Consider the following 288,358-nt stretch of genomic DNA (forward strand, 5'->3'; position numbering starts at 1 on the left):
AAAGTTACACATTTTAATGATTACATTGTGTTCTGGCACTTCTGAGGAAGTGAAACTGGACTGTGGCTGGAGTGTACAGATAAACTGCAATGGGGTAGGTGCGTACAGATGAGGAAAGGAAGGGTCCTATGCCCAGGACTTGTACACACCATACTGGAAGGATGCTTTATCACAAGAGGAGATCTAAGTTTTGTGGGGCCAGAAAGGTATACAATTCTGGGGCCCTATTTAAGAAATCCCTGATTTGTATTTATGGCTACAAAGGTTAAGTTCAGAACCTTGAAAGACCTGTGCCCATGCATGTCAAGTTTCCTTAGTTTCCTGATAAACTGTCGTGCCTCAGAGGCCCTGAAACATCTTCAGCTGGTGGAGGTGTGATTAGATTTGCCGCGGGGAGAAAGAATCAGAGGGGGCCAGATGGAAGGCAGGAGCGCTGGCTGGGAGCCGCCTCAGCAGTTGTGACAGGTGATAAAGGCCTAAAGTCGGCTGTGGCCATTAGAAGGGAGAAAAGTACACGAACAAGCACCGTTTATGTGGTAGAGACAAAGGACTGGGACCGATGACACTGGCCCATGAGGGGCCATGTACCAGCCACATCCCAGGCATATCTGTCCACCAATGCGATTTCCACTTAGCTTCTAAAAGCCTTTTCCAAGTAAAAAAGCCTTTCTTCCGCACTTTATGCCCCGCTCTTTTCCACACATGTGGAATGAGCCTTTTCTCCTCTCTGATGCCCTTGGGCTCCGTCCACACCTCTTACACTGTCTCATTATGTCCGTGCACAACAGCTTCGCCCACCACTTGACTCTTGTACCTCCAGAGTCTACACAGTGGCCAATAAGTGGCCTGCTTGGCCCTCTACAAAGACATTTAGAATAATACCACACAGTCAGGAGTGATGGAGATCCAACCTAAGATCAGTCGTCGACATGAACTGCCGCGGGGCTCCAGCCCGACAAGGAAGGCATCCCTCTGACAAGCACCCCCCCACATCACCACTTATGCAAGCTTCATCCTTCTCCGTCCAGGGAACTTTCATATACATGCTGTCACTTAAGACAAGAACCATTTTGGGGATGCCTGGGGGGCTCAGTCGGTTAAGCTGCTGCCTTCGGCTCCGGTCATGATCCCAGGGTCCCGGGATCGAGTCCCGCATCCGGCTCCTTGCTCGGCGGGGAGCCTGCTTCCCCCTCAGCCTCTGCCTGCCGCACTGCGTGCTTGTGCTCACTCTCGCTCCTCTCTCTCTCTGACAAATAAATAAACTCTTAAAAATAAAAAAAAAGAACCATTTTGAAAATCAGCATATGGAGGTGACAAGAGGACTGGGACTAGCCATCGTTTTGCTACCGTCTAGTAGTGGGGCCTGGGACACGTGGTTTCACCTCACTAGTGATAGGTGAACCTTTCACCCCACTGTTCTCATCTGTTAAACGAAGGAGTTAGAGTTGCTCCTTTATTCTTGATCTTCCCTTTCAAGCACAATCTTCAGTGTTACTTCAACACATAAGATAACCAGAGCAGAAGCAGGGTGGGGGTCCAGTTTGGGGACAGAAGGAGCCTGGGCTTTGGCCCCGACACATTTTGGCTGTGGCTTTGAGTCTATCCTTACTGGCTTCTATCTGCATATTAGAGATAGTGGGTATTCATAATGGTTTTATTATATTTTAGTAACATTTTTAAGAAGCATTTTAATCGTCCTCTAGAGCAGGGACATCAAACTGTGGAGGCCTGGGGCTTCCATGGGCGGGTGCAGACGTGGCTCCAGCACGTGCAGTTCACCCTCACGTTCACAAATTAGAACAGTGAGAGGAGCTGACTATAGCAGGTGAGATCTGTTGGCCACAGCCATGTGGGAGGGGGTTGAAATTTCGAGGTCCAACATTTGGCTTTCTGGTGTCTCATCATCATAGAGCTAGAAGGAGCCACAGAGGGAGTAAGAACATTCCAAGAAACCTCTGGCAGAGCAGCCAAGTTTCTAGTGAAGTATTCAGCATGACTGACGTGCCTTCATCTGGGAGCCTCATGGAACTCTCCCGTCCCACACCCATCTTTTGGAACAAGAGCACACCAGCCTTTCCAATACCTCTAAGAGCATTACACACGGTCCTATCGTGGTTTTGTCACTTATGTCAGTTTAAAACAAAATATTTCTTGGCAGAATCTTAAATTTGACATAACATCACTTCTCCTCGTTTTCTTGCTCTTATTAAGTACCTCACATACCAGTGATCTTCCTTCTTTCTCAGATGTCTGAAAACATTTATCATTTCCAATAATGGCTGTGCCAGCCACAGGCAGATGCTGATCACAGAGAGGGCATGAGAATTGTTCTGATACTGTGCAGAGGGAAAGCAAAGCTCTGTGGTCACCTTTTCCCTCTCCCTCTTTCACTCTGTGTGAGTTTCAGCCTCCTGGGTTGGCAGTCAGAAGTCTCCCCTGGCCAGAGAGATGCCAGTGAGCACAAGGAATGGAAGTTTATGTTTATGAGACCTGCTTGGCCTCTGTGGGCCTGGAACGGTACTTGTGTTGTGACACCTTGCAATTTTGAGATCCTGATGAAGGAAGTGTGTCTGTGGAAATATCCGGGAGGGGGTGAGTAGGGAGGTGTTTAGGGGGCCAGGGAATCTGTCGGTAGCTCCACAATTGGCAGATGAGATTAAAACTCCAGCAACAGGAAAAGTCAGGGCCATTGACAATTGGAAATATTGGCATGGGGCACAGAGAGGCCTCCGGGCTGGATTAGGACCAGATGGGTAATAGGCTGACCCCCTCAGCTGTTCATCTTGATAATTAAAGTAAATCTTGCACCTGTGATAGAAAATTAGCTCAGAAACCAAAACAACCATGGGTAAAGTACATTTGTTGGTTTGAACACAAAGGCTTACTATCAAGAGGCATCTAGTTTAGGAAGCATTTAGTTCAGAGGAAGATTTAGTTAGAAACTAGAGAGCAGTTTCTAGCTATTAACTCCTTGTCACCTGAGCTGATTTACAAAGAATTCAGAAACTCACTATGAAAAGTTTTCCCCCAAAAAGCCAGATGCAAGTATTGCATTGAATGATTTTGTTAAACTGAACAGAATTGTATTTGAAGGCTACAACTAAAGTCAGCTCTGAGGCCGCCTCTTGGAAAATAAGCCTTAACAGCATAGTTTAACAGCAAACAGCACTGAATTGTGTGACCAGGAGACCAGAGTTAGTCCTCTGTCTCCTGGTAAGTAAACATGGACAGGTCTTTTGGTTTCTCCAGGTTTCTCTAATCTATAAAATGGGGAAATTGGACCAGAGTGCTTAAACTCAGATTCCATGAAACTTATGATTAAATCTTCAAACTTGTAGCAGAGATTGTCAATGAAAGTGGCTTCCAGAGAGTCTTTGTTTTAAATACTGGGATGGAAGGGACCACATTAATTAACTAAGATTTCAACTGTTTAAAGATGCTAGCATGAACGGGTTGGACCTACTTTATCTTCACAAAAATTGCCTTACATTTCTAATATTCCTAATCTGCTAAAATGTGGGCCCGATCGAAGCTGGCTTCGATTTCAGCCCTCAACAGGGTGGGTGTCCCCTGGTGTACAGGGAGATTTTCCAGACCACAAAAGACAAAAAAAACCCATGCACAATCACTGGTTTAGAATATGTCAGATCCCTTTCACTGGTTAGAAGGACCTGGCCAGGATTTAATTGCTAAGTGTTAGTAATTTTACCATACTAACATAACATCCACTCGTTGCACTTGAACACTCCACATCACGAGTGGATTTTGGGAGATAATCAGCCAGCCATAAACCTCTATTTGTAACAGCCTTGAAGCAGATGGACAAATAAGGAATAGGTCCCACTGGGTCAGTGGTGGGGAGGGACACTAGAGGGCATGGAGGCCAAAATGTGGAATTGCCGTGGATTGTCCCCTTTTCCCGAAGTGAAAATGTTCCAGTTGTCAGATTAAATGATTCCGCCAAAGGGTCACTAACAATTCATGGACTCCAAACACACTCATATGCCTCGAGAACACCCATACTCAGAGGCTGGAGGTGGGGGAGAAAAAAAGAGAAGTGACACGACTACGACTTTATCTTTTGTCCTGGCATTTTTCCTTGAATATCTGGAATGAAGTTAAACTGATTGAAGCATGTGTGACACAGAATTTTTAAAAACTAGAATTTTATTTAAGAGATACCTACCAGAATATAGACTCCATTTCCCAAACATACCTTCTGCCCTAGATTAATCTTTAAAATAGTTCTGCTGATCCAAGTTTTTTAAAGGTGCAGAACACAGTGCTATATACTTTCCTCTTATGACTGCCTTCGCTGCGTCCCGCAGATTTTGAGCAGTTGTTTTCATTATCATTTGTTTCCATGAGTTTTTAAAATTCTTCTTTAATTTCCGGTTGACCCATTCATTCTTTAGCAGGATGCTTTTTAGCCTCCATGTATTTGAGTTCTTTCCAGCTTTCCTCTTGTGGTTGAGTTCTAGTTTCAAAGCATTGTGGTCCGAATATATGCAGGGAATGATCCCAGTCTTTGGGTACTGGTTGAGACCTGATTTGTGACCCAGGATGTGATCTGTTCTGCAGAATACTCCATGTGCACTAGAGAAGAATGTGTATTCTGTTGCTTTAGGATGGAATGTTCTGAATATATCTGTGATGTCCATCTGGTCCAGTGTGTCATTCAAAGCCCTTATTTCCTTATTGAGCTTTTGCTTAGATGATCTGTCCATTGCAGTGAGGGGGGTGAGGGGTGTGTTTTGTCCCCTACTTTGACCGTATTATTATTGATATGTTTAATTTTATTAATTGGATTGTATATTTGGCCGCTCCCATGTTAGGGGCATAGATAATTAAAACTGTTGTATCTTCTTGTTGGATAGACCCTTTGTGATATAGTGTCCTTCCTCATCTCTTATTACAGTCTTTGGTTTAAAATCTAATTTGTCTGGTCCAAGGATTGCCCCCTCAGCTTTCTTTTGATGTCCATTAGCATGTTAAATTGTTTTCCACCCCCTCACTTTAAATCCGGAGGTATCTTGGGGTCTAAAGTTTGCAGAGAGCATATTGATGGGTCTGGTTTTTTTAATCGAATCTGATAAACTGTGTCATTTGATTGGGACATTTAGCCCATTTACATTCAGGGTAACTACTGAAAGATATGAATTTAGTGTCATTTTATTGCTTGTAAGGTGACTGTTACTGTATATTGTCTCTGTTCTTTTCTGGTCTATGTTACCTCTGGGCTCTCTTTGCTTAGAGGACACTTTTAAGTATTTCTTGTAGGACTGGTTTGGTGATCACTAATTCTTTTTGTTTGTCCTGAAAGTTTTTATATAATCTCACTATGGAATTTAAGAAACAAGGCAGAGGATCATAGGGGAAGAGAGGAAAAAATGAAACAAGACGAAACCAGAGAGGGAGACAAACCATAAGAGACTCTTCATCTCAGGAAACAAACTGAAGGTTGCCGGAGGGGAGGAAGGATGGGAGGGATGGGGTGGCTGGGCGATGGACACTGGGGAGGGTTTGTGTTGCGGTGAGTGCTGGGAATTAATGTAAGACTGATGACCTATATCCCTGAAACAAATGATACATTGTATGTTAATAGAAAAAAACAGCTTATATTCTTAAGAAAATGAAGTACAGAATGAGGAAAAAAATGTATAGAACACAAAAAATAGACCAAAATGGTGACATACCTAAGTGGCAAGGGCTAGGGTTTTTTTGTTTTGTTTTAAGATTTTATTTATTTGACAGAGATCACAAGTAGGCAGAGAGGCAAGGCAGAGAGAAGGGGAGAAGCAGGCTCCCTGCTGAGCAGAGAGCCCTATGTGGGGCTCGATCCCAGGACTGTGGGATCATGACCTGAGCCGAAGGCAGAGGCTTTTTTTTTTAAGATTTTATTTATTTTGTTTTGACTGACAGAGATCACAAGTAGGCAGAGAGGCAGGAGGAAGCAGGCTCCCCGCTGAGCAGAGAGCCCGATTCGGGGCTCGATCCCAGGACCCTGAGATCATGACATGAGCCGAAGGCAGAGGCATAACCCACTGAGCCACCCAGGTGTCCCAGGGCTAGGGTTTTTAATCCCCTTTATGCTTCTCTCCATTTTTTTAGTTACTGGATACATTTTTGTAAGCAGGGAAATGAAAATACTAAACAAATCCTATTACTATACCTGGACTGCAACTATATTTTAAAAATACAGCATAGCCGAACAGCTGGAAAGAACAAAATATCAAAATATTGGTGCTTATTTCTAAGTGGCTTGTGGGTATTTTCATGATGCATTTCCCAAATGTTTCTAATGTGCATGTACGGACTTTCGATAATAGCAAAAATAACTATTTTAAGATCTAGCTAACTGGTTGCAGCTTGCAGAGAAGTCTTTAGTGGGTGGGAACTTTTGTGGTCAGTCACTAGAAACTGGGGAGCACCAGAGGAGAGGACTGCTGTGCTCAGTCCATGCTTGGAAAGATGGAAGGGTGTGGTGCTGGGGACCAAAGATGTGCCCGTGAGGGAGACACTGACTGGCCTAAGATAGCTTCTTCTTCCTGGATTTTGTTCTGGGTGGCATGGGTTCTGCCTGGAGTCATCACTGCTGTTCTTGTGCTTATTTCTCTAGTGTTCTCTCCCAGCTTTGAGTAGTACCGTTTGTGTCCTATGTTTTGTGCAAAGGAGAAATACCATTTGTCTTCATGGTCCAGTAGCCATCCCCCTTCCATGGTCAGCAGAAATGAGAGAAAGTCTGATCTTCTAGAGGAGAAAGTCCATTTTAGACCAGAGTGTCAATTTGTCTACTAGACTGCAATAGGAGACGTCCTTCTAATCTAGTGCTGAACTCTTGAGAGATGTGTAAGAACCGGGACACCTGCTTTAAGGCAGTGCAGTTCACACTGTAAGGTGATGTTTAGCATGGATTCAAGTCCCTTTACAAACTACCTACTTGGTAAAAGGGCAAAATTCTGTTGGTCTTTACCTTCAGTGCCTAGTCAAGATTATAGTCAAGATGTTCCTCTAAGAGTGATATGCAAAACACCTACACATCCCAATCACCTACGGGGTGATTTATATTTATATTCTATTAAATAGAATCCCTGGACATTCCTAGGCCCAATAATCTATTTTGAATATTCTTTACACACACACGCACACATATATATAAATTGCACACACCCGCTTTGATTTTCCTGGCGTCAATGGTGGTTCCCAAAGCCTGACTTTGTTATATAAATAAAATATACATGAAAAGAAACAGAAAACAAGGACCTCTACCAGCTTTATTAGCTGCAATGATATGCATTATTTGTAATTATAAATTACATTTAACATGTAATTATAACAAAAACTTTAGTTTTGAAAAACATTTTATTCAAGAATTACATAATTTCAAATATCTTCCAAAATACAGTTTCCTAGATTGCTACAAAAGAAAGCAAATTCAATAAGAAATTTAAATCATTAAATATGTTTTACTAGTATATACATACAGAATGCCAAGCAATTAATATTTAGCCCTGGAATGCGTACCATGTCTTTTGTTTTTCCTTATTAAAGAGAGGCTCAATCCAGCACTTGGTATAGGCTATGTACAACAGGCCAAGTTCAGTGTTGAGAAGAGTTTGACATTAGCTGCCTCAGTTTACAGCTGTGGTAGTTTGTCCACAGGGGTGTCAAATTTGAAGTCTGTAGGAAACAGATCTGGGGCTCGAGGATAGATTAGCCTGTAGGACTGTCTGATTGTAACATCAGCAACACCAGCAATATCTCCAATTTCTAAAAGACAAAAATCAAAATATTAATTCCAACTTATGTATACAGCTATTCCATCTTATCTCTCATCTACAACCTGCATTCCAATGTGTGAGATAGAGTAGTATAAAATCCAAACTGAAAACCCCAGGGACGTTGACTTTCAAAACCTAACAATGCAAATCCATACCAAAAGGTAGGTAGGAGGCCTACGGTTGCTAACAGTAGTAATGGCAGTATCCCAATCACCTCAAAGGGCTGTCTCGGCCATATGAAGAGCTCTGCTCGTTGAGGGCCACAGCAAGAGTGCTCAGGGCACAGCACTAGGAGCGAGAACTCTTGTACTAGCTGTCCTTTTGAGAACTGACTGCTGTTCCTTCACAGAAGTCTTTCTGAGGATCATGGAAGTAATCCATGAATACATTCTTATAAACTCACTTTATTATTTCCATGTTTAAAAGTTCCCCTATAACACCTGTAGTAAATCCTGTTCTGTTAAAAGATTCTTTTGGAATCCTATGTTAAAGACTGTCCTACCTCATTTTTCTACTTAGTACATCAGACAGTATACATCTACTTAATACAGCTGTACATTCTAGCATCGTGTAGATGTTTTCACTGTTATAGACACATAACACTGAGCACTGGGAGTTCACGTATTTCTAGTCTATTACAGAAGCCTAGGAGATCTAGTTTTACCTTGCAAAGTCATTGTCACCTTTTTCCTTTTTATTAAAAGGAGTCCCAAGGGACTGCTATGTGACAACTGTTTGATCATAAGTTCTTAATCAAAATGGATTTTTAAAACATAGGCTTTACTGCAAACTCATTTTACCACCTTTTCACAGATCAACGCCTAAGGTTTTACGGATTTTCAGTGTGGATGTCTGCCATCAGTGTGCAATGAGCTCATTTTAAATGTCGTCTCATGTTGTGTTACATTTGTTACCTGTCTTCTAGGCATGGAGACGGTGACTGTCAATTGGCTGCTGGGAAGGGAAGAAAAGGGCTTACATCTCAAAAAACCCAAAAACTTCATGTAAAACACAAAGAGCAGAAAGTGCCAAGATAAAAACTTTTGTGCTGTTGATTGGCATAAAGGTAAGGACACTCGGCTTAGTTTTAACTTCTCAATTTTACCAGAAGACTCAAAATTTCCTTGAGTCTTCTCAAAATTAAGACCAAAGGAATCGATAATGGCACATTTAAGTAACTAATGGTTGGCTTCTTCTTTCTAATCACTCTTCTATATAATTTATTACTTTTATTAATACAGAAACCTGCAGCCTGAGCGGAGGTGAAAGGCTGTTCTTAATAGGGTATTATAGTCAGTGCAGCCAGTCCTCTCTCACTGTCTCACTTTTAAATTTAGAATGGACTGCTGTTTTTCCTTTATAGATCTTTTTGAGGATCACAAAAGTAATGAGTGAATAAATGCTTGTAAAGAAATTCACTTAGCACTTCTTTCTGTTTGCAAGTTCCCCTACAACAATAAACTCAAAAGTGGCTTTTAGAAGTTTGAAACTACTTCATTAAGCAACTGAGTAACGTTTGAAAGGAGAAAGAGAACAGGCTTCACAGAATGTTACAACCTGATGGTCAGCATGAATTGCTAGTGTACTCACTGTAGGAGGCCATGCTGGGAAGTGGGAAACAAGTGCGGCCCCCAAACTTTCTAGATCTAAAAAGCTAAATTTTGAGGGGGAAAGAAGGACTATTCAAAATAATGTTTCAGGGTGACAAAAATAACTTCTAGAAATGAAAAATGTAGAAACTAAAATACTTAATTTGAATGGGAAAAGTGTGTCCATACAGAGTTATGCCTATAAACATTTTTATTTATGAATCACTTACAAAAATACAGTATTTTGCTGTTAAGTTTTGATTCTAGGAAACTACTTTTTTTTAAAGATTTATTTATTTGCAAGAGGGAGACAGAAAATCTCAAGCAGACTTGCCACTGAGCATGGAGTCCCACACGGGGCTCAATCTCACAACACTGAGATCATGACCTGTGTCATCCAGGTGCCCCAAGGAAGAAATTCTCTCTTAAATGTGAGTTCAGATATTTACCGGCTCTGTACTTAAAATGGAAATACAGGGGCACCTGAGTGGCTCAGTGGGTTAAAAACTCTGCCTTCGGCTCAGGTCATGGTCCCGGGGTCCTGGGATCGAGCCCCACATTAGAAGCTCTGCTCAGTGGGGAGCCTGCTTCCTCCTCTTTCTCTCTGCCTGCCTCTCTGCCTACTTGTGATCTGTCTGTCAAATAAATAAATAAAAATCTTAAAAAAAAAAAATGGAAATATAATTACATACTACAGCCTTCACAATTTCATCACTATTCTTCCTGAGAAAGAGTCCTACCTTTTTGGGTCCTCTTCTCAGCTGATGCTTGTGAAGCCATGTAAATGGCTGCTGCCGCCACAGAAATCGGGCTCCTTCCAGGAACCAAGTCCAGTTCCACAGCTTTACGGGCTATATGTGTAGCTGCCATCTGCACTTGTTTAGGGAGACAAAGGTTGGAACAAAACCTGGACATGAAGTCCCCAGTTGTAATCAAATCCACGCTGGTCTCTAAAGCCTTCAAAATAAGTTTAAAACATCTACCAATTTCTTTCTTAGAAATTCGTGACACAGCACATATTTCTGAAAGGAAAAAATTAAATAAATCCATGTTAAGTCATACGGTTCATTTAAGAATACATCATTTCTGATTATAAAATACATTCTGATTGCAAAAGTGCAATCATGCCTTAAACAGCCTGATTAAAAAATAGGCAGAGGGATCTGAATAGAGATTTTTCCAGAGACAACATACAGATGGCCAACAGGCACATGAAAAGATGTTCAACATCACTAATTATAGGAAATGCAAATCAAAACCACAATGAGATATCACCTCAAACTGGTCAGAATGGCTATTATCAAAAAGACAAGAAATAACAAGTGTTGGAGAGGGGAAAGGATGTGAGAAATGGAAACCCTCACACATTGCTGGTGGGAATGTAAATTGGAAAAAGATGGAGGCTCCTCAAAAAACCAGGAATAGAAATACTTTATGATCCAGCTATTCCACTTCTGGGTATTTATAAAAAGAATACAAAGACACAGATTCAAAAGGATTTATGCGTGCCTATGTTCACTGCAGCATCGTTTACAACAGATAAGACATGGAGACAATCTAAATGTCATCAGTGGAGGGATGGATGATGAAGTGGTAGGTACATACACCAACACACACTATTCAGTCACAAAAATGAGTGAGATCTCCTCATTTGCAACAACATGCACGGACCTAGAGGGTATTATGCATAATATGTGGAATCTAAAAACAAAAACAAATGAATAAAAACAAACTCATGGACACACAGAGAACACCCTGGTGGTTATGAGAGGGGAAAGGAGTTGGGGAGTAGGCAAAATGAGTGAAGGGAGTCAACTGTACGGTGATGGATGGTCACTAGACTTTCAGTGATTGCTCTGTAGTATGTAACAGATGTCAAATTACAGTTGACCCCTGAACAACTCAGGGGCTAGGGATGCCAATTTCCAGCACAAAAATCTATGTGTAATTTCTTACGCCCCCAAAACTTAACTACCAATAGCGTACTATTGTCTGAAAGCCTTAGTGATAATAGTCAACATTTGTATTTGTATTATATACTCTCTTTTTAGAATAAAGCTAGAGACAATATTAAAATCGTAAGAGAAACTACACTTGCAGTACCACACCATACGTCAAAAAAAATCTGCATATAAGTATATACATGCAGTTCAAATTCATGTTGTTCAAAGGTCAAAATGTGCAATATTGTGCACCCCAAATTCACCTATGGTAATATATGGGATATATGGTATATAATGTATCAATTACATCAATAAAGAACAAATCATGCCTTATAAATGAATCTCTGATCTTCTCAGTGATAGTTCCCACAGAGCTAATTTAAAATTTCTCAGTTAATTTAAAAATATTTATTTTTTAAAAGAGAGAGCGAGTGTGCACAAGTAGGGGGAGAGGCAGGGAGGAGGGAGAGGGAGAGAGACTCTCAAGCAGACTCTGCATTGAGCACAGAGCCTGGTGCTGGACTTGATTGATCTCACAGCCTGAGATCATGACCTGAGCTGAAACGAGAGTCAGGTGCTTCACTGACTGAGGCACCCCCTCTGTTAATTTAAGTATTTATCACACTTCAAATAAGTCTTAAACAAGTTAAATGTAGATTCTTACTATTTCAATATTAACTTCTCTAAATTTCAATTCAGACAAGTAAGTTGCTTCAAAAATTCTAAAACTTCGTTGATATTTATGTATGTATCTGTTGTAAGGAGTAGGTGTATCAAGATGAAAGAAAACACTGAAAGCTAAATACTTCTCAAGCTACATGAAGTCACATGCACGGGCAATCTCTGGGATTACAGGCTGTAACAAAATGAGATCGAATACTTGATTCTGTTGTCTAAAAATTAAACTACCACTTTCAGAACAAATTTAACAAAAGCCTTAGTTTTAAGTTGTAATAACCAAAAAGATGATGAGAATAAAAGCCATGCCGCATAGTAAAATATCCACTGATAAATGAAAGGTAATGAAAGTCTTATGCAGAAAAGAACCCTGGCGGTGAAAGAGGAAGCCCCACAGCCTCTCTGAACAGCTGTTACCTATTCATCGTGACTGCGAACTGGACGGAAAATACTTGTTCTCTCAAAGTCTCCGACACTAAGTGTGAAAGTGCAAACTGTGTAACTTGAAACAAATGGCGCTGATGTTTTCTAAGGCTTGACTCCTTCACAGTAGAAACCTGTGCTGGGAGTGGGAATGGTTTTCCACGTGTCAAGTGTATAGACTTAACTAGTAGGGAAGGCGCCCTCTGGCTTATGATGCCAGGCATCAAACACCTCAAAAGAGTCAGTTCAAAAGATCTCATGAGCAAAGAACACAGAGCACACATGAACTAAAGCGATGTTACATGGGAAAATAATCTGAGAAGAATAATGGTTAAGATCATACAATGAATTTCTGTCAAGGAATAAAATAAAGAGGCATTTGGAAATGATACTAAGATGGATTACAATATGTAAGCAGGAAAACATAACAACTACATAGTGTCAAAGCTGCTTGACTTTGGTCTGTTACTTTATCACGGTTATTACATAACTTTGCAATCTTTGCAACTAAAAACTTACCTTTAAATGTCCTAGGAACCCCTTCTTGTCTACAGGCGATATAGAGACAAGCGGAGGCTATGGCATCATTAGCTCTGCCCTTCAGGCTCTTCTGTTCATACACTTGCTTGAATAAATTATTTGTTCGATCCTTCAAAGCAAAGAAACTAAGTTTAATTAACTCTAGGCCATTTAATTAGTTGCAATATCAAAATTTCATGTGTTCATTAAATTATGCTAAGTCAATGCCAGAATGGCTTAAAGGAGACAGACAAGAACTTACAACTATATTCCGAGGGAGGTTGATTCTGTCTGCCATAGTAGTGATTTCTTTGAAAGCATTCATCATTGCACGATCAGAACTGCTCATTGTTCTCCGATTTTGGTACTTAGAATTGCCAAATTCATCAAAACTTGCAGCTCCTGTACCCTATAAAACAAAGTTTTACAACTTCATGCAAAAAAGATTCTTTAAATATGAATGAACAGACATTTCTAAGAAAACAACTTCCACGATCTGACTGCATAAGCCCAAGAATTCTACCCTGTGCCTCCTCCTTATTCCTTAGTAGAACAAGTACCAGATTGAGATGGTTTAAATGAGTATCTGTGAGAGGACCCAGTAATATCAACCATCACATTAACAGACCAAAGAGAAACATCAAAGGATCATCTCCCAAAGGTGCTATAAAGGCAAGCAAATAAAACCCAAAAGCCATTTTTTGATAAAAACTCACAAAACACGGGGCGCCTGGGTGGCTCAGTGGGTTAAAGCCTCTGCCCCCGGCTCACGTCATGATCCCAGGGTCCTGGAATCGAGCCCCACATCGGGCTGTCTGCTCAGCGGGGAGCCTGCTTCCCTCTCTCTCTGTCTGCCTCTCTGCCTACTTGTGATCTCTCTCTCTGTCAAATGAATAAATAAAATCTTAAAAAAAAAAAAAAAAAAAACCTCACAAAACACTACAAATAGGTACTTCTTCAAATTAGAAAATCTTTCTCCCACGCCCCAAGCCAGCACAGTGAATAATGAAGAAAGCAAGCATACCCTGTTTTATTGTGCGTCATTTACTGCACTTTGCAGAGATTATATTTTTGTACTGCTGTTAACAAACTGAGGGTTTATGGCAACCCCACGTTGAGCAAGTCTATTGGTGCCATTATTCACTTCAGGTCTCGGTCACATATTGGTTATTCTTGCAACATTTCCAACTTACTCTATTTCTCATGGTGACCTATGATCAGTGATCTTTGATGTTACTATTTTAATCATTTTGGGGCTCCAAAAACTGCACACTTAGAAGATGGCAAGCTTAATAAATTTGCGCGTTCTGACTGCTCCACTGAGCAGCTCTTCCCCCATGTCTCTCCCTCTCCTCGGGCCTTCCTGTTTCCTAAGACTCAACAATACTGAAATTAGGCCAATTAATAACCCTTTAATGGCCTCTCTGTTTGAGTCAAAGAAATAGTCACATGCTCCTCACTTTCGTATCAAAAGCTAGAAATGATTAGGCTTAGTAAAAAAAAGGCATATCAAAATCTGAGATGGGCTGAAAGCTAGGCGACTTGTGCCAAAAAGCCAAGTTGTGAATGCCAAGGAGACGTTCTTGAAGGATATTAAAAGTGCTACTCTCCAGTGAACACACAAACGATAAGAAAGCGAAACAGCCTTCTTGCTGATATCTTGATGATATGAAAGTGTTAATGGCCTGGATGGAAGATCAAACCAGCCACAACATTCCCTTAAGCCAGTGCCTAATCCAGTGCAAGGCCCCAACTCTCCCAATTCGTGAAAGCTGAGAGAGGTAAGGAAGCCCCAGGAGAGAGGTCGGAAGCTGGTAGAGGTTTGTTTCTGAGGTTGAAGGAAAAGAAGCCATCTCTTATAGAGCACAAGATGAAGGGCACGTGCTGACAGAGAAGCTGCCCCAAGTTCTCTAGAAGATGCAACTATGAGAATTCATGAAGGTGGCTACACTCAACAACAGATTTTCAATGTAGAAGAAACTGCCTTCTATTGGAAGAATATGCCATCTAGGACTTCCTCAGCTGGAGAGGAAAGAGAGGTCAATGCCTGGCTTCAAAGATTCAACAGCCTGTCTCTGTTGTTAGGGCCTAATGTAGCTGGTGACTTGAAGTTGAAGCCAATGCTCACGTACCAGTCTGACAACCCTAGGGTCCCTAACAATTATGCTATCTACTTTGCCTGTGCTCTAGAAATAAAACAACAAAGCCTGGATGAGAGCGCATCTGTTTATAACAGGGCTTACCAAGTATTTTAAGCCCACTATTGAGAACTACTGTTCAGAAAAGAAGATTGCTTTCAAACTATGACTGCTCACTGACAATACACCTGGACTGTCTGTGGGGAGCTCTGGCTCTGACAGAGCTGGACAATGGGATTACTGTTGTTCTCATGCCTGCTAACACAACATCCATCCTGCAGCCCGTGGATCAAAGAGTGATTTCTACTCTCAAGGCTTATTTAGGAAACATATTTCATAAGGCTACAGGTGCCACAGCAAATGTTTCCTCTGATGGTCCGGGGCAGAGTCCACTGAAGAACTGGAAAAGATTCACCATTCTACATGCCATTAAGAACATTTATGACTGATGGGAAGAGCTCACAATATCAACATGAACAGGAGTCTGGAAGAAATTGATTCCAGCCTCATGGGTAACTTGGCGGGCTCAGGACTCCAGTGGAGGCAGGGACAGCAGATGTGGTGGAAACAGCGAGAAGACTAGAAGCAGCAGGGGAGCCTGAACATGTGACTGGACGGCTGCGATCTCCTGATCAAACATTCACGGTGGAGGGGCTGCTTCTTACAGATGAGCAAAGACAGTAGTTTCCTGAGCTTGACTCTGCTCCTGGTGAAGATGCTGTGAAGATGGTTGGAATGACAACAGAGGATTTGGAATATTAAATAAACTTAGGTGACAAAGCAGCAGCAGGGTCAGAGAGGATGAAGTCCAATTCTGAGACAAGCTCTTCTATGGGTAAAATGCTATCGGACAGTATCACAAGCTACAGAGAAATCACATGTGAAAGAAAGAATCAGTTGATGGGATAAACTTCAGTATTTTAAGAAACTGCCAGAGCCACCTACCATTCAGCAACCATCACATCGAAGCAATACCATTCACCAGCAAAAAGATCACAATTCACTGAAAGCTCAGAAGATGGTTAACATTTTAAAATTAGGCAAGGAGAGCAAGACAGGGGGGCACCTGGCTGGTGTAGTCAGTAGCACATGCAGCTCTTGCTCTTGGGATTGTAAGTTCAAGCCCCACATGTGGCGTGTTTACTTAAGATAAAAAATAATTAAAAATTAAAAATAAAGTTAAGAGAAAAATCAGAGGTACTCATTTGGGAAGGAAGCGATAAACTATTTACAGATAGTTTTTCTGAATACCTAAGATACTCAAGAAAATCACTGTAAAACTGCTATAAATAACAGAATCCATGAGAGGCAAGGTCAAACAGAAATCAATAGCCTTCATATGTCCAACTAACCAGTTCTAAGGCAATGAGAGATACTCCAAATGCAAAACAACAAAAAAGATAAGTACCTAGGAATCATCTTAAACATAAAAGATCTATTATGAAGAAAACCTCTCTAGAAGGACACATATGACTTAAGGAGATGGAAAAGCATACTATATTTTTGGACAGAAGATTTATCAGGAAGAAGTTGATTTTCTCTAAGTCAATTTGCAAATAATATCTTACCAATGCCTTGCTGAAAATAACTTTAAAAAAAACCAAAACAAACAAACAAACAAAAAAACAAAGTGACCCCTCCTAAACTTTAAATGGAAAAGATGAGTGAAGAAAATGCTTAGAAGGCAGAGCAGTGAGGAAGAGCTAAAGCTATGGGATACTAACAGTGCGGCGTGACATCTGACTTGACAGGGCCAGGATGATACAAGATAGAAAGTCTGGAAATATTCCCAAATACATATAGAAATCTAGTATATGACAAATGTAACACCTTAAAAAACTCACTTTTGCCATGTAGGATAAACCACTGTCAATGGACACAGGAGAAAACTAGCGATAGTGGTTACTGGTTTCTGACAGGGAAAGGAGGTTGCACTGGGAACTGAGTTTGGGGGTCAAGGGTGAAGAAAATTGTGTTCTTTTCATATTTGTGTTTGAGTCATGTACTTCCTACTGAAAAAATTTAAACATTAAAAGAAGTCACAGATTCAATTAGTTGCAATCTCAGATTTTAAAATGTCCTCAGTATACTTTTATCCCCCAGCCTGTAAGGCTGAAGTAAATGTAGAAATCACCCAAAGATATTTCTGAATATAATACTATCAACTTGAACCAATCCTACACTGTGGTTCTCAAATTTTATGTGTACTTTATAAAGCATCAAATTTTATATGTACTTTATAGAGCATAATTAATGACCTTTTTCATAATATTTTCTTGAAAACAGACTGCAGTAGTATAGATTAAGTCCTGAAATAGCATCCCTCTATTAGTTCTTTGGAATATGGCCACCACTACTTCCAGTTCAGATAAAAGAGCAAAAAGAAGCCAGGTTGCCAGACATATTACACTGCTGCCTTATCTAACAGCAACAGCTACCATTTACTGAACACACACTACATGTATTATAAAAACTTTACCTACATTTCCACGTAACCCTCAAAATTTCTACGAAGTACTCGTATTCTCACCTAACTGATGACGAACATGAAGCTTAAGTACATGGCTTAGGTAAGTCATAAATCCACCAATATTAGAAAATAAGCTATACTGAGCTACAATTTAGCTCGGTGGGGGGAAAAGAAAAGACATTCATAATATTCAAGGAACATATCAATATGAACACATAAAGATCACACTACATTCAATTTCTGTGCAAAATATGCTTCATGGAAACAAGGGCCTGAGATATAAAGACTCTGTTATCACGACCCGCTGATCTCCCCTTTAAGGTGGAAAAAATGTGTAAGGGAATAATCATTTACCATTGTATTACTGGTAAATCTTATTTTCTCAGGTCAAAATTCCTCATGGAAGCAGTGAGATACTTTTGCAAAGTTCCCAAACTCCCAGGTCTATGGTCAGTCCACACATTCTATTTCCTAGAGAGAGGTTCGATTACCTTGCCAATCATAGTAGACAAATCTCCATCACTCAGAAGGGGATTCTGAGAGTCTCCAACTCGGGATGGATCTTTTGTTGCTTTATCATTGCTGAAAGTTCTCCATTCAGACCCCACATCGATGACCCGGTCACCTATAAATGTAAACACAAATCTAAATGGTCTTGTCAGGACAGGATTTAATGAACACTGTGTAATACCCAACTCAGCCCTTTTATTCTAAGAAATCTCAACACGGACATCTGGGCTCCAGCTTAAGTATCACATCGCAGACATCTGTCCTGAAGCATTCCTTTAATGACTATGCAAGACCAATAACAACCTTATTTATTATTTATTTATTTAAAAATATTTTATTTATTTGAGAGATTGAGAGAGATCATCAACAGGAAGGAAGGGTAAAGGGAGAAGCAGACACCCCACTCAGCAGGGAGCCTGATGCAGGACTGACCCCAGGAACCTGGGATCTTCCTAAGCTGAAGATAGACACTTAATTGACTGAGCCACTTAGGAGCCCCCATAACCCTCTTTAAATATTGTCCTATAAACAGTCCTATTCTAACTCTTGGAAGAAAAAGAATTAGTCAAAATAAAGACAAATCACAAAATAAAGACATTCATATGTGATGCAAAGATAAATACGATTTAGAACCAAAATTTGCAAGAGGCATAGAAAAACAGACACACACAAACACACACACACACACGCCCCCGAAAACACTGCTCACAATGGTATTAATGCACACAGTTTCATATAAAGTTATTTTTATGGGAAATGCTTTGCAGAGAGCTAGGCCTAAACTTATGTTTTAGTAACTACTGGACAAAAACAATTATTTTTGGCCAAATAAGTTAAACAGAGTAAAATGTTAAGCCTAGAGCCAGTGAGAAGAAAGCCAGGTAGTCATACCAAAAGAGCAGATATGAATAGATCTGGCTGACTACTGCTTTGGAGGGGATGCTCAGTGGCTGGTAACATCTCCACAGTGACAAGAGTGACCACTGAACACTTGCACCTGTGGTGGTTGTGTGAACGTTCTCTTCTAATCCTCAGAGCCTCGAAAAGTAGATGCCATTTTTACTGCCACTTTAGAAATAAAATTAATTGGCCTAAGATCACCCAACTAGAAAGAAAATGTGCCTCAGATCCCAAAGCCTGTTGGTTCTCTACTACATCTGTAAAGCCTGAACTCTCCCACCAAAGTGTGATAAAACTGAAAGCAGGAACCAGGCCACTGCACTGCTGCCTGAACAGAAAGGAGACCAGAACAGCAGAAATCAGTTACCTCAGCAATTAAAAAAAAGTTCTCGTACTGACAGCCAAGAACATAATGGTTATGAGCATGGACTCTACCATTTGCCGTTAAGTCTTGGACAAATTATGTCATTTTTCAGCTTTAAATTTCCCCAGTAACCTTACAATTTCAATATTGTAAAGATTAAATAAATACAGGTACAATACAAGTAAAGTGATTAAAAAGTTCAAAGTGAGTGCTTGATATTTAGCTATTTGCTGCTACTAAAATGAAAACAAGATGACAGAATATTCTGACATTTCCCTCCTTTTGGTGAGAGGAATAAGGAGAGGCACCGGTTATAAAACATTCGTCTCACATTACACTTTGAAAGTAGCAGAGTACTCTGCTCCAAGTATTTGATCAGAGGAACAGCAAAGAGAAAAGAAGGAAGGAAATTAATGTAGACTCTGCTAAGTCTTCTGAACCGTTTTCTATGTAGTTAATTAAAATGCTATACTCCAAGTATAATCATCATAATCTAATCCTAGTGTTATAGTTAAGAAAGCAGGTCAATGTGCAATGGAATCATTCATTCCTGATGGTTTTGGAAAACTATTTTTTTGAACAGTCAGCTCACTTGGGAGTAACCAGATATTACTTGGATTAGCATGTGTTCTTGTCACAAGGGAACTGAGATGACAGGGAGGGTCCCCACATGCCGACCTGTATTAAGTAAGAATGGCCAAGGAAGGCTGAAGCAGGGAGAGTGGTGTATAGCGCAACCTCAGTGGATGAGAGATTGAGCAGCTGGCCCAAAATAAGGACAGAAAGGTTAAATGGATGGGACCATCACGATGGATTTCTCTGCCTCCTCCTGAGAAAAACAAACATCACTAAACTTGGGAAGTAATTCTGTAAGTTCTAAAACTTACCTGAAAGTAACAAAACCTATGATTATAGACTTAAGTCTCACTGCAATATTAATTAAACAAGGTTCGTGTCTCAAAGAGACCACTTTAAAGAGACTGATTTTTCTTCCTTTTTATAAAAGAATAACAATGCTTGCTTACCAACATATATATTAGTTATATATATGTATGTATGTATATATGTGTATATATATATGTATAAGTGAAAGAAATTACCTGTATTTCAACTCTAGAGAAAACCTCTGTAAATATTTTGGAATATGTATTTTCTGCCTTTCTAATTCATGTGTAGATTTTTCCCTAAAATTAAATTACATTGTGCCTATTCCATGAAAAGCTCTATTCAACACATCTGTACCATAAACAAGAGAAGATTTTTAAACAGTTTAGGTCCTTTTAATAAAGCATCTGCCAAATAAAGTGATACCCTGAACTTTTGTTTTCTTTTTTAATGGTTATTTATTTATTTATTTATTTGAGAGAGTGAAAAGGGTGAGAGACTACATGGTGGGGGGTGTGGAACTGCAGAGGGAGAGGGGAAGGGAGGAGCAGACTCCCAGCTGAGCAGAGAGCCCAGGCCCCCAGGATCATGACCTGAGCCGAAGGCAAATGCTTAACTGACTGAGCCTCCTAGACATCTGTTTTCTTTCTTTTTTTTTTAAGATTTGTTTTAGAGAGAGAGAGAGAGAAGGTGCTTATGAGTTGGGGGAGGGGCTGAAGGGGAATGGAAAGGGGCAGAGTGGGAGGGAGAGAAAGAATCTCAGGTAGACTCTCTGGTGAGCTGGAGCCCAATGCAGTGGATCCCAGGACCCTGAGATCATGACCTGAGCTGAAATCAAGAGTTGGACGCTTAACTGACTGAGCCACCCAGGCGCCCCATGCACTATGTTTTCAAAGGGAAAAATGGGAATCTAATTTTCCTAGTCAGAGAAATAGAAACACACAAACATATGCAAGACAAAAACACTACTATGGCTTTCATATTTGAAGTTACTTGCTAAATTCTAAGTCCAAAAAAAAAAAAAATCAAATGTCATTAATAATAGTTTAAAGAACTTATTAAGAGAATAGCATAAACGAAAAGGTAGGGAAGTATGCTCTAGAAATCTAAAGATAAAGCATCTTGTCTAATACTTTATTTCATAGCATTTTCATTTTGGCCCCAAAATAACCTACCATGAGTTTCTTTTATTGGTTATTTTGTACTGCCTTTAAAAAGAAAGATGGAGGGGCGCCTGGGTGGCTCAGTGGGTTAAAGCCTCTGCCTTCGGCTCAGGTCATGATCCCAGGATCCTGGGATCGAGCCCCACATTGGGCTCTCTGCTCAGCAGGGAGCCTGCTTCCCCCTCTCTCTCTGCCTGCCTCTCTGCCTACTTGTGATCTCTGTCAAGTAAATAAATAAAATCTTAAAAAAAAAAAAAAAAAAAAGATGGATTGTGGGGAAGGTGGGTGGTGGGAAGCTGGCCTAGGATAGTATAAATAGAAAATCCAGAACTTGGTAGTGATGTCATTTTTCCACATATGTGGGAACAATCTATATGCCTCATTCAACAATTTGTGATTTGTGCTAAGAGCCATTTCCTCTTCTCATATTTTACTGCTCAAAACATAGCATTCATAAGAAATGAAATTTCCAAAATAATTCAAATAGCCTATCATGAAACTATAACTGGACCATCAGTGAAGTGCCTGAGTAATGAAATAGGGCAGACCATTCAAGAAAAACCAAAGTGCATGAAGGATTTTCATTTGAAGAAAACTTACATTAGGCAGCATCTTAAAAGTTGCTTTGGAAGAAAACTACAATACACAATCTTTTCAAGGGTAAATGCACAAGGCAGCCATAGTCAACCTCTGGCAAAGCAGCAGCCTGCCGAAAACCCATGCACACATACATACACAAAACCTCCCATATCCTTTCAGGTTCTACAAGCAAGAGAAGCATACCAACTTTTACTGGTTCCGTTCTTAATCAAACACTGATTTTTATAGAACGACCACCAGAGAGTCTATATATGAAAATCTGTAATAGCCAAAATAATACCACTACCATAATATCCAGAACAGCAGTGCTCCTCCATCTAGAGTGTGACTACTACCACTTTGATCTACACATCAGCCTCAATATGTAGAGTCTGTTCCACACAAGTACAGTTCTCAATCCACCTATCAGAGTGCTGTCTAAAGAGAATGAACTAAGACTTTTACCATATTTCAGAGAGAATAAGTTTCATCTCTGTATTGAACAATTTGAGAATAATTGCCAATTGGCACCTACCTCCTGATTTGGCATTTCCACTCTTAAATATTTACCTACAAAAATCTCATACAACAACATTCATAGTAGCATTACTCATGTTACGAAAACCTGGAAACAACCCAATGTCCATTAACAGAATGCACACAATGAGATATCCCTTAGCAAATAAACTAATGATACATGCAGTGATATTATGAATGTATGAATCATGAATGTAAATGCATTCAAAATACTATTCTGAGCCCCCCAAAAGCCAGTGCCTAAAAAAATCATACTATATGATACTATTTATATAAAGTTCAAAAACAGACAAAATAATCTATGAATGTAGAAATCAGTACAGTGGTTGCTGCTGTTGGGGACAGAGGTGACAGACTAGAAAGAAACATAAGGGAACTCTGAGAATGGAAGAAAATAGTCTAAACATCTTGACTAGTGTAGATTACAGCAGCATATGCAGTGTCAAGACACAAACTGGACATCCGGGATCTGAGCATTATACTGCATGCAATTATACCTCAATACGTTACAAATAAAAGTTCACTCCACCAAAACACTGTTGATTTTGAACTGAGCTGCACCAAACCTATCCATTATTTTGGGGATGGCAGAAATATTATCAATCTTCTTGGACAAGGAAATACACTCTTTCTCAAGCTCTTCTTTCAGATTATATGTATGTCACATTTATGACTAGATCTAATTTTTTTCTGTTAAAAATCCCATTTTCTAACTAGTAATTGCTATAATATTTTATATGCTTATATTCAGCTACTTTTAATAGACTATTAATTTTTAAAATTTGATCTGAATATTCTAGATATAGAATCCCATCAGTAGCAAAGAACTTAATCCTCTTCCACTGCCTTAACTTCCATTTCCATTTTATATCTACAGCACTTGTCAGAACTTTGAAAACAATGCCTTTGATTTAAAACAGAAATATCTCCAATATTTCAACATTATTCATAAAAATAATAGGTGAACTGAAATAGTCATCTATTAAAGCATCATTCTACTCTAATGCAGAGTATCTTCTATTAGGAATGTGCTTAGTTCATCAAATGTCTGTCATCTTAGCAAAACATTTTTTACATTATAAAAGCTAGTCATAGTTGTTTGTGGGTTATTAGTCTTCTAGCACTTATATGTTAGGAGAAATTAAGTTATTCTGGAGTAGTAAATAATTTCAGGTCAGTGGCTTGAAACGAAGATTTCTTTCTTATACCACATGTCTATACAGGGATAGGACAGCTTTCTATACCATCCTCATTCAAGAATGACAGAATTCCTACGACTTGAGAGATGTTACGGGGGTAAAAGAAGGTGGGAAGTTATGCACTGACTTAACAGTTTCTAACAGTAACATTTCCACTCACCTGTCCTTGGCCAAAGACTGTCACGGGAATGATACTTAACTTCAAAGGGGGTGGGAAAGCATAAATGTATCATGTGGCTCAAAGGAGAAGAACCAGAAATATCAGCAAACAGTCATCAATGCTATTCTACAGGACAATCAGCAAGCAGAATTAAGCACTGTATTTTGGGATTTATGTATACATTCATAAAAAAAGATTGTACTAATACTTCCTTTTTCTGTCTTACAATAAACCAAGGAATCAGAGTTAACTTTAGTGGTTAGTTCCTCCCAAGTCTTACTAAGGACATTTTTAAAAGGTTTAAAAGATATACTCCCACTAGTGTGTGGGATTCTTGATTTGCAACCCTGAGGATCTTATACCACAAATGTAACATTTTCTGTTGTACCTTTAATACTTTATCATATTCCCTTGGATCTTCAAGTAGTACCATAATGGCTATCGTGTCTTTAGCACCTTCTCATTCACTCTTTATGTTCAGCTTTCTTCTCTGCTTTACGGATTCAATTTATCTACAACAGCTTTGCTGTGTTTGTCTCTTTGTGCTCCCTTATTTCTTTCTGACAATATTTAATAGAAATATGGAAGCTTTATTTCACTGATTATAAAAAACAAGTTATTTTCTAACTTTCTTCTAGTAAACTATGTCAGAGGCAGAATTTTATTGTCTTTGTAGTTTTTACTCATAAGCCTCACACTGACTTTTCTGCTTATCCATTCTGTACTGAGGAACTATCAAATCCATGTCCAGTGGTGGCAGTTATATCAGAAAAACTTCCAATCTACGGCCACCAGGAATTCTCAGTCTCTCTGGGTACCCACAGTCACTGGCAGTTAACAGATGACCCGAATAAAATAAATTCCCAGGGGACGCCTGGGTGGCTCAGTTGGTTAAGCAGCTGCCTTCGGCTCAGGTCATGATCCCAGCGTCCTGGGATCGAGTCCCACATCGGGCTCCTTGCTCGGCAGGGAGCCTGCTTCTCCCTCTGCCTCTAGCCTGCCACTCTGTCTGCCTGTGCTTGCGCTCTGTATCTCTCTCTCTCTCTCTAACAAATAAATAAAAAATCTTAAAAAAAAAAAATAAATTCCCAGGACTCTAGAAATTTATTAGGAAGGATACAGATTTGTAATTAAAGCAAAAATCATAGTAGCAAAAACAAGACAGAACTTTCTCACATTTACAGTCTACAGTTAATAGTCCTAGGCTACTGTGACCCAAGCTCCTCCAATCTTTTTAATAAGCCATCTTTTTTTTTTTTAAGATTTTATTTATTTTAGAGAGAGAGAGAACACATGCAGAGGGAGTGGCAGGCAGAGGGAGAGGGAGAAGCAGGCTCCCTGAGGAGTAGGGAGCCTGATGTGGGACCCTGGGATTATGACCTGAGCTGAAGGCAGTTGCCTAAACAACTGAGCCACTTAGTCACCCCTAAAAAGCCCTCTTTATCATGAGTAGGATTTGCAGCGTAAGATGCCTGTTGGTGGTTCCTTTTACCACGTCTGTATTCTAGCCAGTGGGAAGGAGAAAAAAGGAGGTTATATCCCTTATGGCAGGATCTAAAGTTGCACATACCTGTTCTACTTACAACCCACTGGTTAGAGCACATGTTCATACCTAGCTATAAGGAAGTTTAGGCATCCAGTCTACAGCCATACCACCCTGAACTCGTCTGATCTCGGAAGCTAAGCAGGGTCAGGCCTGGTTAGTACATGGATAGGAAGTTTAGGCATCCAAATGCCCAGTTAAAACATGGGGATTCTACTACTAAACGAAGAGTGAGATAGTAGATATCAGGCAATTAAGCAGTGGCCTCTACCACTATAAGGAATAATGGGGTAGGAGAGAAAGGAGGTAAGAGAGAATGTCCTATAGAACCAAGGCACTTTGCCTTATAGTCTAAATAGTGCCCTAAGACAAATAAATATCTAACCTCCTTACCATGCAAGCTATAAACTATAAATCCAACCAGAGATATTTCGTAGTCCAATATTAAAATCAGAATGATTTATGGTAACAATCTAAACAGTGCAGGGGAAAACTGCAACATACCAAAAGCAGCCAGAAAGCCAACAATGGAGAGTGTGATCTTCTAGGCCTGACCTAGCCTCAGAATGTTTTTGGTTTTTCTTGTAAATTAATAAAGGATTTTTTTTAAAAAAAGAGTATTAAGAGGAATCACAATCACCCTAAATTTCAATTCTTTCTGCTACCTTCCTGGAAAGTGATTTAAGCATTTTGGTATTTAACCAGTGGTAGAATTCAGAAGTAGGAGTCTTAGAACAACATTCTCAAATTACTTGTTTTCAAAAGGTAGATTAATTAAAACCATTTAATTTGGTGCCTGAGTAGCTCAGTTAGTTAGGTGTCTGCCTTCAGCTCAGGTCATGATCCTGGGGTCCCAGGATCAAGTCCCACATTGGGATCCCCTCTCAGTGGAGAGTCTGCTTCTCCCTCTCCTTCTGCTGTTCCCCTGCTTGTGCTCTGTCAAATAAATAAATTTTAAAATCTTTAAAAAAATTTTTTATAAACCACTTAATTTGAAACTACAAAACTTTCCAAAACATGCCAACTATAAAAGTTCAATAATCAGGGGCACCTGGGTGGCTTAGTGGGTTAAAGCCTCTGCCTTCGGCTCAGGTCCTAGGATCGAGCCCCACATTGGGCTCTCTGCTCGGCGGGGAGCATGTTTCCCCTCCTCTCTGTGTCTGCCTCTCTGCCTACTTGTGATCTCTCTCCCTCTGTCAAATGAATAAATAAAATCCTTAAAAAAAAAAAAAGTTCAATAATCAGTATGCATTACTCAAGGTAACCAAGCATTGAGTTTTTTAATTTAAAAAAATTAAGATGCTTTGGAAAACTGTTTAGGTCAACACATTACATGTGTTACATCTAATGTTGAAAATGAAATGCATCATTAGCTTCCACATCTTCCTTAGTCATCTACCCCTTCCTACCATTCCTTCTTACACTATTTCAAAGAATCCTAATTTTTAGTTTAGAGTTACTGTACATTCTTAACAGAAAGCTTGCATTAAAGACAATTTTCAAGAGATATCTGGTCAACAGATACTTTAAACACAAAAAGCTGTGCAAGTTGAGAGTATAATTACTTTTGGAAAGGAACATGCATTATAATTCCATCCCTGAGAATCCAAATACATCTCTTATTTCCTCAAATACAGGCAGGTTGGCAGCAGCAACAGCAGTATCAAAGCTAAGGAACTGCAGTTCTGATGGAAGGTACATCCTTAATCATGATAATTTTTTTTTTTTTTTAGAATTTATTTATTTATTTGACAGAGGGAAATCACAAGTAGGCCGAGAGAGGAGGGAAGCAGGCTCCCCACTGAGCAGAGAGCCCGATGTGGGGCTCGATCCCAGGACCCTGAGATCATGACCCCTAGCTGAAGGCAGAGGCTTTAACCCACTGAGCCACCCAGGCGCCCCCTTAATCATGATAATTTGAGTCATTCACATACTAACACTCTCAGGCTTCTATCCTATGGGCATGTTTCTTTTCCCCTCCACTTGGAATGACCTTCCCTCCACAAACCCTTACCCGCACTTAATGATGTTTCAGTGTAAATTCAACCGTAATTTCCCCAGGAAGTCACTGCTTCCTTCCTTTGTGTTCTCACCAAACTGGGAAGATCTGGAATAGAGCTTTCACCATGCTATGTTGTGCTAATGCACCTCCTCCTTCCACATACTAGCCAAAAAGTTGCTCAGAGCTTACTTAGAGCATTTGAGCTCTATCCCTCCCCCTGACCAGCACAGTGCCTTAACAGAAACAGGCTAGTTAAGTCCTACAGATCTGGATTTGAGTGGCTCTATCACTTACTAGATGTGAAATCTTGAGCTAATTACCTAAGTACTCCAAGCCTCAGTTTCCCTCAGAGTGGTTGTGTTAATCCAGTAAGGTTAGTAATTCTCTGATGCTTAAGGTAAAGTAGCATCTAAACGGAAAATTCAAAATTAGGTAAGAAGCCTGGCTCTGAGGGCTTACAGGAGGTACCAAAGCAAGAATCTGAAAGTGAGTATTCCTCAATTTTCTCCTTTAGGAAACACTGTAATGCAAATTTAAAGATGGTAATCTGGCAATCTTTAAAACGCTACAGTTAGAAAGCACTGCATATGGCAGACCCACTCAAATTTTGCAACTGACTTGCTATGATGAATGGCATCATAGACTTAGAATAACCTGCTTTTTCTGCAAGAAAAATACTTGTAACCCCAAAATATGTATCACTGAAATTTCATACTATACATTTTCTACATTATCTCATTTAATTTTTAACAATTCCTAACAATGCTGAGTTGTATGGTACCTGCTCCCCGTTTTGGACTTTGGGGTTGGAGGGGAGGTTGCGACTTATTTTACACATGAAGAAAGTTAAGCTTGGAAAAATTATGTTACTTGGTTATAGTTCCACAGCTCACGAATGCCACTAGTTATACTAGGAGCTATGGACACACGAGATCTCTGCCCTATAGTAATTTGCAGTCTGGAGACATGGAAAATATGGAAACCAAGGTAAAAACTCCAAAAGTACAGAAGATCTCAAAAAATGTGGTAAACTGGAACGTCAATAGTATGGATTTCTTAATGTTTCTTTAATGTTACTGATGTATGACCTGAGATAGAATTTCAAGAAATGGGGTCTGGAATCTTAAACAACTGATTCTTAATGCACATTTTTGCTTCAGATGCACTGATATAAACAATATCCAGAAAGACTTTAGGAATGAGAGGTTAAATTGGGTCATTTTCCTCATTTAAATCTAACTTTACTATTTTCTGGTATTCTCCTTGTATTCCTCTAAAGGACAATGAAAGACTTCAGTTTTAAATGGCACATAAGTAGTTTTAAGTAGAAATGATACCATTAGATCTAAATACCTTATTTGAAATCCTAATTTATAAAAGTCAAAACCAATTTTGTGTTTTAACAACTATTACAGCAGCTTACTAACCTAATACTTTGCGGACTAGAAACAACTTACAAGGTCAAATTTATGAACAAAATGATAGTCTAAATATGATTATACTGCCACCTAGTGCTCAATTTTTACAGTGACAAAATCACACTTAGGATATGTGGGGAAAACCCCACAAAACAGTGCAGTAGAGCCAAGAGTTTCATTGTAGAAATGACAAAGATTTGCTTTAAAAACTAGCCTTATTTTGAGATCACTACCAATATCCTACGGATCAATTGTAAGATTAAATAGCCAGCGACAAATCATAGCACTTTCCATGTTTAAAATAAAAATCATGTAATTCAAATAAAAAATAAAATTGACTCTTCCTAGTCAGTTAGACAGTTATTACATGTTAAATAGTATTAAAAATAGTCACAAACTATTGGGAACGTCCCAAGTACAGATGAAACTAAATATCACACAACGACTTAAACATGGGGAAAATATTAAAAGACACTGAATGCTTGACAAACTATTCTCCAAAGATAGCAGCAATAATCTCTCATCAACATGTTCTTCAGAAACATGACCTTATCTATCTCACACTGAGGTGGTACCTGTATCTCCACCCCTTCTAATCTAGGTGGGCCCTATGACTGGTTCTGACTAGTGTGTTAGTATGTGAAGGACTCAAATTATCATGACCAAGGATGTACCTTCCATCCCAGGACCCTGGCTTGGCAAAGAGAGCTGGCTTCTCCCTCTCCCTGTGTCGCTCCCTGCTTGTGTTCTGTCAAATAAATAAATACAATCTTATTTAAAAAAAAAAAAAAAAAGGCAAGAAAAAGAAAAAACCATCATGGGAGTGGATCCTCCAAGTCCAGCTAGTGCCATGTGGAAAGAAACAATGGCCCCGAGGAGTCCTTCCCAAATTACTGACCCATAAAATCATAACCAACATAAAATGGTTTGTATATGCCACTAAGTTCTCAGGTAGCTTGTCGTGTAATTGAAACAGAAACTGGTTCCTCAAAGTTATAAACTGCTTTAAGAAAAGCCTAAAACACTGTGAGTACCAATTTTGAGACCGAGTGGCGGGCCTCAAGAAGCCCATGAATGAAGGCTTGAAGGACAGTGAGAAAAGTGTTGTTAAGAGACTGGAGAGAAGGCAGTTTATCATCATAGGAGATAAGTATTTTTCTTCATATTATGAATTATTTCACAAAAAAATATGATGGCAATGGCTCTGTTGAGAGGGGTAATATATGGCTCTGAAGAGGGCAGCTGAGCACTAGTAGCTAGTGTTGAGTTTGAAATTAAGAGGAGTTAGTGACAACAGACTGCCCCAAATTTAAGCACAAATTAAATATTAAGTATAGACTTGTTCAAAAACAATTCTAAGAGTTCCCAGTTTCTAAGGTTGTCTGATTATTTAAATCAAAGGCTATCGAAAATGCTTATTCAATAGAATGATATAATCTGGAAAGTTTCACATAAGGTAAAATGTTATGGCAAGCATATTCAAACCGTGTAAACCAAGATTATTTATTAGGAAGCACATGACGAGACCTGGATTTAAATCTCTATTGAATATCAATATCTTAAATATGAAAAAGCTGCAAATTTTATGCCCTAGTGGACTGCAGAATATGTGCCCAGACTCATTTCTGCCCTGCCTCCATAGCATAAAGGCAGAACCAAGCTGGCAACAGAGAGCATACGCCTTTAAACCAGCAAGTTAATGCAAAGCTAATTAAATACAGAACACAACCTCAATTTATGATGGCTCTAAGACAGCAATATATGCGTTTGTGTATATATGTATACACGTACACGTATTTTTAAAATTTAGACTCATGGACTGTCATGTTCATTTAAGTTCTTCTCAATATAATCTGGTGTTCTCTTCAACAAAACGGCACTTTCCTAGCAGACTCCTGCCTGGCCGCCCTCGCGGAATGGATCCTTCACTTGCAGGACCCACTGCAGGTTAAATTATACACTGAACCACAAATACATGAATGAGGCTACTGTGTATTTTAAAACAGTTGTTTGTTGTTGTATTTGATGTCAGAGAAACCAATTATCACAAAAAGATATTTCTTCATATAGAAAGGAAGTTTAATCAGATTATATTTTTTAATTTTCAGGCCTCACAATTAGGCCAGTTGCTTTAATTAGCATACAATATAGTAGCTCCAATGCTGGTGTTCAAGACTGATAAGTAAATAAAAGCAAACTGAAAGATAATTAACTTCCTTTGGTTTGATAGAAGCAGAAAAATGCAAGTAAAAATTAGGGATTCCAAGCACAAAAAAGCATGTAAGCCTTGTGGACTAGAGATCTTCCTTCTCCAGTTGGTTCATCTTACACAACCATCTTGCTAGTCTGAAGTAGAAATGAAGCTGACAGAAGGGCTGAAGCAAAATTTCTGCACCATTTTTTAAATGACTACATTTAGGACAGCGGAAATTATGTTCAGTCCTCTGTCTCAGTCTCACTCTAACATACTATCAGTTTGATCTTAATACTGTGGGAATTAGAATGCTCTCATTCAACTTACAAGCAGGCAAACATTTTCTGTGAAGGGCCAAATAGCAAATATTTTAGATTTTGTGGGTCAAGAGGCTAAACTGAAGCACTTACATAAAGAGGAAAACTCCATTAATTTTTTAATTAATGAAATTAAAAATATAATAATAGTTTGTTGTAATACGTATCTACTACTGAGAAAGAATAGAATTCTCTTTTGGTGTGAAAATACTTCACTTAATTGGAATTTGGTTAGCATTCTCTATCATCAAAATCAATTACAAATGTTCATCTGTCAATGCTGTGTTAACAGGAATTTATGTATTTCATTTTTTAAAAAGTCTTTTTCACACACAGATAAGCACTGCCAAATACTGATATTAATCTGCAAGTATATGGTTTTAATTGAGCATATTCATTGCTTGAAAGGCATTTATAGAATTTTATTACATTCTTCTGATATTTTGCCTTTTAACATGTCATTACATTGTAGATTAATCACTCCCAATTGAAGGTTAGGTGGGAGCTCCTTAATTGCAGAGTTAAATGGATTCTGAAATATGAAAATTTTCCTTTGCATCCGGGTCTGAAAAACACTGATTAAAATGTAGTTTGAGTTTGGAAAATATACCTGCTTCAGATTGGTGTGGGAATGAAGATCCTAGTTCCTGTTTAAACTTCTGACAGCAATGAAAGTATATAAAATACATTAATTTGACGTTATTTGTGATTCAAATAATGTTAGTTATTGTCAAATTAATTTTCCTACAGTGCAGTTTTAACATATAGGTACAATTTTTCCTTACAATTCTAGGTTACAAGTCTAGAGCAAAAGCTAATTTCTAAAGGCATTCAGTGTTCAGTAGCAGTGGTTCAAGGCAGTACTGCATCTAGAAAAATTTCAACTTGGCCCTGAGCTCAAAAACAATTACAAGAAAGCTTTGCTGCTGCTAAACTATCAAATTACTATGTGGTAGGCAAGTCTATTTCTGACAATGATTCACAGAAGCGATGACAGTTAAGTCCCTGAGAGTGAATGAAGTTCACTACTGATACTGTTACTGATCAGCAATATGACAGATTCAAACCTTCTCTACAATGTATCTGCTGATGAATACAGAACTACAGGCTTTAAAAATCTTATATTTTCATAATCTTTGAAATTTGTCCAAGTCTTCTTCCACATGCACTTTTACCACCATCATTTGTAACCCATCTTAGCAGACTCCCCTTCAGGTTGTACTGAATTAGCATTTTTATAACTTCTTTAAAAATAGTTTCTCCTATGCAGATGATTCAAACTCTTAAAAACTGCACTGTCACCTTGAACAAACAACTCAGTAACATCTAATCTAGTATCAAGAGTCCAGGGGAAATACTTGAAATTTGCCTGGACTTTTAATTGACTATTGATGTCACTCCCAGAGTCCTCAACTCTTCAGGCAACTGTTTTTTTCATGGAGGCGAATCATCTTAAGTTTATTTTTTCTGGACATGTTTCTTCAGCTATGACAATCAAACACGAAATTAGTTAACTCATCATTGGTAAATAGCTTTCCCTGCATGGGCTATGAATAAGCCACTCAGAAACTTACTTTAACTGCAGCCTTATTTTTATTCTGTGATTTTTGTGAAGAAATTCTGCTGTGATGAGATTTTCTAAGTTTTCTGATCATTGTTATTACTGAGTTGGTATAGTGAGTGCTTATCTGGTAATGTCAACTGCACTCTTTTAGCAGAGCTATGGTATCACTGCATAATAAATACAGCGCTTGCCATCTAATTCAGTAACAAAAAAACCCCACACTCCACTGTACCTTAGAAGCATGACTTTCGAAGTTCACTTTTTTCCTTTTTGTTTTGACACAATGGGTATGCAATGGTAACAAAATAAAATGTTGCAGTATGGAGACAGGCTTTGTACTCAGATGCTGAGGAGTTTTAACTGCATTAGTGGGATTTACAGTGCACTGGGCAGCAGTGTGATGTGATGTGATGAGCGCGCCCCACATCTGGTTTCTGTTGCAACTACTAAATCCTGCTGTCATAATGTTAAAGCAGTCATGGACAACAGATACCAAGAAGTGTGGCTGGGTCCAGTAAAACTTTATGTATGGGTAACGGATACTAAATTTCAATTTGGTATTATTTTCATATGTCCCAAAACATTATTATCCTTTTGATTTTTTTCAACCTCTTTAAAATGTAAAAGCCATGCTTAGCAGGCAGGTCATATATAAAACAGGTGGTGGCTCACAGGATGCCTATCTCACCCTGAACTCATTTTACTAGGAAAGGCAATCTAGGATAGAAATTTGACTCTACGCAGACAGTGGAGCATCACTGCCACACTCAACTTCAGTTTCTCATCTCCAAAATGAATATAATATTAGTACTCTTCTCAAAGTCTTCTCTGAGGATAAACTGAGTGAATACATAAATCATTTAAAACTGTGCCCAGCATGTATAAGCTGTTAGTATTGTTTACTGAGTAGAATTCAATTAATTGTAAGTGGATTTTAATTCCTATTAGTGACTCTGTATGATTTAAAACTCCCACTGGAGGTCTGAGGCAAGCAGCCTACCTGGATGAGTATTACAGATGTCTTCCAAATAAGACAATTCCACAATATATCGCCACCAATGTTTCTGTTGTATGTCCCATAGTCCTACTATCAATTTCATTTCTGAGTATTTCAAATGGCTAAGTATCACTCCTTTTTTAAGGTGCTAGCTGCAATCCCACCGTAAGAATAATTTTAGAACAGGCCATCTCTATTCAAAATTCGGCTACATATCTGGATAAGTGAGCAAGCAAGAACAAAATGAAAATTTTAAGAAGCAGTATTTTTGACAACAGCAATTTTATATCAGAAGTTCATAAATAAATCACTCTACATAAGTGATTGGATTCATTAACTAAAAGGCTTTGAATGAGACTCAGTATAGATACACATTGATTACTCTAAAACAGATCCTATTTAAATATCTAAAAGTGGGGCGCCTGGGTGGCTTAGTGGGTTAAAGTCTCTGCCTTCAGCTCAGGTCATGAACCCAGGGTCCTGGGATCGAGCCCCGCATCAGGCTCTCTGCTTGGCAGGGAGCCTGCTTCCCCCACCCCCTCTCTGCCTGCCTCTCTGCCTACTTGTGATCTCTGTCAAATAAACAAAATCTTTAAAAAAATAAAATAAAAAATAAAATAAAAAAATATCTAAAAGCCACAAAAATCGATTAAATTTATTCACTTAAAAAAAAAAAAAGACTTATTTATTTTTACAGAGAGAGAGTGAGCAAGCAAGGGGAGGGGCAGAAGAGGGACAGGGAGGGAAAATCTCTAGCACATTCCATGCTGAGCACACAGTCTGATGTGGGGCTGGATCCCACAACCTTGAGATCATGACCTGAGCCAAAACCAAGAGTCAGATGCTTAACTGACTGGCCCACCCAGGTGCACCTTATTATTTCATAAACACAAGTGTGTCACCACCTCCCCCCACCAGTTAAGCTTCTGCCTTTGGCTCAAGTCATGATCTCGGGGTCCTGGGATCATTGAACCCTGTCTCAGGCTCTCGGCTCACTCATCAGGGAGTCTGCTTCTCTTTCTCTCTCTGTGTTAGGGCACAGGCGCATGCACTTTCTCTGTAAAGAAAATCTTTACTCTGTAAGAAAATCTTAAAAACAGAACAAAACAAAAACCTAAGGACTCAGGAAACTGAAGACTGAGGGCCTTTTCTTTTGGATTGGCTGTCTCGATTTTAAATATTCCTTAATATCCCACATTATGAAGCATATACATCTGTATACACAAGAAAATATGGTATCTCTGATTTTACTCTTGTTTTTTCCCTAATTCTTTTTGTTAGTTGTATAATGAATTACCTGTAGGGGAAAAAAATCAAAATGTATTCATTAAAAGAAACTTTGGGAAATATACAAAAGCCAAGTACCCAAAATAGTGATTTCAATTAAAACCATAATAACTACTCACCAACAACGAGGCCACATTCTGGACAGATCATATCACCAGCTCTGTAATCCTCCACTAAAATCGCATCTGGATGGTTTGGACACGTGACTCTTGGAAGAGCATCCAAGCTAAATGGAATAAAAAATATATATATATTTTCCCAACCAACATGTAACAAAGTAGTTTTTTGTGGGCAGGGGAAGGAGGGATAAAGGAAAATTTTGAATACTTTCTCAATACTATACATGTATAATACACAAGCTAAATCTTCAAAGTAAACATCCCAGTTAGGTAACTTTTAATTCCAGCTAGTAATTAACACAGATAGATTCCATTAGAATTCTTTTTTCTAAAAACAGTTAATGGTTGGCAGACATGGAAGGCTTTCAAAACCTAAATGGAAAGTAAGTCTTTTTTCTCTTAACAGGCAGGCTACTAGGATCTTTAAAAATCTTAATTAGCGGGGCACCTGGGTGGCTCAGAGGGTTAAGCCTCTGCCTTCAGCTCAGGGTCCTGGGATCATGATCTCAGGGTCCTGGGATCGAGCCCCACTTCAGGCTCTCTGCTGAGCAGGGAGCCTGCTTACCCCTCTCCGCCTGCCTCTCTGCCTACTTGTAATGTGTCTGTCTCTTTATCTCTCTGTCAAATAAATAAATAAAATCTTTAAAAAAAATCTTAATTAGCAGAGAAATGACTGGCTACCGTTAACTTGTGACATTTACATATAATCATCTGTTTTGTGTGACTTATCACTTATTTCCCTGTGAGAGAATGAATTTCAAGTCTGTTTTGTTTTTGTTTTTTTCCTACTTGCTGGATATTTTAGTAATAGATTTAGAAGAGAGCACTGAACCTAACAAGTGGGAGTGTGACAGATGTGCCTCTGCTGAACTTAAGACCTGAAGATTTCATTTAGTCCAAAAAATGAGTTTGCTACCATTCAAGAAATGGTTTCAAAAGCTACTTTTTAATCTATTTGTGATGGTACTAATGTGTCCAATTATTCTAATTTGAAAATGAAGCAGTTTGGGGAGACACATCAATCTTAAATGACATAAAAGAATCAGTTTTAACAAGCAAGAGGGGTGCCTGGCTGGCTCAGTGAGGAGAGCATCTGACTCTTGATCTCAGGGTTGTGGAGTTCAAGCCCCACACTGGGCATAGAGCTTATTTTAAAAAATAATAATAAATTAAAAATAAAATAAAAAGCAAAAAAGATATTTTACATAGATTTAGTAGTTATTTCTCTCACAATCATAAGTGTTTGATATCATGGAAAATAAGTCCTCTTTAAAAGTTCAGTTGAAATACTACAACACAGGTTATGTTACGGTCATCACGAATATACACCTAGGTGCGCCTGTGTGGCTCATTCGGTTAAGCTTCTGCCTTTGACTCAGGTCATAAACTCAGGGTCTTGGGATCCTCTCCCTCCTCCTGCCCCTAGGGGCTCCTGCTCTCATTCTCTCTCTCTCCTGCACCTGTGCTAACAAATAAAATCTTTTGTTCTTTTTTTTAAGATTTTATTTATTTATTTGACAGGCAGAGATTACAAGTAGGCAGAGAGGCAGGCAGAGAGAGAGAGGAGGAAGCAGGCTCCCCCCTAAGCAGAGAGCCCGACATGGGACTCGATCCCAGGACCCTGGGATCATGACCTGAGCCGAAGGCAGAGGCTTTAACCCACTGAGCCACCCAGGCGCCCCATAAAATTTTTTGAAAAAACAAAAACAAAACACCCCACAAATATACATTAAAAGACATCATTAACCATTCTTACAGTAAGTAAGCAGGTATTTGTGGGTTTTGGATAAATTTTCAAATGTCAGCAAATATAATTGTTAATTCTCAACAGAGCTGATTCCCACTGAAAACTAATATTCCACATCCCCAAAATGTATATATTCAAGTTAACCAAAACATGTCTTGGATCTTTTCATTGGGAAAATGGGGGATAGAGGTTTGTTTTATAGACACACTTATTCCATAAATTCCTATCACGGAAATATTTTAATGAAGTATGATAAATTCAGTATAAATTATGAAAAACTGTTGAAATAAAGGAAAAATCTTTGCAGAATAATAGGCTTACTGCCTACTTGTAATTACAAATAGGCAGCCATATGGCACACAGCATACAAGGATACGGACTAATTTATTTTGCATTATTAAAAAAGTAGAACATCTTGTGTATGTACATAAATGATATGTAAACATCTCAATACTCTAAGTAAAAAGAGTAAGTTAGGGAATTTTTTAAAAAGATTTTATTTATTTATTTGAGAGAGAGAGAAAGTGTGAGGAAGAGGGAGTGAGAATCTGAAGCAGACTCCACACAGAGTACAGAGCCCTGGCGCAGGGCTCGATCCCACAAGGAAGGTCATGATCTGAGCCAAAACCAAGAGTCAGATGCTTAACCAATTGAACAATCCAGGCGCCCCTAGGGATTTTATACAAAATTGGGGAAAAAAATGAATTACACTTACACGCAGTAACAAAGATGACTCTCAAAATGCTGATCAAAAGAAACTAGACACAGAAGAAAAACATGGGCCATCTATAGAAACTTTAAAGTGGGCAAAACAAACCTATGGTGTTAGAAGTTGGGAGGTGGTTATCTTTGGAAAAGGGGTAATGGCTGAGGTCACGAGGAGGCTTCCAGGGTGCTAGTGGTATTTAATTTCTTGACCTGGGTGGTAGCTATGTTTATGTGCTCGTTTTGTAATTGAAGTGTGCACTTAAAAGGTATGTGAAAACTTCACGAAAAAGATAAAAAGCAAGGCAGCAAACTGTTTACAACAGACCTTGGGGGAAGAAGAGAGGTTAAACAAGCCTGTTAAATCATAGAATCATTAGGAAAACACAAAAAAAACTGGTTATAATGGCTGTTTCGGGGGAGAATTAGATGGCTGAGAGCTAGAGAAGAAAAGAAACTGCTTTTCACTTTTCTTCTTTTTGCAATATTTGTATGTTACCTATCCAAAATAAAATGAATCACAATAGTCAACTTTAATCAGAAAACCCACAAGAATAATACAAAAGAGGAACCACAAAGTAGGGTTCCACAAAGTGGGGGAGGGAAGTAAGGGAGAGAAATGAAAGGGAAAGAAGAAACAACGACCAATGACATTAAAACAATTTAGAGTCCCCAAGGAGCCAGATAAACCCAAATCTCACTTTATAGCTATTATTTATTGGGTGCTTACTGTCTATCCAGTGCTACATATATATTAATCTTCAAAGCAACCTTACAAAATAAGGGTTATTTCCCTACTAAACATTAAACTCAGAGAATGATTAGCCTAAAATCATAGAATAGTGGTGGAGTTTAGCTTTGAACTCACAACATTTGGCTTTCCTCTGTGAAAACACAGGCAGTTTCATAACCTAATAACTACATCTTACTCAGGGGGAAAAAAGCTAACGTCAGAAATACTAAAATTTACCTTCGTTCTCACTGGCAGAAAAACTCTAAATAGACAACTGCAATGACACATCTATTTAAGACCTGGATGTGTCCGGAAAAAATTTATTTCCAAGATTATTTTTTAACAAAGAAAATAATGGCACACAAAGGAAAGTGTATTCTCTTGGTAAAGAATCTTTCTCTTGAACTTACTATATTTAACTGCTACAAATTTTTCTAACACACACAATTTCCTGTCCTATTATGTGGAAAAGCTGTGCCCAAATAAGACCACATTTACCTTTCAGATCTACTGCCATGAGAGAATGTAAAGTCATATATAGGTATCTTTGGGAAGCTGAAGTTTTCCACTTACCTACAAGGTAGCCTTTCCCAATGGAGCCACACCCAGACAGAATGATTTGAGCATTCAATCATAGAATTACAATCAGTAAACAAGACTGTCATTGGCTTTAAGAGTTGTTTCCTTAAACAAGTTGTTTTAGCTAACACTGCCTCCCCGACACCTTTTTTTTTTTTTTTTTTTTTTAAATAAAGTACAGTAACATAAAGCAGTAAGTCTTAGGAGTTACCACAAAAGAGCCTGGACTTCTCCAGTTTGCTATTTGGTGATAACAGCCTTCATTGGGAACTCAATTCCACAGATGATAATAAATTCAGAAAAATTATGTCAAAGGTACCTCTCAGAAGCTATAGAACTAAGTTGATACTTTTAATACATTCTGAGTTAACTAGAGGCCAACTGTGTGATAACAGGAAATAGATAAGAGATTCTACACTTAGTTCTAACACTAACCTTGGAGAAGTCAACACTGCCATGACTCAGTTTACACTGATGCAAAAATACTAATATCTACCTCATAGTAGTAATGAGAGATATAATTAGGGTCTACAAGCATTTTTCAGATCACAGGATTAAAGGCTGCCTCTAAGGGCACTGCATGCATTTCCTGTAGATAGGAGTACTTCACATGTTTAAAATATTTTAGAGAGTGACTTCCCAGCATATGTAAGTGATTTTCTGCAGGCAAAATTTTCTTCAGGAATATGCAGAAGACGTTTGTTAAATAAATAAATAAATAAATAAACCTCTTAGAAGGGAACTTATCAACTCTTCGGAAATGCCCTAGCTTCCATTTCAGAAGGCCTCCGGGATGGTAATCAGTTTCCATCAGGCTGACGTCCCTAACTTTCTAGCTGTCAGATCAATAAGGGCCTGGAACTAACCCTTTCCCGCTCTTTGGAAAAGATCGTGGGCCGGTTGAGCCACAGCTGAAAAAACAAGCGTAGAAAAAATTAACAAGAAAAAACACGGTTTAAATATCCCCCAAAGACGCGAAACCAGGGGCTGGGGACACAGGGGCCCCCGCAGGGTGATGCCTGGGCGAGAAAACAAGCCAGGACATTGGAATGGTAACGCCGACGGCTCGGTACCCCCTGCGACACCCCTGACAGCCCTGCCGTCTGGAAGTGCCTTTGTCCGGGTCGGCCAGCCAGTCAGCCGCCTCTCCCCGCACCTCCGGAGCGCTTTGCCCAACGCGGCAGCCCCGGTGGCCGCCTAACAACTCTGCCACTCTCCGCCCGCCCCTTGGTAGCCCGGCTCGGCCAGACGTACTAACCGGCTGGTAGACGCCATCTTCACGGCCACTGCGGTCCCAGCTAGAAGCCACAACAGACGCACCGAGAACAGGAAGAGACTGTGGCGACGAGACGCTACAAGACGGGCATTTATAGGCGAGCCCCCCCCTCACGCAGTCGTAATAGGGCGCGGCTACGGGTCGGGAGAAAGGCCAAGAAAGGGAGATTCTGTACGCCACGTGCTTTGCGTTTTCTTATTTTCCTATTCCGTCTCTGTGATTTGCTGTGTTGCTGAGCGAATCAACAAAACTACTTAGGAGAATTCTCAAGGTAACTCTACAAACAGGCTACGCCAGAGATACCCTCAACTAGACTGAGCCGAAATACAAAGACAACCCGGCCTTGGGGGAGGGGGGGGGCAAAGCCCGCATTCCCGAGAGTTTACTACCCTCCCACCCCCCAGCCTGAAGTCAGCTAACGCCAGTTTGAGCGCAGTCCTTACTTGCCCAGAGGGGTGATTCCGCTTAAGGAATTTGGAATAAAGAGAGAAATTCACTTAGGTCAACCAGAACAGGTGTCGATGCTGACTCTGTCAACAGCTCGCAAGCTGTTTCTTCTTAGGCACGTTCCTTCTCCTTTCGGTGCAAGGGGTAATAGTATCTGCTTTGCACACACTTTTAGAGTTGGCAGGAGATGAAACAAAACCTTGGGAGAGCACTCTGCACCCCTGAGGCAGGGAGATGTGGGCGTTATCCTAATTTTTTTTTCATGGCCTTTGCAAATTTGATAGCTGAAGTACAGAGAACTTAGTACAATGTTTGCCTCAAAAGAGGGGCGCCCAGGTGGCTCAGTGGGTTAAAACCTTAACTGTTAGGTCTGATCGAGCCCAGGACCCTGGGATCGAGCCTCATATCCGGCTCTCTGCTCCGAGCCTCATACCGATTGGGCTCTCTGCTCGGCAAGAAGCCTACTTCCTCCTCTCTCTCTGCCTCCCTCTCTGTCTACTTGTAATTTCTGCCAAGTAAATAAAATCATTTTTAAAAAAATGAAACCTCAAAAGGACCCTAGATTTATTAATTAGCCAAACTAACTTCATAATAATAATAATAATAGTAATAATAACAGTAACACGACCAAGGATCTGCTGAAAATAAACCAACCTTGACACTGGGAATCAGAAGAAAGAGGGTGCTCCAGGTTTCTATGGGGATGAAGACATAGAATATAGTAGCTGCTTTGTTCACTTGGGCTTGGGACTTAATTGCCACTGAGCCCTCATTGTTTTCTTGAAAGGTAGGAAAGCCTCGCTTCCTCAGAAAGAACAAGGGGTGTAAGAAACAGAAGTTTAGGAACTGAAATCCAGCTGGAGATGGGAGAGCTTTTTCTTTTCTTTTCTTTTCTTTTCTTTTCTTTTCTTTTTTCTTTTTCCACTCTTCCAATTTGATATTCTGTAATGTAAAAACTTGACTACTTGACTGTACTTTGGCTGGTGAGTGGGTGGGAGGTGGGGTTCTCCCTTAACATCTGGAAAACTTTCAAAAATGCCAGTTCGTTTCAGCTGTGCCACCTGCAGACAGAAAAGGACTTGGGGATGCTCCACCCTATTGGGGCAGGAAGTTTTTGTAGGTAGAGCACTTTGACTTGGGAGAAAAAGGGGGAGAGGAGGAGGAGGGCAACTAAATACCTCAGGAAGATCAAGAATAAGGACTTACCACCTAATGGTTTATGGTAGGGATTCAGTAATATTTGCAGAAGAAAGAAATCAGAGAAATTGAATCCCCAGAGGAAAAGAGCCTGGGCAAACTGTTAAATTACTTCTGCCCCCACATGGAGGGTCTCTTATCTGTCATAACCCCTCTGGAACTTCTTTTATATTAAAATAGAAACACTTTTGGTAGGCCATTCTTTTTCCTTTGTTTGTACAGCATTGGCAATTTATATAGCATCTTCGTCAACATTTATCCCATTTAATTTTTACATCTGATACGAAGATTAAAAAACACAACACAAATACACATGCATACAGAGTTGGAGTTTTATCACGTAGGAATCAATGACCCAGAGACTAGCATTTACCAAAACTTCTGGTTTGTCAGTATCATCATTTCTATTAATATAAATATGTGAATGCATTGAGTAAACTAATTCATTCGAGTCAATTATTTAAATTAATTCATCTTTTTTAACATTTATTTTAAAAGTTCACATTGCTAGTGTAAAATCAAAATTGATGTGCTAGTTATAGTTCTTCTAAAGTATAAAATGCTTTACCATACCTAATAAGTGATTTTTTACAAGTTTGTGATCCATCTAGATACATTTTTTTTAATTTATTGAGGTACTACATACTACAGAATTCACCTGTTTAGAAGTCCAAGACTTTCAGTAATTTGAAGGTTTTCTTTAAAGACTTAATTTTATTTTTGTATTGTGTTCAGTTAGCCATTGTATAACACATCATTAGTTTTTGATGTAGTGTTCAGTGATTCATTAGTTACATATAACACCCAGTGCTGATCCCAACATAAGATTTTATTTTTAAGTAATTTCTACACCCAGTGTGGAGCTTGAATCTATAACCCAGAGATCAAGAGTCACATGTTCTACTGACTGAGCTAGCCCGGCACCCCTTTAGTAGTATCATCAAGTTGTGCATACATCCTTAATCCAGTTTTAGCATATTTCCATCTTCTTGATAAGAGCACTCATGCCCAGGGGCACTGGATGGTTCAGTTAAGCATCTGCTTTCAGCTCAGGTCATGATGCCAAAGTCCTGGAACTGAGCCCCGCATCCGGTTCCCTGCTCGGTGGGGAGCCTGCTTCTCCCTCTCCTCCCTGCTTATGCTATCTCTCTCTTGCTATGTCTGTTTCTCTCTCAAAAGATAAATAAAATCTTAAAAAAAAAAAAAAAAGAATAGAGGACTCATGCTCATGGACAGTTAATGTGAATTCAACTTCCAGCCCAGGAGCCACTTTTCTGGGCTTTTCATGTAAATGGAATCATATAACATGTCTCTTGTGTCTGGCTTCTTTTACTTGGTGTAATGTGGTGGAGGTTCATTAAATCTATCTTGTGGCCTCACTTTTGTAAACATTGATATTTAAGTGTCTTGTTATAGTGACTTTGGAGAAAATAACATTTTCCTGACCTAAGCAAGGTTTGACAAATATTTGTTTGGGAATTAGATGACATATTCTGCTAGGCTTGGAAGACTGAAGGATTCAGTGAAATGTATGGCCAGATCTGACTTGGACTCTTGGAAATGGGATAAAATGCCTAGAATATTAGATAAGCTTCATGTGCCTTGTGACTAATGTGATTATGTATTACTTCTAGAAATGTGAGAGTTTTTTAAATTTTCCAGAATTTTTATCATGTATGAAGATGTTTGAACACACTAAAAATTAAAGGGTATGATGTAACAAATCTTCATTTACCTCTCTTCCTGATTAAACAATTATCCAGTATTTGCCACATTTGTATCATGTATCCTTTCTTCTTCTATGTCTCCCCTTGCTAAAGCACTTTATTATTTTATTTTATTTGTTTTTAAGTAGGCTCCACACCCAATATCAGGCTTGAACTTGTGACCCACGATCAAGAGTTGGGCACTCCACTGACTGAGCCAGCCAGGTGCCCCTAAAGCATTTTAAAAACAAATCCCATCTATTACCCTGGCTCATATTTTAGTGTGCCTGTCTAAAAAATAGGGACTTGTAAACCTTTTTAAATATAACATTATAATACTTCCTATATTGCCAATGATATCTCTACACACAGAGTTTTTAGTTGGTGATTGCCTTGGGTGTTGCTCTGCAGTGTTTGGTTTCACCAGGCTGAACAGTAAGACCTTGCTGAAAGTGGCCGGGAGCCAGAGAGGGACATGGAGGGCCCCTTGTAGACCTGCAAGAACTGAGGTCCTTATGCAGCAGGCCATCTGTTAGGTATCTCACATTCCACTTATGTTATCTCATTCTTGGTTATCACATCAGGCAAGATAATATTATTCTCCTTCTAAAGGCTTAGAGAGGTTGAGGAGGTAAACAGCCCAGAGTCGCGGGATAAGTTAATGGTGGAGGTAGAATTCAAAACAAGAAACGCCAGACTCTTAAACTTTTCGTTCTTCTCTGTAAGCCTTTTACTTTACATTACTGTGTAATGGAAATTGTATTCTGGGGCCCCAAGTACTGTGCCCCGGGAAATACAGATTATATTTGTAGAAGCATTCAATAGCATTTTGACTTTTTAATAAAGACATAAAGTTTTCTTTTTAAAAAAATTTTATTTATTTGACAGAGAAAGAGATCACAAGTAGGCAGAGAGGCAGGCAAGAGAGAGAGGGGGAAGCAGGCTCCCTGCCAAGCAGAGAACATGCTGCGGGGCTTGATCCCAGGACTCTGAGATCAATATCTGAGCCAAAGGCAGAGGCCCAACCCACTGAGCCACCCAGGAGCCCCAATGACATAAAGTTTTCTTTAAATTCAGATAAAAGTAGTAATAAAAATTAATAATCGTGAAATTAATAATAGCAACATACACTCCTAGAGTGCTTGATATGTGCCAGGTGCTATTTTAAGGCTTTGCATGTATTCACTCATTTAATCTTTCCACCAACGCTATGTGCTGGATACTATTGTTGTCCCCATTTAACAGAGAGGGAAATTGAGGCATGGGATGGTTAAGAATAGCCTGAAATCACATAGCTAGTAAATTGCAGAGCTGGAATTTGAACTCTGGCAATCGGGCATCAGAGTCCATAAAGTATCCCTCCTATTAGAAGCTCAGTGTACAGAAATTCAATTTACAGACTTTAAGATCAGGGAATGGATTCAGCAAGCAGTGTACCTGCAGCAATCATGTGGGCTTGATTTTATGGGACAGCTGTGCTCTAAAATATTCTGATCAGCTGTCTGCCTAAGGATACTTGTGTTTGTCAGACTGTGTGCTGCCTACACTGAACTATGCCTGGCTCATCTCCCATTGCTAAAAGTACTTGCATATGTGATCCTGAATTTAACTTTTCCATTTGTTTGTTGATTTATGTGACACCTTTTATTCGCCAGTATCAGCAGCTAGCTTGTCTTTCCACTTGAGAATAAACTAGCTTTTCACTGAGAAAAGCCAGTAGCTTCTCCACACGCTGAGAAGTGGAATTTAGGCTTAAAACATTAATAATGTACAAATAGAAAATATTAACTCTCAGTTATCTCCTTACAGGATCAGGAAGGAAAAGTGTTAGAAATTAATTCACTTGTTAATTAAATGTTCATTGAGTAGTAGTTTACTTTTAAACTTCTAAATTATTCTGATAAGGGGCACCTGGGTGGCTCACTCAGTTGAGTATTTCTGCCTTCGGCTCAGGTCGTGGTCCCAAGGTCCTAGAATTGAGTCCTGCATCGGGCTCTGTGCTCAGTGGGGAGGCTGCTTCTCCCTCTCCCTCTGCCTGCTGCTCCTCCTGCTTGTGTTTGCTCTCTCTCTTTATATCAAATAAATAAATAAAATCTTAAAAAAAATAAATTACTCTGATAAAAGCAAAATGAAACAAAACTCTAAGAGGTTCATTTTAATAGCCTAATGACTATTAAAATGAGTATTTTTCCAAAAAGATATCATTTGGCATTAAGCATGTAACATCAAAAGTTATGCTGCACTGTTTAGTGCTGTTTTATTCTGTCTTAAAATTAATATTGCTACTCCCCCCGCAAAACCTAGTATTTCTCCCAAATAACAACTGTCTCATTTATAATAAAAAATATGGGGAAATTGAGTGATATATGAGATTACAATTTCCTAAAAATTTTTTAAAGCACATTTACTGGAGTGTAGATAAGATTCACCTCTACATTTCTCTTAGTGGTTTTCGAGTGCCCTGATGAACTATTGGGGTAAAATGAGAACGTGAAACATGTTCATGTTCATGTGACACGTTACTTCACACTTTCTTCAAGACTAAATTATAACATTAGATATTTACTGTTTGCATGAAAATCACATGCTAAAAACCTAATTGTAGAAATACCTATTTTCAAATAATCTCATGTGATTTGAACATTAAATAAAAACTCTGAAAGTATTAGTTATAAAGGATGACCATGTGACAAGAATATAAAATTGCTCCTCTCTTTACTGTCATGCATCTCACTACTATAAATTGATCCAACCTTTTAGAAAGCAATTTGGCATTACTCCAAGAATGATTTAGATGTGAGCTAGTAAGCCCACTTCTGAGAACCAGAGTAAGGAAATCATCTAAACTATGGAACACTCTGTTCATGAAGATGTCCACTGCAATGTTATTTATAATAATATAGGATTGGAAGCCAGATAAATGTGACAAATAGGAATACTGTAGCTTTGGTAGTAATACTACAAAACAGGAAGCGATCTTTCCCTTTGAAATAGGGGAACAATATGCAGAAGGTCCCTTAAGCCTTAGTATAATTTAGGTGGTAAAACCAATGCATGCACTAAGGATCTGTTCTAAGCAATTCTTGACCACAGCCCATTCTGTTATTTTGGGTGCTTGAAAGGAAGCTGCAGTGAGCTCACTGAGGGCTGAGGCATCATAATTTTCCTCCAACCTTTGTGACTAATCTTTGGCACACAGAAGACACCCAATAAATGTTGGCTCGTGTGAGTTATTGGTTGAATGAATGAAATAATATATTTAAAATATCACTATTCTGACTGTTCTTCACCATAATTAGACCAAATTAGTGAGGTTTACCAAGAGTTTTCCCATTTATGGCTTTTCCTTTTTCTTTTTTTGCTTCCTTCGTGCTTTCTCCCTTCCACAAAACTGTCCTTTAAACCAGCTCATTCTAGCTATTTTCTGACCTTTCCTACCTAGTATTTTACTCCTTCGCATTAAGGAGATGAAAGGACCCTGCCCCACACTTGTGAAGGAAAACATTTGCCACCCACTGTTCTACCACTGATCTTAGTCAAGATGGGTAGTCTGCTCAGTGCTTCATGTTCACACATCACAAAGAGTCCTTGCTCTCATTACTGGTATTATTAGCACGTGAGTACTAACAGCGTACTTACTGCTAAACCAGGTCTCTTAATGACTGACAGTAAGTAACAATTCCCAAATAGAACTTAATAGAGGTGATATTTGGTATACGATTGGTTGTAAAGAATACTTTTCCTGGGGTGGCTTTTTTCAAGTTAAAGAAAAGCCAAAGTAAGTTTGAATGTAGCTTTTTTTTTTTTTTAAGATTTTATTTATTTATTTGACAGAGAGAGATCACAAGTAGGCAGAGAGGCAGGCAGAGAGAGAGAGAGGAGGAAGCAGGCTCCCTGCTGAGCAGGGAGCCCGATGTGGGGCTGGATCCCAGGACCCTGAGATCATGACCTGAGCCGAAGGCAGCGGCTTAATCCACTGAGCCACCCAAGCGCCCCTGAATGTAGCTTTTTAATTAAAATGACAAAGCTCACGATGGGTTAGCCATTTTCCACGGTTTTAATGACTTTATTCTATGGCATTGCATCAAAATGCAGCATAAAACCTGGATAACAAGCCCATGTTGCTTTCATCTGTTCTGAACACTCCGGCCAACTTTGTAGACTCTCATCAAATGTTCGCTTCTAGCAGGTCTGTGGATTTATCGCTTTCCTCTTTCAGGCCTGTTAAACTCTTGTCGTACTCTTACATTAGTGTCAATTTTGCAAATGAGGGAATGGTTATATCTTTCTGCTTTCTTTTTTGTTATGTGGAAGTTAACGTTTAAAAAAAAAAAAAAAAGAAAAAAGATGCCCCAAGAACCCAAGATCATGAGTCTGATTTTGCAATAGAAATCCTGAGAGTTTTCCACCAGACTAAACGGTCACCCATCTCTACATCTAAAATACCTAGACATGTTTGATTCTTTCAAAATACTCATAAAATTGTTCCAGGGTAACATATTAGCTACACTTCAATGAGAATTAAAGTTGAGTTAATGAGAATTTAGGGATGGTTTGCTTTCAAACTACTATATGACACTGTGATAAAAATCATACTTTAAAGTACTTTTTTTTTTTAAGATTTTATTTATTTGAGAGAGAGAGAGAGAGATATCACAAGTAGGCAGAGAGGCAGGCAGAGAGAGAGAGGGGAGGAAGCAGGCTCCCTGCTGAGCAGAGAGCCTGATGCGGGCCTCAATCCCAGGATCCCGTTCTCATGACCTGAGCAGAAGGCAGAGGCTTTAACCCACTGAGCCACCCAGGCGCCCCCATACTTTAAAGTACTTTTATTTAGAACTTGGAAGTATTTGGATCTATTAATGGAAATTGTAAATCCTGAGTATGAAATAAAAAGAGAGAAAGCTTATGTGACTTCTTAAGATCAATTATAAAGTACTGTAGACAACTACTCCTATTTTGGGAACAAAAGGTGATGTCTAAAAAGAGCAAAGGAGGGGCACCATACCATACTGGTGGTCAGTCCCTCCCAACTCAGGACTTTGGCCAAACTCCCTCCCAACTCAGGACTTTGGCCAAAAGATGGCACTGTTTCCAGCTCAGTTGACACTGCCATATTGCATTTGCATAAGCACTGGGCCTGTTTAAAATATTAAACAAATTTTTAATTTGGAGATATTAAAAGCATTTAAAATTCTGAGCACAAGAAAAACTGTGTTAAAATTTTTATATATTCCAATATCTAATTTGCACATTCAGACTCGTGTAAATGTACCCATATTGTACCCGGGCCTATTAATCTACTCATGTGTTTTTGTTTTATTTGTACATACAGATCATATTCAGTAGTCTATTAGTTATATTTCAAGTGGCAGAAATGAAATGCATTTCTTCATTAGATACCATAATTTACTTAACTATACCACCAATAATGGAGGAATTTGATATTTCCAGGTTTTTTGTATTATGAACAATGCTGTCATGAACATTCTTGTTCATATTTATGAGTGAATTTTTTTTAAAGATTTTATTTATTTGATTTGATAGATAGAGATCACAAGTAGGCAGAGAGGCAGGCAGAGAGAGAGGGAGGAGGAAGCAGGCTCCCCGCCAAGCAGAGAGCCCGATGCGGGGCTCGATTCCAGGACCCTGAGAGGCTTTAAACCACTGAGCCACCCAGGCGCTCCATGAGTGAATGTTTAAAGAGCATAAAATACCTACTCTTCTGAAGCTGTTCCAAAAAATAGAAATGGATGGAAAACTTCTTCTAAGCTCATTCTATGAGGCCAGCATTACCTTGATTCCAAAACCAGACAAAGACCCACTAAAAAAGGAGAATTATAAGCAAATATCCCTAATGAACATGGATGCAAATATTTTCAATAAGATACTAGAAAAAAGAATCCAACAGTACATTAAAAGGACCATTCAGGGGTGCCTGGGTTACTCAGGGGGTTAAAGCCTCCGCCTTCGGCTCAGGTCATGGTCTCAGGGTCCTGGAATTGAACCCAGCATCATTGGGCTCTCTGCTCAGCGGGGAGCCTGCTTCCTCCTCTCTCTCTGCCTGCCTCTCTGCCTACTTGTGATCTCTGTCAAATAAGTAAACAAAATCTTAAAAAAAAAAAAAAAGGACCATTCACCACGATCTAGTGGGATTTATTCCTGGGCTTTGGGGGTGGTTCAATATTTGCAAAATAATCAACATGATATATCACATTAATAAAAGAAAGGATAAGAACCATATGATCCTCTCAATAGATGCAGAAAAAGCATTTGACAAAATACAGCATCCTTTCTTGATAAAAAAAACCCTCAAAAAGTAGGGATAGGAGGAACATACCTTAATATCATAAAGGCCACATATGAAAGACCCACTGTTGGTATCATCCTCAATGGGGAAAAAACTGAGAGCTTTCCCCCTAAGGTCAGGAACACTAAGGGATATCCACTCTCACCACCGCTGTTCAAAATAATACTGGAAGTCCCAGCCTCAGTAATCAGACAACATGAAGAAATAAAAGGCATCCGAATCAGCAAAGAAGAAGTCAAACTTTCACTCTTCACACATGATATGATACTGTACATAGAAAACCCTAAAGACATATATATATAGATAGATAGATATAACTATATCTATATCTCACCATGGAACTTACAATATGTTTCTCTTAATTTATCATCTAAAAAATCTATATCCTCCCCTAATATCCTCTCCTTCCATGAGGTCCTCCAGCACCTAAAGCAGAGTCCAGCATATAGTAGGCATTCAACAAAAATTGGAATTTCTGAAAATGGAATTTGGCCCTCAGCACACCACTGGTCCTTTGTTTTAATTTTGTCTTTAACCATTGGCTCTCTTTGGTCCATGTCCTTCATTTAGGAATGGTTTATTGAAGACCAAAGATTGTTTTTTTTTTTTCTCTGAAGATTTTATTTATTTATTTGACAGACAGAGATCACAAGTAGGCAGAGAGGCAGGCAGAGAGGATGCAGGCTCCCTGCTGAGCAGAGAGCTCCATTTGGAGCTTGATCCCAGGACCCTGGGATCATGACCAGAGCCAAAGGCAGAGGCTTTAACCCACTGAGCCATGATTGTTTCTAAAACTGCAGATATGACTAGCTTGTCTCAGAGCCTTCTTCCTGGCTTCTGAATCCTCTGTCCTCTGTGCTGAGGACTCCAGCTAATTAATAAAGGACTCTGCCTGAATCTCTGGAACCCCGGTCCCAAGATATAGAACTCAAAGCTACAATTGGCTCTGGTCCCAAGATAATTAGTGGTCTGCAAACATTTTAAAGTCAGGTAGTACATATATACACATGCACACACACACACACACACACACACACAAGCTTGAAATTATATCCACCTTCCTTTTGCCTGGCAAATACTTCTAATCAGGGTCTGCTTTTCTGTCTAAAATGATATTGAAAGTATAGCTCCATGCCTGCTCTCCAAGCATGGGAAAATAAAAATTTAAATCAGTGCAACATTTCTGGAAGGCAATTTCACAGCACCTATCAAAATGTTTTGAGCATGCCTTCTGATGTCCTGATTCTATCACTAGTATTTTTTTTTTAAAGATTTTATTTATTTATTTGAGAGAGAGACAGTGAGAGAGAGCATGAGCAAGGAGAAGGTCAGAGGGAGAAACAGACTCCCCATGCAGCTGGGAGCCCGATGCGGGACTCGATCCTGGGACTCCGGGATCATGACCTGAGCCGAAGGCAGTCGTCCAACCAACTGAGCCATCCAGGCGTTCCTATCACTAGTATTTATGCTCTTTTTTTTCTGTTAATATTCCTTAAATTGAAATTCAAGTCAGTTAACAACAGTATAGTATTGGTTTCAGGAATAGGATTTAGTGATTCATCACCTACATGAAACACCCAGTGCTCATCCCAACAAGTGCCCTCCTTAATGCCCATCACCCATTTAGCCATCCACCCCACCTCCCCGACTCCCAGCAACCCTCAGTTTGTTCTCTTAGCTATAGTCTCTTATGGTTTGCCTCTTTCTCTGTTTTTATCTTATTTTATTTTATTTGAGAGAGAGAGCGCGCGCACAAGCAGGGGAGGGGGAAAGGCAGAAGGAGAGGGAGAAGCAGGCTCCCCACCCAATGTGGGGCTCAATCTTCGGACACTGAGATCATGACCTGAAATGAAGGCAGACTCTTAACTGACAGAGCCACACAGGCACCCCAGTTTCTAATCTTATTTAATTTTCCCTTCCCTTCTCCTATGTTCATCTGTCTTGTTTTTTAAATTCCACATGAGTGAAATAATGTATTTGTCTCTCTCTGACTGACTTTTTCACTTAACATCATACCTTCTAGTTCCATCCATGTTGTTGCAAATGGCAAGTTTCATTCTTTTATGACTGAGTAATATTCCATTGTGTGTGTGTGTATGTATATAATATATATATAAAAATGTGGTGTGTATATATATATATATATATAGTAGGCATATAGTATATATTAGGCATATATATGTGTATATATATATATATATATATATATATATATATACACACACACCACATCTTCTTTACCCATTCATCAGTCGATGGACATTTCAGCTCTTTCCATAATTTGGCTATTGTTGATAGTTTTGCTATAAACACTGGGCTGCAAGGGCCCTTTCGAATCAACACTTCTGTATCTTTAGGATAAATACCTAGTAGTGCAATTGCTGGGTCATAGGGTAGCTCTATTTTTAGTATCTTGAGGAACCTCCATACTGTTTTCCAGAGTGGCTGCACCAGCTTGCATTCCCACCAGCGGGGTAGAAGGGTTTCCTTTTCTCCGCATCCTCACCAACATCTGTCATTTCCTGACTTGTTAATTTTAGCCATTCTGACAGGCAGGAGGTGGTATCTCATTGTGGTTTTGATTTGTATTTCCCTGATGATGAGTGGTATCTAGCATGTTTTCATGTGTCTGTTGATCATCTGTATGTCTTCTTTGGAGAGATGTCTGTTCATGTCTTCTGCTCATCTCCCGACTGGGTTATTTGTTTTTTGGGTGTTGAGTTTGATAAGTTTTTATAGATTTTGGATACTAGCCCTCTATCTGATTAAAAAAAAAAAACCAAAAAACAAACAAACATTTTCAAGTATCTAGAAAACTGAACAGTTTTCATGAGTTTTATACTCTTTCACACATATGTAGGTCAACAGAACACTCCAAGAATAATTATAAAAGTGATGTTAAAATAAGTCAACTCAGAAATTCACACACAAAATGGAGTTGTGATAGAAGATACAGCTCTATGGTTTCAGCTAAAGTATATTTATGCTTTTAATGGCTAACTAATGAGAAGGATAAAAGAGTTTGTGAAAATAATGCTTCAGACAGGATAACCATGCTCACTGAGAAAAGGATTAAATTATTCATCTTTTAAACCATGAGACTTTGCTACAATGGAAAGTTTCACATAAGAAAAAAATGCTGTATCTAAATGTAAAGGAAAGTAGTAGCTGTGTAATATGATGAAGTTAATATTGATTAGAAAATCCAATTATTTCTACAATTTATTCTGTTACATCCCAAGATGGCTGTTTGTCAGCAGGTGAACTTCCTATTTAATTGGCATGATTGAGTAATTAGATGTATTCTCAGAGCAGCAATAAAATGAAATTCTCATGTCTCAAGAACATGGTTGAGGTTTTTGTTTTGTTTTGTTTCACCCTTGGGTTTATCCAGCTGAGACCGAGGAGACTCCTTGCTTTATTTGGGAATAATTTTTGATTTAAATATTTGGTAATTATGTAGTTATATAATTGTTTTCATGATGGGAAAAATTCACAAATTTGACAAAGATTGGTGATTATTTGCCTTTCTCTCATACTAAATCCTTCAGGCCCTCACTGTTTTTTCCTGTAGGAGCAGGAACCTTCTGATCAGCATCTCTTTCTGCCTAAAGGAATTTTCATCATGTCAGTTTACCTTCCAGAAGAAAAATTTGATCTTTGTAGATAAGAGAAAACCCTGCTATAGTAACTTAAAACAAATAGAGGCTTATTTGCTTCATGCATTACGAAGTCTGGGGGTAGGTACCATGGCTCCAAATTGCTTCCAGAGTCCCAGTCTCTTCCCACCTTTCTGCTCTGCCATCCTTATGATGTAGGCATTCTCTCTCATGCCAGCTGCTGCATGAATGCAGTCTGGCTGCAGTATCTCCAGACCTTACTTCTACATTCCAGGCAGGAAGAAGGTAGCAAGGTGAAAAGGACAAAAAAGACAGAAAGTCTCAGAGTGTCTTTGCCTTTTATCTTTTTCCACGAATGGAACCTCTTCTTGGGCACTTTCGATTAGTTGTATGGGAAGCTGAGAAATTGGAAAGTTTAGCTTTTTAAAAGCCTCTATGTAGACGTGCTCAGAAGAGAAGGAGGATATAAATGGCTTTTGGTTAGCCCAGTTATAGTTTCTCCATACTCCCTTCCTCTCTTCCATAAAGATCTGCTGAAATTCATCGTTTCCTATGCAAATCTGTATCTCTTACTATCATATGGCATGATGTCACTGTATGACTTCTCACCTAATTTGGGGAATCTATAGACAACTTATTTTATTTTTGCTAATCTACCTGCAGTAGTCAGAATTCTCCAGCAAAAGAGAACCAATGGTTTTGTGTGTACATATGTGTGTATATATATAGAGAGGGAGAAAGAGAGAGATAATTGACTCATGTGATTATGGATGTTAGCAAGTCCAAAATCTGCAGGATGGGTCTGCAGTCCCAAGACCCAAAGACACAATGTTGCAGTTCAGGCTTGAAGTCTGTCTGCTGGCAGAACTCTCTCTTGCTCAGGGGAGGTTAGGTTTTTGTTCTCAGGCCTTTGACTGATTAGATGAGGGCCACCCACATCTTGGAGGGGAATTTGATTTACTCAAAGTTCATTGATTTAAATGTTAATTTCACCTAAAAGCACCCTTACAGAAACATCCAGAATAATGTTTGATCACATATCTGGGAATCATGGCCCAGCCAAGTTGACACATAATACTGAGCATTATACCACCCAATTTTAAGCACAAATGTCAAAAAATGACTTGTTTTAAAAGGCAGTGAGAGAAAAAAAAAAAAAAAAAAGAAACCTCATTTAGAAACTGAAATGAACTCAGTATGACCAGACCCATGAGTTTGAAAATATGACCAGAAAAGATGAGACTGGGAAGAAGGCAAGACCATATCATGCAGGACACTGCAGGTCCTGATGAGGAGAGCAGCCCTTACATTTAGAGTGATAAAGAGTCATTAAAGTGTTTTAAGTTACTTAAGATGTTTGCTCATTCATCTTCTCTCTTTATCATTCTGTCCCTTCTGTCAACCAGTATAGTTTGTGTTGAGTTGACCTCACATTGGCCGAAGATATTGAGCATAACCAATCCCCATGGCACACCAGGCAGCTCAGGGATGGACTAGTATAACACAGTCTGACCAATGCTGGAGCTTCAGAGAGAGAAAGTGTCCCTTTCTTGTTGGATTTAGCTAGTGCGACCATATGATACTTGGAAATTCCTGCAACTAACTTGCTATCATAAGACATGGCAACTTGAAGTTAAAGCTGACTCAGAGAGGACAGAACTATAAGACAAAGCTTGTTAACAGATTATAATCTGCACCCTGTACCAAGCTGTAACTGAAACTAGACTACTCCTCAAGTGTTCAGCTAAAAAAGAAAATTCCTTTTTATTTGATTTAAACTTGCAACATGCATATGCTTCACTAATATATGTAACATGATCATATTTGCATTTTAGGAAGCTCATATTTGGTCTACAAGGATAGTGGATTGCAAGGGGCAAGCAGGAAGAACTGTTAAGAAATTGACTGGTAGTCTACTTCAGAGATGATATTGACCTGTACCAGAGGGGGTTGCAGTTGGGGGCAGAGAGATGATGGATTTAAGAGATAGTTAGGACACTATATACAGGAGTTGGGTGTGAAGAGAAAAGAGTGATTTCTCGGTCTTCTGACTTGAGCAACTGGATTGGTGGCATCATTAGTTGAGGAGACCAAACTGGGTATAGGGTTTGCCTGTGAAACATCCACAGAAGACGACAAATGGACTGTTGGGTATATGGGTCTGAAATTCAACAGAAAGGACTAGGCTGGATACACAAATTTGGGGGTCCCTAGCACATAGAGGGTAAATTAAGTTATTTAGTGTGAAAGACAAAATACCAATTGCTTCTCAGCCTTTTGGCCAAGATCAAGTGTAGAAAAGACAAAATACCAATATTTGAGGAACAGACAAAGGAGACTGAAAGGAGGCTATTCACGGATGTGCAGTGTCAACAGGAACAAGAAAGGATAGGGTTTAAGAGGGCCAGAGTGGTCTGCAGCAGTGAATACTAAGAGCTAAAGCCTGATAGGACTAAGAATCCAGAACATGGATGGAGATCTTTAGAAAACTTAGTACATATGGTGAGTGCTGTGAAGTGTGTAAACCTGGTGATTCACAGACCTGTGCCCCTGGGGCTAATAATACATTATATGTTCATAAAAAATTCTAAAAAATTAAAAAAAAAACTTAGCACAATATTGGGCAAGGAATCCAGACTATAGAGGTGTGTGTGTGTGTGTGGTGTGTGAGAGAGAGAGAGAGAGAGAGAGAGAGAGAAAGTGGAGTTATCAAGTGAAAAAACTTTCAGGAGTTATTCCACTTTGCAGTAAAGATTTGCAAAACTTCTGGGCTAAGTCATCAGTTCTTCTTGTTGCTAATACTGACATATTTGATGCCTCTATCCACTCTCATTTCTAAATATCATGAATAAGCACAGATTCTCAGATGTATAAATCTCTAGCCTCTTCCCTAAACTCCAAGCTGACCCTCTAGCTGCTTATCCACCATCTCCATCTGAAAGGTAATGAGCTCTTTTCTCAAACTCAAACGTGTTCAAAACTGACCTCCTGACCTTCCTCCAAGACAGCTCCTCCTGGAGTCTTCTTGCCTTAAGTGAGAACACTCAATCCTGGCCTTTGCTCAGGCCAAAAATTGGACTCTTCTTCTTCTTCTTCTTTTTTAAAAATATTCCAAGTAGAATCTATTGACATTCTGAATAAGAATCCCTACATATTTAATATTGCTCCTAATTTAGCATATAGGAGTTATTTCCCTAAAATGTTAATCACAGCTGGATTGAAGTATTTGAAAAATGTGGCAATGCTGCTTAAATAAGTCTACCACATTATAAAATCTACTGGAGATTCAAAGGGATCTACCTTTACGGAATTTGAAACAAAAGAACAAGCAGCAAAATTTATTGAGGTAGTGCAGAACCTATAAAGAAAAGCAATGAAAATTGGTAAGTGCTTTAAATAGTAACTAAATTTTTTAAAATTTATTTAATTTCAGTTTCATAACAACCCACCAGAATAAGCACCAAGAAAGCCTGGTTTATTTCCTAAGACAGTAAAAAATATAAGATCCTTTGGGCCCTTAGAGTAGTTGACAAATTATTTAATATTAATATTTAAGTAGATGTAGTTGAAGCTAAGTAAAAACTAATGATAACATTGTTATAGAAAAACAGAAAATAAGTTACCGAAAAAAGACAAGCTGAGTGAAGAAGGAAGACAATATCCAGATGCAAGAGTCATCTGTAGGCACAAGCATGGGGGATATCTGTTAAAATGAGAAGATCTAGGACCACATCTGAGGGTGCTGAAGTAGAGATTACTAAACCTCAAAAGTCACCCTTAAAGGAAAAGAAAAGAAAAAAAAGGGGAGGGCGGCAGAAGAGCAAAAGTATCCAGTTTACCTTCATTCAGCACAAGGAAGAGGAAGAGAACTACTCTGAAGATGCAGAATACCTAATTCCCAGATGGAAAGTGAAGTAAATGGCTCAGAAAGACCATGTTAAAGAGAAAGCTTCATTAGTTTCCAAAGACAACAGAGGTGTACACAAATTTAAGGTTAGGATTAAATAGATAAGGCTTTCTTATTTAACTTAAATCTTTATTTCTTGATATGTCATTTTAAGAAGTCTCTGATAGAGGAAAAGAATATAGGAGATGTAAAACATGGATCTCTCTTAATGGTAAAAAGGAAGCATATGAAAAAACATAAAGAGAGACAAAAATGTGAGAAGGGCTTCTACCATTAAGAGTATTGTCAAAGGGGGCGCCTGGGTGGCTCAGTGGGTTAAGCCGCTGCCTTCGGCTCAGGTCATGATCTCAGAGTCCTGGGATCAAGTCCCACATCGGGCTCTCTGCTCAGCAGGGAGTCTGCTTCCTCCTCTCTCTCTGCCTGCCTCTCTGCCTAACTTGTGATCTCTCTCTCTGTCAAATAAATAAATAAATCTTTAAAAAAAAAAAAGAGTATTGTCAAAGTAAGTCGATGATACAAATTCTATTGTTGGCAATTTACACACTTCATGGACACACTTTTGATTCCTTTTATAAACTCTGTTAAGCAAATCCTTTTGGTCCTGCCTTAAAATATCTATCCAGAATCTGACCATTTATCACCTTCCATTGCCACCACAATGATCTTTTATGTGAATTACTGTACTAGGTCTCCTTATCTCAACCTTTGCTGACCCTGTGGTCTATTCTCAGCATAGCAGCCAGAGTGACACTCTGAAGAGATGTAAAGACTTCAAGAACCTGGAGTCCCCTCAAGAACAGATTATGAGGAATGTATTCCCAACAGCAGGAAAGAGGAATAAAAGACCGAAGCCTCTGTTTGAGAAGATCAAGCACCCATTATTCAATGAAGGGGGAAGAGCCTTGAAACTCTTAAAGGAGCACAAGGCAGCTGTGATTTAATGTGAGGAGCAACTACTTTGAGCAAAAGCTGCAATAGAGATCACCAGGAACCAGTCTAAGACATAGAGCAAGGTGCTAGGTGTGAGCGGGGCAAACCAACCAAAGCCGATCCTAATGCTCTTGTTCTGTTAGTCTTAGGTTCTTGCAGACCCTTCTGTCCAACCCCTTTTGGGTTTCACGCTGTAGCAGTGTGTCTCTAACCACAGTTAGACCTGGATATCTAATCAGGCACCTGGAAGCCTCAGATCTAGCCTTGGCTTCTAAATCCCTAGAGATGTTAGGCTAGACTTTAAAATTTTCTTTGGTCCGATATTGCACTATTCACCCACAGATTCCATGTTTAAAACCCATGCCTTCCTCCTCCCAAAGTCAACTCTTTTCATCCCAGCCAAGTGGAAAGGATGGTAACCTCTGTCCCTTGATTCACTGAAACAAAGTGTTTGCTATGAACCAGTACTAGGCCTGACTATTGGACCAAAATATGGAAGCCCTCCAGTGGTCATAGAAATTGTAGAAACCCAAATGCTGGGGTGGGCATTTGAGGTTTCAATAATCAGAGTATTAGATTCTAGTATAGAACACTCTGTCTACTGAGAACTCCAGCTTATTCTTTAAAGATCCTGTGAAGAAACCCTAAGAGAACAGTGCTGATGAAATTCATTCATGTGATTAGCTGTAAGGTTGTGACTTTTCATTGCTGTATGCTATTCCATTTTATTAGTATACCCCAGATATTGACTGTTGAACACTTTGGTTGTTCCCAGTTTGGCATAATTACAAACAATGCTGCAATAAACATTATTTTAAATGTTAAAAATAAGTATAAAGTGGTACCTTGGTTGTCTGGATTGAACCATTATCCTAACACTACCCTTACACTACATTACTTCTCTGACCTCATACTTGCTACTTTGTGCCTTGGTTATTATATCCAGCCATACCAGGCTCTTGGTACTCATCAAATATGCTGAATACACCCTCCAATTATAGTCTTTGCACTGGTTATTCCTTCTGGCTAGAATGTTGCTCCTGAAGATCTCCACAAGGGTCCCTCCCTCCTCTAAGTCGGCCTCCATGGTCCCTCCATGAGACCTACCTGATGAAGTGTTTAGCATTCCAAATTGCTTCCCTAACACTTCCATTCTCCTCTATCCTGGTCTACTTCTTTTCTTCATACAATTTCCATGTATAAGTTTGACACTCGGTAAGATCATAGGATACAAAGTCAACACACAGAAATCTTTTGTATTTCTATACACTATTAATGAAGCAGCAGAGAGAAGTTAAGAAAGCAACCCCATTGGCAATTGCACCAAAAAGGATAAAAATATCTAGGAATAAAATTAAACAAGGAAGAGAAAGACCTGTACTCTGAAAACTATAAAACATTGATGAGGGGCACCTGAATGGTTCAGTGGGTTAAACATCTGCCTTCAGCTCAGGTCATGATCCCAGGGTCCTGGGATCGAGCCCCATGTCAGGCTTCCTGCTCAGTGGAGTCTGCTTCTCCCTCTCTCTCTGCCTGCTGCTCTGCCTACATGTGCTCTTTCTCTGTTTCTGTCAAATAAGTAAAATTAAAAAAAAAAATGATCCAAAGAAATTGAAGATGACACGAATGGAAATGTATTCCATGTTCATGGATTGGAAGAACAAATATCATTAAGTTGTCCATACTGCACAAAGCAATCCATAGATTTAATGTAATCCCTATAAAAATACCAACATTTTTCACGGTACTAGAACAAATAATCCTAAAATTTGTATGGAACCACACAAGTCCCCAAACAGCCAAAACAATCTTGAACAAGGAAAACAAAATTGGAGGTATCATAATATCATATTTCAAGTTATACTATTAATCTATAGTATTCAAAACAGTATGATACTGGCACAAAAACAGACACATAGATCTATGGAACAGGATAGAAAGCACAGAAACAAATCCATAATTATATGGTCAATTAATCTTCAACAAGAGAGGCAAGAATATGCAATGGGAAAAGGAAAATCTCTTCAACAAATGGTGTTCAGAAAACTGGACATCTATATGGAAAAGAATGAAACTGGACCAGTTTCTTATACCATACTTAAAAACAAACTTAAAATGGATTAAAGACCAAGGTGAGACTTGACACCATTAAAAACCCTAGAAGAGAGCACAGGCAGTAATATCTCTGATATGGGCCATAGCAACATTTTTCTAGATAGGTCTCCAGAGACAGAGGAAATAAAAGCAAAAATAAACTACCTGGATACATCCAGACTGAAAGTGAAGGGATGGAGAAGCATCTTTCATGCCAATGGACCTCAAAAGAAAGCTGGGGTAGCAATTCTCATATCAGATAAATTAGATTTAAACTAATGACTGTAGTCAGAGATAAAGAAGGATCTACATCATTCTTAAAGGGTCTATCCACCAAGAAGATCTAACAATTGTAAATATTTATGCGCCCAATATAGGAGCAGCCAACTACATAAGAAAACTGTTAATCAAGATAAAAGTCATATTGATATGAATACATTAATAGTAGGGTATCTTAACATGCCACTCTGAGTAACAGACAGATTGTCCAAGCAGAAAATCAATAAAGAAACATGAGCATTGAATGACACATTGGACCAGATGGACCTCATAGATATATATAGAACATTCCACCCTAAAACAACAGAATACTAATTCTTCTCGAGTGCACATGGAACTTTCTCCAGAATAGACCACATGCTGTGTCACAAATCAGGGCTCAACTGATACCAAAAGACTGAGATGATTCCCTGCATATTCTCAGACCACAATGCTTTGAAACTGGAACTCAACCACAAGAAAAAGTTTGGAAGGAACTCAAACATTTGGAAGCTAAAGACCACCCTGCTTAAGAATGTTTGGATTAACCAGGAAATGAAAGAAGAATTTAAACAATTCATGGAAACCAATAAGAATGAAGATACTTTGGTCCAAAACCTGCGAGATACAGCAAAGGCAGTCCTAAGGGGGAAATACATAGCCCTCCAAGCCTCCCTCAAAAAGTTGAAAAATTCAGAATACACCAGCTCTCTTTATGCCTTTAGAGAACTGGAGAATCAACAACAAAGTAAGCCAACCCCATGCACAAGAAGGGAAATAATCAAGATTAGAGCAGAGATCAATGAGATAGAGACTAGGGATACAGTACAACACATCAATGAAACTAGAAGATGGGTTTTGAAAAGAATCAATAAGATTGATAAACCATTGGCCAAACCAATCCAAAAGAAAAGAGAGAAGATCCAAATTAATAAAATTATGAATGAAAAGGGAGAGAACACGACTAACACCAAGGAAATAGAAACAACCATCAGAAATTATTATCAACAGTTATATGCCAATAAGTTAAGCAACCTAGATGAAATGGATGCATTCCTGGAAACCTATAAACTTCCAATACTGAATTAGGAAGAAACTGACAACCTGAATAGACCAGTATCTAGTAACAAGATTGAAGCAGTGATCAAAAATCTCCCAAAACACAAGAGCCCAGGACCTGATGGATTCCCTGGAGAATTCTACCAAACATTCAAAGAAGAAATAATACCCATTCTCCTGAAGTTGTTTCAAAAAATAGAAACAGAAGGAAAACTTCCAGACTCTTTTTATAAAGTCAGCATTACCCTGATCCCCAAACCAAGTAAAGACCCCTAAAGTCTGAGAATTTCAGACCAATATCCCTGATGAATATGTATGCTAAGATTCTCAATAAGATCCTAGCTAATAGGATCCAACAGTACACTAATAAGATTATCTACCATGACCAGGTGGGATTTATACATGGGATGCAAGGGTGGTTCAACATTTGCAAATCAACCAACGTGATAGAACAAATCAATAAGAAAAGAACCACATGGTCCTCTCAATTAATGGAGAGAAAGCATTAGACAAGATACAGCATCCATTCCTGATTAAAATGATTTAAAGTATAGGGACAGAGGGAACATTCCTCAACCTCATAAAATCTATCTTTGAAAAACCCACAGTGAATATCATCCTCAATGGGGAAAAGCTGACAGCCTTCCCTTTGAGATCAGGAACACCACAAGGATACCCACTCTCGCCACTATTGTTCAACATGGTACTAAAAGTTCTAGCAACAGCAACCAGACAACAAAAAGAAATAAAAGGTATTCAAATTGGCAAAGAAGAAGTCAAACTCTCTCTCTTTGCAGATGACATGATACTTTATATGGAAAAGCCAAAAGACTCCACCCCAAAACTACTAGAACTCATACAGCAATTCAGTAATGTGGCAGGACACAAAATCAATGTACAGAAAGTTGCTTTCTTATACACTGACAATGAAAAAAATAAAAAGGGAAATTAGAGATAAATTCCATTTACTTTAGCACCAAGAACCTTAAGATACCTGAGACTACCTTAAGATACCTGAGAATAAACCTAACCAAAGAGGTAAAGGATCTGTACTCAAGGAACTACAGAACACTCATGAAAGAAATTGAAGAAGACACAAAAAGATGGAAGACCATTCCATGCTCATGGATCAGAAGAATAAACATTGTTAAAATGTCTATACTGCCCAGAGCCATCTATACTTTCAATGCCATTCCCATCAAAATTCCACCAGCATTTTTCAAAGAGTTGGAACAAACAATCCTAAAATTTGTATGGAACCAAAAGTGACCCTGAATTGCTAAGGAAATGTTGAAAAAAAAAAAAAACAAAAAAACAAAAACTGGGGACATCATGTTGTCTGATTTCAAGCTTTAAAACAAAGCTGTAACCACCAAGACAGCATGGTACTGGCACAAAAACAGACACATAGACCAGTGGAACAGAATAGAGAGCCCAGATATGGACCCGTAACTCTATGGTCAAATAATCTTCGACAAAGCAGGAAAAAATATACAGTGGAAAAAAGACAGTCTCTTCAATAAGTGGTGCTGGGAAAATTGGACAGCTATGTGTAGAAGAATGAAACTCAACCATCCTCTTACACCATACAAAGATAAACTTGAAATGGATAAAAGACCTCAATGTGAGGCAGGAATCTGTCAAATTCCTAGAGGAGAAATATACAATAACCTCTTTGACATCAGCCGCAGCAACTTCTTTCAAGATATGTCTCCAAAGGCAAAGGAAACAAAAGCGAAAATGAACTTTGGGGGCTTCATCAAGATCAGAAGCTTCTGCACAGCAAAGGAAACAGTCAACAAAACAAAGAGGCAACCCATGGAATGGGAGAAAATACTCGCAAATGACACTACAAAGGGCTGATATCCAAGATCTATAAAGAACTCCTCAAACTCCACACACACAAAACAGATAATCACGTCAAAAAATGGGCAGAAGACATGAACAGACAATTCTAGAAAGAAGACATACAAATGGCTAACAGACACATGAAAAAATGTTCATCATCATTAGCCATCAGGAGATTCAAATCAAAACCACATTGAGATACCACCTTACACCAGTTAGAATGGAAAAAAATTAACAAGGCAGGAAACAACAAATGTTGGAGACAATATGGAGAAAGGGGAGCCCTCTTACATCTGTTGGTTAGAATGCAAGTTGGTGCAGCCACTTTGAAAAACAATGCGGAAATTCCTTAAGAAATTAAAAACAGAGCTACCCTATGACCCTGCAAGTGCCCCTACTGGGTATTTACCCCAAAGATACGGATGGAGTGAAAAGAAGGGTCACCTGTACCCCAGTGTTCATAGCAGATGGCCATTGTCGCCAAACTGTAGAAAGAACCAAGATGCCCTTCAACAAATGAATGGAAAAGAAGATATGGTCCATATATACAATTGAGTATTATGCTTCCATCAGAAATGATGAATACCCAACTTTTGTATCAACATAGACGGGACTAGAAGAGATTATACTGAGTGAAATAAGCAGAGAGAGTCAATTATCATATGGTTTCGCTTATTTGTGGAGCATAAGGAACAACATGGAAGACACTGGGAGATGGAGAGAAGTGAATTGGCTGAAATCGGAAGGGGAGACAAACCATGAGAGACTGTGGACTCTGAGAAAAAAACTGAGAGGGTGGTGGTTGGGGGGGTGGTGAACCTGGTGGTAGATGTTATGGAGGACACGTATTGCATGGAGCACTGTGTGTTACATAAACAATGAATTTTGGAACATGGGAAAAAAATTAAAAAAAAAAAAACTACTGGGACTACATCAAAATAAAAAGCTCTGCACAACAAAAGAAACCAAAAGACAACTTCTGAATGGGAGAAGATATTTGCAAATAACATTATCTGATAAAGGGTTAGCATCCAAAATAATAAAGAACTGATGGGGCGCCTGGGTGGCTCAGTGGGTTAAGCCACTGCCTTCGGCTCAGGTCATGATCTCAGGGTCCTGGGATTGAGTCCAGCATCGGGCTCTCAGGCTCTCAGCTCAGTGGGGAGCCTGCTTCCTCCTCTCTCTCTGCCTACTTGTGATCTCTGTCAGATAAGTAAATAAAATCTTTGAAAAAAAATTTAAAAAAATAAAAAATGGGCAAAAGACAAGAACAGACATTTGTCCAAAGACATACAGATGGCCAAAAGACAAATGAAAATATGCTCAATATCACTCATCATTAGGGAAATGGAAATCAAAAGTACAATGAGATACCACCTCACACCTGTCAGAATGGCTAAAATCAAAAACAAAACAAGTATCAGTGAGGATGTGGAGAAAAAGGAACCTTTGTGCACTGTTGGTTGGAATGAAGACTGGTGCAGCCACTGTGGAAAACGGTATGGAGGTTTCTCAAAAAATTAAAACTAGAACTACCCTATGATCCAGTAATCACACTACTGGGCATTTATCCAAAGAATACAAAAACATTTATCTGAAAAGACATATGTTTATTGGGTATGGTTACTGCAGCACTGTTTACAATAGCCAAACTGGAAGCAACTCATGTGTCCACTGATAGATGAATGAATAAAGAAGATGAACTATGACTCGGACATAAAAAAGAATGAAATCTTGTCATTTGCAATGATATGGATGAAGCAGAGAGTATAATGCTAAGCGAAATAAGTCAGAGAAAGACAAATACTATATGATTTCACTCACATTTGGAATTTACGAAATAAAACAAATGAGAAAGGGCAAAAAGAGAGAAAAACCAAGAAACAGACTTACATTAGTGTCTGTCACATAGTATGAGTTCAATGAATATTTGTTAAAGGAAGGAACAAAGGAAGGAAGGTGAGGGGGAGGGAAGGAGGAAAGAAGGAGAAGTTTTGCCTTGAAGAGAAAGAAATAACAGGGCAGTAGATAGCATTTAGGAGAGAATTTTCTAATAGAGAAATCTGGACATGTCTCACTGCTGAGGAAGGGAACCAGAGGCTGAAAATACAAGAGAATGGACTGAGCCAAGTTATAGTGTGAGAAGAAAGGGTGGTAGGATTAGCACTGGACAAGTCCAGGACTGTGAAAAGCAGATTTAAATCCTGGCAAAAACTGCATCATGTCCCCAGCAAGAGTGGACAGGCTAAAAATTATACATGGGATTTATACTGGGGTGCAGCAGTCAGCTCTTGCGGTCCTGGGTTTCCTTCTGCATGACTGGACCTGGTTCTGCCTTCCTATCAATCCTCCCCATTCTGCCCCAACCCTGGATGAAATGAATTAAGGATGAATGCTGGTGCAGATAGGTCATAGGCCTTTTGGTAGGATCTCAGTTGACAATGCTTGTCTGGCAGCATCTGTTTTTACATTTTGTTTCTCATAGCAGTGGGTGATGAGGTCATTATCTGTGATTTAATTGTGCTGGTCCTGGTGGGCTTTGAGATGTAGAGAGAAAGGAAGTTGGATATTTCTATGGTAGAGAACAGGAGAGTATTAAGAATTGCTGTTGTGGTAATAGGTAGAAGAAATCTCATTAGGGTGTCAAGGAAGGATTAAATCTAGTTAAGCTTAACGATATTCATTCATGGTTGTTGGTATCTGCACAATGTGTATTTTGTGACAGCAGTAGTCAGCAGCCCAGTATAAGCATTTTAATCCCAGGGTGAAGTTTTAGGGTTTTTTGACCAGTTAGGTGAGATATAACAATGGGCAAGTTACGCAAGGCAGCAAAAGTATCTTGGTTGAAGTGAAAGATGACACAGTCTAAGCTGGGCAGGGAAAATATAAGGGGACTGACGGGAATGACATAGAGGGTTCCATGTGATTATCAAAATTCAGCTGGCATAAAAATCACCTTGGAAGGGCCAGATCCTGAAATTATTTTCAGCAGGTCTAAGGCAAAGACCAGAATCTATTCTCATGGATTGATTCTGATTCTGCTGTAAGAAGGCCATAGGCTTTTTTTTTTTTTGGGAAATAGTGGATTTGAAATGAAATTACAGTGAGTTTAAAGAAGTGATATTTTGAGAGCAGATGAGAAACATCAGGAGAACACTATAGGCATAAGTGGGTACAGTGTGAGATGACTAATTTACTATCTCAAAGGTGACACAGCCTTAAATGATGAAAGGTCCAGGATGTACCCAACGGGGTGGGTGGCTAAAGTGGAGAGTGGGGTAGAGGTGAACATCGCCAAAGGTAAGGTCAAAGTTCTGAAAGCCTCCATAATCCGTGTGGACCTTGAAGCCACTCTGGAAGCTGGCAGTATTTGGTACAGAGAAGCAAAACTCTGAGCAAAGTTCAAAGGCACTGGTTAATGAAGGGGAGGGAACTACATGTGAGTAGAGAAAGAAAGGACTTGGAGTTGAGGGCATATAAGTGGCAAGAGTTTTCACACGATGGTGGAGAACTGGAACTGCTACTAACATTAGTTGAGGGTTTATTGAGGCTTTATGTATATCAATCCATTTTATCCTCACAAACTTCATCTAAAGTAGGTACTATTTTTTAAAGTAGGTTCCATGCCTGACATGGGGCTGAAATTCATGACTCTAAGATCAAGACTTGCAGGCTCTACCCACAGAGCCAGCCAGGGGTCATAAAGTAGGTGCTATATTTTATTCCCTTTTTATGATGAGGGAACTGAAGCACTGAGAGGTGACGCATCAACCAGCATCTCACAGTTCTTATCCACGATGCTACTCTGCCTGAGGTAAAGTGGTACTGGGAGGTGTTCGCATACATTTCAACTGAAAAACAAAAAAGAAAAGCCACAGTGGGGTTAACATTTTGGAAAAGCAATGGAAATATTTCTTCATATTTCATGGGTACTGAAATATTTGTTTTTCAGTGTCCAGTAGATGGCAGCACTAAATAACAATTTCATATCAGGTCATCTAATACAAACCTTCTGCTTGGATCAAGACTTCTGTCCAGTCCATGCCTTAATTATTTCTTCAGCAGCATCCAGTGTACTGTCTTTCTGTAAATAAATGAAATAACCTCATTATATATAAAACAAATTCAAGATGAAGTACATATATAAATATAGAAAAAATATACCAAAGTCAATGGATCAGGAAAAGTCATGTAGTGATTTGGGAACCAAGTGCTCTTCAACCCCTGATAACTTGAGCAGGGCCCAGCTGGGCTCTAGCCTGTCCTTGGCCTCCACAGCACCAAATCCCAGAGTGTTCAATCCGGGATCATGCCTTCTCAGATGAGTCATTGGAAGCCTTGCCCATATAGAGCCACACCCATATAAAGCCACAACTCTGGCAAGTGCATGGACAGAAACTGGAAAATGGCATCTATTGTATCTTCCCCCACCTTGGTGGTCTAGTACACAGGTCCCGAGCTCTTTAAGGAGCCCAGAAGCAAATTAAACAAATCAATTATTTATAATGTTATATCCCATTACTGCCTAGCTGGAAAAGTGAATGAACTTCATAAGAATTCAATATTAGAGGAGCTAGAGAAGTGTGACACTGATCACTACATCATACTGTTTTGTGATACTGGCTGCCAGTCTATTGCTCCAATCCTGACACTAAAGAAATGTACAAATCAACTGGCATGTGGCCAAAAAGCATCACCAAGAAAATGATCGACAAACTGTTAAACGCAGTTCAGACTGAAAACAGTTTAAACTGATCCCTGACAAAACCACATTCACTAGTGCGAACACTCTCACTATTTTATAACTATCAGAGCAGTCCAAGCAGCTTGCCATGCCAAAGAAGACCCAGACTCATAAATGACACTGATGCCGGCAGCGAGTCTGAAGGCTATGCTCATGGGATCAACATTTATTATTTTGGCTTTCTTGCCTCTCACCTTACCCCCTTTTGTGCATGACCTGACACCCCTGATGATATCCAGCCATAAGCTTGGGATATTAAAGGACAGACTCAGTCTCCAGTTGGGGTATTTGAATGTCTTTAGGAAAGGAATTTATAAGGAAATCCTTTCCATTTGGGAAACTGCATGATATTCATTGATTGTGTTGACTGTCAACATTTATATCCAATGCTAAGATTTCTGAAAAAATCATTTTTCCTTGCTGCTCAGAAAAGTTTACTGAAAATACTGGCTCACTAAAAGCATTAAAATCAGCAGTCTCTCTCCTCTTAAAATGACATTTACAAATAAGATGATTCCTTCTGACACAAAATCATGGTGAATGGTACCATTGGCTGGTATTTGCCTAATTGAAAATAGGCACATTGAGCAAATTACAGCTACCATTCATTAAGTTTTGGATAGTACTCCAATGATTTGTTTACTTTAAAATAAAGACAGATTTTGGTAAAGTAGAAAAAATATCAAACATAATAGCACTAAATGAAGATTTAAGTGAATATTTGATCTCAAATGAAGAGAATTTTCAAAATTTTCAAAAAATGAAAAGGCAGACCTATACAAGGAATACAATTAAATTAACACAGAGTTACAGAAACAAATCAGAGGGTGTAGAAGAGCTTACACAGAGTCAGAATCCTCTGCTCCTCCTCCCTACTCTGTCCTACTATGCCCACCATCCCACAAGACAACTTTTTATGGTAATTTCTGGTTTTAGTTCTAGTGGTTACTTCCAAGAACTAAATAATGCATTTGGTTTTATTTCTATTTGGTTTATTTGGTTTATTTTATTTATTTATTTATTTTTTAAGATTTCATTTATTTATTTGACAGGCAGAGATCACAAGTAGGCAGAGAGACAGGCAGAGAGAGAGGAGGAAGCAGGCTCCCTGCTGAGCAGAGAGCCCGATGCAGGGCTCGATCCCAGGACCCTGGGATCATGACCTGAGCCGAAGGCAGAGGCTTTAACCCACTGAGCCACCCAGGCAAACCAAATTTGGTTTATTTTTATTTGGTTTTATTTATTGACTTCAGACAAAATTCACAATTCTCTGCTCTGAATGAAGAAAAATTGTTCGTTCACACTACTATGCCCATTCCCTTCAATGTTTCAGTTATGATTTCTCATAAAACTCATTTATGAGTGGAGACAGGGGGGTTTCTTATGTGGGTGGCATGAGGTGTTGGTGATGGCAGTGGCAGTGTTGACTGGAATAGGATGTCAGGATCCAAGCAGGGTAAGCCAGCATCTGTATGGCAGGGTGGCTCCAGGCAGGGTGCTGGAACCTTGATGGGATGAGGCAGGCATCTGCCAAGGTAGATGGGCATGGGATGTCAGAAACTACGAGGGGTGAAGGATTCCATGCAGTGGGTGATAGTGGCAGCCTCGTGTGCAGTGGTGGAGAACTGGAGGAGGGCATCTCTGCAACAGGTGACAGCAATAGCAGCCTGGCACAAAGTGTCAAAGCCTGAGGGGTGGTGGCTGGAGGGACAGGGGCACATACCGAGGGACTGATTAAAGATGTGATTCCATGATGAAAGCCAGGGTTTTTTTCCACTGTCAAAGAGGGGAGTTACAAATACAGAAAATCCTTGAGCACCAGTCATTCAAAATGTGCAAGTCAATTCATGGGAAAAAGATCCCAGAAGTAGAATTTCTGCGTTAAGAGATATGTGCATTACATTTAGATAGAAATGGTCAAACTAACCACTGTTAAGAGATTTTACAAATGATACCCCTGCTCTCTGTAAGAGTGTCTTACAGAAATTTTTAGTTGTTCGGTTGTTTCCAAGCTAATAGACAAAATAAAATTTTGTTGCAATTTTAATTTTCATTTCTTGTAATATGACTAAAGTGGGAGTCCTTTCATATATTTGAGAGCTGCTGAGAATGTTACCCATAACCATTGTAAAGTGCTCCTTTTTGGCTTATTTTGCCTTAAGTCTCACCTGCTTTCTTTCAATTTTCATTATTTTGGCACCTTTTGCCATCCTTTTATTTTTAGCCTTTCCAAGAGGTTGAGTCAGCCATGGTAACTTTCCTTAGACTTCTTGGTATTGCTCCTGTATCTTTGAGGATTGAGTGTTGATCTGTTTACACAGATCCTCTTACTCTGCCCCCATGAAGGCTTTGGTTTTTTGTGTAGATGCTGAAGGACTGTTTATCTTTTAAATCCAATATATCTCAGTGTTAATTGTTCTGTGACAATTCTTCCTGAGGCAAAGCACTCCCTTTCAATTGCTGGATTTAGCTGCCTTTTTTTTTTTTTAATTAAAAAAATGAAATTACTGAGCGTTCTTAAGCATTCTTAAGATAAAGCTATTAAATTCTTTTCAGGGTCCATTTTTCCCCCTTACCACAGAATTCCAGATATTTCACTTGTCTTCCACATCTATAATTTTTCTAATATTTTAAAAGTCTTTGATCCTCTCCACTCTTCTTTCCTCCCTTTTCTCAATCCTTAAGATGCTTACAGAAGTAAGTATTCAGTGTTCCCTGCGCTGTTTCCAATGTCACTACAATTATCAATAGCTTGATTTTTTTCCTGTCAATTTTGTACCCGAGCTCTGACAAGCTGTCATTTTATCTTCTTATATTATCTAACATTATCTTCCCTGAACTTTTAAAATTTCTGCTTTAAACTCATTTTAAAGGTTCTGGATTTGAACTATCTATAGCAACATTTCTCTGACTGAATATTCTCTTTCTGACACTTTGTTTTCCCTGCACCTTTCTCTTCCACCCTTAATAGTATTTTATAGATTCGCAGCTGATTCTTTTTCATTAGTCATTTTTGATTGAATTACCTCTGTAATCTTTTGCTAGTGCACCTACTGTTCCTGTTGCTCTGGTAATGAATATGCTACCTACTCACTTTGTCTATAATTGGAAGATGTATCTGCAGATCTATGTGAGGAGTTAGGGTAGCACTAGAAGACAGCAGAAATTCTCCCTGGTTCATAGTAAAGTTTAATATGATTGATGTGGACTTCAGCGGTGGGGAGGTTTTTTTCCCCCCTCCCAGATAATTTAAGAGGCTACCTCCAATTTAATCTATCTCCTCCACAGTGCCCCAACACGGGTTGGAGCACACATGACAGGTATGAATAAGAAAATTGATAACCCAACTATAATCTCCTTCCCCCTTGCCCCACACAGGTTCTAGATGATACAGCTGTATCTCTCTCCTGCCTTGCATGATGCTAAATGAGTCTGGAGAAGCTCCCACTGCTAGTGTACTTATTGCCCTATTGTTTTAAATGAGTTGGTTCCCTGCTGGTGCTGTTTATAACCTGAAGATGTAGACACAAGAGACTTTCTAGGTGTCTTCCCTTTACTTTTACAGTATTTGGCAACTCTTCTTCATTTACTGGGGAATTTGTGAATCTGTTTTCCATTCTCCTAGTTGTTTTCATTAATTTCCAAGAAGAGAATGGGGAAGGGCAGTGTTTATGATTTTAAAACAGGAAGTCTTAAGTTAATCTTTTTTTTTTTTTAATTACTTCTGCTTGTAACTTTAAAAGATACACTTCTCTGTCTAGGATCCACTGAAACATGAGAATATTCTTGGCCTTACTCTCTCTTCTACAGTTTGGTCAACTAAACAAAATATTAATAAATAAAAATAAAATATTATTAGGTTGTTAACATTTTTATTCTCTTCTGAATGAGTCTTCCAGAGTTTTTAGATTGTCTTTCAAAGTTGAAAACAATGTTTACATCATTCTGACTAGGTTTATAGATGAATGTGTTGGTAGTTTTTGGATCTTATTAAGCCTGTCTTCAGTAGCAGCATCTTAAAAATAGCAATGATGCATATATTCGGATTTTTAAAAAAGATTTTATTTATTTACTTGAGAGAGAAAGAGTGAGAACACAAGCAGGGGGAGCGTTAGATGGAGAAGAAGCAGGCTCCCCGCTGAGCAGGGAACCTGATGTGGGGCTCGAGCTCAGGACCCCAAGATCATGACCTGAACTGAAAGCAGCCACTTAACCAACTGAACCACTTGGGTGCCCCTCAGATTTTTTTTTAAGTACAGATCTGATGATAAGCAATTCATTTAGCTTTCGTTTGTCAGGAATATACACTTCATTTTCAGTTTTAAAGGCTATTTTCCTAGATAAAGAATTCTGGGCTGATACATTTTTTATTTTAGCACTTTGAGGATGTCATTTCACTGTATTCGTGTCTCCATTTTTTTTTTTTTTTTTTGATAAGAAGTTGCTGAATTCATAAGCATGTGAAGTAGAGTCTTTTACTTGCTGTTTTCAAGATCTTACCATTACATTTGGTTTTCAGCAGTTTGAGTATAAAGTGTCTTAGGGTGGTTTTCTTTCCTTTCCTTTTTTTTTTTTTTTAAGATTTTACTAATTTATTTGACAGAGACACAGCGAGATAGGGAACACAAGCAGGGGAGTAGCAGAGGAAGAGGGAGAAGCAAGCTTCTCACTGAGCAGGAAGCCCGATGTGGGGCTCAATCCTAGGACCCTTGGATCATGACCTGAGCCAAAGGCAGATGCTCAATGACTGAGCTACCCAGGCAACCATTAGGGTGGTTTTCTTTACAGTCTGTTGTGGTTCACTGATCTCTAAGGATATTGCTTTTCACCAAATAGGAGGAGATTGTGGCCATTACTTCTTTTTTTTGGGCTATTACTTCTTAAAATACTTTTTCTGCCACATTTTTTCTTTCTTTCTTTCTTTTTTTTTTTGGTACTCTAATTACATGTATTATCACTTGATACTGTCTCATAGACCTAAGGCTCTGTTTATTTCTCAAAAATAATTTTTCCCTGTTTTTCAGATTAGATAATTCTATGAATCTATAATTCAAGTGGGTCTTTATTCCTGATATCCTCAATCCTCTGTCTGTTAAGCCCCATACATTTTTCATATCAAATATTACACTTTTAAATTCCTGAATTTCCAGTTGATTTTTTATAGTTTTAATTTGTTCATTCATTATGACTATATTTTCTTTTAATTTCTTGAACATACTTCCAATATCTGCTTTAAAGTCCTTGTCTGATGATTCCTATATCGGGGTCACCTTGTAATCTGTTTCTACTGACTACTTTTTTCTTTATTAAGGGTTATATATATATTTTAAAAAGATTTTATTTATTTGAGAGAGAGCACAACCAGGGAGAGCGGCTGAGGGAGAGGAAAAACCAGACTCCCCACTGAGCAGAGAGCCTGACGCAGGTCCTGGGATCATGACCTGAGCTGAAGGCAGATACTTAACTGACTGAGACACCCAGGTGTCCCAAGGGTCACATTTTCTTATGTCTTCACATGTCTAGTAATTTTTTATTTCTGCTGGACATTGTATTGCTACATGGTAAGGTGTTTGACTGATTATGCTGTAATACAGTAAACTTAGTACTTCAAAGTGTTGAGTTTTGTTCTGGTAGGCAGTTAATTTCATGGCAGCAAGCCAAAATTTTAAAACTGCCTATGAGCACATCATTCTTAGCAAGAGAAAAAAAGGTGCTTTATAAATCAGAAGGAATGACATCATAAATGTGTTTTTGAATAGAACAGGGAACTTACTTTTATGAAGCAAAATCGCACAAACTTCTCAAACTGTAGTTTGGTTTCTGTGTTACAGAATGCTGAAACTGGAATGGCTGACAGTTTCTGAAAAATAAATAGGAAAATAAAATAGGAAAACTACTTCTACTTCAACTTTAATTTTAGAATAGATAAATATCAAAAACAAATACTTCTAAATGTTCACAACAACTTCTAAAAAGAAAAAATGTTTTTAAAATCCTCCACATAGCCATAAGTGGAATATCACATAACAAAACTATTGTTAACATTGTTCAAAACATGTCAGCAAGTATTCTTCATAAGTTAACCATAAAATACAGCACAGTATCTCAAAGGCCAATAAAAATTACCTTATTTTTAGTCATCCATTTCACAAATTTATAGTCATACGGTTCATTGCTGTCCTTCATACCAGAGAGGTCTGCATCTAAAACAACAATGAAAGTTAGATGGTCTATTATATCTGAGGAGAAGATGTATTTCATTTAAATCTGCCAAGATTCAAAATATTTTCAGAAAATAGTCACAGAAACTACTGAAGTCTCACACTATATGGTGGGTTGGGAAGTGAGGAATTCACAGTGAGGAAGTGAGGAATTCACTCTTTTTTTTTTTTTAAGAACGATTATTTCCAAGATTATGTAATTAACTCCATTTTCCATTTGCTACTGCAGCCACAAAGTTCATTCCGAAGTTAATGCTAATCACAATTAGGTGTGAACCTATATGAAAAATTCGCTTCCTTCCCCTCCTATGTGAACTGATCCTCTGTTACATAAATTATTTATATATATTACTACATAGAAATCTTCTTAATATAAGTTAGCTTAAATGCTTTTTGGAAATAAATCAAGTATGTAAATTAATTATTTTAAAAATAACTCATGTTGCGCAACCCTCTCAAGTTCCCTTTCCTTCTCAGGAGCTTTTGTACTGTTACTTAGATATCTCTCAATAAATTTTTTCTGTTGCCCACCAATAATAATAATAATAATAAATAAAATAAAATAAGTACATAAATAAAAAAATAAAATACATAAAAAATAAAAATAGTTCATGGATGGCTCAGTTGTTTAAGCATCTGCCTTCAACTCAGGTCATGATCCCAGGGTCCTTGGGATAGGGTCCCACATCGGGCTCCTTGCTCAGCAGGAAGCCTGCTTCCCCCTCTGTCTGTCACTCCTCCTGCTTGTGCTCTCTCTCTCTGACAAATAAATAAATAAAATCTTTAAATAATAAATAAAAATATACAAAATAAATTAATGTTGAAATGGTATGGATTTTCAATTCAAAGGCAAAACTAAAGGTGATGAAAACAGCTGTGTCTTTTTATCATCTCATAAAATGAATTATACACTTAGATGTACCATAGGAAAAGTGATTTCTAAATCTCAGAATATAGGACATCTTGAGGGGCTTTATATAATAATGGAGCTTGGTAGAGCCAAACATACATAGCTTTCAGGCTATAGGACAGCAAAAATCTCTGGGCATAACGGCTTCTGCTTCTCTCACAACAAATGAAGAAATAAGTCACTGTTTGGTTATAAAAATCAAAAGTTTCCAGTCTTATAGAAGTTAGTATATATAAAATGCTTTTCAAGTTCAGTGGAATATAACTTTATTGTAATAGAACCTTAAAACAAACTATTTGGCCAACTTCTATCAGAATAAATTATGCTTTTAAATTTACTAATATTAACACTATAGGGTTTTTTTTTTTTTTGAAGAAAACTGGTTATATATAAAATGTTATCATGCTCCTAATTTTAGATTAGTATGGCATGTCAGAAATATATAAAATAGCTTCAGGTAATATAAAGACCATGGTTGGAGCACCTGGGTGGCTCAGTGGGTTAAACCCTCTGCCTTCAGCTCAGGTCATGACCTCAGGGTCCTAGATTAAGCCCCACATCAGGCTCTCTGCTCAGCAGGGGGCCTGCTTCTTCCTCTCTCTCTGCCTGCTCCTCTGCCTACTTGTGATCTCTGTCAAATAAATAAATAAAATCTTAAAAAAAAAAAAAAGACCATTGTTTTTTGAAGACAAAACTATTTGGAATCCAGCTATGTGACTTCAGGCAAGTTATTTAAAACTTTCGAAGTCTTCACATCTTTAAAAGTGGAGCTAACAACACTTTCTTCAAAAGGGTGTTTGAAAGTGCTAAGCATGTAGTAGACTCTCAATAGATATGATTTTCCTTCTTTACTTCATTTCAGTGTATTCTAAAATAACAAACATTCCCTGATAGCAATGACATTCTAGAAATTTTATTTTTCTTAAGTAAAAAGGGAACTAAAATTTTACTCAGGGGAACACTGGGATCATATATTATTTCATAGACTTTTGTTTTAAATTCCACACTAGAACAAGATGATAGCAAATTCTATGTTTAATGGAATACCTAAAAGAACTGACTCCATAACCCTGTTAACAGTCACACTTAAGGTTCAGGACCTAAAACTCAAGACAGTTATTAAAACAAAAGACAAACAACAACAACAACAAAAACCAGTGACATATTGAAAAGCCATTTTCCAAGAGACAAAATGTTGGTATGACTTTGACACCAATCTTTACTCTCTAATTCTAATATAATTTCACACATAAGTTTCCATATATTTGAAATAATAAAAACTCTTACAAACCTAGCAAAGACACATCAGCAATGATGAAGTATCCCCCATCAGGAACTATGGGCTTTAGGCCAAGATTTTCAAGCAAATGTATCATCCGATCTCTTTTGACTTCTAACTCTTTTGGCAAAGAATTGAAGTAACACTCTGGGTCATCCATGCGCTTGATGTCAATCCAAAAAGCTTGAGCCAAGGCTTCCTGCATGTTAAGATTGAAACATGTGGAAAGGAAATATGGTAATGTTGCTGAATTTATTGGTAGAATTAAAATTGCCTGAGTCACATGATTGGTAAAAAAAAAAAAAAGAAAAGAAAAAAGTCATTCAGGGAATTATAGCTAAATTCCTGTGAACTTATGTTAGACTATGTAAATTAACAGAGCAATCAGTTACATGTAAATGATTAAATCTAAACTGAAGAACTGAGAATGAGCCATGAAGATCTGAATTAAAAAAGAGGTTTTGTATAAAGATGGCTTACTTGGAAAGGAAAAGACATGAAGTTATTTTCCACTGAGATGAGCTGCAGAATGACTTGCTAGATCTAAGTCTGAAAGATGACCAAAGAAATGATGAACTAGCCAGCCTTTTCCCGTTACCTTGGAGGAGGTCATGGAAATGAAAGTGAACCCACTATGTCACTACCCATAGGTATGCAATAATACTTTTTTTTTTTAAAGATTTTATTTATTTATTTGTCAGAGAGAGAGAGAGAGCAAGAGTGAGCACAGGCAGACAGAGTGGCAGGCAGAGTCAGAGGGAGAAGCAGGCTCCCTGCGGAGCAAGGAGCCAGAGGTGGGACTCGATCCCAGGACGCTGGGATCCTGACCTGAGCTGAAGGCAGCTGCTTAACCAACTGAGCCACCCAGGTGTCCCAGTTATGCAATAATTCTAATCTAAATTCTAATCCCTGTTCTAATCATTCATATCCCAGAAGTGTCTATGGACCGCAGGGATTAGAAAAGAATTTCCAAGGTATATGGAGTCACTTCTGTACCATTCCTCAAGAAAGCCAGAAGTGACAGGAGAGAAACTGGGAGAAGGGAAAAAGCTAATGTTGTTAAAGGTCATGTGGGTGTCTGAGGAGGCCACAGGTCAGGTAAACAAGTCTGAATCAGGACATACATAAAGAACGAGGATCTATACAAGCAAGGGGGCAGAGGACTGGTAGGTCAGTGTGAACTAACTTAGAAATACCAGTTCTCAGCACAAAGAAGGGAACATAAGCAAATAATCAATAAGTGGAATGGTCAAGACAGCAGGGCAAAGTGGCCAAATTTTAAGGAAATTAATCAGAACCAAGAGGTATCAAGAATTAAAGGATAAAACACTCACTCAGTAAACATACACTGAATACCAATGTTAAATATTGGCATTGTGATAAAACACTGGGGCTGTAATGGTAAATAAGAGAACATGATCCTCACCGTTATAAAGATTCCAGTTGGTGTGTACTGGAGAGGGTAAGTGGAAGGGATGAGGAAACAAATACATGCAAAAGGCAGGATACAGTTTGTTCTGTTGGAAGAACTGAGTCTGGTGTGGCTCAAGAGTAGCAAGAGTGGATGGCAAGAAATGACATGGAGAGACAGAGAAGGGTAAGATCACTGAGAAGATTGCATCCCGAAAGAAGCCAGCAGGAAAAAAGAATTAATAATAATTTCCAGTACTAACAAAATCTTGGATTTTGTTAAGGATCAAGCTGCATCAGCCTGGGAAGCTGGGGTTCTCTTGGGAAGCATGGGCCAGCTTCCAAACTTGGTTGTCTGAATGCATGGAAAAATCCAGGCACTTAGCTGAAATGGAGGACCAGAGCAGTCAGGAAAGGATGTTCCAGATTCTTAGCTGCATCCTTCTTTTTCTCAGCAATTTATTCACTCCCCATTGCAGGGGATATTGCCCTAGAAAAGTCAAAGCTCAAGAGACATAAACATCTCTCTTAACTGTAGTCTTATACTGGACTCCTTTTCTCAAGCCCCACATGTGACCCAACAGCAAATACTGTCAGCTCTGCCTTCGAAATATATTCACAACCCAATCACATTCCACCATTTTACTATCCCCGTACTGGTTCAGTCAACTGCTGTCTCTCTCCTGGATCACATCAAGAGTCTTCTGACTCAATAAAGTAGGCAGGTCCCTTTGATAGTGCAAGTTAGATCACGTTACCCTTGTGCTTGAACTCTCCAGTGGCTTATCTCACTCAGCCTTTATAGTAAGGAATATGACCTTACTTGATCTGGCTTCCAGCTACTCCTTTGATTTATTTCCTCCTACTCTTGTCCTTTGATTATCCCGTCCCACTATTGTACTTTTCACAGATACAAACATGACAGCCAGACTGCTTACCCCAGGGCCTTTGCACTTGTTTTTCTCACAGTCTGGAAGGTTCTCCTCTAGGTAACCCATGTGACTATTTAAGCTTCAATTCACAGCTCAGATGTCATCTCAGTGAAGCTTTCAAAGATTACTCCATTTAACATTGTATCTCCCTTAGCACTTTATATCCTTCCTCTTTCTTGCTTTATTTTTCTCTATTGCATCTATGAATACCTGGCATATCAGTAAAATATTTACTTCTTTATTATCTGTGTACTGTCAACTAGGCTATAAGCTCAAAAAGAGCTTTTCAGAAAGAGATTCCTGCTATATCTCCAATACTCAGTAAATGTTTGTTAAATAAATGAATGGACTTATTTTGAGTGGATAAAATGAATTTATTATTATATAAAACCAAAAGTCAAAACTAGTCTTTATTATGATACTGCTTTAGAGAGTCACTGGAGAAAGAATTAAAAAAAATTTTTTTCTCATTCAGTAGGTATTTTTGACAGGAAGCAAAAAAAGTAAATTTACTGTAGCCAATATATTTCACTCTTTTGGCTTTTTAACTGTCTTCCAGAAAAAAAAATTTTTTTCACTGTTCTGATTATTCACAGAATAATGATACATAGATACCTATTATATATTCATTTTTTAAAAACAGAAAAGATATAAAAAGGATATACATTAAAAAGTCTTACACCCACCCCTGTTCCTATCTACTCATTTCACCTATTCCTCAATCCCCTACAATTAGCCACTTTTACTAGCTCTTTATGGATCCTTCCAGAGATCCTTTAGGAAAATACAAGTGAATGGTTTCCCCTTGTCTTATACAGGATATAGCAAAAATATACACTGCCCTGCATCTTGCTTTTTTTACTTTACAGTATATTCTGGAAATTTTTCCATATTGATCCTTATAGAGCTTCCTCGTTCTTTTCCTTTCTTTTCATTTTTTAAATACTCATAGTGACAGACAGAATGGCCCCCAAAGGTGTCCAGGTCTTAAAACCCAGAACCTGTAAGGGCACCTGGGTGGCCCAGTCCTTCAGTTCAGGTCATGATCCCAGGGTCCTGGGACAGAGCCCTGCATCAGGGTACCCACCCTCTCAACCTCCCCACTGCTTGAATAAATAGAAAAATCTTAAAAACAAACAAACAAACAAACAAACCCAGAACCTGTAAATATGGTACCCTGCATGGTAAAATGAACTTTGCAAATGTTCAAATACAATCATAAAGATCCTTATAAGGGCAAGAAGGTAGCAGGAGAGAATCAGAATCATGTTAGAGTGATGTGACCATGAGCCAAGGAATGCGAGCAGTCCCTAGAAGACGGGAAAGACAAGGTGTCGTCACTGTCCTTCACAGAGTCCACAGTACTTTGCAATCCCTCCAGCAGTGTAGGAGTGTTCAGAACTAAAACTTTGTATTTAAATAAAAAAAAAAAAGCTGTTCTTGATAGCAATGAATATTTGTCCGTTCCTAAATTCCCAAACAGTACTAGAAGCCTGGCTCAAAAAGGGTACTCGAATACACAGCCTAAAAATAACACTTTTACCAAAAGACTATGCTTCAACCCCAAGTACCATTAATACTTACCTGTAAAGGCGTCGCACAGGTATAAATGGTGTTTTGTTGGACCGTCTGTAAATGTTTTATCAAATGATGAGGACCAACGGACCAGCCAAGCTGGAGAAGGAAAAGATACAAAGCAGATTTCAAAAAACAAATCTAACTGTATGTACCAAATCTGATAGAGTAGCTCAGCTTAATGTAATTATTAGGTATATGCAAGTCTAAAATGTTCATACTATGAAAGTAGTACAGTGTTAGTATTTACCCCTCATTTCAACACTGTTGTTTTGTGAGAAAGTTTCCGCTGGAGTCACTGAACTCTGCTTTCAGAAGGTAAACAGTACCTTTAGTCACTATTATCCTTTTCTTTTCTAATTTGCTACTTCTGGTATTCTGAAGGTCTAAAAACTGTAACAAAGGTTATCTGATTTAGGTAAAAGTAACTCTGAATGAGGGCCTAGGGGGCTCTTCCAGAAGCTGGTTCTCCAGGCCCCATTTTCTTGATACTCCCTGCCTCTTGGTCATGTTCAGGAGAGGCCGGTTGGAGGATGACCAAGTTTCCAAGGTCTTACCATGGGTGTAGAGATTACTTAAATGAGTAAATAAATAAAAACTAAACAATATTTTACTGGGTAAATTGTTATTGTATTACATAATGTGGTGCGTAAGTACGTGGATTCTGAAGCTAGACTGCCTGCCCTGGCTTGACTTTATTTGCAGTATAGCCTCAGGCAACTTACTTAACTTTTCTGTACTAGTTTTATTGCCTGAGAAAGGAGATGATAAATTATACTCACCTCATAATGCCCTTATGAGAACGAGCTTGTGTAAAGCACTTAGAACTCGGCACAGAGTAAGTGCCAAAATATTAGTTATTATTTTATATTATTTTCTTCCTCCTTTTATATTAATATGCAATAATCTGAACGCTTTTTGCAAAAAAAAGAGTTCCATTAGTTCATTACTTATAAAATGAAAAACTTCCTATTTTTTGTGCCATTTACAGTGACGTGGGTGGAGCCAGTGTTCTGCTAAGCGAAATAAGTTAGAGAAAGACAAATACTGTATGATTTTACTCATATGTGGAATTTAAGAAATGAAACAAATGAGCAAAGGAAAAGAAAAAGAGAGGGAGGGAGGCAAAACAAGAAACAGATGCTTAACTATGGAGAACACACGGATGGTTAACAGAGGGGAAGGGGGAGGAAGGATGGGGGACACAGGTGATGAGGAGTCAGGCAGGCACTCGTGATGAGCACTGGGCTGGTATGGAAGGGCCCAATCACTGTACTGCACACCGGAAGCCAATATGACACTGTATGGTAAATGGAACTTAAATAAAAACTTGAACAAAGAAATGATCAGGTCTCAAAAAGGATAAAGGCCAACATGAAAGCCGAATGAGTAAATAATAAAGAAAATATCAGTCAATATAAAAACCTGTGTAAACTGAGAATATATGCATTTAAAATACACAAGTACAGAAACTCTACGAGAAATAAAATATATGCCTGTTTTGAAGATATTATCTTCTTCAGCATCTTACCTTCCAGCCAGTTACACTGAAAGTCTTTCCAGCACTTCCTATTGTTATTGTTCTTTCCCACATTCCTGGAAACGTAGCTGAATAGGAAAGAGAAAAGAAAAAGATTAAGGAATTGCTTTCCCATCAATCTTTATTCAGTATAATCTAAAAGTAGTGTCGTCAGTGTATTTCAGTAGGTTTTTATTTTTTTAATTTATTTTTTATTTTTATTTATTTTGTAGATTTTATTTATTTATATGAGAAGGAGAGACAGAGAGCGCACAAGCTTGGGGGAGCTGGAGAGGAAGAAGCAGGATCCCCGCTGAACAGGGAGCCTGATACAGGGCTCCAACCCAGGATGCTGGGATCAGGACCTGAGCCAAAGGCAGATGCTTAATGACTAAGCCATCCAGGCATCCCTTCAGCGGGTTTTTAAATATAATGTAACTTTAACCTAAACACAATGAAAAATGTTACAGTACTTGAAAACACTGTAATACGTGACAGATTAAGTAATTTTAAGTAGCAAAATTACTTCCAGGGGCAGGAGTGTCAGTAGCCAGTGCCGGGCAGAGGTCACACAAGCAGAGGTCACACAAGCAGTGTCAGCAGTGGCAGTACATTCAATATTCTCTTCCTGTGGCTCCACTTTGGTTGTGGTCCTAGCTACTGTTGTCTCAACTCTACTTTGCCCATTTTGTGAATCTATTTCTCCAGGCTTCCTATGGCAATGGTTCTTAAAATGTGGTCCCCACACCAGCAACAGCAGTCTCAGTGGGGAAGTAGTCAGGAAGGCAAACTATTGGACTGTATCCCAGAGCTACTGAATCGGAAACTCTGGGGGTAGCGCCAGGCAATCTGGGTGTGCATGCATGTGTGTGTGTGTGTGTGTTTTACTAACAACTTTGAGATATAAATCCTACACCATAAAATTCACTTCTTTAAACTGTCCAATTTGATGATATTTAGTGTATCAGCAGAGCTGTGCAAGCAGTTGGAGGAAGTCCATACCTTTTGGGTATCACCCCTTAATATCTCCATGGCCAAGAGCACTAGAATTTGTGCCTGAATGGAGCTCATCTCCCATACTTATTCTCTCCATAATACATACCATACATAGCCTTCCTACTCTTAGAAATATTAGCCAGCATGTCAGCACTATGCTTGGGATCTATTTTAAAGAACAAAATCATCATGAAAAGGACACTTGTTTATAGAAGGAGCCGAAATAAGAAAGCAGAGCGTTGCCTTGTTGACCTCAACTGAGAACATGTCCATCGGGTCACTCTAATTTTTTGCCCCTTTCTGCATATTTATGAATGAAGTGCCAGGAGTATTGACTTTGGAGTTAAAAATCTATTTTAGTGGGTGATTCACAAATATGGATTGCACAAATAATGAGAAATGACTGCATAAATGTTTTCAAGTTGGTTGATATCTTTAAAAAAATCATTCAATCTTATACTTATTTACTTACCAAACACTTATTAGCAATGACCAGGTACCAGAGACTAACCTAGATCTAGAGGAAACAGAGATAAGAAAGAAGCCATTCCTATCTTCAAGGAGTTTAATGTCTAGTGGGGGTAGGAGGAAAGTAAAACAGCAACCATAGAACAGTGTGGAAAGTGCTGTAATCCCAACAGGCATGGAGTATCATGCAAGAACAGAAGAAGGTGTTAGGCGTAGCTTTCTGTAGACAGTAATGCTTGAGCTGAGACTTGGAAGACCACGTAGGCCTTTGCCAGTCAGAGAAGAGGAAAAAAGGTATTTGTGGCAAAGGGCATGCTGGTGACAAAATGATGAAGGTAGAGAATGTAAAATCTTGCGAACTTTGCTGAACATTGGCAAAATGTTGCCTTATGAATCTTCCAAGAATGCTAACTACACTGCTCTTTTCATTCCTTAAATAATTTAGTCGTGAAGTTCTTCTCATGCAATCCCATGAGTTTTAAGTTCTTCTTATGCAATCTCCTAGTTTTTCACCTGTTCTGTAGAGGTACAGTAGATATTCTTCTGTTGTTCTAAGAGTCATGGTATACACCAACCTCTCTTTTTTTCCAGCAGTAAACTGATCAGCTGAATAACTTATAAGGAATTTTATATTAGTTAGCTGAATACTGAAAGATTTATATATCAATATCAATGTATTAATATATCTTTTTTCTAGAAAGAGAGGTTTCTTTTGTTGACTGAAATGTTATTTTATAGAAATCTGGAGATATCATTTGAATCAAGAATCTGATCCAAGAACAAATTCTACTACTTCAATAAAAAGGCCCTAAGGAATTTTAAAACATCTAGATGTTCATGTCCTCTCCACCTCAGCCACAGAAGTTAATGTAAACAGAACAGAATACCAAAGTCCTGTGTGTGAATCTAACAGGAAAAAACTAAAAAACAAAAAAGAATCTTTATAGGTCTGATCATTTAAAAAAAAACCACTATCTAGGGGCACTGGTTGGCTCAGTTGATAAAGCATGAAACTCTTAGTCTTGGAGTTGTGAGTTCGAGCTCCATGTTGGGTAGAGTTATTTAAAACCAAAACCAAAACCAAAAAACTTAGGGGCACCTTGCCAGCTCAGTTGGAAAAGCACGCAACTCTTGGTCTCAGGGTTGTAAGTTCGAGCCTTACCATGGGTGCAGAGATTACTTATATGAATAAATAAATAAAAACTAAACAACAACAATAACAAACAAATTTCAATACCTAAAGTTGGTAAGTTAAGCTTGCATTTATATCTCTAAGGCAACTGGTCTTTGCAATTCCAATTTATGACCCATGATCCTTAAATCAGCCACAGCCACTATGAGTTATTTACAGGTAGCTTAGGCTTCAGTGGAAGTCAGATGGGGATGAGAGGCATGAGGAAGAGTACTACCCCAGGGAAAACTGCTTCAGTAAAAGCACGAGGGTGATGCTGCTTCATGATGTGTGGTTAGAAAGCCTTACCATCACACTCTGCAAATTGATGAAATAGCCATTTTGCATCTTTCATATAACAAAGGCCACTATATTTGAAGAAGAGCTAAGTTTTTGTGGAACCAAACTGCACTCTCTAAATAATGAAATAGTGAATTCATTTTTTTTTCTTGTTTATGGGCTGTTATAAACAACTAAAAAATCTGAGTTAAAAATATATGTCTTGATATCTCCAGCAAGTAATATCTGCTACATTTTTAATATGAAGGGCTTATCATATGAGGTTTAAGCAATATAATAAAGGCTCAAACAATGTATTTTAAGATCATTTAAAGTTATCTATTGGAAAAATATTATTAAACTGAGTTAACTAAAACTCTAAAGATTTGAGGCATTATTGCATAGACATGAACTATGTTTTATGTTAAGTATAGAATTATATTCATTAGAAAGATGACTCTTCTCTCTGCTTAATTAAAAATTATATTTATTTAATTAAATTAGAAATTACAAGAAATAATTATTTGTTCATATTGATCTGATTTTTGACTGCAAATAGTCCAAATGACCCAAAACAGAGAGATCATGAAGATGAACCCTAATGCAGTTTTCTGAGTCAAGGCATCACCGAACCTTTCAGATCTCTGGCTGTCTTCTCTGGCTATCCATTCTCCCTGAGAATATTCTCTTCCAAGGGTTCCACCATCAACAAAACTTTGATGACTGCCCAAACTGTTTCTCCTCATAATTTGATCCTGACTATCAGGCCTATAATTCCACTTGTCTCCAAGACATCTTCTCTGTATCTCACAAACACTGAAACTTAGCAAGACTAAAGCACGAGAGGCAGGAAATTCCTTAACACCCCACAGATCTGCTCCTCCTCAGCACATCCCCACTGCTGAGGGGGCCAGGCCAGAGATCTCAGAAGCATACTTGCTTGTTCCCTTCCCGTCTTCAAAGGCTATACCCCCTCCCTGCCCAAGCCCCACATTATTTTGATTCTAAACTCTACTGCTAACCTATCTGACTCACTTCAGATCCTCACCTATAGCTGGTTCTTAGCTTTATACTACAAATCCAATCATGTAACCAATTCCCTTGACATGACACATCTCTTGTTCTCAAAGTATGCTCGTTGGAACTCTGACAATCAAATTAATGTGTAGAATTAAAAAGAAAACAATTTCAAAGTCAATCAGAGAAAGACAATTAACCTATGATCTCCCTGATATGAGGAAGTTAAGAGGCAATGTGAGGGGTTTGGGGGTAGGAAAAGAATAAATGAAACAAGAGGGGATTGGGAGGGAGACAAACCAGAAGAGACTCTTAATCTCATAAAACAAACTGAGGGTTGCTGGGGAGAGGTGGGTAGGGAGAGGGTGGTGGGGTTATGGGCACGGGGAAGGTATGTGCTATGAAGTGTGTAAACCTGGCAATTCACAGAACTGTACCCCTGGGGCTAATAATACATTATATGTTAATAAAAAAATAAAAAATTTAATTAAAAATCAATTTTAAGTTTTCTTCCTTGAAATTTTCTTAAGTGCTTAAAATAAGTACTACTATTTATCTGACAGTGTGGGCTCCCAACGATGAAACAAATGCATATTTAGTAAGTGAATACTAATGGCAAAATAAAAAAGTTCTGATGTGTTTATTTCAACGGCTCTTTGTTACAAATATGCACAGAACTGTGATTTTTATATTGACTTCTTTTTAAAAAAAGATTTCCTTGTTTTAGAGAGAGAGTATATGTGTGTATGTGTGTGTGTGCATGAGTGGCGGGGGGACGGGGGATGGAGAAGCAGAGGGAGAGACTGTTCAAAGCAGGCTTCCCACTGAGCACAGAGCTTGATCTCACAACCCTGAGATCACGACCTAAGCTGAAACCAAGAGCTGGATGCTCAATCCAACAAGTCACCCAGGCGCCCCTAATGACTTCTTCTACTTATTAAATTTCTGTTAGGAAAACTGTCTCTTGTTTCAGGATGGAAGACAATGTATCCCTATTTCATGGTGTGAATTTCGTGGCTCTGAGGTACTCTGTATACTAAGGCTTTGAGTTTCAGAACCAGTGACTTCCTCCACAAGTTTAAACTCTGTTCTCATATTCGAGGCTATCAGAATTATCCTACTTTTCCATCATCATCTGTGCCTATTATATCCTTGTGAAACACTTGTCCTAATGTTAAGTGTATCTTGATCTGTTACACCTCCCTGTCTCAGTCCATATTAGTTTATCTGGTATGAATTTTCTTCCTACCTCTCTGCTTAGCAAATTCCATCTTTTGCTCACTCCTCTGTTGATCCTCTCAAGCATTTGCTTTGTCCTCTGTATTTCTACTATTTATAATGTACATAGGGATAATTATGATATATACAACTATTTATATATAAGTACACTAATTTTTTATTTATTGATTTTTTGCCTGAGTGATTTTAGTTTTCCTTCCCTTATCCTCTTTCATACTTTCTGTTCGTTTACTCATCAATTGTGCTCTGATCCTCTAACATATGCAGGATCCTATCCTGGAAATTGGGCATTCAGAAGACACTAAAACAAACAAAAGTTCCTACGTTCTGGCAGGTTAGAAGTAAACAATATAGGTCTTGATATTTATTATAAAGGAAAAAAACAAAACAGAATGGGGCAGGAGGGGTGGAAAGCAAAGCAAATGCTGGAAGGAGAAAGCTTGTAACTATGTATATATGGCCATAAAAATTGATATTGGAATAAAGCCCTGGGGTAGGTAAGAGACTGAGCCATGTGGATATCTAGGGAGAAAAGTGTTTCTGGGCAAGTGCAAGGACAAGTGCAAAAACTCCAAGTTTGCAGCCGTGCATACATACTTACAGCTGATATCAGTCTGAACAATTCTAGAAGACACTGAGACACTTGTGAGATGGCCCAGTAGTAATGAAGAAATCTCTGGCAAAGACCAAGCAGCAATAGCTTACTGGCCCTTACATCTCCTGTTGACTTGGAATTTTGGCAACTTGCTCAGCACAGAGTCCAGCTTGGGAACACGTAAGCTCCCTGTATCTTATGTACTAAGTAATAGATGGATTCTTGACAAAAAGCCAAGGATATAGGCAAAAGTATGACTTCTTTGGTTTCATAGCTTTATAGTATGATCCAAAAATCTCTTCCCTTAGTTTGTACTGTTTGTCCTTCCATCTGTTAATCATTTCACTCAAACATCATTTATTCAAATCCCATTTAAGTGATCATCCGGACAAGATACCCAATGTAAGGACTATTTTAAAGCTGTTCTGGGATCCTTTCCAATCAGTTGTTCCACACGTGCCCAAACACATTTAGATTGTGACTCTATGTAATAATCAGTACCTATTTTTAGATGCTTATTTCCAGTATATACAAGCCATTCATAAACCTCATCACTGATGCAGAGCGTGTCATATTTGATGCAAAGGTCAGCAATTACTTGGAGTTCCTCTTTGGTATATACCTGTATGTATTAAAGAAAACAAAAGAGCAGAGCCAATTATGATTCACCGTGTGAGAAAATGATAGGTCAGAAGACTGTATAAAGCTATCAAAGACTCACCTTGCCAATGGGGTTATGTGGAGTATTCAGTATAATAGCTTTGGTTTTAGAATTAAATTTACTTGCCAGTTCTTGAGGATCCAATGTCCAGTCAGAACTAGACCATTTTTTCCCATTGACAGGTTTCTAAGTATGAAGAATAAAATGTGATTTAATTCAATTGATTCATGTTTACTGCCTTACAAATAAATAACCTTACTGGGGAAAAAAAAAATAGAGAAGGGTAAGGCCTTTAAAGGTAACTGAATAAATGACTAACAAAGAAAATAAACAGAAATCATTAAGCCTGGGCGCCTGGGTGGCTCAGCTGGTTGAGCGACTGCCTTCAGCTCAGGTCACGATCCCGGACTCCGGGGATCGAGTCCTGCATCGGGCTCCCAGCTCCACAGGGAGTCTTCTCCCTCTGACCTCACCTCTCATGCTCTCTCTCACTGTATCTCTCTCTCAAATAAATAAATAAAATCTTCAAAAAAAAGAAAGACAGAAATAATTAAACCTTAAGAGCCCAAGAGGACTAGAGTCTCACGCTCACACCTATTAAATGGCAAAATAAAATCTTGTCGATACTTAATAGCTTTTAAGTGTCTACATTCCTTCAAGGGAGCCAGCTATAATGATGGTTAACATGTTTAGTACTTTAAGGCCATATAAGATTCTGATTTATCTTAGTGTATACTTATTTTAGTAAGATTTTTAAAAAGACATTGGTAGCATGCTTCATTAAATTCCTAAAAATAAAAGCAAAATTTTAAACATTTCAGAATTTTCACTTAATTCAGAACTAAACAATCATTTATGGAGACCCAGCATAAACCGTTAGTCACTGGGGAGCAGTGCTATGAAAGTGAGTTAGAAATGGTCTCTGAGTTGGTCCTGCTTATGTTGGTGGGGAAGACACATATCTACAAGAGATAACATTAGATATAATGTGAATGCTGGTACAACAGAGACACATGGCAAACACAGGAGACAGTAATAAAAGTTGCTCTCTTCAAGATATTGGTTACCTTCAGCCGTAGTAGAGATACACAGTAAATCCCAAAAAGTAATCAAAGTTGAAGCTTTATCAGGGACAAAGCAATTACATATATTTTCAAAACATCTTTAAGAATGTGAATGGCAAACTTACAGATCTTAGGGGAATAAAAACAGGTGTTGCTCCAGCCATTCTCACCATGGGCTCATAGCAGTCATAGAAAGGCATTATTATTATGACCTAAAATGAAACCAAATAAGAATTTAATGTATCAATTATTCATTCATTTAAAAAATACTGTGTACCTGCATTATACTACATGATGAGATGCAGCAGTGAAAAAGCTAGTCTTCCTTGCCTTCATGGAGCTAACAGCCAAGTGGAAAAGACCTTAGAGATACACTTGTTCAGGAGTCCTTGATCTCTTAATGAGGTCTACAGAAGGGCTTGCAGTCGGGATTCCTGAAATTATATGTAAAACTTCACATGGGCTTAGGTAGATTTTTCTGGGGGAAGAGGCCATGTCTCATCACATCCTCGAAGGAATGTTCCAGCCAAAACGTTAAGTATTTCTTTAAATTTTAAATTACAAACTAAAATACCAGAGAGGGGCAGAAGCCAAAGACTGTAAGGGAAGATGACACAACATCGCTCTCCATTATGGGGTACCACTTTCCAAGCATTATCCTGAGGGTAAAGATGTTTCTTTCTGCTCAAAAGCACTCCAAAACAAAGACTGGATGCAGGGAGACAGGTTAAGATGCTATTGTTATGTCTGATACCCACAATTTCACTGTGGGTGACATATCTAGATTCGGTCTTTTTTCCTAGCCCCTTTAAGATATATATTCCTTGTTCCTTGGCCTCTACATGTTCTCTCTCTGTCACCTGTGGGCTGGCTTTTACATCAGTCAATGGGCCAATCCAACATGTCCAGTTGGTATCTAGCATCCTTTTTGCTTTTCTATAAGGAAAGTTTGAACACATAATTTATACCCATCATATATATTCTCTTTTTCTTTATATATATATATTTTCTTTTCTTTTTTCTTTTAGAGAGAGAGAGAACACACAAATATGGAAGTGAGGGGTCGGTGGGGGGAGAGACAGAGAGAGAGAGAGAGAGAGAGACTCTTAAGCAGGCTCCATACCTAGCCTGATGCAGGGCTCAATCTTAGATCATGACCTGAGATCATGACCTGAGCCAAAATCAAGAGCCAGACACTTAAGCCAACTGAGCCATCCAGGTGCCCCTCTTTTTATCTTTTTAAACCCAGTAATATTCCATGAAAATTTCCTATTATTATACTTTTAATATTTATTATCTTAATGGCCACTTGGGAGTCTTAGAATAGTCTTTTTTTAAAATCATTTGCTTGTATAAAGAACAATGCTGGGGGACCTGGGTGGCTTAGGTGGTTGAGCATCCAACTCTTGATTTCAGCTCAGGTCATGATCTCAGGATCGTGGGACTGAGCCCCATGATGGGCTCTGTGCTTACAGAGGAGTCGGCTTAAGATTCTCTCTCCCTCTGCCCCTCTCCCACCAGTGCCCACGTGTGCTCTCTCTCTCTCTAAAATAAATAAATCTTTTAAAGTAAATAAATAAATAACAATGCTATGTTTATTTGTGATTATATATAGTTTCTCTGCTTTTAAATAGCTGAATAAACTCGTAAGATTGCTACTGCTAGATTAAAGCGTACAAACATTTTTATGGCACCTTATACAGACAGCCAAATTGCTTTAGAAAAATTGAGTAACTATTTCTAATTTCACAAATCAACACTAAGTTGTCTCACTTAACTTCTGTTGGTTAAATTAGTGATACCTGATTGTTGTTCCAAATTTGCACTTTTTACTGTGTATTTCTTATGATGTAAAATGCCTGTTTAAAGGCCTTACATTCTAAAGCCCCTTTGTTTGTGCTAGTCATTCAGTTCACACTGAGCACCTACTATGCTAGGTGTTAGCTACTGTGCAGGGCAAAGAAGTCTATCTTTGTTCATTCCCTTTGGAAGGGATCTTTCCCTTGGTGGGCTGTAAGTTCCTAATTAGTCTACGAAATTCTCAGGGACCAAGATGACCGATCTTTGAACTCTGGTGAGAAACACAGGTACCTGATCTTAAGTGAGAGCTCAATAAAGGAAAATAAATTGGAGAGGCAGGGAGGTAAAATTGAAAGAATAGACTGACACTCTTTGCTGCAATTTCCTTATTTTTATGGTGGGAGTAATTCCTCTCTCTTTCTGCAGAGTATTTATTGAGTATTCAGTGTTTCAGGGACTGGTTGTAGAGCAATAAACTGGTTCTCCTGGAAGTTACATTCTACCAAGACATTAAATAAGAAAACAAAGAAGTCAATTAGATAATTTCAGATAGTAATAGATGTTATAAAGGAAATAAAACAGGTAGAAAGTGACATGTGTGCGGTTTCAAAGATCAGATACAGTGATCAGGGAAGAAAGAACAAAGGAAAGAAGGGTGAGGGCTGAGCCTCAGGATGCTCCTGCTGATTGCAGAAGGGGGGAGCAAGAAAGGATTAAGAACATCAAAGAATGAGATGCAACTTTCAACTAGTTTATAGGCTCAAAGGAGATTATGTATATGAAAGCATACCTGTACTTCCTTAAGATGTTTCCTTAAGGAGCTTATTGTCTGGCATAGTAGAGGGAATTAGAGATGTAACAGAGTAACATAATACAAAGTAACAGCAGTATCTTTTATAGAAGCTGTACAGGGAAAGTGCCATGAGAGTTCAAAGAAAGGAATTAACAACATAGATCCAGGTAAATATTCATTCTTCAGACTTGGCTTAAGCAACGCCTCTCTGGAGTCTTCTGAGTTTACGTTAGTAGAGCCGTCACCACCATAACTAACACATTCTCCACAACTGACTGTCACATGTATTCCAATTCACCAGTTGGAGAGTATCTCCTCCACTAGACGGGGAACTCCTGCCACACAGAAACTGTCTCCCAGGGTGCCTAGTATAGGAGATCCTCAGTGATTTCTGAATGAATGAAGAGGTCAGGAAATACTGGAGCAGGGGTACTGGAATTATGATGGGGATGGAGGGGCAGCACTGAGTCTGGGGTCATGTGGGTCACAGTACCAAAAGCAGAAGTCATTCATGCTTCTTGTTACATATGGGGCTGCTAACGATGCTGGGCATAAAAATACACCGACCAAATACTTGCTGAGTTCAGATAAGGGTAATTTTAGTCATGCAAATGAAAGATTCATTTTCCCCATCACTGCTAGCCCCTTCCACTTACCCTTATCTAAACAGGCTGTAAAAATACGAATGAGTCACATGCAATGAAACAGATGAATCTCAGACATAATGATAAATGAAAGAAGCTGTTCAAGAGTATATACTGTGTGATTCCATTTATATCAGCTTAAAGAGCAGGTAAAAGGAGACTATGGTGCTAGAAGACAGAAGAGTAGTTACCTCTGGAAGAATATAAATGAGACAGAGGCAAAAGGGAGCCTTCTAGGTGCTAGAAATGTACCATATCTTCATCTGGTTTGTGATTACCTGGATACATATTCACATAAATAAAAACATATGCATGTAAACAATTTGTCAAGCTGTGTACTTAATTAAGATTTGTGGATTTTACTCATGTGTACTATACTTCAAATATAATTAAAAATAGAAAGTAAAATAAAAGATTCAAAGGCAGTACAAATGATAATAATTAAATATAGGTAAGATGATAATGTTAATATACTTACTTCATCTCCCTCATCAATTAATCCTTGAATGGAATTAAAAAGAGATCCATATGCTCCTACTGTCACAAGGATTTCTTTATTTGGATTGATTTGATTTTGATAAAATTTTTCATATAAGCAGGCTAGAGCTTTCACAAGTGATGGATGACCCTGTTGAACAAAAAAGAAGGAAAGAAATCTTAAATTTGATTATGGGATCTACTTCTTGAAGGTATTCTGGATCTAAAATGAAAGAATTTTTAAAATTTGGGTTTCATGTTTACAACTATCCAAAAAAATTTGTATTTTTTAATGAAAATAAGAAACATTTTCCCCCTACTTTCAGAGGATTCCTACATGAAGGGTAATAAAAACTTGCTAATGACTTAAAAAAAAAATTAAACAATTGGTTTGGGGATTTAAAATTCCACTGTATTTGCTTTGGTAAAAATTGACCTCAATACCAAATATGTCTTTGATAGTACATTTTTGACAGCAATCAAATCACATTCAATTATGTTATTTTTTTTCAATTACTTTATTTTTGATAGTAGAGTTGGACTTTTTTCCCAGCTAAAATAAGAAAACCTGCTTTGTCTCTATATCCTGACTCTGTTCTTCCATGTTACCAAAGAGAAGGCTATTATGCCAACCAACAGACTATGGAGAGAGGGCAAAAACAAATTCCCCAAAGAAATGTATATTAGTGCTTATATGAGAGTTATGTTAGGAGGGAAGTAGGACATTCTTTACCACATGATAGCCAAGAGGGGAGGAGTCATTCAAGCAAACATTCAAGCATTCAAGCAAACAATGTTCACTAGAGGAATGAAGGGACTGTAAATCCAAAAACTCTGAGACATATGGGGAGGTTTCCCTCCCCCCCTAAGATTTTATTTATTTGTCAGAGAGACAGTGAAAGAGAAGGGGAGGGGCAGAGGGAGAAGCAGGTTCCACACTGAGCAAACATCCCAATGTGGGACTCGATGCCAGGACCCCGGGATCATGACCTGAGCTGAAGGCAGATGCTTAACCACCTGAGCCACCCAAGCATCCCTGAGCCACCCAGCTCAGCATTCCTGTAGGGAGTCTTAACTCATTTATTCTATCTTCCTCGATTCATCTCTTCTATGTTCTCTGTTCTTCCCTTCTTCTCTTTCTTTCCCTTCCCTTTTCCCCTCCTTGTCTTATTTGTACTGAATTCAGTATTTCTTATTTGTTATTGTTTCCTAGCATGTAGCTCCTCTTTTTGCTTTTGGAGAACTTCCTTAATTTTCAGTCAGTTGCAAGTGAGAGTCCAAGCGCTGGGCATGTGGCTTTTTTGCAAAGCACCTAGGGCTCTAAAGGAATCTGGGTCAGGACACATGTAAGGCTGGTAGGATATACCTCAGATTTATGAAGTAAAAGAGCCTTTGGTCATTTTAAGTTATCCATCCAAGCTTATATAAAAAGGAGGCATTTGTTGCTGTTGTTGTTAAAGATACTTTTGTTTGTCACCTTTGTCAGAATGTTGGTTAGTATGTCACAGATCCTCACCCAATTAAAATGAATAAAAACAAAGCTGTAGCATATTTTTCATATTTTGAAATTAGGAGATATTATAATATTAGAGAAACTGGGTATAATTACTAATGGGGGTGGGTGGCGAAATACAGCAGTAAACGAAAAAATAATAGCAAGAGAAAGAAACTACTTAAATTCAATCTCCAAAAAATATACACAGTTTGTGAAAAGAGCAAGGGAAGATTGTCACCATTCCTGGAAATCCAAAATTTCTTTTGAATTTCATTTTAATAATAGGTCTAACAAATTCTAGCAAGGGGTGATCTGAAAGCAACCATAAACACTACACATTTCCTCAGAATAATAAGGGTCTGTGTTTTAAAAAAATTTTAATTACAAAAATAACACATGCTTCATATAATAATTAAAACTAGGCAAAGCTCTGTTAAAAAAGCACAATGATCTCTCCTTAACAACACTGCCTTCCCATCTCCCTGAGGTGACCAATGTCATTCACAGCCTGGTGACAGTGCGAGACTATCTGCTATACTTATTCAAATAAAAAACACATATATAAATATACTTACATATATTTACAAAAACTGGAAAATATTTAAAGAATGGGCATAGGTCACAGCAAAGGAAACAATCAACTAAACTAAAAGACAATCTACAGAATGGGAGAAGATATTCACAAATGACATATCAGATAAAGGACTAGTATCCAGAATTTATAAAGAACGTATCAAACTTAATACCCCAAACCCCAAAAAAATCCAGTCAAGAAATGGGCAGAAGACCTGAACAGAAATTTCTCCAAAGAAGACATACAGATGGCCAAGAGACACATGAAAAGAAGCTCAACATCACTCATTATCAGGGAAATAAAAATCAAAACCACAATGAGATAACTCCTCACACCTGTCACTATGACTAAAATTAACAAGTCAGGAAACAAGAGATGTTGGCAAAGATGCAGAGAAAAAGGAACCCTTTTACACTGTTGGTGGAAATGCAAACTGGTAGCCACTCTGGAAAACAGTATGGAGGTCCTCAAAGAGTTAAAAATAGAACTACTAGGGGCGCCTGGGTGGCTCAGTCGTTAAACCTCTGTCTTCAGCTCAGGTCATGATCCTGGGGGTCCTAGGATCAAGCCCTGCATCAGGATCCCTGCTCAGTGGGAAGTCTGCTTCTCCCATTCTCCCTACCTGATGCTCCCCCTGCCAAATAAATAAATAAAAATCTTAATAAAAAAAAAATAAAAAAGAACTACCCTGTGATCCAGCAACTGCACTCCTGTATTTACCCCAAAGATGTGTTGATTCAAAGGGGCACCTGCGCCCCAATGTTTATAGCAGCAGTGTCCACAATAGCCAAAATGTGGAAACAATCCAGATGTTCATCAACAGATGATTGGATAAAGAAAATGTGATATGTATGTGTGTGTGTGTGTGTGTGTGTATGATACCAATATATATACTAATTCAAAAGAAATATGTACCCCATGTTTGTAGCAACATTATTTACAATGGCCAGACTATAGAAGCAGTCCAAATGTCCATCAAGAAACGAATGGGTAAAGAAGATGTGGTACACACACATACACACACAAAATGGAATACTACTCAGCCATCAAAAAGAATGAAATCTTGCCATTTGCAACAACAACATGGGCTAGAGAGTCTAATGCTAAGTGAAGTCAGTCAGAGATAGACAAAGAGTATACACTTTCACTCATATGTGGAATATAAGAAACAAAACAAACAAAGGAAAAAGGTGAGAGACAAACCAAAAATAGGCTCTGTACTATAACAAATGGATGTGTAACAGAGGGGAGGTGGGCAGGAGGAACGGTAAAATAGGTAATGTGGATTCGAGTATGCATCGTGATGAGTATTGTGTAATGTACACTGGGTCACAGTATTGTGTACCTGAAGCTAATATATCACTGTACGTTAACCATACTTGGAATTTAAAAAAAAAAAAAAGCTGAAAAAAAAGAGAGAAGATTCTCCCTCCCTTGTTGCCCTCAGACCCTATGCTGGAGCAACAGTAAAGCAAAGACCAAGATAGGACTGTGGAGGGGTTAGAAGTTGGGGATGGCTCCTTCCAGAAGATAAGGGCAAGCAAGGTTAGGGGTTCCTCTGATTACCAGGTTGGGACAGCTGGTCCCAGAAAGCCAATTATACAGAAGTGACAGAAGCACATTCACACACAACACCATATAAAATAAAAGTTCATGTCCCACATGGTCTTCATATACTTACAAAGCCTCGTGTATACTGGTTCAGGCTATCAATTGCTGCAATCTTTGATAATTTCTCCTTTACATATATGGGAGGAGATATATCTGGAAGACCTTGACCAAGATTCACAACAGAGGGGTCTGCAGCCAACTTTGTAAATTCAATCCTCAAATTAAAAAAATAATAGTAAGTACCAAAATTACAGTTAGCTTTTTATATCTCATGATCTTAACATAAAACTGAAAAACTAAGACCTAGTTTAATCTTAAAAATAAAAAAATATGAGTTCCCAACAAAAACTTTACCACCTACAAAATGACTTTGTCTAATTAAATGATGGCTGAACTAATGAACTTAGAAGTTTCTTAGAAATCTCAATTTCTTGAAACGCACAGTTTCATCATGTATTTTTTCTCCCTCAACCACACCAGCTGTTACTGGCTCATGGATTACAAGAGAAGTTCTTTGTCCTTTTCTCTGCCTATCTGTAGGCTTAGCACATGTACCATATTTATACGAATGAATCAATCAGTGTATGGACCCTTAACTTCCTTCCAATTTCACTTAATGAGTAAATTAAAATAAGTGCCTTTATTGGTAGATTTTAGATGAGGGTAAACATTCCCAACTAAGAAAATCAAAATGAGTAGGAAGAAAGCTTCACCAAATTAGTACTGCTTATTCTAAGGCACTCACCACACATTACTATCGAGGCCTTCGATTCGTTTTGCATTGGTGATTTTCAAAGACATCTTCTGAAAGATACAAACAATGAAAGGTATATTTAAATTTCTTTAATCAAAATTGAAAAAAGCCAGAAAACCACTGATAACTCTACATTTTCCCTATTGTCGCTATGGGAAGAGCGGTACCATGACAGATGCCAGAGCCCAGTGCAAAATTCTGAAGTGGAATGGTCTCCCACCTACTGCCCTAAGGAACGCTTTTCTTATGATCCTATGATGTTTATCTTCTCACAAAAGAACGAAAATAGCATCCTAGCCTAAAAAATAAACCACTTTGAAGGCCTGAAATGCACTAAAGAGAACAATAATGATACTAAAAAAAGTCAGGGTAAAAACATAGCCTGAATCCTTCTCTGAAGATCATTTTAGGTAAGATGTAGTAACAGTTCCACAAGTATGTGCCTTGTATGGCACACAGGAAGCACTCAACAAAGGGTTTTAAAACTATTCAACAGAGAGCCCCAAATCATAACAGCTCACATTATTGAGTAGTGAGTAGGTTCCAGGCACTGTTCCAAGTGTTGTACATAATTAACTCATTTCATAGTCACAACAACCCTATGTAGTGGTTCTCTTATTTCCCCTAAGTTAGTTAAGAGCAAAGTGAGGTAAGGTTATAGAACTTTACACATCTGCCCAAGTTTACAAAAGCAAGTAACATTTAAACCCAAACAGATTCAACCCAGGATCTGAACCCAGGCAGTCTGACTCCAGAATACATACTCCGATTCCTTTCTTTTTCTCTCTCTTTTTTTTTTTTTTTTAGATTTTATTTCTTTCTTTATTTTTAGAATTAGAGTGTGAGCAGGGGAAGGGGCAGAGGGAGGGAGAGGGACAGACCCATTGTCCAGGACTCCATGCAGAGCATGGACTCCAGTGTAGGACTTGATCCCACAACCCCGAGATCATGACCTGAGCTGAAATCAAGAGTCAGACACTTAACCAACGGAGCAACCCAGGCGCCCCCAAATCTGTTTCTATATACCGTCTTTTACATAACAAGATCTTATAAAAAATATTACCAGAATGCTGCCTCCTAAAAAGAGTGTATTAGACATTTAGGTCAGGTCTCTTTATATCAAGCTAGGCCTATGGTAGAAAAATATTAGAAGTTAAAATTATGGTACAGCATAAAATTCTTTAGTTCTCTAGCTTTTAAAATTAAGTTTATACTATCTCACCAAAGCACTGAATTAGCGTTAAGTTCACTGTTAACAAGCTGCTAGGGAAAAAAATGATTGGCAGCATTTTTATAAAATTTTCCTAATAGAATATTAAAGCAATTTTAATTCAATCTGGGAGGAAGATAATGATAATGGTTATTAAATACACCATTGTTCTCATTCTATTCCAACAATGGAACCAAGAAAAATATCTTCTTACTCTCATATTTTTTAATCTTTGAAACTCCAGTGAAGTAAATCACATGCAAATTCTCCAGAGGTTAAGGTGCCTTCCAGAATAGCATTATGATTAAGTACTCACCTGAACAGGTTGCTATTTCAGAAATTACAATTATAAAACTAAAAAGTCCTAGAATGATAGACAGAAAAAAATATCTTAACAATTGTCCTTTGCCATTAAAATGTTTAAAACTTAATGATTCATTTAGCATGTGGCTGCAAACACAACGTACAAATTCATATATAAAATAGGTGAGAAAAGTCTGCAGCAGATCATTTAGACACAAAAGTTCAATTTTATTCAAAATATTTAGGTAACTGAAGGCAAAACATATTTCCAGATTTAATTTTAAAATTTGTGTCCAGAACAGCCTCTCTCACACAACCTCCCTGACTCTCTTCTCCTTCCCACCTGCCTAAAACATTTTAATATTTGAAATACTCCATTTTACTTCTGTAGCTTCACATATGATCATTACTCTGCCTTAACGGTTTTTTTACACAAATGTTTCCTAATCTCCTTTTCATCACTGCCCCCATAAGGAGACCTTTCAGATATGTCTTCTAATCATCTCCCCTACTGCTCCATAAAGTAAGTTTTGTCAGATAGGGCTGAACTTTCCAAGGTCACAAAACATTGTAATAGCTATGGTTGATTTCACCTGCCAAGCACCACTTTTCTCCTCTTGAGGGCAATGATGCCCCTGTTGAGAATGCATGTTCTATACTCAGTTCAATCCCTGTTCCCCATCACCCTGTCTCTGGACTTGGCTACCTCCTAAACCACTTGCCACTTTCAGTTCTCAAGTTAGACTTCATTTCCTCCACAGAGTGTTTTCTGATTCCCTAGGTCAAGGTTATATGCTCTTTCTACGTACTTCTATTACATGGAGTAAATTCCAGCATTTACTATACAATACTGTAATTTTCTTGTTTATTTATCTATAACCTTCCTTTAATTGTAAACCCTGAGGATTAGTTCAAGCTTGTTCACTGTATGTGTCTGTAATCAGGTTTCTCCACAATATAGAACCAATAAGATGTGCATATATATAGTGATTCAAGAAAGGCTTGTGTGACTTACGTGGGCCAGCTAGTGTGAAATCTGCAGAGCAGTAAGGCACGCTGGAGACCCAAGGAGAATTGATATTACAGCTCAGGATCTAATGGCATTCTGGAGGCAGAATTCCCTTTTCCTGGGGGTGAACCTTGGTCTTTTTCCTCTTAAGGTCTTCAACTGATTGGATCAGGCCCACCCACATTCTATAGAAGGCAAATTACTTAAAATCTACTGATTTAAATGTTAATCTCATTTGAAAACTGCCTTCAGACATTTACATGGATGTTTGAACAAATACCTGGATTCCCTGGCCGCCCAAGTCAACACAAAATTAACTATCACAGTGTCCAACACACAGAACTATGCTTAGCACACAGTAATTTTTCAACAAATATCTGATGAATGAAAGAAAGAATCCGCACATCAGAAGTGAACTTAAGGTATCAGTCAGATTATGTTAGGTTTATTGTGTCAGTCAGCTTAAGTTAATTTATGCTTCAGTAATAAATGACCCCAAAGTCTTGGTGGCTTAAAATCATCAGGATTTCTTTCTTTTTCACAGTGCATACTGACTGAAGGTCAGCTGCTGCTTAGTTCCATGTCACTGTCACTCTGAGACATCAGCTGACAAAACAGCCTCTTTTTGGAATACTGTCAATTTCATAACGGAGGGGGAAAATGTTAATTTCTACTCAGATGTGCACATACCACTTCTACTCACATTGTGTTGGTCAAAACAATTCATTACTATGCCTGATACCAACATGGCAGAAATGAAGTCTGGAGGTACAGTGATTGTTGTGGGTTGAATTGTGTAACCACTCCTCCCCTCCAAATTCATGTTGAGGTCTTACCACCCAGTACCTCAGAATGTGACCTAATGTGGAAATAGGTTCATTGCAGATGTAACTGGTTAAACTGAAGTCATGGGTTGGGGGACACTGCTATGACACTGATATGACAGTGTCTTTATAAAAAAGGGTGAATCTAGAGACAGTCTGGTATACAGGGATAATGTCACATGAAGATGAAAGTGATTATTTTTGAAAGTCAGGGAATGCCAGAGATTCACAGCAAACCACCAAAAACTAGGGGAAAAGCAGGAAGAGATTCTTTCTCAGATCAAACAGAAGAATCCAATCCTGGTACACTCTGTCCTTGGGCTTTTAGCCTACAAAACTGTGAGCTAATACAGTTTTGTTGCTTCAGCCACTGAGTTTGTCCTACTCTCTTCAGGCAAACAGAGTAAATTAATAAAGTGATGGACATTTACAAGACACCTGACAGTGTCTAAAAACATCAAGAATCAGCAGTAGATGCAAATGCTCACTATATAAGAATTACTGTCCAGAGTAGAACCAGTCTTATGAAATGTTAGTAAACCCGGAATCCTATGGGGAATTAAGTATGAGCTTCGGGTGTTATGATTGGAAATCTACAGGGCCCATATTAATTTCTGGGTCAGCTACTCCATGAGCTGGTTTTTGCTCCCAGGTAAATTAATATCGTGCATACATATATTACACTGCTATGTTATAAACACAAAAATGCTAGTGAAATAATAAACAGCGTCTTTTTTTCCTCTACTTGAGGCTGAAAAGTGCAGTTCTGCAGAATCACCACTAGGTGGAACTCTTGGGAGAGATGAGAAAAAGCTTCTTGCCAATTCTCTCTGCAAGGGTTACTGCAATGGTGTTGGAACAAGGAAAACTTGGAAAGAAGAAAAAATATTACCCATTATCCTAAGTCTCTAGCATAGTAAAGTTTCAGCTATATATATTTTGAGCACTCTTCCTGCAAGACTGCTACTTTTGGGTCAGAGAGGACAGATGTAGAAAATTCTTCCCAGGTGGTGGGTTAAACCTGGGGAAACTGGGGGGTGTCAGCATCGATGCACCATGGGCTGAGTCAAGCATAAAAAGACAAAGAGTGCAAGAAAAGGTCAGAAACAGAACTAACAAGCCAATGGTTAGAGAGGTGACAACAATAATAGATAGGAGAGGCAGACAGACCCCAGTACTTCAAGAGTAGGCTGCAGCAGAAAGTAAGTAACAATCTAATGGGTACACCTTAATGTGTCTGGCCACTGGGGTAACTGAAACATCCCTTCTCTTTCAGATCTATGAATCAGGCATTTCTAATTTTCCAAACATTTGCCTTTTCTTTTAAGAGAGCATCTTAAACATTTTATGAATTTTCTGACATAAAATTTTCACTTTGATTAGCAGGTATTATTTCAGGTTTTTTACTCATTCGTTCCCTATTGTTTGGGCGTTTCCCGTGTTTTGAAACTATAGGTAGTGTGTTTCTACTGTGCATTTAATTATAGGTTCTTATTCTGTTTCCTTCAGTTTTGGAGTTTGATGTGGAGGGGAATGCCCTACTATAACACAAGTATTTATTATTACAAGAAGGATGAAATATCATCAATATATAGTCATCTAGTTTAGCTAAACTAACTGAACACACAGTTTTTGATTTAGTTTTATGGAAAAAGGTATAAAATCTGATGTTCCAACAACCACAATGATCATACTTACTTTCATTTTCCTTTATTCCTTAGCACTTACTTCCTAAATGTCTTAAAAAAAAAATACAGATCTACTTTAAAAAGAAATTTTGCAAGCCCCTGGGTGGTGCTCTTGGGTTAGGCATCCAGCTCTTGGTTTCAGCTCATGATCTCTGGGTTGTGAGATCAAGTCCTACATCAGGCTCCACGCTCAGTGAGGAGTTGACTAAGAATTCTCTCTCCTCCTGCTTGTCCCCATGCTTACTCTCTCATGCTCTCTCTTTCTCTAAAATAAATAAATCTTTAAAAAAAATAAATTTTGCATATAATTGCATAATTTATTGCATAACAAATTGCATAATTTATTGACACTTTACCAGTTTGAGAGTTTGCCAGAAAGTTGATTATTCCCTAACCTGACTAAAAAGAAACTCTTTCCTAGATTTCAGGCTGAGAAACAGATGAGTACACAGATGCCTTCGAAGCTCCCAGGCTGTATTACTCAGCTCTCTTAGCTGCAGAGACAGAAACTCAATCAAAAACAATTTAGGCAAAAGGGGAATTTATGAGAAAGCTCACATCACCATGATAAGGAAAGATGTGTGGCCAGGCTTACCAGTAACTCATATACATTTTTACCCAATCTTGGTCTGCTTTCCTCCACAGGTGACAAAAACAAAGTCACAGTTTTACCACCACTGTGTTTTTGTCACCTGTGGAGGGGACTGAGAGTTGCTTCCTCTATTTCAGTTTCGAAAATTCTAGGGAAAGGCTCCGAATGACCTAGCCTTGGCTAATAAACTGTGGCACTTCCACAACAATTTAAAAAGTACTATATTAGTATGGTTGTTAAGAACATGATGAAAAAATATTAGCAAACGCAGTGCAGAGCAAGATCATGAGGTGTAGAGACGCAGTTGAATGATGATGCTCTTTTTTGGGGATAAAAAGACTATATGTCTTTTTAATGTCATGCCCACTACCCAGGCAAGTAATAGGACAGATCTGCTCCACAATCTCCCGGTTCTCTTAGGTGGGCTCCTTGAACAAGAGCCTGTTAATACTCTTGGATAGTACCTCTATAAGACATTAGCTTCTATTGAAAAACATGGTTGGAATGGGGAAAAGAGCATTTTCTGGAGAAAGAAGAGTTGATGTTCTTAAAAAGAGGGAGGGGTCTCAGGCCGCGGGAGTCCATCTAAATGGGAAGTTCACAGGGAATCTATGGCAGAGCTAAATGTACACAGCTGAAGCTTCTACTGCTGGAGCAGAGGGTCAGGGGAAAGAACTGGCTACAGAACCAAATTCTCAGGCAGGGGTGGAATTCAGTTTCCTCTTACCTGCCAACTGATACATTGCTAGCGACTGCAATCTCATGTTTCCTTTACATTCTAACCACACTGGCTTCCTTTCATTCATGCAATGACTATTTATTGAATATGTATTGTGCACAAGGTATTCTTCTGCATGGGATAGATCAGTGAGCAAAACAAACCAAGATTCCCTATTCACACTGAACCTTTCTTCTTTCTATACCCTAAACATGCCTGGTTTGTTTCCATCACATACTATATTACTCTATAGAGTTATTCACCTCCCCGTTCCAGGAGTGACTCTGAAATTGGCCATGTGATTTTCTCTGGTCAGTGGAGTGTGAGCAGATGTGATCTATACTATGTCTAAGAAGCTGTAATTGCTTCTGCATGGTTATGGCTCATACTCATACTTCTCTACTATGAGAAGACCATGTTTCAAAGTGGGGCTACTCAGTCGTGGAATAAAAAGACACAGAGTGGAGCTACCACCTGGAGCAAGCCACTACTACTGATTTACAGCCTATATATTAATACGGGTGAGTATAAAATGTTCATGACCTGAGAAGGTAGATTGTGTGGGTTTTGGTAGTGCAGCAAAGTTGCTGATATAAAAGCCTTTGCAGGGGTGCGTGGGTGGTTCAGTGGGTTAAAGCCTCTGCCTATGGCTCAGGTCATGATCTTCGGGTCCTGGGATCGAGTCCCACGTTGGGTGGGCTCTCTGCTCAGCAGGGAGCCTGCTTCCTCTTCTGCCTGCCTACTCGTGATCTCTCTGCCAAATAAATAAATAAAATCTTAAAAAAAAAAAAAAAGCCTTTGCAATTGCTGTGTGGTCTGCCTGGAATGCCCTTCTCTTAGGCCCAGATTCCCCACTCCCCCTTGCCTCGCCTCGCCTTTGTTTCCTTGGGTGAATGCTGGAACAGCGAGGGCTGCCTCCTCCACTTGGAAACTGGTGTGTAGCCAGGAATCTGTGTGTGTATGTGTGTGTTTATGTGTGTGTATATGCGGTTGGGCCTCATGGTGCCTTGGAAGAGATGCAAATGAGTTTCCCCTACTATATAAATAAATATTTATACACACACAAACACACAGGTACACACTCAAATATTAATTGAATATACCCTCTCCAGAGAGGGCTTCTAAAACTATATGCCTTAATATTACTCATCGCCTCTCTCCTACTAGCCCCAGCAAGAATTTTAGCAAGTTTCTCTATTTAACTTTCTTATGACATTCACCATTATTTGAAATTATTCTTTCTTTTTTAAAGATTTTATTTTTTTTTAAGGTCTTATTTACTCATTTGAGAGAAGGAGAGAGACAGAGAAAGAGCATGCACAGCGAGGAGAGGCAAAGGGTGAAGCAAGCAGACTCCCTGCTGAACCGGGAGCCTGATAACATGGGGCTCGATCCCAGGATGTGGAGGTGATGACCTGAGCCGAAGGCATCCGCTTAACAATCTGAGCCACCCAGTACCCCTGAAATTATTATTTCTTAATTATCAATCTTGCTCACTAAAATGAAAACCTCAGAAAACAAGGACTTACCTTGTTCAGTGCTGTATCTCTGGGATCTAAAATGGTCTTTGGCAGGTTGTATTTACAAGTATTTTCTGAACACATGAACGAAATCCCACCTCTTCCTAACTATCCTCATTTTTAAGTATTTCAAGGGCATCTTCCCTCTAACCCATCACCCAGTGCCACAGAGCTATGCACTTAAAGCACATCATGGGCTACCACTTCACTCTAAAATCTCCCCCGACTCTCCACAAACTACGGAATGTGATTCAAATTCAAACCTGGCATCCACGGCCCTTAGTCTATTTCCAGCCTTCTCTCCCACCATGCCATCCCCTCACAGACAGTGATTCAACAGCTCAGAGGCACTTGCCATTCTCTAATTGCATTTGTGGTGTTTGTTTCCCTTGCCTTTTTTTTTCCCCCCAGAGAGAGGGAGGAGGGAGAGTGCACATGTAAGAGAGAGAACTGGGGGAGGGACAGGTGGAGAGGGAGAGAATCTCAAGCAGACTCCATGCTGAGCACAGAGTCCAACAAAGAGTTCCATCTCATGACAGTGAGATCACGCCCTGAGCCAAAATCAAGAGTCTGACGCTTAGCCAACTGAGCTATCCAGGCATCCCAAAGAGAGAGAATCTTAAGGCTCCATCCTTAGTGTGCAGAGCCCAACACAGGGCTCAATTCCATGACCCTCAGATCATGACCTGAGCTGAAATCAAAAGTCAGACAGTTAACCAGCTGAGCTATCCAGGTACCCCTGTTTCCCATGCTTTTATTCGAATTCTTTCCCCCTATCTATAGGATCTTCTCCATAATCCCCACAGTGGTAGGCTCAGAAATGACTTCCCAAAAGATGTTTGCATGCTAACCCTTGGGACTTGTGACTATTGCCTTATATGGCAGTACAAATCATTCTATCCTCGCAGATGTGATTAAATTAAGGGTCTCGAGTTGGTCTTGATTATTTTGGACTTTTCAGGTGGCCCCTAAATATAATCACACACATCTTTAAAAGGAAACGGAAGGAGTTCATACATGTATAGACGAAAAGGCCGTGTGAAGATGGAACAGAGGGCAATCCGAAGATGCTGGCTAACATGACCAAAAGCCAAGGAGTACCAGCAGCCACCAGAAGCTGGATGAAGGAAGGAAAAGATTACTCCTAAGAGCCTCTGGAGGGAGTGTGGCCCAGTGATACCTTCATTTTGGCCCGGTGATACTGATCTTAAATTCTCATCTCCACAACTGAGAATAAATTTCTGTATTATTAAGCCATCAGGTTTGTGGTCATTTGTTACAGCAAGCAGCCATAGGAAACTATTAAACACAGTCTATCTGACAACATAGAGCATGGTGATTAAAGACATTAGGAATGTGATTAAAGAAAATTACTAAACCCTTCCAAACCCACACGTCCTTAGCCATAAATTGCATATAAAAATAGTATTTACAAAATAGGACAGCTAGAAGGATTAAATGAGACAGCATGTGAAGCACATACTGCAGAGGCACATGGTGAACACTCCAAGACATTTATATTACTGTCACTTGACTTAAACAAACTCTCTGCCCTCCCCTCTCTACCAGGATAGGCAAGACATCACCAGACACAATTCTAGACTCTTAACCTGCTGAAATAGCACCAGAGGAGTCTATGTAGGAACCCTCATTAAAACTTCCCTTATTTTCTATTCCTAAACCTCTTTTCCTTTGTCTTGTCACTTCTCTATAAATTTACTGTTCTTTCTTATGATGCTATCCAAGCTCAAGTTCTAACAATCCCTTTGAGTTAGTTATTCATTACTGAGCTCTCCCATGTGTATGTACAATGCATATGAAAATTAACTCTGTCCATTTTACTCTTATCAATCTGTCTTTTATAAATCTAATTTGCAGGGCCTCAGTCAGAAAACCTAGGAGGCTGGATGACAGAGTTATATTATTCCTCCCCTACATTCAATAGGTTCACAAATCTTAAATAGTTGCCAGGTGAGCCACAGAATGGGAGAAAGTATTACAACACATATCTTATAAAGACAATTATTTGGAATACATTAAGGAACTTCTACAACTCAATGGGAAGGCAAACAGGATTTGACAGCCACTTTGTAGAAGATATATGAATGGCCAAAAGCACGTAAAAGATCCTCAATGTCATTGATCATTAGGGAAATGCAAAATAAAACCACAATGAGGTACTACTAGATACCCATCTGAATGGCTAAAATTATGGAACTCACACAACTCTAGTGGGAAAGTAAAATAGTACAACCACTTTGAAAAGCTGCTTAGCTTAAAAAGTAAACATAATTGTAGCATACAACCTAACCATTCCACTGTTAGGTATTTACCTAAGAGAAATGAAAATGTATGGTTCCACAACTGCTTGTACACAAATGTTCATAATAGTTTTATTCACACTAGCAAAACACTGGAAAAAATCTATAAGTCCATTAACAGGTAAAGGGGTAAACAAATAACAGTACATCATTTGTTTATATATGCTATATAATGGCACACTATTTAGAAATAAAAAAATAATGAACTACTGATATATCACAACATGCATAAATTTAAAAATCATTAAGCATATGAGGAAATGATAAAATAGTATATATAATACAATTAATATAAATAATTTAAATTTTTTTTACACATTTATTTATTTATTTAGAGAGAATGTGTGTGAATGGGGGTGGGAAAGGCAGAGGGAGAAGAGAGAGTCTTAAACTCCACGCTCAGTGTAGAGCCAGAGGCAGGACTTGATTTCATAACCCAGAGCCAAAATCAAGAGTCAGAGGTTTAATCAACTGAGCCACCAGACATCCCTAAAATAACAACTTTTTTTAAAAAAAAGCAAACTAATCCATGGAGCCAGAACAAATCAATAGAGACAGGGATGGACTGCGAAGGAGCGTGAGGGATCTTTCAGGGTGATGAGCATGTTCTGAATGTTGATTTCAGCAATAGTTTCATAATACATACATCTTTAAGTAGTCAGTGAGTTTTACACTCTAAATGGTTGCTATTTATTGCATCTTGATAAAGCTGATTTTAAAAAGCTGCCAGAGTAGTTTCTTATAAAACTAAAGATACTCTTACTATATAATCTCTCAATCACTTTCCTTGGTATTTACACAAAAGTGGTGAAAAATTATGTTCATAAAAAATCCTGTGTGTGCATGTTTATGCAACTTTATTTATAATTGCCAGAACTTGGAATCAACAAAGACATCCTTCATTAGGTGAATGGATAAACTGCAGGATACTGTAAAGGTGCATTTGTGTCATTACACATTGTCAAAATCCATAGAATGTGCAACACTAAAAGTGAACCCTAATATAAACTGTGGACAATGTAGTTTCATCGTAGTTTCAATGTAGGTTCATCGATTGGAATAAATGCATAACGGTGGTGGTGGGTATAATAAAAAGGCAGGCTATGCATGTGAGAGGGCAGGGGATATATAGGAATTCTCTAGTTCCTGCTCAGTTTTGCTCTGAACCTACCTATAGTGCTCTAAAAACCAGAGATCTACTAAAAAAAAAAAAAAAAAAAAGAGAAAAAAAAGGTTCCAGAGCATCCTAAAATCTTATCTTCTTTCTCCCTTTGAACAAAATACTCCTCAATCAGGCAGGCATTAATAGAGCTATCTCATAGATTTTGATGTCTTCCAAGTTATGATTGTACATACATTCCCAAAACACCCCAGACAAATGGGTCTCTCACCACTAGATGGCACAGAATGTTCCTGCAATGGCAGAAGAACCGAAAGTAAAACTCCTAAGTGGAAACAGAGAGCAGGGATCAATGACTTAAGATATACACGGGGAAAATCTAATTATATAAAAGTCCAGCTTTTAAGCATCATATATAGTTGTTTCATGTTACACTTACTTGTGTCTAATATCCTGTAGCTATTTGGTATTTGTCGACTAAATAAGTGAGGGAAAGGGAAGGAATCTCAATCCCTTCTCAGAGACAATACATTGCAGAAAAAATGAGTTCTTTAGGGGAGAATATGGAGTGGTTACAGCACACCCTCACAGGGCTAATTCTAGCAGAGCTAAATTTGGTCTTTAACATATTTTGGACCTTTGCAGACTGAGGGTAACTGACAGAGATGCAAACTCTGGTTCTAGAATTTTGATTGACTTCCCTCCATCCAGGGACTGACATTCCTTTGAACTGGTTATAACTTGTGTTATTCTCTCATATGAATAAAATAAAAATCCTTAATACACATTCATTTTTACATCTGTGTAAGTCAGGATTTTGCCCTTTTCTGAAAATTATCTTTTAACAATACCTGTAGAGAAACAAGTTTATTGGAAGCAAGAGTGTTTCTTCAAACCTGGGAGCTGACAGAATAAACATATGGTTGGAATGCCAAAAAATGGGACTTGGGTCAAGGAAAAAAAAAAAGCCTGATTTATTCTCTTTGAAAATCAGGCTTGGGCGAAGATCCTGTGTATTTACTGACCCCACCTACACTCACAGAGGTGAATCTTTTTGCCTGTCTGGACTATATAAACCCATCCCCCAACCCTCAAAGTTAATTAGGTTGGGATGGACAGAGTCAAGCTAAACTAATCAGGACAACTCTTGGAAATATGGATTTGAGATTGGGCAAGAGGTCTTGGGTTCCTACTGTGTATTTGTACCAGGAAGATACATAAACTAGATCTGGGGCCCTGCCAAACTGTGTCCTGCAATATATGCCTATATTCCAATTAAAATTTCCAAGCTCGTTTAATACAAAGAGTTTCAAGCCAGGTAGATCTTACTTTGAAATTAAACATCAAAACTACAAGCTGTGTGAAGTAGGAGGTTACGTGACTTCTCTGAAACTCAATTTCCTCATTTGTTAGTAAGGAAAATGAACCTGCGCCCCATGCAATTGCCACGATGCTTAAGCACACTAAATCCGTAGTGGAAAACATACCATACACTTAACACCAAGTGTCCACTTAGGAAGTGGAAAAGATTATCTTAAATACAAAGAGGATGAGTGACTTAACACCAAATATGGTAAGGAGAATTGGGTAGGTACTAACTGTACAAGAGATAATATTTTCACATCAAAAAACAGAGCTGTGATTTCTTTAGGAAGGACAGACCGAAGGAAAAGAGACAGTTTTTGTTTCAGCTGCTATAAAATAAACGTTTTGTGTTTTTCTGATGGACATGTAAATTTTAGAAGATGCTTTTAAAAAATTTACCTATTTTTTTTTTTTTTTTTTAAGTAGGCTCTATGCCCAGCATGGAGCACAGTGTGGGGCCTAAACTCATGATCCTGAGATCAAGACCTGAGCTGAAATCAAAAGTCGGATACTGGGGCACCTGGGTGGCTCAGTTGGTTAAGCTGCTGCCTTCAGCTCAGGTCATGATCCCAGGGTCTTGGGACTAAGTCCTGAGTTAGACTTCCTGCTCAGCCAGAAGTCCACATCTCCCTCCCCCACCCCCCACCCCTCCCCTCTCCCTGCTTGTGCTCACTCTTGCTCTCTCATTCTGTCAAAGAAATAAATAAAATCTTAAAAAAAAAAAAAAAAAGAGTCTGACACATAACCAACTGAGTCACGCAGGCACCCCAGACCTACCTTTTAGAGTAGTTTTAGGCTCACACCAAATTGAGTAGAAAATACAGGGTTCCCATATATCCCCACGTACTCTCCCCACCAATAACATCCCGCATCAGAGTGGTGCCTTTGTTATAGCTGATGAACCAATATTGACACATTATCACCCAGACTCCAGTTTATCTTAGGGTTCCTTCTATGTGTTGTAAATTCTATGGGTTTTGACAAATGTGTCACATGTGTCCATTATAGCGTCATACAGAATATTTTCCTTGAGAAGTCCTATTTAGGAAGGCTATTTGGAGGAGAAGCAGGCAACACATTATTAATGAAAGCAAAGCAGAAAACCCGTGGGCTACAAACTGTAGTCTGGATGATTAACCCTAAAAAAAGGTTAGTCTAGCCAAGGATAACATGGTGAGGTAGAAGAGGGTGTTCCATGAGACATCTCACCAGCAAGGACTCCTTTCTTCCTTCTTTTCTTCTTCCCTTCCACCTTTCTCTCATCAATCACTAATTCTTTTCTTCGGCTTTCTGGTGCCAAGGGATTAAAAAAAACTTTATATCCCAGTTTCTAAGCCTTTGAGATCTAGGTGTTAAATAGGGGACAGATAGTGATTTTTATCCTGAGTTCCTCTTCTTTCTTTTCTTGCTTTATAGCAGTAATTCTTTTCTTAACCTTTAAAGTATTATTTATCATGTTTCTGTTGGCCATCTGGATGTCTTTTTTGCAGAAATGTCTGTTCATGTGTGGGGTTATGGACACTGGGAGGGTATGTGCTATGGTGAGTGCCGTGAAATGTGTAAATCTGGCGATTCACAGACCTGTATCCCTGGGGATAAAAATATATATATGTTTATAAAAAAATTAAAAAATTAATAAAAAGATACTTAGCCAATTAGAAATAGCATAAAATAAAAATAAATAAGCAATTTAAAGTATTATTTATCTAAAATTACAGAAGCAACAAAAATACAATGTTGTAAAAACAAGCAAGTAATAGACAAATTGTAGCCCAGCCCCCAGTACAGTCCTTTCCTCAGAGTTATCTTTTATGTAAAAAGTTTCCATTGACACTAGTGATGATCTTTCCTGTTCTTTTTTTTTTTTTTTAAAGATTTTATTTATTTATTTGACAGACAGAGATCACAAGTAGGCAGAGAGAGAGGAGGAAGCAGGCTCCCTGCCGAGCAGAGAGCGCGGGACTCGATCCCAGGACCCTGAGATCATGACCCGAGCCGAAGGCAGTGGCTCAACCCACTGAGCCACCCAGGTGCCCGATCTTTCCTGTTCTTTACCATCTATTCTTGAAACAGAAAAATTCTAACAAAAAATCCTTAATTTAATCGAGGTGTCTGAAATTTGATGGGCTGTTTATAGTATTACTAGTATCTAGTTGGGAGGATAAAAAAAGCAGTACCTATAAAAATTCCTATAGATGTAATTAAACTTCTTCCTAAATTGTCTCAAATATCCACACAGGGCCTTGAACCAATAAGAGAAGACCTAATCAGCCAGGAGTCAGTTAATTCTGTACCAGCCCCTTTAATACTCAAGGGTCTGGCTAGTCTGGAAACCTACTGGGAAGGGATAGCTATTTGTCCAAATCTATCAACAAGACAGTTATTCCGCCTTTCCGAAACATCCTTTTGTCACAAGTTCCATCTGACTCAAAATGGCTCACGTGGCTCACTCTGTTCAGCCGCTTTAGCACCCCTGAAGATCCTGACAGCCAAGACCTATTTGCCCTTACTTAGAAAATCAATATATCTGGACAGTTGTATTCCGAATCCAAGGTTCACAGAGATCCCTTCTTATTTCTCTGGATTAACCCAAACTTTCTCTATAAGCAGACTATCTCATGATGCTCTTCTGCTTTTGCCACCATCTTTATCTTCAACATTGTAATATTCTTAATCCTGGCACATTATTGCTCCTGCCTAATGAAGGTGAGCCCCACGACCGGGAAGTACTGGCATCCTACTTCATGACGCCACATCCTGATCCAAGGCACACCCCTTTGACTAATTCCGATCTAATTTTGTTTGTGGATGAGCCATATTGCAAAAATGAAAAAGGGAAATTTCCAGGCTGGTTATGCTATTACCACCCGATATGAACTGCCTGGAGAGGGAAATCTCCCACGAGGTAAACTGGCCCACCAAGGAGAACTCCACACCCTCACCAGACTGTGCCAGCTATCAAGAGGACAAACTGTAATATTTATACACTAGCCAATACATTGTTGGGTTGTCCATGAATTCAGAATGTTATGGAAACAAAGGGGTTTTCTCATGTCCACTGGGACCCCGATGAAAAATGGACAAGTACACGACCACAACTGCTCTTTTATCTTCTGAAGTTGCCGTCCTCAAATACAGACACACACTAAAAGGACTAAGCCTGACTCTAAGGGAAATGCCCCAGTGGACTTTCATGCAGAGACAATAGCAAGAGAATCTCTAAAGGTTGTGGAACATGTGGGTAAAGTCTATTCCGCTTCTACAAAAGAATGACCTCTTGTTGCCAGATTTGCCATCCTAATGTCCTTGCGACATGGCACCAGTCTGCTTCTGAATCAGAAAAATTAGGATAGGCAAATAATGGCTCTAATTTCAACAGTCAGGGATATGGGAAGCCCAAGATGGGCCCTTCGTTCTTCCCAGCCCCTTGGCAAATTCTATTTTTTGATTTTTACATTGCTTCACCCACCATGATGTGTTTAAAATGACTCAATTTATAAATAAACATTGGTGGGGAGATTTCTACAATACTGCAAAACAAAAACAAAAAACAAATACCAGTTTATTGTCAATATCTAACCTATCAGGTCCATAGTTCTGGAAAACCCATTTTTGTTCCCAGATGCCTCAAACCTCCTCCCTGTGGACCTTTGGAATACCTGCAGCTGGACTTCATTCATTTGCCACAATTCTGGGATTATCAGTATGTTCCTGTTATTGTTTTTACATTTTCTAGCTGGCTAAAGTTTTTCCCTGCTGTGAGACTAATGCCCTCACCACGGCAAAGAAACTGTTAGCAAACATGCTTTCCACTTGGGGTACACATTCTACAATTTCTAGTGATCAAGATACCCACTTCACTGGGAAAATCATTCAAGCTTTAATAAAGGCCTTATAAACATCCTGGAATTATCATTGTCCCTAATACCCTCAATTACTGGCAAAGTTGAAAGAACTAATGGAATTTTCCAACCTAAAATCTCTAAGCTTAGACTCTACTGGACTCCCTTGGCCTAAGGCGCTGCTGCTAGCTCTGTTGCTAACTGACAATATCACCCTTGGAAAATATACACTCGCTCCATATGAGATGGTTACCAGTAGGCCAAAGTCTACTGGCATGCAACTTTCTGCTGATCCCCTGCCAGTATGATCCCTTTTCTGCCCTCATGCCAGTATGACCAGCTACTGTGAGCCTTTAATGACTAATGCTAAAGCCTACCATCAACAGGTTAAAGAAGGAACCCAGTTCCAGTTCAAAGGATCCTGTGGGTTAGTCTGGAGCCTGGTGATTTTGGAAGCCCTGTTGCAGAGAGGGGGTAAAAGCAGCTCTCAAGCCACATTGTAAACGACCTTACCAAATGTTCCTGACACTAGAGGCCAAAACTAGAGGGCACTGAGCCTTGCCTACCAATCTCACAGCTAAAGATGGTCCCAAATGGCCTCTGGTCCTGTATAGATGCTGGAGACCTCTAAATTGAATAGACAAGGGAAGACAAGTAGTTCACATCAAGGTGAGCAGCTTCTGCCCAAGGTGCCAGATCAAGACTTCATACTTTTAACATGAAATCTTTTTTTCTCCTTTTTCTTTCCACTGGTGACAGCCTGGAAAGATACGCTCTCATGTGTATCTCCCAGGCCACTGAGGAGTGGGGAGGTGTCATCTTTCAGACTGCTGGCTTGTCATCAAAGATTCCAATCTGTCCATGATGCTAGAGACCCCCTCGTCCTCTCTGTAACTAATTTCTCTTCTTTTCCTAATGTCACTGCAAACTACAAATGAATCCCCCAGAAGACTCCCACTAATTTCAACGTTTACAGCCAGAACAACCTGTCCCTTGCTTTTATCTTTCTTCAACTATGAGTGTATGGACCCAAGGAAACAGCTACTTATGTAAACCTTGGTACATTTGCACCCCCATGTTCTTGTGATCATCTAGCTTCTGCTCCCTGCTCTAAGGCATCTCACCAGCAGCACCCATCTTTGCAGGGTATTTAGAATGAACAACTCTCTCAGGCTAGGAGATTTTCTTCTGGTGGATTTTCTTCTGATTTTCTTCTGCTAGGTATTTAGAATGAACAACTCTCTCAGGCTAGGAGATTTTCTAACTGACCCCAGGCTGGAGAGGGTGAATGCAATAATCCCTGAGAATGAATTCATTAATAGCACCACCTAAAGGGAATGGTTGTGTGTCTTTGAGGCAGTTAACATTCTACGTTGGCCTATGAATGCCTAGTTGGTGCACAACTGGGCAATGACTCTTAAGTTAATTGTACAGCTAACTTTTTACAAACAAAGACATCTCATTAGTAGATTCCCCTGAACTTATACCATCGAGATGAAAAAGACCTACCAGGAGGCATTCATGATTCAGGATTTGCTTCTTTTTGGCAGGGCCATGCTTTCCTGGTTAGGAGTTAATGAAAACAAGATGTGATCAGAAACCTCTCCCTCACTCTTGAAGATAACGTAGAATCTGTTGCTAATGGCCTAGACACCCAACAAAGACCTTGAGCCTCTCTGGCAAAGTTGTCCTTGATACTAGAACAGCTCTTGATGATCTTATAGCTGAACAAGGAGGTGTCTGTGGTGTGGCCAACACTACCTCCTGTGCCAAGATTAGCATTCTGGGAAACTGAAGCTAAATTACATGAGATCACAGAAAAAAATGACTCCTGATGAGGGAGCAGGAGGCTGGCTAAGGACAAAGCAAAAGCTGGCGCCTTGCACCCCCTCTTCACCCACTCCCCTCCGTATGTGTAGCATTCCTCAGGCACCCCTGACTGCCATAAAACGATAGTTTAAAAAAACAAACAAACAAAAAAAAAACGATAGTTAACTTGCAGAGATCATAGTCCTACAAGGCAGGAGTCTCCCTTGGTTTGCAAATGTCCTTGAGATTTACAACAAAGAAGTTACCTTATCAATAGCCCAATTTCCAAAGACACAGAACTCAGTTCCTCAAGCCCTAATGTCACCCTCCCCTCCATAAAAAACTGAAGGAGGTGGAGGTAGAAGGAAAAGTAAATAAAGTTAAATTTCTTCTAAACCTAAATCTCATTAACAAGGATGCTTGATAGCAGGAATGTAACATTCCACCAGGAGACTCCCAATTGTCTTTATGTTAATGCCTCATTAGAGGGAAAGTGACCTTGACTTGATAGTAACCAGGCCTTCAATATCCTCATAGTATTCTTTGCCCCAATAGCCCTTCTGAACACCCCTTTGTCCTCACCTACCCAACTCCTGTGTATATCACCAGCCACTCCTCACAACCCGGGGCAGCTGCAGCTCTTTCTGCCCACGGGTCTTGTCCCCGTGCTTTAATAAACCATCATTTTGCACCAAAGATGTCTCAAGAATTCTTTCTTGGTCATCGGCTCCGGACCTCAGCCCACCGAACCTCTTCACTTCCATGGGGGCTTTCTTTGACTTATTTGATTTTGACTGGTTTGGGTCTTGGGGCCGTGGCTGCAAAGTACACTCCAAACACTGGGAATTCTCCTCCGTACAGCAATCATAATAATCTTCCTGACGCACTGTATTCTCTCAAAAGCTTTACATGCATGTGTGTAGCCATTAACCATCAAACAGTGGAGTGGACCATCTAAGAAATGAAGAAAATAACCAACTTAACAAGTGTAAACTGAAAACTGTGACCTGTGAATATCAAGAAGTTGAATAGGAATATCAGGACCTATAGGCACCAGACAAACAACGAAAACTGTGAATTTCAGAGTGGTAGCTGAGAGTGGTGCTAGTGTCTTAAATTTTGATCACATCTCTCAGTTACCTAGAGATTTGAGAGAATTGTTAAAAACAAAACCACAAGCCCAAAATGATGCCACTTAGATCAAGTTCCCAAATTGGGGTTTAATACCTAATCTAATGACACTTCCAACCTCCACCAGAAATGCTGTCTTAACCAGTCAGCCAGGAATTTTTCAATCAGTGCCAAAAAGTCCATCACATGGGCCCCTCACACCCCCAAAGAAAGATGAGGTAATCTGCATGGTAAGATCCCTTGTCATCTACCCCCCCACCCCACCAATGGAAAGCCACCTGGCCTGGAATTCATTACTTTCCTTTGCTAATTACTTTCTTTCCCCACCCTCCTTCCGTTTTTGTATTGCTCCCTGGGGGCTCTTCTCTGCCTCCTGGATGGGATGGGTGCCCTGCTCAGGAGTCATTTAATAAAGCCTGTTAGATCTTCAAATTTTCTCAGTTGGCTTTTGTTTCTTTAACAGTACCATCTAGTACCCAGTCCATATTCATATTTTTATGATTGCCTTTTGTTAGGCTGGCAGGAAGGGCTACCAAAGATGGCGAAAGTTCCCGCCACACGACCTGAGCTTGGACAGGAGAACAAAGGACCAAGATGGCGAAAGTTCCCGCCATACGACCTGAGCTCAGACAGGAGAACAAAGGCCCAAGCAGGAACCTGAGACCCCCGCCCTGGGCTCCTGTGGACCAATGGGATCCCGATGAGCAGGAGGGATATCCAAATAAGGGAAACTTGCCAAAAGACCCCTGAGCTTTCCCCAAGACCCCTTAAAAGCCCCCTCCTCCCTGCCTTGGGCGCGACTGCCCCCACTCTGCTTTCCAGAGTTGCGGAACCTTGCCCAAGGGTGCCCACCTCCTCCCGGTGCAACTTTCTCGGCTCCCCTTCACCTGGGCCCTGAAACTTCACCGGAGAGAACCTTTAATAAACCTTGCCTTACACTCACTTTGCCTGGTGTTGTGTTTATCTCGCCGGAAAAACCTTACACCTTTAAAAATATCTTTTTTACAGGGGCACCTGGGTGGCTCAATCAGTTAAGTGTCTGACTCTTGATTTTAGTTCGGGTCATAATCTCAGGGTCACAAGATAGAGCCCACAATGGGCTCTGTTCTCAGCAGAGTCTGCTTCCCCTCTCTCTCTGTCCCTCCTCCCTGCCCCTCGTACATGCTCTTTCTCTCCCCACGACAAAAAAAAAAAAAAAAAAAAAAATATATATATATATATATACACACATATATATATATATATATATATATATAAAGACATATATATATGTCTTTTTTACATTTCATTTGATTGCATCAAGTTCATAAACAAGGTCCACACACTGTATTTGCTGGATGAAGTTCTCAAGCCTCTTTTCATCCTAGAGCGGTCCTTCTAAACTTACCCTCTCCCACTTTCTCCCATGTCACTGACTTACTAAAGAAATTAGGTCAGTTATCTACCCTGTGGTTATGACCCACATTTTGGATTTGTTTGCTTTTCCATGATTTCACGTAACTTGTTCCTCAATCTGCCATATTTTTTGAAAACTGGAAGTCACGGGGTCAGCACTGATAGTCACTGTAATATCCTATCTGGAGTAGACAAAGCATGCCCTTTCTTGGGAGTGTCCGTATTAGGCAGGCGTGAGTGTGGTATTTTGGTTATGTTGCTTAAAATCTGTGACCTTGGGCAAGTTACCACACCTATCTAAGCCTCCACGGGAAGGAAGTATAACAATTCATAACTTTTTGAGTTTTATAAAGATAAAATGAGATGATGAGAAGGCAATGCCCACCCCGTGTCTGATAGATACATACACAAGCAGTCGCTCAGGGAGCGTCAGCTCTAACAGTGACAAACGATACCTCCGGTTCACATAGCATAGAAATACTCATTCCAATAAAATGCTTATAAAGCACTTGAAAAACTGTATCTCTCTCTTTTTTTTTTTTTGACATAACAGGATATGCACAATATTTATCTGTGTCAGTGATTAAGCAATACATACAGCAGAAGTAGGGAGTCCAAGGATTTTTGAAGAATTAATTGTCAGGAATTTTGCTGTACTGTTAAGGGACCAGAGTCTCCGCTGGGCCGAAAACATGCTGTAGAATAAAAGAAAAACTTTAAAAGGAAGAAAATGTATGATATTTACATCACTATCAGATACTTGCAGCTACCTAATGGACCATAAGCTTATATAAAATATAAGTAAAAATTGTTGATAGCTGTTTTCTTCCCATATGTAATCTCTCACCACTAGAATCATTCTAATAGAACCCTCCTTATCTTACAAAAATTTATGCATCTGTCATTTTAAACTAAAGATGTGTAAGGATATTGTAAATTCAAAAAACAAGGCTCTCATTTAGTCAAGGGCATAAAATTACAGTAAGTAAAAGTTTCATTTGTAGCAGCTATAAAAACCAGAATATTTCTATCTAGGAAATACTCAATTTTCATAATTTCCTGGATAACAGTCACTGGTAAAACAGCACAATTTTTGACAGTAAATTGAAGTGGTTAAAAACAGAATTTAGTAAGTTGCTTGAAAAGGATTATATCAAGTCCTTGACAAATAAAAAAATATATGAATGAATCTTAGGTTATTTTCATAGATAGTACTTTCTTCAACAATCCCATAGACAACGAGCAAACTATTTAAATAGATTCCAGTTACACAACAAGCATGCATTCTGAATTACATCTCTACCTATAAGGAAAACTTACCAAAGAAATAAGAAATTCTATTACTGTACTGCACTTACAAGTATAAGAAAACCCAGCATTCTAAAAAATATCCAAATGTATAAAAGAAACTTCTCATAAGGTTTTACTTATGAGAATGCTGTATCAAGTGGATGGCACTTCCTCTATCTCTGGTAGTTAATTAAACTTTAGAAAAAGAGACATACTCTATGACTCAAAGGAATCCACTGAAGCCAGCTAGCTATGAATCTTTTCAAGTTACCGAAATGTTAAGGCTACAGAAAGATTTAAAGGTGAGAAACAATATATTGGATGCTTCTTAAAAGGTTAAATATAAAATCCTGACCTTGTCAACAAAATCTCAGCTTCAATCTTTAGCCATTCTATTTCACTCCGCCCTTTAAATTTTCTGCAAAGCACTTTTGTTGCTGTTGTTTGGTTGGTCACTCATTCACTTATTTCATATGTTTCATGAACAGGGACCTGATGTGTTTAGTTTACCAATGCATTCTCTGGCACCCGGTAGGCACTCGATAAATAACAATATTAAATGACTGAATAAATACAGAAAAATCACACTATAAATTAATGATTTAGGTGGACTATTTATGAGGCCTTTTATGAAATATTGATTCCTTTTTAAAGTAAATAATTACCCCTTATGTTGTACGTCTTTCAAATTGAAGAACAGGTTTTCTTAAATCAAGAAATGCCTAGTCTTCTGTCATTAACTGTTCCGTTCAGGAATAAAATATTAACTAGGTTAAGCAATATGGGTTGTTTTAAGGAAAGATATTACCAAACAGGAACAATATCGAAAAATCTTATTTAGTATCATGGAGTTACTTGATTTAGGATAATACAGTTGTTTTCTCCCCACCCCCAGCAAACAAATGTCCATTTATTTAAGTTCAGCCCAATTTCTTAGGTATTCAAGCAAAGTATAAGCAAAATGCTTTCTTGTAAGTAGAAAAATGGGAGAAACCTCTTCTACCTTCTTGAGATAAATTAGGTGAAAAAACAGCATAGGAACCAGAGTACCTCAATTCTAGTCATTATTCTGACATTTTAAAAAGTTTTCATACATTATATATTAATAAAAATAATTTTAAAAATTAAAAAGCTTTCTATCCTTGGACAAGTCACTGATTCTTGCTGAACCTCAGTTCCCTCATTTTTCAAAAACAGATGAATATACAAACTGTTGATTTAAAGGTCAAGTCAGAAGGGGCTAGTAAATCAATGGCTGATCATGTGTGAGCTTAGGCACAATTCTTGGGAGATTTCACTCCACACTGGGTGAACCATAACATACCCTCTGGCCAGCAGGTCTCAGTGCTATTCTCTATAGGGAGTCAACACTAAATCCATCTTTTTTCATCTGGAAATCCCAAAGTCTGAATTCTGCATCATCTCTAGCTACCTTCAACAGTATATTACCTCCACAGTACAATGTAATCCCTGGCAAGTGACCCAGTTCTTCATTTCTCTGCCACTTTCCATACCTTCCACTGTGTCTTTTGAACAAATAGGCCATAATCAGCAAATTTCAATGTATCTTTACATTCTCAGCGTGTTTTCCTTGCTTTAATGCCAATCTTATTGTTCCCTGAAGATACCATTTCTATGGTCCTCAGTGCTGGCTTTTGTTTTAATATTCCGCACCTAGGTCTTTCCTGTTGTCCATTTCACCACTTCCAGACTATTAGTTCCCTCATCTGCCTCACTAATGTTATCTCCTGGTCTGCGGATAACTTCCTGTCATTACTAAAGATTTGTCATTAGGCATACAGTTTTCTTCTCAACGCAAAGTACTATGATCATCCCAGATAATTTCAGTGGCTTCAGAGAGGATCCTCCCAACAGCTGACAATCCCATGTCTGTTGGTCTTCTGCTCCATTCCACCTTAGTCACTTTCCTGCCATTATATCCTGACCCTGCACCTTACCATTACCTCGGTCTGGTCTAATTCCAAAATAACTGAGTGAAACATTCTGCTTTTTGACCATAAGCTACCATCCCTTTCAGTTAATTATTCTATTCTTCAGTATTATCAAGATCTCTAGGAGGCTTCCTCTCCTTTTCCCAGTCAGCCTTCCCATTCCATTATTTTCCAAATTAGAGGCCAGTTCTACCACTTTGGTAATGTTCTTGACAATGCCCTACCCACCTGTCTGTCCTTTCACCGGTTTTCAACACTCTAGCCCTGGAGGAAGTCTTCCACAGAGTCTGGTTTTCCCAAGCTGTGGAATGCTGGGGAAAGTCACATGGGACATGTTCGATTTCACCATAAATTCATGGTCATCAATCTCAAATTGATTCCCAAATTCTCCAGCATTTATGCTATATTTTATAGGAGAAGGATGGCAGAATATGTCACCTCAAAATATCCCACTTTAGAATAAGAATTATTTTGAGCTAAAAGCACTTGAAAAACAGCAAACACAAGAAGAGCCATCTGATTCTTCTCCTTCTTTCTGAAAACAGGAGATAAAATTCCCATGTGAAAAGTGCTCTCCCTGCACAGGAAAAAAGAAACATTCCTACATGGAAGGTTGAAGCTGAGAGAATTCTGTAAACACAGAACTTGTTAAATAACTCTTACCTTCCTTTAGCCTCCCCAAATATTTTGGTTACTTTTCCACAATTGCCTCTCCCAGTTCAACCTATATAGCAACATTTGTTTTTGTCACTGCTTCAGGTCATTTTCTTAGGATTCTTGTGTCACGTAGACCTTATATTAAATGTGTGTGCTCTTCTCCTGTTATCTGCATTATAACAGTTCAATTCTCAGGCCCAACTGGAAACCCTAAAAGAACAGGCCATACTTCTCTCCCACAGTCGAGAATGACTATATTTTAATTTTTCCCACACTCCTCTAACCTAAAAGCACTTTATTCCAAGTAGATAACCTTGATTCCTATCAGAGAAAACAGAAGCTATCAGATTTGCCATTTCAATGTACTCAAATTGAAAACACCAAACCCCCAAATGCTTTCTTTCCCTTCTATTATAATAAAGAAAGTGACCCTCCCACAAAAGGATAATTCTTCCTCCCATGACTAACTCTCTGGAGACCTTGCTCCAATGATTTTTACCCCTTTCTCTGGTATATGCAATGTTCCTTGCTTACATCTCTTCTGGTTAAAAAACATAAATACAAAATATAAACAAAAATTAAAATTCTTGACTCTACCTTCTCCTCCCTGTTGCTCATTTCCTCTTCAAATCAAAATTTCCAGTTACTTTCTCGTGAGAGCTAAGCTTTTAAAAAGTTATGTTCTCAGTTGTCTTCTTTTCCTCAATCTATACTCTTCAACCTGGTGCCAACTGACTTTTTTACCCAGGACTCCACAGACACGGCTCTAGTTCAAGTCAGCTTTGACCTTCATATTGTTAAGTCCAGTGAACATCTGGCAATCCTCTCACTTCCCTTGAGCTCCCTGCAGTTTTAGATCCTGTTGGTCAAACCCTGTCCCCTCCCAGAAACCCATGTACCCTTGGCTTTTGACATACTACAATCCCTCATTTCCTTCCTACCTCTCCTCCAATCTGCCACTGAATGATGGAATTTCTCAAAACCCACATCTGGATTCTGTCTACTCACTCATTAATCTCTCACTAACTAATCTGATTGTGGGAAGAATTGTGGGGACATCAGTGCAAAAAAAAAAAAAAAATCTAAGTAGGCTGACATAAAGATTCAGAACCTCTGAAACTACTACTTTTCTTCTGTGCTTTACATACACATTTTTACCAGCACTTCCTAATGCAGTTAACACTCCATACATATATTCACAAATAATAAAAATAGATGAACAAATTTGATGTCATTGAAAAGTTGGAGAAAATCCAAACGTATATGGCTTTTAACTCTAAACAATAATTTCACTGTACTTTTTTCTAGTTTCTCCTTAAAAACAATGTTCTATGAAGAAAACCAGGCAATTGTGAATCAAGGTGATCTGGTAAACCAGATTATGGCATATTGTAGATAAGGTCATCTCCATATTCAAATACGCATGATCAATAGAAAACCAATGTATTTCTTATCACGGGAGCCAACTATTTAAAATGAAGTTATGTGTGGCAGAAGCTGAGAAGGCTGGTGAATTGCTGGGGGCGGGGGTGGGTGGGTAGTGTGCAAAATCCACAGCTACAATGTGAAAAAAAAAATGTAGACAAAGTGAATTGTATCAAGTTTGAAAGTCGGGCCTTAAACCCAGATCATCAATTTACATATAACCACTTTGCACCTGCGAAGGAGAGAAAGAGGAAGAGATTTATGTAACTTGACAAAGTTCCGAACGTTCAGGTTAACTGCAAGGTCAGGGAAGGCTAAGGTGAATGTTGCAAACAAAGGCTGATGCTAATCAACGCACCACCCACGCTGTGATGTCCGAACAAAAGTTATTTCTGCTTCATGCTCTCCCTGCCCATCCACTTCTACAATGTTTATAAGGTCCCCCCCGTGCAACAGAAGGCACCTAGAAGGAGAACCGGTACTGGCTGGGGAAGTACATTGGGAATAATAAGCCTCCAAGTCGTGACTGGAGCAAGAGGGGGAAAAATTAGCCATATTTAACCCGAGCTAAAAGGCGGCGGATCCTGAAACTGCTGGAAAGCCGTTCTGTGAACAGGGGTCCGTGAACTATACATGTGCCCAGGGTCAGAAGTGGGGCTGCCTGGTTTCCAGGAGAAGGAACGAGGTTTCTGCCCAGCACGAGGTGACACTTGCGGCCGCTGTGGGAGAGAGCGAGCTGCCCAGCTCTCGCCCCCCGCGAGGCGGGGGACCGCCCGGAGCCGCCGCTGGAGCTGTCCGGCTCTTTCCACGACGCGCTGGAGATTCCACACTTCACTTACTTGGCAGCAGAACAGCCTGCGTTCCCTTTCTTCTTAGGAAGCCCGGTTATGGACGAACTGGAGTTGGTGTTCCCACAGTGCCAGAGGCGTCGAATCAAGAGCCAAGGGAGGCACAAAGCCCGTCTTTTTGGATGACAGGGGGGCACGGGCCGCACGCTGCGAGGCCAGCCACGCGCCCGGAAGAAACGTGATTCAGCGCGGGCGCCGGCCCCCGAGCGCGAGTCCGAGCCCTGAAGGAGACCCAGCCCGGCTCTCGGCCCCGCCCGGCGCGGCGCTCGGCGACCTCCCTCCCGGCGGGCCTGGCTCCACAAGACTCCGCGCGCCGGGCCCGCTGCACCGGCTCGCGGCGCACTCCCCGCAGGCGCGCTCCAGTCCCGCCTCCTCCGGCTCCCCGCCCCCGGGCGTTCCAGGGCGGGGTGGGAGCGGAGGGACTCGGACTTGGGGGCGGCGCCCGGCGCGGCCGGACGCTGGGGCAGGGTGCAGAACGTGGATTGGCTGAGGCGTCGGCCGCTAGCGCGGACTGGTTCGCTCGGGAGGCGGGGTAGGGTGGCAGGGAGTCGGCGGGGCGCGGGCTGCGTAGGCAGGTGGAGGTGTGGGGCTGTGTTAAGTCCGCGGGGTAGAGGCGGGTCTGAGCCATGGGGTGGGGCGGGGAGACCTGGATAGGCCGGGGATTGGGGATGAAGACTAGGCCCAGGGCCCTAATTAGATATGCATCCTTGATTTGGGTTGGGGTGGTTGTAGGACAAGGACTGATTTGGAAGAAAGGGCAAACTTGGGGCACTGAGCTTAGGACAGGAATTGCTGTAGATAGAATAATGTTGGAGGGTGCCTGGCAGAGGGCAAGTCTAAACAGAATGTGAAAAGGGATTTGTAGATGTATTCATCGCCTGTGATGGGGGTAAGAAAAAAAGCAGGAATTGACCGGCGCTTGGGTGGCTCAGTCGTTAAGGGGCTGCTTTCAGCTCAGGTCACGATCCCAGGATTCTGGGATGGAGTGCCACATGGAGCCCTGCATCGGGCACCCTGCTCAGCGGGAAGCCTGTTCTTCTCCCACAACCCCTGCCTGTGTTCCCTTTCTCGCTGTCTCTCTGTGTCTAATAAACAAAAGCTTAAGGGGGGGGGAGGGAAGCAGGACTTTACATCTCTTAATAGAAAAAAAAAAAAAAAAAAGAGTTCGATTGGAGAACCGACTAGGAAAGGGAGTGTGACACTGGAGGGAAATACACGACATTTCAAAGTTTAAGAAAAAATCGCCAAGGAGAAAAAGACACCACCAGTCTTAGATGATGTAGTGCTAGTGAAAGCACTGTTTCTGTTAAGAATCACATTTCACAATTGGACTTTCTTCCTCTTCTATTTTAAGAAGATGGGTGGATAAATGAAGTGAGAGTGACAGCAACATTTACTTAAGCCTAGAGGAAGGAGCAAAGGTAATCTCTGGTTGAAGGAATATACTCTTCAACTAGGTACAAGGAGGTTCAGGAGACAATTAGGTGAATGGAGAAATTACTGGGTGCTACAGAGACCCTAGCCCTAGACTGTGAATTGTTGTGGAAACCATTCAGTTGCGAATATTTTCCAACAATTTGTCAATACTCTCCTTTTTGCTGGACAATATTGGTGGTCCAGAAGGCCACCAAGAACACACCTGTAGTCAGAAAGTTGGGTATATTACTGGTTGCAATGAGGGAGAACACACACCCTGGGGAGCCATGCGTTGGTTATTCCAATAACAGGGCGTTAGAAATGACTTAAAAATTTTTTGCATGTATTAGGTGATTTGCGGGGAGGATTCAAGGAAAGGGAGATTCATTCTGTTTTGAATCCTGTCAGGAAGTAGAGGCAATTGTAGGATGAGGTATCATATGACATTTTATATAGAAGGAGAAAGGAAATTGCAAGTGTAAATCCGGAATTGGTAAAGAGGCAACAATGTTGCCAAATGGGAGAGGAGGAAATTTAGTATTTTTGCAGTTTCCATTATGACCTAGTTTTTAAATCTGTGTTTAGGCAAGATTATTAAGTGATCTTGTCTGTTATCTCACTTCATCATGATCACAGAGTGATTTTTGTCTCATGTTGGTGTTGTGTTAAACTGTTAAATTCTATAGGTGAACACTGCAGTCAGTTCCTAACAACACTGAAGCCTTAAGAGTAAGTGTCAGTTCAGTTTCCAATGTCTGGTGCTGCTTTTCTTTTCCTCACAGCTAACAAATATGAATTGAGTACTTAGGTGCTGAGGCTACTTGAAAAAATGAGGCAGAGGAAGTGTGTGTCATAAACCTTACAGAGGGAGAAACACACATAGAGGCATTAATATATACAGTGACTTCAGATGATGATAAGTACTATAAAAGAAGCAATGATGGGTGGAGACAGCGATGATTTAAATAGGATGGTTGGGAATTTCTTTTCTTTTTTGTTAGGGGTGACATTCAATCCTGAAGTGAATGATGAAGAAGCAACCTTGCAAAAAATGATTCTGGAAAAGAAAATAATAGTGGTAAATGCCCTGAAAAGGGAATAAACTTGGCATGCACAAGGAATAAACGAGATCAGTGTGGTTTAAGTATAGCAATCCAGAAGGAAAGTGCTTCTAGATTAGGGTAGAGAAGAAAGCAGGGGCTGTATCATGCAGAACCCTGTAGACCCCAGAAAGGAGTTCAGATTTTATGTTGAAGCAGCCATTGGGAAACCTTTTGCTGAGGAATAATGTAATCTTAATTACATTTTTGTAAAAAGATACTCTAGCTGCTTTTGAGAAGAGACTTGGGGGCAGGCAAGAGTTGAAGCAGGAAAACCTCTTAGGATGTTGCTAAAATGGGGAGTGATATTGGTTGGGACTAGGGTGGTGGAAGGGGAGGGAAAAAGGGCTAAGGATCTCAACATTCGTTCTGCTGACATTAAGTTACTGCTCCTAGGTCAGCATTGCCCCTCCACCTTCAGGTGTGCTAGGTTTCTCCAAACTCAGACACTCTTTACTCACCATCTTCAGAGTATAAACTGCTAATCTCTTGCTAAGATGAAGAGGGGGCAATTGACAGGGCTATGTGGACCAGGAATGGGGGTCTGGAGATCTAATCGTTTCCTAGAAAGTCCTTTAAATAATAGTTCTGTGTTTAGTCCTGAGTCTTTGGAGAGTCATCTGGGGGTAAATGCAGCTGCCATTTTTACTTTCTTCATGACTGGTTTAGGACTCAACTTACCTGAATCTGCTGTCTACTACCTGTCTGCTAGAAACCCCACTTGCTTTCTAACTTCTCTAATTTTTGTTGCCCCTCTCTTTCCTTTTGTTTTTGTTCCCATGGGTTTGTGGCTTAAAATAACCTCCTTAATGTTATTTTGGTGGGCTTACGTAGAGTTAAAACATAAATATCTTAGATTTGCTGTCTCTTGCTGTTATCGGTTTACATACAGACTCATTAATGTTATTTTGGTGGGCTTACGTAGAGTTAAAACATAAATATCTTAGATTTGCTGTCTCTTGTTGTTATCGGTTTACATACAGACTCATTAAATGACTGATTGACCAAATGCTGGGGATTCAGATGCTTTGTTCCTACATTAAGCCTCATGTTATTCTTTATATTCATGTTGATGTGTAAGAGAAATCACGTTGATGTTAAAGAGAAATATAGAAATATAAGTGATTCCCTGGAATTAATCACTTAAATATAAGTGATTTTCCTTACAGAATAGATAAACTGGAAAGAAGAGCTTAGGGGAAAAAGTGGCACAAAGGTCAGTAGATACAAGCAGGTGAGCAGTGAAGTTCAGGTCTTGGGGTCTAGCTGGTGACAGAACTTCCAAAATTTCAGCAGAGTTTGTGGGTAGTTGGTATAAAGACTACATTTCCACTCTCTGTTGTAGCTGGGTTGGGGATTAAACTCAATTCTGGTCCCTGGGATATAAATGGAAACTATATGCACTTCATCCAGGAAAATCTTAAAGGGCTAGCATGCCCTTATTGCTCCCTTGTTCTGCAGTTCACCTGACAGTCTGTGTACGAACAAGATGGCTGCAGATCTCTTGGGCCACCAGATGGAATCTGCAAGTTGAACATGGTGGAACAATAAATAGAATGAGAGAGAAGGAGGCTGAGCCCATGACATTAGGGAGCCACTATTCCAGCCCCACATCTACTGTATTTTTTTTTTTAAGATTTTATGTATTTATTTGACAGAGAGAAATCGCAAGTAGATGGAGAGGCAGGCAGAGAGAGAGAGAGAGGGAAGCAGGCTCCCTGCTGAGCAGAGAGCCCGATGTGGGACTCGATCCCAGGACCCTGAGATCATGACCTGAGCCGAAGGCAGCGGCTTAACCCACTGAGCCACCCAGGCGCCCCCATCTACTGTATTTAAGTGGGAGAGAAATCAACTTCAATTCTGTTTAACTCTTTCATATGAATTTTCTGACATGCTGTTGTACTGTGACTGTTGATGTGTTCCTGACTTCGCTAGTTTGCTTACCAAAGGCATTCCACTTTACTTTTACATGACCTCCCAGGTGACAATAGAGGAGTAACAGGGAGGAGAACAAGGTGGAAGCAAAGCTCCATTGCCTGGAAATGCTTCACAAGAGGTATTAATGCTTTCCAGCTAGATAAATAATAGCCATACAAACATTAGTTTAAGTAATTCAAAAACTGTAGTAGAAATTATACATTTTCCCATGGAAAGCCTGCCTAAGGTAACTATGGATCTGTTTATCTGTCTATCTATCTGTCTATCCACACACACATTTCACTGGATTTATAGCAATGTAGCTATTAGCATTGGTTACTTAATGCGTTCAGAAAGTCTTCATAGTCTCTGAACAGTCTTTTACAAGAGAAAATAAATTTTGACTTTACAAATAAATTTGGTAGGAAAAAAATTAATGCAAAACATGGGGTTCATATGTAAGATACAATATTTGCTTTGGCAAATATTATACCCTTCTAGGCTAGGTGTGTGGCTTCTGGCTAAATAGTGTTAGAAAATGTCCCTACTCAAGTGATTATCATTGTGTTAGAATCTAGTAGAAAACGCTCTTCTCAGGGAGGTGTCATGTGTTTCTTTCTTTCTTTTTTTTTTTTTTTTTAAGATTTTATTTATTTATTTGACAGAGACCACAAGTAGGCAGAGAGGCAGGCAGAGGGAGAGAGAGAGAAGAAGGCTCCCCGCTGAGCAGAGAGCCCGATGTGGGGCTGGAGATCCCAGGACCCTGAGATCATGACCTGAGCTGAAGGCAGAGGCTTTAACCCACTGAGCCACCCAGGCGTGCCGGTGTCATGTGTTTTTTCTCAATCTACTCTCTCTCTGAAATTCATGGTTCACATTCTTGATGGAGCTCTCAATCTTTCAGAGGCCTCTTTCTTACAGGCTATATGCAGATTCTCAGCTTCTAAAGGGTTTCTTTCCTTTTCTTTCTTCCTCTCTCTCTCTTTCTTCCTTTCTTACCTTCCTACTTTCTTTATTTAAAAGGTTTCCTTTATTTATTTGACGGAGAGAGATAGAGCCCAAGTAGGCAGAGCGGCAGGCAGAGGGAGAGAAGCAGACTTCCTGCTGAGCAGAGAGCCTCATGTGGGGCTTGATCCCAGGACCTGAGCTGAAAGCAGTCCTTAACCGACTGAGCCACCCAGGTGCCCCGACTAAAGGGTTTCTATGGTGACGGCCTTTTGATCTCTGTATTTGTCATAGTGTGCAGTAATCTCTTTGGCACTGCTGCCTGTGGCAGTGCCACATGCGTTATGCTGGGTGGCTCTCCGGAGCAGTGGCAGGAAATTAACACCAGATTCTCTAGGTCTGTAAGGAAGAGATAATGATGAAATCCTTTGTGAGGAGGGAGAGGGAGAAGATTCTCCTTTAAATAGTACAATAATATAAATAACTATCAAATTCCTGCAATAGTCAATATGATGTTAAATAACCAAATGGTAAAATTTCAGGGAGAACTCTCAGGAATGGAGTTGTGATGATAAGCAGCATAAGGATGTTCACTTATGTGTTTAAAGATATATATGATATGAAGTGTTTACTATGGCAGGCACCCTTCTGGACTCTGTTGATTCCAGTGATGAACAAAACAGTTCCTACCCATGTGGAGCTTGTATTTTAGTGGGAGATATTTCTGACAAACTGAAGTGAGGAAAAGCAGCGATAAAAATGCCATGAGGAAAAACTAAAATGTTGGCCACTAGATGGAGCTCATTGCCTTTTTCTTTTCACTTAACCCATCCACTCAAAAAGAGATGCTGAGTGCATGACCTACTATTAAAGTTGTGTTTTGGGGTCAGGTGATAGGCTGTCTCTCTCTCTCCCTTTATTTCCCTCCTAATTTGGATTTTATTTTTCTGTGAACCGAAAGGGGGAAACAGAGTTAAGACATAGTATGGAGCCAACCAAGATATCTTAGGATAGGTGGATTAGATCAGCTCCTTCTTATATCATAGAAATCCTCTGCCCTCAATTTCCTGGGTTTTTCCTTTTATGTATTTATTTGTTTAATATCTGTATTCACAACTAGACTATTAGCTCCTCAAGAGGGAGACTACAGGAATATTTCCCAGTCCTTAACAGAGTACCTAGCAAGTACCTTTTGAATGAATGACTCCCTTTAATCCAAGTAATTCCTGTTTTCCATGTGGTCTCACCTAACTCCCTAGGGACTCTGTTTTGATGTTTGGTTGGGGGAAAAAATCTCTATAATAAAACCTTAGGTAAGTTTGTCTGTCTTGTGTTCTGTGAATTCCTCTCTGCCAAAGAACTCTCAGTCAGTGGGAAATGTGTGTGTGTGTGTGTGTGTGTGTGTGTGTGAGAGAGAGAGAGAGAGAGAGAGAGAGAGAGAGAAGTACTTTTTGGCTTTCTGAGTACAGGGCCGTATTTTTTCCTTTTTCTACTTAGAGAAAGCCTAACACACCAAATGGACACACATATTCACATGCACACACGGATACACGCATATTTTCCTTTTCTTTTCTTTCTTTTTTTTTTTTGAGAGAGAGAGAGAGAGCATACCCATGCTTCCAGCTGTTCATTGCTTATATATAGAAATGCAGTTGAATACAGGTTTTTGAAATTATTGAAGTAAAATTGACATACAATGTTTCATTAATTTTAGGTGTGTAACATTTTTATTTTTATTTAAATTTTATTTATTTATTTTTAAGATTTTATTTATTTATATGATAGACAGAGATCACAAGTAGGCAGAGAGGCAGGCAGAGAGAGAGAAAGGGAAGCAGCCTCCCTGCTGAGCTGGGAGCCCCATGCAAGGATCGATCCCACAACCCTGGGATCATGACCTGAGCCGAAAGTGGAGGCTCAACCCACTGAGCCACCCAGGCGCCCCAGATGTGTAACATTTTTAGAAGGTAGAGAAAAGACAGGAAAGTATCTCCCAAACTGAAAAGGCATTTTGAGACCAGAAAACAAAGCAGGCCACCCCATACAGTTTACACAGTTTTATTCAGGAAAACTTACCAAGAGGGAAGATCTGGTGGAGGAAATCCATGTCAGCTGTCTAGTTATTCTGCACAAAATTCAGACCTAGTCCACAGATTTTATGGAATGAGGGGACACTCAGAAGGGGCACTGTAATGAGATCAAAGGGTTAGCGTGTACCTCAGAGGGCTTCCATACACCTGACAGCTAGCTACCCTTCAATTAGATTTTGTAGTACTACCTATACGTGGAAGGGGAAGGAAAGATGTTATCTCTAACAGATTCCTAGGAAGCCAAAGCAAGCCTGCCCCCTTCCCTACTTGAGAGGCATTTCTAAGGTATGTATATTAATCTCCAAGGGGCCAATGATGGAGTCAGTATTGTCAGCACTCCTGGAGACATACTGATTTGACAATTCTGTGCTTTACTCAATGTTTACTGTAACTATTATGGTCACCATCTGTCACTATATAGCATATTACAGTATTATTGACTATGTCTTCTATGCTGTACTTTTCATGTCCATGATTTATTCTATAACTGTAAGTTTGTACCTCTTAATCCCCTTCACCTATTTCATCCATCCTATATATACATATATATCAACCTACATCTGTATCTATATATCTCACCTCTTCTTTATCCATTCATCATTGATGGACATTTGGGCTCTCTCCATAGTTTGGCTATTATTGATAATGCTGCTATAAACATTGAGATGCATGTATCCCTTCGAATCTGTATTTTTGAATCCTTTGAGTAAATATCTAGTGGTGCAATTGCTGGATCATAGGGTAACTCTATTTTTATCTTTTTGAGGAACCACCATACTGTTCTCCAGAGTAGCTACACCAGTATGCATTCCCACCGGCAGTGCAAGAGGGTTCCATTTCTCTGTATACTCACCAACACCTGTTGTTTCTTGTGCTGTCAATTTTAGCCATTCTGACAGGTGTGAGGTGATACCTCATCATGATTTTGATTTGTATTTCCCTGATGATGGTGATGTTGAGTATTTTTTCATGTGTCTATTGGCCATTTTGCCCATTTCTTAACTGGATTATTTGGTTTTGGGGTGTTGCATTCTTTGTAGATTTTAGATACCAACCCTTTATCAGATATGTTGTTTGCAAATATCTTCTCCCATTAAATAGGCTACCTTTTAGTTTTGTTGATTGTTTCCTTCACTGTGCAGAATCTTTTTATCTTAATGAAATCCCTGTGATTCATTTTTGCTTTTGTTTCCCTTGCCTCTGGCTAGGTAACTAGAAAGAAGTTGTTATGGCCAAGGTCAAAAAGGTTTTTGCTTGTGTTCTCCTCTAGGATTTTGATGGTTTCCTGTCTCACATTTAGGTCTTCCATCCATTTTGAGTTTATTTTGTGTGTGGTGTAAGACAATGATCCAGTTTCATTCTTCTGCATGCTGCTGTCCAGTTTTCCCAAGGTCATTTGTTGAAGAGACTGTCTTTTTTCCATTGAATATTCTTTTTTGCTTTGTCAAAAAATAGTAGAACATATAGTTGTGGATTTTCTGTTCTCTTCCATTGATCTATGTGTCTGTTTTTGTGCCAGTACCGTACTGTCTTGGTGATCACAGCTTTGTACTAACAGTGATGCCTCCAGTTTTGTTTTTCTTTTTCAGAATGGCTTTGGCTACTCAGAGTCTTTTGTGGTTCCATACAAATTTTAGTGCTATTTGTTCTAGCTCTATGAAAAATGCTGGTGATATTTGGTTAGGATTGCATTAAGTATGTAGATTGTTTTTAGTAGTAGAGACATTTTAACAATGTTTGTTCTTCCAATTCATGAGCATGGAATGCCTTTTCATTTCATTGTGTCCTCTTCAATTTCTTTCATAAGTGTTCTACAGTTTTCAGAGCACAGGTCTTTTACCTCTTTAGGTTTATTCCTAAGTATCTTTACGGTTTTGGTGCAATTGCAAATGGATGGATTCCTTAATTTCTTTTTCTGCTGCTTCATTATTGGGGCATAGAAATGCAACAGCTTTTTGCATATTGGTTTTCTTTTCTGAAATTTTTCTGAATTCGTGAATTAGTTCTAACAATTTTTTGGTGGCATCTTTCAGGTTTTCTACATAGAGTATCATGTCATCTGTAAATAGTGAAAGTCTGACTTCTTCTTTGCTGTTCTGGATACTTTTTATTTCTTTTTGTTGTCTGATTACTGAGGCTAAGACTTCTAGTACATGTTAAGTGGTAATGGTGAGAATGGACATCCTTGTCTTTTTCCTGACCTAAGAGGAAGGCTCAGTTTTTCCCCATTGAGGGATAGTATTACTTGTGGGTCTTTCATATATGGCCTTTATGATGTTGAGATATGTTCCAAATATCTCTACTTTATTGAGGGTTCTTTTTTCTTAATCAAGAAAGGATGCTATGGGGCGCCTGGGTGGCTCAGTGGGTTAAGCTGCTGCCTTCGGCTCAGGTCATGATCTCAGGGTCCTGGGATCGAGTCCCACATCGGGCTCTCTGCTCAGCAGGGAGCCTGCTTCCTTCTCTCTCTCTCTCTGCCTGCCTCTCAGTCTACTTGTAATCTCTCTCTGTCAAATAAATAAATAAATAAAATCTAAAAAAAAAAAAAAGAAAGGATGCTATATTTTGTTAAATGCTTGCTTCTTCTTCTTCTTCTTTTTTTTTTTTTTTTTGCATCTATTGGCAAGATCATATGGTTCTTATCCATTCTTTTATTAATGTGATATATCATGTTGATTGATTTGGGAATATTGAACCAGCTCTGTAGCCCAGGAATAAATCCACTTGATTTTGGTGAATAATTCTCTTAAAGTACCGTTGAATTCAATTTGCTAGTATTTTATTGAGGATTTTTGCATCCATGTTCATCAGGGATATTGGCCTATAATTTTATTTTTCAGTGGGGTCTTGTCTGGTTTTGGAATCAAGGTAATGCTGGCTTTGATGAAGTTTTAGAATAAAAGTGAGGTTCTGTGGGGTGAGGTCCAGAGCCGTTGACCAAGAAAGAATTCTTGAGATATCTTTGGTCCAAAATGGTGGTTTATTAAAGCACTGGGACAGGACCCATGGGCAGAAAGAGCTGCTGCTCTGGGGTTGTGCGGAGTGGTCCATTATATACTTGCAAGTTGAGAGGGGTTAGGGATGGAGTAAGTCTCTAAGGAATTTTGGGAGCAAGGTTTCCGGGACCTTGAGGGTCTAGCTGTTGTTGGGAAAAAGGTTATTCATTAATGATAATAAAACCTTTGTCATGAGACCCTTTAGATGTATATCAGTGGGCCTTATGCTTGGGAATGATTGTATCTTGGAGGGTTTAGAGATAAAGGAAGTTTCCAAAGGAATTGTTAAAGTAGACTTACAGGATCCTGGTTGGGGGTAGGGGTAGGTCAGGCTAGGATTGCCCTTTGCCCTTAACAAAGCCTAAAGCTGGAGGTAGTTGAGTCCCTAGAGGAATATCACTCTACCTGTTTCAAGGGCTTGTCAGTGGGTAAGGAAATTTAATAATTTTTCTTCTGCCTCTGTTTCCCATATCAGCTTCATAGAATGAGTTTGGAATTTTTCCTTCCATTTCTATTTTTCGGAACAGTTTGAGAAGAAAAGATATTAACTCTTCTTTAAATGTCTGGTAGAATTCACCTGGGAAGCCATCTGGCATAGGACTTTTGTTTGTCAGGAGATCTTTGACGATTAATTTAATTTCTTTGCTGACTATGGGTCTGTTCAAATATTCTACTTCTTCCTGTTTCAGTTTCGGTAGTTTACAAATTTCTGGGAATTTTGCATACCTTCTCTCAATCCCATAGATCCATGCAGGCAGCTGAGAGCTCTCACCCCTTTTCTTTGTTCTTAGTTACCCCAGAAGTTGTCTCTGCACTCTTGAATGAGTTGAGATAGAAGTAGATCTTTTGGGCAGCATCCTGAAAAGTGAGGGTAATGTCAGATAGTTGCTTCACTCATTTTTCTGCCCCTGAGGGAGAAATTGTGGGCTGAAGGGATTTTTTTTTAGATGCTGACTGTTACAACTAATGGGAGGGACTGATACCAGTAAAGTGAAATAGCATTCTTTTATCGGTGTTTTTGTTAGAGAATGAGGCCTAGGACTTCCTTTTCCATCATCTTGCAGATTTTACTTCCTTTTATTATTTTTGAACTACAAATGTTATTTCTTTAGAAGTTATAGTACAATTCAGGTCATCTATTTCACCTTGGATTGGTTTAAGTTTGTGTTTTTGTGAAATTGGTCCATTTCATCTAATTTGTTGAAAATATGCGTGTAGAGTGGTAACAGTGTTCATTTTTAGCTTGTCTATATATCGAATATTTAAAATATTTCTTAAATCTTTATATTTGCATTCACTTTTCATTGACTATCTTTTTTGGCCTACTTGATTTTTTTTTTTTGGCAATTAAACAAATATTTAATTCTAATGGAATAAATGAGAAAAAATAACTCTTCAATGAAATATATATATGAGGCAACCTTTCAAAGGGATGTGGTGGGGGAAAGATTGAAAGAAAGATGAAGAACCAGGGAGCTAAGTGGGCTGTTGGACAACACCATTTTTAGCAAGTCAAAGAAAGCATGGCTTTACCCTCTGCCAACATGTTAAAAAATATATAAATTTTTCTAATAAGTTTAGCACATACAATAGGTACCAGAGAAAGCATGATTTTTTTTTTCTTTCTGAATTTGTTGATTGCTCAGGAATATTTAGCATATAGGTAATAGTTAATATATATATATATATATATATATATATATATATTTTTTTTTTTTTAAGCAGAGAATTAACTATACTCCCTGCTCCCCAATCACCTTTGCAATGTGTGCTGACTGACTTGTGCTCATATTTCACAGAAACCATCAATCCCCCATCATGTTTTAACTTTTTACTAATTATCTGAAGTGGAGTTAAGCAACAGCCTTGAGAGGAATTAGGAAGTATTTCCATATCCCATCTAACCCCCGGGCATTCTCAGGATTCTTCTCATCCCCCCTTTTATTGATCTTACCAAAAAAAAAAAAAAAAAAGTTAAGACTTTAACAATCTGTAACAATGTGGACAGAGGGGAAAATATAGAGCCAAATACAGTGGCACCTAATGAGTTTTCTAACCCACTGAGCCACCCAGGAGCCCTCAGTGAGTTTTTTTTAATGCATGTAAAAACTCAAAAACATGATGTCTCTATTTTGAGGAATCTATTTCCTAAACATCACACCTAATTCTAACCTTTGTTCTCCATAAACAAAAGTCAATCATCCCATCAAAATCACCAGATGTCAGCAATTTTAGCAAATAGTTGGTCTCTCCTATAAGAAAACAAAACGGACTTAAGCAGTCTCTTTTAGGAAGGGGATATATAGAAAAAAGTATACATATGTACATATAAATTTTGCCCCTCAAAATAAACTGAATTTTTACATCTGCTGTATAAAAATGTCATTATATTTTATTATGTATATATTTATGTATAAAAACCACCAGAGCCAATCTTTGTGAAAGGAGAAGGGGGCGTCTAGAAGATCCCACCAAGAAAATGGGGCTTGGTGCCTCCAGCCTAAAGAACAAATTCGAACTATGTCTGTCCCTGTGGGTCTAGCCGCTTAGGGGTGGCTCCTGCAAGGTTTGCTGAGCAGGAGTACCGGCTTGGTACTGCCTTCTTGGAGAGGGAAGGGGGACCCATTTTAACAAGCATCCATCATGGAGTCTACGGAGCTGGTCTTCCTTAGGATAGATGGTACATGCCATATCCGACTGGAGTCACACAGAGTCCAATGGCAAGATGGGAAGCACAGATCTATGGAAAGGGTAGGACGCCTTGTATATGCATGCTGCTCACAGGGACGAAATGATGGGGAAAGGGAGGCCGAAACCAGAGGGCAGGCAGCACAGGTTTTGCAGCCATTTTCAGCTTTTCTCGTTCTGCCTCCTGCAGTCTTTTCGCCGTGGCCCGTTGGTTCTGGAACCCGATTTTGACCTGGGTCTCTGTGAGGTTTGGAGCCCTGGACAACTCTGCCCTCTGTACAATGGAGAAGTGCTGCTTCCCGTGGAGTTTTCGCTCCAGAGCAAGAGGCTGGGCCGTCGTAAGGGGTATTCGCGGCTTCTGATGGGTCTTGTGCTTCTGGAGGGAGCAGGTGGTGGGTCTCCTGTGTTTTGGCCGCGGGGAGTATCTGCCAGGTTCCTGCATGCTGGGGGCCCCATCTCCGAGTTTTCCGACTTGACCGAGGCAGTCTCCAAGGGCTTACCCAGGGGCCGGGTGGGGTGAAGGTGGTGATGGTGGTGAGGGTGGTGGAGGTGGTTTTGCCTGGCTGGCAGTGGGGACGCCCGCTTGGGCGGCTTCTTGTCCCATAGGAGCATGAGCGCCCCCAGCTTAAGGGCAGGCTAGAGACCTCCACGTGGCATTCCTCCACCATCCCTTTCACTCCCCCATGCCCCGGCCCAGCCTAGCCACCATTGCCTGGGCCTCCTCATCAGACGAAAACAGTTCCTTGCCTTTGATGCAGAAGCCATGACTTCCCTGACCTATGGAGCTCGGGACTGCGGGCCCAGCTGATTTTTGACCTGGGGAGGACAGCTTTCACTGAGGAAGCTCTGCTGTTTTGTCAGGATCTCAGTGTTCTGTGTTGCCTTTCTCTAAATCGGGGGATCTTATATATCCTTTCACTAAACCCACAGAAGGAAAAGTAACATCCTGACATTTAAACAAGAGAAAATATACTTCTCTAGGTTAAAAAGAATTTTGGCAGAAGAACACCATAAGGGTCAGCAAATATCAGTCCTAACGTGGGGTAGCTTTGGCAGACTGAAAGCTGAGAGCCTTGAATTACCTTTTTCTTGTTATTGTATCACCCAATGACCCATCTCAGATACACTATATCAGAAAGTCAAGAGCAGGGGAGGAGCCAAGGAATTTTATACTTAGTACTGAAAGACACCCCCCCCCCCCCCCGTCGTTAACTAATTAACTGCTCTTTTGTTGTGTAAGAGCACCCCTCCTCCCCTTGCAGTGAAAAGACCCTTCCCCCAGGGTTGAATTCAATGTAACTGCTCTTTTGCCTTTCTGTAACTGCTTGGCTTTTAGGGCATGACACTTGTCTCCTGTTTGAACAAGATACCTTCTCCTAATAGCCGAGGCATGGTCACATAGGCAAGGGGGCTGCATGGTCACGTAGGTCACGTAGACAGGGGGCTGCATAGTCAGGTAGGCAGGATGTCTGATCAGTGTTTTAATAGAGCAGTAATCTGAAAACTATGGCTTGGGGGGTGCCACCTATATTTTAAAATAAAGGTGTATTGGACACAGCCATGCCCATCCATGTATGTATTTTCTATGACTGCTTTCACACTACATGGCAGAGTTGCACAGCTGAGACAGGAATTACAGAGACCACAATGCCATGAATAGTAATTGTCTGGTCTTTTGCAGGAAAGTTAGTCAACCATTTTGATGAAGAGTAAAGCCTTATTTTTTGCTGAAAACTGAAAAAAAAAAAAACCCTACCCTATCAGAAATAAAAAGACTAGTGAAGCACATTTTATTTTTAGCTTGAAAAAAAATTTTTTATTAACATATAATGTATTATTAGCCCCAGGGGTACAGGTCTGTGAATCATTAGGCTTACACATTTCATAGCACATACCCTCCCCAATGTCCATAACCCAGGCACCTTATCCCTACACACTTACCCACCCCCCAGCAACCCTCAGTTTGTTTCCAGAGATTAAGTCTCTTATGGTTTGTCTCCCGATCCCATTTTGTTTCATTTTTTCCTTCCCTACCCCCCACAACCCCCCACCCTGTCTCTCAAATTTCTCATATCAGAGAGATCATATGATAATTGTCTCTGATTGACTTATTTCACTCAGCATAATACCCTCTAGTTCTATTTGTGTTGTTGCAAGTGGCAAGATTTCATTTCTGCTAATGGCTGCATATTATTCCACTGCATGCATACACACACACACACACACACACACACACACCCCATATCTTCTTTATCCATTCATTTGTTGATGGACATCTAAGTTCTTTCCATAGTTTGGCTATTGTGGACATTGCTGCTATAAACATTCAGATGCACGTGCCCTTTTGGATCACTACATTTGTAGTCCGATTGCTGGGTCATAGGGTAGCTTTATTTTTCAACATTTTGAGGAACCTCCATGTTGTTTTCCAGAGTGGCTGCACCAGCTTGCATTCCCACCAACAGTGTAGGAGGGTCCCCCTTTCTCTGCATCCTTGGCAATATCTGTTGTTTCCTGACTTATTAATTTTAGCCATTCTGACTAATGTGAGGTGGTATCTCATTGTGTTTTGATTTGTATTTCCCTGATGTAGAATGATGTTGAAAATAATTTTTAATCATTTTAAGAAACAGTCACTTACCTAGGGTTTAGAAAATTAGGATAAATTCTATATACACTATGTAATACCAAGAACACTATTTTGTTGGCCAAAAAATATAAAAAAAAAATCTATAATTTCTTTGGGGGAAAATCAGCAAACTTCCAAGTATAGACTTCTAAGAACTGGGAAAATATTGCCTAAATTATAAGACTATAAACAATCTAATAATTTAGTTCAGTTTTCTAATATATTATCTGTCATCATTTAAGGTCCATCTTTGTGAATTATATATTGTTATAAATACACAATGCCTAATTGTCATCATGTTACTATGTTCAGCCCAGTGTCAATTACCTAAAATTCTAAAATGTCTCTTTGAATTTATAATCTGGGTGAATTGAACAAGAAAGGAGAGTTTCCTTTGTTGGTCTGTTTGTTTGTGACCCAACCCCTACTCATGCTAATGATTTCTTCCATCTTCTTAAGAAAATTCTGTAGAGGTTCTGGGTCTCCATATAAGGTGGCTTGCTTCAGCTTGGAATCCATCAGGAAGGTTGTCCTTTTCCAGGGCCTAGTGATCACATAACTGCTCAGACTGTGCAGTTGTGACACAGTAGAAAACTGCACACACACCTTCTTCACTAAAAAGCTAAAATGGTTGTCCCTGACATTGAAACCCATTGTACATGTGGCCAAACTGATGCTCCACTTTGTTCTTAAATTTTTACTTAAGATTTTGTTTTTATCCATTTATCAACTAATGGTCACACAGAAGAATAAACTGCTCCTGAATGTTACCAGCTCAAATACCTTCTGTGTTGTTGCAGAGGTAAAACTGACCTTTGTTACACAACTTAAAATATTTTTAGGAGGATGGACATGGTTTTAATTATAGCACTGCATGTCTTTGCAAATTTAGAGTGTTATAAAAATGCAAGATCTAATTATTTTCAAGTGTAATGCTATATTTCCAAATTCAAAAATTACTTAAGCTATGCCTTGGTTAAGAGTGACCAGAGGGGGAGCCTGGGTGGCTCAGTGGGTTAAGCCTCTGCTTTCAGCTCAGGTCATGATCCCAGGGTCCTGGGACTGAGCCCTGCATTGGGCTTTCTGCTCAGCAGGGAGCCTGCTTCCCACCCCTCCACCCTCCACCCCCACTGCCTGCCTCTCTGCCTAGTTGTGATCTCTCTCTATCAAATAAAAAAATAAAAGTTAAAAAAAAAAAAAGAGTGACCAGAAAAGCTCTGTTCTTTAAGTCTTCAGCTTATGACGCATACTGTCCTTGGCCTTGCCATGTTCCTCCGGAGATTTTCTATCTCATTATGAAGTTGTTTGCTCTCATTTCGGAATCCTTCCTTTAGTAATTGGGACTGTTCCTAAAAAGGAAAAAATGGAGACCGAGTATATCAGGTGTCCACATTCATAGATTTTTAAAAATATTTCATTTCTTCTTGACATTTTCTCTACATATACTTTTCATTAGTTTCTCTTGGGCATCCTGTGATTACATCTGTGATTACATTTCCACTGAGTGGTAAAGGCAGTTCAGATATCTTACCCAGCTCTGTGACCCTATGAAAGTTATTGGAACTTTTCTGAACTTCTGTTTCTTTTCCCAAGTAATAGAGGCATGGTAGTTCTTGCTTCATACAGTACTAAGCAAGAGATACAAATAAGTGATTTTTCAGAAAGGCTAGCAGATAGCAGCCACCACTGATTGAAGGATGTACAGATAAAGGACTAGATGGGACCTAATGCAAATAAAATCTTTTAATAACCAGGCAGAAGCAGGAGCCAGGTCAGGCAGGAAGACAGAAATCGAAAAATACAAGTGGTGCAAGGACCTTCTTCTGGGCGTCTTGTTCTTACCGCTACACTAAGATATGATCAGGGACAGTGGAGAGGAAAGAGAAAAGCAGAAACCTCAAGGTAATGTAATTAAATACCTGAAGTTTGCAAGCTAGAGTTCTCTTTTGTTCTTCCAGCAACTGGATTCTATCCCTCTCCATCTTCTCAGTTAATTGTTTCACATGTTCCTGATAGCTCCTCTCTTTCTGTTCCATCATCTGCTGATTCTTTATTTGCATTTCCTCCAGTGCTTTTGTTGCAGCCTGTGCAGATTCGGCTTTCACACGTTCCACTGTGAGGAGGAAAAAGAAGAAAAATATATGTGAGAAAACATGCTGTCCCTTCTTTCCCTGCACTCTTACCTGTCCTTGTTGCTGCTCACTGCATATGCCCTACTCAGAAATGACCTCAGCAAGTGAAGGGCATCTTCGTTCTTTTTGCCCAAGTGTAAGGATCACAGGCTTACCCAGCCAAATTATTTAAACTTCGAGAGCTCTAGAGGCTATCTAGTCTCTGGACTGTCTCCTCACCTTCGATCTCCTTTTCCTTTTCTGTGAGAGTCTGGTCCGTCTGCAGAATGGCATCAGTCATAGACTCTTTGGACTTCAAGTATTCCTGTAGAACCTCTTCAGCCTTAGGACCCAGAGAACATGGACTTAGTAATAGGAAATGGCTAGAAACTCTTGTTCCTGATTGTCTTCCCACCATCTTTTCCTCTAGGAATTGCTCCTCTGGGCCCTGGTGTGGCTGCTGGTCAAGATTCCTTGCCACTTGCAAGGTATGGGCACTTGCTCCAGGATGGCCAGTCATGGCACCCTACTAAGCAGAATCCTTTATAGGAGACTGATAGAGACACTGGAGAAAAGAGATTCTTTGTTCTTTCAGACTAAGGGCTCTAGTTTGGGAGTTATTGGTGCTGTGGTATCCTTTTGAGTGAGTTACTGAAAAAGGAAGCCATCATGGAGAAAGCAGATCAAAGGAAAGTTAGAAGGAGAAGGAAAGACAGAAGCGTGGGGTTGAGGAGAGTAAAGACAGAGAGACAGGTGATGGCATTACTTGAAATCTTGAATCCAGCTGTCCTTAAAGCCAGTCTGTAGCCTAAACTGATGAATTACCATTTTTGTTTAAGTGACCATTACTGGGTTTCTGTCCCGTACAGCATAAAGATCCAGCTATCATAGTGAATTACAGTAACAACTTGGTGGTTAATCTGAAGATCCAGTTAATAACTCAGTTATTAATTGAGTGCACTCTTTTGGATGAGCACATAGGACATATGTGGTATAATAGGCTCCCTGTACATCTTTATCAAATAAAAGCATGAATGCTGTTGTTCTTGCAACGTGTGCAATTACACTTGGTTATGCTGTTCTTCCAAGGAGGCATGTCATCAGCTTTCCAGAATCAGCAGATAACTCTTGGGTACCTGTATCCCCTTCCCAGGTTTCTGAAGGTACTTTCTCTTTAGCTCTTGCATCTTCTGGATAAAGAGACGATATCCTCCTGGTTTAGAATAAATCCCCTGCTTCACAGCTTCTTCTAGAGGACTGAAAATATCCTTAAGTAAATCTGAGCAACAATCTGTTGATGCTTGCCGATTCTGTTTAAAAAAGTCATCTCGCTTCTTTTCTAGTTGGGCCTTTAATTTAAAAATGAAAAGTAAAAAGAAAAACAGGGAAAAGATGTTAGCTTGACCTTGGAGATATTGGAAAGGCATCTCAAGAACAAGTCTATGACCCTAGGAAAAGTTATAGGCGCGTCAACAGGATCAGATCCTTCCTCTTGCTCCCGACTCTTACTAAAGTCCTTTTTCCTTGGAGGTGAAGTTCAGAGCAGAGATTGCTGTCTTTTTTATTTTTTTTTTTTTTTTGCTACACCTTTAAGAGGTAGACTGCTTGTCAAATTATACCAGTGATTACATAGAATAGATGTGGCTCAACATAAGCCTGCATATGATAATCAGGACTACAATTTTCTTTGCCTTTGAATAGGATATCAAACCAGTCTGAAAACAGTGGACATTTGAATAGAAGCTCTGATTGTTACCTATATACCGTTAGTTAAATTTTGAGAAAGATTATTATTCATGAAAGAAAATTGTTTTAAAACTTGGAGTTTATCATAACAAACTTTGTTCTTCTTTTTATGATAATAACAAATAGTGGTTATCATCATTCTAAAGTCTAGTAAACATTCCCTCTCTCAAAATAAATGCCCATTTCATTTTCTGGTAGTATTCTGTTTTCCAAGCCTTAATCCATATAAACTTGAGAATAAATTACCCCTAAGTCCTTTTGAAATAAATGGTCTACATCTTTGAAGGAACTATTCATAAAGAGTTCGATGGCCTCTTTCTCACACGCCTGGTGCAGGTCCAGCAGCTCCTGGAGGGTTTCTGTGGGCAGCTGCACCCTCTGGCTCATCTCCTGGTCATAGTGGGCAATGGCCTTTTGCACTGCAGCTGCATTCTCGATCTGGGCCAAGGCCAGAACTGCATTCTCCATGCAGGGCAGATCCCCACTACTGATGGCGTTGACATAGGTCAACACCAGGTTCTCTAGACCTACAAATGGAGAACAAATGAGAATACTTGTTGCTGGTGGGATGAGGAAACATTCTATTCTGTGTAATTCTGATCACGTCTATTACTACTCATTTGCCTCACAGCTTCAACGTCCTCAGGAAGCTTGCTTCCTTCCAACACCCAGCTGAAAGCTTCTTGGAAGTGCAGATTCTCAGCCTTTGCCCCAGATCAACTTAATTAGATCCTCCTCTCTGGCAAGAGGCCCAGGTGATATGTATATGCATAAAAGGTCAAGAATCTCTATTATGGTTAACATATGTCTATGTTTTTTGAGTGTTTGCATCCACTTTATCCCCCAAGCGTCATCAGGACAGGAACCATACCACTCTCACTTAAGTCTTTGTCATCAGCCTTGGTCTGTGGTAAGCATTTGATCAATATTGTAGAACATAATCAAAAGGAGTTTTGTTTGTTCTAGCATAGTGTTGTCCAAGAAAAATTTCTGGAAGATGGAAGTGTTTTATGTGTATAATACAGTATGGTATCCAACTGCTAGCCCCATGTAGGTATGTATGGGCCTTTGAAATATCACTGTATAATTGGAATTTTAAGTTATCCTTAATTTTAACTAATTTGCACTTAAATTGAGAGAGCTATACTTGTATAGTGGCTCCTATATTGGGCAATACAGGTCCCATTAACTAAAGTAAATTTAAGAAATAGAGCTTTTTCTCCTTTGGCCTCTCCCATCTTTTCTCACCCACGGGAATTTGGCTAGTAAAATCTATTAGAAACGTTGGTGTCATCTAGAATTTAAATGGTAATAACAGTAGGATTTGCAGTTTTCAAAGCTGAAACTGTGTGGATATAATTCTACCCTCCTTTAGTCTTAACAACGAAAGAAAAAGACTAGAAAGAGGACTCACGAGGTCCATTGATTTGGATGCCTCCTGAAAGAGTTTTAGTTTTGGAATTGCTAAAGATGTAGGAACAGAAGACTGCAGTTTGTTGCACAAATTCAGAATCCAGCTCATTATCACGCAATGTCTCAAGCTGGCCTAGCTTCTTCCTGTGAGTGGGTCGATCAAAGATAAAGCATTTCTTCTTTGGGAAAAACTTCCGGATACAGAGACGGGGCAGATTAAAATTGTGGTCACTTTCAGTGGTACCTGCAGGAAGATAAAAAAGGAATTTCCCAAATATAGAGGCTTGCAAACCCTTTTCTTTGAACAGCCAAACAGTAAATATTTTAGGCTTTTCAAGACAGGTGGTCTCTTTTCCAGTACACAGTCCTGCTGTTGCATAAGCAATAAGCAATAAGCCACAAGCAATCTATAAATGGATGGCTATAGCATTATTCCAATAAAACCTTATGTACAAAGACAGCTGGCAGGCTGGATTGGCCATCATTTGCCAACCCTTGGACGGAACACTGTTCAGGCTTTAATCTACTTTCTTCCAATCAAGGCCTATTCTATTCCATAGTCCTTAGCTAATTGCAAGCCCTAAGCAAGGATATAAAATCAATCTAATAATAACACAGGAAAAGATGAAAGGAAAATATGTTATTCTTAGAAAAGAGGAGACTATAATTTAAAATCAAATTTATTAATTTGTGCATCAAATAAGCAATAATTCTTAGTTATAGCTAGCTATGAATAAACAGAAAACTATAAATGTAAGAAAACTGTAAATGGAATGCTGAACACAATAGTTTCTTGTGTTTTGTTATCTCCTTTTAATTATAAATCCCTGCCTTTCACCTCGTTTAAGCTTGAGTGAATTCTCCAGGTACTCATCTGCTGTGATGGGTAGTCCATTTACTTCCAAATCTAAGGAAAAATCCCTCAGTGTCCACACAAAATCTGGAAAGAAGCTCATGAAGTCAGCTGAATCTTCAAACCCATTGGCATTAGGGGAGGATTTTGCCCTGATTCGATCTGACAGCTCTGTCACATAGCTGAGTAGCAAACTAAGGAAAACTAGCAGAAAAGAACAGTGTCTTCTACCTCATATTAGTTCCATATATTTAAAACCTTCATTTCACCATTGTTTTTAACCCGTGTCAATTCTTCAATGGGTACATTGGATCTTTCCCTTACCCTTGAATTATTTATGTTTTCTCTTTTTGTGCTTGATTCACCAGGATTCACAGCCAAGCAACTGGTTTTTAAATAGGTCTCCCCTCCTACTTTGGTGCTATTTTGAACAACAAAAAGGATACTGTAGTTGGTCCATGGCCTGCTGGTTGATGGTTCCCATGCTGTTGTACACAAAGGTGCTGCTCAGGAGTATTGCTAGGGCAAAGATCCAGGAGTCATTCTGGTTATTACCCTGGAAATCAGAACACATTTGGGCTGAGATGCTGAGATTATGTTTCATTCTCCTGGTACTTTGCAGATCAGCAGCAGTAAAAGGATGCTCATTTAATTAGAGCGTCATTGTGTTTGTTTGTTTGTTTTAGTTTAGTTTAGTTTAGTTTGCTTTAATTTGGTTAATGACCTATATGAGAAAACAAATCCAAACAAATATGTGAGTGAGACTTCAGTTTTGGGTCATTTTATAATTAGTATTTTTAGTTTACATTGATTCTGTCTAGGTCCTCTTATGATCATTGACAGGTAATTCCAAAATAATCAAGATTGGTGGGCATGCTAAGGCTTTAAATATAACTTAAGTTTAAAGTTCCTTTTCCTTTTTATAGCAAAGTTGACTTACATAAGAGTAATAATATGTGTAGCTACTTCATTGAGCAATTATTAGGGACTTAACATTTTCCATTACTTACCTTATTCAAAACAATACTATGAGGCAAATATAGATATATAGATAGGCAAAAATCTGTTTTATAGATTTAGAGAGCTGAGGTCAAAATACGTCAAATAACTTGCCAACACCACTGAGTTAGTGACACGGCTCATATTTAAACACCAAGGTATGGGACTTCAGAACCTGAATTCTTTTTTTTTTTTTTTTAAGATTTTATTTATTTATTTGAGAGAGAGCAAGAGTGAGAGAGATCACAGAGGGAGAGGGACGGGGAGAAGTAGACTTGCTACTGAGCAGGCAGCCTGATGCGGGGCTTGATCCCAGGACCCCTGGATCATGACCTGAGCCAAAGGTAGACTTTGAGCCACCTGAGCCAACTGAGCCACCCAAGCGCCCCAGAACCTAAATTCTAACAAAAGTTCTCTGCAGGATTGAACTCATGACATCGATTTTATTTGTACTACTTTTATGTATCTGGGTTAACTGACTTAGCATATAGACCATTGTTAATAATTAGAATACTACCCACTAACTACTATGATTTTCTCAGATTCTGCCTTTTGAATGTTTTCCTGACCTCGGGTTGCTAAACTTGGTCTCAGGGCACATAAACAGAAATGAAAAAACATATTTAAATGAAAGCTTTTATTAAAAAAAATAAATACTGTAGAGAATATTATTAGGTTCTTATGCCAAAATGAAATCCTTAATCCTTACCTTCTCTACATCTCCCAGGCCCTCAGTGTCCAGAAGAACTAAGGTGTGGTTTGGCTTCTTGGGATGAGGCACACACCACATCCAGATTCCTTTCGTATGGGACTGCACTGTGGAGCCTAGAGAAAAGCCTATGAAGGGGAGTGGGGATAAGAGGGGGTAGAGTTAGAGATAGAGGATGGATCTAGAAGTCCTACAATGCAACACAAAAAACAACCTTGGTTAAGAAATGAGCAAAGCCCAGGAATAAATCCCACTTGGTTGTGGTGGATAGTCCTAAGAGATTCTGAGCTCTAAGATGCTAAGAGCTATTGAGCTCTAGCTCAACAACTGAGGGTTGTTGGAGGGTAGGGGCAAAGAATAAATGGGTGATGGACATTAAGGAAGACACTTGATGTAATGAGCACTGGGTGTTATATGCAACTGATGAATGACTAAATTCTACCTCTGAAAGTGATAAAAAATTTTTTCTAAATGAGCACAGGACTTGAATAGACATTTCTCCAAAGAAAATATACAAATGACCAGTAAACAAATGAAAAGATGCTCAACATCACTATTCATTAGGGAAATAACAAATCAAAACCACATGAGATACTACTTCACACTCATTAGGATGGCCACTATCAAAAAAACCAGAAAGTAGTAAGTATTGGGGAGGATGTGGGGATAATAGAAACTTGTGTTTTTCTGGTGGGAATGTAAAATGGTGCAGTTACTTTGGAAAACAATATTTATTTATTTATTTATTTAATGATTTCTTTAAAAATTAAACATATTACCATGTGATTCAGCAATCCCACTTCTGGGTATATACCCTCCAAAAGTGAAAATAGGCACTTGAACAGATATTTGTACCCTCATGTTTTTAGTGGCATTATTCATTATAGCCAAAAATGGAAGCAACCCAAGGATCCTTCAACAGATGAATGGAAACAAATTGGTATGCCCATAGAGTTGTTCAGCCATAAAAAGGAAGAGCATTCTGACACATGGTACAACACTGATGAACTTTGAAGATATTATGCTAAGTGAAATAAGCAAATTATAAAAGGAGAAATAATGTCTGATTCCTCTTAAATAAGATTCCTAGAGCAAGTGTCATAGATACAGAATATAGAACGGTAGCCACCAAGGGGTGGGAAGTTATTGTTTAATGGGTACAGAGTTTCTGCTGGGGAAGATGAAAAAGTTATGATGACAGATGGTGGCAATGGTTGCATAACAGTGTGAACTTAACTTAATGCCACAGAACTGTATGTACACTTAAAAATTGTTACAATGGTAAATTTTATGTTATGGTTATTTTACAACAGTTAAAAAAAAAACAGCCAATATAGACCTAAACATTCCACTTAATAATCAGTGGAAAGTTGCTTTTACTGCATGAACATTTCAGCAAATGTCTTGTAGTTTATTATTTTGTACATGAATTGTTTTTGTTACTGCATTATTAGTCTTTCTAGGAAAGGAACAATTTATGCTTTTAAAAGGGGATACTAAGGCAAAGTGGGAAGTGAGATGAACTGCCTTTTACACACCATAGGGAAGATAAGAGCATAACTGAGGGCTGAAAGGTAACTTTCAATAGTCTTCTGCATCTCTGACTTCCTCTTCTTGCATCATTGCACTCAATACTGGCAGTGGGTGCACAGAAAGGACTTGACAGAGCTTTGTTGGTGCCACTCACCCTTGTTCTTCCCAGCCAGCTTGTTCATCAGGTAGGATTTGCCTGTGCGGTAGAGACCCACAATAGCCACCACAACAAGAGGATTCTTATGGGCTGACAGGATCTTCAGAGCTTCCTGATTAGCCACCAGTTGCTCTCCAGTGTTCTCAATGAGGCACACGGGGGCTGGCATCACCATCTCTGAGGCCATGTTCAGAGTGTTCCTTAGTCTGCAAGAGAAGAGATGGGATGAAATAAAACTTCTAGTATAAGTAGATCAAATAATTCACCAGGTTATTTTACATTCAGAAGGTAGAGTCCCCAAATGTCCAAAAGTTTGATGTCAGCTTTGAGATAGATGAGGGTAGTATCTGTATCATTTTAGGAAGTGGCGGAAGGATTGTCAAAGTAGTCCACTGAAATAATAATGGTATGATAGTATCTTAGGAACATTCAGCCTCCCTCATAAAAAAATTGTTCACTTAGGTCACTGTAGAAAACTTTCTTTTTGGATTTGCAAAAAAAAAAAAAAAATTAGAGTAAACTTTAAATGTAAAATAGAATAGAATTTAGAAAGATTTATTTTACTTCCTGGTTATATGTAAAAAATTCAATGTTGATTTATTCATTACTTCTTACTACGAATAAAGACTTTCAGGGGCGCCTGGGTGGCTCAGTGGGTTAAGCTGCTGCCTTCGGCTCAGGTCATGATCTCAGGGTCCTGGGATTGAGTCCCGCATCGGGCTCTCTGCTCAGCAGGGAGCCTGCTTCCATCTCTCTCTCCCTGCCTCTCTGCCTACTTGTGATTTCTCTCTGTCAAATAAATAAATGGAAAATCTTTAAAAAAAAAAAAAAGACTTTCATACATCATTTCATGTATACCCTTTCTTTGAACAGTTCCCAGAGATTTTAAGTATTTTTTCCCCCATAGTTATTCTTATTTTGCTGCAATGATGGTCCACAGAGCTGCTCACACTGCCATTCCAAAAGTGGAACCAATATAACTTACTTTTGCAAATTTTATAAAAACATATGCCCATGTGGGAGACACATGACTAGAGACTCATCCAAAGCCTTGGTGTGGGTTGTGTAAGCAAGGGGCCTTTAAACTTAAACTTCATTACCTTCACAAGTAAATTAGCCTCCAGCTACCTGAGAGCACAAGTGCACAACTGGAAATACTTAATGTGGCTAAAAATTATGTGTATAGACATATACTTATATACACATAAATATACATATATATGTGTGTGTGTATACATATATACACACACACATATATAAATAAGGGAACAAAAGACTGAAATAAGGAATAAATGATCAGGAGGCAGAGAAGCCTGGAAAGATTGCAGAATAGGAGGATCCTAAGCTCACCTCATCCCATGGACATACTTAGTAACAGCTACATCAGTGTTATTACCCAAAAATGAGGCAAAGACTGGTAGAGAAGACTGTCAACAGTTAATTGCAGAGATGAGACCACATTGAAAATAATAGCAAGGGTAAAGTTTGGTTGGAAATGAAACTAACATGCCAGACTAACCACAAGCAGGAGGAATACCACAAGTACAGAGAATAGAGAGGAACAGACCCCAAACCAGTCACCCCAGACATGGGGGACCTGCACTGGGAATACACTCCCCATTACATCTGGCTTTGAAAACTAGAGTGGCTTAACTTTTTGAGTTTTTATAGTAAGTGGTGCTTAACTTTATTTTTTTAAAGATTTTATTTATTCATTTGAGAGAGAGAGTATAAACAAAGAGAGAGGCAGAGGGAGAGGGAGAAGCAGATTCCCAGCTAAGCTGAAAGCCTGAAATGGGGCTTCACCCCAGGACCTGGAGATCATAACCTGAACTGAATGCAGATGCTTAACCATCTGAGCCACCAAGGCACCGCTTAAGATTTTACTTACTTGTTTGAGAAAGAGAGAAAGCACAGGTCAGGGGATAGGCAGGGGGAGAGGGAAAGCAGACTCTCTGCTGGGCATGGAGCCTGACGTGGGGCTTGATCCCAGGACTCTGGGATCATACCTGAACTGAAGGCAGACACATAACACACCAAACCAACCAGGCACCTAACATCAAGAACTTAAAAAGGCTTGGCTCTGAGAGAGCCTGGAGGATGATGGAATAGTGAGTCCCCACCCTTAAAGAGCCTGCATAAAAAACAACCCAGTAAGACACAGCACAGAGGCAACAGTTTGAGAGCCAACTGGGGTATATGAGGAGATTTATTTACTAACCCCAGAATGTGCACAGGATGGGCAAGGATCTTTGGGAGACTTCTCCAAGAACAAAAGAACTGGTGGATGCCATTTCTCTCTCTCAATCCCAGCCTAGATATGCAAACACCTGTGGTAACTAGTGTGAACATTCACCATCTAGTTTCCCAACACCACATACCCTGTTCCCCTGCAGATCCCCCATCCAACCTAACCCACTGAGGAGGAGTTCCTCCAAAGTATTTTGGCCCGGTCTCATCTTTCAAGTAGCTCTGATAGTTGTCAGCACCACTCCAAAGTGTCTGAAGATAACCACACATGCACCAGTTTAACTGCAGCCTCAATGGTCTTGATCTGACTGCTGGTTCTGCCCACCAACAAAAACCTCACAAGTGTCTGCACAGAGATCCCTGTAGTTTGGAGTCACTACAACCCCAACAGATAGACTAAGAGTCAGACATTTGGTCTGACTGCAGGTCCTTCCCACCAATGAAATCCTCTCAGAGGACAATGCAGAAAAAGCACCCTGTAGTTCTTTGCAACCACATTTCTGGCGAATGGGGTCAGAGCAGCCATCTGGTCTGACCTAACTATAAGCGCAAGGCTGCCTCAGACTGGTCCCTGAACAGATAGAGACCAAATCCTGCTCACAACAGGCAAAGAAGGCCATTGCAAAGAGTTGAGGCCACTACTTTCAAGATCAGGCGATATAGCTGACTTTGCTAATACATAAAAACAAACACAGAGAGTTAGACAAAATGAGGAGGCAAAGAAATATGTTCCAGATAGAAAGAACAAGACAAAACCACAGTAATAGTAAATGAAATGGAGATAAGAAATGTCTGATAGAGAGTTCAAAATAATGATGATAAAGATACCTATTGGAGAATAGAGAGTGGAGGATCTCAGTAAGACAAACAAATGGAAAGATATTCCATATTCAATGATTGGGAGAATAGGTATTGTTAAAATGTCTATACTACCTAAAGAAATCTATAGATATAATGCAATTTCTATCAAAATACCAATAGCATTTTTTCACAGAACTAGAACAAACAATCCTAAAACTTGCATAGAACTACAAACAGCCAAGGCAATTTTGAGAAAAAAAGAATAAAACTGGAGATATCAGAATCTTGGATTTCAAGATATACTATAAAGCTCTAGTAATCAAAACAGTATAGTACTGGCACAAAAAGAGACACATAGATCAACAGAATAGACTAGAGAGTCTAGAAATAAACTCATGCTTTTATGGTCAATTGATCTACAACAAAGGAGGCAGGAATATGCAATGAGAGGGGTGCCTGTGTGGCTCAGTTAATTGAGTGTCCAGCTCTTGATTTTAGTTCAGGTTGTGATCTTGGGGTTGCGGGATTGAACCCTGCATTGGGCTCCATGCTCAGCATTGGAGCTTGGGATTGTCTTGCTGTCTCTCCCCTTTATGCTCCCCCACTCACACACTCTCTTTCTCTTTCACTTTCTCTCTAACATAAATAAATAAATAAATCTTTGAAAGAAAAAGAATATGCAATGGGAAAAAGTTTCTTCAACAAATGGTATTGGGAAAATGGGACAATACATGCAAAAGAATGAAACTGGACAATTTTCTTATACCATACACAAAAATAAACTCAAATGGATTAAAGACCTAAATGTGAGATGTGAAAGCACAAAATTCCTAGGAGAAAACATAGGCAATAATTTATTTGCCATCAGCCTTACAAGCATTTTTCTCCAGAGGCAAGTGAAACAAAAGCACAAATAAACTGCTGGGACTACATCAAAATAAGAAGCTTTTGCACAGTGAAGGAAACCATCAACAAAACAAATTGAATCAGAGAAGATATATGCAAATGACATGTCTGATAAGGAGTTAATATCCAAAATATATAATGAACTTACATAATTCAACACCAAAATACTAAGAATCCAATTAAAAATGGGCAGAAGACATGATCAGACATTTTTCCAAAGAAGACATACAGATGGACAATAGGCACATGAAAAGATGCTCATAACATCACTCATCATCAGGGAAATGCAAATCAAAACCACAATGTGATATCACATTATACCTGTCAGAATGTTTAAAATCAAAAACTCAAGAAACAAGTGTTGGCGAGGATATGAAGATTAGATTCCTGGTGCACTGTTGGTGGGAATGCAAACTGGTGAAGCCACTGTGGAAAACAGTATGGAGGTTCCTCAAAAATTAAAAATAGAGGGTTGCCTCTGTGGCTCAGTGGGTTAAGCCTCTGCCTTCGGCCCAGGTCATGATCTCAGGGTCCTGGGATCAAGCCCCACATCGGGCTCTCTGCTCATCAAGGGTCCCGTTTCCCCCTCTCTCTCTGCCTGCTTCTCTGCCTACCTATGGTCTCTCTCTCTCTCTGTCAAATAAATAGATAAAAACTTAAAAAAAAAATAGAACTACCATATGATCCACTAATTCCATTACTGGGTATTTACGCACAGGAAACAAAAATGCTAATTCAAAAAGATATATGCAGCCCCATGTTTATTGCAGCATTATTTATGATATGGAAGCATCCAATTGTAGATGAGTAGTTAAAGTGGATAAAGAGGAAGTGGTACATATATATAACATTATAATTGCTGTTATATGTAATACATATTAATAGAATAATAATATGCCTTTAATATGATGAAATACTACTCAACCATAAAAAATAAGATCTTGTCATTTCCAACAACATGTGTGGATCTATAGAGTATTAGGCTAAGTGAAATAAATCAGTCAGAGAATGACAAACACCATATAATTTCACTCATATGTGGAATTAATTTAAGAAACAAGAAAAACAAACAGAACAAAAAAGAGAAAAACAAGCCCAAAACAGACCCTTAAATATAGAGAAGAAACTGAAGGTTGCCAGAAGTGAGGTGGGTGGGGGTTTGGGTGAAATATGTGAAGGGAATTAAGGGTGTGGTTATTGTGATGAGCACTGAGTAATGCCCAGAACTGTTGAATCATTATATTGTATACATGAAACTAAAAAATAAGATCAGGAGACAGATCAGGAGAGGTAGAGGGGAAGCTGTTCAAAGAAAATATCTGTATTTTCAGCCATACACTTCTAAGTTTTCTGTTCCGTTTTCTCTTCCATTTGGAGGAGAAGGAAAGGCAGGAAGAGAAGGTGAAGGGGAGAGGGAGAAGAATGAGAGATGAGGGGAAAGGAGGAAGAGAAACAGAGAGCGAGAGGGAGCTGTCAGACAAGGGGATGATGAATAAAGCTTGCGCCAAGCCAAAGAATTCAGGGTAGGAGTTTCCAGAAGTCAAGGTTGGAACTGCTTGAGAGCACGGAGAGGTCAAGGCAAACAAAGATGTTGCCTTTAGTGATGCACCACAGTAGACTCTTTACAGAGGAAGCTTTTAGTAAAACAGGGCTGCAGATACTATTTGTAAGGGGCAAGAAATAAGTTGGTACCAAGAAATTGGATCTACTGAACCCAGATTATTTCTAAAGGAAGAAAAATACACTTTGAAATAAAGTTCAAGTATGTGATTAAAAAGTATGGTGTTTTCATAAATCTTCATCTTTCACTCTGGGTTTCAGTTTTCACTTTCTCTGTCTTTAACAGTGTCATTGGCTATTTAGCACCTCTTTTACTACTCGTATGTAACCTATTTCAGTTGCCTTTTAGTTTCTCATTTGCAGTCAGATGGGTACCTAGCAAGTTCCATCAAAGACAATGACACTTTAAAAGAAAGGAGAAAGAAATCTAATGCATTTATTTTTTTTAACTTTATTTATTTATTTATTTGAGAGAGAGACAGGGAGAGAGAGCATGAGTGAGGAGAAGGGCAGAGAGAGAAGCAGACTCCCCGTGGAGCTGGGAGCCCGATGCGGGACTCTATCCCCGGACTCCGAGATCATGACCTGAGCCGAAGGCAGTTGTCCAACCAACTGAGCCACCCAGGTGTCCCTCCTAGTGCATTTCAAACTTAATTTAGGCCCATGTCTGCTGGTGCCTAATTCTGCAGAAGCACAGTGCAGAACAGGTGGGAACCTGCTACCACCAGGTAACACCGGTATGTCACCATCTGACCTGGTAGCCCACAGCAGGTTCACCTGCAGCCTGTCCCGATGCTGGTCACCTTTTAAGAAAAACCACCCCTAATGAATACTTTCCCATCTCTGCCCCAACCTTATCATGAGTTCCGTTTCCCAGAGCAGAGCTTTTTTAAAGTTGAAGAGAAAGCTGCTTTGATGAGAAAGTGGAGTTCTTACCTCTTCTTTTTCCTTCTCAGTTAGGTGGAGTGGTTTCTGTTACTTCTCTGTTTCTCACTGGATAGTGGATCTTTTATTTCCCCTGTCCAATGTCATTGGACTTTCCAGATTTCCTTTAAAGACAGAACAGAAGTAAGCAACCACTGTAACAGACTTTATAGTAACACGAAAATGAAAGCACTAAACACAAAACAATGAACTCAATGACCATAAAAGGAATTTCTGGAAGCTGAGTCAATGGGAGGGTAGATGGGCTTAACATAATTTCTCAGTCAGAAACTTCACATTTCTTTGAAAGAAGAGATTTTAGAGAATATTTACTGATTTAAAGAAATGTCTATCAGATATTTAAATATAATGAAATGGATCTCAGACTTGGGGTTCAGTTCGAGAAACCCAGAATGAGGAACAAATCATGTAAATTTTTAGGTCTAATTTCCTTAAGTAATGAGCGCAGATACAGTGGACTTGGCTTCTCATTTATACATACAGTAAGCAAAGAAAAGGACATGCCTCACACACTCACAATACCCAGCATCTGCGCTAATCCCCAGTGCACAGTTAGGAAGTGTCTCCATATATTGCACACATGTTCCAGGCTCTATGCTGATTGTGTACATAGGTTTCATAACTTATATCTCATGCTAAACTTTTCCCCACAATTTTATAGAAGCTGAGTCTCAGAAAGGGTGAATGTCTTAAGCCATATCACAGCACTATAAGTAATCTGAACTGAATCAGTGTTGTCCCCTCTTGTTAAGCTACTTCATTGTGCAGAGATCTGAGTGAATAGCAATAGAAGTAACAGGTTTATCTCTCCTTTTTTAGCTCGTTCCTGGTAACAATCATGCTGAATAAGTGACATTGTCTTCATCTTACAGTGGAAAGAAGGAGGCTTGAGAGAGGGCATATTATATGCCTGTCCCTATTCAGTAAGTGAGTCAGAAGCATAGGAATCAAACTTTAAACTATTCCTCTTCCTCTCCATTGTTTCTGAAAGGAAGAAATAAGAAAATGAGGAGAAAGAGAGAGGTTTACCAGGTTCTCTGCTGATCCCAGATATTTCTCTATACCTAGAAGCCAGAGTGAGATATTTAACAAATAGAATTGTACACTTTCTTTTCTTGTCCCTTTTTGCATTAACTTTCCAAATGTCTCTGAGTAAATAGCTCTTCAATTTGTTTAGAAAAGTATGACGTCTCTGGGTATTTCCGTTACTGGTACACACCCAGTTTCTTCCTGCCTTAACGGACTGGAAACAGCAGTTTTGCAGATGTGAAACTTTCTTATCCTTGATCTTGGTAAGATTGGTCCCTTTCTATTCTACTGGTCTCCCATGAGCCCTTTCTCAGTCTCCCATCACATCACCTTGATTTTTCCCCCCTTATGACTACCTGAAATTCCGGTTCATAAAAGCAGTTAACTCACATATTCACAGCACCTACAGTAGGGCTTGGCATGGAACAGAAGTTCAATGGGCTATTATGTGACAAAATACAAAATGACCCACCTATGAGAGAAACCCCACACTTTTGCCAATTCGAATATATAAACTTTTTGAAGTATAGAAAAAATAGTAGAATACCTATATAAAACATTTATTTGTTAATTTCATTATATAGTTCTTAAATTCCATATTACATGGATTTGTAATACAGATATATTGTTTCTTACTCATATTTTATAAAATAATTTTATTCAAACTCTTCCCATCCTTTTTTAATATTTATCTTCATCATTATTAAAGCTATTTTAAAATCTTTTAACTGATTTCTTTTTCAGAAGCATCATTCTTCAGCCAAATAATTTGAACTATTGAAAATAACTGTGGGACACCTGCAGGTTCGGTCAGTTAAATGTCCAACTCTTGGTTTTGGCTCAAGTCATGATCTTGTGGTCCTGAGATGGAGCCTTGCACTGGGCTCTGTGCTGAGCATGGAGCCTGCCTGAGATTCTCCCTCTGTCCCTTCCCCCACTTGTGTATGTGTGTGTGCACACATGCTCTCTCTCTAAAAAAAAAATAAAAATAAAAATAAAATAGCTGCAAGCAGTCCTAAAGTCATACATCAAACAATGGAACATTTATTCAGGAAGATTTCCTACAACTCTGGAGAGAAAAGCTGAGAGTCGATGGTACTTGAGCAAAGATGCACTCCCTCCCCATTCCCAGTTCAGTTTAACAAAAGCTCCATTCATGGCCCGTATGGCAAAAAAGATATGGCTTGCTTTTCCCTCATTTTCCAAGCAGAGATAAGGTATCTCATTGGTAAATGCAGGTCACTGGTATTTCTCATCCCCTCCAACACTGAATTGCAGAGACTAAATTCCTGGTTAGTGTGACCAGGGACTGGGGGTCTACCAGTCTCTACCCAGCCCTGCTTTTAGAGTGGAGGTTTTAGCTGGATTTAGCAGGCTGAGAACATCTGGCCTGACCACCCTCACTCTGGTTCATTTGTAGGGTGGAGTTTCCATGTTTAGGAAAGGCAAGTGAAAAACACCAGAGGCTACTGTACCTGCCCAGTGGAAGGGCACGGAGATTTTTATCCAAACACAGAGGCAGTCCATAAACACAGAGCACCATGAAGTTCTCCCCAGTGGGACTGACTTTATTTAAAATGGAGTGTGGGGGAAGTTCAAGCCTGAGGACTTAAAAAAAAATTTATTGCTGCAGATTGACATTTATAAGAAATACTAACAGGAGATTTTCAGGCAGGGAGCAAGTGACCCAAGTGGAAAAACTAACACCATCAATGAGGGAATATGTAATTATAAAAGACAAAATAACTGCTTATTATTTCTCTTTTCTTAACTGACTTAAAAAGAAATTATATAAAACAATATGCATATAATTGTATCAGAGGGCCTATAACATATATAAATGTAATATGTTAACAGCAGAACAAAGGAGCTACATGAGTGCAAAGCTTATTGGAATAAAGATGTAACACCAGATATTGACTTGAATCCATGGGAATAAATAAAGAGAACCAGAAATTATAAGTAAGAAAGTTAATATAACAAGTCCTATATATTTATTCTTCCTATTTCAGCTACTTTAAAAGACACACAATTGTATAAATGAATATAACAATGTATAGTTGGACTTGTAATATATGTAGATGTAATATTTATTATACATAAGATTAGTAGCACTAAAAGGGGAGGGGGGAGTAGGAGTGTAGGAGTAACAATTCTATATCTTGCTGGAGCTAAGTTAGCATAAATTTCAGGCTTAGAGAAGATTTATATCTCTAACTATTTATATCTTTGTTTATATGTGGTTAGCGCTGGAGCAGCCAAAGAAAATAGTAAGTCTCAAATCAGTATCTTTTCACCTTAAGTAACTGGTAAAAGAAGAGCAAACTAAAATCCAAAGTAATGGAATGTAGAAAATAATAAAGGTTTTTGTAAATGAATGTAATGAAATAAGAGAAAATTAATGAAACCAAAAGACTTTTTTTTTTTTTTTAAAGATTTTGTTTATTTATTTGACAGAGAGAGAGAGAGCCAGAGCACACAAGCAGGGGGAGTGGCAGAGGGCGAGGGAGAAGCAGGCTCCCTGCTGAGCAGAAAGCCTATGCAGGGCTTGATCCCAGTACACTGGGATCAAGACCTGAGCGGAAGGCAATTGTTTAACCAACTGAGCCACTCAGGCGCCCCCTATCTTTGAAAAGATCAACAAAATTCACAAATTTGAAGTCAAACAGGCCAAGAAAAAACGATGGAAGACTCAAATTACTAAAATCAGGAATGAAAAGGGGAATATTAATATTGACTTTCAGAGATAAAAAGAATTGTAAGACAATACTGTGAACAACTGTACACCAACAAATTGTTTCAAAATTGGACTAGTACCAGGGCACCTGGGTGCCTCAGACGGTTAAGCACCTGACTCTTGAGTTTTGCTCAGATCATGATCTCAGGGTTGTGATATTGAGTCCTGCGTTGGGTTCTGCTTTTGCTTGTCCCTCTCCCTCTGCTTCTGTCCCTGCTCACTCATGCTCTCTCTTAAATAAATCAATAATCTTTAAAGAAAAGAAAAGAACAATGGACCAGTACCTGGAACCACACAAACTACTTAAACTGTCTCAAGAAGAAATAGCTATTCTGAATGCACCAAAGTACACAAGTAAAGAGATTGAATTACTGATGAAATTCTCTGCAAACTTGGTAAAAGAAAGAAGAAATTTACCCAATTTGTCAAAACTTATTTTACCACATCTACTTTCCTCCTCTCTCTGAACTATTTGAGAGTTATAGACACAATCAATACCTCTTTGCTCCCAAATTGTCCAATGTGTATTTCCTAAAAAAATAATGCTCTTACAGAAGCTTATTATTTCCTTCGGTCATGTACTTTTTTGGTAGTTGCTGTTGTAAAAAGCTGGAATTCTGCCTCCCACCCCTCTTGGAAGGAACCACTGAATGTCTGAACAGACATTTTGGACTGGTTATTGCAAATATTAAATAGTTATGTAGTTATAAGAAATGAGTAGTTGATGCCTCCTATCCATATATCTACCTCCTTTATTATGAAATGATGGAAATTTGAATCAAGACTGTGGCATCTTTGGGTGCCATTTTTTGAGCTTTTTAGGTGAGGGATTGGAATTATTCTGTTGGGACTACTTAGGCCTATATTTGTCCCTGAGCTAATAAACAATATTCAAATTTTAAAAATTATTCAAGCTGTTATGAGATCATAGCTAGCCTATTCCAGAACTAAAAGTTTGTTTATGTTGTTTAGTTAGTGAATAATTTTCACCAGGACAGACAATAATTATGACATGTAGTTTCCAAACTGAGAAAAAAAAGAAGCCTCAAAATCTGATGAAGACTCCATAGAACATAAAAAGCTTTGCATTTCTTGAATTCAGTGTAAATCAAATATGAAAGTATTTACTAATGTCTTGAAGAAACTTCCCTATTATTTTGAATGAATTGTTGCAATTATATTGCAACAATTCATTGTCCAATACTGGACAGTGTCCAGTATTGTCCAATACTGGACATCATGATGAAGAGTGACATTCTTCAAATGTCATGGAAATCTTCCAGCTAGTTGCTGGACTTAATCCACTTTTGCACGACTACTTGGAAAAAATGCTAAAATTTTAAAAAGCACAACATATTCAATATCCGCATCCCAAATAGATTATGATAATTAGTCAGAATAAAAGAAAAACATATTTAAAGTCAAGTGTTATGTAGAGTCCAAATGCTACTCCGTTATTGTAGATTTTCTGTGATTTTAACAAATACTGATCAACTGGAAATACTGTGCGTTTAAGTTATTACATAAAACTATGAGAAATTTGTGGGTTTTTTCCTAACTGCAATAACTTATCTGTGACTTTATGTAACACAGCGAAATATATTCTGGGTGATTGTAACTTGCTATTGGACAGTATTTGTGGGCATTAGTATGAGTATGTCATATAACAATGCAGCCATATAAAAAGTAAAGACAAAAGACTGCATGCAGGGGCGCCTGGGTGGCTCAGTGGGTTAAGCCGCTGCCTTCGGCTCAGGTCATGATCTCAGAGTCCTGGGATCGAGCCCCACATTGGGCTCTCTGCTCAGCAGGGAGCCTGCTTCCCTTTCTCTCTCTCTCTGCCTGCCTCTCTGCCTACTTGTGATCTCTGTCTGTCAAATAAATAAATAAAATCTTAAAAAAAAAAAAGACTGCATGCAATCTTTATGTTAATATATAACATATAATATATTATATATAACATATAATATATAAGTAGAATGTGTTGTCCCACGGGAGCTTATTACCTTTTTCATCGGAGTATAAGCTGGCCTTAAGTACCTGAAGTTCTTAAATCCTTAAGTATGTTTCCAGTTATATTTTCTCTTTGGGTTAGTCTTGTTTTGTAGAATGAGTGTTTTAGACACACAGCTCAACTTTGTTAAGTAGCTAAAGCAGGGTGCCTGGTTTTGGCTATAACATGGAAAATACAAAACGAGTGATGGAGGAGGGACATGGTGGACATCAATTATGGTCTATGACAAGTTGCAAGAGTTAAAGTCTGTGGCATGTACACAGTCATGTGTAGTAAGTCCTTTATAGAATTGTAGCTGGTCACCAACTTGAAGATAAGATGATGGATTTCATTTAACATAAGGCACAGCGATCAGAGGGGTGCAAGGAGTGAACCATTGCAGATGCTTCTGGTACACGGACTTGAATCTTCTCCATCTCACCTCTGATGCCAGCTCTGGCTGTAGTGGGCAATTCAGAGAAAGCCTGAACTCACCTCAGGCTGAGAACATCTTGCTTTAGTATCTCTAAAAACCATGTCCTCACAAGAGACTACAGGGGTTATGGGCTTGGGGTTTCTCCCCTATAACTTCCCTCTTCTGGCCTCTCGCAAACATGCTGAGCATGATCCTTCCCTAGGGCCTTTGTACTTGCTATTTCCCCTGCAACTTACACTGTTTCCGCATATATCCAAGTGATCTACTCCCTTTACAGCTTTAGCTCTTTGCTGAAAGGTCGCTTCACTGGTGGTGCTCCTGACACCCTATTTAAAATTGGTCTACTTCAAATTGCCAGCACTTTCCCCTATTCCTACTTCACTTTTCTTCATATAAATTGTCATCTGATATTCTGTGATAGTTGATATTTTCATTGCCTGCTAGAATGTTAACCTCCACGAAGGTAGCGATTTTTGTTTGTTTCGACTTCTGAATCCCTCAAAAAACAAAAAAATAAAAAAATAAAAAGCCTGGCATGTAATAGGCCTTCAGTAAGTATTTGTGATTGAATGGATCCAATTGTGAAAGTGAACACACTGCTGAAAGGTTATGCTATTTTCAGAGACTTTGGAGACATACTATAAAATTTGCTTCTGGAAATGTTCTTACTTTCCTACTCGCCAAATATGTATATAAAGTATGTACTTTTCACATCCTCCCAAACAAGTGGAATCACAGCTTCTTAAAATCTAAGCTACACTGAGAGGTAGATAATATCATGCTATTTCAATAGACAATTTTTTATTATTGCTGAAAAAGAACATATATTTATATAATTATTTTACCACATTTTTATCTCATAGTATAGAAGTTTTATTGAGGCATTGAAGCCTGAAATAATGTTATAATAAATAAAATGCATTTGTGCCTACTATATGGTAGACATTGTGCTAATTTGTTATAGGTGTTACTAATTAAATTTAAGTTATTCTTTAGCACATGCTTATGAGTAGGTATTATCATTTGCATTCTATAGTAAATACAGTTTAAAGATTTTATTTACTTATTTATTTTAAAAAAATCAGTTAAGAAAACTATTTATACTGTCTTACAATTATATAATTCACTAGTGTTCTTTTCTTTTTATGTGCATTCATATTACCTGGGCTCACTTTCAGTCTGAAGAATTTCACTATTTCTTGTGAGATGAGCCTGCTAGCAAAAAATTCTGTATTTATTTATCTGGAATGTTTTTTAAAGTTTTTATTTGTATACCAGAAACACTGTATGTTAACTAACTGGCATTTAAAGATGTTTTTTAAATAAGAGTTCAGTGGGCAACAAGACAATTGAGATTTCCTTAAATGATAAGTCAGTGTATTAAAAGAGAGAGGTCAAATTAAGTTCATCCATGACTCTGTATTTGCAAAAGTGGCCTGGGACACTCTGGTATAGTATATATCTTTTATCCCTACCAATTTTGACAGTCTGATTAGTCCTTTCAGCAAATAAAAGTCTCTGCTTCTCAATTAAGGGATTTCTTGTCTCAGTTAAGGACAACTTGAAACTGTTTTTATTGAACACATGTCAACTGAAAATGAAAGCAGGAACAAGCTCTTAGTTTCTCAGAAATAGGCCAGATGTTAAGAAAAAGCTCTTTCTTATGTCACATGATGAGTTGTGTGCAGCTTTTGTGCATTTTGTTTCTATGTCAGCCTTGCAAATTGTTCTAGGGACTTTTTCTTTTAAGCACTGGGTATGAAGAAGCTATCTATATTTCCTTACTTTCCAGTATAATTGGAATTGCACCCTTTGGAATACTTATTCTAAAAGACAGACACAAATCAAATTAATTTGTGTGTTAGTATTACTAAATTAAAAATTTATGTATGTATATATGCTTAATGGTTTCAAATGTTACCCAGAATTACACGTCTAGAATGTTTTTATATTAATCTGCTTTACACATGGAGAATTCCAAGCAGAACATTTTAAGGTACTCAGCAACAGGAATTCATTATTTAGCTGGGGTCACTGAGTCTCATATACAATAGGAGGTAAGACCAGGAAAACAACTTTCAGAGTGTGTGTGTGTGTGTGTGTGTGTGTGTGTGTGTGGAGAGAGAGAGAGAGAGCATTTCTACATTCCATTCTCTTCTCACTTGAGTCCTTGGTGACACCATTTGTACTTTCTGTGTCTATGAGTTTGATTAACTTAGATACCTCATATAGGTGAAATCATAAAATATTTGTCTTTCATAATTTATTATTTTACTTAATGTTTTCATGGTTAGTTCTTGTTTTAGCATGTGACAGATTTCCCTTTTAAGACTGAGTAACATTCCATTGTATATATACAACATTTTCTTTATCCATTCTTCTGTCCATATAGATATATGGGTTGCTTCTACTTCTTGATTGTTGTGAATAATGTTGCAATAAATGTGGGTGTGCAAATATCTCTTCAAGATTTTGTTTCAGTTCTTTTAGATGCATACTCATTAGTAAAATTTCTGAAACATATGGTTAGCTCTATTTCTAATTCTTTGAGGAACCACCTTTCAGTTTTCCATAGCAACTGCATTTTTTTTTTTTTTCAGAGAGAGAGAACATGTGTCTGGTACTGAGAAGGGCAGAGAGAGAGAGAGAGAGAATCTTAAGCAGACTTCAACCTCTGAATGGAGCCTGACCTGAGGCTTGATCTCATGACCCTGGGATCATGATGTGAGCTGAAATCAAGAGTTGGATGCTTAACCAACTGAGTTACCCAGATGCCCCTGTTATTTATTTATTTATTTATTTAATTTCCATTCACATTATATGAGTTTCAGTTTCTCCATATTTCCACCAATATTAGTTATTTTCTATTTTTTTATAGTAGCCATCCCAATATGTATGAGATAGTGTCTCATTATATTTTTGATTTGCATTTCTCTAAAGATTAGTGCTATTAAGCAACCATTTTAAAAACTGAGTTATTTCTTTCTTGTTGTGAATTGTAGAGCTCTTTATATATTCTAGATATTTGTCCTCTATTAGATATATGATTTTGAAATATTTTCTCCCATTCTCTGCATTGCTTTTTCATTCTTTTTTTTTTTTAAGTTAAAAATGCTTCCTTTATTACATAAAGCCAATACTGCTACTTCTAAGTTCAACTGTGTGCATCTCTATATTTTTCAAAGTGTTATGCCTGTGATGTTAAAGACAATCACTTCCAAGCGTCATGAGGCGGTGGCTTCCCATGGGTGTCATCCATCAGCCCTGCTCCCCATCCCACAGACAATCAACAAGCTGCTCTAGGAGATCAGGAAGTTCTCCCAGGCCCCAGCATACACGTACACTTAGTGTTCTTCCACACCGTACTGTACCAGAAGCAACAAAATTCTGAAGGAGACACAGCTAAAGTTGTGCCAGGTGTCCCAGCTTGTCAATACACCATTTTATCCTCTCCATTAATAAAGTGCTGTAATTACAATGGAGCCCTAATCTGCACTATAATTAGCTGTTGCAAGGTACTGTACATTCTCCCTAGGATACTCCGGTGATTTTATTTCCAAGATGCAAGGTCACTCTCCGAACAGTCTCCCAACTAGCCCGCGGAGAGCTCACTGCGGGTGCAGGGAGCTGCTCCCCGTATTCCAACTGCATGCTCAAAATAGTGCTTTCAGCGCTGGTTAGAAGTGTGCACGATTCTGAGGCAGTCTCCATCACACATCTGCTAGAATTAAAAGACTGCCTGACTTAGTCTTACTGTAGTTAGTGTATTAGTGCTGTTACATGTGTTAAGGAGATCTATTTTCCATTATGCAGTTCAGCTCAAGAGAAAATGAAGAATTGGGGCCAAAATTATAACCAGATTATAACCAATTCTCTAAGCAAAAGAAACCAAGTTACCTGCTGAGGTTACAAAGATGCAATAATTCTCTTTATATGGCCCTTGTACTGTTTGGTAACTGCATTATTAAAAATCGTGAGTTTAACAAAAACCTTTACAAGCCAACTCATCAAAACAGGCATTTGGCCAATAAGAATTTAAATTCACACCAATAAAACTTTAGATTTTAGATGTATGTAGGGCCATCTGCACATTTATAGAATATTTAGTTCACTTTAACAGATGACAAGACAGCTCCCCCTCTGTGAGACCCTGGCCTAAACATATTTGCTTTACTTATATAGCAAGAGGGTAACATGGAAGCTTTCGATCTATGGCACTGAATGATGGTCTACACAGGGCATCCTTCAAAAGCTACAATTAAGGATCCACCTAGCTTTTCAGCAATACAAGCCCGATTGAGGTCTTCTGGTCCGTTTGCTTGACATTCGTGTTTTATGCCTTGAAATTTCTTTTTGATGGCATCCTTGGAGCTTGCATAGATCATTTTACTTTTCAGAGGAGCTAATTCTGGTGCCCACAGGAAAAACATCAATTCCTCTTTTCTAGATTCCTTGGTTTCAAAGCTTGCATCATACAAAGCATAGCAACAATCTTTTTCAGGAAGCATTCCCACAAAATGCTTGAAAGGATCGGTTATGGTTACACCAACATCTCCAACCAAGATCTCTTTCCCTTCTTCTACAATGATGCACTTTTTGTCTGCACTGAGACAAAAAATGACAGCCTTCTTTCTTTTCTTGATTTCTTCTGGTGTGGAGCACTTCCGAACTTTCATGTCATAAAAAATGCGACATACTTCATCTGCAACTTGCACTCCAGAGGCCATCTTCTCCGCGGCGGTCGCAGTGACGCGGGAGGGGGAGCTTGCCGGCGCCGACTCTGCAGAGCATCCTTCTCACAGCAGAGGGACCGAGAGACCCCTCCTTTTTCATTCTATTGGTTTTCTTTTTTGCTTATTTGTTGTTGTTGTTGTTTTTAAAGTCAGATTATTATTTTTTTTTAAACTTAAATTCAACTAGCCAACTTATAGTACATCATTAGTTTCAGATGTAGTCTTCAATAATTCATGAGTTTTGTATAAAGCCCAGTACTCATCACATCATAGCTTTTCCTTTAATGCACTGAAGTTTTAAAATTTGATGTAGTCCTGTTTTTCTCTTTTTGCTTTTGTTTCTGTGATTTGTTGTTGTCATATCCAAGAAATCATTACCAAATCCAGTGTCATGAAGCTCTCCTCTATGCTTTCTTCTAAGGTTTATAGGGGTGCGTGGGTGGCTCAGTCAGTTAAGTGTCTGCCTTTGGCTCAGGTCCTGATCACAGGGTCCTGGGATAGAGCCTCATGTCTGGCTCCCTGCTCAGCAGGGAGTCTGCTTTTCCTTCTTGGTCTCACCCTCACCCCTGCTCCATCTCTCATATCTTATGTCTAGTTCTTTAATGTATTTTGAGTTAAATTTTATATATATTTTAAAGATCCATATTCATTCTTTTGTATGTGGATTTTCAGTTCTTCCAACTTTATTGAAGAGACTGTCCTTTCCCCATTGTGTGGTCTTGATAAGCTTGTTAAAGATCATTTGACCACATATGTGAGGGTTATTTCTGAGCTGTCTATATGTCTAACTTTATGCCAGTACCTGGCTGCTTTAATTACTTTAGCTTTTTAATGTGTTTTTAAATAAGAAAGTGTGCAGTCTCCAACTTTATCAGCCTTTTTCAGGACTGTTAGGGCTATTTAGAGTTCCTTGAAAGTCCATATGAATTTTAGGATGCTTTTTATGTTTCTGCAAGAAATGTTATTGGAATTTTGATAGGAATTGCATTGAATCTGTAGTTTGCATAGATTAGAATGGACATTTTAACAATATTAAGTCTTGGAATTCATGAACATGGGATGTCTTTTCATTATTTATGTCTTCTTTAAATTCTTTCAGCCAGGTTTTATAGCTTTCACTGTATAAGTCTTTTGCCTTCTTAGTTTAATTTTTAAAGTTATTTTAGTAATTTATATTTATATATAATAACTTATATTACACATATGTATATTTTAATATGTATGCTTATGCTTCAAAAAGTTATTTAAAAACATTCAGGAATAAATCTAACAAAATGTACAAAGAGTATATGTTGCAAAATATAAAATATTACTGAATGATTTCAAAGGGCTAACAAATTGTGGGACATATGATGATGAATTAGAAAACTATTTTTTGAGTGTCATTTCTTCACATACTTATCTGTAGATTTGATACAATTTCTATTTTCACACATGTAAAGAAAATTGATTCATAACAACTATAGCAAAAAGATAGTCTTCTCAATAACTGTTGCTAGGTCAATATTACATACTCATAAAAAAATAAAACTTGACTCTTACCTTCTGACATTATAAAATTGATTTAGGTGGATTATAAATCCTAATATGAAAGATGAAATAATAAAATGGTTAGAAGTAAGTAAAATATTATTTTCATGTCCTCCAAGTCAGGCAATAGAACAAATCAATAACTTGTAAATAAATAATTGATAAATTTATGTTACTATTAAAAATTCATGTTCATTCAAACACCACTAAGAGAATTTAAAAGTAAACTAAATGCTAATAGAAAAAAATTATAGAATATAGGATATATAGTCTCTAAATAAAGAAGAAAAGAAAAAGGACAGACAACCCATTAAACATATAAGCAAAAATATTGAATAGGAAGGTATGCAAAAGGCAACAAACACAAAAATACACTCAACCCTCCTAATTGCCACTAATTAAACAAATTAAACCCATAATTAAAACTATACACTTATTACAATGACTAAAATTTACAAGTCTGGCATTACTAAGTAATGATAAGAATGTGGAACTAGGAATTTTACATATCACTTATGGCTGTATAAATTTGGACAATCACATTGAAAAACTTTCTTCCAGATTTCTTTATTTGTAAATGATGCAAGGCAAGATAACTTTTCATATTCTGTAAGTCTAAGTAACAAGAGTATACTACTGATAAAGAATGATTAAAAGTTTCTTAAACTTAAGTTTCTAAAACATAAGCTAATGAGAATTTAATAGATGATTTTTTCATGTTTTGTTAATTTAACTCCAAAAAATAGGGTGTTAACATTGTTTTAGAAATTGTGGTTATTTGACACATGGTGCACTCATCTTTGGAGCACAGTGGAAATTCTCAGGCAGGAAGAATCTCCTTTAACATCCTTCTACTCTAAGTTCAGTGAAAAACCACAAAACAGAAATAATTTTAGTTCAGAAATGTGGTGAGTGCAATTGTTCATTTAAAAATTGAATGCTTTAAAAATAATAGCTGTGTAGGGACAGGTTTAGGGAATTCTAGACCTGGAGCGTTTAGCCCTGTAACATAAGAGTAAAAACGATCCAAAACCAAAATCACCTTGCATTTGCTGGGCTTTGAAAAACACAGAATAAGAGAGGAGAAATTCAGAACTACATAAAATGTAAGATGATGGAACTTGCTTCGTGGTTTGACTGTGATACACATGGCAGCTTGTGTAACTGTCCCTCAGGACAATGTACTGACCAAACATGGTTGAACAGGTACCAGCAACAGACCTCGAGGGAGAGGATAATCTAGTCCTCAAAGCTGAGCAGCTGGGAACGCCTGGCAGGCTCAGGGTGGAACTCCCCTGTTCTTTTTTCTGTTATCTCCCCTTCTCTAGAGATCAGTTGTAGTTAATTAGATGATTCCTTTAAATATGCTTATTCAACTACAAATCCTGTACTGCTTGATCAGACATATCTTGCTTAGTTGTTATCTTGTATCTAGTAAGTATGGGACTGAGGAGTAGCTCTGGGCAGCAGTCTTCTCAACTGCCAACCCCCGCACCCATTCTTTTGAAGAGGGCTTGTTTGTGCCTCATTCTTCTCCCGTGCACCATTGGAAAGTGGCAAATGGCCACTTGGAAAGTGGCAACCTTGCATGCAAGCTGGTTTGAAAATTGCATCATGAGAAAGTATACCTTAAGTTCTGTCTTATTGCACCAAAAACATAGGTCTTATAGGGAAAACTGAAATTACAGAGGGTTTTAATTTGCAGGATGGATATTTAGGAAAGAGTCTCCAGTAAGACTTGGATAGTAAAGTGTCAGTGTAAAACATATTTATGAGTTGATAACTTGTCTTTCAAGCTATTCTCTCAGTGAGCTTTTGTGCTCATTCTCCAGAGGTTCAGGCCACGTGCCTCTCTTCCATCATCCATCCTTATATGCAGTAAGACCGGGGCATCTGGATGGCTCAGTTTGTCAAGAATTTGACTCTTAATTTCAGCTCAGGTCATGATCTCAGGGTTGTGAGACTGAGCCCTCTTTCTCTCCCTCTGTCCCTCTCCTCACCCTCCCTCTCTAAAAGAAAAAAAAATGTTACATGGGTTAAGACAGCCTTGTTTGTGCCACATCTCTGATGGTGAGGACAGGTGGAGTCCTAGACTTTGCCCATTCTTTTTTCAGGAGGACCATTCAGAGATTGAGATTGCTCTGATTCCTATATAATAGGTTCAAGTAAATGTACTAATATGTAAAACCCCTCATCTTTCTTCCAGAAACACAATCTGGAATTCCAGAAAAATCTAGTTGATTCTGAAGAACAATTTTCTTCTAATTCATCCCCTTTATAAGCATGGGGTTGGAACTTGGAGCACTTCAGCAACTTTTCAAGTGACTGAATATTAAAAAAAATTAGATGTACAGCATGTTGACTATAATCAATAATATTTTATTTAAATTCAATTAGCCAACATATAGCCCATCATTAGTTTTTTAATATTTTCTTTATTTATTTGAAAGACAGAGATCACAAGTAGACAGAGAGGCAGGCAGAGAGAGAGGGGGAAGCAGGCTCTCCGCTGAGCAGAGAGCCTGATGTGGGGCTCGGTCCCAGGACTCTGGGATCATGACCTGAGCTGAAGGCAGAGGCTTTAACCTACTGAGCCACCCAGGTCTCCCCCCTCCCCAATCATTAGTTTTTGATATAGTGTTCAATGATTCATTAGTTGCATGTAACACCCAGTGTTCATCACATCATGTGCCTTCCTTAATATTCATCACCCAGTAACCTCTTTCCCCACCCACCTCCCTTTCCACAACCCTCAGTTTGTTTCCCAGAGTCAAGAGTTTCTCATGGCTTGTCTCTTTCTCTGATTTCCTCCCATTTAGTTTTCCCTCCCTTCCCCTATGATCCTCTGTGCTGTTCCTTTTACTCCACATATGACTAAGACCATGTAATTGGCTTTCTCTAATTTATTTCACTTAGCATAATGCTCTCCAGTTCCATCCATGTCTATGTAAAAAGTGGGTATTCATCCTTTCTGATGGCTGAATAGCATTCCATTGTATATATGAACCACATCTTCTTTATCCATTCATCTGCTGGAGGACATCTTGGCTCTTTCCACAGTATGGCTATTGCGGACACAGCTGCTATGAACATTGGGGTGCATGTGCCCCTTCTTTTCACTATATCTGTATCTTTGTGGTAAATACTCAGTAGCACAATTGTTGGGTTATAGGGTAGCTCTATTTTTAACTCCTTGAGGAAACTCCATACTGTTTTCCAGAGTGGCTGTACCAGCTTGCATTCCCACCAACATTTGTAAGAGGGTCCCCCTTTCTCCACATCCTCGCCAATATTTGTTGTTCCCTGTCCTGTTAATTTTGTCCATTCTAACTGGTGTAAGGTGGTACCTCATTGTGGTTTTGATTTGTATTTCCCTGATGGCAAGTGATGTGGAGCATTTTTTCATGTCTCTATTAATAAAAACTGTTAAAATGTCTATGCTGCCCAGAGCAATCTGCACATTCAATGCAATCCCTATCAAAATACCATCAACATTTTTCACAGAGTTGGAACGAACAATCCTAAAATTTGTATGGAACCAGAAAAGACCCTGAATAGTCAAAGGAATGTTGAAAAAGAAAATCACAGCTTGAGGCATCACAGTTCTGGACTTCGAGCTATATTACAAAGCTGTAATCATCAAGACAGTATGGTACTGGCACAAAAACAGGCACATAGGTCAATGGAACAAAATAGAGAGCCCAGAAATGGACCCTCAACTCTATGTTCAACCTATCTTTGACAAAGTAGGAGAGAATATCCAATGGGAGAGAGACAGTCTCTTCAATAAATGGTGTTGGGAAAATTGGAGAGTCATATGCAGAAGAATGAAACTGAACCATTCTCTTACATCACACACAAAGATAAACTCAAAATGGATGAAACACCTAAATGTGAGACAGGAATCCATCAAAATCCTAGAGGAGAACACAGGTAGCCATCTCTTTGATCTCGGGCACAGCAACTTCTTGCAAGACATGGCTCTAAAAGCAAGGGAAACAAAAGCAAAAATGAACTACTGGGACTGCATCAAGCTAAAAAGCTTTTTTACAGCAAAGGAAACAGTCAACAAAACTAAAAGCCAACCTAAAGAATGGGAGAAGATATTTGCAAATGACATAATAGATAAATGGCTGGTATCCAAGCTCTATAAAGAACTTACCAAACTCAACACCCAAAAAACAAACAACCCAGTCAAGAAATGGGCAGAAGACATGAACAGACACTTCTCCAAAGAAGACATACAAATGGCTCTCAGTATTGTAATACACATTTCAAAGTTACCAAGAAAGTAATCTTAAGTTTTCATCACAAGGAAAAGAATTATAAATTTGCATGGGGATGCATGGTAACTAGACTTGTGTTGATCATTTCCCAGTATATACAAAAGTTGAATCATTATATTGTAAACCCCAAACTAATATAATGTCATATGTCAACTATATGTCTGTTTAAAAAAAAAAAAGGAAAGAAATTAGAAACTAGAATACTGAAAGGTCATAATTAAAACAAGATTAGGGGGTGCCTGGGTGGCTCGGTGGGTTGAGCCACTGCCTTCGGCTCAGGTCATGATCTCAGGGTCCTGGGATTGAGTCCCACATCGGGCTCTCTGCTCAGCAGGGGGCCTGCTTCCCTTCCTCTCTCTCTGCCTGCCTCTCTGCCTACTTGTGATCTCTCTCTCTGTCAAATAAATAAATGAAATCTTTAAAAAAAATAAATAAAAATAAAACAAGATTAGGATGCATATCTTATGGTTTCCAGTTCCCTGCTGTAATCAGCACTTCTATTGCACTGAGTATGTTATTTAAAGGAGCATAAATGCTCCCATCCTGTCACTAATTGTTCCCTTTCTATGTATTATTATTTTAGTTTAAATCTTAGTAATTTCATCTTCATTTCTAAATATGTAAAAATATATACTCTATAAAATGGAAGAGGCATGGAAGAGGATATATGATGTAAAGTTGGCCATCTCTCAAGCCTCATGTCAGCTACCCAGGTCCATCCTCAGTTGTGACCATAGTTACTAGTTCATTCTGTATTCTTTGTGAGACAGATAAAATAGATGTATCTATTCATTATATTTAAATTTGCTTATAGCAACTATGTATACTGTCTGCATCTTTGTTTTTTCACTTTATGCTAAATCTGGAGATTTTCTCATATTAGTACAAATAGAGTTTTCCCTTCCATTGAAGTGACTCTAGAATAATCTTTTGTACAAATGTCCCATGATTTCTATTACCAGTACCAAACAGAGAAGTATTTTTTTTCTGATTTTTTTGCCATACGCAAGTGCTACAACATATACCTTAGTATGTATGACATTTGGCACATGGACAATTATATCTATAAGTTAAATTCCTAAATTTGAACTTGCTGGATCAAAGGTATGTGCACTTAATACCTTGATATAGAATTGTTTCAATTTCCACCTACTAGAAAATATGGGAGATTTTCTATTTCTCCAAATCCTTGGCAACCTAGGACCAAAGGTGTTTTCTTTGCTAATCCTGAAGATGAAACAGGAGCCTCATAACTTTATTTTGCACATCTCTTATTATTAGCAAAGTTGAATATGTTTCATTTCTTCTAACATATTTGTCCATTTTGGGGACATGGCTGTTTTTTTCTTCACTACTTTAAAGAAGCTGTGAGGAAAAGAAAATGGCTTAAAGAAATTATATCATTTTTTCTGATATTAAAATGTATTGCTCATTTTACCATTTGTATTTTTACTTTGCTTATGTTTTTCTTTTTTATTTGTTTTATTTAAATCCAATTAGCCAATATATATGCTTATGGTTTTCTATGAAGAACATTTTTTTTTTTCTTAGATAGCTAATAGTCAAATTTATCAGTATTTTCTTTTATCTCAGTCTGACTTATTTCACTTAGCATAATACTCTCTAGGTCCATCCAGGTTGTCTCAAATGGCGCTATTTCATCCTTTTTAATGGCTGTGTAATATGCCATTGCATATGTATACTACAACTTCCTTACCATTCATCTATCAATGTACGCTTAGATTGCTTCCATATCTTTACTATTGTAAATAACGCTGCAAGAAACATAGTGGGGCATATATCTTTTTGAATTAGTGTTTTTGTTTTCTTTGGGTAAATACTCTGAAGTGGAATTATTGGATTATATGGTGTTTCTATTCTTAATTTTTTAAGGAACCTCCATATTGTTTCCATAATGGTTGTAGCAATTTACATTCCCACCAACAGTGTATGAGAGTTCTTTTTTCTCTACATCCTTGCCAACACTTGTTATTTCTTGTCTTTTTGATTCTAGTCATTCTGACAGGTGTGAGGTAATATCTCAATGAGGTTTTGATTTTATTTCACTCCTAAGTAAAATCTAAAAAAAACAGATGAATAAACAAACAAAAAGTAGAACCAGCTCTATAAAATACAGAAAACAAACTGACAGTTATCAGAGAGAAGGGGGTGGGGATTGGACAAAATGGGTGAAGAGTGGGAGATACAAGCTTCCAGTTATGGAATGAATAAGTCAAGGGAATTAAAGGCATAGCATAGGGAATATAGTCCATGATATTTTAATAGCAATGTATGGTGACACATGCTTGCTAGTCTTGTGGTGAGTATAGCACAAGGTATAGACTTGAGAAATCATGGATGCCTGGGTGGCTCAGTTGATTAAGCAACTGACTTCAGATCAGGTCATGATCCTGGAGTCCTGGGATTGAGCCCTGCATCGGACTCTGCTCAGCAGGGAGTCTGCTTCTTCCTCTGATCCTCCCCTTCTTGTGCTCTCTCTCAATCTCATATAAATAAATAAAATCTTCAAAAAAAAAAAACCTTGAGAAATCATATTATATAACTGAAACTAATGTAACATTGTATGTCAACTACACTCAAAGAGAAAAAGCAAAATATATTTTATTTATTTCCATTATGTCATACTTAGAAAAGTTCTACCTACTTCAATATTATTTTTTTAACTGCCCCCTATTATTTAATTTTACGGTATAGTTTTTCATGTTTATATCTTTGAACCATCAGAAAATTACCTATAAGTGAGACCTCAACTTTTCTTTTTCAGTTGGCTACCTATAGTTCAAACACCATTTGCTGAATATTCCATGTTCCTTCACAAAAGAATACACCTAAATTATCAACTGTTCAATTTTCTCATGACTTTGCACTGATTTTTCAAGTCTGTTTTGTGGTTGTTACAATATTCAGATGTTAGTACCACACTGCTAATTGTTGGGGCGTTTTGACATGTGGCTAAAGCTAGTTCCCTTTCATTTGTCTCTTTTTCAGGACTGCACTGGATATTTTTGTTTGTGGCTTTCCATAAAAACTTTAGAATTAATTTTTCTACTTTCTGAAAAATTATGTTTGATGTGTGTTTTGGATCAAATTAAATGCACATATTAAGTTAAATAACACTGACATTTTAATTTCTGTCAATGTTTGTATCTTATATAGCACTTAAAATTTTTCTTCATATAAACTTTACATACTTCATGATAATTTTATTCTGCAGTATCATATCATTTTGATGTTACTGCAAATTTGGTCTTTTTTTCCACTGCATCTTTTAACCTGCTTCTCACTTGTTCGAATTAATTTAATCAATAGTAAGTTTGTCTTGTCTGTGTAAGGCCTTCCTATATTTAGGTAATTACTTTTTAAACTTTTGTTAATTGAAACTAACATGACACATATATCTCAAAAATGAGTCACAGCATAACATGAGTTATGTCATAAATGAGTAGCCTCATTTTATACTTTCCTATCAGGAATTCTAAGTCTATTTTGTTTGTAATCTCAGAATTTTAAATCCTTTAATAAGCATTTTATTTTAGACTTATAAAAGGGAGAGTTCACTTTTGAAAATTCCTAGTTATCAAGATGGGTTTTGTATTTAACACTGGTAGCTAAGCTAAGCATATCCATCCACTTCTTTATTGCTGTAGTGCTCTTTTATGGAATTTTTCAGTATTTCCATGTTCTGACCCTTATGGTAAGACTATCTGTGGCTTATAACTTCCTATGATTTGCTCAGGATCATCTTGCTGAGGGTGGGGAGATGTTGGGGCTAAGTCAAGACAGTCGAGAACTATCACAGACATGTGTTCTAGTTCTAACGATGCCTTTTGGGAGAGAATGTAGGTTTGAGTCTAACTAATTTTCAGTTCTACTTCAGGCAGCATGGCTGCCATCTATAAAAATGGGAATTGCTAACAATGTGTAGAAAACAGGCTATCAGGTTGCATGTTGAAATAAGGAATACCGTTTCCTTATAGTTTACAGAGTAATTCACACAGATCTGGAAACAAATGCATCAAGTTATAGGGCTTTCTGGATTTTGTATTTCCCATCAAGCATAATCTGATACACAAAACCCAGAGGATCGATTTTAGATATATCTGATGGTTGTACTAGTAACCTAAGTATGATAGGACTAACATGCTACTCACTCCAGGCATTATGAAAGCACACTATAGTCACTACAAACAGCAGTCTAGCAATCTGTGGGTGCCATTTGTTCACCTCAAAGACTAACACTATAGAAAGGGTTAGAGTCTTGTGGACTTAAGGACCTCAGCAGGATCCACATGGATCTGAGGCATTAAGTGAATCATAGGTCTTTATGATTCCCCATGGGGTCATCGTTTTTATTAGTTTTGGTCCTTCTCCTGAGGAACCACAGCATTGTCCCTTGGGCACTGCCCAGGCTCTGTGCAGATTTACCGTTAGCTTGTGCTTCAACGTTTTTTCCTGTTCCCTCTGAAAGTTTTCACTTTCTCTTTCCAACTTCTCTCTCAGTTGGGCTAAGTTTTCCTTAAAGCTTCTCTCCTGAATCTCCAGTTTTTGTTGCTCCTTGTATTTCCATCTTAGCAGCTCCAGTTTCTTCCCAGCTGCCTCCTCCTTAGCCTGCTTAGCACCTTAGAGAGAAGAAAGCAACAATCAGGTCTGATGATTTTATTTTGCAGTATTTTGTTTAGCTGCAACTGCAAATCTGGCCTTTTCTTACACTTCTCTTTTACAATCTTGTTTACTATTTCCTTAATTTGATCAAAATTAAGTCTGACTTTTGTATGTCACACCTTAGTAATCATTGATAATCACAGTTTATCTTTAAACTTATGTTAAAAAAACTAAAATGACACATGCTTCCAAAGTAAGTCAGAGCATCATAGAAACCCCTCAAGGAATTCTGGGCCTATGTCATTTTGAGCCCACAATCTTCATCCCCACACCAGGTAACTCACTAGGACCTGGCATTTCTTCACCTAATACTTTACCAGTCAAATAAAAGACCCATAGATCCAATGAGTATTTATTTTCATTACCCGCTGCAATCTCTTTTTTTAGTAGCTCTATCTCTGTATCCAAGTCCTCAGATTTCTGTAGGAATCCTTCATTAAGAAGTTCTTCTTGGATCTATAAAAGAGAAGGAGTCCACTTTTGAAAGTCCTCTATTACCAAAAGTAAGGGTTTTGAGTTCAACAGTTTCAGCTCTGAAGCACTGTGTCTACTGTTCTATCACCTGAGAGTGCTTTTCGATGGGTCTGTCCTGGAGACTGGGAGTATCCATGGTTTACACCTTCCCAGGAGTCCCTCAACTAAGAGGGGAGTGGGGTCAGGCTGGGTCAGACCAGAGAACTATCCTCTTAAGAGGAGTTCCAGCACTGAGGATGCCCTTCAGAGTGATGTAGGATTAATTCTAATTATTTTTCAGTCCCACTGAGGCAGCATGAACATACACGTCTAACAGATAATGGAAACTGCTGACCCCCTCTAGATTGCTGCTTATCAAGTGCCAGGTTGAGCTGAAGAATTAACTTTGCTCTGTGCTTTGTAGGATAACTCACACATATCTGGAAACAAATGTAATACATTTTAGAGATTTTGGAATCCTGTATTTCAAGTCTAATCTGATACTTTTAAGACAAGATGGAGTTCTTACAGGTCTGTTTGATGGTTCAATCAAGAATCCTAAGGACTAGTGGACTGAGGCCCTATTTAACTCGGGCCCAATGAGATCACCCTAACAATCACTATAAAGAGCAGCCCAGCAGCCTCAGGGATGCTAATTGCACACGACAAATTCTCACGCTACATAAGGCACTGGAGTTTGTGGGTTTAAGGGCCTCAGCAGGGTCCAGACGGATCTGAGGTTTCAATGAATCATGTCTTTATGGTTCTCCTTGGGATCATAATTTTTATTAGTTTTGGCCCTTCTCCTGAGGAACCATAGCATTGTCCATTGGGCACTGCCCAGGCTCTGTGCAGACATACCTTCAGCTTGTGATTCAACATTTTTTCCTGCTCCATCTGAAGGCTTTCTCTTTCTCTCTCCAACTTATCTCTCAGTTGCTCTATATTTTCCTTGAAGCTTCTCTCTTGAGCCTCCAGTTTTTGCTGTTGCTCCTTGTATTTCTGACTTAGAAGCTCTACTTCCTTCTCAGCTGCCTCCTTCAAAGCTAATTCAGCTGTTCCACAAATGTTTTAGAGAGAGAAAAAAACAAAAGTCAGACCTGATTCTCACCTCCTCAGTAGAGATACCAAACTGACTCTGAAAAGGTAGCTGACAAACCTCAGAACTATGTGGGTTACCAAGAGCACATTTCAGAATGTGATCAAGATGACCCTCCTTGGCTGCCAGATTTAAAAAGCCAGCTCTGATTGTTATACTTAGCAGTGCTATTTCACAGAAAGAGAGGAAGCTCTTTGTTTCAGGAAGGTTTTGCTCTCATCTATGTCTGAAGTTAGTGCAGAAACCTACCCACTCTGCTATGAGCTCAACCCTGCACCTGTACCTGCTAGGGCCTTCTCCTGATAGGTGAGAACAACATCTCCCTGCAGGATGGAGTTCTCTACTGCCACCTGGTTCTGTAAGAAGTGCTGGAGAACTTCATTTGCCTGAAGAAACAAGGAGAGACATGTCATGTAACAAAGATCTTGTCTTTTTAGGGAAATTATCATTCTATGAAGTCATAAATCTGGCCTTGTAAGTTTTGTATTTGCTTAGATATCCCTTACTAACTTTCCTTCCATCGGTCCAATATAAATTCTGAGATACCTGAAACCTTCTATTGTGGGATACCTGAAACCTTCTATTGTGGCCTCCTTCCTAGCACTCCATCTTTCTCTCCAGGGAGGCCTTCCACTATCTACCCCAGGTACAGCCAACCAGATTTCTATGCATGTATAAACAGGCACCCCTGTTTTCTCAAACATTTGCTCAATCTCTTTTCTGACAGAAAGGATGCTTATTTACCCTTTCTTAACTAGGATAACATTTATAGATACTTGCATCTTATATCTCTTACTCCTCTTACAGGGTGCTTTGCCAAGCTACATTTCCAGTTTTGAAGATAGTCAATTACTCTGAGCTGCCCTACCAGTTCTCCCACTTGCTGGTAGTACGACTTTGGGCAACTTGTTTACTTCTTTGTACAACACATTTCTTGACTGCATAACTATAGTATCTAAATTATAATAATATTCTGAGCATTAAATTGACAGTCCAATGAAAGTACCTATCTATGGGTTACTTACTATATGTATGGTATATGTTAGCCTTATTAAAATCATTGTTATTGTCATCATAATCATTACCATTATTTTCACTATCTGTTCATGAATGTATGATAATCATACAATTACCCAATTATTTGTCTTCAAATAAAGAAGACATCTTGGAACAAAGATTGTTATCTTTACTCTTTGTATACTCTATACTCAGCAAAGAAATTATCACATTGTTTGATAAAGCAAAATTGTTCTCTTTAATCCAGAATTCCCAATTCTACACCATTGTTTTGGAAGAAATATTTCTAATCTCTTCAACAATATATAACTAATTGTGGATAAAAACTAAAAGGGTGGTGATATGGCCATGCTCTGCTTTCTCCCTTAAAATGGTGCTGTGATCTTACATTTTCAGAAAAAGCAACACCCTTTGACTCTAGGATTTTGACAACCATCCCTCTCTCTTTATTCCTCACCTTAACCCCTTTCCTGTGCACTTGGTTATAGTCCCATTCAACCTTTTCCTTTTCTTCTAAGTAAAGATGATATCCTCCAGGAACACAGAAAGTTCCTCTTGAAATGCTTTCCATCAAGGACTCTGAAAGTTGCTTAAGCTGTGCCTGGCAAAATTTGACAGATGCATCTTCATTCTGCAGCAAGAAATCTTCCTTAATTTCCTCTATGGTCTCCTGCCAGGGAAATTATGAAGAAGTCAATTAGAAAGAAGCTGTTAGGAGGGAAAGTCCAATGTCATCCTCTTAGGAAAAGCATCATGATCACCTATGAGTAGACTGGAATATGGAATGGACCAGGAGTCAAGAGACTTTTAGTCCTAGTTTGTTCTTTCTCTCTCTCTCTTTCTTTTAAAAATTTATTTATTTGAGAGATAGAGAGAGAAAGAACACACGTGCAAGTTGGAGAAGGGGCAGAGGGAGGAGAGAGAAAGAATCTCCAGCAGGCTCCCTGCTGAAAACAGAGCCCTGTGGGGAGCTCAGTTCCTCAAACCTGAAATCACTACCTAAGCCAAAACCAAGAGTCAGACACTCAACCAACTGAGCCAACCCAGCATCCCCAGAGACTTTCAGTCCTAGTTCTGATTGATTCTGTTACTTGTCAAAAGCCCATTAAACTCTCTTGGATTCAGGCTTATCATCTATAAAATGATGGGGTTGTAAGATATAAACTCCAATTTTACTTCTGCTGTAGAATGATTAACAGTGACCCAACCATCAACAATGAAAAAGAGAAAGTTGAATTGTGCCTGGAAGTAGTTTCCTCAGAGGAGATTGAGAAAGCACAAGCAGGGGGAGTGGCAGAGGGAGAAGCAAGCTCCCTGCTCAGCAGGGAGCCTGATGTGGGGCTTGATCCCAGGACCCTGGGATTATGACCTGAGCTGAAGGCAGATGATTAACCAACTAAGCCACCCAGCCACCCCTCATGGCAATTTTTAATGCAGCAGAAAATTAATAAAATGTCTATGTTATAGTAAAAGAGTAATCTATAGCCTGTATAGCTCTGTCTCACAACAATCCAGGCTCCTTTATTTATTTTTTTTTTAAGATTTTATTAATTTATTTGACAGAAATCACAAGTAGGAAGAGAGGCAGGCAGAGTGAGGGGGGAAGCTGAGTAGAGATGTGGGTCTCCATCTCTGGACCCTGAGATCATGACCTGAGCTGAAGGTAGAGGCTTAACCTACTGAGCCACCCAGGTGCCCCAATCCAGGCTCCTTTAACCAGAATAAAGAGATGAACTATTTGATAAAAAATATATAGGCTCTAAGCATGATTTCCGAAGGAGAGAAATCAGGAGTGCTAAATGCTAATACAATTACCATGAGTTTTTTCTGGAACTCCCGCTTGTCGTCTTTGAAGGAGTACTCCATGAACACTGCAATGGCTTCCCTCTCACAGTGTGCATGTACATCCAACAGCTCCTGAAGTGTGTCTGTGGGCAGCCTCACTCGCTGGGCCATCTGCTCTCTGTAGTGGTCAGCTGCCTTCTGCAAAGCCACTGGATTCTCAATCTGAGCCAGAGTTGTCACCACGTTCTCCAAGCAAGGAACTGCTTCATGATGGATGGCATCCATATAGGTTATCAACAGAGTCCCCAGCCCTATATAAGCCAGGGAATTTAAGCATAAATACCAAGGTCTCAATCAGTAGCTTATAGTTTTTATGAAGCATCATTCTAAGATTCTAAGATCTAAAAGCCCCACCTTATTTACAAGGAAATTTTATTTTCTCCTTTTGGGAATCTACTCCTTTCTAACAGGATTATTGTTTTCCTGTTTTTTCTTTTCTTTTCTTTTCTTTTTTAAAGATTTTATTTATTTATTTGGGAGAGAGATAGTGAGAGAGAACATGAGTGAGGAGAAGGTCAGAGAGAGAAGCAGACTCCCCGCGGAGTCGGCTCCGGGATCATGACCCGAGCCGAAGGCAGTCGTCCAACCAACTGAGCCACCCAGGCGTCCCTCCTGTTTTTTCTTTTATTCTCCATTTTGTCACAGCACAATTTAAATTACCAACTATACAATATGCACCTATGTTACTGGAAAAATGGTTTCCCATTCATGAGAATGTAAAGGAATAGATTACATAGGTGAAGTAATAGACACAAACAAGACTAGCAGCATAATGTGTGTGCCCTGATACAAAACAAAAATGTGAACTCCTAGTTGAACATGATTGAGAATTCAAAACAGGGATAGAGGATCTTAAAGCAAGTATGGGTCCATCTCCACACAGAATACTATAGGACTGCGTAAGTTACATGCCCACGAAGCCTGCCCTACACATAAGATGATACATAATTCTGTTTCTCAGTGATCTTGCAGGAACTCATAGCTTGCTCTTTATGACCTGACTCATGTAAATTTACAAAATAACCTGCTATCTCCTTCAAGACAAGAAGTTATCCCATAGGATTTCTCAATATACAGATGTCCTCTCTTTAACACCATCTTGTCTTCTTAGGATTAGTGGCTTAAGTTCCTGAGGTATATCAGGTCTCAGCAGACCCTCACACAGGGAGACTTTAATGAGTAAACACACATCGATTTCTTTTCAGGCCATGAAATCTGCTTCTCCATAGTTACACACAGATGTAAACAAAATTACTGACAAATCCAGGCTCTCATCAAAGCACCACCACACTGACACAGAGACATGCTTTGGGACAAAGGTGACTTACGGCTCCCAGTGACAGTGATTCCCTCTCTTAGGGTCTTGGTCTTTGTGTGATTGAAAATATAGGTACAGAATTTCTTTGATTGCTCCTGAAAAGTACTGTCTAGCTTGTCTTCTGGCACCTTCTCAAGATGGAGTAAGAGATTTCTATCACTTGTAGGCCGGTCAAAGACGAAGCATTTCCGTTTTGGAAAGAACTGCCTGATACACTCTCTGGGCATGTTGGAATTCTGGATTTTGGGATTTGTGCCTGCAAAAATGGAAAAAAACTGATCATTGAAAAGTGGTCTTTAGGTAAGGGAGTCAGAACTTTCATTTCCAGGCATCTTTGCATTATGGCATTTCCTGTGCCTATAAATCTCCTTTAACCCAATCATTTCAAATCAATCTGGACCATCACCACAGGCAAGGAAATTCCATTTCTACATGGAGCAGAGCCAGGGAAATAGGGGAGTAGGAGGGGCATCAGTCCCAACTGAAGCAAGTTATGGTTGGTTTCCTTAGTACTGTTATGGAGTTTAGTGGTTGATATATTCATTAAATGTTTATCAAGTGAGTGAGGAACCAAAAAAAAAATGGTAAGAATTCCTTTTGTGATTTGACTGTCCCCATATTAGATATGAAATATGGACCCTAAAATAAAATAATACCAAAAGAAGAGTAAGATATTGCTTGTTAAAATATCAGGTGGAGGATGAATAATATCAAGGTAAGAAAAAAATGTCTAAAATTCAGAGTAAAAAAAAAATCACTGAATCTCGTTTATTCTAATCATGAGCTTTGTAAATTGAAATTGTGCTAATATACCAAAGTCAAGGAAAATTCCTTTCTGAACAGAGCTAAGAGTCGGGGAAGTACTTTAGGAGAGGAATGGGAGGCATTCAGCACAAGTGAATAAACTTATGCTAGTTTCCCTGGCATTTTTATGGGGTCCCATGGATTAAGAATCTAATGTTTATTGAATGACTAAGAAAAAAAGTCAGAGGGCCATAAATACAGAGAACTGGTGGTTGCAGAAAGGATGGTGGTGGGGGATGAGTAAAATGGGTGAAGGGGAGTGGGAGGTACAGCCTTCCAGTTAAGGAATGAAGTCAGAGGAAGAAAGGTATAGAATGGAATATAGTCAATGATATTGTTACATTGTTGTTTGGTGACAGATGGTAGCTACACTTGTGGTAAGCACAGCATAATGTACAGAGTTGTCAAATCACTATTTTTCTACACCTGTAACTAATGCAACACTATGTGTCAAATATAATTTAAAAAGAGGTCAGAAGTACTTCTCCATGTCAAAAATGAAATATGGGCCTTAACGTGATCCCAGAGCAAAAGGGTAACACTTTGCTGGGGAAAATGTCAGGAAGAAAATAGATGATATCCAGATCAATAAAGAAAAATTTTTATAAGCATAAGCCAAAAACATGTCACACCACAAATATGTTTAGATTTCCTTTAATTGAAATCTCTAAAGTATACTTTAATCTAAATGTAATTTGAGACCTCATCATTTCCCTATATCAGATCGATTCAGACTTCATAGGATCTTACAGAGCAATTCTGTAGCACATATCAGCTGTTCAATGAATAAATAAAAATGAATGTTCCCTATCCCTATAGATGTCTTCTATTATCCACTTTGCTAAATACATGTAACAAATTTATAATATAAAAATAGAATATTGTGTAAGGCTACAAAGTGAAAAGGATGATGTTATAAGGAAGGTAACATGAAGGTCTGACAGCTTTACAGGAAAGATATGTCAACATTTTTTCTGGACCTTTTAGTTTGCAAATATCCTTTCTGTGGAGAATATAACTCTATAGGTACTAGTAATATATAATTATTAAATATTATAACTTTATTTATTACTTTAAAATCTCTAGCAATTGGAGCTTAAGCTCACTAAAGAAATTCAGGCCCAAATATTAGATCAGATAATCTATTAATCAGATAAATTAGATCAGATAATCTATTAATAAGCCAACACTATTAAAATATACTATTCTACCATTTTGATTACTATATTATTATTACTATTGAAATACATTTTAAAAATAAGTAATTGACCAGCGAAGCCACACCGGCGTGAAACCTTACGAGTGTGGCGAGTGTGGGAAAGCCTTCAGTTTGAAGTCGCCATTCGTCGTACACCAGAGGATGCACACGGGGGTGAAGCCCCATAAACGCAGCGAGTGTGGGAAAGCCTTCAGGAGTAAGTCCTACCTCCTGGTTCACATCCGAATGCACACAGGGGAGAAACCCTATCAGTGCAGCGACTGTGGGAAAGCCTTCAATATGAAGACGCAGCTCGTCGTCCACCTGGGAATCCACACGGGAAACAATCCTTACCAGTGCGGCGAATGCGGGAAGGCCTTCGGCCGGAAGGAGCAGCTCACCGCACATCTGAGAGCGCACGCGGGCGAGAAGCCGTTCGGGTGCGGCGAGTGTGGGAAGGCTTTCAGCAGCAAGTCATACCTCGTCATACACAGGAGGACGCACACGGGAGAGAGGCCGTACGAGTGTAGCTTCTGTGAGAGAGCCTTTTGTGGGAAATCCCAGCTCATCATACACCAGAGGACTCACTCGACGGAGAAACCCTACGAGTGCAGCGAATGTGAGAAAGCCTATCCCAGGAAGGCGTCGCTTCAGATCCACCAGAAAACTCACTCAGGAGAAAAACCTTTCAAGTGTGGTGAATGTGGGAAGGCCTTCACTCAGAAGTCGTCCCTCAGTGAGCATCAGAGAGTTCACACAGGAGAGAAGCCTTGGAAATGCTCTGAATGTGGGAAATCCTTCTGTTGGAACTCAGGGCTTCGTATACATCGAAAAACTCACAAGTGAGAGATTAGAATGAAGGAGATGTTAGCAACTTGATGTTGACCCTCAGGGGACTTCCGGTGATAATGGAGATGGGATGCAGCAGCAGGAAGTCCTAGACATACACTCCTGTCAGCCAAGTCAGAGAGAGACCATCGTGTTTGGAGTGTGGGGGCAGAAGCTTTTCGAAATAAGTCCTAGGAGACTCTGCAGATGAGAACGAAGGAATGAGGAGTAACTATGAAGGCCAGCGCCATCATGGTAGAGATGAAATCCGGAGAATTCGTATTTAAAACTTCCCAAATTTAATAAACCAGGAAAGCATTTTCCCATAGGAAATGTGTTATGTGTGGGGAGTTACATTCCAGATTTGAAGCTACTTGAAAAACCATTCCAGGTTTTTTCAGGATGGAGTATAAAGTTGTTTTTTATTTTAATATGTAAATAAAGCAGTGGTCAGGAAAACATCAAGGAACATATTCTGAAGGTTAAAGGACATTTACTGTGACTTTCCTAAGTCACACTGAATAGCATTTTTAAAAATTTTGGTATTTTATTTTTTAATGTAACTTGTCATACATATATTTGGTAGCTTATGGAATAACATCCCCTAATATTCTCCATATTAAATGCTAAATATAAAAAAAAATAAGTAATTGATTTCAATGTGAACACTTAACAAGCCACAAAAGTATTTGGGCCTCAAGAAGTTATAGCAATGGGGCACCTTGGTGGCTCAATGGGTTAAGCTGCTGCCTTCAGCTCAGGTCATGATCTCAGGGTCCTGGGATCGAGTTCCGCAGCAGGGACTCAGCAGGGAGCCTTCTTCCCTCTCTCTCTCTTCCCTCTCTCTCTCTTGTTTTCCTCTCTGCTTACTTGTGATCTCTGTCAAATAAATAAAATCTTTTAAAAAAATGACACTTATAACCATGTAAAAAAAAAAAAAGTTATAGCACTGATTGAAATCTGGAAATATTTTTTCATGGTATCAATTACCATTAAATTATCTGATCTAATATTGGGTCCTGAATTTTGTTAATGAGCTTAAGCTCCAATTGCTAAAGACTTTAAAGTAATAATAACCCACAAAGCCCAATCACCATTAGCACTGGCTTCAAATTCAAATAAACATTTATGTCATATGCTGAATGACAGGGCTCAGTTAATCCCATCATTAAAAAATCTGCCACCATTTAAGCCATACTCTGAGACCTGGAAGCAGCTTCAAGGCATCCTCCAGGTACTCATCTTCAGTTATGAAGAGTCCATTTATCTTCATTTCCAGTGTGAAATCTCGTAGAGCCCAAATAAAATCTGGAAAGAAACTCACAAAGTTGGCAGAGTCGTCTACCCCACTGAACTTTGAGGATGACTTCGCCCTGATTAGCTGTGATAGTTCAGTCACATAGCTAGGAACTTAGCTAAGGAACAAGTACTTTACATCACAATTTCCAGATCTCAGATAGAAATAAATGTTATAAGCACTAATTTTTATTCTGGGTCCCTCTCACTCCTTTCTGCAACCATGACAATTAAGTCACAGAAAAGATGACAGTCTCAGTTGAGAATGGCAATTCCTGTAAACTCAATGAAATTTGGTGTTTTGGTCCCTGAAAGGATACTGCAGCTGCTCCAGGGCCTGGTGGTTGATGGTGCCCATGCTGTTGTAGATCAAGGTGCTGCTCAGAAGCACAGTCAGGGCAAAGATCCAGGAGTCATTCTTGGGGTCGACCTAGAAAGCACATTAGACAAGGGACTTAGAAGGCTGCTATTTATGCACCCATTGATTTATTCATTCATTCAGTTTTTCATTTATTATTTTGTTACTATATATTACTGAAATCTTAAGACAAAGAACACAAGTTTTGAAGACAATGATAAATTCAACCTCATTATTAGTGTTAACATAGTACCCTCTCAGGGCCCCAGTACCTTAGCTATTAAAAGAAGTAAATGACATTGTCAATATGGGTAAAATGTCTAATGCAGTTCCTAGAATACAGCAGACATACAATAATGTGAGCAATTATTCCTCTATCAAATTTTTCTTCATATTATCTATATTTGCAACACAAATGTTATTCAAAAAAATTCTACAACTACTCTTTAGGCACCTAAATGCACCTACTGCATTTGGCTGTATGGATGCAAAAGTTATTGTTCTTAAGATGACTTAAGAAGGGGCAGATAAAGGCAACCAAGCTTATAATCTCTCACATGGAAAAAAGAATCGTGCAACTTCAGAGCAAGAAGTGACTATAGGGTCACTATGGGGTCTTGGTTATGGAGGGCAAAACTGGAACCAACATTCAGGGGAAGACCTGAAATTCTTTGAAGACCAGGAAAATAGAGTCAGATATCTCAAAGCATTCCACAATTTTAGTGTTAGCCACTGGTTCTGCTGCCATCAGCAGTTTACAACACAGTATATCCTGTTGCCTTGTACAAGTGCAGTATCTAGATTCTATGCTTATCAGATTTGAACTGGAAGACTAGAAAACTTTTTCATATTTTTGGGAAAAAAACTATTTCCTCAAGTCCTTATTGTCCCTGAAAGTATCCAACGTAGATTGCTTTTTTTTTTTTTAAAGCAGGATTTGGGCCAAATAACAATCGTTTTCAACATCAAGAGAATCATTTTGCTTTTATATTGAATTTACTGTTAAGAGCTTTAAAGCTGAGCACAGAATCTCTGAATACTTTCTCCCCACATTTATGGAAGCCAGATATTTACCAATGCTACTTTGAATATAGGCTCAGAGTAATGTAAAATAAGGAGAAATAATTTGTTTCACTTAATAGTATAAAGAGAAAATATGTAAGATTATATAAGGTAAGATAATTTCAGTGGGTCAAGGTCATTTTCTTATATAAGTCAGAGAAGAAGTAATCTCTAAAATCAGAGACTTGAACTAAAACCCTTCATGAATGCTCCTGGCATAGCTAAACTTCGTCTGAAGAGGATTTAAATAAATTACTTTACTGAAACCCTATTTCATATCTCCTACTTCTTTTACTTCTTTTTTTTTTTATTTTAAAAATTTTATTTATTTGACGGAGATCATAACTTGGCAGAGAGGCAGGCGGGGGGGTGGGGTGGGGGAGGGAAGCAGATTTCCTGCTGAGCAGAGAGCCAGATGCGGGGCTTGATCCCAAGACCCTAGGATCATGACCTGAGCCAAAGGCAGAGGCTTACCCACTGAGCCACCCAGGCGCCCACATCCCCTACTTCTAAATCACATCCATATACTTGAACTGCTAGGTCCCACTGACTTCATGGGTTACAGTTTACATATTATTTCTTCCAGGAAGCTTTTTCGAAGCCATGTGATTGGATTAGTTGCCTACATCTACGCATGGTTCCCCGTACTGATCACACTGTGTACATGTTGTCTCCTGCAGTTAAGCTCTAGGCATTTGCCCTATTTGCTGCGGTATCTGTAGTATTTAGCACAGAACACGGGAATTCAGCTGTTTGGTTAAGTATTTACTAAACTGTATGTTTATCCAACTGTTAAAAGTAAGAAGATGTTATTATTATATACCCCAATACTTGAGGTGACCAGAAAAGTAAGTTCAGGGAGAAATATATTCTCGTTTTCATACTTGGGTTTAGAGTTTTTAAGACTAGGTAATAGAACTTGAATTGAGGTAGCAAATGAAAAGTAGAGTCAAGATTCCCCCTTTGCCTTACCTTTTCTATATTCCCTAGACCTTCAGTGTCCAGAAGGACCAGGGTGTGGTTCAGCTTGGAGGGGTGGGGTACACACCACATCCAAATACCTTTGGTTTTAGACTTCACTGTGGAACCCAGGAGGAAGCCTGCAAGAGAAGAGAAGAAAGCAACATGGATGTATGGGGATGCTTAGAGTTTAGTGGACTGAAGTTCAGCACCTACTGCTGCTGAGCCAGAGAGGAGGTAAGATATTTGAAAAACCAGGGCTGCATGGTCTACATAGAAATAAATGACTAATGACTAATGGGGCCAGAGGCAGGTTCTCCTAAAAATCAGTAAGAACTAAACAAGACAATCCAATTACAATTTTTAAAAAAGACTTCAACAGGCATTTAACAAAATAGGAATTACAAAGGGCAAATAATATGTGAAAGTGTACTTAACCTTATTTATAGTGAGGCACATGACATAGAACCAAGTAGTCATCATAACAATAAGAGTCAAAAATTTTTCTTTGGATGTGAGAATTCTTAATTGCTGCTAATAAACATGTAACTTGAACAGAGAGTTGAAAAAGACATTGATATTATCTAGAAGTCCTAAAGAAACAAATACTCTGTAACGTAGAAATTCCACTTCAGGATATATTATATGAGAAGTTTGTGTACCTATACATCAGGATAAAATTGCAAGAATATCTAAGACAATTTTGTTCATAAAAGATAAAACTTACGGGGCACCTGGGTGGCTCAGTGGGTTAAAGCCTCTGCCTTCAGCTCAGGTTATGATCCCAGGGTCCTGGGATCGAGCCCTGCATCGGGCTCTCTGCTTAGCAGAGAACCTGCTTCCTCCCCCCTCTCTCTCTGTCTGCCTCTATGCCTAATTGTGATCTCTGTCTGTCAAATAAATAAAATCTTTTTAAAAAAAGATAAAAGTTACTACAGTGCCTTGAAATAAATTATAGGTACATACAAAAAATGGATGAATCTTAAAAACTTCTTGTTGAGCAAAAGAATACATCAAAAAATACATAAAATTTAATTCCATTTAAGAAAACTTCCAAACTCATTCTACCAGGTAATCAGCATTACCTTGATTCCAAAACCAGACAAAGACCCCACTAAAATGGAAAATTACAGGCCAATATCCCAATATTCACCATGATGAACATGGATGTAAAAATTTTCAACATGACACTAGCAAACTGAATTCAAGAGTACATTAAAAGAATTATTCACCATGACCAAATGGGATTTATTCCTGGGCTTCAGGGCTGGTTCAGTATTCACAAATTAGTTGATGTGATATTAATAAAAGAAAGGATTAATAAAAGATTAATTAATTAAAGAATTATTATTGATTCACATTAATCATTAATTATTATTATATTATTAATTATAATATTTATTATTATTAATTAATTATTACTAATTCACATTAATAAAAGAAAGGATAAGAACCATATGATCTTGATAGATGCAAAAAAAAAAGCATTCGACAAAATACAGTGTCCTTTCTTGATAAAAACCCTCAGTAAAGTATATAAAGATGAGACATACTTCAACATCATAAAGGCCATATATGAAAGACCCACAGCTAATATCCCTTGATAGGGAAAAACTGAGAGCCTTTCACCTATAGTCACGAATAAGACAAGGATGTCCCCCCTTCCATTATTATTTAACATAGTATTGGAAGTCTTAGCCACTCAGCAACTAAACAACACAAAGAAATAAAAGGCAACTGAATGGGCTAGGAAGAAGTCAAACTTTCATTCCTTGCCATTTTCAAGGACATGGACAAAGCTAAGAATGTATTATGCTAAGTAAAATAAGTCAAAGAAAGGCAAATGCCATATAATTTCACTCATATGTGTAATTTAAAGAAACAAAACAGATGAATATATGGGAGGGAGAAAAAAAAAGAGAGAGGAAAACAAACCATAAGAGACTCTTAAAGAAACCATAAGAGACTCTTAAAGATGGGCTAGATAGGTGATGGGTATTGAAATGGATATTAAAGAAGGCACTTCTTGTGATGAGTAGTGGATGTTGTATATAAGTGATGAATCACTGACTTCTACTCCAGAAACCAATATTGCACTGTGTGTTAACTAGAATTTAAATAAAAAATTGAAAAGAGAAAAAAATTTTTTTTAAATGGGACCTTGTTTTATTTCTAGGAAAGCCACAATACAGGTTTGAGGCTATGCAGCCGGTAGCAGAATCAACACTGGACTTTAATGGAGGCGCACACAAAGCCAGTGTCTGGCTACTGTCCACAGCACTGACACTGGACACTGAGGCTAGGATTGCTATCTCTGCAGCCCCTGATGGCTGCATGACACTACTGTGATACTGCTCAGACCACCTGTGCCCAATGCACGGACACTGTCCCAGTGTGTCTATCACATGTTTTGAGTCAGAGTTGCAGGTGGTCATATGACTGTTGAAGCTTCCTGTCATGTCCAACTGCAAGACTGGTAAAGTAGGTTCTCCCCTCTATGGATGGAGGTAGTCTCTGTCCCCATCAAGATTCTTTAAGTGTGGAATTGTTTTATGTGGGAAGAGAGGTACAAGTTCTAGGAGTAAATGCTGGGGACCAGGAATGGAAAAGAATGACAAATTTTCACATTTGGAGCTGTGATCTGAGACTAGAACTTGATTAAATTCCATTTATATCAATTTTAAAAGCAGTCCAAAATAAAGTATGCTTTAGAAATACAAACATAGACTATAAAACCATTTTTAAAAAGCAAAGGAATAAGTATCATGAAAATCAAAACATCGGTGAGCACTAGTGAGAGTGTGAGAGTGTATGGTTTGGGCCTTTGGGTGTTGACAGTGATTTTTTTCTTTTTCTTTTTCTTTTTCTTTTTTTTAATTTTTATTGTAAGTAGGGCTTAAAATAAAAGCTTACTCAGGCCCAGAGGGCTTGAACTCATTATCCTGAGCTGAAGACCTGAATGGAGATCAAGAGTTGGATGTTTAACCAACTGAGCCAGCCAGATGCCCCACCAATGATTTATTTCTTGACTCAAGCCATGGTTACACAGGTGTTCACTTTATTCATTTTATTGTACACTGTGTTTTAGGTACTCTTCTGTATGTGTTAAAGTTTACATATTTGAAAAGGCTAAAAAAAGAGAGAGAAGGGGTTATAATTTATGAAAATTTTGCCTTGACATGGAGCAGAAAAATAAAATGGCAGCTCTAATGACATATAGGATAAAAAAGATTTTCCCCTTTTTCTCTTCCTTTCCTCTTCTAACAAAAGTGGTAAATATTAAAGTAATTTGAAGTTTCTTGAAATGACATTACAGGTTTGGCAGGAGTGATACAGGAAAAAGAAAGGAAGTAGTAGTAGAAGCTGAGTTTCTGAGAAGAGTGGATGGGATCCAGAGGAACTAGTTGGAAAAGGGGGGTTGGATCTCTAATAGGGTGTGGAAAATGGCATTCATTATTGGAGAAAAGAGGTTTTATGAACAAATGGGGTTGAGGTTGTTCATTAGATGGTCAATATTACAAGTTTGCTTTATTGGGTAGAGTCAGCCTCTTCCTTTAGATGACATCAGAGGAGCATCACCAATCTGCAGTATCGCTGGTTCCAAGCAAATGACTCCAGTCCCAGGACAACACTCACCATGGTTTTGTCCTAATAGGCGGTTCAACAGGTAGGATTTTCCTGTCCGGTATTGCCCTACAATGCCTACCACCATCACAGGCTGAGAAATCTTGTCAAGAATCTGTAACGCTTTTCGATTCACATTCAACTGCTCTCCGTGGTTTTCCACTAGACAAATGGGTTCTGTCATGGTGGGTCCAGATGCCATGGTGACCTGAAATGCAGAAGAGCCTCACAGTAGAATGTAAGATCCCAAAGTCATCTTTAATGGTTATCCAAGGAACGTGCATATCTACTTCCTATGTTTTGTATGTTTTTAAGGGAGAAGTATACAGCCTGCCACCAGTAGATCACAGATTTCTTCTAACATGCCCATAATCCCTAGCGTTATCTATGATGGCACATATGTATCATTTGTCTCCAGTGATTCTGTTCTCTAAAAATAATGTTCTTGCTCAGGAATCCCTCTGCATAAAAAGCCTTGGTAAAAAAATTTTTAAGGTGGGGTACCTGGGTGACTCAGTCAGTTAAAGCAGCGGTCTTTGGCTCAGGCCATGATCTCAGTGTTCTGAGATCAAGCCCCGCATCAGCAGAGAGGCTGCTTCACCTTTTCTCTCTGCCTGCTGCTCTGCCTACTTGTGCTATCTCTCTGTCAAATAAACAGATAAAATCTTTTAAAAGATTTTTTAAGGAAAAAAGACATATATGTATATATCTTTTTTTCCTTAAAAGAATCCCTGGAAGTTAAATAATTTTATCTTTTCTTACTGGATAAAGTAATGATAGTACAGATATTTAAGTTAAAGGATTGGTAGAGGCTTTATGGTCAGTTAGTGGCAAAAGCAAGAGTTGAATAGCAATCTCACTGCACTAACTACTCCAAAATCTAACCTATCAGAATTAATTTCCTCAAATACACATTTAGCAAATAGGTAAGTTTCTTGATGGGGAAACTGCAGGGTTCTCTATTGACTCATTAGGTATGAAGTCATTATAATACATAGTGTGATCTAAACAGATCCTGTTATTCCTGCACAGTCATCAAGCCACCAATCTATTTCCAGACCAACCCCTCTATTTACAAGGTGTATGTCTCACTAGAGACTTCAGTTCATCTTACAGTTTGTAAAATGTATAACTTTTTTAAAAAAAAGATTTTATTTATTTATTTGGCAGTGAGATAGAGATTACAAGTAGGCAGAGAGGCAGGCAGAGGGAGAAGGGGAAGCAGGCTCCCTGCTGAGCGGAGAGTCCAATGTGGGGCTGGATCCCAGGACTTTGAGATCATGACCTGAGCCAACGCAGAGGCTTAACCCACTGAGCCACCCAGGTGCCCCACAAAAGGCATAAATTTGATATCCAGTCTAACTTATTACCTAATTCATTACCTAATCACTATCTAAAAATGAGTAAGATAGAGTTTCAACCTTCAAAGTGCTTTAGAATCTATCTTAGCTAGGCTTTGGTTCCTCTACGAATAACAGAAAAGCCTAGAAAGCCGCTGCTTAAAAAGCTGAAAGTGTACTACCCTTTGTCACAAGTCAACAAAGATAAAGATTATAATTCACAAAGTCATCAGGGGCAAAGTTTCCTTTTATTTCTCGCTTAGCCATCTTTTAACAATGCCATTTCATGGTACAAGTTGACTTATCATCACATGTCCCTTCTAACCAGCAGAAGAAGAAAGGAGGAAGGAGGCTAGGTCACCTTCCTTTAAGGATATCTCGTGGATAACTGATCATGATGATCACACATCCCTTCAGCTCAGAGTTCAGTTACTACAATTATACCTTAAGAGCTTAGGGTATACTGGAGAAGACAGGCAATAGTCAGGCAGCATAAGTAGAGAAATGCCATGATAGACATATGCATGGCATAGTGTCCAGTAAAAGAAAGGTGCTCTAATATAGCTTGAAAGAAGAAATCAAAAGATTTCTTTTGAGGGAGAGGGTTAAACATGAGAAGAGACAGCATGTGTGATGACTTGGAAGATTAAAATGAGAGAGAGGCATCTAAAGTGACTCCTTGGTTTTTACCTTGGACACCTGGGTAAATGTCAAAAAGAAAAATGCAAGTCTGTTTTTCGTGGGTGTTGTAATTTTTAGAAATATTTAGTTCTGATATACTCATAGACTCATAGACATTAAATAGAATTGTGGAGACCTGAATGAAAGCATTACAGGCTGGTAAGCATTCAACCCATACTTTGTCATGTTCACTTGAATCTTTTAACACTAAGTTCAGTGAAGGTAAGGCCTCCACAATTCTCAGCACCTACTGGGCACTACATGAGCATTTGCTCATTTGAATTGATTTGCAACTAGGAGAAAGATCTATGGGTAAAGTAAGATATGAGCGGTTGTAGTATATGCATCAAAACAGCAAGGATGTTTTTTTTTATCTCCCACACGATGAATACATAAAATGAGTTCCAAAAGCCTATGTGTCTCAGAAGGGTAGGTGGTGTGGGTATCAAGAAGGAGGAAGTGACCAGAAAGACTAAATATGTGGAGTTTATATAAGAGAAGGACTAAAGATATTCTTAGGTTGTGAATAATCATTAATTTAACTTATATATGTGTTGTATACCTGCCATGTGCTGGGCATTATTCTAGGTGCTCTGTATTCAGCAATGAACAAAATAGATATAAATTCCTTCCTCATGGAGTTCTATTCTGTTAGGAGAAGACCTCTAATAAGCAAAATATATTACATATATAAATTATATATATAAACATATACATACATATTATATGATACATGTAATATATGAAATGTTAGATGATGATGAGTATTCTAGAGAAAAATTATCAGGGTGTGAAATAAGCAGGCAATAGGGATATGAGGTGTTAGGGCTGAATTCATACATAGGGTAGTCAGTGATGGTCTCCCTGAGAAAGAGACATAATGGAAGTCATCAGTGAGCTTGATGAAAACAGGGAACTGCTGGGGAAAAGAGCCTGGGTGGATACCTGAGTAACATGAGAGGAGAGTGGCAAAGAATGGAGCTCTCTCTTAAAAGAGAATTTATTAAACTGGAAGAAAAGGACATTTGTATGCTTTATAATGTTTTATTTTTGTTTATAGGCTTACAGAGAAGTGAGTCAGTTGTGTGGATGTTTAAGATTCTGCCCATATCTGACAGAGTCCCATATCTGGGGAAGTTTGAATAATTTCCTCTCAGTGAGTAGAGCATTTCATGAGACATAGAGAGAGAGATCAGTCATGCAGCTTTGACTCTCCCTTTATTTTTTCTACGACAGTGTTGAGCAGTGGTGTTCCCACTGTTTCCAGCTTTCCATCCAAGGAGGTGTTTCTTCGACAGTGACTGAGGCAGTCCTGGAGCCCAAGTGGAAGACACTGTCAGGCTCAAAGGTGCCCCAAAGTTTAGCCCATAAGTCAAAGCTGAGCTCCCTCCACACGACTGAGCATCTGCTTCCTGTGCCATTGTTGTAAGTTTGTACAATACTTAAGTTCAATCTTGTATCATACAGGACAAACTACTGTCAACATGTAACAACAACTCTCTTACCTCATTTGAGATACTAAATGAAATACTAAAGAGCAGCCAAGCATAACTTCAGGATAAAGAAAGCTTTTGCATACACTTCTCAACATTCTGTTTTGTCTCTACATTTTGTGAAATTAGACATTGTCCATTTATTTCCTGTGAGAAACAAAAAATTATTAACTGCATGGCAAATACCCAGGCCTTTCAGCTTATAATACAAAGCTGTCTGAAGGCACTGGTAATAGAGGGGGTGAGCTCCAGTAGAAATAAAACTAGAGCAGGAACAAGAGTGACAACTGAAGAAAGGCACCATAATATGCTGTGTTTAGAGCCTGTCCGCCTGGGTTCCTATACTGGATCCATTCTTTACTAGCTGTTTGACCACAAAAAGAATACATAATCTCTTTGTGCCTCTGTGAGTAATCTCATAAGGTGGTAATACTAATAGTAACTACATTATAGGTCACTGGGAGTATTAAATAATTCATGACAGTTATGACAACTTAAAACCATGGCTGGTGCATTGTACCTATCTGAGGAGACAGAAAAGATAGAATTCCAAATGTACGTGAAGGACCATTTTGGACAGAAATAGTGACACTTCTCTCATCCAGGAGTCAATGTGAGTGCGAAGGAAACACGGACGGATGCAAACAAGGAAAGGGTACATCTCAGGAGAAGGAAGAACAGGCAAGAGAGGCACAGCACAAAGGGCTGACATGGAGGTCACTGATGCAGGGGGAGCCAGCAGGAGGAGCACAGAGCCATCTTTGGGTGTCCCAGCGGCTCTGGAGTCAGGCTATCAGGTTCAACTTAGAAGGTTCAAAACCTACTGTCTGTGAAACCTTGAAAAAGGGACTGGGTAAGCCTGGATTGATTTTGTTTCTTTCTAAGATTTATGAGCTGGAGGGGGTGGGAGAGCAGAATGGGGTGGGAGGGGCAGAGCAGAGGGAGAGGGAGACGGAAACTCCCCACTCAGCAGGGAGTCTGATGCAGGACTCACCCAGGATCCCAGGATCATTACCTGAGCTTAAGGCAGATGTCCAATCAACTGAGCCACCCAGGTGCCCCAAGCCTTGATTTTCTTATCAATATTAAGGGTAAAATAATAATTCCTTCTTCATCCATAACTGTATAGACTAACAATGAATAGGCTGTCAATGAATTACTTCTAATTTTCAACAGCTAATATACTCTTTCTGTAATTAGCAACTGAGGCAATGAGTTACTGTGTCAGTACATTTTATCAGGGGTACATTACCAAAAATCTAGGCTAAATAAAAATCCTTTTCTTAAAAAAAAATCAGTTCATTAGGTGCTAGAGAGTTAAAAAATATGGAGTAAAGCAAGAGTTTTGCTGGTGTTACTATAGGACAAATTGCAGATTTCTTTTCTTGGACTTAATATTTTTAAAACTTTTGGGGAGGAATATATGGATTACAAAGCTTATTATTATTATTATTATTATTATTATTATTAGCTGCAAAGCAGGACTGAGGTATCCAAGCTAAGATGATTCTAAATCCAAATGAAATAGAATGAGATGGTTCTACTAGACGGAGTTAGTCAATGGTTTACAAAAGTTATGGTCTATAAGAATCATCTCGCATGATGGTTAAAAATGCCCCAAATCCATATTTTCAACAAATACTACAAGATACTCTGATGTAGTTTGTGTATGGAACACACATTTATAAACAGTGCAGGATAAACACGCTTAAACCTTAGGATTATTTTTAACAATCGATTCGCGTGAGATTGAATAACTCCATACACCACTGCTGTCTCTACGGAATATTACGTGTTACTAGTACACACACACACAAGAAGTCGTCTTCCGGGATGTTAGTGGTCAGTGACACAAGGGCCATCCAGGCTGTTTTCCCGGTGCCCGGCAGGGGGCAGGCAGGACACGTCTCAGGAGGGAGGACACCACCCAGCGCCCCTAGGGGACGGACGGCGGGAGTGGAAGGTGCCTCCATCCTGCCCGAGGAAGACTTCAGTCCCCTTCCGCAGCGCAGGCGGCAGGCACTGGTGCGTCTCCCGTGCCCGGCTGCCCGTGGCGCCTGAGGGGTGCGGCGCCTACCGGGACGCGGCGCGACCGGGGTCGCCCCGCGGGCGCCCCGGTCTTCGGGAGAAACTGAGTGGCGGGAGCTAAGCTCCCCGCGCCGGCCTCCCGCCGCCTTCCCGCTGCCCTGCGCTTGGGCCTGTGATGCTCTTGTTTGTTAGCCGAAACGGCCGCGCAAAACCAAGTTTAGGAGCGAACTTACGTGGCGCGGGCGCTGCAGTCAGGGCACAAGTTCTCGGGCGCTCTCCCTCTCCCCTCAGGCGCTCCGCCTGCGTCTGGCTTCTCAGGAAACTGCCTGTTCCCTTTGGAAGCGGGAGAGCTGCCGGATATTACAGCCATGCCGCCGTGGGTGGGGGACGCGGAGCACCGTAATCGAAAGTACACGCACAGTTTTTGCGGCGCTGAGGGGGGATTTCGCCTGTTCACTGAGGCGGGACAGCGGGGCGTGTGGGACGAGACGCGCGGCAGGTGCGTGCGGTTCCTGCGCCTCTGCTGTCCGGAGCCCAAGGCGGGCGGGCGCCGCATGCGCAGTCGGCTCCGTGGCCTTGGTCAGGGAAACTGAGGCCGCGGCGGGAGTGCGGCGGCGGCGGGGCCTGAGGCTGCCTGTCTCCCGGGGCGTCTTCCCGTCAGGGCACAGCTTTGTTCTGTTTTGTTCTTTAACTTCTTCTTGCTCTTTCCTCATTTCTTTTTTCTTTTTCCCCCATTTACAGAACTACTCTCGCTACTAATGTAAGTATTCTTTCATAACGATAAAAATACGTATATCATCCCCAAATAATCACTAGTACTTTATTCAGTTTTTTTTTTTTTAAAGATTTTATTTATTTGACAGAGAGAGAGTAGGCAGAGAGGCAGTCAGAGAGAGAGGAGGAAGCAGGCTCCCTGCTGAGCAGAAAGCCCGATGCGGGACTCCATCCCAGGACCCTGAGATCATGACCTGAGCCTAAGGCAGAGGCTTTAACCCACTGAGCCACCCAGGCGCCCCACTTTATTCCAGTTCTTGCAGTTATTTTTTTCTCCGTTTATTCTACGATGGAGGCAGTTGGGGGGGGGCATATTGCTTATATAATCTGGGGTTTGCTCTGAATAATAGAAAAATACGAAGTCAACAGTGAATTTTTATTAGAAATAAGCAAAGAAATCATAACCAACATCACATTTTAAAAAGCTGGCAAATGCTACATTTTCAGAAACTTCTGAGTGGATTAAGTAGACATTAAGTGTCAGTTCCATCTTCATCATTGTATTTGTGTGAAATAGGCTCTTTGGCAATAATAGTGTAAAAACTAAGTACCTGCCGATGGTTATAGACTCACTTTCTATATGCTATCAAAAATTTTATTAAATTATAAAAAATTAAAAATAAATTTCATTAAGTTATAAAGCTATTTATAGCACCAATATGACAAAACTGTATAAAAATATCAGAAAATAAAATTTCACATTGGAAATTTTAAATCCCCCTTTTCCTTTCATATGTAATGTAGTGCTACCATATTCTTTTGAAATCAGTTACAGTTTTATGGGCAATTTGTCTTTCAATATGAACTTATATATTGTGTTCTTAATAGTATATAAAAATATACTCCTACTTATACCACTGGTGAAACTGGGTGTCCTTTTAAAATTGCCTTTACTTGATATTATTAAAATTGAACAACAGTATTTTTTTTCCCGCTGAAACATATAATCCAAACAAAGGACCCATCGTTATTGGGTATTTTTAGAGCATATCAGAATTCTCTCTTTTGGTGGATCTTTGGAGCAAATATTGTAACATAATATAAGATGTGTTGGGTGTTAAGTAATGTGACAAATGAACTACTTGGTTGTCTGCAAATCAACAATTGATTATATTCAGAAGGATTTTAGATGGCCTCACAGAGGAGGTAGCATTACTTTTAGATCTTGAAGAATGACTCAGATTTGATTGAGGAAAGACTAGACAAAGTGTATTTTAAAACAAAGGAAATAAATTAGCAAATATACAATGGTAGTGAGCAATACTAAGAATCATCCAGGGTTCTGATAGCATTGAGGATGAGGTTGAAAGATCAGCTGGGATCTGGGTCAGACCCAGTGAAGTCTTAAGTGTTGTCAGACATGCTTTAAAGTTTACAGTTTTCACCTATCCCTCTGAGCAGGAGAGAGACTATAAAGTGGGGATACTGGAGACAGAGATCACTTTGGAGGCTATCGAACAATTTAAAGATGTTAGAGTCCTTCCACTTTAAGTTTGTTTGGAAAAATTGCTCCACCAGATCATTCAAGGTGCAGGTTCCTTCACCACTAAGGCATGTACTCCTTTGCAAGGTCAAACATTGATGGCTGCTACATCTGTGATGGTACAATAGGAAGGAAAAAAGGGACTGGTGGATTATAAACTCGAAATTCTCTGGCCCCGACTTTTGAATGACAAAACTATACTTCTATACTTATTTCATATACAAACATAATCATATGGCCACTGTTAGCTGTAAGAACAGCGAGAAAAATACAATCTCTAGCTGAGTCATCATGAACTCATCTTATACTGTAGAATCTTACAATATTTAGAGCTGAAAGTCTGTTATAGTGCCAGATTTTTTTTTTTTTAAGTTTTAAAATTAAAGTTGACCATTTTGAGAGTTGAACCCAGGCTGAACTAAGAACATCATGTTTTTTATACCATCTTTGTGTGGTGTAAGTTCTTTAATGGCACACATCCATCTTGCTTCTGCTCTCAATCTTATTCACAATATAATATTTCTTATAGCAAAATGTTTTTATTACAGACGCCTGGGTGGCTCAGTTGGTTAAGTGTCTGCTTTTGGCTCAGGTCATGATCCCAGAGGGATCAGTCCCTCATCAGTCTCCTTGCTTAGTGAGGAACCTGCTTCTCCCTCTCCCTCCATCTGCCACTCACTCGCCCCCCCCTTGTGCTCTCTCTCTCACTCTGACAAATAAATAAATAAAATCTTGAAAAAAATGTTTTTATTAGTATTTAGCAATGAAAGAAAAAAATAAATTTGGAGGCTTTCTCTAAGTTTTCCTTGTTTATAATTACTTCAAAGCAAAAGATCATTTATAATTATATTTTGTAACTCTAAGTAACAGGAGCACAATATTGGCAAAGGAAGAATCATTACAAATGTTTTCCTAAACTGATGGAGGTTAAGGAAGTTTTACGTAACAAAGGCAAAGTGTTTTTCATGTACTATTCATTTAACTCCCAAAATAATATTCTATCATGTTGTTTTAGAAATGTTTTTATTTGGCACCTAGTGTATTCAGCTTCTGAACTTATTTGAAGTTCTTAGGAAAAGTCTCATTTTAACATTCTGCGACACATTGTGAGAAACAAAAAGTTATGGATGCACTAGCCCTTCCAGAGAGCACAAGGTAAAGCAGTTTCAGTTTTGATATCTGCTGACTGCATTTTTTCAGCTGGAAAAGACGTGTGTTGATTTTTCTTATTCGTAATTAATCTATGAGAACAGTTAGAATTACAGTGCCAACAATATATTTGATTACATATGCTTATGTATATATCTTGGTATGTATTATATATATATATGGATATAGATATATGATATGTATACTTAAGTACATAAGAGAATGACAGCAGCAACACAAGGAATGGGGAGGAGGAATTAGGCTTATTTTCTTATTTTAAAGAACACTACTTGTGAAGTGGTAAAATATAATATTATTTGAAAGGAGATTTGGATAAGTTGTAAACATATATCATAAACTCTAGAGCAGGGATGCCTGGGTGGTTCAGTCAGTTAAAGTGGCTGTCTTTGGCTTGAGTCATATGAAAAATATATTAAGAAAGAAAGTATGCCTAGAGATGAAGAGTGATGCAGAAAATAATGAAAATCCCAGTTTTTAGGAGGATTTAAAACTGTTAATTTTTGTTAACTTTTTAATTTTTTTTCCAAAATATAGACTCAAATAAGCAAAAATGGGAATAACTATAAGAATAGAGAAGACTACAATTATAAAGAAACATTTACAATACTTCTGTGACAGTTTGCTAGATTGAACCTATAAAATGCGGTAATATTGAAGATTTGAGCATCATGATTAGCAAAACTAAACAAATAGTTATTTACTACATAAATAATTTTGCTAAAATGTGGTAGAAAAATATTTTTTGGGATCAAAGGATTTCAATCAACTAAAGCATGGTTTACCTTGATACATGTAAGGAAACCATAATGAAAGGATAAATGGAAATCCCCAAATATAATTTAAAAATTCCACTTCTAAAAAAATACTGTGGGTCTAAGAAGACTTCATGATAATGACTAAAATACTTTAACCTGAAAAATACTGATAATCCTTATATCAAACTTATAGGGTATGAGTAAATCACTTCTCATTGTGAAATTCATCAATTAAACTCATGTATGAAGGAAGAATTAGTTAAATACCAATCTCAAGAAGTTAGAAAGTGGACAAAACATGTAAGAAAGAAAAATAAAAAATCAAGAATTTAATAAAATAGAAAACAAATATGAAATAGAGTCAAAGCATCCAAAATGTTGGTCTTTGGCAAAGATTAATAGGTTGGTAAAATTGTAGTAACTAATAAAGTGAATGAGTTCTTCTAACTCATACTAATAAAATGTATGAGTTCTTCTTTTTCTCTAGGCCTTACAGAAAGGACCAGATATTCTAAAAAGTCATAATGTTTTACACATCTAGGAACTGACAACACATGGCAAACAGGTAAACTGAATTCTTAAGACACCAATTTCTTTAGAAGAGACATTCCACATCAAGTTTTAAATCTTTGACATAGCACAAAGGTAAGAAGAAATCAACTAAAAATTACTGATTTTTAAAAGACTGAATTGGAAGTACCATGAAAATTTAGAATTTTTGCAGCCTCCTGACACAATGAGAATGCACACATTCTCACAAGATGTCATATAAGAATGATTCCAAGAGTTGTCTGATTTCAAGCTTTACTGCAAAGCTGTGATCACCAAGACAGCATGGTACTGGCACAAAAACAGACACATAGACTAGTGGAACAGAGTAGAGAGTTCAGATATGGACCAGCAACTCTATGGTCAATAATCTTCGACAAAGCAGGAAAAAACATACAGTGGAAAAAAGACAGTCTCTTCAATAAGTGGTGCTGGGAAAATTGGACAGCTACATATAGAAGAATGAAACTTTACCATTCTCTTACACCATTCACAAAGATAAACTCGAAATGGATAAAAGACCTCAACGTGAGGCAGGAATCTATCAAAATCTTAGAGGAGAACTTAGGCAGTAACCTCTTTGACATCAGCCACAGCAAACTCTTTCAAGACATGTCTCCAAAGGCAAAGGAAACAAAAGCGAAAATGAACTTTTGGAACTTCATCAAGATCAAAAGCTTCTGCACAGCAAAGGAAACAGTCAACAAAACAAAGAGGCAACCCATGGAATGGGAGAATATATTCGCAAATGACACTAGAGACAAAGGGCCTATATCCAAGATTTATAAAGAACTCAAACTCAACACACACAAAACAGATAATCACATCAGAAAATGGATAGAAGACATGAATAAACACTTCTCCAAAGAAGACATACAAATGGCTAACAGACACATGAAAAAATGCTCATCATTGTTAGCCATCAGGGAGATTCAATCAAAACCACATTGAGATACCACTTTACACCAGTTAGAATGGCCAAAATTAGCAAAAGACAGTAAATAACAAATGTTGGAGAGGATGTGGAAAAAGGGGAACCTTCTTACACTGTTGGTGGGAATGCAAGTTGGTACAGCCACTTTGGAAAACATTGTGGAGATTCCTCAAAAAATTAAAAAGAGAGCTACCCTATGACCCTGCAACTGCACTACTGGGTATTTACCCCAAAGATACAGATGGAGTGAAAAGAAGGGCCACCTGTACTGCAATGTTCATAGCAGCAATGGTCACAGTTGATAAATTCAATGGACGAATGGATAAAGAAGATAGGGTCTATATATACAATGGAATTTTATGCCTCCATCAGAATGGATGAATACCCAACTTTTGTGTCAACATGGGAAGGACTGGAGAAGATTATGCTGAGTGAAATAAGTCAACCAGAGAGAGTCAATTATCATATGGTTTCACTTGTGGAGCATAAGGAATAACATGGAGGAGATTGAAAGGTGAGGAAAAGGGTGTTGGGGGAAATCAGAGGAGGAAATGAACCATAAGAGACTGTGAACTCTGAGAAACAAACTGAGGGTTTTGGAGGGGAGGGGTTTTGGAGGTTGGGTGAGCCTGGTGGTAGGTATTAAGGCGGGCATGTTTGCATGGAGCACTGGGTGTGATCCATAAACAGTGAATCTTGGAACACTGAAAAAATAAAATAAAGTTTAAAAAAATGCTTAAAGAAAAAGAATAGTAAAAGTAACTATAACTACAATAAGTACTTAAGGGATATATAAAAAGATGTAAAATACCACATTAAAAACATGAAACTTGGGAAAGGATTTAAAAATTAGGTGCTTTTATAATGCATTCAAACTTGAGTAACTATCAGATTAAAATAGACTGTGATAGTTAGATGATAGATGATAGATAGATAGATAGGAACTTCATGGTAACCACAACCCAAAAACCTACAATAGATGCACAAAAAAATTTAAAGAAAAGGAAACTCAAAATAACAATAAAGAAAGGCATCAAGCCACAAGAAAGAAACCAAGAGAAGAAGAAAGGAACAGAGAACTACAAAAATAATCAGAAAAAAATTTTCTAAATTACAATAGATAATACCTATAAATAATTACTTCAAATGTAAGTGGACTTAATACTCAGTAAAAAGACATGGGGTAGCTAAGTGTATAAAAAACAAGACCCACCTATATGTTGCCAACAAAAGACTCTCTTCAGATTTAAAGACACACACAGACTAAAAAGAATGGAAAAAGATAGTCCATGAAAATGGAGATGAAAATATAGTTGGAATAGCAATACTCATATCAGACAAAATAGTGTTCTTGAAGATTTATTTATTTATTTGTTTGTTTATTTGAGAGAGAGCATGTGAGTAGGGGGAGGGATGAAGAGAGAGAATCTCAAGGAAACTCCTTACTGAGTTGGAGCCTGACGTGGGGCTTGACCCCACCACCCAGGAGATCATGACCAGAGTGAAACCAGGAGTCAGACACTCAACCAACTAGCCACTCAGGAGCCCCCAAAACAAAATAAATTTTAAAACAAAGACTGTAACAATGGACAAGGTAAAGGCAACAAAAGCTAAAATAAACAAATGGGATTACTTCAGACTAGAAAGCTTTTGCAGAGTGAATGAAACTATCAACAAACAAAAAGGCAGCCTACTGAATGGGAACAGATATTTACAAATCTGATAAGGGATTAGTATTCAAATTGATAAAAAAATACACTACTCAATATGAAAAATCCAAGTAACCTGATTAAAAAATGGGCAGAAGACTTGAATGGACATTTTCCAAGGAAGGCATACAGATGGCCAATAGGCACATGGAAAGATGCTCAACATCACTCATCATCAGGGAAATGCAAATCAAAACTACAATGAGATTTCACTTCATACCTGCCAGAGTGGCTTTGAGCAAAAAGACAAAAAATAATAAGCCCTGGTGAGGATGTGAAGAAATGGGAACCCTCGTGCACTGTTGGTGGTAATGTAAAATGGTATAACCACTTTGGAAAACAGTGTGGGGTTTCTCAAAAAATTTAAAATATTACTATTTGATTTACAAATTCCAGTTCTGAGTGTATACACAAAATAATTGAATTTAGTATCTCAAAAATATCTGTACACCTATGCTCACAGCAGCACTATTCACAATAATAAAAAGGTAGAAGCAAACTGAGTGTCCACCTACAGTAAATGTGATATGTATACACCCACAATCTGGTATTATTCAACCTTAAGAAGGGAGGAAATTCTGACACCTGTTACAACATGAATGAATCTTAAGAAGATTATTTTAAGTGAAACAAACCAGTAATGAAAAGACAAATAGTGTATGATTCCTCTTGTAAGAGGTACTTTCAGGAGGTAGTCAAATCCACAGAGAGGGAAAGTAGCTTGATGACTGTCAGGAGCTGGGGCGTAGGAGAAATGTGTTCAGAGGCTAACTCCAATTTATGCCTTCCTGTGGTTAGTGAAGGTGAAGAATCCTGGAGATTGCTTGCTCAATGATGTGAATGACTTAACATTACCGATTTATACACTTTAAAATGGTTAAAATGGGAAATTTTCTGTTATGCGTAGTTTACCAAAATTAAAAATTAAAAAAATAAAGTTCAGGAAAATGGGCAACATTTAGTAGGAGAGGAGAGCTCTCATAGAAAAAGGGGCATAAGAAAGCTTCAAGAGCATTGTTAGTGTTGTTTTGTTCCTATTGAACAGTTTAAAATGTAAAAACAAAATTTCTAGCAAAAGTCTGTATCATAATAAAAAGGCCACTTGGGTCTTTTAACCTTCTGAGCCACCCAGGCACTCCGTAGCACTTGGGTCTTTTAATTATAAATATTTTGTGTCAAAACAAAAAAGCATGTTCAGAACTTTTGCCTTTTTTATGTCACAGGCAACTAATAGAAGTTAGACTCTTGCAGAATCACAGTGCTTGAAAAAATTGTTCATGATATTTGTTAAAATGGTCCTAAAGATTTTATCCAATTGGGACATCATGATAGGTATAGGTTCAGTAAAGTGGGATTTTGTGGTAGTAAGAGAGATGGAGCTCAACTCCAAATGTAAGGAAAAGTGGGAATTTACTACCAAGAGGCAGAAAAGGGGAGGTCAGCAGAGAGAAAATGACTAAGAGGAATCATCAGGGCTGGGGAGAATTTTGGCTAACTGACTACATGTTTTTTGGTAAAGGTAGGCCAGTGTGATCAGATATCACCTGGGGGATGGTGGAAGATAAAGAACCCAATTAAATATTGAGGATGAACATGTATCAAGAGTGAGAGGTTCTAGGTAACTTGACTTAGTAGGATTCTTGCTAAAATGGAACAATGCAGAGACAAACATGAAACCCCAAAGTCAAGACCTCCTTGTGAAGAGAATTCAGAGAAGGCTGACTAAAGTTTGGTCAAAAGAGGATTACTGTCCCTGGACAATTTTACATTCTATCCAGAATTAAAGTTTGTACCCAAATCATCAAGAGTATAGGCTCAGAACCTAAAATGTGTGTCCATAGACTTGGGGGCTATCTTCAACTCCATTCTGAGAAAAACTGAGCCAGAGCTCATCAGTGGTGTTTGTTTCTCCTGTGGCCTTCCTTACTTGTTTGTAATTAACAATCTGTTAATGACTAAGCCTATAGTTTATCTCCATCTTTTTTATGAAAGTAAAGTCTGGTGTCAGTTTTAGGAATTTTGAAACTCTGTTTCTTGTTATTATAGGTGAGCTTGGAAAGGAAAATAAGGGCAGGGATACTTGAAAATAGAACTAATGTTAAGAAATTACTTGCTTTTTCTTCTGATAAGTGAAGTCTATTGTTTATAGGGAGCAGTCAAACATAATTCTAGGAAGAGCCAAATTTTCCTGTGAGTTTTGTTTATAAAGGAACTGAATTTCCTGCATACCCTTCCAAGCCTTTCCTGGGAAAAGGACATTTTCTGAGTAGCTTCTATGTAGTGGGTTAGTGCTTTTAGATTAGATATTTATTGGTTAGACAATTATTTAATAAGCAGTGACTATAAAAAAAACTTTGTCGGGGCGCCTGGGTGGCTCAGTGGGTTGAGCCGCTGCCTTCGGCTCAGGTCATGATCTCGGGGTCCTGGGATCGAGTCCCACATCGGGATCTCTGCTCAGCGGGGGGCCTGCTTCCCTTCCTCTCTCTCTGTGATCTCTTCCCTTCCTCTCTCCTACTGTGATCTCTCTCTGTCAAATAAATAAATAAAATCTTAAAAAAAAAAAACTTTGTCATACATTAGGGTTTAACTGGACATATTTGAGTTATTTATAGTATGATAGTTTGGATAGAAAAGACTTCTTGGGATAATAGATTGTACCAATCCCTGGTTTGGATAAACACCAGGAACTTTTCATATAGTTGCTGGATGAAAAGGATGCCTTTTCCTGGTGACCAAATGAAAGAGACAAACCATGAGAGCAATAGGTTAGAATTGGGGTAAATTATTTTATTAAGTGATTACTTACTTTAAAGTACTTCAGAAATTGGGGATCCTGGGTGTCTAAGTTGGTTGAACATCTGATTTAGTCTCAGGTCATGATCCTGGGTTCTGGGATCAAGTCCCATATTGGGCTCCTTGTTCAGCAGGGAGTCTGCTTCTCCCCCTGCCTTTCCCAGGTTTGTTCATTCTCTCTCTCTCTCTCTCTCAAATAAATGAATAAAATCTTTAAAAAAGGAATAAAATACTTCAGAATAAGCAGTGTGCTCTATGTGTTCAGAGGCTAACTCCAATTTATGCCTTCCTGTGGTTAGTGAGCCAGTGAATTGCCCTCGTCTCTAAGGATCATCTTCAGAGCTGGTGATTTAACACAGGAAGCACTCTTTTCTGTGGCATAAGGGTTGGCTAAATAATGAAGTCTGTGGAGTTTATGGTATGGAATGGATTAGGAGAAGGGAACAGGACCTGTTTACCCTTGTATGAATAAGACACAATGTATGGAAGGTCCAGTAGCTCGTCAGTTAAGCCTTTTTCCAGGGATTGAAACTGCTGTATCTTTTGTATCTAGACCCCAGAGATCAGTGTGGTGGGAGCTAAGATAAGAAGAAGAAGACCAAGTACCCAAGAGCAAGAGACAGAGGAGGAGACAGCTATAAATAGGTCATTTTAATTTTACAATTACATAAAAAGTGCTATGGTAGGAGTGACAAGGCACAATGGCAGCATAGAGAAGGGTCACTTCATCTGGTCTCGGGAAGTCAGGAAATAGGAGAATCTGAAGGAAGAACAGGAGATCTGAAGGAAGAATAGAGGCTACCATAATAAAGAACATCAAGTAAGAAACCAAGGTTATTTATTCTTTTAAGATTTTTATTGGTTTGTTTGCTTGTTTATTTATTTATTTATTTTTGAGAGAGAGAGAGAGAGAGAGAGAGAGAGATAACTAGTGGAGGAAGAGGCAAAGGAGAAGCAGAATCCCTGCTGAGCAAGGAGCCTAATGTGGGGCTCAATCCCAGGACCCTGAGATCATGATCTGAGCCCAAGGTGGATGCCATCTTGGTGCCCCAGAAAGCAGGGTTACATTAACAAGCATATGTATGGTGCAAAAACCTAGAGTCAAGATAAAACATGTGAAACTTGTAAAATCAGAAGGAATTCATTCTAGTCATAGCAGAATCAAAAGTACTAGACAGCTAGAAAGAATTCCATACGATTGATCTCGAAGAAAAATTTCCTTCTCTTTTACTCATATTATCATTTTGAACTAGAACTCGGAGCCTATTCCAGAAGACTTTCTAAGTGCATTTTTATTTGAAAAGAAATTAGGGGCTAGAATTTTCGGGCTTTACTGAAAAATCCCAATGAAAACAAGATGGGTGCATCTCTGTGCTTTATAGTTCCCTGTTCGACTAACAGACCCCTCCTGCTTCTCCCTATTCTTATAACCTAGTCTTCTGTCAAACGTGTTGTTTCTTGCAAATCAGGAAAGTGAAACGGGTAGCTGATGGCTTTCCTTTACATAGTTCTTATTAGAAGACTTGATAAACTATATTTTTGACTTAGAGTTATACACATTTTCAGTGGGGTTGTTTATCTTTCCTCATTGATTTATAAGGACTCTTTATTGCTTAATGAAATATTCTCATTGGGATATAAATTGTGAATTTATGTCCATATTTCTATTTGTCTTTGTTTTTATCTTTTCTATGAATAACCTCATTATTTTTATATAGGGGGATATGTTAATCGTTTTTATCTTCATTCCACACTGACAAAGGACTTTGCTATGATGAAACCATTTTTTAATCTTTTATTATCTAATTTTCCTTTTAAAATCTTTGGTACATCTGAAATTTGTTTTGGTATATGGAGAGAGGTAGACTCCAACTTTTTTTTTTGTTTTCCAGATGGCTACATCTAGTCCAAATTCCATTTATGGAATAACACTTTTTCCTTCACTAACATGAAGTGCCAAATTTATTATATAATACATTTCTTTTACGAATATTTGTTGAAATCTAAACTTTCAATAGTATTTTATTGATGTTTGAATATTCAGGTGCCGGGACCACTATGTTAATTATTGAGGTGTTTTAGCATACAATTAGAGATACTTGCCCCTCCTTATTTTTCTCTTTATAGAATTGCATTGGCTATTTTTGCTTGTAGTTTTTTCATGTATACTGTAAAACAAATTTGTCTACTTTCAAAAAATGTACATGTACACTTGTACATGTATAAATCATGTACATATACATGTACATATACATATACACATCTCATATATGTCTTATAAGTATTGGTATATTTACTTTGATTCATTGTTATAAATTTTTGTGTTTTTCAGTAACATTTAAAAAATATATATGTATATTTTAAAGATTTTATTTATTTGACAGACAGAGATCACAAGTAGGCAGAGAGGCAGGCAGAGAGAGAGAGGAAGTAAAGCAGGCTCCCTGCCAAGCAGAGAGCCTGATGTGGGGCTCGATCCCAGGACCCTGGAATCATGACCTAAGTCAAAGGCAGAGGCCTTAACCCACTGAGCCACCCAGGCGCCCCTAAAATATATCTTTAAGTGAAGTTTAGAGATGCCTGGGTGGTTCAATCAGTTAAACATCTGCCTTTGGCTCAGGTCATGATCTCTGGGTCCTGGGATCGAGCCCTGCATGGAGCTCCCTGCTCAGCAGGGGGTGGGTGTCTGCTTTTCCCTCTCCCTTTGCCCCTCTCTCCTGCTAGTGCTCTCTCTCTCTTACATGAATAAGTAAATAAAATCTTAAAAAAATTAGTTTATTCAATCAAAAATTGTTTGTCTTTTGTATGCCAAGAGCTGATGTTTTTTATAACCATTTTTTATGATTTATTTATGTATTTGACAGAGAAAGAGGGAGAGCACGCAAGTGGTGGGGGGGACAGAGGGAGAGAGAGAATGTCTAGCAGACTCCCTGCTAAGTGCAGAGCCCAACACAGGGCTCCATTTCATGACTGTGAGATCATGATCTGAGCTGACATAAAGAGTTGGATGCTTAAACAATTGAGCCACCAGGCACCCCATGTAATCACTTTTTATTTTTAAGCATAAATAAAATTGTGTGAGAGTAAATGAAGTTGTGTGAAAATGTGTTGTGTGAAAGTGGCATAACACATGTATTTCAAAAATGAGCACAGTATTACATTATTAATGCAAAAGAAACCTCATTTTATAATATGCTTAACAAGAAATCTAAGCCCATTTAATTTTTTTCACTGAGAACTGTCTTCCCTTCATGGAATAGCTTAAAAATTTCAGGTAGTGCAACAATTAATACTTTCCCAGCCACTTCAATTGCATTTGAAATCAATAGTGAATCAGTTTTTTTTGCTGTCTCAATCTCTTTTTTTAGTCGATTTATCTCCTTATTCAGTTCCTCAGACTTCTTTCCAAATCTTTCATTAAGCAATTCTTCTTGGACCTATAAAAGGAAAAGAGCCCACCTTTTAAGATCTCTAATTATCAAGACACAGTCAACAGTAAACAAAGGTGTCTATTTTTTTTTACCACTTTAGATTGTTCTTTGGGAGATGTCCAATGTGTCCATACTTTTTGACCTGGATAATGAAAGTATCCATGGTTTGTAACTTCCTAAGATGTCCTCACAACCCTCTCTCTGGGATGGGTAGGTGTTGGGGCTAGATCAGACTTGAGAACTTTTTCCACTATGCACTTTAGCCCAAATGATGCTCTTTGGGTAGCAGTACAATTTTAATTCTAATTAATTCTCAGTTCCACTTGAAGACACATGGCCACAAACCATCAAATGAAAAGCGGTAACTGCTGATTCTATATAGAGCATTGCTTATCAAGCTCCAGGTTGGACCAAGGAAAGATGTTCCTCTATATTTTATAGTAATCCCAGGATATTCAGACAGATGGAGCAAGTTTAGACACCTTTGGTGTCTTGCATTTGTCTGGAAACAAAGGCAGCAAGTTTTAGAAATTTTAGTGTCTTGCATTTCATATCAGACCTAATCAGTTACTTTCAAGACAAAATAGATCTATTTCAGATCTCTCTAATGGTTCTCTATAGGACTAGAAGACAAAGACTCTACCCAACTGGGGTTCATGGGACCATTGCATGAACACCACAAACAGCAACCCACTTTCCCAAGGGATGTTACATATATACTCCGAAGTCTAGCACTGCAGAAAGGGCAGGAATAATATGCTTTTTAGGGTTACAGCAGAATACAGATGGATTCAGGCACTTAGTAAATCATATGCCATTTGCATTTCCCTCTTGGATCATAATTTTGCTTAAAATTTTATTTTTCTTTTCCTGAGGAGTGAGAATCTGCCTCAATCCAGGCCATACTTACCTGCAGATAATGCTTCAACATCCCTTCCAGCATTACCCGAAAGTTTTCTCTTTCCTTCTTTATCTTCTCTTCCAGCTGGCCCAGGTTTTCACTGAAGCTTCTCTCTTGAGCCTCCATTTTTTGCCGTTGCTCTTCTTCTTTCTGTTTTAGCTGCTCCTGTTCTTTCTCAGCTGCCTCCTTTTTGGCCCGCTCCACTGACCCATGAAAGTTTTTAAAGGGAACAAAAGAACAGGTGAGACCTGATCTCCTAAGCTCAGAGACTAAACTGACTTTGCAATGGTGACTGGGAAATTTGTAATTTCACCAAATGGCCACACTGCTGGCAGGTTTCTCAGTGTGAAGATATAGGCTCTGCCTGGCGGCTGATGTGCAACTATCACTTGTCTTGTTATTTTCAGATTTGACTGAACAGAACATGTGTTCTGTGGCACAAGAGGAAACTCTTACTCTTTGCTGCAAGAAGGTCTTCTGGTCAGATCTGCCAGAAGTCCCTGCAGAAACCTACCCATTCCACCACAAGCCAAACCCTCCCCTGTACCTGCTATGGCCATGGCTCCTCTATTAAGGGCTGTGTCTAACTGCACGATGGATTCCTCTATTGTTGCCTGTGACTGTAGGAAGTTCTGGAGGATCTCATTTGCCTGAAGAACCAACAAGGAGCAAATACACATCAGGCAACAAAGATCTAGTCTCCCGCTATGGAAATAATTGTTCAATAAAACTCCAAATATAACCCTGTAAATTGTGTATCCCTGAGTAATTCCCTTCCTTCTATGTCCACAGTATAAATTCCAAGTCTATTGATGATCATGGGAAAACTCCATCATAGTCTTCCTAGTTCTTGAGATCACTTTCTCACTGATATTGTCCCCAATCCCACCATGGGTTATAGCCAATCACATTCATAATTCTACAAATACATTATACCTATTGTTTACTTGTTTTGGGATATTCTTTTTTTCTTCCTGGAAGCTATTCTAGCCTTTCTCAACAAAACATCTATAAATACTTCATCTTAAACTTCTAGGAACTATCTTCTGTATAATTTCTTAAACCGCAATCAGAGCTTTGAATGGCCACCAAGATACTGATTTGCCCTACTGGCTCCACCACTTACTGTTCATATGACTTTAGGCAATTTATTAACATCTTTTTTGCATCACATTTATCAAATGCATAATGTAGATAGTAGTATACTTAATTTATAATATTACCCTGAGGACATATACAATAATGCTCATGGGTATAGTATCATCATTTCTATACTATGTAGTACAATGTGCACCAAAAATAAAACTGTAGTATCTGTTATAATTTCATATAAAATATCATTTTTGAATAAAAATATTGGGATAATAACAGACTGCAAAAAATATATTACCCTGAGGATTAAATTAATAATCCAACAAAAGCACCTAAGACCATGTGCAGTAAAGAAAGTTAGTCTCAATGTGTTAACCATTCTTATCATCACTATCATCATTAGTATCTTTGAATACCAGTATAACCTTTACCTTACCCTATCCTCTTCACTATTTGCCCATATCTTTGGTAAAATCCTCAGCATCTTGAGAGCAAGTTGTGTCTCTAATACTTGCATTCCCCAGGGACTTAGCCAAATATTAACACATGTTTCATAAATGAATCAAGTATTTTGTGTCACCTGAATTCATGATTGTAAATCCTTTCTTTGGGAGGAATTTAATTTCTGGTATCTACAGGAGTACCTATTAATTGTAGGTGTAAAATCTGAAATTCGGACTTACTGGCTCACTCTGATTTTTTCCCATAATTGGTGCTGGAGTCTTAGATATTCCGGAGGAACAACAAAGACCACCTAACTCCACTCTACTGTTCAACCTTTTTCCCTTTATTCCTTACCTTAACTCCTTTCCTGGGCACCAGTTTATAGTCAAGTTCAACCTTTCTCTTTGCTTGTAAGTAGAGATCATGTCCTCCATGAACAGAGAAAGTTTTTTCTGAAATGCTTTTCTTCAGAGGCTCTGAAAGCTGCTTCATTATAGCCTGGCAATATTTGAAAGAGGCATCTTCATTCTGCTGCAAGAAATCTTCCTTCTTTTTCTCAATGGTGTCCTGCCAGGGAAATGTAGAGAAATCCAATAGAAAGAAGCTCTTAGAAGGGAAAGTCCAATGTCATCCTCTTAGAAAAACATCCCAATCACCTAAGAGTAGATTGGAACATGGAGCAGACCAGGAGTCAAGAGACTTTTAGTCCTAGTTCTGACCAATTCTAGGTGTGCCCTGTGGAAAGTCCCTTTACTTCCTTGGGTTGGAAGACATGAACTCCATGGTTCTTTCTGCTGTAGTATGATTAAAAGTGACCCATCCATTAACAGTCAGCAATAGAAAGTTGAATTATAGCTGAAAGTAGAGTTTCCTCAGAGAATTTGTGTTGCTAAGGATGACAATGCACCTTCAACACCCCTGCCCTCCCAACAACTCAATCATCTGGTAAAGACTAAAGTGTACTCTGAACAGAGTTTGGAACTCTTCATAAACTCTTCTAATAAGAATTTGAGTGTGTAAAGAAAAAGAAATAAACATTTCCTCTGCTCTTGAAAATTACAATACAGCAGACTTTCTGGCACGTCTTCAACAGGAACAAAGAAGTTTTTTCACTCCTAGGCTGGTCATAGACTGAGACAAATTTCCACTGAAGGTGCCCATTTCCACTGAAGGTGCTAATTAGTTGTCCCCAAGAATTAAATTGTCCCCTAAGATTTTTTCCCTCTGATGTATACTCCTTCCACAGTCCAGGATTCAGTGAACTTGATGAATTTTATTACAGTAGTTAGGCTTTATTATATGGTACGAGTTGATGTAAAGAAATGGAGATAACTGGGGTGCCTGGGTGGCTCAATCATTAAGGGTCAGCCTTCGGCTCAGTTCATGATCCCAGGGTCTTGGGATTGAGCCCTGAAATGGGCTCTCTGCTTGGCAGGAAGCCTGCTTCTCACTTTCCCACTCCTCCTGCATGTGTTCCCTCTCTCACTGTGTCTTTCTCTGTCAAATAAATAAATAAAATCTTAAAAAAATAAGAAATGGAGGTAACTAGAGGATAGAGGTGGAGAAGTCTTAGATAAGAACATGAGCTTTGAGAGTTACCTGCAGGAAATCAAAAAAGCTAAAACATGAAAAGAATTTGATGCATCATTGTTGGCTTGAAGCAGAAAGGAGAACATAGAGGTATATGAAAAATGTTTCTGGAAGCTTGGAAGCACCCCCTGTCAGAAAGCCAACAATAAAGGGAATATGAGTCCTAAAATCAAAAGGAAGTCGATCCAGTCAACAACAGGAATGAACTTGGAACCACTCCAGAGCCTGCCGCTGAGAGCTCATTTTGGCCAAAATCTTGTTTCCAGTCTGTGAGCAGACTTTGAGCAGTCTCTGAGCAGAGTATGGTGCCATCTTATGCCTCCTTTTGACCTACAGAATTGTGAGCCTATATAAATTAAGGGTAATTTTTCAAATGTGGCCATAGAAATTTAATAAAATGTCCACCTTTTAGTAAAAAGGTGAACAGTAACCTGGTAGAGCCCTGTCACTCAAAAGAACCCAGGCTCTGTCAACCATGAGAGCTAGATGAGCCACAGAGTAGGAAAAAAATATACTCTAAGCCTGAATCTGGAAGAGCAGAAATCAGGAAGGATAGATGCTAAGACACATTACCACCAGCTTTTTCTGGAATTCCCACTTGTCATCCTTAAAGGAGTGTTCCATGAACACTGCAATGGCTTCCCTCTCACAGTGTGCATGCACATCCAGGAGCTCCTGGAGTGTGTCTGTGGGGAGCCTCACTCGCTGGGCCATCTGCTCGCTGTAGTGGTCAGCTGCCTTCTGCACAGCCACTGAGTTCTCACGCTGAGCCAGAGTTGTCACCACGTTCTCCAAGCAAGGAACTGCTCCTTTCTTGATGGCATCCACATAGGCTTTCAACAGAGTCCCCAGCCCTATATAAGCCAGGGAATTTGAGCATAAATAACAAGGTCTCAATCAGTGGCTTATAGTTTTTATGAAGCATCATTCTAAGATCACAAAAAACTCCACCTTATCTACAAGGAAATTTTATTTTCTCCTTTTGGGAATCTATTCCTTTTAACAGCATTATTGTTTTCCTGTTCTTTCTTTTATTGTTCTCCATTTTGTCACAGCACAATTTAAATTACCAACTATACAATATGCACCTATGTTACTGGAAAAATGGTTTCCCATTCATGAGAATGTAAAGGAATAGATTACATAGGTGAAGTAATAGACACAAACAAGACTAGCAGCATAATGTGTGTGCCCTGATACAAAACAAAAATGTGAACTCCTAGTTGAACATGATCGAGAATTCAAAACAGGGATAGAGGATCTTAAAGCAAGTATACTTAAAGCAAGGATACTATAGGACTGTGTAAGTTACATGCCCACGAAGCCTGTCCTACACATAAGATGACACATAATTCTGTTTCTCAGTGATCTTGCAGGAACTCATAGCTTGCTCTTTATGACTTGACTCATGTAAATTTACAAAATAACCTGCTATCTCCTTCAAGACAAGAAGTTATCCCATAGGATTTCTCAATATACAGATGTCCTCTCTTTAACACCATCTTGTCTTCTTAGGATTAGTGGCTTAAGTTCCTGAGGTATATCAGGTCTCAGCAGACCCTCACACAGGGAGACTTTAATGAGTAAACACACATCGATTTCTTTTCAGGCCATGAACATCTGCTTCTCCATAGTTACACACAGATGTAAACAAAATTACTGACAAATCCAGGCTCTCATCAAAGCACCACCACACTGACACAGAGACATGCTTTGGGACAAAGGTGACTTACGGCTCCCAGTGACAGTGATTCCCTCTCTTAGGGTCTTGGTCTTTGTGTGATTGAAAATATAGGTACAGAATTTTTTTGATTGCTCCTGGAAAGTACTGTCTAGCTTGTCTTCTGGCACCTTCTCAAGATGGAATAAGAGATTTCTATCACTTGTAGGCCGGTCAAAGACGAAGCATTTCCGTTTTGGAAAGAACTGCCTGATACACTCTCTGGGCATGTTGGAATTCTGGATTTTGGGATTTGTGCCTGCAAAAATGGAAAAAAACTGATTATTGAAAAGTGGTCTTTAGGTAAGGGAGTCAGAACTTTCATTTCCAGGCATCTTTGCATTATGGCATTTCCTGTGCCTATAAATCTCCTTTAACCCAATCATTTCAAATCAATCTGGGCCATCATCACAGGCAAGGGAATTCCATTTCTACATGGAGCAGAGCCAAGGAAATAGGGGAGTAGGAGGGACATCAGTCCCAACTGAAGCAAGTTATGGTTGGTTTCCTTAGTAGTTATGGAGTTTAGTGGTTGACATATTCATTAAATGTTTATCAAATTAGTGAGGAACCAAAAAAAAAGTGGTAAGAATTCCTTTTGTGATTTGACTGTCCCCATATTAGATATGAAATATGGACCCTAAAATAAAATAATACCAAAAGAAGAGTAAGATATTGCTTGTTAAAATATCAGGTGGAGGATGAATAATATCAAGGTAAGAAAAAAATGTCTAAAATTCAGAGTAAAAAAAAATCACACTAAATAAATATGTTTGGAGTTCTTTTCGCAGAAACATCTCTAAGGTAAGGTTAACTTAAAAGTAATTGGAAACCTTAACACTGTCTATATCAAACTATATCTGACTTGACAGCGCTTCACAGAATGATTTGGGGAGTAGTCAGATGTTTAATAAATTTCTTTGAAACAATGAATACATGAATGATGAAATAGAAGTATGTATTACTTCCATGTGCCATCAGTTATTCACCTTACTAAAATAAAAATAAACTGTTTGTAAAATTTACATGTACTAAATTAATAATATTAAAGTGGTAACAAAATGTACAAGACTGTGAGAAAGAAGAATGTGAAATCATAAGGAAGATCAATGTGAATCTGAAAGTGTTACCAGAAGGACATTTTTCCTCCTGGATATTTACTATATAAATATCCTTTCTCTGAAATTTGTAAGTATCTGGGCACTAGTAAAATATTCATAGAATATTTCATAGAAACATGAAATATATTTTTAAAATTAGGTCATTTAAATGTGGTATATAAATGCAAAAAAATACTATTCAGTCTTAGAAAGGAAGACAATCTACACATGCTACAGCATGAATGAATCTTTAGGACATTATGGTTAGTGAAATAAGCCAGTCACAAAAAGACAAGTAGCATACGACTCCATTTGTATGAGGTACCTATATGGAGACAGAGAATGGAATGGCAGTTGCCAAGGGCTATGGGTGGGGGGTATTAAGGAGTTAGTCTTTTTTTCCTGTAATACTTTATTTATTTATTTGAGAGAGAGAGAGAGAGAGAGCATGAGCTGAGGGAAGAGGCAGAGGGAGGAGCAGACTCCCCATTGAGTAGGGAGTCCAATGTGGGACTTAATCCCAGGACCCTGGGATCATGACTTGAGCTGAAGACAGATGCTTAATGACTGAACCACCAAAGCATCCCAGGGAGTTAGTTTTTAATGGAGAGAGAAATTTAGATGGGGAAGATGAAAACTTCTGGTGTGGGTGGGTGGTGATGATTCTACAGCAATGTGAATGTACTTACTGCCACAGAACTATAAACCTAAAAAATGGTTAAAATGGTAAATTTTATGCTTTGTCTATTTTTCCATAACAAAATTTAGGTCCTTTTATTTCTTGTGATTTTAGGTTTACCAGCTTCTCCTCTGATGAGCTATTTCTGTCAGTATGGAACAGGAGGAGCACACAATAAGGAGCCCAAGTATGTGGGGCTTAGGAAGTTACAGCACTAGTACCTAGAAAAATGTTTCACAATACCTATTTGGTCTAAAATCGTTTGGTTCAACATTGGTCCTTAAATTTCCTCAATGAGATTGCTCCAGCGGCTGGAGTTTCACAAGTAATAATCTATGAAAAACAATCACCAAATGCCATTCAACAATCACCCCTCACTATTAAGACTGCATCTCAATCCAATATTAAACCAAAATTAAATTCAAGTGCTGACTGGCGGGGCTTAGTTGATCCCAACCCCCTGTTGAAACTTCCTTTGCCCAGACCATGCTCTGGAACCAGCTTCAAGGCATCCTCCAGGTACTCGTCTTCGGTGATTGGGGCTTCACCTATCTTCAACTCCAGGGTGAAATCCCGAACAGTCCATACAAAGTCTGGAAAGAAACTCACAAACTCAGTGGAGTCCTTCACTTCCTCAGAGGTTGAGGAGGATTTTGCCCTGATTAGCTGTGTTAGTTCAGTGACATAGCTGAGAATTTAGCTAAGGAAGGAGAAATTATTTACACCACAATTTTCAGCTTGTATTTAAAAACAAATTTTATAAACATTAACTTATGTCTCATGTTCCCTTCTCCTCAACCATGATAGTTAAGTCACAAGAAAGATGACCGTCTCAGTTGCCATTCCTATAAGCTCAATGAAACTTGGTGGTTTGGTCCGTGGAAGGATACTGCAGCTGCTCCAGGGCCTGGTGATTGATGGTGCCCATGCTGTTGTAGATCAAGGTGCTGCTCAGAAGCACCGTCAGGGCAAAGATCCATGAGTCATTCTTAGGGTCGACCTAGAAAGCACATTAAAGCAAAAGACTAGAGAGTCCACTCTTCATTTACTTGTCAGCATTTCCATTCCATAACACAGTGAATGGAACATAGTAGGTATGCACCAATAAACAGGAAATTATTCCTACAGCAAATTTGATGTGTCATGGTCAACATTAAAAACATAATGTTGTTTAGTTAAATTCAACAGCTATTGTTTGAGTTTCTTCTAAATGCCAGGCAGTGCATTTGGTTAGGTGGATGCAAAATTCCATATGCTAGTCCCTGCCCTCAAGAAGTTGACTTTCTGGGTTGACTGACCAATAAGTAAACATAACACCTGCAACCAAGTTAATGATCTCTGCCGGGAGTAGAGCCAAAAGCTAAAATATAAAAGAAAAAGGGGGTAAATCCAAAAATGGGGGGAAAAAATGTCCTGGGAATTCTGAGCAAGACATTATTTCTGACTGTGAAATGATGGCAGTAAGTAAAAAAAAAAAAAACCTGGGTTGGGGCACCTGGGTGGCTTAATTGGTTAAGCATTTGCTTTCAGCTCAGGTCATGATCTCAGGGTGCTGGGATCAAGCCCTGTGTCGGGCTTCATACTTAGCAGCGAGTGTGTTTCTCCATCTCCCTCCAGCCCTCCCCCTGCTCATGCTCTCTTTTTCTCTCAAATAAACAAATAAGATATTTTAAAAAATTAAAAAATAGCTGGATTTTAAAGAAATGATGAAGTTGTGGACTTGGACTTGTGGAAATGAAAAGGTAGAAAGACTAACTTGTGGAAATGCAGGTAGAAAGACTAACACAAGCCAAGTCAGCATTGAAAAGCACAATCATACAAAGACAGAATTATTTCCTTTGGCTGAAGCTATGCGTAAATGTGTGGGAGTAGACAACAAGGCTGGGAAGGAGACTCAGGTCATAATGTGAGTGGCACTGAAGGCCAGGAAAGCAGAATTACACACTACCTAAATCATACCACATGTTCTAAATTTATTGAACTGTTCTGCTGCCATCAGTTATTAATAATATAATATGACTTGGTCCTTTAAACAAAAGCAATTACATAAAAAGAAACAAGTTTGGGCCAAAATATGACATTTTGCAACATTAAAAGTCCTTCTTCATTTTTGGGGGGCAGAGGGAGGTGATAATTAGAGTAGATCTAATTCATTGGGAATTAACTTAGGGGCTGTGTAAAATAAGTAACAAGTAAGTAGGATTTCTTGTTGTTGTTACAGTTGTTTAGTGTGAAAAGTTGCTGGTACATTCAAAGAAGGAATAAACTTGTTAAAATTCAAACACGGTGAGATGAATTGATGAGGCCTGATACATATTGTTTTAGTTTCTCTTCTGTTTTTGTTTTATACTTTATTTTTTATCAAACACTTTCTGAAGTACAATTTCTGAAGTTTTAAAACATTAAAAATTTTTTAAATTCAGAATTTCTAAATTTCTCCTTTACTTATTCTGGGGGGGATTGGAATCAAATATTCTACTGCAGCAACAATCTAGACTCAGACTTCTATAAAATAAGGAAAAAGTACTGATTGTAAAGACAACACACCTACAAGTATCCTGTTTGCACTTTTTTCTGCTGGTCAAGATCATGCTTTTTAGAAGTCGGTGAAGAATTAATCTTTAAAGTCCAGCAAGTTACACTAAAATCATTATGAATATTCTTGGAACAGCCGAAGATTTTCTGGGGTTTATTTAAATAGATTACTTTGTTTTAACCCTATTTTCAAGACTACTATATTCAAGGTCACGAATCTATACATTTTAACTGGTAGTCCCATTGACCTGATGAGTTACAATTTAGATATTTTAAATGTTATTTCACCAGGAAAGCTTAAATCTAATCCTTACTTAAAATGAGGTTGAATCCATGACACTCTGTACTGATTGAATTAAGTACTGGTATCTCCCCAGCTGGCCTCTGGGTCTTTACTTTCTTCACTGCAGTGTCTCTAGTACTTAGCAGAGAGCCCTGGATTTAGCTGCTTAAATTGTGTCATTAATCCCGGCATTAAAAATAAGATGAATATCTTGCCTCCAAATACCAAAATATGTGTGTTCTCAAGGAAAAAAAGTTCAAGGTAAGAGAATCTAACCTCATTATCTATAATTTACACTTACTATTTGTGGAGATATGTCACAGAAGTTGAATTGAGGTGGTGAATTCATAAGCAAGAACAAAGAAGGGTTCTCAACTCCCTGCCTTACCTTTTTCACATCCCCTAGACCCTCAGTGTCCAGAAGGATCAGAGTGTGGTTCTTCTTGGTGGAGTGGGGCACACACCACATCCAGATGCCCTTGGTTTCAGATCTCACTGTGGAGTTCAGGCGGAAACCTGCAAGGGAGGAGTCCATAACATACAGGGACAGTGGAGAGTACAGGTTGCCCAGGAGCTACAGTGGTGAAGCTTGTAAGAAAGTAAGGGCCCAGCAGGGAGAAGGGTTTTTTCCATTTTGGTGACAATCTAGTGTTAATTCAGATTAAGAACTTTCTATAAAAATGCTTTGGGTTCCCTATTCAACTTGCACCTGTAGAGGTTCAAATAGGTCAGGTGAAAGCTTAATGTAAACTCTACCAACTTGTGTAGTTTTAGTTGACCCTTAAGAGAAAAGAAAAACAATGTCCACAATAGCCAAACTATGGAAAGAACCTAGATGTCCATCAACAGATGAATGGATCAAGAAGATGTGGTACATATACACAGTGGAATACTATGCAGCCATCAAAAGAAATGAAATCTTGCCATTTGCGACAACATGGATGGAACTAGAGCGTATCATGCTTAGCAAAATAAGTCAAGCAGAGAAAGACAACTATCATATGATCTCCCTGATATGAAGAAGTGGTGATGCAACATGGGGGCTTAAGTGGGTAGGAGAAGAATCAATGAAACAAGATGGGATTGGGAGGCAGACAAACCATAAGTGATTCTTAATCTCACAAAACAAACTGAGGGTTGCTGGGAGGAGGGGGGTTGGGAGAAGGGGGGTGGGGTTATGGACATTGGGGAGGGTATGTGCTTTGGTGAGTGCTGTGAAGTGTGTAAACCTGGCGATTCACAGACCTGTACCCCTGGGGATAAAAATATATGTTTATAAAAAATAAAAAATTAAAAAAAAAAGAGGAAAGAAAAAACATGCATCCATAAGTAGAATTAGACAGGAGGCTGAAACAAGAACTCTGTGTTTGTGGTTCACACTTCACGTAGTGTCTCCTTTTCCTTATCTGGGTTATTGTGAAGGGAGAGCCTCTAAATGGAGAAAACACTGACATGGGAAGGATAGCACTGAGCTGTCACTTGAATCCAATTTTGTCCCAACGGTTGCCTAGTAGGAAAGCAGTGAGGACTGAATCTTGAAATGTAGGCATGTTATCCATAATGTGAGGTTCTGAATGCCTAGATAAGTAGACTGCATTTGTTAGATAAGAAAATCACTTAAGTTTTTGAGATGGATGGTAATAAAACCAAAAGTATATTTAGAAAAATGGGTATGGTATTGGAATAGGGGAGTAATTCAGAATTGAGATTCTGATGTAGTTAGAAGGCTTCCAGAAATTTAGAGCAGGGATGGACTCTTGTGACCATGCAGTCCACTGGGAAATTGCCTTATTATTGATGTCACCTTGAGTGGAAAAGAAAAAGGAATTGTTGAAACTCCCTAGCTAGTATTGAATCCCTTAAATAAAACTTATGAATTTATTTGGGTCAGACAAGGAAGTGTCCTTCTCTGATTGGTCAAGAATTTTCCTTAAAAGAAAAATAAAGACACGATATTTGCTTAGAAACTAATAGGAGATTGGAAAGTAAAATGGGAGAGAGAAGGAAGGAGAAACTATAGACTGAAAAAGAAAGGAGAAAGGGAGGAAGGAGGGAGAGAAATGGATGGGTATGTGGGATCCTGAGAATTTAGTGTACTGCAGTTCAACGTTTAGTGGTGTTGGGCCAGAGAGGAATTAATACATTTGAAAATAAAAGCTGCATGTTCTAAAGAGACAGAAAGTCCTATAGGATAGTAGAGAAATTTTCCTAAAGTACCAGTAAGAACCACAAGGAACAACTAAGTTAAACAGCAAAAACAAAACTCCACGTCAGGAAACAATAAGAACATTCACATTGTTCTGAACAACAGACTACGTTGACCCTAACTATTATATTTATTTTTATAAAGACTGTAACATTGAAGGGAAAACTCAATGTTTGTCAGTAGTTAGCACAGTGTTGGACATTGTATGAGACCTAGAAACCACTTTTGGACTTCTTGTGACTTCTGGGACACTTATCACTGATGATTCAAAATTGTACAATTAATCAAGTCTTTAGGCATTGATTTTCAAATAAAAAAACTATGTTATCAATATTGGTATCTGAGCCAGCTAAAATAGTAAATGCTGTAGACTTCTCCTAAGTTGTAACCACAGAGGAAAGGGCTAAGATTTTAGGTTTATTTATTTGAGAGAGAGATAGAGAACGTATGTGAGCGCATGTGCTCGCACAGTAGGAGAGGGAGGGGCAGAGGTAGAGGGAGAGAATCTTAAGCAGCCCCCCTGCTGAGCACGAAAGGCTGAGATTTTAAATTGATTGTTTTGGGAGAAGTAACAGGCTGAGACAACATCAGGTAGCAGGAGATCAGCTAGATAGCTTATCAAACCATCGCAAACACCTAAAAATCCAATAGGAGATCAAAGAGAAGAAGAACAGCAATTCCAGAAACAGAAAATCGACCACTTTCTGAAAGGTAGGACCGGTGGAGAAGTGAATCCAAAGCAATGAAGATAGAACATGGGGGGAGGGGCTGGCTCCCGGCAAGCAGCAGACCAACGCAGCACTAAATCAGGACTTGTAACAGTCTGCTCCACTGAGGGACATTGCTCCAGAGGCTAAACTGAGGTGAAGCCCATGCAGGGTCAGCGTGGCCCCACCTCCCGCAGGGTCACGGAAGGATCAGGGGGTGTCTGAGTGTCACAGAGCTCGCAGGTATTAGAGCGGGGAAGCCAGCTACAGAGACAGAGCTGAGGAGTGAGTTCTTAGCTGAGGGTTACCTTGAACCGGTCACAGGCTGGGTGAGCACGGAGCACAACTGGAGGCCAGGGAGATGAGAGTGATTGAGCACTTTTCTCCAAGTGCAGCCAGAGGCCAGGGAGACAGGAGTGATTGAGTGCTTTTCTCTGAGGGTGCACTGAGGAGTGGGGCCCCAAGCTCTCGGCTCCTCCGGTACAGAGATTGGGAGGCTGCCATTTTCATTCCCATCCTCTGGAACTCTACGGAAAGTGTTCAGGGAACAAAAGCTCCCAAAAGCAAACCCAAGCGGATTACTTAGCCTGGCTCCTGGTAAGGGTGGTGCAATTCCGCATCAGGCAAAGACACTTGAGAATCACTACAACAGGCCCCTCCCACAGAAGATCAACAAGAAATCCAGCCAAGGCCAAGTTCACTTACCCAGGAGAACAGCAGAATTCCAGAGGAAAAGAAAGCAAAGCATGGAACTCATGGCTTTCTCCCCATGATTCTTTAGTCTTGCAGTTAATTTAAATTAAAAAAAATTTTTTTTTCTTCTGCTAAATATTTTTTTAACTTTTACCCTTTCCTTTTTTAACGTTTTTTAACTAGTTTATCTTAATAATCATTTTCATAAAAAAATAATAATCTTTTTTGAACCTTCATTATCATAGTGATATTTTATCCTTCATTGTATCTAACTTTACTTTTTGTAAACACATAGGTTTTTTCTTCTAAAAAATTTGGGATACAACTTCTTCTAAGATCAAAATATACCCTAAATCTAGCTCTGGGCTTGTTCTAGTCTCCAGCCCAAGTAAATTCTCTCCACTTTCTATTTCTTTATTCTCCCAACCAACTTACTTTATCAACTCCTTTTTTAGAAATTAAAAATTTTTTTTCCATCTTTATAGGCATATTCCATCCCTTCATTGTGTTTACCCTTATATATGTTTTTCATTCTTTAAAATTTTGGGAGGTAGTTTCTTCTAAGAGACCAAAATACTCCCAAAATTAAGTGGGTGACCTGTTCAAGTCACCATTCTAATATATATATATATTTTTCTTTCTTTAATTTTTTTTTTCTAAACTTCTTTTTATCCCCTTCCCCCCTCCCCCATGATTTGGGGTCTCTTCTGATTTGGTTAAAGCACATTTTCCTGGGGTCTTTGCCACCCTTTTAGTATTTTATTTGCTCCTTCATATATTCTTATCTGGACAAAATGACAAGGCGGAAAAACTCACCACAAAAAAAGGAACAAGAGGCAGTACCAAAGGCTAGGGATCTAATCAATATGGACATTGGTAATGTGTCAGATCTAGAGTTCAGAATGATGATTCTCAAGGTTCATCATGATTCTACCCGGACTCGAAAAAGGTATGGAAGATATTAGAGAAACCCTCTCTGGAGATATAAAAGCCCTTTATGGAGAAATAAAAGAACTAAAATCTAACCAAGTTGAAATTAAAACAAGCTATTAGTGAGGTGCAATAAAAAATGGAGGCTCTTACTGCTAGGATAAATGAGGCAGAAGAAAGAATTAGTGATATAGAAGACCAAATGACAGAGAATAAAGAATCTGAGCAAAAGAGGGACAAACAGCTACTGGACAATGAGGGGAGAATTCGAGAGATAAGTGACACCATAAGACGAAACAACATTAGAATAATTAGGATTCCAGAAGAAGAAGAGAAAGGAGAGCAGAAGGTATATTGGAGAGAATTATTAGAGAGAATTTCTCTAATATGGCAAAGGGAACAAGCATCAAAATCCAGGAGGCGCAGAGAACTCCCCTCAAAATCAACAAGAAGAGGTCCACACCCTGTCACCTAAAATTTACAAGTCTTAGCAACAAAGAGAAAATCCTGAAAGCAGCCCAGGAAAAGAAGTCTGTAACATACAATGGTAAAAATATTAGATTGGCAGCAGATTTATCCACAGAGACCTGGAAGGCCAGAAAGAACTGGCATGATATATTCAGAGCACTAAATGAGAAAAAAATGCAGTCAAAAATATCATATCCAGCTAGGCTATCATTGAAAATTGAAAGAGAAATAAAAAGCCTTCAGGACAAACTAAAACTGAAAGAATTTGCAAACACCGAACCAGCTCTACAGGAAATATTGAAAGGGGTCCTCTAAGCAAAGAGAGAGCCTAAAAGTAGTAGATCAGAAAGGAACAGAGACAATATACAGGAACACTCACCTTACAGGCAATAGAGTGGCACTAAATTCATATCTTTCAATAGTTACCCTGAATGTTAATGGACTAAATGCTCCAATCAAAAGACACAGAGTATCAGAATGGATAAAAATAAAACAAAACCCATCAATATGCTGCCTATAAGAAGCTCATTTTAGACCCGAAGTTACCTCCAGATTTAAAGTGAGAGGGTGGAAAACAATGTACCATGCTAATGGACATCAAAAGAAAGCTGGGGTGGCAATCCTTAGATCAGGTCAATTAGATTGTCAGCCAAAGACTATAATAAGAGATGAGGAAGGACACTATATCATACTCAAAGGGTCTGTCCAACAAGAAGAGCTAACATTTTTAAATATCTATGCCCCTAACATGGGAGCAGCCAACTATATGAACCAATTAATAACAAAATCAAAGAAACACATCAACAATAATACAATAATAGTAGGGGCCTTCAACACTCCCCTCACTGAAATGGACAGATCATCCAAGCAAAAGATCAACAAGGAAATAAAGGCCTTAAATGACACACTGGACCAGATGGACATCACAGGTATATTCAGAACATTTCATCCCAAAGCAACAGAATACACATTCTTCTCTAGTGCACATGGAACATTCTCCAGAATAGATTACATCCTTGGTCCTAAATCAGGTCTCAACTGGTATCAAAAGATTGGGATCATTCCCCGCATATTTTCAGACTACAATGCTCTGAAGCTAGAACTCAATCACAAGAGGAAATTTGGAATGAACCCAAATACATGGAGACTAAACAGCATCCTTCTAAAGAATGAATGGGTCAACCAGGAAATTAAAGAAGAATTGAAAAAATTCATGGAAACAAATTATAATGACAACACAAAAGTTCAAAATCTGTGGGACAGAGCAAAGGCAGTCCTGAGAGGAAAATATATAGCGGTACAAGCCTTTCTCAAGAAACAAGAAAGGTCTCAGGTACACAACCTAACCCTACTCCTAAAGGAGCTGGAGAAAGAACAAGAAAGAAAGCCTAAACCCAGCAAGAGCAGAGAAATCATAAAGATCAGAGCAGAAATCAATGAAATAGAAACCAAAAAAAACAAAAGAACAGATCAACAAAACTAGGAGCTGGTTCTTGGAAAGGATTAATAAGATTGATAAACCCCTGGCCAGACTTATCAAAAAGAAAAGATAAAGGACCCAAATAAATAAAATCATGAATGAAAGAGGAGAGATCACAACCAACACCAAAGAAATACAATTATAAAAGATACTATGAGCAACTCTACGCCAACAAATTTGACAATCTGGAAGAAATGGTTGTATTCCTAGAGACATATAAACTACCACAACTGAACCATGAAGAAATAGAAAACCTGAACAGACCCATAGTCAGTAAGGACTTTGAAACAGTCATCAAAAATCTCCAAACAAACAAGAGCCCAGGGCCAGGTGACTTCCCAGGGGAATTCTACCAAACATTTAAAGAATTATTAATATGTAGTCTCCTGAAACTGTTCCAAAAAATAGAAATGGAGGGAAAATTCCAAACTCATTTTATGAGGCCAGCATCACCTTGATCCCCAAACCAGACAAGGATCGCATCAAAAAAGAGAATTACAGACCAATATCCTTGATGAACACAGATGCAAAAATTCTCACCAAAATACTAGCCAATAGGATTCAACAGTACATTAAAAGGATTATTCACCATGACCAAGTGGGATTTATTCCTGGGCTGCAAGGTTGGTGCAACATCCACAAATCAATCAATGTGATACAATACATTAATAAAAGAAAGAACAAGAACTATATGAAACTCTCAATAGATGCTGAGAAAGCATTTGACAAAGTACAGCATCCCTTCCTGATCAAAATTCTTCAAAGTACAGGGATAGAGGGCACATACCTCAATATTATCAAAGCCATCTATGAAATACCCACCGCAAATATCATTCTCAAAGGAAAAAAACTGAAGGCTTTTCTACTAAGGTCAGGAACACGGCAGGGATGTCCATTATCACCACTTCTATTCAACATAGTACTAGAAGACCTAGCCTCAGCAATCAGACAACAAAAAAAAATTAAAGGCATCCAAATCAACAAAGAAGAAATCAAACTATCACTCTTTGCAGATGATATGATACTATATGTGGAAAACCCAGAAGACTCCACTCTAAAACTGCTAGAACTTGTACAGGAATTCAGTAAAGTGTCAGAATGTAAAAGCAATGCACAGAAACCAGTTGCATTTCTCTACACCAACAACAAGACAGAAGAAAGAAAAATTAAGGAGTCAATCCCATTTACAATTGCACCCAAAACCATAAGGTACTTAGGAATAAACCGAACCAAAGAGGCAAAGGATCTCTACTCAGAAGACTAAAAGTACTCATGAAAGAAATTGAGGAAGACACAAAGAAATGGAAAAATGTTCCATGCTCCTGGATTGGAAGAATAAACATTGTGAAAATGTCTATGCTACCTAAAGCAATCTACACATTTAATGCAATCCCTATCACAATCCCATCCATTCTTTTTCAAAGAAATGGAACAAATAATCCTAAAATTTATATGGAACCAGAAAAGACCTCGAATAGCCAAAGGAATATTGTAATAGAAAGCCAAAGTTAGTGGCATCACAATTCCAGAGTTCAAGCTCTATTACAAAGCTATCATCATCAAGACAGTATGGTACTGGCACAAAAACAGACACATAGATCAATGGAACAGAATAGAGAGCCCAGAAATAGACCCTCAACTCTCTGGTCAACTAATCTTCGACAAAGCAGGAAAGACTGTCCAATGGAAAAAAGACAGCCTCTTCAGTAAATGGTGTTGGGAAAATTGGACAGCCACATGCAGAAAAATGAAATTGGACCATTTCCTTACACCACACACAAAAATAGACTCAAAATCGATGAAGGATGTCAATGTGAGAAAGGAATCCATCAAAATCCTTGAGGAGAACACAGGCAGCAACCTCTTCGACCTCAGCCACAGCAACTTCTTCCTAGGAACATTGCCAAAGGCAAGGGAAGCAAGGACAAAAATGAACTATTGGGATTTCATCAAGATCAAAAGCTTTTGCACAGCAAAGGAAACAGTTAAGAAAACGAAAAGACAATTGAATGGGAGAAGATATTTGCAAATGACATATCAGATAAAGGGCTAGTGTCCACAATCTATAAAGACCTTATCAAACTCAACCCCCAAGGAATAAATAATCCAATCAGGAAATGGGCAGAGGACATGAATAGACATTTCTGCAAAGAAAACACCCAGACGGCCAACAGACACATGAAAAAGTGCTCCACATCACTTGGCATCAGGTTAATACAAATCAAAACTACAATGAGATACCACCTCATACCAGTCAGAATGGCTAAAATTAACAAATCAGGAAATGACAGATGCTGGCTAGGATGTGGAGAAAGGGGAACCCTCCTACACTGTTGGTGGGAATGCAAGCTGGTGCAACCACTCTGGAAAACAGCATGGAGATTCCTTAAAAAGTTGAAAATAGAGCTACCCTACGACCTAGCAATCGCACTACTGGGTATTTACCCTAAAGATACAAACGTAGTGATCCGAAGGGGCACGTGAACCTGAATGTTTATAGCAGCAATGTCTACAATAACCAAACTATGGAAAGAACCTAGATGTCCATCAATAGATGAATGGATAAAGAAGATGTGGTATATATATACAAGGGAATACTATGCAGCCATCAAAAGAAATGAAATCTTGCCATTTGTGACAACGTGGATGGAATTAGAGGGTATCATGCTTAGCGACATAAGTCAATCAGAAAAAGACAACTGTCATATGATCTCCCTGATATGAGGAAGTGGAGATGCAACATGGGGGGGTTGGGGGGTAGAAAAAGAATAAATGAAAGAAGATGGGATTGGGAGGGAGACAAAACATAAATGACTCTTAATCTCACAAAACAAACTGAGGGTTGCTGTGGGGAGGGGGGTCGGGAGAGGGGGGTGGGGTTATGGATATTGGGGTGGATATGTTTTATGGTGAGTGCTGTAAAGTGTGTAACCTGGCGATTCACAGACCTGTACCCCTGGGGATAAAAATACATTATATGCTTATTAAAAAATTAAACAAAATTTAAATAAATTAAATAAATTAAAAAAATAAATTGATTATTTTTTTCCTCACATTTTACATGATTAATTACAGATGATTAAAAATTAAAGAATACTGTGGGCCACCTGGGTGGCCCAGTTGGTTAAATATCTGACTCTTGGTTTTGGCTCAGGTCGTGATCTCATAGTCATGGGATAGAGCCCTACATTAGGCTCCACATTCAGGACAGAGTCATTTTGAGGTTCTCTCTCCCTCTCCTTCTGCCCCTCCTACTCTCTCTCTTTAAAATAAATAAATTTTGAGGCACCTGCGTGGCTTAGTCATTAAGCATCTGTCTTCAGCTCAGGTCATGATCCTGGAGTCCTCGGATGGAGCCCCACATCTGGCTTCCTGCTTGGTAGGGAGCCTGCTTCTCTCTCTCCCCCACTCCCCCTGCTTGTGGTCCCTCTCTTGTTGTGTCTCTCTCTGTCAAATAAATAAAATCTTAAAAAAATTAATTAAATTAAATAAATACATCTTTAGAAAAAAGAATATTGTGGATTAAATAAAAATTTTAGATTTTATGAGGTCAGAGGGAGGAAATAAATGAGAAATAAAATATTTGCACTAACAAAATAGGAAATACAAACACCAAATAAGTGTGAGAAAGTTCTCAGATTGACTTATAATGAGATATATGCCGTATGACTATACAGTTACCAGAGGGTGATAAGGACATGAAAAAATTTCCATGACTGCTAGTAATCATGTGAATTGTATTTAAAGTTTGAAAAATGGTTTGATATTATCTGGAAAGGCTGAAAACAAATATACTCTGTGATCTTGCAAGTTCATTTCTGTGTATAATCAACAGGGGAAGGCTGAGTACCAGAATATAAGCACAAAAACATTTATGATAGCTGAATTCAGAAACAACAAAATCTGTTGACTAATATCAACATCCATTAATAATAAATGGGGAAAAATTGTGATATCTTCATATGATTGCATACTATAAGGCAGTTAACATAAATAAATTGCATATACATATAAGAAAGTGAATGATTTTTATAAACTTGATGAGAAAATCGATATGCAAAAGAATGCATGCAGTATATACTAATTACATAAACTTTAAAAGCAGATCAAATTAAACTTTTTTGAAATACATAGACAGTGAAACCATTTTTAATAAATGCCATGAAAATGAAAAACATTAGTGACCACAGATGGGAATGTGAAAAGTGGTTTGGGCTTTCAATCTCGGTAATGTTAAACTTCTTGACCTGAGCAGTGATTATGCAGGTGATCATTTTTCATTTAATAAGTTTATAGTACATGACTGTTTTATATACTTTTCTGTGTGAGATATAGTTCACTCATAGAAAATACTGAATACAGAAAGAAAGGGAGTGTAATTTATCAAAATTTATTATGAACAAAAAAATGAATCTTTGCTCCCTTGAGATTTGGGAATAATAGGTTTTTCCCTCCCTCCTCTCTCTTCCTTCCTTTTTCCTTTCCTCTATTTTTTTTAATACAACACAATAAAATAAAATTTTATGCTGCTGGGAATGATCCTATAGTTTGGGCAAAAGTGATGCAAAAGAAAGGAAGAGAAGGGATCACAGCAGAAGCTAAGCTGATAAGAGTGGATGGGATCCAGAGGACAAGTAGAAGGGATCTATTGATAGGTTTGGGAGACTCTTCTTTCTTACTAGATAAAAGAATGAGATTTTGTAGAAAGGTTGGGTTGAATTTGTAGATTTGGGGGTGAGAGCTAGAATTTTTCTTCAGTGGGAGGAGTTAGGCTCTTCCCTAAGATGACACTAGAAGAACCATGACCAGCCTGCACTATCAGTGATTCCAAGCAAATGGCCCCGGTCCCAGGACAACACTCACCATGGTTCTGTCCTGCCAGGCGGTTCATCAAGTAGGATTTTCCTGTCCGAGACAGCCCTGCAATGGCCACCACCACCACAGGCTGAGATATATTGTTAAGAATCTCTAGTGCTTCTGGATTCACTGTCAGCTGCTCTTTCTGGTTTTCTACCAGGCAGATGGGGGCCGTCATGGTGGCTCCAGATGCCATGGTGACCTGTAATCCAGAAGAGCTGTTCAATATAACACAAGAGCCCAAAGTCCCCTCTGATGGTCATATAAACTATACACCTATCAGTTCTGTTTATGGAATATAGACACCATTTCTAAGGGTAAATTATGCACCCTAGTTAGTGTGTCAAAGCTTGAGACAGAGGACTTTCATCTCTTATGTTATTGATCTTAAAATGAATCTTAAAATAACCATATCCAGGAGATGTATAAAATGAATACAACAAAGAAAGCAAAGGATGGAGATGGGGACCTGAGAAAACCAGTATATTGGGGGTAAGGCAGAATGAAACATAAAGATAGATGAGAAGAGTCGTCAGAAGAGTTTCTAAGAGTTCCAGGACAATATGGTGACTCATCAGTTCTGCGAATATTTATTGAGTGCAGCTGTGCTGTACTGTTGTAGGTGCTCAGTATCCAGAAGTGAACAAGTGGCTGAAATTCTTGCCTTGTGGAGTTCTAGACTAGTAGGGGCAGTCAGGTAATCAACAAAACAAATCAGCGAAGATATGTGTTAGTGGATAGTGAGTGGTCTGGAGAAAAGTAAGCAGGGAATGAAATACACAGCAATGGATAGGGGTTGGAATTGGAATTGGAATTGGAATTGGAATGGGGGTGGAATTATATACAGAATATTCCAAGAAAGAGACAAAATGGAGGTAATCAGTGTCTGTGATGAGGACAGATTTCATGAAAGGGCAGTAACATGAAGCAGATTGGTTGGGGGAGTGAGCGTAAAAGAAGGGAGAAGAAATAATAATGCAGCTTGTCTCAACATGCAAGATCTCTATACATTGTGCTTAAGGAAATATATGGGTCCAGGATTCATTCATGTAACTGGAAAATATTTCTCATTTATAAGTTTACAACAAAGAGAGCCAGTTGTAAAGATGTTTAAGGATCTTCCCGGATCTGACAGAGTCCCATGTCTGAGCTAGATTCTGCCTTGGTTGTTTTCATCTAACTGAATGGAACATTCCATCATACCAAAAGATAGAGACCTGCCAAAGAACATTTGCTGTGCCTTTAGTCTAAGATAATGCTTAGTAACATTCACGTGTCCCCACGCTGCTTCCAGCCCTCTGCCTAAGGTGGGGTTACTTGAATAGTCATTCAAGCAGTATGGGACCCAAAGTGGTAGGAGCTTTCATGTATAAAGGTACCCCTATGAGGGCATTCCCACAAGTAAATTAATGCTCATTGGGCACAATTAAGCACGTCCTTCAAGAGAGAGAACTGAATTGAGTGCTCTAGATTATATAATCCTGTATATTTGGGGACAGTTGGTGATACACAATTACAATTTTCTTAGCTGGTTTGAGACACTAATTGAAATATCAGTCTCTAATCAAGCATGATTTCTGGATAAAGAAGGCCTCATTACATAACTTTTCAATATTATATTTGCTTTTCGCCTTTTGTGGGAATATAAAATATTGTCTATTTGTTTCTTCCGAGAAACAAAGATGATTAACTACATGGCAAATACGCATACATTTTTAGGCACACAAAAGGGGTTTGTCAAAGGTGTTAGTAAAAGACAGGGAAATGTAGAGCAGAATTTAATTAGAATGAGATTGAGAGAGACAGAGAGAGAAAGATTGAAGATCCTGGAGAAACAAGGATGACTGACAGAGACAGCATCATACTCTGTGTTTGGAGCCCAACTGCCAGGGCACGAATACTGGATCCATCTTTACAAACTGTGGGACTCCTGGAGAGATATCTCTCTGGGCCTCTGTTTTTTTCATCTGTGAAATGGGAATTCTTATAGTAACTAAATTGTAGGGCCAGTAGAGTAAAAACATCCCAGAATACATACATACAGAACACTTAAAATTATATTTGATACCGAATAAATGCTATGCAAGTATTGCTTAAAAATAAGTATCTAAGGAGCACCTGGGTGGCTCAGCGGGTTAAGCGTCTGCCTTTGGCTCAGTTCATGATCTCAGGGTGAAATTCCAGAAGGCAAAAAATTGGTTTGGGAAAAATGGTGACAATTCTTTCCCACGAATAAAAGCTGGTGTCAAGGAGACAATGATTACTGAAAGCAAATTGTCCCATGAGAAGCCAGAGTTAGCAGAAGCCAAACCAGCATGAACCACTGACTAGAAGGGTATTACAGTGTCAGGTAGGGGCAAAAGAGAGACATGACCAGATGTTAGCACTGATTTGGGAGGGAAAATGTTGTAGTTCAACACTTAAGAGTTCTAATCATCTACTGCCTGGGAGACATTGAAAAAGGAACCTACCTCTGTAAATCTTGACTTTCTTATCAGTGTTATGGGCTTAAAAAAAAAAAAGTAATTCCTGCTTAATCCATTACTGTACAGGGCAATAACAAAAACTTCCCAATACATTAAAATTTCCACAGTTAATATACTGTTTCTACAATGAGCCTGTTAAGCCATGGAGTATTGAAGCAACAAGTTCTGTAAATGGGAAATACCAAGAATTAATACAGTAACTAAAACAGTTTTTCTTTAAAAAAAAATCAATCTGATTCTGAACAGACTTCTGTGCAATTTCTCTTCTTTTCTAGGGATGGGTGGGAGAAGAGATAAGAAGTAAAACATGAGCTTTGTAATACCGTGTGAGGAGGAAATATAGACTTCTCATAATTAATATTTTGAAAAGTTTTGGGGAAGGGATGATATTACAAAATGATTAAAAATTTTTTTTCATGCAAAGGAAGAACCTTTATCTCCAAAATAAACAAGTAGAATGCGATAGTTCTATTATATACAGATAAATGATCATTGGTTTCCTAAGGTACTGTCTGTACGAGTTATCTGGAGTGATGGTTAAGTGCTCAAAACCTTTATTTTTAATAAATACTGCCAGTTATTATTTGCGGGGATTGTGCATTTGGAAACAGTGTATGATGAAAAAACCATATAGTTCCGTCACACAGTTATTTTTAACAGTTGATTAACAATGAGTAGGAAGAATGCCAAAGAATTATTCCATGTAATATAGCTTTGTAATATTTTCAGAATATTGGACGTTATTAATAAAAGAACAATCGACAATCCAAATTTTAGATTCCAATTGTCTCTAAGGTAAGGATCATCTTTTTGTTTTTCCAAAGCTCAGCAGGGCGCAGGCAGTACCTGTTTGAGGGGGAAGGGCGTTGGGAAGTGGAAGGAGCGACCCTACCCTACGCAGGGCCTCTTGCGACATGACCCGGGGTCCTTCAGTCTGAGAAGGGGCTTCATCCCCCTTTCTGTGGGTGCGGTGGGATGCACTCCTTCCGTGCAGCGCTTTTTATGCACACGTGGGGGGACGCCAGAGGAGGAGCCGCGCATTCCGGGGACACTGTGCGTGCGCGCCGTGGCTTTGCCGCCAAAGCAAAGCGCCCCAAAGGGCACACACCATCTAGCACCCTCCCGGTTCTTTTGCTGTCTTTGGGACCTGCCAGCGTGGAGTCTGCGTTTGGGAATTTGTTGTTGTTAGTTAGTTAGCGGCTATATGCACGGAAGACCGAGTTTAGCAGCGAACTTACCTAGGGCGGGCGCTGCAGTCAGGGGACACGTTCTCAGCTGCCCTCGCCTATCCTTTCCCGCTCCCGCGTCTGGCTTCTACGGAGAGGGTCTGTTCTCTTTAGAACTTAAAGCAAACCGGATATTACAGCCTTGCTTTTCATGAAGGTTCGGGATGGAGCCCGAAATCGAAAGGAGAGGTATTATTCCTGTTCCATCTATGTGGATTTTCACTGTAAGCCGTCAGGTTACCTGACTGTGGGAATGAGGCGAAGTAGAACATCTTTGGTTCTCCCGCATCTCTTCCTCCTGCACAGCTGGTTTAGGTTTCCTTGGCACCCCCAATAAATACGGAGCAGTGGGAGTGAATGTGAGCAAAGTAGGTTGAGAATATTTGAACAACCTTTACTCTGAGGTTCTTTGTCAGGAAGAGGTTTTTGTTTCTCTTTTTTAAGTTTTTACTTGGTTACGTGTTCTCTCACTGCCTTTTTTTTTTTTTTTTTAATTAAAAAAAAAAGCCCTTCTTGGTATTACATGAGTATTTAAAAAATAACAATAAAATGCATATGTATACATATAAAATTAAGGGATATGTATATATAATTTTGAAATTATTATTTTATAGTTCAGAAATAACCACTATTATCTTAAGTCGCAGTTTATCCATTTTTTTTCCCCTAGGGTGGATGCAGATTTTGGGAAACTGAAGCTTATACATTTTGAGGGTTCACTCAAATACAAAGAAAATTTCACAAACAGATATTTATTTAAAATGAGCAAAGAAAATAGGAACAAAAAAATGTAAAAACCTAACATGCTACAAAAATGTTTTTCTATTATTTTTCTTCTCTTATGGTACTCTCTTTTGTATCTGAACTTTAGTATGAGCAATAATTCTGGAAAAATAACAAAAAAATATGAATTTAAGGCATTGCATGGTATTGTGCTACAGAACTGGACTATGTAATCAATTACTCTTTTACTACAATGTGTTGCCTTCTGGATGGATAGATAGGAGCTGTGCCATGGAATCTCTGCGGCCTTTGGTTCATGGGCTGCTTTCCTCTGCCAAAAATGTTCTGAGTTAACTGAAAAGACAGTGAGAATATTAATTACATTTTTGTTAATATGTTTGTGTGAAATTGGCTCTTTGTAAATAACATGGTAAAAACTAAGAACTAAGAGATATTAGAGATTCATTATTTATAATACTATTAAAAACAATTCCTTAAAACCAGACTTGAATTAAGAAAGCTGTTACTTGTGGTATCAGACAACAAATTTCTAATTGTCAATTTTAAAGAGCCTCATTTTCTTTGATATGTGATGGAATGCAAGCAATAACATTTATTTTTAATTGTGGTAAAATATATATAACATAACTATCTTAACTATTTTTTAAGTATATAGTACAGTGTTAAGGATATTCACACTGTTGTGCGATCACCAGAACTCTTTTTAGCTTGCAGAACTGAAATCCTATACCCAATAAATAGTAATTACCAGTTTTCCTCTCTCTCAGTCCCTGGCAGTCACCACTCTACATTTTCTTTCTATGAACTTGACTACTCTAGCTATCCCGTATAAATGGAATTACAGTTTTTGTCTTTTTGTGATTGGTTTATTTCACTAAGTCTTATAATCCATATACACAAGATGTCTTTCCATTTATTCTTATCTTCTTTAATTTACCCTTATTTTGTTTACGAGAGAGAAAAAGAGAGAAAGGGGGAGAGAGTGAGAGAGAGCATAAGCAGGGGTAAGGGCAGAGGGAGAGGGAGAAGCAGACTCCTCAGTGAGCAGGGAGCCTGACATGGGACTTGATTCTAGGACCCTGGGATCATGACATGAGCCAAAGGCAGACGCTTAGCCAACTGAGCCACCCAGACACCCCATGTCTTCCTTATTTCTTTCAGCAATGTTTTGTCATTTTTGAATATAAAAACGCCTTTAGTTTCCTTGTTCAAGTTTATTCCTAAGAATTTATTGTTTTTGGTGCTGTTTTTTAAAAAGATTTTATTTATTAATTTGAGAGAGAGAGAGTATGAGCAGAGGGAAAGGCAGAGAAAGAAGCAGACTCCCTGCTGAGCAGAGAGCCCTGTGCAGGGTTTGATCCCAGAACTCTGAGATCACCACCTGAACCAAGGCAGACACTTAACAGACTGAGCCACCCAGGTGCCCCTGTTCTTGGTACTATTGTAAATGGATTGTTTTCTTAACTTCCTTTATGATCTGTTTATTGTAAGCTTATAAAAATGCAACTAATTTTGAGTATTAATTTTATATCCTGCAACTTTGCTGAATTCATTAATTATAACTTTTTTGTATGTGAACATTTAGGGTTTTCTGCATGTAAGTTTATATTGTCTTCAAATAGGGATAATTTTATCTCCTCCTTTCCAGTTTATTTCCAGCTCCATTCCACTGTGAAGGATAGGTAGCATGATTTCAATAATTTGAATGTATTAAGACTTATTTTGTGTCCTAACATTAAGTCTACCCTGGACAATATTCCATTTGCACTTGAGAAAACTGTGCATTCTGCTGTTGGGTGTCGAGTTTTGTATATGCTTGTTAGGTCCAGTTGGCTTCTAATGTTGCTCAAGTCCTCTTTCCTTATTGATCTTCTGTCTGGTAACTGTACTCATTCTTGGCAAGTGAGGTATTGATTTTCCTATTGTTATATAAATGTGTCTGTTTCTTCCTTCAATTCTGTCAATGCTTGCTTCATATATTTAGGAGCTCTGATGTTGGGTACATATATATTTACAAATGTTTTATCTTCTTGAGGTATTGATCTCAATACATAATATAATGACCTTTTTTTTTGTCTTTGTAATCTATTAAAGTTTACTTTGTATGATATTAGTATTTATCCTGCTTTCTTGTCTCTGCCCATCTCCAAAGAAGTATTGATGGAATTTCCATAAATGTTGTAGGCTTCTTGATCCAGCACAACAAATCTAGAGAACCAGATTTGAATGTGAACAAAATAGTGGTAGGATGAGACTATCTCAACAGCCTTTTGTCAAGAAGGAAGGATTTTTTTTTTTTAATTGCTTTACTTAGTCATTCCTTTTCTCTTCCCTCCCTTTTGGGAAGGACTTTTATTATTGACGTGTTTTTATTTTTCAATAACAAAAAACCATACTTATGTGTGTATATATAAGATCCCTAATTTTATAGTCCAGAGATATTCATTAATATTTTTTCTGTTGTCTTCCAGTTTTCTTCTCTGCTTATAGTAGGATGGATTTGGAGGGTTTTTTTGGGGGGGGGCTACCAGGTAAAGCATAAAAATACAAAATTTAGAGCTTAATGATCTAACTCAAAAGTATATGCAACAGTATCACAGACAGATGTCTTTAAGTCCTGAAATTGAACACAGTAACTTCAAAACTGCTAAACCCTAGCTGGGCTAAGTATAGGGTATAAGCATATCTTGAGAAAAAAAGGTTTTATAGAAGAAAGGGTGAGCACATGACTCAAGTCCTATGAAGACAATCCTTCAGCCAACTTGGTTAAAATCTTCTCTCTTTTGTTTTTGTTCATGAGGAGGCTATAAAAACGCCAAGTCCAGAGATGAAGAATTTAAAGCTAGTAGTTTTTGCCCAAAAGATCTAAAAAATTATTTTTATTTATTATTTGTACTTAATATTTTATATATTTTAAATTTAACATTTATATTTTACAATTTTAAATCAAGTATGTATTACCTTAAAAATGGTAAGGTTAGGGATGCCTGGGTGGCTCAGTTGGTTAAGCAGCTGCCTTCGGCTCAGGTCATGATCTCGGCGTCCTGGGATCGAGTCCCACATCGGGCTCCTTGCTCCGTGGGGAGCCTGCTTCTCTCTCTGCCTCTGCCTGCCACTCTGTCTGCCTGTGCTCGCTCTCGCTCTCTCTCTCTGACTAAATAAATTAAAAAAAAAAATCTTAAAAAAAATGGTAAGGTTATTATTATTTTAAAATGTAAGAAAATAAATTTGGAGTTTTTCTTTTAGCTTCCCAGGTTTGTAATTGCTATGGAAAAAATGTCTGAAAGTTTAAATTTAAAATTATAGACAAGTCATAATGAGAGTATAATATTGGTAATGAAAGAATGGTTGAATAGTTTCCTAAATTTATTTATGGAATTTATGGAAATAAATGAGACAATTTAGCTAAAATGAAGTTTTTTCATGTTATACTACTTTAACTCCAAAAATAATGATGTTATTTTAGAAACTGTTTATTTGATGGAAATTCTCAGACAGGAAGTGTCTCATTTTAACATCCTGCTATACAACATTTGGTTACAAAGCTATGGATACTCTAGCTCTTCTGAAGGGACACAAACTTAAAGCAGTTTCTGTTTAAAAAATCTATTTAATGCAATTCTGCCACTGAGAAAAACGTGTGTACAAAGGAAACAAGATTCACATGCTTAAAGAATTCTAGAATCAGAGAGGGTCAGCATGGTGATTTAACTATAAAAATCAACCCAAACTAAAAGCATGTTGGATGTTGTTGAGCATCAAAAAACCCACAGCTTTTAAGTCTTTAATCCACTTTTAAAGAGATTTTATTTCTTTATTTGAGGGAGAGAGAGAAATTAAGAGAGAGTGCAAGTAGGAGGGAAGGGCAGAGGAACAAGCATTCTCCCCCTGAGCAGGGCGCTGGATGTGGGACTCCATGTGGGACTCTATCTCAGGACCCTGGCATCATGACCTGAGCTGAAGGCAGAAGCTTAACTAACTGAGCCACCCAGGTGTCCCAGTCTTTCATCCATTTTCAGTTTATTTTTGCAGATGATATGAGGTAAGTGTCCAATTTCATCCTTCTGTATGTGGATATCCAGTTTTCAGAGGCTATCCTTTCCCTATTGTGTGTTCTTGCTACTTTTGTTGAAGACCAGTTGGCCTTAGATGTGCTTATTTCTAGCCTCCATATTCCATTACATTAGCGTAAATCTTGGCTTTTATGCCAGTGTATACTGTTCCTATTATTGTAGATTCTTAATATATTTTAAAATCAGGAGATGTGATGCTGCTAGCTTAGTTCTTGCTCATGATTGCTTTGATTATTCAGGGTCTTCTGTGACTCTGCACAGGTTTTAGGGTGATTTTTCTATTTCTGCACAGAATACCACCAGAATTTGCATAGGTATTGCTTTGAATATGTAGAGCACTTTGGGTAGTATGGACCTCTTAACAATATTAATTCTTCTAATCCCTGAATGTGAGATGTCTTCCCATTTATTTGTATCTTCTTTATTTTCCTTCATCACTGATTTATAAGTTTCAGCGTACAAATCTTTTACCTCTTTGGAAAAGTTTATTTATCAGTATTTTATTATTTTTACTGTTACTGTGAATGATAGGTTCCTAAGAAAATTAAAAAAACAGAACTATTATATTACCCAGCAAGCCAGCCCCTGGGTATATATCCAAAGGAAATTAAATCAGGATCTCAAAGAGATATTTGCATCCCTATGTTCACTGAAGCATTATTCACAATAGCCAAGATATGGAAACAATCTAAATGTCCACCAGTCAATAAAGGGATAAAGAAAATGTGGCATATAAGTGAAGTGGAATATTACTTTGACTTAAAGAAGGAGATCCTGCCATTTGTGACAATGTGGATTGAACCTGGAGGACATAATGTCAAGAGAAATAGGCCAGATGCAGAAATGCAAATACTGCATTATCTCACTTATATGTGTAATCAAAAATAATAAAATAATAGCAGCAGAGAGTAGAATGTCAGTTGCCAAGAGCTGGGGGAGGAGGAAATGGGGGATATATTGGTCAAGGAGTACATTTCAGCTATGTAAGATAAGTTCTGGAGATCTAATATACAGCAATGTGACTATAGTTAACAATACTGTATTGTATAGTTGAAATTTCTTGAAGGGTTGATTATGTTTTCACCACACACACACAAAAAAAAACACAATAAAAGAATAGAATTCAGAACTATGCAAAAAGTAAGGCAATGATCTAGTTTGGCTGTTGACTATAATAAGCATGTCTCCTTGCCAGCAAGCTAAAGAGTACATGACTAGAGGGAGGGCACATCTTCATTTTAGTGATGATCTTTTGGAATACAGGGCATACATGAAAAACTAAAATTATAGAGGATTTTAATTAATGAGATAGATATTTAGGAGAAGAAAGAGCCTTGAGGAATGCCTGGAAAGCTACTACTGTATAATTACGAGTTTATGGCAGTCCAAATCATCTCTCATGTCACTTTCTGAGAAGTCCTGAAAATTCCCTGTTCCCTTATTCCATACAAGTTCAATCCAGTGAGTTCCCTCCAATCACCTCACCTCCCCTTAAATGAGGTAAGACTCAGCCTGGAACCACATCGGTGACAATAACAAGTACTCCCTGGTTCCAGGCACCTGGTTATTCTTCTTTCTGGGAGACCCTTCAGAGACACAGCTCTGACTTCCCAGGGGGACAATTCAGTGACATAAATGGGCCTGATGTGAAAAACCATTTCATCTCTGTCCCAGAGACCCAATCTGAAAAACACCTTCACAACAATTAGTGGGTGTGACCTCCATGGCTCACTGCATCTGTTTTGGTGTGAAGACATAGGTAAGTGCACTGGCCTTAGGCCACACCTCAAGAAGTACTTCCTTTTCACATTTGGTCCACTTTAAGTTGAGAAATCCTGAAATTTTGACTTGGGTATTAGATCTCACTGTTAGGCAGTTCTCACTGTAAAGCCACATCAGGCCCGGTTTATGAGGGGGAAACGTTATCCCTAGCTTAATGTCTCCTTTTTTACCGTTTCTTGAGTGGCAGAGTCCACAAACCAAAAATGGAGAGACTTTAAGATTTGAAGAGGGAGGGGGTTGTCTTTTAGAACCACCCCAAAGGAAAAAATCAGAATCTAAGAAAAGAGGGGCATAGGGAGTTGCTGCTTAACACACATAAAGTTTCAGTTTTACAAAATGAATCAATTCTAAAGATCTGATGTAGAACCAACATGCTTATGGCTGATAGTAATGTACTGTGCATCTAAAGATTTGTTAAGGGTGTAGATTTCATGTTGAGTGTTCCTACCCCAATAATAATAATAATAATAATAAAACGAATCTAATACAAAACCTGAAGACCTAAGTGCCTGTGTACTTGTCACCATAAAGAGCTCACACTATAATGGAAATTTCACATTCAGTGCTGTGGGTTCCATTAAGCCTCCTTGCTCAGGAGGAGGGTCTACCTTCTCATTCATTTCCACTACTCTTTCAGAATATGTTTCTAATAATCATGCTACAGATGTAGAAGGAGAGGGGCGCCTGGGTGGCTCAGTGGGTTGAAGCCTCTGCCTTCAGCTCAGGTCATGATCTTAGGGTCCTGGGATCGAGCCCCCACATCGGGCTCTCTGCTCAGCGGCGAGCCTGCTTCTTCCTCTCTCCCTCTCTGCCTGCCTCTCTGCCTACTTGTGATCTTTGTCTGTCAAATAAATAAAGAAATAAAATCTTTAAAAAAAAAAAAACAAACAAACCAAAAACAAAACAAATGTAGAAGGAGAGTGCGGCCCCTGGACTACATTTTACCATTTCATACAATTCCTGCAGTGGGAGGACTTTTAGAGAGCCATCAGCCAAACCCAATCTCCTTTGTCTTGGTGTTACATTTCCTAGAGTATGAGGAAAATGGAAACTGCATTAATGACCTGCTAGAGGCCTACTCTGTTTAGGAATTGGATCAGTTTTTATTTTTAGCATATTATCTTAATATATTTAGCATAAATACCTTCAATATCGTCAATTGATATTGACTGTTTTTTTCCCTCTACACATGCACTGGTCCACTGAAGTGATAAAGAAATAAGGGTAAGCAGCTCATTCTTCAAAGTCAACTTACTAATTGCTGTTAAAGCTATGGCTCCTCGGCTAGCCCCTTTTCTACTCTGGCTACCAGGAGGGCAATGTGACATCAACATCTGCCTCTCAAGGTGTGCTTCTTTGCAATCCTTGCCAATGAACTTGGATACTGACACAACACAAAATGAGTTTAAATTTGTGTGATCATAAATTCAACTGATAATACTACAGAACAAACCATTTAGATGTTGCTGGCTCAATAGAGCTGTGAAACAGATACTTTAATTTTCCATTGTGGTAAAATACATATAACTAAAACTTACCATTTTAACCATGTTTAAATATATAGTTCAGTGACGTGAAGTACATTCACATTGTCATGTAACCATCACCACTATCCATTTCTAGAACTTTTTCATCATCCTAAACTGAAGCCAAACTAAATGTATTTCAACCTTAACCTTACATAAATGGAATTGTACAACCCAGGTCTTGAGGGTCTCACTTTGTCACACTTAGTATATAGCTAGAAATGGAATTGCTGGGTCATAAGGGAATTTTACCTCTAATCTTTTGAGAATCTGCCAGTCTGTTTTCCAAAGTGGCCGTCCTACCTCTCGTTCTCACTAGCGATGTATGAAGGTCAAAACTGCTCTACATCCTTCCTCACCGACACATTACTATGTGTCTTCTTGATTCTTACCATCCTAGTGGGTGTGAAGTGGTATCTCACTGTGGTTTTGATTTTACATCTTCCTAATGGTTAATGATGCTGAGCATCTTCTCTTTGGCTTGTTGGCCACATGTATATCTTCTTTGGAGAAATCTTTATTCATATTTTTTTGCCCATGTTTTCCTTGGGTAATTTCTCTTTTTATTATTGAGCTGTAAGAGTTCTTTATATATTCTAGATACAAGTTTCAAAGGTTATTTGGAAGACAGAAGTAGAGTGGATACCATGATTCCAGGGCAACTTGGGGCTTCATTCGCAAAGCTGGCCAGAAGCAGCTATTCCGCAGATCTCTCCAGTCTTGTATTGATAGTCAGATGGGTACAGATTTTTGGACTTTCCCACAAGCTCCATCTTCTCTCTCTGCATGAATGCTTCAGGCTCAATGCTTAGTAACTCTTCGTCCCACCAAATCTCCCCAATCAGACCTTCACACCTTAGCTCCCCTGCATCATTTATGTTTCATTTATATTTATATTATATTTATATTTATATATTACATTTATATTTCATTTACATTTCCTATTTATGTTTCCTATATTGACATGAAGCATAATCAATGCATGGTGGTCACTCTATTTTCCTGATCAAATCCATACTAATGCACCAGCATAAGGATAAAATTCCAAAAGAAGATAAATCCAACATTTTTAAAAAAGATTTTATTTTTAAGTAATCTCTCAACCCAACATGGGGCTTGGACTTACAATCCCAAGATCAAGAAACTCATGATCTACTGAGTCAGCCAGGTACCTCTGATTCCAACGTATTTGATTGAAAGTGTTCACTGCATAGTTTCCCCTACACTGTTTTCACACTATGACCATTGGACAAAAACAGGTAAGTCATTTGATTAGAATATGGTGTCTGTAAGTTGATGGTTCTAACAACTTGTATTTAGAACATTTATATAAGGAATAGAACTCTGTTATAAAGTCTTTGTATATCCTTTCATCATGAATACACTGAACAAATGTGTATGAGATATGAAAAGAGAAATTAGCCAAAATACCAAAATGTTAATAAAATAATTATAATGTACTACTATTTTTTGAATCATTTATTTTTGAACTTTTGTTGAATGAAACTAGTATGACACATAGACTTCAAAAATGAGCTACAGTATTATGCTATTAAAACAAAAGACGCTTTATTTTGTAATATCCATGCCAGGAAATATAAGCCTGTTTTGTCAGTGAGCTGAAAATTTTTATCCCCACACCAAACAGATTAACAGTACCAGGTAGTGAAACAATTACCACACTGCCAGACATATCTATCATCTTTGAAAACAATAACCACTTTTATTTTTACTTGTTTCAGTTTCTTCTTTTAGTTAATATAACTCTAAATGCAACTCCTCAGACTTCTTTTTCAATCCTTCATTAAGTGATACTTTATTAAGCAGTTATTTTTTTTTAAGATTTTATTTATTTGACAGAAAGAGATCATAAGTAGGCAGAGAAGCAGGCAGAGAGAGAAGGGGAAGCAGGATCCCCACTGAGCAGAGAGCCTGATGTGGGCTTGATCCCAGGACCCTGAGATCATGACCTGAGCTAAAGGCAGAGGCTTTAACCCACTGAGCCACCCAGGTGCCCCTATTAAGCAGTTCTATAAAAGAGAAAGGGTTCTCAATTCCACAGAGGTAGCATGAGCACATGCATGTAACAGTTAAGAATGGTTGACTCTATATCAAACACTAGTTATCAGGCTCCAGGTTAAATCAGAGAAAGAATTTACATGATCCCTGGGAATTTGTTGGATTTTTCATATCACGATTAGGTTATATGATTTAATACAAGTTGACCTTTAAAAATTGAAGTTACCCAGGTTGGCATTACCTATGCCCAAGGCACCCAGGTGTCACTTTTTGAAGGATACTATGGCCAGTCCACTCAACTACCTTGCAAGATAGTCAAAGTAATCTCCTGTTGCGTCTTTGGGGTAGTATTACCCATTGGGTATGTCAGAGCTTATGAATAGGCAGATTCCTTGCTCCTCCAAGATTCTGCTCCTAGGACTCCGCCTCTCCAGATACCTACCTGTTCCAGGTCCCTGGCTACCCTGGCCTTCCAACGGGAAGGAGCCCAGTACACATTCCGCCTATGGCTTTGGGAATCAGGGTCCCTCCAGGCCTGTGGAGCTCAGGTGTGTGACTAACCACCTGTATAGACTCCACGCTGGAGGGAGCACACCTACTGAAAATTCATCTGAGGTGGAGCTTTAAACTGGCAACAGTCAGTCTTCATTTGAACTTGTGGTCTAATTGGGTCACAGGCTTCTCCTATTATCACAGCTCCCAGGTGTTTCCTGTTGAAGGAAAACAGGATGAATCAGCCCAGTCCCTCCCTGCCAATAACCTCACATTTTGCCTTCATGAGGAATATAAGTCAGTGGCTAGTTTAGGACTCATGACTGGGCAGATGCTTGTTTACCCAAGGTCCTACTCCTGTGATCAGCCTCACTCAACCCTTGCCATGTTCCATATCGCTGATAATCCCGAAATGAGCTGTAAGCACATGTGTAATACACAGTCCTTCAGTAAACCCTGGGCAGCTGGGGCTTACCAGGGCTGGGGATCTGGGGCCCAGGCCTAAAGCCCTGGATACCTTCCAGAATATAAGGAGTCCATATCTCAAAAGGTTCCACTCTGAGGTGGCAGCGGCAAGTAGGCTACAGTCATTCTCCATTTAGACCTGCTGTTGATTGTGTACCAGGCTTCTCCCACCAGAGCTCCAAGGTGTACTTTATTGGATGATACTGGGAAGTCAGCAGTATGGTATCCTCCAGTATTGCCTTTAGGGGGAATAGGCTCATTTGTGTAGGTGAGAGCTTGGAATTAGGCATATTCCATAAACCCCTAAGAGCTGTGACTCAGCCTTTCCTGCACTTGCCTGATCCATGTCCCAGGCTACTCTGACCTGTTCACCCATGCCTGAACAGTACATACTCTGCCACCCAGCCTTGGGCAGCCGAGGCCCTCAAGGCCTGAGAAACTTGGGCCACTTCCCAGTCACCTGCATAGCCTTAAGGGTGGAGTAAACTGGCTCACCAAAAATCTTCCTGAGGTGGGAGCTTTAAACTGGTGACAGTCAATCCCTATTTGGATTTGCTGCTGGATGGGATCCTGGGCTTCTCTACCAATCAAGGGTTCCAGGTGTCTTGTATTAGAGGATATCATGGCAAGAGGGCGATTCCTCCAGGTCTGCCTTCTGAGAAAATATGCACATTTGTGTAGTTGAAGATTTGGAATGAGGTAAATACCTAGTGCTCCCCACTCCAAACCCATTTCTGTGACCCAGCATATCCGGACGCTTACTCTATTCCAGGCTTCTGGCTACCCTGTTCTGCAAGGGCACAAGCATGTGAACTGTGCAATACATTGGCTGGCTTTGGACAGCCTGAGCCTTCCATGTTTGTGCTGCTTAGGCTGATCCCCAAATACCTGCACAGTCTCAGGTTAGAGAAAGTCCACCCCAAGAAAATTATTCTGAGTGAGCAGCTTTCAACTGGCATCACTCCCTGTGTGACCTTCTTGCCTAATGGCAACCCAGGCTTCTCCTGAAACCAGGACTACCAGGGATATTCAGCAGGGATATTCATCTTTGGGTACCTAGTGCGTGGGATTAAGCAGATGCTTTGCACCCCCCAAAACCTGTTCCCGAGACCCGACTCCTCCCAGCACTTGCACTGTTCCAGTGCTGTGGTGGAAAGCCCGCGCACAGTAGTAAGCATCCCATCAGCTAACCTTGGAACTCCAGGGCCCTTCATACTTGCAGAACTCTAGCCCATCCCCACTCACCTCCGTAGCTTCCAGGGCATAGAAAGCCCATATCCTGAAACCTTCTTGAGGCAGTAGCTTTAAACTGGCCATAGTGAGTCCTCATTTGGACTGGCTGCGTGATATGATCCTACTTTCTGATTGGTCTGATCAGACTGATTGGACCTACTTTCTGATTAGGTCCTAGGCTTGTTTTATTGGATGAAACCCTTGTCAGTCAACCCTGCCTATACTGGGGTTAAGATCTGATTCTTCCTGCTTCACCTTCAGGGAGAGTATGTGCTTTTCTGTAGGTCAGGTCTTGGAATTAGGTCAATATACCTCTAAGTGCTTGCTCCTGTGATTAGGCCTTGTTGACACTTGTCCCATATGCAATCCCCAGCTCCCCTCACTTTCGAGTCCAATGTATGTGTAGTCTGCACCCAATCAGCTGGTCTGGGTGGCCTAATGTGTTTTCTCCTCCTGACTCTTAAAAGAGTTGAAACCCCCTGGTTGTGCTTTATTAGCATAGAGGCCCTAGTTCCTTTTGTATGCTGCTTAGCTGTTGTTTAACATGCCACCTCATGGGTAAAATTTTCTTACTCTCACATGTACCTTGCACTCAGCAGAAGAGTATAGGGAAAAAGAGACAATATTTCCTCCCTCTAAGCACATTTCCTAGGTGATTGATTATGCATAATAACATCTCATTATAATTATTTACTAGAATTACATGTCATGGCAAGATTATCTGCAAAGAAGCCCAGGGCATTTAGTGTCTCTAATTGTAATTCCCTATTCTACTTAAATTAGAAATTCTAATTTCCAATTGTAAATGCAAATTGTATGTCATGCGCCCAGGTAAAAATCAAGTATTCTTTTTCAATGAGAAAAGGAGAGAGTGAGTGCTCAAGACAAATCCTAGTGTTTTCTGCAGCAACCATAGATAATTCTAGAACTTATATTGTATTGATGTAAATAGACAATACATCATTGCACCCTGAGTAGAGAAAGCAGCATGATAGATATAGGTACAGAATAGTGCCTAAATAAAAAAGAAGGAAAGTCCAAATGGAGAGGGAGATAAAGGCTTCCAGTTATGGAATAAGTAAGTCAGAATAAAAGGCACAGCGTAAGGAATACAGTCAATGACACTGTAATAGCCATGTAACAGGATAGATGGTAGTCACACTGGTGGTGAGCACAGCATAATGTATAAATTTGTCAAATCACTAAGTTGTTCACCTGAAACTAATGTAACATTGTGTGTTAACTATACTCAAAAAAGGATCATGTAATATCACTGAAGGAAGACTGAACCAAGAAAATTTTCTAAAAGGAGCAAATTAGTAAAGACAGTTAAAATTGAAAAGTAACAGCAGATAGAATGATTTAAAGGATTAAGATGATTAGAAGGTATCTAAATGATCCCTAGGTTTTTCACTTGAATAACTAAGTTGATGTGGAAAAGTAACAAACATAATCACAGCAGTGTCTTTTCAGAGGTTGTTGACTTTTTTCTGGACATGTGTAACTAGTTGTAGACTCATAGAACATTCAAATGGAATAGTATAACCCTGAATGCATGTATCTCCTGCTAGAAAAGCATTATTCACAGTATATCCTGCTCATTTGCATCTCCTGATAGTAAGTTCTCATCTCAGTAAGAGGAGAAGCCAATTCTCAGTTCATACAGGATACCAAATAAACATTGCTACTTTGAACAGCGGTGGAGCTCAGGAAAAATTTCTGCCTGGGAGTTAGGTGCATATTCATTGTATATCTGTAAGACTGCAGTTTATGCATGGAAACTGTAGGAATGTCCTTATAAGACTTTGCCCAGAGGATGCATAAAATTAAAATGAGAAAAGCAAAGGACTGATGATGGAGCCTTGAGAACACTCATATTTTGAGTATTATTGCTAACAGAATAAGACATGAGGGAAACTGAGGAGTGGTCAGGGAAGGTCCTAGGAGTTCTAGGAGAACATGCCTCAGAAGCCTAGGATGAGTGCATATCAAGAATGAGGCAGTGGGGTACCTGGTTGGCTGAGTTGGTTAAGCATCTGCCTTCAGCACAGGTCATGATCCCAGGGTCCTGGGATTGAGTCCCCACACTGGGCTTCTTGCTCAGCAGGGAGCCTGCTTCTCCCTCTGCTACTCCCCTCTGCTTCTGCTTCTCTCAAACTCTCTCTGTGTCATATAAATAAGTAAATAAAATATTTAAAAAAAAGAATGAGGCAGTGATCAGTAATATAAAATATACTCAGAAAGTTCACATAGAAAGACTAAACATATCATTAGGTTTACCAATATGTATTACATTGACAAAGATACACTGAATATTCACTACGTACTGGGCATTGTTTTAGATGTTCAGTATCTGGGATTCTCAAAAAAAAAAAAAAAAAAAAGGAAAAGGAATACAAATTCTTGCCTCACGAAGCATTAAGAAACCAGAAATATGTGTATGCTAGGTGGTGGGACATGCTCTGCAGTAAATGAATAGGAAATGATGTTACAGCATATTGGGTGGTGAAATTATACAAAGAGTATTCTAAGAAAGAGACAAAATGAAGGTGATCTGTAAGCTTGCTGAGATTTATAGTAAATCTGTGGGCTTTGGAGGCAGTTTGGATGGAGAAGTGATCTTGAGAGAAGAGATAAAGAATTTGGCTCTCTCCAAGTAAGGAAGGATAGGGCACATCCTGTCAAGAGAAGAGCAGGCAGGAGCAGTCATCAGCAAGGGCTGACTGGGAGGGCATCCTTGGAGGATGTCAGGCAAGGGGAACCCAGTGCTATCTAGGGCTGTCCCAACACATTCTGGCATCAGGCTGTCAAGAGTTCAAATGTTCAGTTCAAATCACTCCTATGAGAGCTTGAAAAAGAATCTTATCTCTGCAAGCCTCAATGTTATTATCAATATTATGGGTGAAACAATTATTCCCTCTTGATTCATTACTGGTTAATGACAAGTGGTTTCTTAGTAAGTTATTTTTAAATTCCCAGAGTCAATATACTATTTCTCCAATAGGCAAGTGAGGCCATGAGTTCATATGTGTCAATAAGCCCCTATAAGCTGTAAAGGACCAAGAAATCTAGATAAACTAAAAATCCTTTTGTCAGGAAAAAACATTGGTTCCACAGACTTCCTCCGAATAATATATCTTATTTTATGTCAGCTCTCGAGGAGCAGTATGGAGTAAAATATGAGTCCTTTCTTGGTGTGTTATAAGCAGGAAGAATTGCAGAATTCTTAGAGTTAATATTTCAAAAAGCTTTGGGAAGGAGTAAATGAGCTTACAGAATTGTAGGTTTGGTTTTATTTGGTTGGTTGTTTGCTTGGTTTTTGTTTTTCCTGCAAAGGAGGGCTGAGATAGCCAAGAAAAAAAGTTTTGATTCCAAATTAAACAAGTTGAATGAGGTAATTCTATTAGATCTGTAGACAGTCAACAGTTTCCAAAAGTTATTATCCATAAGGAGAATATAGAGTGATTAAGATCTTCCAGATCCATATTTGCAACAACTGCTACAGGTAATTCTGATGCAGTTTGTGTATGGACCATGTATTTAAAAAGCACCTGATAGGGATGCCTGTGTGGCTCAGTTGGTTAAGCGGTTGCCTTCGGTGCAGGTCATGATCCCAGCATTCTGGGATGGAGGCCCGCATTGGGCTCCCGGCAGGGAGGCTGCTTCTCTCTCCGCCTTTGCCTGTTTGTTCTCTGTCTCTCTCTCTTACTGTCAAATAAATACATAAAACCTTAAAAAAAAAAGTGCCTGATAAATAAACGCAAGTAAATTTTATATTTTTAACAGTTGGTTAATGTAAACGAGACTGAATTGCTCTATATAATACAGATTTTTAGAATCTATGGAATTAAATGTACTTAATACAAAATAAGCCAGAAAAAAATCTGTGATTTAAGTAGTCAGTGACAGAAGGGCCATCCAGGCTGTTTTCCCAGCACCCGGCAGGGGGCAGTCAGGACACGCCCCAGGAAGGGCGACCCCACCCAGTCCGGGAAAGGCTTCAGTCTCCTTCCGCAGCCCAGGCGGCAGGCGCCGGTGCTTCTGCCACGTCCGGCTCCCGGTGACGCCTGAGGGGCTGCGGCGCCTCCCGGGACGAGGCATGAGTGTTGTTGCCCAGTGGACGCCCTGGTCCAGGGGACACGCTGAGTGGCGGGAACTAAGCTCCCCGCGCCGGCCTCCCGCCGCCTTCCCGCTGCCCTGCGCTTGGGCCTGTGCTGTTCTCGAAGCCGAAACGGCCGCGCAAAACCAAGTTTAGGAGCGAAGTTGACATCCGGAGGGCGCTGCAGTCAGGGCACAAGTTCTCGGGCGCTCTCCCTCTCCCCTCAGGCGCTCCGCCTGCGTCTGGCTTCTCAGGAAACTGCCTGTTCCCTTTGGAAGCGGGAGAGCTGCCGGATATTACAGCCATGCCGCCGTGGGTGGGGGACGCGGAGCACCGTAATCGAAAGTACACGCACAGTTTTTGCGGCGCGAACTGAGGGGGGATTTCGCCTGTTCACTGAGGCGGGACAGCGGGGCGTGTGGGACGAGGCGCGCGGCAGGTGCGTGCGGTGCCTGAGCCACCGCTGTCCCGGAGCCCAAGGTGGGCGGGCGCCGCATGCGCAGTCGGCTCCGTGGCCTTGGTCAGGGAAACTGAGGCCGCGGCGGGAGTGCGGCGGCGGCGCAGCGGGGCATGAAGCTGCCTGTCTCTCGGGGTGCATCCTCCTCAGGGGACAGCTTTGGGCTTTGCTTGAATCTTTCTCTCTTTCTCTCTCTGTCTCTCTCTCTGTGTATGTGTTGTAATGTTTACTTCTTATTTTTTCTTCCCTTTCTCACTCATTTTAAAAAAGTACTCTTGTAGTTAGCACGAGTATTCTTGTATATTAAAAATATTTATATAAACATTATAGTATTATAATGTAAGTTACATATTTTATGTATAAGACTAGTATTATGGGGCACCTGCGTGGCTCGGTTGGTTAAGCATCTGCCTTTGGCTCAGGTCATTATCCTGTGCTCCTGGGATGGAGCCCTGCATCAGGCTCCCTGCTCAGCGGGGAACTCAGGTTCAAATAAATAAAATCTTAAAAAAAAAAAAAAAAAAAAAAAGCAGCTTAAAAAAAAAAAGGGAAACAAATTGAGGGATGCAGAAGGAAAGGGGTGGGGAAATGGGCTAAATGGGTGATGGGCTTTAAGGAGGGCATTTGATCTGATGAGCACTGGGTATTGTACCCAGCTAATGAATCAGTGAACACTATAAAAAAACAGAAAGACTAGTATAACAGTCCAGAGATAATGACTATGTTGCATATTTTTCTCGATTTTTGCTCTGCTTATTCTAGCGTACATGGGAGTTTTGCTATCTTGAAGTTTATATAATTTAGGGTTCAGCTTTAAATAAAATAATAAAAACTCAAAAGTAAATGCTTAAAAGGAGCAAATAATAAAATGAGCAAATGAATCATAAGCAACATTTTTTTGAAGCTGACAAATGCTACAAACATTTTACCTTAGTTTCCAAGTCTTAGTTCTGTTAGAGCACTTCCTATCATATTTGAATTTCAGTATGAGCAATAATTCTGACATAAAAAGTTGAGGCACACAGATGAACCATTTTAATACATCTTAAAATTTTATTCCCTTATGCTGAGCAATAGAACAAGAATTGAAGTTAAATTAGTTTTTTTTTTTTTATGACATTTCATTTTCTGAATGAATACAGGTAGGAACTGTTTTGCTATAACAATGTACTGTCTGGTTCATCAGTTCTTTTCCTATGTCCAGAATGTTCAGAGTGAATTGAGAAGATATTAAGAATCTTACCCAATTTCACCAATATATTTTTGTGAAATTGACTCTGATTACAATGAGACAAAAAATAAGTACCAGTGTTTACATATTAGAGATTCACTTCCATATCTTTCTTAAGTTCCTAATATGACAAACTTGTGTCATAATAGTGTAACCCATGTGTAAGTAGAATTTCATATTGAAGCTTTAAAATCTTTTTCCTTTGATGTATAATGCTATTAATCACATTTTTATTGGAAAGTTGACCTTAAAATGAGCTTATATATTATCCTGCCCAATATTAAATGCTAAAATGTACTCTTCTTATGTAATAGCATTGTGAAATTAGATTATTGGTTTGTTTTCAGTTGTCTATTTATACTTGGGATTATTCAAATTGGGCAATGAGGGTTTTTTTTTTTTTTTCTTCCTGCAACAGTTGAGGGCACATTTTACTAAAGCATATAATTCAAGATGGGACCCATTGCTAATGGATATTTAAAAATGAACCAAAGCTAAGTTCTCACTCTTGGTGAAACTATATCTTGAAGGAGCAGATACTGTAAATAAAATGAGAAGTGGTCAATGTTAATATAATGTTACAAATGAAATATTTGAGTCCTTTAAAAGCAACAATTAATTATACTTAGAAAAATTATAGATGGCTTCACAAGAAGGTACCATTTATGCTGAATTTTGGAGGATGACTCCAATTTCATCAAAGAGATAGGATGAATTGTATTTTAAAACAAAGAAAGGGAATGAGTAAATATGCAATGGTAGTGAGTAAATGCTAGGAATCAGCCAGAGTCCACTGTAGCCAATGGACCCTTTGAGGATGAGGTTGGGAGATCATTTGCAGCCTTGGTCATAGACTTTATTCCAGGGACAGTGAAGATTATTAGGTATGCTCAGAGCTGTGCTTGAGGTCCATCCCTTTGATGGCAGGAGAAGAGGGAGAATAGGAGATACTGCAGAAAACTTATTCAGGAGACTCTTGGTTCAGCTTAAAAAACATGCTATAGTCATTCTGCTCTTGGCTTGAATGGAAACATTGCTCCATAGGATGATTCAGGTATATAGGTTCCTTGCATCCTGTTGTTCTGTACCCAACCCACTAAGTCACTGTATTCATCTACAAGGTCAAAGCTTGACTGCTGCCACATCTGTGATCCAGACAGTAGGAAAGAAAAGAGATCCATGGAGTACAGGTTCAGAGTTCTCTGGCCTAGATCCACAAGTGACATACATGCACTTCTGTTCATATTATATATAGAACATAATCACATGACCACACCAAGCTGGAAATGTAGTTAGAAAAATATAATCTCTAGCTGGGTTGTATGAGCTCATCTTGAAAAATACAACCATATAATACTTAGAAATGAAGTATATGTTATAATTGTATATGCAACAATATCAGAGACAGATTTTTAATCGGTCCTGACACTAAACTTGGCTATTTGGAGCATTGAACGCAAGCTGAGACATAGACATTAAGGTACGAGGTAGGTAGGCATATGAGTAAGGACAGTCTTTTCTCTCCTAACTGGATTGAAGAAGTGTACCCCCACTTATGTCTTTGTTTTTAATTTTATTAATGGGGTTATAAAGATGTCACTTTAGGAAAAAAAGGAATGTATAGCTAGGTAGTTTTTTTGGACTATAAACAAGATTTTTAAAAATTATTATTTAGTAATGAATGTAAAAATAAATTTGAACTTTCTTGCAGATTCTATGGTTTATAATTGTTGCAAAGAAGAATACCTTTTAAAATTATATTCAATAAATCTCAGTCACAGGAGTATATTATTGGTAAAATAAGAATTGTCAAAATGTTTTCCTAAACAGACAGAGGTTAATGAGGCTTCATTTAATGGAAGTGTTTTCACATTCTATTAGTTGAACTCCAGAAAAAATGGTCTTAGTATCTTGTATTAGAAATTGTGGGGTTTTTGGCACCTACTGTATTCAGCCTTGGGGCCAATAAAAATAAACAGACATGAAGAGTCTCATTTTGTAATATCTTGCTACACAAGGTTAGCTGAAAGACCATAAAAGTGGCCTCCATCAGGCAAGTTTAGTGGAGAGCATGAGACATGAGGGAGCCCTTTGGGCCACCTGAACATTCCATCATTTGCGATTGCACAGCAATACCTGTAGAGTAGAGATAACCAGGTTAACTTGAACCAAAGTCCCAGCAGCCTATCACTGGGGCAGGAACAAGAGCCTAAAGAAAAAGACCCTTGTGACATAGATATGTCAGGGCTGCTAAAACTGGGAGAGGAATAGCAACATCAAGACAAACATTCTGGCATTTTAGGCCTTACATAAAGAACAATGTAGTAGCAGAACTCCACTGGAGAAATTTGAGGCTTCTGGTACACTGAAGGTAGCTATAGAAAAAGCAAAGCAAAACCCAGAGCTAACCGAACTACAATTCATTGAATCAATGCTTGCCACAAACATTGTAACATAAAAGAGGTCCTATTTCTAGGTAAATATTACTATCCCAATCTCAACTATTTTTGAAACAATGCCTAGCATTCAATGAAAAAAAATGAGATATACAAAAAATAAAGTAAAACTATCCATTGTGAAAAGATAAAACAAGCACCAGAAACAGAGATAGATCAAGTGTTGGAACAATCAGACAGGATCTTTAAAACACTATGATCATTGGATAAAGGGATCTAAGGGGGGAAGTGAAAAGCACATACAATCACATGTGTATAGTCACTGGAGAAATGGAAACTACTGATAGAGTTAGATGGAAATGCTAAAAATGAAAAGCACAATATCAGTAATCATGTACTTCAAAAGAAATGGAAAGGAAAGAGAACAGGACTGATAACTTTCCAGAATTAACTGAAAGACAGTTACCCACAGATCCAGAAGTTCAGGGAAACTCAAACAGGATAAACACAAAGAAAAACACAACTAGGCACACTGTAGAGAGTAATGAACTCTAAATATGAAGAAAAAATCTTGAAGGCTGCTGGAGAAACACAAACATTACATGCAGAGAAACAAATGAAGAATGTGAGGGATTTGTTTCTTGAAGCCGAGCAAATTAGAGGAAGTAGAAAAACATCTCTTAAGTACTGAGAAAAAACTAATGGCAACCCAAAATTCTTTACCCAGTTAAAAAATTTCCAAATGAATAAAATGTTGATTTCAAAGTAAAGCTGATAGAAATATTTTTTAATGGATTCAGTTTAAACCCAGTGAAAATACAAACCATTGCTTGGAGGTATAAAATGATTTTACAATGTATATAGAAACACAAATGGTCAAGGAAAGTCAAATGTACTTTTGAAATACATTTTAGAAGGATTGGTTAGAACAGAAATAAAAACATTAAAATTTTAGTAAGTAATATGTTGTAATATTTGCACTTGGATTAGTAAATAGACCAAAAGAGAGAATCCCTGAACAGGTATACTTATATATTGATATTTAACTTGTGGCAGAGGTAACCCTGGGGTGTCTGGCTTTCTCAGTCCATAGAGCATGTGACTCTTCATCTCAGGGTTGTAAGTTTGATCCCCATGTTGGGTATACTTAAAATCTTTAAAACAAATAGCAAGAGATGACAGAGTAACCCTTCACAGGGGTGGGGAAATTGATGAGAAAATGAGTGCTCCTCAAAAAAAATGTTTTACCCTTATACTTCCCACCGCATGGGGAAAAAAGTTCTCAGTGGATTATGGACCTAAATATGGAAGGGAAAATGATAAATATTTTAGTACAAGAAAAATAATTCTTACAGAACACACACACACACACACACACACACACACACAAACACACACAGGCTCCTCTACCCATCAAGTAAAATGTTGTTAGATGATATGAACATTAAAAATTCTTTTCATGAAAAACACCATAGAGTTAATGATGCAAGTCACTGAAAGGGAAATGACATTTTCAAGTTATTGAGCCAAAAAAACTCGTGTCCAGGATGAATTATGAAATCGTACAAATGGCCTGGTGGTGGGTATTTAGGAGGGCATGTATTGTGTGGAGCATTGGGTGTCACACATAAACACATAAACAATGAATCTTGGAACACTACATCAAAAACTAGTGATATATTTTATAGTGACTAACATAACACAATAAAAAAATAAAGATGGAAACTGGAAAAAAAATCATACAAATCAAGGAAAAGACAGACAACCCAGTATATAGACATCAACAGCCATTTCACAAAAAAGGACAAAGAACTAGCAAGCAAGCATATGGAAAGATAATCTGATTTATGTGAGGAAAATGCAGATTAATATCTCAATGATATATTGAGATATATCATACAGTCATTATGTTAAGAGAAGTTAAAAATTCTGATGTTTGATGTGGAGTATAATTCTATTCTGCTGATAAGTAGGTAGATTGTGAAAGAGACTGAAATCATGTTAAACCCGATCTAGAAAGACTAGATGCAAATTCTCTTTGACTTAGGAATTCCACTTCTGACTTTATCACACAAGGGGATTTTATACGTATATTCAACAAATCCTTAATCATATTTTATAAAAGATAAACCTGAAAATCCAAATGCCTATCAATAATAGAATGAATAAATTATTGTTCTTGTATAGCTCAATAGTTATAGTTTACAATACGCACAATGGACTAGATGAATTTTACAAATATCTGTTGAACAAATGATCAAGACACAACATAACACATACAATGTAATTGCATTTACAGTTTGAAAGCAGGCCAAACTAAACTATACTATTTAGAACTCAGGTATCCATGATAAGATCCTAGAAAGGAATGTGAAACTGATGATATTGGTTGGCAATAGCAAGGTTATCAGGATTTTAGGAATGCACCTTTAGGCTTTTAAACTTAATAGGAATGTTAAATTTCTATAATTAGGTATTTGTTTTAAAATTATACTGTAGGGATGCCTGGGTGGCTCAGTTGGTTAAGTTGCTGCTTTCAGCTTGGGCCATGATCCCAGATCCCTGGGATCGAGTCCCACATGGTGCTCCTTGCTCAGCAGGGAGCATAGTTCTCTACCTCTGCCTGCTTGTGCTCTTCCTCTCTCTCTCTCTCTCTGACAAATAAATAAATAAATAAACAAAATCTTTAAAATTCTATTGTGTATAGTGGAACAAGTCCTTCATGAAAATTTTCCCAATCCCGTGAATGGAACCAGAGTTCATGTACTAGAGGCTGAATGGTCTCCACCCAAGATTATACATTCCAAAAAAAATCACGACACCTGATAGTCAAATTGAGGAATTATAATTGTAGGTATAATCTCTTGAAAGCTGCCAGGGCAAAGAGGCTCTTTACTTACAGAGGGAAGCCCATCAGAATAACACCAGACCTGTCCACAGAGACCTGGCAAGCCAGAAGAGGCTGGCAAGATATATTCAGGGCACTAAATGAGAAGAACATGCAGCCAAGAATACTTTATCCAGCAAGACTGACATTCAAAATGGATGGAGAGATAAAGAGTTTTCAAGACCGGCAAGGCTTAAAAGACTATGCAACTACCAAGCCAACACTGCAGGAAATACAAGGGGGGGTTCTATAAAAGAGGAAAAATCCCAAGAATAGCATTGAACAGAAATATAGAGACAGTCTACAGAAAGAAAGACTTCAAAGGTAACTTGATGTCAATAAAAACGTATCTATCGATAATCACTCTCAATGTGAATGGCCTAAATGCACCCATAAAATGGCACAGGGTTGCAGATTGGATAAAACGACAGGACCCATCCATATGTTGTCTACAAGAGACCCATTTTGAACCTAAAGTTACACCCAGACTGAAAGTGAAGGGATGGAGAAGCATCTTTCATGCCAATGGGCCTCAAAAGAAGGCTGGGGTAGCGATTCTCATATCAGATAAATTAGACTTCAAACTAAAGACTGTAGTCAGAGATACAGAAGGACACTACAAAATCCTTAAAGGGACTATTCACCAAGATGATCTACCAATTGTAAATATCTATGCTCCCAATATGGGAGCAGCCAATTACTTAAGAAAACTGTTAATCAAGATAAAGAGTCATATTGATATGAATACACTAGTCATAGGAGATCTTAACATGCCTCTTTCAGAAATAGACAGATCATCGAAGCAGAAAATCAATAAAGAAACAAGAGCATTGAATGACACATTGGACTAGATGGACCTCATAGATATATACAGAACATTCCACCCTAAAACAACAGAATACTCATTCTTCTCAAGTGCACATGGAACCTTCTCCAGAATAGACCACATACTGGGTCACAAATCAGGACTCAACCAATACCAAAAGACTGAGATTATTCCCTGCATATTCTCAGATCACAATGCTTTGAAACTGAAGCTCAATCACAAGGAAAAGTTCAGAAGGAACTCAAGCACCTGGAAGCTAAAGACCACCTTGCTTAAGAATGCTTGGATCAACCAGGAGATCAAAGAAGAACTGAAACAATTCATGGAAACCAATGGCAATGAAGACACTTCGGTCCAAAACCTATGGGATACAGCAAAGGCTGTCCTAAGGGGGAAATACATAGCCATCCAAGCCTCCCTCAAAAAAATTGAAAAATCCAGAGTACACCAGCTGTCTCTACACCTTAAAGAACTGGAGAATCAACAACAAATCAAACCAACTCCACACATAAGAAGGGAAATCATCAAGATTTGAGCTGAGATCAATGAGGTAGAAACCAGAGATACAGTAGAACGTATCAATGAAACTAGAAGCTGGTTTTTTGAAAGAATCAATAAGATCGATAAACCATTGGCCACACTAATCCAAAAGAAAAGAGAGAAAGCCCAAATTCATAAAATTATGAATGAAAAGGGAGAAATCAAAACGAACACCAAGGAAGTAGAAACAATCATCAGAAGTTATTATCAACAGTTATATGCCAATTAGCTTAGCAACATAGATGAAATGGATACATTCCTGAAAAACTATAAACTCCCAAAATTGAACCAGGAAGAAATCGACAACCTGAATAGACCGATATCTAATAACGAGATTGAAGCAGTGATCAAAAACCTCCCTAAAAACAAGAGCCCAGGACCTGACGGATTCCCTGGGGAATTCTACCAAACCTTCAAAGAAGAAATAACACCTATTCTCCTGAAGCTGTTTCAAAAAATTGAAGCAGAAGGAAAACTTCCAGACTCTTTCTATGAAGCCAGCATCACCCTGATCCCCAAACAGGCAAAGACCCTACCAAAAAGGAAATTTTAGACCAATATCACTGATGAATATGGATGCTAAGATTCTCAATAAGATCCTAGCCAACAGGATCCAACAGCACATTAAAAAGATTATCCACCATGATCAGGTGGGATTCATCCCTGGGCTACAAGGATGGTTCAACATTCACAAATCAATCAGTGTGATACAACAAATTAATATGAGAAGAGAGAAGAACCACATGGTCCTCTCAATTGATGCAGAAAAAGCATTTGACAAAATCCAGCATCCGTTCCTGATTAAAACGCTTCAAAGTATAGGGATAGAGGGAACATTCCTGAGCCTCATCAAACCTATCTATGAAAGACCCACAGCAAATATCCTCAATGGGAAAAAGCTTGCAGTCTTCCCGTTGAGATCAGGAACAAGACAAGGATGCCCACTTTCACCACTCTTGTTCAACATAGTATTAGAAGTCCTAGCAACAGCAATCAGACAACAAAGAGAAATAAAAGGTATCCAAATTGTTAATGAAGAAGTGAAACTCTCTCTCTTTGCAGATGACATGATTCTTTATATGGAAAACCCAAAAGACTCCACCCCCAAACTACTAGAACTCATACAGCAATTCAGCAACGTGGCAGGATACAAAGTTAATGTGCAAAAATCAGTGGCTTTCTTATACACTAACAATGAAAATACAGAAAGGGAAATTAGAGAATCAATTCCATTTACTATAGCACCAAGAACCATAAGATACCTGGGAATAAACCTAACCAAAGAGGTAAAGGATCTGTACTTGAGGAACTACAGAACACTCATGAAAGAAATTGAAGAAGACACAAAAAGATGGAAGACCATTCCATGCTCTTGGATCGGAAGAATAAACATTGTTAAAATGTCTATACTGCCTCGAGCAATCTATACTTTTAATACCATTCCGATCAAAATTCCACCGGTATTCTTCAAAGAGCTGGAGCAAATAATCCTAAAATTTGTATGGAATCAGAAGAGACCCCGAATCGCTATGGAAATGTTGAAAAACAAAAATAAAGCTGGGGGCATCATGTTGCCTGATTTCAAGCTTTATTACAAAGCTGTGATCACCAAGACAGCATGGTACTGGCATAAAAACAGACACATAGACCAGTGGAACAGAGTAGAGAGCCCAGATATGGACCCTCAACTCTATGGTCAATTAATCTTCGACAAAACAGGAAAAAATATACAGTGGAAAAAAGACAGTCTCTTCAATAAATTGTGCTGGGAAAACTGGATAGCTATATGTAGAAGAATGAAACTCGACCATTCTCTTACACCATACACAAAGATATACTCAAAATGGATAAAAGACCTCAACGTGAGACAGGAATCCATCAGAATCCTAGAGGAGAACATAGGCAGTAATCTCTTCGATATCAGCCACAGCAACTTCTTTCAAGATATGTCTCCAAAAGCAAAGGAAACAAAAGCGAAAATAAACTTTTGGGATCTCATCAAAATCAAAAGCTACTGCACAGCAAAGGAAACAGTCAAAAAAACAAAGCGGCAACCCATGGAATGGGAGAAGATATTTGCAAATGACAGTACAGACAAAAGGTTGATATCCAGGATCTATAATGAACTCCTCAAACTCAACACACACAAAACAGGCAAACATATCAAAAAATTTGCAGAAGATATGAACAGACACTTCTCCAATCAAGACATACAAATGGCTATCAGACACATGAAAAAATGTTCATCATCATTAGCCCTCAGGGAGATTCAAATTAAAACCACATTGAGATATCACCTTACACCAGTTAGAATGGCCAAAATTAACAAAACAGGAAACAACATGTTTTGGAGAGGATGTGGAAAAAGGGGAACCCTCTTACACTGTTGGTGGGAATGCAAGTTGGTGTAGCCTCTTTGGAGAACAGTGTGGAGATTCCTCAAGAAATTAAAAATAGAACTTCCCTATGACCCTGCAATTGCACTCCTGGGTATTTACCCCAAAGATACAGATGTCGTGAAAAGAAGGGCCATCTGTACCCCAATGTTTATAGCAGCAATGGCCACGGTCGCCAAACTATGGAAAGAACCAAGATGCCCTTCAACGGACGAATGGATAAGGAAGATGTGGTCCATATACACTATGGTGTATTATGCCTCCATCAGAAAGGACGAATACCTAACTTCTGTAGCAACATGGATGGGACTGGAAGAGATTATGCTGAGTGAAATAAGTCAAGCAGAGAGAGTCAATTATCATATGGTTTCACTTATTTGTGGAGCATAACAAATATCATGGAGAACAAGGGGTGTTAGAGAGGAGAAGGGAGTTGGGTAAATTGGAAGGGGAGGTGAACCATGAGAGACTATGGACTCTGAAAAACAATCTGAGGTGTTTGAAGTGGCAGGGGGATGGGAGGTCGGGGTACCAGGTGGTGGGTTTTATAGGGGGCACGGATTGCATGGAGCACTGAGTGTGGTGAAAAAATAATGAATACTGTTTTTCTGAAAATAAATAAATTGAAAAAAAAAAGAAAAAAAATAAAAGCTGGAACATACCCCCCCACACAAATTCTATGGTGTATTTTACATTTTATATTCTATGCATTCTTATGCATGTATCACATTTTATAATTTTCTAAAACAGAAGGGGTGCAATTTATCAAAATACTGATTTGAAAAGGAGCAAAAGATTGTATTGTGATTGATATATGGGGTCAAGATATTTCTTTTTTCCTGTACCCTTTCCTTTTTTCTTCCCATTTTACCTGAAATTGGAAATATTCATTGTTGAAGACTTCCATTTCCAGAAAGATGAAGTAGAAATGCTTTCCCTATTACCCCTATTAAGTACCACTAATCGCCCTAACTATTGTATACATAACAAACCTTAGAAAATTCTGGAAGGGAAAGAGGAGGCAAATTAGATGTGTAGCAGTTTTGGTGCTGGAAAAGCTGACAACCCAGAAATAGCAACTTGTTTGGAAGCTTCCAAACAGAAACCTCATCAAAGCACATTTTCTTTAGCCAGAGGCCTAGGAAAGAGGCAGCTTGGCAAGACAAAGAAAATTCTAGACAAAGGGCTTTACTCCAACCAGACAGCACAGTAAAATCTGTGGCCTAACCTCCAGCCTCCCATAAGAGGAGAGGTGTAGACTTCTGCCCTCTCCTGGCTGTGAATAGGTACTGCTTACCCACTGCCTGAATGGGTGTCAGAATATGCTTTAGGAATTCAGACTCACTCTTACTGCATGATCATGAGGCACCCTTCCTCCTTCTCACTGGGTAGTGTCAGAGAAGACCTAGTGAAGAGATGAAATTTTCAGGGGGGTAGGAGGCCACCAAACAGTGAGTGACAACAGAGGCCATGTAGGGAGCAATAATGAGGATTCCTTCTCTCTGCAGCCAGTGTTTTATCAGCAACAGCCTTACGGGAGCTGAATAGCAGATCACTAAGATGAAAATTTAGGAGGATTTCCTATTTGTAGAATGGACACTCAGAGAAAAAAATAAGCTTCCTTCCAAATATGATATCACCTATTTGTAAATATGAAAAAGATAAAAGGATCTTTTACGTCACTCTCTAAAAGGCACTCCAGTTCCTTGTTCCTTGTTCGACCGATTGTACCCTTTTATCCTCTTTCACCCCTAACTCTGTATATTCCCTTCATGACACATCATTGATGGTGACCACAATGGGTACTGCAGGTGCTGCTTGGACTCTGGGTCTTCCCTCAGCTTGCCCTGACCCAGGAACAGATTTAGCGCCTTGAAGTAAGGCCAACTGGAAATAGCATCTTCATCTTTGTCCCAAGGTCCAAACTGTGAAATTAAAACAATAGTTAGGTAATTTGGCCAGTGACCTTGGTTTCTAGATGATGAATATTGTGTGTGAGTAGATTGCTGTAAAGTTGAATGTACCCATAATACATTTCCAAAACTTTTCAAGAACAGTTCATTTTAGGCGAAGGAATTTTCCAGTTTATGACTGGGGCATCCTGTTGGTTAAAACCCACTATTAAAAGCGATTGAGTTGCATTTTGCCTGTTTGTCATTATTAGAGCTCCAAGGCCCTCAAAACCAACAGAGTTGATAGATACAGTGTAACCTAAGAAAAAGGCTCATATTAGGAAGTATACAGCCTCTGTATTCCTTGATCTAAGTCTCCCCCGAGTGCTTTTTGAAGAGTTCAAGGTCTTGGGACATCCTGGAGTCTGGTAGTTACATGGGCTTTCCCATATTACTTGAGGTGCACCCTCCAGAACCTCAAGGCCAGAGTTAGATCACTGACTGGATCAACTACTTAGGAAAAAATCCTTCTCCAGGGTGGGAATCCTTCCCATTGTGGGAGCAATGACCAAACTTGAAAGAGAGCAGCATCAACCCCTTGTATCTGAGGAGAGCTGTTATTTTTATAGTGATGCCACTTTCTGCTGAGATGGCATGCCCAGCGTGTTTCAGAGAAGTTTGGCAGAATCACAACCTTTCCTTCTTTTTCCTTCTCTTTCCCTTCTGTCTTTTCCTCTTCTCCTACTCTGTAACCAAACATCCATAGCCTGTTGAATCACAAATATGTATTTATTACAAAACGTATTCCATACCTTATTTTGCTGTTTTTGCAGGAATATATTATTTGTAAACAGATATAGTTACTATGAATAGGCTAACTAAACACACACATTGTTATGGCCTGAAAAATACTACTCCTGAAAGGCTACTTCTGTTTCACAAGACGTTAGGGTGGCCGGTGACATGGGTGTTGAAGAAGTGCACAAAGAGTAGAGCAACAAGCAAGACAAGAGTTTATTCACTCTCCAAGGGAGGAGAAAGGCCAACATTAAGAGAGATGTGCACCCTGAGTTTCTGTTAGGCTGGGCCTTTTAAGGGGGTTTGCAGGATGTGAGAGGGTTGCAGCTCTGCCCATGGCTGGGGTGTGGGGAGGGGGTCCACTCTTGGCCAGGTAGGGAAGGGGGTGGCTGGTTTTTTGAGGGCTCTGTCTTTTTGAACCCTCTGTTGAGGATTGTGGGCTGTGGTCAGGCTAGAGAAGAATATGTTTTGTAGTTGGGGGTCTATTTTCTAAGAATGGAGGGCACATATCCTAGAAAAACAAAGAGTTAGGGCCAACTATGGACACCTATAAGTTTTGTTCGTAAGCTTGGCTTGGGGGGAGTGGATGGGGACTTTAAATAGATTCCTTTCAGAAATAATTGTAATTTTGAGGAGGATTTAAAGTCATTTTGAAATGATGTTTGGAATTATTTACTGAAGTTGAACCTAAGTAGCCAGTTGCCTGCCCATTTCACTCCTAATTATACATCCAGTGGACATATATGGACCTACCCAACACAGCAGAATAATCATAGTAGAAGTGTTTATCATATAGCTACTGTAACATCATAAGTGCCCATTCAGACTGGATTACTGTGATAGGTTTAAAAAATGGCCTATCAAAGATGTATTCATGTCCTAATCCTCGTAACCTGTGAATGTTACCTTTCTTGGAAGAAGGGTCTTTGTTTTTTTGATCTGGGTAATAATTATAGAGATATGCTCATTTTGTGATATTTCATTGACTATGCACTTTTTAGCTGAGCATTTTACAGTTTCTATGTTGTATTTTAATTGAAACGTTAAAAAATTTTCTGTTAGAAGTCCTTATATTAATATAAAGACCCCTTAAAATCTTTAATTATTGGTCTTAATCACAAAGCAAAAGAAAATAAACATGCTTTGAACTGCTGCCTTTTCTATATCAAAGTTATCTAATAAAATTGGGACACTTGGGGATCACTGAGCAATTTAAAGCCTGATATGAATTAGAATTCTTACCAAACTCAGGAGAAAATAGTCTCTGACCCTAAAATGACTATCAGTGTGTCAAAAGAGTTTGTAACTATATTCCACTCTAATCTGGGAGATACTTCTCAAGGACTCAATGATTCTGTGTGTCTTTCCTCTTATCACCTTAAATTTCTGTTTGATAACTTTTTTGTAGTTGATAAGATCTAGAGTTACTCATTTCTCCATCAATGTAAAAGCAGTTCCAATTTCAAGACAAAGTTTAAAACTTTATTTTCTATTAATATAGCTGAGACTGAAAGTGACAGTAGGGCAGGGCAACTTTCAAATTGGTCTATTGCTGAGGAATCAGCTGCTTTTTCTTTTTTCTTTTTTTTTTTTTTAAAGATTTTATTTATTTATCAGAGAGAGAGAGAGAGGGAAGAGAGCGAGCACAGGCAGACAGAACGGCAGGCAGAGGCAGAGGGAGAAGCAGGCTCCCTGCTGAGCGAGGAGCCCGATGTGGGACTCGATCCCAGGACGCCAGGATCATGGCCTGAGCTGAAGGCAGCTGCTTAACCAACTGAGCCACCCAGGCGTCCCTCAGCTGCTTTTTCTAATGGCCAATACCATCTATCATTTTATTCCAGTGAACTAAAAAGAATTTCAGGGACAATTGAATGTTTTGTGAACTTTGTACACAGAAGAACTGAATTTCTGAATTGAGTGAACTGCATCTGCATCGTTCAAACTGCTTTCCAATAAATTTATTGATTGTAGATAAATTTGGAAATGACAACTAAGAATAATTCATGGTATATATAATATTCTGTTCCTGAAAACAAAGCCTTATATATCAATAATATATAAATAAATATGTATTCCCAGAAGAATATACAAATAAAAATTAACAGTGTTTCTAGCTCAGCAATATGTTTTATAACAAAGTGTATTCCGCACATTGTTTTGCTAGTTTCAAAGGATTAGAGGTTACATTTCTTTTATACTTTTATGTATAATTATATATATTGTGAATTTGTTTTCAATAACAATTATTTTTATTATCACAGAAGTATGTATACACACATCTATATATATGTATATATAAAAAACACATTTTCCCACTTTGGTTAAAGAAAAGCACATCTGGAAAGATATTTCTGTTTTAAAAATCATTATAATTTTGAAGATGGTCTAATGTATCACCTAATGAACTTCAGCTTGAATGATTACTACACTCTGTGTGTGTGTGTATGATGTATGTGTGTATTCATAAAGACATAGTATGTATATGTAACTACAGTATATGTGAAATGTAAAATGGATACAGAATATATTTGCAAAACAGTACATATATATATACATATATATGTATATCCAACACAATGTTATATGTAACTAACTATACAGTGTATTTATACCTGCTAATGAGAGGCATTACGAAACGCTTGAAAACTGTATGTTTACTGACTTTTCTAAAACCATGAAAACTTTGGCCTGGATTTCTACACTGTGAAGACTTAAAGAGTTCAATGATAGTTTAGTCAATGTATAAATGCTTGGATGTAACCCAAGTAAACATAAAGACTTTAACTCTACCATACCACACAACTATAAGCAGTTGAAAATTAGACGTTTTATAACAGGAACAGAAAACACTTTAAGACACATAGCAAGTGAGTGAAAATGGGGAAAATGTCAAGGAATATTGATAAATGGTTAAGCTCGAAGAAAAGTATTCAATATAATGCCAGTTTAATAGCAGTTCTTCTGTTGTGTAACCTCTACTTTAGTCAAGTGTAAATAAATTAAGGCCTATGTCCTTACATGACTCTCAGTTTAAATCCCTCATAAATAAAACAGGACTCAGAAGGTCTGCCTGGCATCCTACCCTAGGCAAAGTTCATCAGGTGATGAGGAAGTTATATGCAGGTTTTCTATTCTGATTGCCCAATCTGAGACATGCGTGTGGCATGCTGAGCACTTGGGAAGTGACTACAACCAATATGCCAATGTGACACCCATAATGATATCCTGTAGCTTTTCTTTGTTTCTTTGTTTCTTTCTTCTTCCTTGCTTCCTTCCTTCCTTCTTTCTCTTCCTCCTCCTCTTCCCCCTCTTCCTCCTTCTTCTTCTCCTGAATCCTGTAGCTTTCTTTTTAAATTTAAATTTACTTAGTTAACATACAGTGTAATACTGGTTTTGGGAGTAGAATTCAGTGAGACATCACTTACAAACAACATCCAGTGCTCATCACAAAAATCCCCTCTTTGATATTCAACAACCATCTAGCCCATCCCCACCCACCTCCAACCATCAACCCTCAGTTTGTTCTCTAAGAGTCTTTAACGGTTTCTCTCTCTCTCTTTTCCCTCCCTCCCATATGTTCATCTGCTTTCCTTCTTAAATTTCACATATGAATGAAATCACATGGTATTTGCCTTTCTCTGTCTTATTTCACTTACTGTAATACATGCACTCTAGCTCTATCCATGCCATTGCAAATGGCAAGATTTCATTCTTTTGGATGGCTGGGTAATATTCCATTGTTTATATATACACCACATCTTCTTTATTGATTCATCAGTTGATTGGCACTTGGGCTCTCTCCATAGTTGAGCTATTGTTGATAATGCTATTATAAACATTGAGATGTAAGTGTCCCTTTAAATCTGTATTTTTGTATCCTTTGGGTAAATACCTAGTTTACCTCTTTAGTTAAATTTACTCCTACATCTTATTGTTCTGGATGCAGTAGTAAAGGAGGTTAATTCCTTGGTCTCTTTTTCTACTTCTTTCTATTGGTATAGAGACATGCAGCATATTTCTGCACATTGATTTTATATCCTGCTACTTTGCTGAATTCATGTATCACTTCTAGCAATGTTTGGTGCAGTCCTTTGGGTTTTCTACATAGAATATCATATTGTCTGCAAACAGTGAAAGTTTGACTTCTTCCTTGCGCATTCAGATGGCTTTTATGTCTTTGTGTTGTCTCATTGCTGAGGCTAAGACTTGCAGTACTGTGTTAAATAGTAATGGTGAGAGTGGACATCCTTGTCTTGTTCCTGATCATAGGGGAAAGGCTTTCAGTTTTCCCCCATTGAGGATGATATTAGCTGATGGTTTTCCATATAGGGCCTTTATGATGTTGAGGTGTGTTCTTCTATCCCTCCTTGGTTGGGGTTTTTATCAAGAGTGGATGCTGTATTCTGTCAAATGCTTTTTCTGCATCTATTGAGAGGATCATGTAGTTCTTATCTTTTCTTTTATTAATGTGGTGTATCATGTTGATTGATTTGGGAATATGGAACCTGCCCTGCAGCCCAGGCCTAAATCCCACTTGATCGTGGTGAATAATTCTTTTAACGTACTGTTGGATTCTATTTGCTAGTATTTTATTGAGACTTTTTGCATCCACGTTCATCAGAGATATTGGCCTGTAATTGTCCTTTTTAAAAAAGTGGGGTCTTTGGAATCAAGGTAATGGTGGCTTTGTAGAATGGATTTGGAAGTTCTCCTTCTATTTCTAGTCTCTGGAACAGTTTGAGAATAGGTAGTATCTTTTCTTTAAATGTCTGGTGGAATTCCCCTGGGAAGTCATCCAGCCCAGACATTTTTGATTACTGATTCAATTTCTTTGCTGGTTATGGGTCTGTTCAAATATGCAGTTTGTTCCAGTTTTGGTTTCCAGTTTCAGTTTGCGTAGTTTGTAAGTTTCTAGGAATTTGTCCATTTCTTTCAGATCACCTGCTTTGTTGGCATATAATTTTTCATAGTATTCTCTTGTAATTGTATTTCTGTGGTGCTGCTTATGATCTCTCTTCTGTCATTTGTGATTTTATCTGTTTGGGTCCTTTCTCATTTCTTTTTGATACGTCCAGTAAGGAGTTATCAATTTCATTAATTCTTTTGAAGAGGCAGCTCTTAGTTTTGTTATTCTGTTCTACTGGTTTGTTTCTATATCATTGATTTTGACTCCAATCTTTATTATTTCCCTTCTTCTGCTGGCTTCAGGCTGTACTTGTTTTTCCTTTTCTAGCTTCTTTAAGCATAAGTTTAGGTTGTATATTTGAGACTTTTTGCTTCTTGAGGTAGGCCTGTACTGTAATGTACTTCCCTGTTAGGACTGCCTTTGCTGTATCCTACAGGTTTGGGGTTCCTGTGTTTTCATTTTCATTAGCTTCCATGTATTTCTTAAAATTTCTTCTTTAATTTCCTGATTAACCCATTCATTCCTTCATAGGATGTTCTTTAACCTGCATGTATTTGAGGTCTTTCGATTTTTTTTTTTTTTTTGTGGTTGACTTCCAGTTTCATAGCATTGTGGTCTGAAAATATGCATGGTATGATTTCGATCTTTTTGTATTTGTTGAGGGCTGATTTGTGACCCAGTGTGTAATCTGCCCTGGAGAATGTTTCATGTGCACTTGAAAAAAATGTGTACTCTGTTGCTTTAGGATGAAGTGTTCTGAATATATCTGTTAAGTCCACCTGGTCCAGTATGTCTTTCAAAGCTATTGTTTCCTTGTTGGTTTTCTGCTTAAGGTAATCTGTTAATTGGTGTAATTGGGATGTTAACGTCCCGTAGTATTATTGTCTTATCATGTGAGTTCCTTTATGTTTGTTATGAATTGATATATATGTTTGGGTGCTCCCAAGTTGGGGGCAAAAATATTTGCAATTGTTGGAGCTTCTTGATGGATTGACCCCTTAATTATGATAAAATGTCCTTCATCTCTTGTTACAGTCTGTTTTAAAATCTAGTTTGTCTGCTCTAAGTATAGCTACTTTGGTTTTCTTTTGACATCTGTTAGGAGGATACATGGTTCTCCATCCCTTGACTTTCAATCTGCGATGACTATAGGTCTACAATGAGTCTCTTATAGGCAGCATTTAGATGGATCTTGCTTTTCTTATCCATTCTGATGTCGTGCATCTTTTGATTGGAGCATTTAGTCCATTTACATTCAGAGTGATTATTGAGAGAGATGAATTTAGTGCCATTGTGTTACCTATGGAGTTGGTGTTAATGGTGATGTTCTGTGGTCCTTTCTAGTTTTTGTTGCCTTTGATCTTTTTTTTTCCCTTCAAGGAGGCCCCCTTAAAATTTCTTATAGGACTTGTTTAGTGGTCATGAACTCATTTAGTTTTTGTTTGTCTGGAAATGTCTTTTGCCTTCCCTCATGAATAAAAAATTCTTGGCTATATATTTTCCCCATTCAACATATTGAATATTTCCTTCCACAACTCTCTGGCCTACCTAGTCTCTGTCAACAGTTCTGCTACAAATCTGACCTGTTGTCCCTTGTAAGTTAAGGAGAGTTTTTCTCCTGCTGCTTTCAGGATTCTTTCCATGTCTGTCTGTTTTGTGAATTTGACTATGATATGCCTTTCTGATGGTGGGATTTGTTGAATTTAATGGGGGTTCTCTGTGTTTCCTGGATTTTGATTTCTGTTTCTCTCCCCAGATTAGGGAAGTTTTCAGCTCTAATTTGTTACAGTACACCTTCTGCCCCTTTATCTCTCTCTCTTTGTCTTCTGGGACTTCTATGATATGAATGTTACTACATTTTACTAAGTTGTGGAATTCCCTACTTCTACCTTCATGCTCCATTACCTTTCTTTCCCTCTTCTTTTTGGCTTCATTATTTTCCATAATTTTATCTTCTATATCACTGATTTTTACCTCTGCTTCATCCACCTCTGTTTTTATGGTGCTCATTTATGTTTATATCTCAGTTATAGCATTTTTAATTTTGGCCTGACAATATTTTAATTCTTTTATCTCTGTAATAAGGGATTCTCTTTTCTATGCTCTTTTCAAGCCCAGGTAATATCCTTATAATTATCTTTTAAAATTCTACTTCAGACATCTTACTTATGTCCATATTGATGAGATCCCTGGCCATGAATTCTATGTCATGTTCTTTCTTTTGGGGTGAATTCCTCCATCTTGTCATTTTTCCCAGAAAAGAAAAAAAGAAAGAGAAAAAAACAACACATGCATGCGCGCGTGCGCGCACACACACACACACACAGAAACTAACAGAGAAAGACAAAGCGAAAACAAAGGAAGGAAAACAAAAACACAAAACAAGAAAACAAAAAACCCCCACTAGATCCTGGGTGAGTTTTGGTCTGTTTGTTAAAAGAATCTAGATCCAAAAAAAAGAAAGTAGAAAAAGATCGAAAAGTGTATGAAAATTTAAAAGGTTAATAAAAGATTTGGAGCTATAAGAAAATAATTGAAAAAAAAATTAAAATAAATAAAAGTAAAAAGGAAACTCAATCCTATTTCCTCTAGAGCTGAAGCTTTGCCAACACTCTGTGATCAATAAATTTGGTGCAGGGTAGTTGTTTGCACTAATGTCCTGCTGTGCTGATTCTCAGGTTGAGTTCTTTCAGTGGAAATGCTTCTCCAGGGCCCAGGGGGTCGGCCTTGGTGTAAGTGGCTCTGGCCTCCAGTGGGTGGACTGTTTTGTTCCTTGGAGGCTTTCTAAAGGTGATCGCTTTTCTACTTTTTGACTTGCAGTTTTTGTTCTCACAGACCTCTGATTGACTTCTTGGGTGTTTAGCCCAGTTTGATAGCTACCTAGCCGTTTCAAGGGATGAGACAAGTTCAGGATGCTCCTACTTCTCCACCACCTTAACTCCTCCCCACTCACTAGTTTTTCTTAGAAGTAGTTAGGTATTTGCAATGAATAGTCAAAGTTAGTGAGGGTAACCAGGGTACTTAAGATCCAGATTTTCATTAGAAACACAAAACAGTAAGTGTTGGCAAGGGTGTGGAGAAAAAGGAACCATTGTGCACTGTTGGTGGTTATGCAAACTGTTGGCAGCCACTGTGGAAAACAGAGTGGAGGTTCCTCAAAAAATTAAAGGTAGATCTACCATATGATCTAGTGATTCCACTACTGGAAATTTACCCAAAGAATACAAAAACACTAAATCAAAAAGATAGATGCAAATTCAAAAGATATTGTGTTTATTGCAACATTATTTACAATAACCAAAATTTGGAAACAACCCAAGTATCCATTGACTGATGAATGGATAAAGAAGATGTGATATACATATACAATGAAATATTACTCATCCATAAAAAATGAATTATTGCCATTTGCAACAACATGGACCTGGAGGGTGTAATATTAAGTGTAATAAGTCAGTTAAAGACAAATACCTTATGATTTTACGCATATGCAGAATTTAAGAAACAAACAAAAGAGACAAATGAAAATAAAAAATAGATTCTTAACTATAGAGACCAAACTGATTATTACCACAGGGGAGGTGGGAGGAAGTGGATGGATGAAATAGGTGAAGGGGACTGGAGTACACTTAACAGTGATGAGCACTAAGTAATGTGTAGAATTATTGAATTGCTATATGATACAACTGAAACTAATGTAATATGATATATTAATTATATTGGAATTAAAAATAAAAGGAAAAAATCAAGATCTTCAATTGTGCAAAACAAATTTGGCCTATACACATAATATGTATATTTGTTGCATTGGCCAGTTATACACAGGACAATTTACATTACTGATCTTGTCTAATATTCAAAGCAGTGCTATTAAGATATGTTTGTAACTACTGTTTTTATGTTACAGATGTGGAAACTAAAGCACAAAATGAGGTAACCAGTTTGATTTTGTGGCAAATTGAAAGCAAAATGAAAATATGAAAAACAAGGGAAATACAATGGAAAGATTCTGTTGGATGCTAGAGCCAGCTCATACCAGCTCACAAGAGCTGACTGTACACATCTGTTCTGAATCCTGAGTTTAATGACTTCACTTTGGAAGCTTTTATGGGAATATTTAGAAAACTGGCAAGTGCTACAAATCCTCCTAACCCCTACACAGTGGGCTGGTTATTAAATGCCAGCATAGTAATGAAAAAACCCCATGTGTTTACTGTGAAGATGCTAAGTTGCATAGGACCAAAAGGAAAATAAAAGATAAGGGAAGATTTACTTGTCAAAGTCAGAGAGCTACAAATGCCATAGCCCTTATTCGAACCCAAGATCCTCTGATGACTAAAAATAGGGAAAAAATACATTATTGGTACTATACATTTATAGATTTCTGGTTGCCTGATTTATATAGAGCAGGGACCATCATCATTTTTAGATTGCAAAGATATGGGGAACTGGCAGTGATCATTTACAACAATTAGCTGGAAAAACAGAAGAAACACAATCCAAATCTGTTTGCAGATATTGGAGGCTTACAAGATCTTATACTTTAGGATGATGTCACTAATGGGAGAGGGAACTAATTGGTCTGAATTTTCAGACCTCCTAAAGAACAACATGAGCACTATATATTTATATTAATAGAAGTATTTTACACATTGCCCCAAATGTTATCTGGGCGACCTCTTTAATGCTTTTGGGAGAGCCCAGTCTCTAAAATATCTCTGCAAATTCAACATGAACACGCCCATATATAATTAACTGTTGCTCTACCTTTCCTAGCCCAGCCTGTGATGTGTGCTCTGAGATGCATTCTTCTCAACTCTCTTAGAGCCTCATAAACTTTGTAAACAAATAAAAACAATGCAAAAGGGGTGCCTGGGTGGCTCATTTAGTTAAACATCTGCCTTTGGCTCAGGTCTTGATCCCAAGGTCCTGGGATCAAGCCCCACATTGGGCGCTCTGCTCAGCAGCGAGTCTGCTTCTCCCTCTCCCTCTGTGATGTCTCTCACTTTTGCTCTCTCTCGAATAAATAAATAAATAAAATCTTAAAAAAATACAAGAATGGATCAATACCCATGCACAAATACACATTTGGTTTTGAAGTAAGGCAGACCTGATTTCCAACACTAGCTCTACAACTGGCTATTTGTGTGACATTGGCATTTCTACTCAATACTCTTAGCCTATTTGTGAAAAAAATAGAGGTGAATAAATGTTTATTTATACCAGTATAACTTATAGCTTAGAAAAGGGAGCTGAAGAAAAAGGGAAAAAAAGTATAAAGAAGGAAAATGCCAAGAAATACGGGAGAAAAGATTCAGAAGTGCTAGTGATGGTGTTTCTGGAGGAAATCATCTCTGTTATCAGTCATACAATTCTAGCTGGTTTCGTTTGTTATTACTGTTTGCTTTTGCTTTGTTTTGCATTGTTTTTCATTTGAGTTTGGAAGAGGAGGAAAGTCTTTTAGCAAGGAGATAAATGGAAATGAAACAGGAAGATGCATGAAGCATGTGTATGATAAGAAATTCAAAATTACGAGCTCTGAGGAGAAAACAAAATTGCCAGACAGTATTGATGGGTCAAATTGGGCAACTCGAATTAAATGATTCATTATAGTGGAGACAATAGAGGAGAAACAGAATCTAGTACAAGAAGCCTTAAGGAGTGAGTGTGTGCCAGAAAATAAAAAATAATTTATCCAGGGCTATTTCTAAAGGAAGAAATCCTCTTACTAGCTTCAAGACTATGACTACAAACATAGAGCTGTTTTCATTAAACCTTTTCATTGTTTACCTGAATGTCACTTTTTTCCATTTTTAACAATGTAAGCAAGCTCTTTACCTTATATTTCATTCATTGCTCTTTCTCATAAAAACAATACAGTGGCAGTTCTTCAAACTGTCAGTCTGTAGTTTCAAATAACCAGGTTTTATAAAAAACAAAGGTAACTTAAGTGGTAGTTATGATCTCCATAGATCTCAAGGTGACAAAGGAAAACAGTGTTAAGACATTTCAGATTGTTGGGGCACGTGGGTGGCTGGGTGGGTTAAGTCTGTCTTCAGCTCAGGTCATGATCTCAGGGTCCTGGGATCGAGCCCCGCATCAGGCTCTCTGCTCAGCAGGGAGCCTGTTTCCGCTTCTCTCTGCCTGCCTCTCTGCCTACTTGTGATCTCTCTCTCTGTCAAATAAATAAATACAATCTTAAAAAAAAAAAAGATTGTCTTAAAAAGATTGTTCTTCCTTAAGTCTTAAAAAAAAAAAAAAAGACATTTCAGATTGTTGGTTTAGTCCCCACTCATGCTTGTGTCTGATTCAGCAGTAAGGATATGTAGCTGGAGCCCAGTGAATTCTGTTACCTGTCTAAGAACATCACAATTTAGTCTTGAACAGTGTCTAATGATCCACATCAGGCTTGGCTGCACCCTATCCTGGTTAAAAGTTTTGAAAACATTTTGACCCTTGCAATTCTTTTCTACTCTTGCCCCAGTATTACCTTAACTGTCAAATCAGTAGCAGAGATCCTTTAGAGCTGGCAAGAAAGCTGCTTCCCTGAGAATGTGCTAAGAGTTCTTCGTCCCTCGGTTTCAGTGTGTTGGTTTCTGATCCACTTCTTTCCCAGTCCTGGGGATTTTTTACCATCACCCCTCCCTTGGGCCCTCAGAGGCCAGAGGATGAGAATGTAAAACAGAAGCTGAAAGTAGGAAAAGTCTTCAAAACCTTACTACAGAAACTCAGACCCCAAGGCAAGCTCAGTCACTTGTCAACAGTAATTTCCTGAGTGTTTTCTGGTGGATGGCTTGATGCTTGGCCTGAATTCTCAGAAACTGCATGTTGTTAGTGGAAGAGATTGTCTTGCAATTTTTGAGATTGAGATCAGTTGTAATTTTTTTTTGTACTCTAAACCTGGTCCTCAGGGCAGTGAGGAAACATAAGTCCAAAGTTATAATGACTATAACCCGAAAGTATGTCTCAGTTTTGTGAATATACCATTTTTGTTTGTTTTTGAGGAAGCAGCCTCTTTTTTAAAAATTAACATATAATGTATTATTTGCCCACATATAATGTATTATTTGCCCACATATAATGTATTATTGCCCCATAAAAATGTTAATTTTAAAATTAACATATAATGTATTATTTGTAATTATTTTTAATTAACATATAATGTATTATTGGTACAGGTCTGTGAGTGGTCAGGCTTACACACTTCACAGCACTCACCACAGCACATACCTTCCCCCAATGTCCATAACCCAACCACTGTCTCCATACCGCACCCCCACTGGCAACCCTCAGTCTTTATTTCCATTGGACATTCTTTCCTGCTTTGTCAGATTAGTTGTCTATCTATTTCTGGGTTTATTTCTGGGCTATTTTGTTCCATTGATCTATATGTCTGTTTTTGTGCCAGTACCATACTGTCTTGATGATGACAGCTTTATAATAGAGCTTGAAGTCTGGAATTGTGATGCCACCAAATTTGGCTTTCTTTTTCAACATTCCTCTGGCTATTTGAGGTCTTTTCTGGTTCCACATAAATTTTAGGATTATTTATTCCATTTCTTTGAAAAAAATTGAAGGTATTTTGATAGGGATTGCATTAAATGTGTAGATTGCTTTAGGTAGCATAGATATTTTCACAATATTTGTTCTTCTAACCCATGAACATGGAACATTTTTTCATTTTTTTGTGTCTTCCTTAATTTCTCTCATGAGTACTTTATAGCTTTCTGAGTACAAATTCTTTGTCTCTTTGTCTAGGTTTATTCCTAGGTATCTAATGGTTTTGGGATTAATTGTAAATGGGATTAACTCCTTAATTTCTCTTTTTTCTGTATTGTTGGTATATAGAAATGCAACTGATTTCTGTGCATTGATTTTATATCCTGACACTTTCCTGAATTCCTGTATAAGTTCTAGCAGATTTGGAGTGGAGTCTTTTGGGTTTTCCACATAAAGTAAAATATCATCTGCAAAGAGTGAGAGTTTGACTTCTTCTTTGCCGATTCGGATGCACTTTATTTCATTTTGTTGTCTGATTGCCAAGGCTAGGACTTCTAAAACTATGTTGAATAGCACTGGTGATAGTGGATATCCCTGTCATGTTCCTGACCTTAGGCGAAAAACTCTGTTTTTCCCCATTGAGAATGATATTGATTGTGGGTTTTTCATAGATGGCTTTGATGATGTTGGGGTTTATACCCCCATCCCTACATTTTGATCAAGAAAATTTTGATCAAGAAAGGATGCTGTACTTTGTCAAGTGCTTTTTCAACATTTATTGAGAGTATCATATGGCTCTTGTTCTTTCTTTTATTAATGTATTATAGCACATTGATTGATTTGTGGATGTTGAACCAACCTTCCAGCCCAGGAATAAATCACACTTGGTCGTGGTAAATAATCCTTTTAATGTACTGTTGGATCCTATTGGCTTGTATTTTGGTGAGAATTTTCACATCCATGTTTATCAAGGATATTGGTCTGTAATTTCTTTTTTGATGGGGTCTTTGGTTTTGGGATCAAGGTGATGCTGGCCTCATGAAATGAGTTTGGAAAATTTCCTTCCTTTTCTATTTTTTAGAACAGTTTCAGGAGAATAGATAGCAAGTCTTCTTTAAATGTTTGGTAGAATTTTCCTGGGAAGCCGTCTGGCCCTGGGCTCTTGTTGGGAGATTTCTGATGACTGCTTCAATCTCCTTACTGGTTATGGGTCTGTTCAGGCTTTCTATTTCTTCCTGGTTCAGTTTTGGTAGTTTATATGTCTCTAGGAATGCACCCATTTCTTCCAGAATGTCAAATTTGATGGCGTATAGTTGCTCATAATATGTTCTTGTAATTGTTTGTATTTCTATGGGGTTGATTGTGATCTCTTCTCTTTCATTCATGATTTTATTAATTTAGGTCCTTTCTCTTTTCTTTTTGATAAGTCTGGCCAGGGGTTTATCAATCTTGTTAATTCTTTCAGAGAACAAGCACCTAGTTTCGTTGATTCATTCTGTTGTTTTTTTTGGTTTCTATTTCATTGATTTCTGCTCTGATCTTTATGATTTCCCTTCTCCTGTGGCATTAGGCTTTCTATACTGTTTTTTCTCCAGCTCCTTTAGGTGTAGGGTTGGATTGTGTACTTGAGATGTTTTTTGTTTCTTGAGAAAGGCTTGTATTGCTATATACTTTCCTCTCAGGACTGCCTTTGCTGTGTCCCACAGATTTTGAACAGCTGTGTTTTCATTATCAGGTGTTTCCATGAATGTTTTCAGTTCTTCTTTAATTTCCTGGTTGACCCATTTATTCTTTAGTAGGATCCTCTTTAGCCTCCATGTTTGAGTTCTTTCCAACTTTCCTCTTGTGATTGAGTTCTAGCTTCTTCAGAGCATTGTGGTCTGAAAATAAGCAGGGAATGATGCCAGTCTTTTGGTAATTGTTGAGACCTGATTTCTGACCCAGGATGTGATCTATTCTGGAGAATGTTTCATGTGCACTAGAGAAGAATGTGCATTCAATTGCTTTGGGGTGGAATGTTCTGAATATGTCTGTGATGTCCATCTGGTCCAGTGTGTCATTTAAGGCCTTTATTTTCTTGTTGATCTTTTGCCTGGATGATCTGTCCATTTCAGTGAGGGGGATGTTAAAGTCCCCTATTATCATTGTATTATTGTTGATATGTTTTTTTGATTTTGTTATTAAGTGGTTTATATAGTTGGCTGTTCACATGTTAGGGGCATAGATATTTAAAATTGTTAGATATTCTTGTTGGACAGACCCTTTGAGTATGATATAATTTCTTCCTCATCTCTTATTATAGTCTTTGGCTTAAAGTCTAATTGATCTGATGTAAGGATTGCCACCCCAGCTTTCTTTTGATGTCCATTCGCATGGTAAATTGTTTTCCAGCCCCTCACTTTAAATCTGGAGTTGTCTTTGGGTCTAAAATGAGTCTCTTGTAGACAGTATATTGATAGGTTTTGTCTTTTTATCCATTCTGATACCCTGTGTCTTTTGATTGGAGCATGTTTTTTTATCCATTTTACTGTATATTTTGTCTTTTCCTTTTTGGTCCACTACTTTTAGGTTCTCTCTTTGCTTAGAGGATCCTTTTCAATATTTCTTGTAGGACCGGTTTGGTGTTTACAAATTCTTTTAATTTTTGTTTATCATGGAAGCTTTGTATCTCTCCTTCTATTTTAAATGATAGCCTAGCTGGATATAGTATTCTTCACTGCATATTTTTCTCATTTAGTGCTCTGAATATATCATGCCAGTTCTTTCTGGCCTGCCAGGTCACAGACCTCTTGTCTCAAGCTGCTTTTAGGATTTTCTCTTTGTCACTAAGACTAGTAAGTTTTACTATTAGATGAAGGGGTTTAGGACCTATTTTTATTGATTATGAGGAGGGTTCTCCCTGCCTTCTGGATTTTGATGTTTCTTCCCTTTGCCACATTAGGGAAATTTTCTACTGTAATTTGCTCCAATATACCTTCTGCCCCCCTCTCTCTTTCTTTTTCTTCTAGAATCCCAATTATTCTAATATTGTTTCATCTTATGGTATCACTTATCTCTCGAATTCTCCCCCAGTGGTCCAGTAGTTGTTTGTCTCTCTTTTGCTCAGCTTCTTTATTCCCCAACATTTTGTCTTCTGTAATACTAATTATCTCTTCTGCCTCATTTATCCTAGCTGTAAGGGCCTCCATTCTTGATTGCATCTCATTAATACCTTTTTTGAATCCATTTTGGTTAGATTTTAGTTCTTCTATTTCTCCAGAAGGGATTTTTATTTCTCCAGACAGGGTTTCTCTAATATCTTCCATGCCTTTTTCAAGCCCAGCTAGCACCTTGAGACTCATCATTCTGAACTCTAGATCTGACATATTTCCAAGGTCCATATTGATTAGATCCCTAGCCTTTGGTACTGCCTCTTGTTCTTTTTTTTTGTTGTGAGTTTTCCTGCCTTGTCATTTTATCCAGTTAAGAATATATGAACAAGAGAATATAGTACTAAAAGGGTGTTAAAGACTCCAGAAAAATGTATGCTAACTAAATCAGAAGAGACCCCAAACCAGGGGGAGAAGAAAAGGGGTAAAAAGAAATTAAGAAAATAATTTTATACACACACACACACACACACACACGTGTGTGTGTGTGTGTGTGTGTGTGTATGTATGTATATGTATATGACTGGTGAATAGAACAGAGCCATCCACTTGATTTTGGGTTATTTTGGTCTCTTAGAAGAAACTATGTCCCAGAATTTTTAAGAAAGAAAAACTTATGTATATATACAAAAATAAGGGTAAACTTAATGAAGAGATGGAATATGACTGTAAAGATGAAACTTTAAAAAAATTCTAAAAAATGGTATTTATAAGATAAGATGGTTGGAAAAAGAAAGAAGAAAAAAAAAAGAAGAAGAAGAGAGACTGTGCTCAGACTGGAGACTAGAGAAAAGTCCTGTTCTAGATTTAGGGTATATATTGATCTATTAGAAGTATTGTATCCCAAAATTTTTTAGAACAAAAAACAACCCTATATGTATACAAAAAATAAGGTTAAATACATGACGGATAAAATATGACTATAATAATGAAGATTTAAAAATATTATTTTAAGAAATGTATTGTTAAGATAAAAGTTAAACGTTAAAAGAGGAAAGAGGAAAAGTTAAAAAAATAGAATGAGAAAAAAATAAAATTAAAAAAAATTTAATTTAACTTTGTAAGACTAAAGTATCATGGGGAGAAAGCCATGAATTCCATACTTTGCTTTTCCCTCCTCTGGAGTTCTGCTGTTCTCCTTGATTTGTGAGCTTGTTCTTAGCTGGATGTTGTTGCTGATCTTCTGGGAGAGGGGCCTATTGTAGTGATTCTCAAATGTCTTTGCCCAAGGTGGAATTGCACCGCTCTTGCCTGGGGCCTGGCTAAGAAATCTGCTTGGGTTCACTCTTGGGAGTTTTTATTTCCTGAACACATTTTGTAGAGCTCTGGAGGACCGGAATGAAAATAGTGTCCTCCCAATCTCCGGCCTGGAGGAGCTCAGAGCTTGGGGCCCCACTCCTCAGTGCACCCTCAGAGAAAAGGGGTCAATCACTCCCATCTCCCTGGTCTCCAGCTGTGCTCTGGGCTCACCTGGCCTTTGGTGGAGCATTTCTGTCTCTGGCGCACAGCGTCATTTGGATTCTCCAAACTCAGCAGATTCCTGCCATACTCCTCCTCCAGAGAAGTAACGTGAGTCTCCCTGTATATGCCATTTGTGGGGTCCCTGCTCAAAGAGCAGTGGTCTGACAGTGCTACAGATCATGGTTTAATGTAACCCCGAGCTGAGAGCTCACTCCTCGGATCTGTCTCTGAGGTCAGCTTCCCCGCTCTGATACCTGGGAACTCTGCCACACTCAGACACCCCTGATCTTTCATTGACCCTGTGGGTCCGGAGACCCACTGTCCCTGTGAGGGGTCCACCCTCACTTAGCCTCTGGAGTGATGTCCCTCAGTGGAGCAGACTTCTAAAAGCTCTGATTTTGGGTTGCACTCCTCCACTGCTTGCCAGAAGCCAGCCCTTCCCACCACGGTCTATCTTCCCCTCACTTTGGATTCACTTCTTCACATGTCCTACCTTTCAGAAAGTGGTTGATTTTCTGTTCCTGGAATTGCTGCTTTTCTTCTCTTCAATCTATGTTGAGTTTGTAGGTGTTCATAATAGTTCAATAACTATCTAGCTGAACTCCTGCGACCTGATGTCATTTCAGTCTGCTACTCCTCCACCATCTTGCCCCTTCTGGATAGAGTATTCTTGGCTATAGACCTTTCCCAGTCAGCACTTTGACTACATCATACCACTCTTGTCTGGCTTGTACAGTCCCTGCTGAAAAATCAGCTGATTGCCTTATGGGGTTTCTTGCATGTAGCTGTCTTCTTTTCTCTTGCTGCTTTAAAAACTTTTCTTTGGGGTGCCTGGGTGATGAAGTTGGTTAAACATCCAACTCTTGGTTTTGGCTGTGATCTCATGGTCATAAGATTGAGCCCTGTGTCCTGCTCTGTACTTAGGACAGAGTTTGCTTGAGAATCTCTCTCCCTTTCCCTTTGCCCCTCCCTCTTACTTGCACTTTTTCTCTTTCTCTAAATAATAAATCTTTAAAAAGATTTTTTTCTTTACCACTGCTTTTGTCATTTTGATTACCATGTGTCTTCTTATGGACCTCCTTTAGCTGATTTTGTTGGGGGGGTGGTGGTCTCTGTGCCTCCTGGGTATGGATATCTGTTTCTGTCCCCAGATTAGGGAAGTTTTCAGCTGTAATTTCTTCAAATAAAATTTCTGCCCCCTTTTCTCTCTTTTCTGTTTCTGGGACCCTTATAATATGAATGTTACACACTTGATGGCATCACTGAGTTCCCTAAGTCTATTTTTATTTTGCATAATTCTTTTTTCTCTCATTTGTTCAATTTAATTACTTTTCATCATTCTGTCTTCTAATTCATTAATTCATTCATCTCCTTCTTCCAGCCTATTTACTTCATCAAGGGTATTTTTAATTTAATTTATTGTGTTCTTCATTTCTGATTTTTTTTATGTTTTCTACCGCTTTCTTAAAGATTTTTACTGATGTTCTTTACTCTTTTCTCAAGTCCAGTGAATGTCTTTATCATCATTACTTTAAATTATCTATCAGGCATATTAGTTATCTCTGCTTCATTTAGGTCTCTTGCTGTGTTTTTGTTCTGTTCTTTCATTTATGACATATTCCTCTGTATCCTGATTTTGCTTAATATTTTGCATATTTTTGTATGTTAGGAGATTCAGCTCTGCCTCTTGCTCCTGAAAGTAGTGGGTGGGATGTGCACTTTTGACTAGGTGGTACTGGTCCTCCTGAATAGGGGACATGAAGCTATGTGGACACTGAGGGTGCTGGGGCTGCTCCACAAAACACACATTGGTAAGTGGGGGGAGGCAAGTGTGGTGCTTGTCCTTCTCCAACAGTGGAAAGATAGCAAGCAACTGTGGAGTCCAGGGCCTTCTAGTTCTGCCCTGCAAAACATGAAGATGTGGGGGATGCAGTTTTAAGAAAGTAACCATGTTCTCCTTAGGATATCAGGAGATGCGGTGTTGGCAAAAAGTTGTGTGGGTTGTCTGAGGGAGGGGATCTGCAAAACCAGGACTGAGGCAGACCGGGCTAGAGGAGTTGGAACACAGTAATCAAGTTAGATAGAGAATAACTGTCACACTTGTTCCCCTAGATGACTGCGTGTTTATGATAAGGACGGGGGAGGAAAATGCCTGCCAGCTTCTTTGCTCCTGGAGAAGTCCCTCACTGAACTCTGAGGTAACCAAGTAACTCTCTCTCCCATAATCTCAGGTGCCTTTCAGACTGCTGTTTCCAAGGTGTATCTAGGTGGGCCGTTTGCTCTATTGTCTTTTTAAGGACAGGGGCTCAGCTTCTCATCACCTTCCAGGCTCTCTCAGAGCCAAACCCACTGATTTTTAAGTTCTGGGCTTTAAGTCCCACAGGTTATAAGCACTCACCAAATTTGGCCCCTCTGATTTTCCAGACAAAATGCTTTGGGGATTCTTCTTGCCCTTGCAGACTCCTTGGTGTGATAGTCTGTTTTCTGTACCTCTCCACACCTGTGGCTCCCTCCCTCCAGAGGTCAGAACCATGGAGTTTAGGTTCCCACCAAATCCTTGCCTGTCTTACCCTTTTGATGTGGCCTCTTCTCTACATTTGGTTGTGGACTTTGGCCAGTCTATGAGGCCTTTTCTGATTGTTTGGTCTTATGTAAGTGTTACCTAGTTGTATCCTTGGGAGGAAAAGAGTTTAGGGCCCTCCTGCTCTGCCATATTCCCCAGAAGTCTTATGCCAATTCTTTATTTTGCTTTAACTAGTTTGAATTCTTCTATTGAATTCTTTTTTTTTTTTTTTTGAAGATTTTATTTGTTTATTTCACGGACAGAGATCACAAGTAGGCAGAGAGGCAGGCAGAGAAAGAAGGGGAAGCAGGCTCCTTGCCGAGCAGAGAGCCTGATGCGGGGCTCGATCCCAGGACCCTGGGATCATGACCTGAGCCGAAGGCAGAGGCTTTAA

General features: G+C 38.6%; 6 protein-coding genes and 1 pseudogene across 11 annotated transcripts; all 7 read right to left on the minus strand.

Moving 5' to 3' along the window:
- Positions 1–7,343: 7,343 nt before the first annotated feature.
- Positions 7,344–40,445, minus strand: GTF2B (general transcription factor IIB). Its single transcript, XM_004752648.3, has 7 exons — positions 40,302–40,445; positions 35,280–35,386; positions 18,033–18,166; positions 13,196–13,342; positions 12,934–13,063; positions 10,111–10,392; positions 7,344–7,770 (listed from the first exon to the last, which is right to left on the minus strand). Exons 1-7 carry the CDS (start codon positions 40,316–40,318, stop codon positions 7,637–7,639), a joined length of 951 nt encoding a protein of 316 aa, XP_004752705.1. The 5' UTR covers positions 40,319–40,445; the 3' UTR covers positions 7,344–7,636.
- A 26,945-nt stretch (positions 40,446–67,390) lies between these two features.
- KYAT3 (kynurenine aminotransferase 3) lies at positions 67,391–125,064 on the minus strand. 2 transcript variants are annotated; one of them, XM_004752647.3, is made up of 15 exons: positions 124,931–125,064; positions 119,366–119,462; positions 97,912–97,970; positions 97,237–97,381; positions 93,488–93,637; positions 89,898–89,984; positions 88,769–88,894; positions 88,549–88,669; positions 82,295–82,371; positions 80,773–80,862; positions 76,859–77,045; positions 74,563–74,639; positions 74,210–74,296; positions 67,702–67,776; positions 67,391–67,543 (listed from the first exon to the last, which is right to left on the minus strand). In XM_004752647.3, the coding sequence occupies exons 2-14, from the start codon at positions 119,459–119,461 to the stop codon at positions 67,714–67,716; spliced, it is 1,365 nt and encodes a 454-aa protein (XP_004752704.1). In that variant the 5' UTR covers position 119,462; positions 124,931–125,064; the 3' UTR covers positions 67,391–67,543; positions 67,702–67,713. The 2 variants fall into 2 exon arrangements, with proteins under 2 accessions (XP_004752704.1, XP_004752703.1); XM_004752646.3 differs by lacking the exons at positions 119,366–119,462; positions 124,931–125,064 and adding an exon at positions 115,942–116,289.
- Positions 125,065–137,772: 12,708 nt separating this feature from the next.
- Positions 137,773–141,374, minus strand: LOC101674898 (annotated as a pseudogene).
- Positions 141,375–141,888: 514 nt separating this feature from the next.
- LOC101673948 (guanylate-binding protein 1) lies at positions 141,889–157,818 on the minus strand. 2 transcript variants are annotated; one of them, XM_004752644.3, is made up of 12 exons: positions 157,733–157,818; positions 156,695–156,807; positions 150,239–150,447; positions 148,552–148,679; positions 147,290–147,399; positions 146,829–147,025; positions 145,992–146,234; positions 144,824–145,104; positions 143,968–144,180; positions 143,072–143,174; positions 142,640–142,833; positions 141,889–142,069 (listed from the first exon to the last, which is right to left on the minus strand). In XM_004752644.3, exons 3-12 carry the CDS (start codon positions 150,426–150,428, stop codon positions 141,953–141,955), a joined length of 1,776 nt encoding a protein of 591 aa, XP_004752701.1. In that variant the 5' UTR covers positions 150,429–150,447; positions 156,695–156,807; positions 157,733–157,818; the 3' UTR covers positions 141,889–141,952. The 2 variants fall into 2 exon arrangements, with proteins under 2 accessions (XP_004752701.1, XP_044920751.1); XM_045064816.1 differs by lacking the exon at positions 157,733–157,818 and adding an exon at positions 156,903–156,927.
- An 8,185-nt stretch (positions 157,819–166,003) lies between these two features.
- On the minus strand, positions 166,004–167,707 carry LOC101673666 (destrin-like). Its single transcript, XM_045064817.1, has one exon. It carries the CDS (start codon positions 167,623–167,625, stop codon positions 167,128–167,130), a length of 498 nt encoding a protein of 165 aa, XP_044920752.1. The 5' UTR covers positions 167,626–167,707; the 3' UTR covers positions 166,004–167,127.
- Positions 167,708–173,078: 5,371 nt separating this feature from the next.
- LOC101673378 (guanylate-binding protein 4) lies at positions 173,079–199,917 on the minus strand. The gene is made up of 13 exons (XM_045063436.1): positions 199,768–199,917; positions 194,005–194,200; positions 190,381–190,508; positions 188,309–188,418; positions 187,899–188,095; positions 183,873–184,118; positions 182,515–182,795; positions 181,157–181,369; positions 179,966–180,068; positions 179,445–179,638; positions 178,496–178,586; positions 177,894–178,087; positions 173,079–173,144 (listed from the first exon to the last, which is right to left on the minus strand). Exons 2-13 carry the CDS (start codon positions 194,192–194,194, stop codon positions 173,079–173,081), a joined length of 2,013 nt encoding a protein of 670 aa, XP_044919371.1. The 5' UTR covers positions 194,195–194,200; positions 199,768–199,917.
- Positions 199,918–212,735: 12,818 nt separating this feature from the next.
- On the minus strand, positions 212,736–238,871 carry GBP4 (guanylate binding protein 4). Of its 4 annotated transcripts, XM_045064818.1 has the most exons (12): positions 238,542–238,870; positions 237,289–237,324; positions 234,824–235,019; positions 223,865–223,992; positions 221,549–221,658; positions 221,144–221,346; positions 218,893–219,138; positions 217,733–218,013; positions 215,924–216,136; positions 214,581–214,683; positions 214,043–214,236; positions 212,736–213,138 (listed from the first exon to the last, which is right to left on the minus strand). In XM_045064818.1, exons 3-12 carry the CDS (start codon positions 235,011–235,013, stop codon positions 212,920–212,922), a joined length of 1,887 nt encoding a protein of 628 aa, XP_044920753.1. In that variant the 5' UTR covers positions 235,014–235,019; positions 237,289–237,324; positions 238,542–238,870; the 3' UTR covers positions 212,736–212,919. The 4 variants fall into 4 exon arrangements, with proteins under 4 accessions (XP_044920753.1, XP_044920754.1, XP_004752697.1 ...); XM_045064819.1 differs by lacking the exon at positions 237,289–237,324 and having other exon boundaries at positions 217,862–218,013; positions 238,542–238,871; XM_004752640.3 differs by lacking the exon at positions 237,289–237,324 and having other exon boundaries at positions 238,542–238,867.
- Positions 238,872–288,358: the final 49,487 nt, after the last annotated feature.

Source organism: Mustela putorius, unplaced genomic scaffold (assembly GCF_011764305.1).
Source record: "Mustela putorius furo isolate JIRA1106 unplaced genomic scaffold, ASM1176430v1.1 tig00003853_pilon_pilon_pilon, whole genome shotgun sequence".
Taxonomy (NCBI): Eukaryota; Metazoa; Chordata; class Mammalia; order Carnivora; family Mustelidae; genus Mustela; species Mustela putorius.

Excerpts from the sequence above, each read along its gene's own strand:
- LOC101673666 (XM_045064817.1), bottom strand. The coding sequence starts at position 167,625 with ATGGCCTCTGGAGTGCAAGTTGCAGATGAAGTATGTCGCATTTTTTAT.
- LOC101673948 (XM_004752644.3), bottom strand. The coding sequence starts at position 150,428 with ATGGCCTCAGAGATGGTGATGCCAGCCCCCGTGTGCCTCATTGAGAAC. Across the intron at positions 145,105-145,991 it reads CATCCAAATCAATGGACCTC|GTCTAGAGAACCTGGTGTTG; the intron begins GTGAGTCCTCTT and ends CTCCATTTGTAG. Across the intron at positions 142,834-143,071 it reads AAAGGAAAAGGAGATCGAAG|TGGAACGTGTGAAAGCCGAA; the intron begins GTGAGGAGACAG and ends TCCTCCTCACAG.
- GBP4 (XM_045064818.1), bottom strand. The coding sequence starts at position 235,013 with ATGGCATCTGGAGCCACCATGACGGCCCCCATCTGCCTGGTAGAAAAC. Across the intron at positions 218,014-218,892 it reads AATCACTGTCACTGGGAGCC|GGCTGGGGACTCTGTTGAAA; the intron begins GTAAGTCACCTT and ends TGGCTTATATAG. Across the intron at positions 216,137-217,732 it reads AATTCCAGAAAAAGCTGGTG|GACACCATTGAGAAAAAGAA; the intron begins GTAATGTGTCTT and ends TTTCCCTGGCAG.
- KYAT3 (XM_004752647.3), bottom strand. The coding sequence starts at position 119,461 with ATGTTTTCGGCCCAGCGGAGACTCTGGTCCCTTAACAGTACAGCAAAA. Across the intron at positions 97,971-119,365 it reads TTGGACTCCCTACTTCTGCT|AAGATGTCTTTGAAAATCAC; the intron begins GTATGTATTGCT and ends TGTATCTTTCAG. Across the intron at positions 88,670-88,768 it reads CACATAACCCCATTGGCAAG|GTATATACCAAAGAGGAACT; the intron begins GTGAGTCTTTGA and ends TAATACATACAG.
- LOC101673378 (XM_045063436.1), bottom strand. The coding sequence starts at position 194,194 with ATGGCATCTGGACCCACCATGACAGAACCCATTTGTCTAGTGGAAAAC. Across the intron at positions 184,119-187,898 it reads TGCCTTGAAGCTGCTTCCAG|GCACAAATCCCAAAATCCAG; the intron begins GTCTCAGAGTAT and ends CCATTTTTGCAG. Across the intron at positions 179,639-179,965 it reads TCAGGAGAAGGCCCTAGCAG|CTGAATTAGCTTTGAAGGAG; the intron begins GTACAGGTGCAG and ends TTTGTGGAACAG.
- GTF2B (XM_004752648.3), bottom strand. Across the intron at positions 13,064-13,195 it reads ACCTCCCTCGGAATATAGTT|GATCGAACAAATAATTTATT; the intron begins GTAAGTTCTTGT and ends TTTGCTTTGAAG. Across the intron at positions 7,771-10,110 it reads TGAGAAGAGGACCCAAAAAG|AAATTGGAGATATTGCTGGT; the intron begins GTAGGACTCTTT and ends TTTGTCTTTTAG.